General features: G+C 43.5%; 4 protein-coding genes and 1 pseudogene across 6 annotated transcripts; 2 read left to right on the forward strand and 3 right to left on the reverse strand.

The window, feature by feature from the left end:
• The first annotated feature begins 436 nt into the window (after nt 1–436).
• Nucleotides 437–24,582, forward strand: BECN1 (beclin 1). 2 transcript variants are annotated; one of them, XM_044298828.1, is made up of 13 exons: nt 491–560; nt 3,968–4,012; nt 4,325–4,459; nt 5,910–5,974; nt 6,143–6,201; nt 7,283–7,373; nt 8,652–8,788; nt 9,862–10,056; nt 10,324–10,470; nt 13,887–14,036; nt 14,955–15,015; nt 22,191–22,333; nt 23,803–24,582. In XM_044298828.1, the coding sequence occupies exons 3-13, from the start codon at nt 4,339–4,341 to the stop codon at nt 23,969–23,971; spliced, it is 1,338 nt and encodes a 445-aa protein (XP_044154763.1). In that variant the 5' UTR covers nt 491–560; nt 3,968–4,012; nt 4,325–4,338; the 3' UTR covers nt 23,972–24,582. The 2 variants fall into 2 exon arrangements, with proteins under 2 accessions (XP_044154764.1, XP_044154763.1); XM_044298829.1 differs by lacking the exon at nt 3,968–4,012 and having other exon boundaries at nt 437–560.
• A 4,722-nt stretch (nt 24,583–29,304) lies between these two features.
• CNTD1 (cyclin N-terminal domain containing 1) lies at nt 29,305–44,785 on the reverse strand. Its single transcript, XM_044299499.1, has 7 exons — nt 44,611–44,785; nt 42,719–42,794; nt 41,360–41,534; nt 40,714–40,876; nt 34,273–34,417; nt 33,995–34,091; nt 29,305–29,415 (listed from the first exon to the last, which is right to left on the reverse strand). The coding sequence occupies exons 1-7, from the start codon at nt 44,783–44,785 to the stop codon at nt 29,305–29,307; spliced, it is 942 nt and encodes a 313-aa protein (XP_044155434.1).
• Nucleotides 44,786–46,863: 2,078 nt separating this feature from the next.
• LOC122942877 lies at nt 46,864–46,956 on the reverse strand (annotated as a pseudogene).
• A 6,536-nt stretch (nt 46,957–53,492) lies between these two features.
• Nucleotides 53,493–58,986, forward strand: LOC122941108 (cytochrome c oxidase assembly factor 3 homolog, mitochondrial). The gene is made up of 2 exons (XM_044298117.1): nt 53,493–53,691; nt 58,583–58,986. Exons 1-2 carry the CDS (start codon nt 53,523–53,525, stop codon nt 58,684–58,686), a joined length of 273 nt encoding a protein of 90 aa, XP_044154052.1. The 5' UTR covers nt 53,493–53,522; the 3' UTR covers nt 58,687–58,986.
• A 7,534-nt stretch (nt 58,987–66,520) lies between these two features.
• Nucleotides 66,521–208,709, reverse strand: WNK4 (WNK lysine deficient protein kinase 4). 2 transcript variants are annotated; one of them, XM_044296855.1, is made up of 22 exons: nt 207,587–208,709; nt 123,577–123,749; nt 122,942–123,162; nt 122,113–122,270; nt 101,085–101,173; nt 100,339–100,558; nt 99,513–99,870; nt 98,864–99,003; nt 98,627–98,703; nt 98,240–98,381; nt 96,992–97,108; nt 95,068–95,238; nt 94,850–94,904; nt 94,568–94,723; nt 90,240–90,788; nt 89,887–90,119; nt 73,545–73,602; nt 72,777–73,440; nt 71,697–71,899; nt 70,556–70,650; nt 69,043–69,102; nt 66,521–68,463 (listed from the first exon to the last, which is right to left on the reverse strand). In XM_044296855.1, the coding sequence occupies exons 1-22, from the start codon at nt 208,187–208,189 to the stop codon at nt 68,461–68,463; spliced, it is 4,545 nt and encodes a 1,514-aa protein (XP_044152790.1). In that variant the 5' UTR covers nt 208,190–208,709; the 3' UTR covers nt 66,521–68,460. The 2 variants fall into 2 exon arrangements, with proteins under 2 accessions (XP_044152790.1, XP_044152789.1); XM_044296854.1 differs by having other exon boundaries at nt 89,887–90,788.
• Between the last annotated feature and the right edge of the window lie 79,649 nt (nt 208,710–288,358).

Genomic DNA, 288,358 nt, shown 5'->3' on the forward strand with positions numbered 1-288,358 from the left:
TGCCATTAGAAAGTACAATTTGTCCCACAAAAACAAGCCATTACATGGCTATGCGAATGGAAAAATAAAAAAGTTATGGCTTTCGGAAGGCTGGGAGTAAAAGATGGGGGGGGTAAGGAAAATCGCCTGGTCATTAAGGGGTTAAACCAGTTAAAAAAAAAAAAAAAAGTCACTAAGCACCGAGCTCCCTCTAGTGGCGACTTCCCGAAAATGTTAAACTTGAAACCAGCTACCCTGTAATATCAGGGGACGGTGACCTAGTAATCGTCTGGAAAAATCTCACAACCCATTTTCACAATTCAGATCGGCCTTCACCAGCTCTCCTGACACTGACCTCCTTCCCTCCTACCATGCGGCTACCTGTAGCTATGAGATTGTGATTGGACGGCGTACCACGTGGTAGAAGACGGTCGTCTCTGCCCTTAGTTGATCGAGCAGTGACGTCACGTCCGCCCTTCTTCCGTGTAGCGGCTGTAGTCAGAAAAACATCCTGCAGGGCAGATTATCCTGGGATGTTGTCAGCCCCTGATCTGCCCTGAATCTGCAGGGGCCGGGAGCAGGTAAGACGGGCTTCTGTACAGCTTCCCGGAGAAATGTATGGAGGCTGTAACCCTTAGGCCAGGAGAACCAGTCACTGCCCTGCTGCTGTATAGCTACATCTATATAGTTCTGGGTGTGTTCTAGATGTGTGTATCTAGATGTAATCTGTGATAATATATATATATATATACATATATATATATATATATATATAATCTGTGATATAATATAATCTGTGTAGAGATGTAGCTCTATGTATGTGTGTGTGTGTATATATATATATATATATATATATATATATATATATATATAATGATCCTTTTGCTGTTTCATAATCCATATGATGTCAATCTTTATCATTAATTGCTCTGAATCATACCGCACTTCTGATTGTTTTATATATGGCTGTGGGAATGTCCGAAAAGCGTTCAGGTCGAGATCACTGGTCTCTATGGGGGGGGTCATAAAGCACTCATGTACCTGTGTGATGACTATATCTGAGTAGGATGAAGGAAAAGTACCGAAACTCGTCAGTGCTGAGCCCTTAGGCTAGGTCAACACGACAACGACATTTGTTGCGCGAAAGATAGGGCACAACTACACTACAACATTTGTCGCGCGACAATTTTTATAATGATAGTCTATGGCAGTGATGGTGAACCTTTTAGAGGCTGAGTGCCCAAACTGCAACCCAAAACCCACTTATTTATTGCAAAGTGCCAACACGGCAATTTAACCTGAATACTATAGTCCAATATAGTATATCCTCTATGTACTTTATTATTTAGCTATAATAGCTGCCTACATTCAGTGCGCTGCCTGTGCTGTTCATAGTGCGCCTGCACTGATGAATGACAGAAAAGGTCTAAGGCATATTGTACACCATAGACTTTTTCCAGAGTGCAGGTGCCCACAGAGAGGGCTCTGAGTGCCGCCTCTGGCACCTGTGCCATAGGTTCGCCATCACTGGTCTATGGTGTCGACATGCTGTGACTGCGACTCGACAGTCGCAGAAAAATCTCGAATAGATTTTTTTGCGACTGTCGCAGCATGTTGCAGTGCGACACCATAGACTATCATTATAAAAATTGTCACGCGGCTATTTTTATAATGATAGTCTATGGTGTCGACATGCTGCGACTGCATCGCAGTATGTCGCAGGGCGACACCATTATTATTAGTGTTGAGCGAACTTGTGTTTTAAGTTCGGCGTCTAAAGTTCGAGTTCAGGTTATCGAAGTATCCCGTTATGGATTCTAAATTCTGTTATGGTCCGTGGTAGCGGAATCCATAACGGGATACTTTGATAACCCGAACCCGAACTTTAGACGCCGAACTTAAAACACAAGTTCGCTCAACACTATTAACTATCATTATAAAAATTGTCGCGTGACAAATGTCGTCGTGTAGACCTAGCCTTATGTCCTATATCTGTGAAGGGCAGAGGCTGCGGTTACACCTGGGTCCTGGTGTCTGAAGGCTGCATAGCATTTGGTTATCCACTTTGCAAAGTGGGTGAGAGTTAAACAGATCCCATCCGTACTCTTCAAAAAAATAAAATAAAACTAGTAAAGCAGGTAAAGTCCGCGGCGTAAATTGACAGACGGCAGTTGAAAGTCTGCACTGCAGGTCAGTTTCCACTATAGAATTTTTTTACTCGTTTTCAGAAAGCTTCCGGATCCCATTATAGTCTATGGGGTCCGGCGGTGAATGGCAGTATCCGGCTAGGCTGGATCCAGTGAACTCCAATCCAATAAATAAAATATTGGATCCAATAAACGGAGATTTATTCCGAATACATGGGGAATTATTTATGTTTATTTTTCCACATTGTCGCTGCGTGCGCCGTTTAATGTTTGTGCTGCTGTTAACGCTTTTATGTTTTCAAGATCGAGGAAGATGAAGTATAAAGGTGGGTGTCAGTCACCCATATCTTCTGTGTCTGTACTGGAAAAAACTAATTATACTCGCTTGTGTTTTCTTAGTGGCACCAACATTGTCCGTCAGTCACCATTGCCGGCCAAGGTTACTGGGTGTAAATGAATGCTATACTAACCCATGTGTTTGGCCTGTGACCCATGGCCTTTACCCTTCTGTTTTAGGCCTCATGCACACGACCGTATGTATTTTGCGGTCCGCAAAAAATACAGATGGCGTCCGTGTGCATTCCGTATTTTGCGGAACGGAACAGCTGGCTCCTGATAGAACAGTCCTATCCTTGTCTGTAATGGGGACAAAAATAGGACATGTTCTATTTTTTTGCCGAATGGAAATATCGATATACGGAAACGGAATGCACACAGATTAACTTCTGGTTTTTTTCTTTGTGGACCCATTGAAATGAATGGTTCCGTATAGGGTCCGCAAAAAAAACTGAACGGACATAGAAAGAAAATAAGTTTGTGTGCACAAGGCCTTAGGCTGGAAAGAGACATGTTTCTTGAGTAAAAGCCAGAACTGGATCCAGCAGGAAGTATGCGTCCTTCCCTTATATTTCCATTCCTGGGTTTGGCTCAAAAATCGGCCACAGAATCGGCAAGTGTGAAATGTCTGGGTAGGGTTGGAATCACAACTATGGGTGTATTTTTAACTGGAATAACATTCTGCTGTTCTTCATGGTGGGGCTGATATGCAGTTAATGAGTACATGTTGGGAATAATGAGATTCATAAAGCAGGGAAATTTCCCAGGGACCACCCATGCCCTCCTCATGCCGCCAGCCAGGTACATAATGATCTGATGTTCTCAGCATTCATGAATGCTAGGGACATCAGGTACTTGTGTACCTGACCAGCAGTTCTGCAGGGGCGGTATTTTGTGCTGCACAGTGGTATTTGGTACTGAAAGGGCGGTATTTTGTGCTGCACTGTGGTATTTGGTACTTCAGGGGCGGTATTTTGTGCTGCACAGTGGTATTTGGTACTGCAGGGGCGGTATTTTGTGCTGCACAGTGGTATTTGGTACTGCAGGGGCGGTACTTTGTGTCGCACTATGGTATTTAGTTCTGCAGGGACGGCTGTATTTTGAGCCGCACTGTGGTATTTGGTTCTGCAGGGACGGTATTTTGTGCTGCAATGTAGTATTTTTGGCTCTGCAGGGGCGGTATTTTTGCTGCACTATGGTATTTGGTTCTGCAGGGGCGGCTGTATTTTGTGCTGCACTGTGGTATTTGGTTCTGCAGGGGCGGTATTTTGTGCTGCACTGTGGTATTTGGTTCTGCAGGGGTGGTATTTTGTGCTGCACTATGGTATTTGGTTCTGCAGGGGCGGCTGTATTTTGTGCTGCACTGTGGTATTTGGCTCTGCAGGGGCGGTATTTTGTGCTGCACTATGGTAGTGATAGTCCTGCCTACTTGTATTGCCCCACCTTCTTTCAGATTGGACCTGCATACAACATGGAGCTACTTTTAAGTTTTTTTTTTTCTCCAGGGTCACCTTAAGCCCCCAGTCTGCCCCCGAGTGGCTCCAAACCAGGTAAAAGGTTCCCACTTTTGGGATCTATGTACGTATTGCTCACCCTTTTTATGACGCTTCGCCGTTAGGATAATCATTCGCTTCTCCTTCTTTTGTTTGTTCAGATCATTTCCATCCTCAAACCAATTCAGCAAAGATCTCAGAGACACATCTGACCCATCCTAAGGGCTTTTATGATCCATCCTTGGGATGTGCTGTCAGACATGTTCACTCTGGGTTGTGTGAATGGCACCTGACTATTAGAGCCTCATTGGTAGTAATGAGCATATTTGCCTCTCATGTATCACTTGTTATCATGGGTTATTGTTCCAGCATTATTCAGGAATATGGAAACGTCCAAATCCTCCACCATGCAAGTGAGCTTTGTATGTCAGCGCTGCAGCCAGCCATTGAAGCTAGACACCTCCTTCAAGATCCTGGATAAAGTCACCATGCAGGAGCTGACCGGTGAGTCACTTGGTGCCTTGTGGTTTCCATCTTATAAAGTGATGGCATATTGCTGGGATATGTTGTCACTTTATGATGGGTGACCTCTGAGATAATCTTGAGAATGAAGGGCTGCATCCTCTTCACAGTTTCCCTGTCCGGCGGTGCCCCGGCCACCCACTGTACATGGGGATCTGCAGCAGAGCTCCTTTCAGGTGAATGTGGCCGACTGTGTCCCCTGCACAGCTGTGTCGCTGGAAAGGCCTTCAAAAAATAGCATTTATTATGTAGTAGAAGTTAATACAAGTCACTTACTAATGTATTGTTATTATCCATATTGCTTCCTTCACTGACTGGAGTCATTTTTCCATCACATTATACACTGCTCGTTTCCATGGTTAGGACCACATTGCAATCCATCAGCGGTGGCCGTGCTTGCACAATATAGGAAAAAGCATCTTTTCCTATAGTGTGCAAGCACGACCACCGCAGATGGATTACAGGGTGGTCGTAAGAAATGAAATGAGAAAATGAATCGGGCCAGCAAAGGAAGGAATATGGACAATCGCAGTACATTAAGTAAGTGCCTTGTATTGATTTTCTCTACATGATAAATGCCATTTGCTGAAGTGAGACAACCCCTTTAATTCAAATTAAGGGTTATTACAGTTTTACTTCTTGGATTGCTACGTTTAATAAGGAAGTATATGTGCAGAAAAAAATCCATTTAAAGGGATTGTCCGCTATTTGATATTGATGACCTATCCTCAGGATAAAGTCTACAAGCAGAAGGAAGGAGTTGTCCAACTGAAGTGAATGGGACGGCTAGCTGTAATTACACCCGCTCACTATCCGGAGGATAGGTCCTCAATATAAGAAAGCGGACAACCCCAAATCCAGCAAAACTGTATATCCGTCATAGGGGTCAAGCACAATAACTCCTAAAATAAGATATAAGGTACAACATATTCTGTCATGCTGAGGAGAGCCTGCAATAGAGAGTAGAGCAGTACTTACCTTGCAGATCCAGCACCACTGCTCCTGTTCTCCTAGCGGGGTTCTGTTTTGTAACATCCTGTCCACAACACATGCCCACAGCAGCCAATCACTAGCCTCAGCGGATGCCAAAGAGGCCAGTGATTGGCTGTAGCAGTCAAATGTTGCTGACATGACGTCACCGCTGCAGCCAAGTAAAGAGAGTCCGGCCCCGGAGAACAGGAGCAGCGAGAATCTGCAGCGTATTGCCGTACCTGCACTGCAGGCCACGTTATGTGCAGGTTCACCCTTTGCAATGCAGCAGATTCGCGTCGTATGAATTCCGCAGCAAATTGCGGACCATCTGATGCGGATTTGGTTGCTGTGGATCTCCAGCAGAAAATCCACAGCAGGCCTGCCCTAGTTTTACATATCCGGAACAGGTTTTATCTCTAGAAATCCGCTCGCATACTGATACAAGCGTATTGCATTACAGCTCCACTGGTGTCCGCAGCCGCAGTGAAGCCGGGGGACACGCAGGAAGAGGATTTAACCACTGAGGTAATGGAAGATGGGCGCCATGAAGTATTTTACAGAAAATGTTGTAGAAGTCATTGATGTCGTATTCTAGCATACCACCATTGTAATCTGTAGTGACTACTATGTGGTTTTCTTTGTGTTTTTTTTTTAAAGCTTTGAAATAATGATGTGTTTTTTTTTCGTCTATAGGAACCATTTGTAGAAAACAGGCCGGATGGAGTTTCTAGAAGATTGATCCCCCCTGCCAGGTAGGGACCATATAGACCATAAACCATTATGTAAAACAGAAGGGTTAAAGAGGTTTTCTGCGCCGCTTACCAAGCACCGCCCATTGGATAGCGGCTGTGCTTGGTATTGCAGCCCAGGCCCATTCACTTCAGTTAGTCAGAGCTGCGCTTAGGCCGTATGACCGATGAACGTGACGTCACTGGCCTAGGAAGAGGCCGCGGCGCTCACAGTGACATGATCTCTTCCAACAGCTGATCAGTAGGGATTCGGACCCCCACCAATCAGATATCAGCCATCACCAAGCCTTCCTATTGGCACGCCGAAAATAGCCAAGAGGCGCGTTCGGCAATTTTCAAAATCCCCATAGAAATGAATAGGAGCGCACCAGGCGTGCGCGGCCACCGATTCCATTTATTTCTATGGAGTCGACGGAAATAGCCGAGCCAGGCTGTCAGCTCAGGGTGTGTGTCCTTTCTCTGGGGGTTCTCAGCCTTTCTGCTTTAGCTCTTTCCCTACAAGAGCATATATGACTGGTGGCAGTGGAAGATCCAAACTGAGAGCGTGCGACCACCTCACTGAGGAGGACAAGAAATAAGGAAAAGAACATACAACAGGTGGCGCCATACAGATAGATTTCATTGAATAATTCAGTGGCTGTACTAAGTTTTGAATGACATGCAATTACAAAAGTACTTAGATCCAGGTACTGGTTAGAACAATGTAGAATATTCTTTGTGGCACAACCCCTACAGGTTTACTTACTTGCTAGCCCTTGTGCTTGTTAAAGGGGTTGTCCAGGATTAGGAAAAAACATGGATGCCTTCTTCCAGAAACACCACCCTTGCATATGGGTTGTTTCTGGTATTGCATCTCGGCTCCATTGGAGTCAATGGGGGCAGAGCTGCGATACCGCGCACAACCTGTCAACAAGGGGTGGTGCTGTTCTCGGAAGAACGCAGCCATGTGCTTCTAATCCTGGACAATCCCTTGACGCATCATTGTAGAAATGTGTAAATGGGGTTGGTAAATTGCAGCCAGCACATAAGGGTGAATGTATTAATATTGGCTTCCTAATAATATTCTACAAACCTTTGTCTTTAGGATGATGTCCACAGAGAGTGCAAACAGCTTTACCCTGATAGGAGAAGCATCTGATGGGGGCACAATGGAGAATCTAAGTAGGAGACTCAAGGTAGAGCCGTCCACATTTAACGTATTGTTCTACCAGGTCTTCTGTCTTTAGGACATAGGCCTCATGCACACAGCCGTGTCTGTATTTCGGTCCACCTTCGTTTTTTTAACTCCCATTATTAAACATGGCTATCCTTGTCTGCAGTACAGACGTGGACATGTTCTATCATTTGTGGAATGACCACACCGATCAGCAAAAAGCACCATAGAAATGAATGGGTCCGTGTGCTATCCAGCGGTGACATATCACTGCTGAGGCCATTGATTGGCCGGCACCAGTGACGTGCCTGTAGATAGCACATCACACTCCTGGTCCAGCAGGAGGTCCCTGCATCCTGCCTGGTGATATGAAAAGGATTTCCCGGTCTTGGAGAAAGCCTTTAAAGAGCATTTGTCAGCAGGATCAACCCAATTAAGGGCTCATTCACACAAACGTTTTTTGAGTTCCGTATACGGAACCATTCATTTCAATGGTTCCGGAAGAAAAACTGAATGTACTCACTATGCATTCCGTTTTCGTATTTCAGATTTTCCGTTCCGTTCAAAGATAGAACATGTCCTATTATTGCCCGCATAACGGACAAGAATAGTACTGTTCTATCAGGGGCCAGCTGTTCCGTTCTGCAAAAAACGGAATGCACATGGATGTCATCTGTATTTTTTGCGGACCGCAAAATACTGAAAAAGCCATACGGTCGTGTGCAAGAGGCCTAAAGCAGGGATACTGCCGGGAAGGGTTGATCTTTCTGATTAAGGCTACTTTCACATCTGCATTTTTGCTGGATCTGTCATGGATCAGCAAAAACGCTTCCGTTAGGATAGTACAACCGTCTGCATCCGTTATGAACGGATCCGGTTGTATTAGCTCTAACATAGCCATGACGGATCCGTCTCTAAAACCATTGTAAGTCCATGGGTGCTGGATCCGTTTTCTTTTGTGTCCGAGAAAACAGACTCTGCACCATTGACGTACATTATGTTTCATGCCGGATCCGTCTTGCTCTGCATCCTGTAACGCACTGAAAAACGCAGCGGTTTTGTGTCTGGCATTGGAACGCAACCAAACGGAACGGAATGCATTCTGGTGCACTCCACTCAGTTCAGTTTTGTCCCCATTGACACTGAATAGGTTAAAAAGTGAAGCGTTTTCCTCCAGTATGGATCCTCTGCCGGATCTCAATACCGGAAAGGAAAAGCGCAGATGGGAAAGTAGCCTAAAATGATACCTGTAAAATGACACGTGGATATAAGGCAAACTGTTTTTTAATTTGTGTTCTAGGTGACGGGAGATCTGTTTGACATCATGTCAGGTCAGACAGATGTGGACCATCCTCTTTGTGAGGAGTGCACGGACACCCTCCTGGATCAGCTCGACACCCAGTTGAACATCACGGAGAATGAGTGCCAGAACTACAAGTACGAGACATGAACCCGAAGATGCGCATTGTGTCAGGGCGTACCAGGCTTTGCAGTGAGATCACACATGACCATTGCATACGGTGACGCGTTTCCTTGCATCGGGTGGAGCCCGGGCCCAAATATGTACTAATGCAGCGAAAATTTATGGTGGAATTAATATCTATACACCCCCCCCCCCCCCCCCTCCTCCCCCCCTCCTCTGTCTTGGGGTACTGTATGTGCACACACATTAGGTTTCACACAGATTTTAGCGCATGTGAATGGGGTTTCCGCAACTCGCGCATTAGTTTTTTACTCCACTTTTCGGCTGCTCAGCGCAACGAGTCTGCTAATTAAATAAGTGGCACGTCGCCTATATCCTTTGGAGAAGCCGGGGATTAGTCTCTTTGAGTGATAATAGGACGAGTTCTCGTGCACATCTGCAGTATATCCTCAAGTTTTTTTTGTTTTGTTTTTTGGGGGGGGGGGGGTTATTCTGTATATGCAATTGTTGAGTATAATCATAGCATGTTCTTGCAGTTAACAGATTTGCTCATTTTTGGGGTTGGATGAGATTACAAAAAATGTGTAATTTTGTCTCCAGAAACCTTTTTTTGCCTTTTTCGTAAGCTTCTGAGCTGCAAAAACGGCCTACAGACAAGGGTGGCGCCATTTCTAGGGAAAAAAATGTTGTTCCTAATCTAATACAGTCACTTAAAAGCTTAACTCTAAATGTGTGATGGCATTTACACTACTCCATGTCATACTCTGAGAGATGTTGTGCGCACTTTTGGGATCAATGCACTGGAGGATCTACTTTAGCCACCTCTGTGTGTGCCCGCAACATGGGTCCCTGGTGATTTTTCTTTGGCTTGACCCTGCAGAGGGACATATCTCTATGTGCTTGGGAACCTACCAAATGGCTTTCTACATTTCGGCTTTCTCATTACCTCTGAGTCTGGGAAAACAGAGTCGCCTTCTTGCAATCCGCTTCTAAGATACCAAATTTGAGGGGGGTCTTGGGGATAACGTGTTGTTTAGCTTGGGAGCTGTCTGAATTTTTGATAGTTCATCTCCTTTTGCGGTTATAGACGTTGCCTTGAAATCCTTGAGAAAATGAACGAAGATGACAAAGAGAAACTGGAAGCAAAGCTGAAGGAGCTAGCAGAAGATGAAGAACGGCTGATTCAGGAGCTAGAGGATGTTGAAAGAAACCGAGAGCAGGTGGTTCAAGACATTGAAAAAGTGAGACAAGAGGCAGAGAGACTAGAGCAGGAGGAGGTCCAGTAAGTATGCTCCTTCAAAATGGGTGTTAGATATCCTAATAACCTGGCCTTCTTTGAATTGTTCCTGCGCTGGTCCTCTCATGAGGAGTATAGTGGTATGGAATTGTTACTGTATTCCCTAAGAAAGAACATAGGTTTCTGTAAAGGGTGTATCTAAGGAAGCAAGATCACGTTGGTTACTTCTTCTTACTATGTGGCCCCTATGTATTCTATGCTTCTCTATGTAACTCCATTTCCTTCATTCTTTTCCACTTCTTTTTACCAAAGGTACCAAAAAGAGTACAGCGAGTTCAAGCGCCAGCAGTTGGAGCTGGATGATGAACTGAAGAGTGTGGACAATCAGATGAGATATGCTCAGCTTCAGCTTGACAAACTTAGGAAGACCAACGTCTTTAATGCCACCTTCCACATATGGTAAGTCTGTGTACGAGGAAACCTGTTTCCAGTATGTGAAGCCTGGTAACCAGACTGCTGTGACCAGGGTTTGACATTTATTTCAGTCTTCGTAAATATTAACAGGGTTCTCCTCGTTGGACAATTAGAGTAGTTATCCAAGGATAAGATGATCACTGGGTGTCCTGAAGCTGGAGCCCCTAGGGTTCAGTAGTACATTGTAGGGACACCAGGCAGCAAGTGCTTAACCGGTTAAGGACGGCCTGACGTATATTTACAGCTGGCAGTCCTGGTCTCTAAAGCCCATACCATAGTATATGTAAAATGCAGGCTATAGCTGGCTGCGCAAGGGATCGGGCAGCCCGAATGTCAGGTCCTCCTGTCAAAGACTACTTCTGTCTTCGCTATTCTCACATACACAGCACTCAATGAGCGCGGTGTGTGGAACAGCAGAGGCAGCGAAGCTACCGCGATTCATCCCAATGATGTGGTCACGTGATCTGCAGGTTGTAGGGGAGCTGCTATGTCATACTGAACCCAGCACTTGTAAATAGGGCTGCAGTGTACACGCATTGCTGTAGAATCCAAAGGGAGATCTGCAGTGGCAAATTCACACCAAATCGTGCACATTTCTGCTGAGGCACCCATGAACAGGGGAAAAAAACAGAATACTGAACTCCCGTGGGGCTTCCCTGACACCCTTGCCTGCTCCGATGTCAGCCTCCTGTAATAATGTCTTGTCCTATGTGACTGCTGCAGCCAGTGATTGGCTGCATCGGTTCTTTGGGACAAGATGTTTTTGCAGGAAGCTGGATTCAAAGAGGCTGGCATCGGAGCAGGCAAGGGTGTCGGGGAACCTCCATTTTGGGTGAATATTCTTGTGGACCTGCCGCAGCACTTCCTGTATGTGTGCACTGCAGCCCCAGCTACAGGGCAAATCTGCTTAAAGGGAACCTGTCACCAGTTTTATGGTGTCCTAACTAAGGGCAACATAAATATGTGACTGATTCTCTTAGCAAAATGCTGGGTCACTTTCTTTAATTGACCCAGTCAATCTGCCAACATCTTGAATTGAAAAGCTCCAGCTGATAATGATGAGCCATGAATATTCATGAGCTCCTGACTCTCCCCGCCCACCTACTGCTGAATGACAGTTTGTTTCCATATGAATCAGCAGGGGAGTGGCTATAGCTCTGAATTAAATATACGCTGGACTCAATGACATCACGCTGGACTCAAATCAGCTCATTAGCATGCGGCATCTTTGTGTGTATATTATGAGGTGACCATCTGTCACACCAGTAAGTGAATACATCTAAGGCACTTTTTAGTAGTTAATGATTGTATATAATTAGTTAGATTATAATCAAATATCCACATGACAGGTTCCCTTTAAATACAAGTTTCAGTTGCCAAAGTCGGGGTCCTAGGCAAGAGTTGGTTTTTTTTTTGTTTTTTTAGCCCTTTTTATTTAGGGATAGCTGACAGTCCGTGGGTAATCTACAGCAAAATCTGCAATAGTTGGGGTTTGTTACAGATTTTGACTTGCCCATTGAACTCAGTGGGGATATATGCAGCAATTACTGTACATGTCAATGAGCCTGTACAGCAGAAAAGTACAGTGTAAAAAAATAAAATAGCACAGTGAACTTTGAGAGACAGACCATAAAAAAAAAAAAATCTGTAAAAAATAACCCACTCCAAAAATATGTTCCCTGTACGACTCATACTATTAGCCTAGGATTACCTGGAAATGGACACGTAATAGGTCACAGTTTATGGTAGACAATGACAAACAACATTTTTTTAAAGTTAATATTAGCCAAAAGCATATATATATATATATATATATATATATATATATATATATATATTTTTTTTTTTACTATATTTTTTCTTAAATTATTATCCAAACAAATTCCTTAAAGGGAGTCTGTCACCTCCATATGGCCATATACAGCTCTTACATGGCTCTGTAGCACACCTATACAGGATTGTAACGGTACCTTTGTTCTTTTCTTTAGACTTGCACCAGCAGTAAAAACGAAGTTTAATTCCTATGCAAATGAGCACCCGCAAGTGCCCAGGGGCGGCGTTCAGTGTGTAGGTGCCCAGGCTGCCCTGCCTTCTTTTCACTTTACTCCTCCACAGTCTCTGCCTTTGCCCTCCCACCAAGTCCGGACCTATCGATGAGGCAAGAGACTTGGAGGGCGGGCAAAGGCAGAGGCTGGGGAGGAGTAAAGTGAAAAGAAGGCAGAGCAGCCTGGGCAACTACACACTGAACGCCGCCCCTGGGCACTTGCGAGTGCTCATTTGCATATGAATTTAACTTTTTTTTTCCTGCTTGTGCAAGTCTAAAGAAAAGAACAAAGGTACCGTTACAATCCTGTATAGGTGTGCTACAGAGCCATGTAAGCGCTGTATATGGCCATATGGAGGCGACGGACTCCCTTTAAAACAAAGGAATAAATTAAGTATATAAAAAACGCGTGCTGGGACCATATTGCAGCCTGCAAACAGCGGGTCCGTAATATACAGGCCCCGGACGTTTTTGCTCTGCATCACGGATGCCGACCCATTCACTTGAATGAGCCCACAATCCTGAAGGTGGGGTTTCTCTCCGTGCCTCCGCACCGCAAAAAAATAGAACATGTTCGGACTGATCACGGCCCATTCAAGTTGAGTGGGTCTGCATCTGTCTGCGGAAACCGCACATATGTTGCCTGTGCATTGGGGACCGCAAATTGCACTGAACGGCTGTGTGCATGAGCCCTAAAAGAAACCTGAATTATTCCTAAAAAAAAAAAAACACAAAGAAAATCATGTTGCTAGCCCTACACATAAGGCTACTTTCACACTTGCGTTTGGAGTGGATCTGTCTGGTGTCTGCACAGACTGATCCACTCCTGTAATGCAGATGATGGGATCCGTTCAGAACTATAGTTTAGAAAAAATTCTAAGTGTGAAAGTTAGTCAGACGGATCAGTCCAGACTTTACATTGAAAGTCAATGGGGGACGGATCCGTTTGAAATGGAGCCATATTGTGTCAACTTCAAACGGATCCGCCCCCATTGACTTACATTGTAAGTCTGGACGGATCCGTTTGCCTCCGTATGGCCAGGCGGACACCCGAACGCTGCAAGCAGCGTTCAGGTGTCCGCCTGCTGAGCAGAGCAGAGGACAAACGGTGCCAGACTGATGCATTCTGAGCGGATCCGCATCCACTCAGAATGCATTAGGGCAGTACGGATCCGTTCGGGGCCGCTTGTGAGAGCCTTCAAACGGAACTCGCAAGCGGAGCCCCGAACGCTAGTGTGAAAGTAGCCTTACATGGCCTGTCCAGTCCCTTTAAAGGGAGCAGACCTAATGCCTTATTGTTGTATACCAGTCTCTGGTGTAACTTGGCATCTTGTCTCATAACTCCTTCTGATCATAGGCATAGTGGACAATTTGGCACCATCAACAATTTCCGTCTTGGTCGACTACCCAGTGTTCCTGTGGAGTGGAATGAGATAAACGCAGCTTGGGGTCAAACCGTTTTGCTCCTCCATGCCTTGGCTAACAAGATGGGGCTGGAGTTCCAGAGGTGAGTGCAGTACAGGTGACACTTTCCTTACATTTTACTTACTAAGCAATAATGATAATGTACTGTACATGCATCATGCAATGCAATGTAATCCCTTTGTATATGTAAGATATAGTCAAAGTTTCCCAGACGTTGAAGTTTACTTAGAGTCCTTCTCCAGAGCAGGAGGTGCCCTGCGCAGTGTCTCTCTGCATCTTAAAAGGAGGTCCTTAATCCTTAGTATACCGGAGGTTTTTGCGTTTTCATTTTTAATCCTCATCTGCCTTAAGCCATAACTGTCTTTTATTTTTCCGTTCACAAAGCCTTATAAAGGCTTATTTTTTGCGGGATATTGTACTTTCTAATGCCACCATTTAATAAGGCATACAACGTAGTGGGAAGCGGGGAAAAAAATTCCAGATTGGGTGGAATTGGAAAAAAAAAATGCAATTCCCCCACCGGTTTTGTCCCTACGGCATTCCCTTTGCGGCAAAACTGACCCATGTTTATATTTTTGTTATGCATGTATTTATTTTTTTATTCTACAGAAAGGAGCGTGATTTAAACGTGTGTGTGTAAAATATATATATATATATATATATATATATATATATATATTTATATTTTTTTTTTAAAACTTTTTTTATATCAGTGGGGAGCGGGGGCCGGCTCTCATATGAGGGCCGCTCTCCTTGTGTTACAGTCCAGACCGGCAGAAGTGCCAATCCAGGGCTGTTTAATGCTTTACATGCATGCATGTGCGGGTGCCATGTTTGCCCATCAGTCCAGCACCGTCCATGTACCATGCTGGTAGCAAAGGGGTTAAACGGGACCTAATAAGGCATATGGACAAGGGATCGGATATCTTAATAGGACAATCAATTTAAATTATAGCAGCAAACATGGAATTTTAATAAAATTTTCCTTGATTCAATTTAGATATCGTTTGGTGCCATTTGGGAATCATTCTTATTTGGAGTCCCTCACCGACAAGTCTAAGGTAGATATAACTTTTTATAACCTGCATCTGGTACATCTCTTTCTATATGATGGCGTATCCACTAGTACTAGTGGTCCCTCATGATACAATGGCCTCAGGATACTTTCAACTTCCAATGGTTTTTCCTGGGTCATAGTAAGTTGAAACTAGACTCTGCATACAGTGTCTCACACACCGATCCAACCAGTCAGCATGGCCATTTATCTGGTTAATCGCCTCCACTGGTTATCTTCACAGTACAGTGCGGTACTACGTGTTCTGCAATGCCCGCTGTCTGTGTCGGGATGAGCTGCTCCTTCCTAGGTCAGATGAGGACGGCTCCATTTTACAATGTGTGCTGTACAGGACCCTGAAGGAGCTCCTGTCCGCAGAAAGTGATCTTTACAGCTTCCATAATCTATTTCTAACTGTTATATGTATACGCTTGATGTGTCCTAGGTATCTGCTTGTTTTTCTTGGGATGACATATTGGGGGTATTGGAATCAATTAGTTTATCCTAGTGTTATGGACTCAAGTTACAAAGGTTTCAACGTGTAAAGGTCGTCAGAAGCAATTAAAGGGAACCTGTCACCGGGATTTTGTGTATAGAGCTGAGGACATGGGTTGCTAGATGGCCGCTAGCACATCCGCAATACCCAGTCCCCATAGCTCTGTGTGCTTTTATTGTGTAAAAAAACTGATTTGATACATATGCAAATTAACCTGAGATGAGTCCTGTATGTGAGATGAGTCAGGGACAGGACTCATCTCAGGTTAATTTGCATATGTATCAAATCAGTTTTTTTACACAATAAAAGCACACAGAGCTATGGGGACTGGGTATTGCAGATGTGCTAGCGGCCATCTAGCAACCCATGTCCTCAGCTCTATACACAAAATCCCGGTGACAGGTTCCCTTTATGACTACTTTCACATCTGTGTTTTCCTGTCCGGTTTTGAGATCCGAAAGAGAATCTCAAAACCGGAGGGATAACGCTTCAGATTTGTCTCCATTCATTGTCAATAGGGATAAAACTAAACAAACCGGAACGCAGTGCACCAGAATGCATTCCGTTTCGGTTTGTTGCGTTCCCTTGCAAGCAGTATTTTTGTGTGCGCCATGGCAAACTGAACAAACCGGATCCGGCATCAAAAACCATGAGTTTTTTTTTTTTTTTTCCCCCACACATGAAAAAACGGATCCGGCGCCTATTGGCTCAGGCTACTTTCACACTGGCGTTTCTGGGTCTGCTTGTGAGATCCGTTCAGGGCTCTTACAGGCGGCCCAAAACGGATCAATTCAGCCCCAATGCATTCTGAATGGATAATGATCCGTTCACAATGCATCAATTTAGCTGTGTTTGGTCTTTGTTGTTTTTTTTAGACTGTCACTAAAACGCAGCTTGCAGCGTTTTGGTGACCGTCTGACGATGCAGAGCCAAACGGATCTGTCCTGACTTACAATGTAAGTCAGTGGGGACGGATCCGTTTTTCACTGACACAATATGGTGCAATTGAAAACGGATCCGTCCCCCATTGACTTTTTTTGAATGAATAATGCAAACGGATCCGTTATGAATGGATACAAGCGTTTGCATTATCGGTGCGGATCCGTCTGTGCAGATACAAGACGGATCCGCACCAAAAGTGAGTGTGAAAGTATCTCTACAATGGTTTTAGTGCCTGGATCTGGTTTCTTCATTTTCGATGTAATACAACTGGATCCGTTCTGGACAGATGCAGCTGGTTGTATTATTCAAACGAATGCGATTTGCTGTGGGTTTGAGATCCCATGCTGGATCTGAAAACCAGACAGCAAAAACGCAGATGTGAAAGTAGCCTAATGTCACGTGAGTGACCACTTGTGTAGCACAAGTGCATTTCTGCAAGCACTTAGTGAAGTGGATTTTCACCATATAAATACCGGATGTGTTATTCCTTTGGAGGGGGAGGGGGGCGTGCGTCTTCAGACCACCGCACAGCTTTTTCACTAAGAAATGACAGAAATATACAGTCAATGAATTTTCTCGCCCAATTCCTTGGGGGACACAGGAAAATCTTGGGTATAGCTCATCTCCATAGGAGGCGTGACACTAAGTAAAAGACTGTTAAGCCCCTCCTCCACAGCTATACCCTCAGCCTGGAGAGAGAGACTTCCAGTTTTTTGCTTAGTGTCAAGGAGGCAAGACACTCTCTGCACTGCAGAGCTGTCTTTGAAAAGATTTTTATTTTTTTATTTTATTTTTTTCATTTGTTTTTTTCCACAGGGACAACAGAGTCGCAGTAGACCTCTCTGTTTTCCCGGGGTTGAGCTGCGCCAGGGCCGGTTATCCGCCCTGCTGCCTCCCCCACAGAAGAAAAGGAGGACCAGGGCAGCCCATGCTCCCCTGCATCCCGCCAGCACAGGGTCGCCCACCTGCAAGCCCCTCTCCAGCTACTGCCACTTCTGTGCCAGTGGCTGAAGGGGCGTCCCCAGCTGGATGGACAAGAGGGTGAAGACATCGCAGGGTGAGGTGGCTAGTGCAGCCGTGCCCTCTGAAGGGGAGCTAGTCGATTCCGATTGGGATATGGACTCGGCACTGCCTTCAAAGCCTGCTTCCGCCGTGGGCCATCTTATTAACAATATCCGTGATACCTTTAAGATTCACGATGATCCTCCTGATCCTGAAAAAAACTGTGTTTCCTTTTTTCGCCAGAAGCAGGCGTCTGCGGTTTTTCCCCTCCATGCTGACTTTTCGTCAGTGGTTTCTAAGGCCTGGGCCCGTCCTGATGCACGTTTTACCCCGCCGAAAAAGTTAGATGTCTGTTATCCGTTCCCGGCGGATTGCATTACAAACTGGGCGTCACCCCCTAAGGTCGACCCCCCCTGTGGCCCGTTTGTCCAAGAGCACGGCTATTCCCGTCGCAGATGGTTCTTCCTTACAGTCCACTGAGGATCGCCGTATAGAGGCCCTTACAAAGGGTATCTTTGCGGCCTCCGGGTCCGCTCTTAGGCCGGTTTTTGCCTCCGCTTGGGCTGGAAAAGCGGTTTCAGAGTGGGCGTCTCAGCTGGATCTGGAGCTTGAATCCGACGTCCCTATTCAAGACCTCCGTGCTCTGGCTCAACTTATCGTTCAGGCCGGTAAATTTGTCTGTGAAGCATCCCTGGATGCGGGGGCTCTCATTGCCAGTTCATCTGCCCTGGCCGTTTCGGCTAGGAGGGAGCTTTGGTTAAAGGTTTGGTCGGCGGACGCCGCGTCAAATCGGTCTCTTACTAGCCTTTCCTTCACTGGTTCTCGTTTGTTCGGGACCCGCTTGGATGAAATCATCTCTGAAGCCACGGGGGGGAAGAGTACTCATCTTCCCCAATCTAAGGCTAGGAGCGCCACTCGTGGTCGTCCCACTTTCTCCCGCTTCAGGTCTTCTCGTAGGGCTCCCGCACCTCGCACCACTTCAGGTCCACCCACTAACTCTGTCCAGGACAGGCGTAAAAAACCTTTTTTTCGGACCCAGCCCTCCTGGCGCAAGTCGCAACCTGCTCGCCCTCCCGCGGCCAAGCAGACCCCCGCCTGAAGGTGCGCCCCCACCCACCCGGGTGGGGGGACGTCTCCTCCTGTTCAGGGACTTCTGGCAGGCGCACGTCTCCGACGCCTGGGCCCTCGAAGTTGTGTCTTCCGGGTACAAACTCGAGTTTGCGTCCCTTCCCCCAGTTCGGTTCTTTCGTTCCCGGGTTCCCCAGGATCCCCGAGGGGCGGCCGATTTCTTTACTGCCGTTCACACCCTTCTGGACAAAGGGGTCATCGCCCCGGTTCCTATGGGAGACAGATTCAAGGGGTTCTATTCGAACCTTTTTGTGGTCCCCAAAAAGGAGGGTTCAGTTCGTCCCATTCTGGATCTAAAACGGCTGAACCGTTTCCTTCGTCTTCAGCGATTCCGGATGGAGTCTCTCAGGTCGGTGGTGGCCTCTCTGGAACAGGGGGAGTTCCTGGCCTCTATCGACATCCAGGACGCCTACCTTCATATTCCAATCGCGCAGTGTCATCAGTGCTTTCTGCGCTTTGCAGTGGGATCCGCCCACTACCAGTTCGTCGCCCTCCCCTTCGGGCTGGCGACGGCCCCTCGTGTTTTCACGAAGGTCCTTGCCCCTGTCCTCGCCTTACTTCGTTCCAGGGGAGTTTTTCTACTTCCGTATCTGGACGATCTCCTAATCAAGGCGCCTTCTCTGTCACTGACTTCCACCAGTGTGGATCTCTCGCTACAAACCTTACGCCGGTTCGGTTGGATTATCAACCTCCCCAAATCCTCTCTTGTTCCATCCAGGCAATTGGTCTTTCTGGGGATGCTGCTGGATACGGATGCAGCGGTGGTTCGACTTCCGTCGGAGAAGCGCCAGCTCCTTCATCGGTCGGTTCGGAGCCTTCTGTCCCACCGCCATCCTTCCTTCCGGTTCAGCATGCGGGTCTTGGGACAGATGGTGTCCTGCTTCGAAGCGATTCCTTACGCACAGTATCACTCCCGCACCTTTCAGACGGCCATTCTGTCCGCCTGGGACAAGTCCCAGGAGAGTCTGGATCGACATTTTCCCCTTTTCCCCCCAGGTTCGCTCCTCTCTCCTCTGGTGGCTGCGAACCCCTCTCCAGGGGAAGTCTTTCCTGCCAATAACTTGGTTGGTGATTACCACCGATGCCAGTCTGCGGGGTTGGGGGGGAGTGTTTCCTCCTCGGTCCGTCCAAGGCACTTGGTCTCCATCGGAGTCCAGACTGCCGATCAACGTTCTGGAGCTGAGGGCCATCCTCCTCTCGCTCAGGCATTGGACTTCGTTGCTTCGGGGTCGCCCAGTTCGGGTCCAATCGGACAATGCCACGGCTGTGGCGTACATAAATCATCAGGGGGGCACTCGCAGCGCGGCGGCGATGAGGGAGGTGTCTCTAATCCTTCGCTGGGCGGAGGTTCATGTTCCTGCCCTTTCGGCCATTTACATCCCGGGGGTGGACAATTGGGCGGCGGATTTCCTCAGCCGGACGACGATCGACCCGGGAGAGTGGTCTCTGCACCCCGACGTCTTCGAGTCTCTTTGTCTCCGTTGGGGTCGTCCGGACGTGGATCTCATGGCCTCCAGATTCAACCACAAACTTCCCACCTACATGGCCAGGGCCAAGGATCCGGACGCTTACGGCGCGGACGCGCTCGTCCTCCCCTGGACGGAGTTTTCGCTCCTCTACGTGTTTCCGCCCCTGCCTCTTCTTCCGCGGGTCCTTCGGAAGATCGCGGTGGAGGGCACGCCAGCAATCCTGATAGCCCCGGACTGGCCGCGTCGTCCTTGGTACGCCGACCTTATGTTGCTTTTGGCAGACGCTCCCTTGCCTCTGCCTCTCAGAGAAGACCTCCTCTCTCAGGGGCCGATCTTCCACCAGCATTTAGGGTCGCTACGTTTAGCGGCGTGGCTATTGAAACCGCGGTCTTGACGCGGCGGGGGTTTTCTGCTGACGTGGTCCGTACCATGATTCGTGCGCGTAAACCGGCATCGTCCAGGATTTATTACCGTACCTGGCGGGCCTATTTAACTTTCTGCGAGACCTTGGGGATTCCTCCGCTGCGGTTTTCCCTTCCCACGGTTTTATCCTTTTTGCAGTCTGGTCTGGATCTGGGCTTGGGTCTTAGTACCCTGAAGGGTCAGATATCGGCTCTTTCGGTCCTTTTTCAGCGCCCTCTGGCTCCGCTCGGTCCAGTTAAGATCTTTCTGCAGGGGGTTGCTCACTGTGCTCCCCCGTATCGCCCTTCCGTTCCTGCTTGGGATCTTAACGTTGTACTGACGGCTCTCCAATCTTCCCCTTTCGAGCCTCTGCGCAAGGTTTCCCCTCGCTTGTTGTCTTGCAAAGTTTTCTTCCTCGTCGCCATCACGTCTCTTCGGCGTGTGTCTGAGTTGGCGGCTCTTTCTTGCGTGGAGCCCTTCTTGGTTTTTCACCAGGACAAGGTGGTTCTCCGCCCAGTTCCAGATTTTCTTCCGAAGGTGGTGTCCGCCTTTCACCTGAATGAAGAGATTGTCCTTCCTTCTCTGTGTCCGTCCCCGTCTCATCCTCGGGAACGGGATCTTCACCGTCTGGATGTTGTTCGGGCTCTGAGGATCTACCTGGATGTGACCAGACCCTTTCGACGCTCGGATTCTCTGTTTGTGGTTCCGGAGGGTCCGCGCAGGGGGCTGGCGGCGGCGTCTAAGGTGGTTGTTGCCCGCTTCCTCAAGATGGCTATCATTGAGGCTTACCGTGCTAAGGGCAGGGAACCGCCCTTTGGTGTTACCGCTCATTCTACCAGAGCGGTCGGGGCTTCCTGGGCTCAGCGTAATCGTGCTTCGGCTGAACAGTTGTGCAAAGCGGCCACCTGGTCTTCTTTGCACACGTTCACCAAGTTTTACAGGGTGAACACTTATGCATCGGCGGATGCTGCTTTGGGCCGCCTGGTCTTGCAGGCGGCGGTGCCTTAATGCCTATGGTGCTTTGTTCGCCTTGGATTGTGGTCCCTCCCTATTTGTGGACTGCTTTTGAACGTCCCAAGGTTTTCCTGTGTCCCCCAAGGAATTGGGCGAGAAAACGAGATTTTTGTATAACTTACCAGTAAAATCTCTTTCTCGCTCTTCCTTGCTCTTCCTTGGGGGACACAGCACCCACCCATTGTTTTGGTTGCCCTGACGGGTGTTTTTTGATTTGTTGGTGTTGCTTTGGTTACTCCTTGCCTTTGTTTTTCACTACTTGGGCACATAACTGGAAGTCTCTCTCTCCAGGCTGAGGGTATAGCTGCTGGAGGAGGGGCTTAACAGTCTTTTACTTAGTGTCACGCCTCCTATGGAGATGAGCTATACCCAAGGTTTTCCTGTGTCCCCCAAGGAAGAGCGAGAAAGAGATTTTACTGGTAAGTTATACAAAATCTCGTTTTACTTACAGTTGGGTTATTTTTATCAAGTTTCAGAACCAATTTAAGGCATCTAAGCAGGGATTCAAAAAGGAAAAAAAAATGGGCACAGTCGGATTGTTTATAGCAGGGATGTCAAACTCGTGGCCCTCCAGCTGTTGCAAAACTACAACTCCCATCATGCCTGGGCATACTACAGCTATCAGGGAATGATGGAAGTTGTAGTTTTGCAACATCTGGAGGGCCATGAGTTTGACATCCATGGTTTATAGTCTCTAATTCTGAAGACATGCAATCTTTTGTTTTCTAGGAGCTTCCACTCTACTGCTCAGGAGGCCTGAGGTTCTTCTGGGATAACAAGTTTGACCATGCCATGGTGGCTTTCCTGGATTGTGTGCAACAGTTTAAGGAAGAAGTAGAGAAAGGGGACACTGGATTTTGTCTACCCTACAGGTTTGTGACATGATACAAAAATCTAAACCATCAAGTTGAGTATCTAGACTAGCCTCCCCGATGTAACAAGGCAATTATTGACAGTCTCATGATTCTGGGTACACAGTGCGCAAGTTTTATTCACAGCTTAAAAAAAAAAAAAAGCATTATAAAAGCAGGAGCTGGAAATGACAATAGAATATGCATGACATTAATAGTATATTATATATATATATATATATATATATATATATATAAAAATCCAGAAAAAGGACGGCACTCCGGTCTTGAAAAAGTAAAATTAGTCTTTAATCAACCTTGCGGTACAACGTTTCGGCTCCAATACTGAGCCTTTCTCAAGCACAGTATTGGAGTGCTTGAGAAAGGCTCAGTATTGGAGCCGAAACGTTGTACCGCAAGGTTGATTAAAGACTAATTTTACTTTTTCAAGACCGGAGTGCCGTCCTTTTTCTGGATTCATTGATTGGGGTAAGAGGTCGATTCCCCTGGAACGTGCACCCATTTTTTTCCATCTTTGCAGTCAGTGCCGCCATTTTCATATATATATATATATATATATATATATATATATATATTGTGTATATATTTCCAAAGTAGGGCAGCACTCCTTATACGTAGCAACACAGGTGCCAGCGTTCAACCCTTGGAGTGCCATGGATTTCTTGTGTTGTGTATGTGGATATATATAGATATATATATTAGAAGAACTCCACGGCACTTCCAAAAATAATGTGCATATTTTATTCCACCAGATGCGACGTTTCGGTCCTCCAACCTTTTTCAAGTATATATATATATATATATATATATATATATATATTTAGATATTATAATCTACTAATAGTATTCAGCATTTCTATCCCTGTCTTTTCAGTGGGGGTCCTCCACTGATCAGCAATGTCTCTGATCACTTCTATAATACACTGCAGTACTGCTGCATTGCAATGTATTGTGCTAGTATTAGGCTACATTCACACGACCGCAAAATACGGATGCGGTCCATGTGCACTTATTGCGGGCCTCATTGTAAAAATGCCTATTCTTGTCTGCAAAACGGACAACAACAGGACATGTCCTATATTTTGCAGCGCGGGTGCAGACAAGCACACGGTTGACATCTGTGTGCTGTCCACATTTTTTTCTGGTCCCACAGAAATGAATGGGTCTGCGGGCGATCCGCAATATACAGTCGTGTGCATGTAGCCTTATACTGACAGGCAGCCTATTAGAACAAGCTTTAGGCCTCTTGCACATGAATGATACGGTTTAGGTCCGGATGCGTTCAGGAAAACTCGCACCCTGCAGTCGTGCAGTGGGGGGCGCTGATGGGCTTGCGGAGGATGCCCCTCTCTCTTTGTAAAAGCACATACGGTAGTTGCCGAAGTCGTAATATTCACTGCAGCAGGGGGTTAAACAGCCAGGATGAATAAGGATAACTTTTTAATTGATATTTTTGTATATCCTTTCAGGATGGATGTTGAGAAGGGTAAAATTGAAGACACTGGGGGAAATGGTGGCTCATACTCTATCAAGACACAGTTTAATTCAGAGGAACAGTGGACCAAGGCCCTAAAATTCATGCTGACCAATCTGAAGTGGGGGCTGGCTTGGGTCTCTTCCCAGTTCTACAATAAGTGATATCAGGGGATTGAATTCACAGCTAACATTTCACTGACGGATGGCATCATCCACCCTAAGGAACACTGCTCTTGTAATGCCGCTATTTATAACCCTTTCACTGCCTGAGGCTGGCTCCTTTGGCACTAGGAGACGCAAAGCAGATTTGATTTGCCTCAGATGCCAGAGCAGCGTTAACGTGACATGGCGGCCATTTTGCGTCAACAGAGAAGTATTCTTGCACCATAGGAATGACGTTGGCCTGGAAATTTTATTTGGATTATTCAAACAATGCTATAGACATATATATATATAAAATGCCTTTCAAGACCTTTAGAAATTATATAGAAATGGAAGGGTATATATTGCTACTTTTAGTTATGAAGAGACGTGTATAGGAACATTATGTGATTCTCTCTGACTGCAGGGGATGGAGCAGATCCGCTTAATGTCCTGTATGTTCGCACCCCAAGCAATAGGAGTCGGTTCACCGAAATAGTGGACTTATAATGAGTAGTTTGAAAAATATAACAAAGGTTAAAAAAAAAACATTTGTAATGTATATTTCCAGCATCTGTGCACTGAGAAAATAAAACACTGAAATAAAGACTATTTTATAATCTTCACCATTACTTCTTGGTTATGGTTCATTTGCTTCTTGTGTAGAAATGTATAATTTATGTATGGCAATATATAACGGGGGAAGCTGGTGACCTGTGGGGCTGCATGCTGCCCCAGGCCTCCTTGTCCTAACCTGTAGCAAGCTTCATTAAAGGGGTATTCTAGTTGTTTTAAGTTATCCCCTATCCACAGGATAGGGGATAACTATTTGAACAGTAGGTTCTACCGCTTGGACCCCCGCTGATCATGAGAGCCCAGTAACCCCTGCAACCCCCCCTGAAATCAACCACCAATCGGGTATGCGTGGCCGCTCCATTAATTTCTATGGGAATTTCAGAGATAGTGGAGCTCTGTACTCGGCTATCTCCGGAACTCTGGAGGGGAAATGTGACAGGCCACTCTGTTGATTTCAGTGGGGCTGTAGGGGAAACGGGACCCCGTTCTCACAATCGGTGAGGATCCCAGCGGCAGGACCCCCATGGATCTAATAGTTATCCCTGATCCTGTGGATATAATGGAACCGGAATCCCCCTTTAATTATTTCTCACCTGATATTAGTATGGCAGTAAGGGTACAACTACACAGCGATTTTGGGGCGTGACACTTGTCATGGACCCAAGTATCGCAGTGTAGCAGGGCTGGCGTAGGAATGAACGGGGTCGCAGCACAACTCGCATGTTTGCTGCAACTGTAACACGCAAATCACATAAAATCCAGCAGTGTTGGAATTTTTTATGAGTTTCGTAGTTGCAGAAAACGTGCAGTTCACGCTGCAACCCCCCAAGTGTCACGCCCCAAAATTGCGTACCCTTATAGATGGTGGTTTACCTTTTGTTTTATGTTTGACAATATAGTGCCAGAGTAACATGTCACTTGGGCTCGTGCACATTGTAAGGGATCGCTCTCTCTCAGGGGGTCGCAATCACAGACTTCTCCTCTGACAATGGGGTTCAAGTCCAAAAGGTGCTTTATTTTGGCACTTCAGCAGCATCACACACATAAACGTGGAAAATAAACACCTGCCCGTCTGGGCTCTACCTAATACACGTGTTGTCTCTACCTCACGTATAGAGCGCCGTTCACACACAGGATTAGATACGGCTTGCTCAGCCATATACGGTCCAGCAGCCTCCAGGCTGTGACCCAACCAGCACCCTTGGGAGGAGATGGTCCAGAAGTCCTCCCGACTGACCATGCAACCCTCTTTCCATAGGCGTCGTTGGGCCCCCCCCCCCAAACTTCAGGTTTTACAAAGCCTTGTGGCCCCTCAGCCCTCCAGGCTGGGACCACACAGAGCCTCTCAGGCTTCCTCAGCCTTTCTCCCTCCAAGTCATACACAGAGGGTTGTTTTATTCCTCCTTGAATACAGCAGCAGGCCTCGCCTGCGATCACCTCCGGCAAGAGACAATACATGTAGTGGAAGGGTGTGGACTGGTAGATCCCACTACCAAACCTATCCCCCAGTCCACATGAAATCCAGCCCAGAACAACATCTACAGTCGTGGCCAAAAGTTTTGAGAATGACACAAATATTAGTTTTCACAAAGTTTGCTGCTAAACTGCTTTTAGATCTTTGTTTCAGTTGTTTCTGTGATGTAGTGAAATATAATTACACGCACTTCATACGTTTCAAAGGCTTTAATCGACAATTACAGGACATTTATGCAAAGAGTCAGTATTTGCAGTGTTGGCCCTTCTTTTTCAGAACCTCTGCAATTCGACTGGGCATGCTCTCCATCAACTTCTGGGCCAATTCCTGACTGATAGCAACCCATTCTTTCAAAATCACTTCTTGGAGTTTGTCAGAATTAGTGGGTTTTTGTTTGTCCACCCGCCTCTCGAGGATTGACCACAAGTTCTCAATGGGATTAAAATCTGGGGAGTTTCCAGGCCATGGACCCAAAATGTCAACGTTTTGGTCCCCGAGCCACTTTAGTTATCACTTTTGCCTTATGGCTCGGTGCTCCATCGTGCTGGAAAATGCATTGTTCTTCACCAAACTGTTGTTGGGTTGTTGGAAGAAGTTGCTGTTGGAGGGTGTTTTGGTACCATTCTTTATTCATGGCTGTGTTTTTGGGCAAAATTGTGAGTGAGCCCACTCCCTTAGATGAGAAGCAACCCCACACATGAATGGTCTCAGGATGCTTTACTGTTGGCATGACACAGGACTGATGGTAGCACTCACCTTTTCTTCTCCGGACAAGCCTTTTTCTTGATGTCCCAAACAATCGGAAAGAGGCTTCATCGGAGAATATGACTTTGCCCCAGTCCTCAACAGTCCATTCACCATATTTTCTACAGAAGATCAATCTGTCCCTGATGTTTTGCTGCCCTTCTTGACACCAGGCAGGGGCGTAGCTAGAAATGCATGGGCCCCCACATATCTATCGGGCCTCCCACCACCCCTTCCAGAGCTCCCATCCAAACTCCCACCACCATGAGCAGTTTCACACTTGCAAGTAGTTTCACACTTGCGGCAGGACGGATCCAACAGGCTGTTCAGCCTGTTGGATCCGTCCTGCTGCTATTTCGCCTTGCCGCCACTCCATCCCCATTGACTATAATGGGAACGGGGACGGAGCTCCGGTGCAGCGTGGCAGTGTGCGATGAAAGGCTGGCGGGCGAAACCCCAGAACTAGAGTGTGCCCCCCAAAAGAAGGAAGGGGCGCCCTCCTTATCACTGCTGGCATCTCTTTTTAACTTCAGATCATCAGACTCTCACTTACTAATTACAGCACACACCCCTGTAGTGTCCACCATCAGACAGGGGAGGGAAGAAAAGAAACCCCAGAACTAGAGTGTCAGTGTGCCCCCCAAGTTTGGGCGCACACTCTAGTTCTGGGGTTTCTTCCCTCCCCTGTCTGATGGTGGACACTACAGGCTAGGGTGTGTGTGCTGTAAATTTTTAATTAGGGAGAGACTGATGATCTGAATTCTGAAGTTAAAAAGAGCTGCCTGCAGACCTGCAATGATGAGGAGGGCGCTGCTTGCTTCTCTTGGGGGGGGCCCCCTCTGCAGGCAGCTCTTTTTAACTTCAGAATTCAGATCAAGTATCTCAGAAATCAAAAGTTCTCACTGCCTACCTCATTTGTGCTGCTCGCCTGCTCTGACTGCTCCTGACATCTTCTCAGCCAGGCCCGAGCCACAGACGGACCGCCCACTAATTGTGCCCGCCCTCGGCCCTCCCCTAGCCTGCCCTGCAGCTGAGCTCTCAATGGATTCCAGAACTTAGGATTCCTGCGCTGTGGCCGGGCCTGTGGCGCTTGGGCCTGGCTCCGCCTCTGTCCCTCAGGTACACCCCCGTTCTGGCCCCCTCCACCGCCTACACTAGTCTAGTGTAGTGGGCGGGCGGTCCGTGGCTTGGGCCTGGCTGCCTGTGTGTAGTGTGTGTGTAAATAAAAAAAAAAAAAATCAACAGAAGGCGGCCCGGACGGGCCCCCAGTGTTGTAGGGCCCCATATCCACTGCTATGGTTGCTATGGCAATCCCTACACCACTGACACCAGGCCATCTTCCAAAAGGCTTCGCCTCACTGTGCGTGCAGATGCGCTCACACCTGCCTGCTGCCATTCCTGAGCAAGCTCTGCACTGGTGGCACTCCGATCCCGCAGCTGAATCCTCTTTAGGAGACGATCCTGGCGCTTGCTGGACTTTCTTGGACGCCCTGAAGCCTTCTTAACAAGAATTGAACCTCTTTCCTTGAAGTTCTTGATGATCCTATAAATTGTTGATTGAGGTGCAATCTTAGTAGCCACAATATCCTTGCCTGTGAAGCCATTTTTATGCAACGCAATGATGGCTACACGCGTTTCTTTGCAGGTCACCAAGGTTAACAATGGAAGAACAATGATTTCAAGCATCACCCTCCTTTTAACAGGTCAAGTCTGCCATTTTTACCCGATCAGCCTGACATAATGATCTCCAGCCTTGTGCTCGTCAACATTCTCACCTGAGTTAAGACTATTACCGAAATGATCTCAGCAGGTCCTTTAATGACAGCAATGAAATGCAGCGGAAAGGTTTTTTGGGGATTAAGTTAATTTTCATGGCAAAGAAGGACTATGCAATTCATCTGATCACTCTTCATAACATTCTGGAGTATATGCAAATTGCTATTATAAAAACTTAAGCAGCAACTTTTCCAATTTCCAATATTTATGTAATTCTCAAAACTTTTGGCCACGACTGTAGACAAAACTGTCTCCGCAAACTAGACTTTGCTGAAACCACTGTAGCTTTCTGGATTTCAGTTATCTCACCCAGCTGAGGTATCTGGGTGGGATATACACGCATTCCAGCACTTCACCACAACATGAACATACTTTCTTTCCGTGTCCGTTACGGGTTTTTTTTGCAGACCGTATGCGGAACAATTCATTTCAGTGGGTCCGCAAAAAAAACTAAGTTACTCCGTTGGCATTCTATTTCCATATGTCCGTTCCGGAATACCGACAAGCATAGTACTGTTCTAATAGGGGCCAGCAAAATACGGAATGCACACGGATGTCATCTGTATTTTTTGCAGATCCATTTTTTTGCAAAATACATACACTCGTGTGCATGAGCCCTTTATCTGTTTATCAAGTACTTTTTCTAGCATAGTACATAAAATTAACTACGGTATGCTTTAAAAGCAGAAAATGAAATGCTTTATTACAATTTGATGTAGTAATGAACATACAATCCATAACTGGATAATAGGATACAGTATGCTGAAGAGCATTTTATTATATCCTAATGACTGAGCAGCGCAGTATCTCCTACACAGTGCTTCAGGATGGCAGAGCACAGCTCAAACACTGAGTTTACTGAAATGCCTGTGATGTTACTCAAGTGCTCCAGAACCTAAAAGGGGAAATGGGTAGAAACATTTTAGAAAATATCGAAAGAACAAAGAAAGAGACAACTGGAAAGATATTTTAGTGAAGGCAGGTCAGTGCTGCTAATTCTCTGATACACTGTAGGGCCTCTTTCACACGGGCGTCGCGTGTGAGGGCCAGATAGAATGCGGGTGCGTCGCGGGAAAATGTGCGTTTTTGGTTGTTGTTTTTTTCCCCCGCACGAGTGCAAAGTGTTTTAATGTGTGTTGCACACGCGTGAAAAAAATCTGCATGTTTGGAACCCAGACTTCTTCACAGAAGTTTGGGTTTGGGATGGGTGTTGTGTAGATTTTTATTTTCCCTTATAACATGGTTATAAGGGAAAATAATAGCATTCTTAATACAGAGTATTATTAGGGATGGAGGGGTTAAAAAATAAAAATATTAAACTCACCTCATCCACTTGTTTGCGCAGCCTGGCTTGACTTCTGCGCTCATCACCATGGTGATGGATCATGTGATGTAACAGGTCCTTTTCCTCCCAGGTCATCAAAGAAGAAGAAAGAAGACGAGCCAGGCAGCGCGAACAAGTGGATGAGGTGAGTTTAATTATTTTTTTATTTTTTTTCACCCCGCCATGCCTAATTTACTTAGCATTCTGTATGAAGAATGCTATTATTTTCCCTTATAACCATGTTACAAGGGAAAATAATAAAGATTGGGTCCCCATCCCGATCGTCACCTAGCAACCATGCGTGAAAATCGCACCGCGTCCACACTTGCTTGCGATTTTCACGCAGCCCCATTCACTTCTATGGGGCCTGCGTTGCGTGAAAAACGCACAATATAGAGCATGCTGGGATTTTCACGCAATGCACAAGTGATGCGTGAAAATCACCGCTCATGTGCACAGAGATTGTTTTCTCGTGACACATTGTACTTCATGATAGTCATAAATTTGAGTCAATATATTTCACCTTTATTTATGAAAAAATCCCCCCTGATGCACCCTTACAGTAGAAACTCCCAAGAAGTGATCCCATTTTGGAAACTAGGGGATAAGGTGCCAGTTTTATTGGCACTATTTTTGGGTACATATGATTTTTTGATCATTCATTATAACACTTTATGGGGCAAGGTGACCAAAAAATTGTTTGTTTTAGCACAGTTTTTATTTATTTATTTTTACAGCGTTCAACTGAGGGGTTCAGTCAAGTCACATTTTTATAGAGCAGATTGTTATGGACGTGGCAATACCTAATATGTATACTTTTTTTTATTTATTTCACTTTAACACAATAATAGCATTTTTGAAACCAAAAAAATGATGTTTTAGGGTCTCCATGTTCTAAGAGCTATAGTTTTTTTAATTTTTTGAGAGATTTTCTTATGTAGGGGCTCATTTATTGCGGGAATAGGTGACGGTTTTATTGGTACCATTTTGTGGGACATACGCCTTTTTGATCACTTGGTGTTGCACTTTTTGTGATGTAAGGTTGCTTTTTTTGACAGTTATTTATTTTTTATTTTTTATGGTGTTTATCGGACTGGGTCGATTATGTGATATATTTATAGAGCCGACCGTCACGGACGCGGAAATACCAAATATGTCTATTTTATTTTATTTTTTCTATTTTTAACATTTCTTCCTTTATTTTATTTTTATTTATTTTTTACTTTATTTTTTTATTTTTTATTTTACACTTTCCGTCCGCCATAAGGTCATACAAGACCTCTGGGGGACATTTACTTCACTTTTTCATTTTTTTTTTTTCCACTGTTGATTTCTGCTGTAACTGGGGCTGACATAGTAGCCCCAGTTACAGCAGAAATACACCCCCCAGAGAGGCTGTACAGCGTAATACAGCGCTGTACAGCCTTAGTGCAGGGCTGATCGAGGTCTCTGAAAGACCTCACACAGCTCTTGCACTCTCCGACGGGCCGGAACAGGAAGCGCATAGCAACCCGGGCAACCCGATCAGCAGCTGCACAATTAGCGTGCAGCTGAAGTTTCTGAACGGACGTTCTGGAACGTCCATTCAGAAATAGAGAACCACCTCCCGGACGTTTATAGTCTATGGGCGGACGGGAGGTGGTCAACTGGCTCAAAAATTGCTCGATCTAATAGGCACTTGACATGTAAACCGTGTATGTAAAATATTTATAGCCTGACCACTTGAAATGGCTTCAGTGAACTCTACTGCAAAGCTCGGGTGTAACTGTATCCCTGAAAGCCAGGAACGTTGAGATCATTGCAGTTCAGACCTGTTGATGAAACACTACCGGTCCCTGCATGTTCTGCAGCTTTCTGGGATACAAGGATTTTAAAGAAGTTTTCCCAGAATTGACAGTTCCTACAGTCCACAAAATGAAGTGCTAAATATCTGATCCCTAGGACAAAGGTCCCGAATGCACTGTTCTTTCTGCTCAGCCACAGTGAGAAGGAGTTTAAAGGGCTTCTGTCACCCCCCAAACATCAATTTTCAGTATTGGACTTAATATAATTGATAATGTACGCAGAGTCCATATATACCCCTCTTACCTCTGGCTGTGCTTTAAATTCTTTCAAAATAGTACGTTTGTGATATGCAAATTTCTTCACTACCAGCAAGTTGGGCGGTTACTTGCTGGTACTTGCCGCATCCTCGGTCTAAAAAAACGCCACTTGATTGACAGGGCCAGCGAGCGCTCTCCTCCTCCCGCTGGCCCTCTCTGCCCATAAAATCCTGCGCCTGCGGCGTACTGGTCCTCATTCGGCGCAGGCACTCTGAGAGAAGGACGCTTGCTTGCCCGCTCCTTCCTCAGTGCGCCTGCGCCGATGACGTCAGCCTACACCTAGAAAAGAAGCGATGCTTCTTTTCCGGGTGTAGGCTGACGTCATCGGCGCACTGAGGAAGGAGCGGGCAAGCGAGCGTCCATCTCTCAGAGCGCCTGCGCCGAATGAGGACTGGTACGGCGCAGGCGCGGGATTTCAGCTGCAGACAGGGCCAGCGGGAGGAGGAGAGCGCTCGCTGGCCCTGTCAATCAAGTGGAGGAGGGGGCGTTTTTTTAGACCGAGGATGCGTCAAGTACCAGCAAATAACCGCCCAACCTTCTGGTAGTGAAGAAATTTGCATCACTATCACAGTATCACAAACATACTATTTTTAAAGAATTTAAAGCACAGCCAGTGGTAAGAGGGGTATATATGGACTCTGCGTACATTATCAATTATATTAAGTCCAATACTGAAAATTTATGTTTGGGGGTGACAGAAGCCCTTAAGGGTCCATTCACACGTCCGTTTTTTCTTTCCTGATCTGTTCCGTTTTTTGCGGAACAGATCAGGACCAGATCAGGACCCATTCATTTTCAATGAGTCCTGGAAAAAATTCCGTTGTTCCGTTCCGCATGTCCGTTTAAATATAAAACATGTCCTATTATGTTCCTGAAAAATCAGATCCTGGTACAATGCAAAGTCAATGGTTCCGCAAAAAACGGAAGACATTCGGATGTCATTCCGTATGTCTTCCGTTTTTTGCGGAATCCGTTCCTGGAAACACATAGCAATTTTTAATTTATTTATTTTTTTCAAAGAAATCCAAACAACTTTATTTGATTATTGAAATGTATACATGTTTCCGTTTTTTGCGGATCCGCAAAAAACGGATGACATACGGAAACATTTTCAGGAACAACGGATCCGCAAAAAACGGACCGAAATTCGGATTATAGAAAAATACTGACGTGTGAATGTAGCCTTAAAAGGAGAGAAGGTTGAGCACGCACACTGCCACTCTATTCACAGCCTATGGAGCTGTACCCTGCCATCTCCATCAGTCCCATTTGAAAGATTCGTCAGGGTACATGTGTTGCCTCATTCAAACTTATCCTTACTGAAGATGTGCAGTGAGGAGGAACCAGAGGGCTCAGAACCCCAGTTCTTGTGATTGATAGGGGCCCCAGCGATCAGTTACCACCCATCCTGTCAATTTTGTGGGAACCCATTTAAAATTCTTGTGAATAGGTGATAAATATGTATTGTGGGGGCAGCCCCTTTAACTCTCCCAATCACGCAATGATTTTTTCCCCTCCTCCATGTGGCAGGCATCTACAGTATCTCAGTACATCATCCGGATATCTGTTTCCTACTGGATTATATTTCTATCAGTGTCCAGTTTTAGGCCTCATGCACACGACCGTTGCTCGGTCGTTCCGTGCACTGCATGGGCAACATCCAAGCGGATTCCGCACACGGATCCAGACCCATTCAACTTGAATGGGTCCGTGATCTGTCCACACTGCAGAAAAGTAGTGCATGCACTACTTTTTTGCGGTTCGAAGGCATGGAGAGAAACCCCACGGAAGCACTCTGTAGTACTCCCGCGGGGTCCCATACCTCCGCCTGCATCGGACCTTCCGGATTGCGGACCCATTGATCCGAGATGCAGTGCAGAAACAGCCAGGGCCAGTACATTGTAGACCCACTGTTTGCGGGCCACAATATGGGCTCGGCTGGCACACGGTCGTGTGCATGAGCCCTTATACACAGAACACTATTTATTGCCAATTTCCAAACAAATCTTCTGTGTGAGTAGAAGGAATATGGGAGGATGGTTGGTTACCTGATTCCAGGCGTCTTGGCTTACTATGAAGGTACTGGCAGAAATGACTCCGGTACCCAAGAACATCTGATCTTCTTTAACTGAAAGAAACTTGCTCCTACACAAAGAATGTAATAAATTCTCAATTAGAAAAAAAATCAAATGACAAAAATAGGAGCAAACAGTGCAAACGCATACAATATCTCTAGTAGTCTGTACTACACACGCTCCCGGTTTGGATGACCGTTTCAATCAAGTCTTACCCCCATGATGGAATTATCAGAAATGAATACCCTTACCTTTGTAAACTAGTTGGTGTGGAGACGTCTACAGATGCCTTTAGAAGCGCTTCATACATAGGGGTTCTCAGTAAATAAACCAAATCCATGACCATTACACACATATTATGTACGTCCTTCAGCGGCAGAGAACAGCCATTATGCTCTATAGATGGAAAACACAACTGTACTGGAGGTTTCCTGGATTAGAAAAAAGATGGGTGCTTTCTTCCAGAAACAGGACCACATCTGTCCATTGCTTGTGCCTGGTATTGTATCTCGGCTCCATTGAAGCTGAGGTGCAATACCACACACAACCTATGGACAGGTGTGGCACTGTTCTTGCAATAAAAGCAGGCATGTTTTTCTAGTCCTGGACGACCCCATTACGGTGTATATTACATGCAACTGCAGAACAAATTTGCAATTCACCAGTAGGAGAGCTCAGCATGGTGAAATGTCCTGACTGTACATGTACAATTATTAATATTCAAAGTACTGATAAAAAAAAATCTTTAATGGACGTTCCTTGACTGATCACTGGGGGTCTAATGCTGGCCATACAGATGTGATAGCAGTTAGGCAAGCGCTCCTTCAGCTCACAGTAACTCTTAGGTCTCCCCCATAAATATTCATGTTCCAAATACTTTGTACATGTTTATTTCACTATGGAGAGGAAGAAAGGTTGCTGCCAGACAAGCCTCATTATGTTCATCTGCCATCAGGGGACTGTAAAGACCCCTTTACATGGGCAAACACAGCAGGTAATTATTGGGAAAGAATCATTCATTCCCGATAATTGCCTGCTCATTACAAGAAGTGATGCAGCAGTCAGTTCCGCTGTATGGGGCTCGTTCATCTGATGATCTGCGGCACCTTTACATAAGGCAGTTAATGAGGAGGAGCATTCCTTGGTATAACTGCCCCGATCACTGGCCCAGGTAAAAGGGGCTTTAAAGTGGTTGTGCAAGAATTGGGGGGGGGGGGGGTTGGCAATCCCCTCTTTACCGGACCTGTAAAGGGAGTATTACCAGGGTTCCTGGTACTGGCTCCCTGCTCCTTCTTCTCCTGGGTTGTGATGCTCTGCTGTGTTTCCTAGATGTAAATATCTGATTTGACACCGGCCAAGCCAATGAGTGGCTGCGGCAGAGACCGGATCCCCTTGCATCATGTGACCATTTCCCATGACTTAAAGGGAACCTGTCATGTGGATATTTGATTATAATCTAACTAAATATATACAATCATTAACTACTAAAAAGTGCCTTAGATGTATTCACTTACTGGTGTGACAGATGGTTACCTCATAATATACACACAAAGATGCCGCATGCTAATGAGCTGTTTCGAGTCCGGCGTGAGGTCATCGAGTCCAGCGTATATTTAATTCAGAGCTATAGCCACTCCCCTGCCTACCTGCTGCTGAAACAAACTGTCATTCAGCAGCAGGTGGGAGGGGAGAGTCAGGAGCTCATGAATATTCATGACTCATCATTATCAGCTGGAGCTTTTCAATACAAGATGCTGGCAGATTGACTGGGTCAATTAAAGAAAGTGACCCAGCATTTTGCTAAGCGAATCAGTCACTTATTTATGTTGCCCTTAGTTAGGACACCATAAAACTGGTGACAGGTTCCCTTTAAGTGGAGCTGTCACCGCCGTGGTCAGTAATTGGCTGCGACAATATCAAACCGGATGTTTACACTGAGAGAGCGCAGCAGAGCATCGCGGCCCAGAAGAAGAAGAAGCGGGGAGCCAGTACCAGGAAGCAGGTAAGTAATCTTCCCTTTACAGGTCTGGTTCTTGCACAACCCCTTTAAGGATGCCCTTTTGAGATTGAGAAACAGCTCTCATTGTTCGAACACTGTGTGTGGATTAAATTAAATGACTGACTTTCTGCTGTTTGGCCACAAGATGCTGCTGTTTCCTAGGCACAGCTGACTGCATATAAATTTCCATGTTCATAAGAGGTGTGGTTTTTCAGAGGATGGAGAAGGAGCAGCCATCTTAGAATCGAGCTGAGATACTGTGTGTGAGCAGACAAACTGATGAATCTAGGAGAAAGAGGCCCCCCTCAGTGACTGCAGCTGAGTGAAGCTGATCGTTATACAAGACCCAGATCCTGTCCAGGAAAAGGAGAATTATTTCCAGGAAGGCTGACAAGCGCTACGGAACAAGCTGCATATCCTGCCTATGGGACCTCATGTTTGCTGGAGAGACTGGTTGTTCAGTTTAGAGACATCAGTGGATAAAGAGCAGACCCGGGTCAGTAAGATCGTGCACGCATCTCACTGCAGTGTTTGCGCCTAGAGACTTAGACCAGGCCTGTGGTTAGCTAGTTAGGGTCTCTGCTTTGTGTCAAGTCTAAAGAGTTGCTACTGGTAATACAAGGACTCCATTACTAAAAGAGATATTGCACATTTGAGAGCGGATTAACACCCCCACAAACTCTTTCCAGTTCAGCGTTTTGCTCAGGAGTAATAATCAGGCACCTGCTACCGGACTAGTTATGGGAGGGGGAATACTATAGAGCACGGTAAGATTGTAAACTGTTGTGTTGCACCACATGCCAGCCCGTACCAATCACCAACCAATTGTTTGTGTTTGTTTTGGGGTAATAATAGGTACAGCAAGGCAGTTTTAGTTGTGCCTGCCAGTAGGTAAATTACTGCAAACTTTACACTGGCATCCATCAGAGGGCGCCGTGCTGTGCAACACAGGGGGTCTCAGCCTTCGGGCTGGGTGTATGTAAATTTATTCTATGTTCTCAGCATTTGTGGTTGTGTTTATTATCATGTGTTAGTAAAATTCAGTTTTTGCAAAAGCTGGTGTCAGAGTTGCTTTCCTCATTTGTGACTTTGCTGTATCCTGGGGAGTCCACACCGGTACATGGCTTACATCATCACATAAATTAAATCATTTTAGGCATTATTATGCATGGCCCATTTGATGCTAGCATGAGGCAGCAACTTAAGCAATGTGATTCCTGCCAATTCCCATTAGAAGGTGACTTGCACATGACTGTTCCCAGTTACTTCAAAATTACAGTCAACTGAAATCACAACTTTTGTGACAGGATGCACTCCCATAGATGCATGTGTATTTTGAATACATAATATTCGTAAGTTTCATTTCAAAGGGCATTAAATGTTCTGTAAAACTGCATTATATTCTGTGTCAATGTTCAGTTCCTGACAGATAACAGCGGGGACTCTGCGTCCTTACATATACACATCCAGCCTACAGCAGTGCAGTACATACAGTGGAGGAAATAATTATTTGACCCCTCACTGATTTTGTAAGTTTGTCCAATGACAAAGAAATGAAAAGTCTCAGAACAGTATCATTTCAATGGTAGGTTTATTGTAACAGTGGCAGATAGCACATCAAAAGGAAAATCGAAAAAATAACTTTAAATAAAAGATAGCAACTGATTTGCATTTCATTGAGTGAAATAAGTATTTGAACCCTCTAACAAAAAAAGACTTAATACTTGGTGGAAAAACCCTTGTTTGCAAGCACAGAGGTCAAACGTTTCTTGTAATTGATGACCAAGTTTGCGCACATTTTAGGAGGAATGTTGGTCCACTCCTCTTTGCAGATCATCTCTAAATCCCTAAGGTTTCGAGGCTGTCTCTGTGCAACTCTGAGCTTGAGCTCCCTCCATAGGTTTTCGATTGGATTAAGGTCCGGAGACTGACTAGGCCACTCCATGACCTTAATGTGCTTCTTCTTGAGCCACTCCTTTGTTGCCTTTGCTGTATGTTTTGGGTCATTGTCGTGCTGGAACACCCATCCACGACCCATTTTCAGTTTCCTGGCAGAGGGAAGGAGGTTGTCGCTCAGGATTTCACGATACATGGCTCCGTCCATTTTCCCGTTTATGCGAATAAGTTGTCCTGTGCCCTTAGCAGAAAAACACCCCCAAAGCAAAATGTTTCCACCCCCATGCTTGACGGTGGGGACGGTGTTTTGGGGGTCATAGGCAGCATTTTTCTTCCTCCAAACACAGCGAGTTGAGTTAATGCCAAAGAGCTCTATTTTGGTCTCATCAGACCACAGCACCTTCTCCCAGTCACTCTCTGAATCATTCAGGTGTTCATTGGCAAACTTCAGACGGGCCTGCACATGTGCCTTCCTGAGCAGGGGGACCTTGCGAGCCCTGCAGGATTTTAATCCATTGCGGTGTAATGTGTTTCCAATGGTTTTCTTGGTGACTGTGGTCCCTGCTAATTTGAGGTCATTAACTAACTCCTCCCGTGTAGTTCTAGGATGCTTTTTCACCTTTCTCAGAACCATTGACACCCCACGAGGTGAGATCTTGCGTGGAGCCCCAGAGCGAGGTCGATTGATGGTCATTTTGTGCTCCTTCCATTTTCGAACAATCGCACCAACAGTTGTCACCTTCTCTCCCAGCTTCTTGCTAATGGTTTTGTAGCCCATTCCAGCCTTGTGCAGGTCTACAATTTTGTCTCTGACATCCTTGGACAGCTCTTTGGTCTTTCCCATGTTGGAGAGTTTGGAGTCTGCTTGATTGATTGATTCTGTGGACAGGTGTCTTTTATACAGGTGACTAGTTAAGACAGGTGTCCTTAATGAGGGTGACTAATTGAGTAGAAGTGTCTAACCACTCTGTGGGAGCCAGAACTCTTAATGGTTGGTAGGGGTTCAAATACTTATTTCACTCAATGAAATGCAAATCAGTTGCTATCTTTTATTTAAAGTTATTTTTTCGATTTTCCTTTTGATGTGCTATCTGCCACTGTTACAATAAACCTACCATTGAAATGATACTGTTCTGAGACTTTTCATTTCTTTGTCATTGGACAAACTTACAAAATCAGTGAGGGGTCAAATAATTATTTCCGCCACTGTACATGCAGAGTGCATCTGTACATAACCTGTGATTAAGGGCTCATTCACACGACCATATCCGTTTTTGCAGACCGCAAATTGTGGATCCGCAAAACACGGGCATACCGGGCGTGTGCGTTCCACATTTTGCTGTTTGGAAAGTCCTTCCATAAGATAGAAATGCCTATTCTTGTCCACAAAAATGGACAAGAATAGGACATGTTCTTTTTTGCAGGCCACGGAATGGAAGTGCGAATACTGACAGCACACAGTGTGCTGTATGCATCTTTTGTGGCCCCGTTGAAATGAATGGGTCCTCATGCCGATCCGCAAAATCGCAGAACGGATGCGGACAGAAAAATATGGTTGTGTGAATGGGCCCTAAGCAGGGGTGTAGCTAAATGTTCATGTGCCCTGGTACAAGAGTTTAGCTTAGGTCTCCCAGGGGCCAGGAAGCACATATAAAGTAGAGATACCGGCTCACTGTTTCTGCGGTTAAAATGTATCCGCGTGCTCGGTGCCTGGTTTTTCAACCTCCTTATACAGATTTTCGCCAGGAAGCACATAGCCTTCGTGCTGTCTGAGGCAAAAATTGTAACGGCATTTCCCCCCCCCCAATGTTAAATTCTTAACCTAACCCCTTCCCTCCAGCCAGAGGACTAACTTAAACCTTCTGGGCCCCAGTGCAAAATCTATAACAGAACCGTCCCGGCATGCACTTTCTATAATAGCAATGTCTTCTTATGCAGCACAAGGGTCTTTGGGCTCCCTCAGGCTCCTGGGTCCTCAGCACCCCCTATAGCAGTGATGGTGAGCCTTTTAGAAACCGAGTGCCCAAACTGCAACCCAAAACTCACTTATCGCGAAGTGCCAACATGGCCATTTACCCTGAATACTAATATAACTTATCTTTCATGTACTTTATCATTTATCTATAATAGCCTACCTACATTCAGTGAGCTGTCTGTGCCATTCATAGCATGCCCTGCGCTGATGAATGGCAGAAAAAGTCTAAGGCATAATGTTACACCTTGGACTTCTTCCAGGGTTCGGGTGCCCCCACAGAGAGGGCACTGAGTTGCCGCCTCTGGCACCCGTGCCATAGATTCGCCATCACTGCCCTATAGCTATGTCCCTGGCTCTCAGTATTTTAGATAGGGTTTGGATTTGGGCACCCTCTATAGTAGTAGTCCGTAATTAATGGCTCGCCATAAAAAACTCAAGTAATGATAAGATGCACATATATGAAATGCACATTATCAATATTAAAAGACGTATCCTGTCCTCAGCACAGTGACAACTTCAGTGGTGTAATACCAGGGTGTCAACTGGATATGTTAGAATTTTGTATGTCTCCAAGTTTAATCTATTAACCCTGTTTATTTGAATCTGACTGACCAGGTCTAAAGCATTGGAGACCTCCGCACTATAGTATATATATATATATATATATAACGTAGTAAATGTAGTGCTTTCAATTTAGCAAAATAGATTTAATATCATAGAAACATTTACTAAAGAATCGGCTGAAACTGCATTTCAGTCACAACACTGCAAGTCAAGCCTAGATAGAAAAGTCATTTTAAGTCCCAGGGTTACAGCACTTACCTAAAACCTCCAGAAGCATTTCTACATACGCGAAAGGAGAGTGGATATTCATACGGAAATTAAGAGTCTTCAACACTGTAAGTTCAGATCTCAGAGGATCCTCTCTCTTATAAGCGTAACCCGCCGATCGCAAAAACTGCAGAACCATGGGGTTGTTGATGATCTGTAATTAACAGCAAATCTAAGTCGCATGTATATAGTCATTTACCCATAAAGACATTGGGGGTCATTTATCAAAGACCAGCATTTAAACATCTAGCAAAGAAATCAGAAAACCAGTAGTCAGGACTGTATTGTACTGGTTTGAGTGGCGCAAGTGTAAGGCTAGAGCTACACGACGACAATAAGTCTTGGATGGATTTTTTGCTACTGTCGTGTCGCATGTCGCAGTGCGACACCATAGACTATCATTATTAAAATTGTCGCGCGACATTGGTGCGACAAAATGTCATGTAGCCCTATCCTAAAACCACCTGGTGCAGCTACGCAGTCAAGCTCCACCCATGAACGCCAGCCCCTGGTCACATGACCTTGCGGTAAAAATGTGTGGTAATTTGCGGTAAAAACGTGCAGTTCAGTGCGTGGGCAAAGCTTGGCCATGTGTGTTCACTGCGTGGTCTTAAACTTATTACATGAGATATCTAACCTTGGAGTGGAAATGTAACTTGCTTGTGATCTGAATACAGGACGCCAAATGGAGCATGAACTTATGACATAAACTGGCCTTTAGTGAACCCCAACTCTTGACTTGGGAGGATTCCATCACATTCAAGCTCTCAGCGCTGGATTTGTATAGCTCCTCTACGTGTAAGATCATGAATCTGAAATAGAGCAGACATTACTGTTACGGCTCGTTCACACAACCGTTTCCGATTTTTACGGTCCGCAAATTACAAACAAAAAAATGGTGTGCATGCTTTGCTTCACATTTACCAACCTTTTTACACACTTTTCTAAGCTTTTTACAACTTGCCCAACAAGAGGTGTGGCTTTGTGGGAAAGGTGCGTGCCGCTCTGTGAAAGGTGCGTGCCGCTCTGTGAAAGGTGCGTGCCGCTCTGTGAAAGGGGCGTGCCGCTCTGTGAAAGGGGCGTGCCGCTCTGAAAGGGGCGTGCCGCTCTGTGAAAGGGGCGTGCCGCTCTGTGAAAGGTGCGTGCCGCTCTGTGAAAGGGGTGTGCCGCTCTGTGAAAGGTGCGTGCCGCTCTGTGAAAGGGGTGTGCCGCTCTGTGAAAGGGGTGTGCCGCTCTGTGAAAGGGGCGTAAAAGTGCCCCATGCAACAAAAGTTTGGCATATTTTTTAAGTAAAACTATGCCAATTTATAGGTAGCATAAACTTAGAATGGACAGGTTTTTTATTGGCGCATGGACACTTTTTTGCATAAAGATTTTTGCCACAAAGACAAAAATTTGGAGCACAGGCAAATTTTTGGACAGAATTCTAGCATAAATTTGCCACATGATTTACAATACTCCAAATTAACAAAGCTCCATGCGCCAGAATAATACATTTGTCTAATATTAAAGGGGATATCCAAGACCTATAATGTCTCGCCATATGGCCGGGTCCCTCACACAGATAGTACTTACCTCACTCCCCGGCACCTGCGGTGCTTTTTCTGATGCATCTCCCCGTCGTGCGGATGAAAACATCTGACATCTTTGGCAGCCAGGGTGACGCTAGCGAGGCTCGCCCCTGGGCGGCCTGCTATTGGATGCCCCTCCCCCAATGGCGTTTTTTTTTAATCTGCGCGACAGGGAGATACGGCAGCCGCGCCGGCATCAGAAGTGAAGCGGGTGCCGGGGAGCAAGATAAGTACTACCTTTGTGAGGGGCCCGGGCATATGGGTGGGCCTTGGATAACCCCTTTAAGACTGTTATTCATATTCTTAGACATTGTAAAGTGCTCCACTATTAGTAAATTTGTCCCACTATCTCTAAAGTGCTGCAGAATATGAGAGAAATAATTGACAAGGTGTACGCTGCGGTTACAACTGATTAGTAACTGTACCTGTCTAATAATTCCACTGCCTGGTACTTAGTAGAGTTGTCCTGACACCAGTGGACTGACAATAGGAAGACCAGTTCTGTAATAAAATGGATATGGATACAAAAGATTAGGATCCTGAATAAACAGCCCCCTAAGGCCTCATGCACATGACCGTATTTATTTTGCGGTCCGCAAAAAACGGATCCGCAAAAAATACGATTGACATCCATGTGCATTCCGTATTTTGCGGAATGGAGCAGCTACCCCTAATAGAACTGTCCTATCCTTGTCCATAATGTGGACAATAATAGGGCATGTTCTATTTTTGGGCGGAACGGAAATACGGACATATGGAAAAGGAATACACACAGAGTAACTTTCATTTTTTTTGCGGACCCATTGAAGTGAATGGTTCTGCATACAGTCCGCAAAAAACACGTAATGGACACGGAAATAAAATACGTTCGTATGCAAGAGGCCTAAAGGTAAGACCACCTCTACCTAACCTTTTTCTCCTGCAAATTCTGTTTTATATGTGGACTTTGGCGCAGATTTCACCATATGCATTGCAAATCCACTATGTTAATCAGTGTCATTTTCACAGCATAGTAACCATGCTGAGGAATTACAAACCTGCAGCATGCTCCGATTTCTGCACAGAATTTTTCTGCTACATGTAGATGGGGTTTTAAAATGTGGCGCGATTTTGCGCATCAAGGTTTGCAGATATTATCTGCACCTAGTCCTATGAGGGGAATTGGCTTAATGGAAAAGAGGCGTGGTTTCACTGACAAGGGGTGTGGCCTAATATGCGCCATTTTGCACCAAAATGGTGCTACAATTCTGGCGTAAAATTTTGTCTACAACTGAGGCCTCATGCACACGACCGTTGTGTGCATCCGCGGCCGTTGTTCCATTTTCCGTTTTTTTCCGCTGACCCATTGACTTTCAATGGGTCCGTGGAAAAATCGGAAAATACACCGTTTGGCATCCGCGTCTGTGATCCGTGTTTCCAGTCCGTGAAAAAAATAGGACCTGTCCTATTTTTTTCACGGACAACGGTTCACGGACCCATTCAAGTCAATGGGTCCGTGAAAAATCACGGATGCACACAAGATTGTCATCCGCGTCCGTGATCCGTGTCCATGATCCGTGTCCGTTTTTTCCTATCATTTCAAAGGCAAACTTGACTTAGATTTTTTTTTCATTTTTCATGTCCGTGGATCCTCCAAAAATCAAGGAAGACCCACGGAAGAAAAAACGGACACGGATCACGGAACAACGGAAACCGTTTTTGCGGACCGCAAAAAAAAACGGCCGTGTGCATGAGGCTTAAGCCAACCAATAGTTTGTATAAAGATAGACAAATATGTCTAACCATGCACTACGGGAGTCATTTACTATTAGAAATACGCCTATATTAGGCATATTTCTGGTGCAGATTGCGACGCAAAGGTTATTTGAGTTGCTATCTGAGACTTTTTCCCGCTCACGCCAGGTCTCAAAAAGTGGGCATGTCATGGGCGGGGAGGGGGACAGGCCAGCAGGTCCGTCTCATTCATCAATTTTTATGCCTGTTTTAGGAGTAGAAAATCGTCTAAATGTAAGACCACTAGGAAGCTGGCTTACAGTTATACTGGCGCTGGATATGCGGAAGTTATGTAGAGGCCAGCCTCTTCATAACTTTGGCGGATCCACCACCAGCTATAGGGGTTATTAAGACCGGTGTCTAAAACGCCGGTCTTAATAAATGACCCCTAGATCTTTGATCCAGCATGATCCACCATGATAAATTTGGTTCACATCTATGCTGTGTCTAAATTTGGTCAGCCAGTCTGAATTTATGCCATCTTTAGGATTAGTAAATCTGCCGCACCGTATATATAAACATCCTTAGCTAACCAAGTACTTACCTATCACTTTTGGTTGCTTAAATGAGCCGGCATGCTCTGATAAGTGGTCCAGAATACGCTCATTGTCATTTGCCAAGCCAATGAGAATGTCTGCTATAACATCAAAGGGGGCTATTCCAAATATTGTTTCAGGATGTCGTGAAGCTCTTTGTGATATAATTGGAAGTTGGTTCATCCTTGGACTGCAACAAATACCGCAGAAACAGTGTCAGAATGTAGTACGTGAAGTGGTTGCCATAACATTTTGAGTATATTATAAACTCCAGGTGAGTGGGAGCTAAGCTGCAGTACACTTCTGTTTCTGGCTTCGTTCACTGTGTTTTTACAGACTTCAGCCATGCTGGTATAGGTGCCTAGTGTCAGACCCCCAAAAGTCCGATATTGATGACTTATCGCAGGGATATGGCATTTTAGTGTCCAATATGCTGTGCCCAGCTGGTGCCATCTAAGACTTCTTAAATTGATAGGCGGATTGTGAAAATGCTATAAATGTAGGCGTACGCTGCTGTATGGGCACCCGTTAGGGCTCAGAAAGGAAGGAGCAGCATTTGGCTTTTGAAGCATGGATTTTGCTGGAATGGTTTCTGGGTACTACATCACATTTGCAGAGCCCCTGAGTGTCAGACTTTGGTGCGGGAGGGAAACCCCACACCAGCATAGGAGGGAAGGGGGGAACAGGGAATTAGGCCTGAGAACTAGGGAAGGAAAATGGACACCTCCTAGGTGAGTTCATACGCAGGAATACCTAAAGTCCTATCAAGCCTTATAGGACCCTGATACTAATGGTAGGGACGAGACTACCTGTTCCTCCAAAAGGAAGGACGAACAGGGGTCTCCTTCAGGCCAAATGCAAACAATAGGGAAATGCAACACAGAACCCAAACAAAATACAAAAGGTAAAGGAATGACTTAACTTCAAAGGAGCAATAGAAGCACCAGGAACTCAGCCGAGATCCAACTACAATCTATCCAAAGGTCCAAACAGAAGCTATAAACCGCACAGGATTGTGGGAGAAGCAACTATAAATAGAGAAGTTTAAATGACCCTAATAGCCACACCTGGGAAAAGAAGGTGTGGCAAGCACCAGAAACAACACAGATGTCATTTGATCCAACGGAAAACATGTTAGATCAAACCATGTGTTGCCAGTCTCACCGATCTCCTGCCACCTGTTGCGGGAACATTCGTGACCCCATTTTGGATACACTACCTGTCAAGTTATTTATCAAGGGGTGGAGTGAGCTTTTTTGACAGCACAAGTATTTTGCACAAATGAATGAGCAGGCAACTGTGCAAAGTGAATATTGTAAGGTTTCCACAGATATGGTATTTCGGTCCTAAAAGGCTATGTCCAGCTTGACCGGTCGGGCACTTCGGACATGGTCCGAGGGCCGGGATGGGGGCCCGCCGCAGAATAACATAATGTGCAGTGCCGGGGAAGAGACTGCTTCGGAGCCTGGGCTGACAGGCACACACTCTAAGCTACCAGGTATATTTAAATCTCATTTAGCATGTCTTTCAGAAAAGTTTCTCCTGGGATTTAAACTCGCGACCTTCACACATCAGAGGCAAGGCATTTACCCACACAGCTATGACAGCTGTATTACCAGTTACTTAAAAAAATAAAAATAAAAAATATAAGACTTTACGCCTATCTGTGCTCCCGGCTTTCGCCTAGGCTGCCACCCAAGGCGTCAGCCAGGAGCTCTACAAAGGTCTGGACTCTCCCCGAAGGGAGAGCCCAAGGGGTTTGGCAGGGGGTGAGGAACCAATATGGCCACACACACCCCCCCTAGACCTCAAGGAGGGGGTACCCGTAAGGGCGCCGCAACCCTGAAAATCCTGAAACACACAAACGTGTAAAAGTGCACACAGTGAACATAAAAATAAATAAGTGAATGAGTGCCATTAAGGCCCAGACATTCGGCCGGAAATATAAAAATTTCTCTCTTGTCAGGGCCGAAGCCGAGCCAAGAAGAGTGGTGTGCTAAAATGTGAGAAAGAGAAGTGCGTGCAAATGTGCCATTACTCAAAGGGATCCCACCCCCAGTGAGTTCAGGCACCCCAGGGTCACTACTCTTGGGGCACTATTGCACCTCGGGCTTCCAAACAACTCAGCCCTCTGGCTTTCATCCAGCAGAGCCCTTCGTCACCTAGCCAGGGTACCTTGAAACCCGGGCCGTACACGCTTGGGATGCTGTGTGGTTCACTGCTCTCCCCCAGTCCATACTGCAACCCTCGGGTATGCCCTGTATGGGTGGGGTTTACAGTCCAGGAGCCAGGCTTGACCGGACTGATAACAACAGATACTACACTTGATCTTAGCCAAAAGGCCGAGAAGCGAAATATAAAAAATATAAGACTTCTACTGTAGGTAACTTTGATACCTAGTGTACATACACATGATAGCTGCCCCAGCACACTGTGTATGGATGTAGCAGAGCTGGGTGTGTTGGGGCAACTGTCATGTGCATGGTTGTACACTATCAAAGTTATCTACAGTAGAAGTCTTATATTATTTTTTTAAGTAACTGGCTGTACAGCTCTTATGGGCGTGTGGTTAGGTGCTTTGCCTCAGATACAGAAGGTCATGGGTTCGAATCCCATCTTCAGGCTAAACAGGAACACTAGAGGCTGCTCAGAACACAGGAAGAGGCTGCATCGCCGACACGGAGGTAAGTAGAAAAGGTTTTGTTTTGTTTTTTATACCGGACTGTTACTTTACTGGCACATGGAGGGGGGAGGCACTTGATACTGGCACATTAGGGAGCAGGGGGAAAGGATGGCACTGATATTGGCACATGGGGGGGGAGAGGAGAGAGGCACTTGGCACTTGATACTGGCACATTAGGGGGCAGTGGGAGAGGATGGCATTATGATACTGGCACATGGAGGGGGGGAGGAGAGAGGCACTTGATACTGGCACATTAGTGGGCAGGGGGAGAGGATGGCACAGTGGCACTATGATACTGGCACATGGAGGGGGGGAGGAGAGAGGCACTTGATACTGGCACATTAGGGGGCAGGGGGAGAGGATGGCACAGTGGCACTATGATACTGGCACTATGATACTGGCACATGGAGGGGGGAGGAGAGAGGCACTTGATACTGGCACATTACGGGGCAGGGGGAGAGGATGGCACTATGATACTGGCACATGGAGGGGGGGGGAGAGGCACTTGATACTGGCACATTAGGGGGCAGGGGGAGAGGATGGCACTATGATATTGGCACATGGGGGGGCAAGAAATGGACATGAATCATGAGGCGCCAAAATGTAGATTCGCTACCGGCCCTGGATAGGTGTATAGTGTGAATCCAGCACAGTAGTGTGTGTGGTGTATGTAGCAGAGCTGTATGCGACAGAGGCATGTATAATGTGCACAGCACAGCTGTGTATGTAAAATGTGTAACACAGTGATATACAGACGTGGACAAAATTGTTGGTACCCTTTGGTCAATGAAAGAAAAAGTCACAATGGTCACAGAAATAACTTTAATCTGACAAAAGTAATAATAAATTAAAATTCTATAAATGTTAACCAATGAAAGTCAGACATTGTTTTTCAACCATGCTTCAACAGAATTATGTAAAAAAATAAACTCATGAAACAGGCATGGACAAAAATGATGGTACCCCTAACTTAATATTTTGTTGCGCAACCTTTTGAGGCAATCACTGCAATCAAACGCTTCCTGTAACTGTCAATGAGACATCTGCACCTCTCAGCAGGTATTTTGGCCCACTCCTCATGAGCAAACTGCTCCAGTTGTGTCCGGTTTGAAGGGTGCCTTTTCCAGACTGCATGTTTCAGCTCCTTCCAAAGATGCTCAATAGGATTGAGGTCAGGGCTCATAGAAGGCCACTTTAGAATAGTCCAATTTTTTCCTCTTAGCCATTCTTGGGTGTTTTTAGCGGTGTGTTTTGGGTCATTGTCCTGTTGCAAGACCCATGACCTGCGACTGAGACCAAGCTTTCTGACACTGGCTAGTACATTTCTCTCTAGAATTCCTTGATAGTCTTGAGATTTCATTGTACCCTGCACAGATTCAAGACACCCTGTGCCAGACGCAGCAAAGCAGCCCCAGAACATAACAGAGCCTCCTCCATGTTTCACAGTAGGGACAGTGTTCTTTTCTTGATATGCTTCATTTTTTCGTCTGTGAACATACAGCTGATGTGCCTTGGCAAAAACTTCGATTTTTGTCTCATCTGTCCACAGGACATTCTCCCAGAAGCTTTGTGGCTTGTCAACATGTAGTTTGGCATATTCCAGTCTTGCTTTTTTATGATTCGTTTTCAACAATGGTGTCCTCCTTGGTCGTCTCCCATGTAGTCCACTTTGGCTCAAACAACGACGGATGGTGCGATCTGACACTGATGTTCCTTGAGCATGAAGTTCACCTTGAATCTCTTTAGAAGTCTTTCTAGGCTCTTTTGTTACCATTCGGATTATCCGTCTCTTAGATTTGTCATCAATTTTCCTCCTGCGGCCACGTCCAGGGAGGTTGGCTACAGTCCCATGGATCTTAAACTTATGAATAATATGTGCAACTGTACTCACAGGAACATCTAGTTGCTTGGAGATGGTCTTATAGCCTTTACCTTTAACATGCTTGTCTATAATTTTCTTTCTGATCTCTTGAGACAGCTCTTTCCTTTGCTTCCTCTGGTCCATGTCGAGTGTGGTACACACCATATCACCAAACAACACAGTGATTACCTGGAGCCATATATATAGGCCCAATGGCTGATTACAAGGTTGTAGACACCTGTGATGCTAATTAGTGGACACACCTTGAATTAACATGTCCCTTTGGTCACATTATGTTCTGTGTTTTCTAGGGGTACCATCATTTTTGTCCATGCCTGTTTCATGAGTTTATTTTTTTACATAATTCTGTTGAAGCATGGTTGAAAAACAATGTCTGACTTTCATTGGTTAACATTTATAGAATTTTAATTTATTATTACTTTTGTCAGATTAAAGTTATTTCTGTGACCATTGTGACTTTTTCTTTCATTGACCAAAGGGTACCAACAATTTTGTCCACGTCTGTATAATGTGCCACTCAGAGCTGTGTGTGTAGCAGAGCTGTGTATGTAAAATGTGTAACACAGTGATATATAATGTGCCAATCAGAGCTGTGTGTGTATAGCAGAGCTGTGTATGTATAATGTGCAAAAACCCTGATGCTCTCAAAAAGAGCAAGCAATATAAAACATTGTAGTTTGATACCTTTTACCCCTTAAAGACCGGGCCCATTTTTATTTTTACATTAGCCATAATCTTTTTATTTTTCCATTCACATAGTCATATGAGGGCTTTTTTTGTGTGGGACAAGATGCATTTTTTAAATGTCGCCACTTAATTTGCCATGTCTTGTATCAGAAAGCAGGAAAAAAAAAAAAATCTTTGTGGGTTAAAAAAAAAACAAAAAAAAACAAAAAAAACATACACAATTCCGCCAAGGTTTCTGAGGTTTTGACATCATGGCGTTCACTAAAAATGATGTCTTTATTCTGCGGCTCAATACGATACAAAACTTGTATAGTTTTTATTTGGTTTAATTACTTTCAAAAATTACTTTTCTATTTTTTGGTCTATGTGAGGGCTTGTTTTTGTGTAACGATCAGTAGTTTTCTTGGGGGGGGGGGGAGGGGGCCCCATACAAAAATTTGCTTATTAAAAATTGTGTAGGGTGTGGCTGGAGGCGGGACATCGGTATGGCTTGCAGCAGAACATGGGTGGGGCCTGTAAGGGGGCCCATGATTTATTTTGCCCGGGGGCCCTGAGGGTTCTCAGTCCGCCCCTGCTTGTGGTATCTAAGCCTCACACCACAGCCCTTGAATTGTTAGAACGTATGTGGACGTAAACTGCTGTTTGGGCATTCTGCAGTGTTCAAAGGGGAAAGACCACCTTTTGGCTTTTGCAGCGCAGATTTTGATGGATTGGTTTAAGAGTGCCATGTTGCTGTCAACAGCCTCTGGGTACCAGTACAGCTATTTTCTGAGAAACATATGTTTTTTTATTTTTCTCTCAACGTAGCTGTGTGAGGACTTATGTTTTGCAGAACGAGTTGCCATTATCATTGGTTCTATTTTGGGGTAAATACAACAGTTTGATCACTTTTTATGAAGCAGGATAAAGAAAAGGCAACAACTCTGCCATTGCTTTTAGATTTTTGTTATTGTGGTGAACGCCGTGCAGGGAAAATAACATACATTTTATTCTGCTGGTCAGTACAATCACAGAGAAACCAATTTTATATACAGTAGTTTCTTTTAAAGTTTTGCTACTTTTACACAAAGCATTTTTGAAAAAAATTGCGCCACTGGTTACTTGCACTGCTATCTGCAACTTTTCCCCGCTCATGCCCAGTCAAAAATTGTGGGCGTGGCGTGGGTGAGGAAGACAGGCGGGTTTACGCCTGTTTTAGGCCTAGAAAATGGTCTAAATGTAAGACAACTCGGAAGCTGCCTTACATTTAGAACTGTCGCTGGATGCACCAAAGTTATGGAGAGGCCGGCGCCTCTTCATAACTTTGGTGGATCCACCGCCAGCATAGGGGTTTATTAAGACCGGCGTCCAAAATCTTAATAGATGTGCCCCAATGTTCTTTTCTTTGTATGCTTTTTTCCATCTATCAACTTGCCAAAAAGCTCCGGTTATGTATCATCTGTCCAAGGGACATTCTATCAGAAGCTTTGCGGCTTGTCAACATGCATTTTGGCAAATTCCAGTCTCGCTTTTTTTTTAATTTGCTTTCAACAGTGTTTTCTTCCTCAGTTGTCCTCCATTAAAGAGGACCTTTCATCAGTTTTGCAAAAGTCTAATTAGGCATTAGGGTGTCATCTTATAGGGCGGCCCCCACTGATGCCATGGCAGTTTTTTCCCCCCAAAAGATACCCCCCCCTGTTCATCCACTGTGGTGCCCCGTTGATTTTGGCGCCTTATATTATAATGAGAAGTATCGGAACATTGAGGAGGAGCCTGAGTCTTTCTCAGTGGGCGTCTCCTTCTCCAATGGTTGTAGCGCTGTCCATCCACAGCGCAGAGCGTCAGAGCCAAGGAGGTTTTTTCATCGGAGCCAATACATTCAAATACTGTGCGGAGCTCCTGCTCTCTACAGTATTGAACACTGGGGTTATTTATTTATTTTGTAAAACCGGAAAACCCCTTTAATTATGTAATCAGAAAAACACTTTAAAGGGAACCTGTCACCTCCCAAAACCATCCCAAGCCGCCAGCAGTACCTGCATGTAGCCAGCACTGTGTTTCTGACGTTGCCTTTCTTCCTGAAGGCAGATACTGAGAATTCTATCCCCTGCCGGCGCGCTTCTCCACACATGCTTGAATGCACGGGGGCAGCGGCCCTTCGCTGTGACTGACAGCGCCTATGCAGAGAGTTCGGCTGGCTTTGCTGAACAGCCGGCTGTCAGTCACAGCGAAGGGGCCACCAACCGATGTTATTTCACAAGTGAGGTGCGCCCGCTATCGTGTGGACAACCAATGCTTCCTTGTGAAGGGTCTTTGCATCTGATTTATCACGAGATGTGTTATTTATGGGTCTAAGCTAAAAGGAAACCACTGGAAGCGGACACAAATCTCTGGTGGGCCTTCCACTACTTTATCTAAAATAAATATGAGGTCACTCTGCTAAATTCTGGAGACTCTGACCCATTTCATTATAAAACAAGCAGATGAACAGACAAGACCTCTACCGCCACCTCCCAAAAAGTTTTTTTGGGCTGCCCAGGCCTAACATGTACCAGAGGTTTACCGCCAAAAGTGCAAAGTCCTCTACCATGTAGCTAGTGGACCACACATCTGTACTGCCATATGCCATACTACTGGAGTGCAGGGCCATGAACGAAGCCAGGAAACATAAGTACAGTTTTAGGGTGGCACAACAAAACCCAGATTAGTGCCCATCCTGCACTCACCTGCCTTTCCCACTCATTGAGGGTACCCTCTTTCACGACTGCAAAGTCTCACCTTGCTACCTCCATAGAATTCCCCTTGCCGCAGGCCATAAGACAACTGCCATCTTGGCTACCAGCGTATCATGACCTGCGGCACCCAATCCTCCATTCTAGGGTCACATCAGGCAGCCTTACTGCCCCTCCATTGCCCCCTCCCCCCGTCTATATATGATCATGTGCAGATTGTCTAATAGAAAGAATATCCGTGAGGGGGGCGCTGCCACCAGTCATTAGCGAAGACGGCAGGGCTTTCTTCCGGAATACTCCTTCTGCCTATCGTATGCTTCCTGTGAGGTCATTGTGCCATGTGTCACCTTAGCCCCCTGACCCTGGCTTTATAACATACAGGAGTTATTTTATACATGCAGTACACTATATGTCTATATACTTGGCGGATATATATATATATATATATATATATATATATATATATATATATAAAATCAGCTGTCTACCTTTCTTCATAAACTGGAACTATGGCGGACATCAGCACAAGGTAAGGAGCAACCAATCAGATCGCAGTTAACAGGACAGTTGGAATTTGAAAGCAGCAAACCAATTGGTTGCTGTGGGAACCCTCACTAAAATAGTGACCTTCAAAATTCTTACATGAAAACAATACAGACACCTCCACTCCCGTTTATTGTCCCTCACGTTCTCTTTTTATAAGCAAATTGGTGTGGAATTACGCAACTTAGATCCAGTTACAACCTACGCCGGCGCCATATTTGTTGTGGGCAGTATGCCAGTCCAAGCTGGATTTGTAGCGGACGTCATCACTCCTATTACCTGACAGCGTGTCTTGAACGGTGTTGTAAAGTAATAATAAGAAGAATACATTATTTAGCAATGTTTAAACGTCCAGCGAGAGACGCCCCGAAGCTTAGTAGTGACGTCATCTGCCGGCGCGGGTGACATTTAGACATGGCGGACAAGGGAAGCGCGCATGGGCCGGGCTCTATGGAGCAGGAGAAGCTGACCAGAGAGCAGATACGGAGCAGGGAGATGGCTTACTGGGCGAAGAATTCAGGAAGGCTGCGGACGAGAAATATATTCACCGGCCTGGCCATAGGAGGAATAGTGCTGGGGATCTGTATCCTGTACCGCCATGTGTGCACTGACCTCTGCGGTCACTTCTCCTCATATGTTCTTATGGGCACGGTGACCGCCACAAGTAATAGATACATCTGTCTGTCTTATTCCAAGTATCTATCTCTCTAGGATATACTGTCTGTCTGGTATGTCTGTCTATACATCTCATATCATACCTATTATCTGTCTGTCTGTCTGTCTGCCCGCCTGCCCCCTGTCTGTCTATCCATCCATCCTGCTTGTGGTTTGGCTGCTAGAATCTTCTTTCTCATATAATCAGTGTCTGTGGCTTCCGTTACAATAATACAACCGAAAGCATCCGTCATGAACGGATCCGGTTGGATTATGTCTTCTATAGCCATGACGGATCCGTCTTGAACACCATTGAAAGTCAATGGGGGACGGTTCCGTTTTCTATTGTCAGAGCTCCACATCGCGGACAGAAAAACGCTGCTTGCAGTGTTTTTCTGTTCGTGATGGGGACGCAACAGAACAGAATGTATTTTGGTGCACTCCGTTTCGTTCAGTTTTGTCCCCATTGACAATAAATGGCGACAAAACTGAAGCTTTTTCTTCCACTGTTGATATCCATGACGGAACTCAATAGCGGAATTGAAAACTCTAATGTGAAAGTAGCCTAATGCTGTTTTCACACCTAAACTCTGGAATATGTCCAGATTATCAGGTCCGGAGATTTACTGGCGTTGGCCTTTCACACATTTAGCTATTACCCTGGAGATGTTCCATGTCAGGTGCGTTCTCACTACAGAGGAAATGTTCCAGGTCCCTAGGCACGGGGCGGGAACTTTAGGCATGGCCGCGGTGATTTTCTGGAACGTTTACTGCTGTTTTCACATATGCGCTCACTCGGAGTTAGACTACTTTCACACTGGCGTTTTGGCTTTCCGTTTGTGAGATCCGTTCAGGGCTCTCTCAAGCGGTCCAAAACGGATCAGTTTGGATTCTGAATGGAAAAGGATTCGCTCAGAATGCATCAGTTCAGTCTCCATTCCGCTTTGGAGACGAATGCACCGTTTTTGTGTGTGTCTGACGAAACTGAGCCAAACGGATCCGTCCTGGCACACAATGTAAGTCAATGGGGACGGATCCGTCTCCTATTGACTTTCAATGGAGTTTCTGTCTTGGCCATGTTACAGATAATACAAATCAGTTTTTGCAGATCAATGACGGATCCGCCCAAAACGTGAGTGTGAAAGGGGCCTTAGTACTAGGGCTCTGCGGAGAAAGTCTGGGTAAAGTCCCAGACAGATTTTGTGGATGTTCGCATTCAAACATACAGCCCCTCCAGTTAACTCAAGAAAATGTCTGGATTCCACTAAGTGTGAATGGGGCTTAAAGGGAACCTGTCACCGGGATTTTGTGTATAGAGCTGAGGACATGGGTTGCTAGATGGCCGCTAGCACATCCGCAATACCCAGTCCCCATAGCTCTGTGTGCTTTTATTGTGTAAAAAAACTGATTTGATACATATGCAAATTAACCTGAGAGGAGTCCTGTCCCGGACTCCTCTCACGTACAGGACTCATCTCAGGTTAATACACAGAATCCAGGTGACAGATTCCTTTTAAATATAAATCTGCTTAAAAATATTAGAGTTTCCCCATTAACATGGGTTATAATAGCCAGCGGAGTGACCCACAAACAAGAGCACTTAATAACATAACAAAGGGGTTATCCGGAAACAGATATTGATGACCTGTCCCCCCCCGTTTCTGGTATCGATGGTGATAATGATACAGTGTAGATTCAGAATGCAGAAGACTGTCCATCTATGTAGTGGTCGTGCCGGGATCCTGCTGCTCTCGGAAGGTGATGCTGACACTGCTGCTTCTTCTTTGCACAAAACAGCTAATTGTGGGGGGTCATCAGTGTCGGACCCTCACTGATCTGATATTGATGACCTATCCTGAAGATCGGGCATCAGTATCTTTAGCCCAGACAACTCCGATTGTCGGGAATACATCCTATGTCCCCTTTTGCAAGGGTCATACCTACCTACTCCCCAACGCAACATGACCTGAGCGCCAAGGAGGAAAACCGTAGCCTTGGGGTGGGAGAAGAGCAGGTTTGATCCTTTCAGGAGTGGAGGCAGGCACCTGTTAGAATTTATGTATTCCCGGACAACCCCTTTTAAGACTGATGTTTCTTTTGCCAGTCTTCATCTGTGGTCCACTGGTGTCAGATACCGGCACAGTTATTAAAGGGGTTGTCCCATCTCACTAAGGTATGCCATAAATGGCAGATAGGTGTGGAACCCACTCCTATCTCTCGAATGGGGCCTCTGTAGTGAAGGAGAACAGCTGTGAATGTGTGGCCATCCTCTATTCACCGCTATGGGAGTTCCAAAAATAGCCCATCACTGGCTCAGCGATTTGCAGCGGCCTCATAGCGATGAACTGAGAGTTGGTCGCGCTTGCACAGCATCCACCCCATTCACTTCCGTGGGACTTACGAAAATAGCTAAGCACATACACCGGATAATTTTGAAAATGGCAGTGAATGAAGGGTGATCATATATACGCAGTTGCTCTTCAATTTGTGGGCCCCATTCTTGATATAGGAGGGGGTCTCGGAGTTGGCGATATGCTATAAATGTTGAGATGGGACAACCCCTTTAAAAGGTGCACGCCTCTTAAAGAGGACCTTTCACTAGTTTAAAAACTAACTATATCAGTGGGCAGAGCGGCGCCCAGGGGTCCCCCTGCACTTACGAGTATGTCTGGGTGCTGCTCCGTTCGCCCAGTATAGGCTCACTGATATAGTTCGTTTTTAGTTTTTAAACTAGTGAAAGGTCCTCTTTAAGTGTGATGCATCTCGGGCTGTCCGTACGCCAGCACTGAAATATATAGGAGTTGGTGTAGGTTTAAGGTATCATTTATGCCAGTTTTCTTGCGTGAATTATATTAACCCCCTTCCTCCTGTATGCATTTTAGGTGGTTAGCGAGCAAGTACTTTTATTTATTTTTTTCGCTATAGAGTTCTTTTGCTATTGCCTCATGCATACGACCGTTGTTGTTTTGTAGTCCGTTTTTCACAGATCCGTTGTTCAGTATCTGAGTTTTTTTCTTTTCTCTGATTTAAGTCCTCTTCCGTTCCGTTATTGCACAAAACATATCCATATGGTTTCCGTATTTGATCCCTTTTTTGCGGATCGGAAACAGTAACTTATTAATCACCAAACACATGAGCTGTATGGGCTGGGCATTTCTACAGTATGAATCCGCAAAATACGTGTGTTCCATGTGCGTTCTGTATTTTTTGCGGACCCATTGATTTGAATGGGGCCTTGAACCGTGATTTGCGTACAATAATAGGACATGCACTATTTTACGGAACGGCCATGCGGACAAACGGAATGCACACTGAGTAACTTCAGTATTTTCTCCAGCCCCATTGAAGTGTGAGGTTCCGCATACGGTCCGCAAAAAGAACGGAAGCGGAAAGAAAATACGTTCGTGTGCATGAGCCTTTAGAATAAGGCCTCTTGCACACAAACTTTTTTTCCCGTTTACGTTCTGTTTTTTGCATTCAGTATATGGACCCTTCATGGAACCATTTATTTCAATGGATACACAAAAAAACGGAAGATACTCCGCATGACCTCCGTTTCCAGTTTTCCGTTCTGTTCAAAGATAGAACATGTCCCATTATTGTCCGCATAACGGACAAGGATAGTACTGTTCTATCAGGTGCCTGCTGTTCGGTTCAGCAAAAAACGGAATGCACACAGACATCATCCGTACTTTTTGCAGACCGCAAAATACAGAAAAAGCCATAAAGTCGTGTGCAAGAGGCCTAAGGCATATTGGTGGTCATTTGTACTTTTGACACATGGATTTGAAGAAAGCATGTTGCATAGCTGTTATAGTGTAGTGTAAGGAAACGGGAACGTCTTCCAGCGGTTCTGACTCTGCGTACCAGCTAACAGTGCCAGGTAGGAGCTTTGGGGCAGGGTATGCATACCCTTATCTGAGCTTTTATTAGCTGCTTCACTCCAGCCAGCAAGTGCTGTAGTGTAAAGAAGGTCCCTCAAGCTGAAGTGCTGAAGACCTCCTTCACAAGTCCTCTGCTCAGCTCTGAGTAATCCAGCTAGGAGACCACTAAAGCCACCCCATTACAGCAGAGGCGGCTGTTCTATGTGCTTAGCAGCAAGAATAGCTCTTGGCCTCCACTCTTCATACTCATCAGCATGGCAGGCATTGTAACTGGCTATATGCAAAGGACAACACCATTGAAAAGGTGAATATGCATGTATGCACTGGTAGGATTGATTATGGCCCATAACCAGATGCCTTACCTGAGATGTGCTGCAGGAACAGGCCCTCTCAGATCACATTACAGGGGATGTGCAGTGCTCAAATATTGATGATCTAACCTCAGGATAGGTCACCAATATCAGATCGGTGGGGGTCTGACACCCGGGTCCCTCTACAATAAGCTGGTGTTGTGCTTCCACGTAATTTACCTACTCGTCATCTCTTTTATAGAGGTGGCGCAATGCAATTACAGCTGCTTCATCCTATTCAAGTGAACTGGATGAGCAGTTGTAATTAGGCCTCTTGCACACGACCGCATGCCCCTCTGAGATATACGGTCCGTGAGCGGACCATATGTCCCAGAACGGCATTGGTCGTGCGCACACAGCCTCATAGATTACAATGATGCTGTGCACGTCGGGCCGCCTGCACTCATTTGATCTTATGAGTATAATTAATACAGTACGTGGAAATATTAAATCCAGGTACAGGCTATGCCTATAATTTATCGACTGTCCACCCTTTGTGACAGCACTAATAGATTTCCTTGTTTCTGGGGGGTGTAGTTTGTAGCGGTCTTCCCTATTTTCCTTACATTTCTTCACTGATATACAGACGGGTACACCTTCTTTTCTGTGTCTCAAGAAAAGTTTCTGGATGAGCTTGAAGATGAAGCCAAAGTTGTACGAGCAAATTATCCAAAAACATCAGCAAATTAAATGGCCATTGGGACATGAACTGCGGCTTATGAAGTCTCTCGAATTCTCCAGCCATGGGAATGAGCAATTTGAGTCCGGAGCTCTGATGTTCGCGTACAGTAAATCCAGTCCAGGGTCAGAAGTTATCACAGACTGAAAGATATCTGTATGACATAAATGTATGTTCCGTCTGGAATGTGGTGGGTGGTAGATCTCCGTATCTTATTCCAGCTCCCTCACTTGATTGCCCTTGTATTAATAAAACTTATAAAGACATCTGCTGTATATTTATTTAAATAAAATTTGAGAATTTTCACTATTTTCAAAGTGGACTGTTCTTTACTACCTGGAGTAACATACTGGATCCTTTGGGGTAAGGACATATAGCAGCTGCAAACCACACTCTCATGCATTTTTACGACTTCCCACTTATTGTGGCAGTGTTTAATAATGTTGCTTGTGCCACTTTAGCCCGTGCTGTGCCAGCTTGGTTCAGTCAGTTGCCATAGTGTGTGAGATACTGGAATGGGGTTTCATGACTCGCTTAGATAGTGATGAGTGCTTTGCGTCTGACTCCTGGCGCCCACACCAGTTGGATAGGACCACTGCTTCCGCCTCTCTTCCTTGGTTGCTGAGGTCATGTTCATTGATCACATGGCCTTTGTGTAGTATAGTCCCTTTCAAGTAAGGTTAGTTTCCTACCTCTGGTGTGGAACCAGCATGGCCAATCCAGCAGACAAGCGGAGAATCGGCCAGGTACAAACTGCAGCATGCAGCTGTTTGTGTCTGGCTGGTCCTCCGCTTATCAAGAATGCGTACGGATCTACGCCGGACCCCATTATACTTAGGCTACTTTCACACCTCTGGTGTATATTCCGGCAGGCTGTTCTGTCCGGATTCAGCACCGCTGGATGTGTACGGATTGTCTGCCTGCCCCCTTAAGTATAATGGGGTCCGGCGGAGATCTGTAAGCATTCCGGCAGACGAGCGGGGGAACCAGCTTGACACAAACCGCTGCAGCTGCGATTTGTGTCCAGCTGATTCTGTGGTCTGCCAGAACAGCCATGCCAGAGGTGTGCAACTAGCCCTACGGGGCGGGCGGACATTCCGGCTGACTGTTCTGTGCCGGAACAGCCTGCTGGAATTCACACCAGATTGAACGGCAGTACCAAGCACAGCTACTATGTTATATATGGCACTGTTCTTAGTATACAGGTCCTTCTCAAAAAATTAGCATATTGTGATAAAGTTCATTATTTTCTGTAATGTACTGATAAACATTAGACTTTCATATATTTTAGATTCATTACACACCAACTGAAGTAGTTCAAGCCTTTTATTGTTTTAATATTGATGATTTTGGCATACAGCTCATGAAAACCCAAATTTCCTATCTCAAAAAATTAGCATATTTCATCCGACCAATAAAAGAAAAGTGTTTTTAATACAAAAAAAGTCAACCTTCAAATAATTATGTTCAGTTATGCACTCAATACTTGGTCGGGAATCCTTTTGCAGAAATGACTGCTTCAATGCGGCGTGGCATGGAGGCAATCAGCCTGTGGCACTGCTGAGGTGTTATGGAGGCCCAGGATGCTTCGATAGCGGCCTTAAGCTCATCCAGAGTGTTGGGTCTTGCGTCTCTCAACTTTCTCTTCCCAATATCCCACAGATTCTCTATGGGGTTCAGGTCAGGAGAGTTGGCAGGCCAATTGAGCTTTTCATCAGATGGAAGCATGAAGTGCTCCAAAATCTCCTGATAGCTAGCTGCATTGACCCTGCCCTTGATAAAACACAGTGGACCAACACCAGCAGCTGACATGGCACCCCAGACCATCACTGACTGTGGGTACTTGACACTGGACTTCAGGCATTTTGGTATTTCCCTCTCCCCAGTCTTCCTCCAGACTCTGGCACCTTGATTTCCGAATGACATGCAACAGTCCAGTGCTGCTTCTCTGTAGCCCAGGTAAGGCGCTTCTGCCGCTGTTTCTGGTTCAAAAGTGGCTTGACCTGGGGAATGCGGCACCTGTAGCCCATTTCCTGCACACGCCTGTACACGGTGGCTCTGGATGTTTCTACTCCAGACTCAGTCCACTGCTTCCGCAGGTCCCCCAAGGTCTGGAATTGGTCCTTCTCCACAATCTTCCTCAGGGTCCGGTCACCTCTTCTCGTTGTGCAGCGTTTTCTGCCACACTTTTTCCTTCCCACAGACTTCCCACTGAGGTGCCTTGATACAGCACTCTGGGAACAGCCTATTCGTTCAGAAATTTCTTTGTGTGTCTTACCCTCTTGCTTGAGGGTGTCAATGATGGCCTTCTGGACAGCAGTCAGGTCGGCAGTCTTACCCATGATTGCGGTTTTGAGTAGTGAACCGGGCTGGGCGTTTTTAAAAGCCTCAGGAATCTTTTGCAGGTGTTTAGAGTTAATTAGTTGATTCAGATGATAAGGTTAATAGCTCGTTTAGAGAACCTTTTCATGATATGCTAATTTTTTGAGATAGGAATTTGGGGTTTTCATGAGCTGTATGCCAAAATCATCAATATTAAAACAATAAAAGGCTTGAACTACTTCAGTTGGTGTGTAATGAATCTAAAATATATGAAAGTCTAATGTTTATCAGTACATTACAGAAAATAATGAACTTTATCACAATATGCTAATTTTTTTAGAAGGACCTGTACTATTAGGGCTCTTTCACACGTTCCGGACAGCAGAGACACAGAGCAGAAACATGATTGATAATGCTTTGTGCCTCTCTGTGATCTTTTTACAACAAAATCACAGTGACAACTTTATCTCACTGTGGTTTTGTAGTAAATAGGGCACGGAGCATTATTAATCATGTTAATGCTCCCTGTCTCTGCTGGCCAGAGCGCGGCTTGGCACTCTTTCACGCAGCGGATTACCCGCATGGCATCTGCTCATGTAAAAGAGCCGTAAGGCATTTTTGCAGCGGTGCCTGGAGCTGGACCTCCACTCATCAGATATTGATGACCTATCCTCCATAGTTAAGTTCTGGAAAACCCCTTTAATTCAGCACACAACAAACCCTAAGCAAGGGAGGCATAGTAGATTGTGTTCCTAATTGGCACTGATAGTTATCCACACTAATTGGGGACAGTTATCAACTGTGCTACACCATTTTTCACAAACGGTCATGTGCGACATTTTGTGCAGTTTTTTTTTTTTTGCGACATTTGGTGAGCCTCGCCACTTTCAAAAGTGGTGTGAAAAGTTGGTCAGGATTACAAGGGTCCATTCACACGTCCGTAGTGTATTGCAGATCCGCAATACACCCGGCCGGCACCCCCATAGAACTGCCTATTCTTGTCTGCAATTGTGGATAAGAATAGGACATGTTCTATTTTTTTCCGGAGCTGCGGACCAGAAGATCGGGGACGCACTCCGGAAATGCGGATGCGGAGACCGGCTAGTATGCTTTCCGCATCCATTCCGTCCCCATAGAGAATAAATGGGTCCGCACCCATTTGCGGATGTGTGAATGGAGCCTTAGGGTGGGTTCACATCTGCGTTATGGCTTTCCGTTATAACGGAATCTACAAGATGGAAGTCAAAACGGAAGCCTTTAGAGGCGTCTTAATAGAAGTCTATGGGGAATCATAACTGATGCGTCTGGGTCCTGTATGCAAGACTGAAAACAAAGTCCCGTCAACAGGACTTTTTTCTCCGTTCTGCATAATGGAAACCAGACGGATCCGTTATGCTTCCCATAGACCTATTAAAACGGAATGCCTTTTAAAGGCTTCAGTTTTGCATTCCGTCATAATACAAGTCTATGGGCAGCATAACGGATCCGTCCTTCCGTGTTATGGATTCCGTTATAACCATAACGGAATCCAGAATGCAGGTGTGAACCCACCCTTACTTTTAGGTCTCATTTATATGTGTGACTTTTTAGTCACAAAAAAGCCACATCTCCACCCCAGACAACCCCCTGGCTTCCTTTCACTGGTGAAACCGCACCAAATTTTATAAAATTGAGCCTCATCTTCAGAAATTTGGCTAAGGTGCACATAGCAACTCCAGTCTAAAGAAAAATTGCCTCAAACAGCCCTACAGTGATAAATTGTGCTCCTTACACACCAGCGGAATAGACCTAGCACACTTTTCCCTATCTCGAATAGTGGCTTATGTGTGCACATTGATGTGAATGGTGATTTGAATCCACACAAGGAGGGGAGGGAATTAATCAAAACTAGTGTAAAGAAAAACTGGCATGTTTGCCCATAGCAGCCAATCAGATTTCACCCTACAATTTTCAGAGCTTCCTTGGAAATTGAAAGGTGGCATCTGATTGGTTGCTATGAGTAACTAAGCCCATATTCCTTTACACCTGTTTGATAAATCTCCCCCAAACTGTTTGCAGGAGAGGCTACTGACCGGATTACTCGCAGTCTTCTGGTGGGACAGGTGGTACCCTATAAGCACCGTGGTAGAGTACCAGTTAGGTCCCATTCACGTGACCGTAAGGGGGCACTACAAAGCTCTTCCGTGGGCTTTTGGATCCGTGCTTCCGCACTGCAAAAGATAGGACATTGCCGTATTTTGCGGATTGCGGACCCGTTCAAGTCCAGCGGATCCGAATCCACAGCACGCATTGCACACGGCCGATGCCTGTGCATTGTGGACCACAGCACGGGCACGGAGCCCTTACATTCATCTGAATGAGCCTTTAGGCTGAGTCCACATCACTGTTTAGTATTAATGCATTTTTTCTCCCGTCAAAAATAACTGATCTCTGACAGAAGCGACAGAAACTGATCATAACTGATGCTGAAAATAACGGATCCGTTCTTTCAAACTTTTTCTATTCTTCTGACGGATCAGAAGAACTAAAAGCTAAACGTGATGTGAGCTCAGCCTTAAAGGGAACCTGTCATCAACTTTATGCTGCCCATACTAACGGCAGCATAAACTACAGACAGGTGAGTTGATTTCAGCGGTCTGTCACTTAATAGTTAAAAGTGGTTGCCGAGAACCAACATCACAATCATTGCGGACTAGGCCTGGAAAAGAGTCCTGGACACCTGAGAAGAGTCCTGGTTATTCATTAATTCCTGGTGATGACTGTCAGTCTTCTACCTAGTTTTCTCCCTTTCTCTCTAGGAGAGAACTGCCAATCATCAGCAGGTGGGTGAGAGAGCAGGAGATTATGGATAACCACCAGGACTCTTCTCAGGTAGATGTGACTCTTCTCAAGGCCTGGGCTGCAATGATTATGATGCTGGTTCTCAGCAACCACTTACTATTAGCTCATGAGTGACACACCGCTGACATCAGCATTTCTGTCACTAATATATGATGCCCTCAGTGAGGTCAGCAGAAAGTTGATGACAGGTTCCCTTTAAAGGTGTTCTGCATTCACTCCAATGTGGCTTAGCCGCACCCGGGCCAGTGATACTAGTCGTGACGTCACTGGGCCTGAGGGAAACAACAAGAAGGCCGCAGCGCTACCGCCAGCGCCTCTGTCCTCTCAAACAGCTGAGCCGGGGTCCCGGGTGTCGGACCCCTGATCATCAGTAAGAAAAAACTGCAGAACCCCTTTGTGTGGATTGGGTTCTCCATGCTGCTATTCTGTGTTACTTGCATAATAACTGCAGTCCATGAGATCGTTTTCTTTGATATTTTTTATAGCTTCCGATAAGAAAAGTATTTACAGTGTAAAGGTTTTCCTTTATAAGAAAATAAGTTTCATAATTAGGCCTCGGGTGTTTGCGACTGTCAATTACATAGGGCAAATCATAAACAGGCAGGACAGCAAAATAGCAGCCTATACATTCCCAGAACGTCAAATGTCGATCATGAGTAGTCCAGTGATTGGCGTCCAGTGATCTCTTGTGGAGTGAAACAAGCAGTTTATATATATAGCAATCCTACCTAAAACAATACATATTAACCCGATTCTGTGTATGGAACTCTGTGTCTTAATTTTGTGCTATCCTATAAATATGACCTTGTTAAAGGAGTTGTCCTGTTTCAGGAGGAAATCCGACAACACATATGATCTGCCACAGAAAAGAATAAATTGTTACTTATCCAACATCTTGCGCCGTTTCTCCTGTTTATCCTGCTGCAGCAGTGATGTCACATCAACAAACATGTGACCACTGCAGCAAATTGCTGGCCTCTTCGGTGCGTTGCTGAGGCCAGTGATTGGCTGCAGCAGTCACATGTTGTCGATGTGATGTCACCACTGCAACCATGTATACAGAGCCCAGCCAGGAGAACCAGGGCAGCGGTGTGGGAGCTGTCAGGTATGTAATGATTGATTCTTTATTGCAGGTGGATAACGAGTTGTTTGGTTTCCTCCTGAAATAGGACAACCCTTTTAACTTTAATCAGTCATGGTACCATATACAGGGCCCCTAATAATTATTTTTATATATTCACATATAAATCTATATTATTGTATAATAAAACCTATGTTAGGCTACATGCACACGACCGTATGTGTTTTGACATCCGTATGCCATCTGTTTTTTTTCTTTTTTTGCGGATCCATTGTAACAATGCCTAAAACGGACAAGAATAGGACATGTTATATTTTTTTTTTGCTGGGCTTCGGAACGGACATACGGATGCAGATAGCACACGCTGTACTGTCCAGATTTTTTGCAGACCCATTGAAATGAACGGGTCCACATCCTATCCGCAAAAAAAAACGGAACGGACATGGAAACAAAATACGTTTGTGTGCATGAGGCCTTAATCTCATAGTATTGTATAATAAAAGCTACATCTCATGGTTAAATTAGAGACCATGAGAAGTTGCACATACTTATCTTAGACATTAGACGAGTCCAGGAGTAAAGCGGTTTAAGTACTAAAATCAATGTGATTTGTATTTTGTCTGGTGTGTCTCATGGCCTGAATACAATGAAACCATTATACAGAAAAATTCCTTTACCCTAAGTTCAGACCTGAGCGTTTTACAGTGCGTTCCTACGCGCTGTAAAACGCTCAACAAGGAGAAACCAATGATTCCCTATGGGAATGGTTCTCACCTGGGCGTTTTACAGCGCGTACGATCGCGCTGTAAAACGCCCGACGCTCAAACAAGTTCTTGAGCTTTTTTTGGGCGTTTGTCGCGCGTTCCCGCACATAGATATTCGGGAACGCGCGACAATGTGTGCACGCCTGTCTCTGTATGCGCGATTGTAAACGCCCGTACAATCGCGCATACAGAGCGCTCGTTTCAGAACACTCAGGTCTGAACCCCCTGTTAGGCTACCTGCACACGTTGTAGATTGCATGCGGTTTTTATGCACGAATTCTCATGCGGGAAGACCTAGTCCACACCAGGAATGAAGCCTCCATTGATAAGGTAGAATGGAAAGATCTGCACTCGTTCTGTGTTTTGGCTGAAAATCACTGATGGAAATCACTGACTAAACACTGAAGGGTGAACTAGGCCTAAGGTCCCTTTCACACGAGCATGATTTCCGCGCGGGTGCCATGCATGACGTGAATGCATAGCACCCGCACTGAATCCTGACCCATTCATTTCAATGGGTCTGTGTACATGAACGTTGTTTTTCACGCATCACTTCTGCGTTGCGTGAAAATCGCAGCATGTTCTATATTCTGCGTTTTTCACGCAGCCCTGGCTCCATAGAAGTGAATGGGGCTGCGTGAAAAACGCATTGCATCCGCCAGCAAGTGCAGGTGCGATGCGTTTTTCACTGATGGTTGCTAAGAGATGTTGTTTGTAAACCTTCAGTTTTTTATCACACGCGTGAAAAACGCATCAAAACGCATTGCACCCGCGCGGAAAAAACTAAACAACTAAACGCAATCGCAGACAAAAGTGACTGAACTTGCTTGCAAAATAGTGCGAGTTTCACTGAACGCACCCTGAACTCATCCGGCCCCAATCTGCAACGCCCGTGTGAAACCAGCCTAATAGGTACCAGCAAAGTGTATGAGATTAGAAAAATCTCATGTACACTGCTTTCTTCTTCCGTGCGGAAATTGACCCGCTGTGTGGATTTTTAAATCCGCAGCATGTCAATTGTTTGTGTAATTTTTTTTTGTGCAATGCAAGGATGAGATAGATCTGCTGAAAATTCTCAAAAAATCTGGAACATATGTAGATTTGGTGCGTAAATGCACAGAAATCCACAAGGAATTTCATGTAAAATTTCCGCCAGTCTACCAGCACCCGTTTGCAGGTAGCCTTAGGCCTCTTGCACACGACCGTGTGCTCCCCATGGGCGTGTTGCAGCCCACATATAGCGGGTCCGCAATAGATGGGGCACCGGCCGTTTGCATTCCGCATCACGGATGCAGACCCATTCACTTGAATGGGTCCGCAAATTTGGAGATGCGGAACGGAAACACGGAACCCTACGGAAGCACTACGGAGTGCTTCTGTATGGTTCCGTTCCGTGCTTCCGTTGCGCACGTTCATGTGCAAGAGGCCTTAATGCGGCATCAATAAGTAAAGATGGGTGAAGGTTGTGATCTTAATATTCGTAATCTTAGGAAACCTACAGGAAGTATCCTAAACTTTCTACTATAGTTTGGTTTTCCAGTCAGCGCTCAGTCAATGCTATATCTAGCCTTGTGAAGTTCTACATTATATTTTTGTCCTACACTGAAATAGTAGCCGCATTATTAGACTTTCTGGATTATTAGGTTCCAGATTCAAAGGGTTTTCTGGTGCTTTTATATTGATGGCCTATTCTCAGGATAGGCCATCAATATCAGGTGGAGGTCCAACACCCCGCACCCCTACAATCAGCTGTTTCAGTCTGGCGTCGCAACTACACAGCTCCGTCCACCGTATAATGGACGGAGCTGGTTACTGCAGCGCTGCTGTGTAGAGCTAGGGAGGGTCTGCAGGGGTCTGGGGTGTTGGATCCATGCCAATCAAAAAATGATGTACTGTATATAATCTATATCAGCAGATATTAAACCAGTATTATTTCACATTATATTATACAGTGCTGCCCTCTCCTAGTTAAACACAATAATGCAAGCAGCAAATGTTCAAGAACTTCTCCCACATTTTGTCCTCTTTGAGATTTAAAGTGACATACATAGTTACCATACCATGAAACACTTCACTTGCTTTGTACAATCGTTACATTCTGTCAGATATGAGGAACACAGTTTAAAACTCGTATTCATCTTCAAAGTGTATTATCTACAATTCTCATTCACATTTTCCACTTTCAACGATCTCTAAATCTCATGTTGTATTGCTATAGCGGTAGAGATAATGCACATTCATTGTTAATCGTGGCTTCAAGCGAAACAAAGCCAAATGGCAAAAAGTGTTGGCAGGTGACTTTCCAGATTTCATCTCTGAAGAAGTCCAAAGTGCGCGGTCATGGAACTCATAGAGAACACCTAACCAAAACCAACAACATGTCCTAGCTCTGTTTCCAATAGGTCCTCACATTACAAGGCAGTGACTCTTGTGAAGAACCTTACTATGTCTTTTTGGAAACATGAACACAGAACTATAAGATCTTCATTCTAATTTCTCAAATAGAAAATCCCATTAAGCAGTCATGAGGCATCCATAGTCCATGACACCCATCTGTTGGGTGCTATCCATCGAGGCAAGGTGCAGATTCTTTCATCTGCAATAATGCACAATTTAGTCCTTAGCATATTTGCACGTTGCTCCAAAGCAATGTGGATGTCTTGCAGGACAAGTCTCAACCACTGAGGCCATCACATAGCAGAAGACCACAACAAAGGTCTGCTGAGGTAGTCTGTCTTTATCGCTGCATCTTCAAGTGTTCAGGTGATTTGAAGAATTTACTGTAGGAAAAAAAGGACATAAAGTAAGAAGAACATTTTGAGAAAGCTGCAATCAATGGTATAATTTGTGCAAATGGGATTCCCTAAAATCTCTATGGCTCCTTTAGTTTTTTTAATACGGTTGGACTACCACTTACATAACTCTTACCACTCCTAACAGGTCACTATCAGTGATGGTCAGTTCGCCAGCAAACATATGCGGGCTGCCATATTTAGTAAGGTAGACTCACCCGTCCAACGATGCACAGGTAAGCCCTGAAATCAAATGCAGTCACCAGGAGCAGGCAGTTCCGAGAACAAACGCCGGGGGCCTTCATCGGGCTGTTCTCGGAACTGCCTGCTCCCGGTGACTGCATTTGATTTCAGACCGGCTCCCGGCACAGGTAAGGGCTTACCTGTGCATCGCCGGACGGGTGAGTCTACATTACTAAAGATGGCAGCCGGCATGTGTTCGCTGGTGAACACTGCGAACTGACCATCACTGGTCACTATAATCTGTCAGAAATAGATTTCAGCTGGGTTTCTAATTTAAATCCAATTTCCTCCTCAGATCTTGGTGTAATATTAATATTAAATTACCTTTACTTTGCCTTTATCATCCTGATCACAGGCATCACTGTGAATTCCTCCAGTAGTTACCTGAAACACATGTAAATGTACTTAATATCTTAAGAATACATCATTAAAATGATTTCTATGCAAAATTCAGTGGAAAAACAACCATTGTGACGGCTATAGCAGCCAAGCAGAACAGCAATTCAAATCCAACAAATTGGTAAGGGAAATATGATTATTTTTGCTCCCTGCTTTGGGGGGTAATGTACTGAATTTTTACTTTGTACAGTACTTTCATTACTGTACATCCTGAATGGCAGTGGTGGCAGGATGTATTCAAGATATTTAAGTATGATAAGATATTTCAAGCCTTTATTTGGTATCATTTGGATGATTATGGCTTACAGCTTATGAAACCCCAAAGTCACAATTTTGAGGTACCCTTTGCTCAGGGGGTATGTATTAATTAGCTGACTTGAGTGTGACACTTTGAGCCTAGAATATTGAACCTTTTCACAAAATTCTAATTTTAAGCTGCATTAATGCAATTCCTTTTAATTTGCATTACTTAAATAAATGGACTTTTGCACGAGATTCAAATTTTTCGAGTTTCACCTGTATAAAAATCCGGCAGCCAAATTTCAGCCTGCCACCTTGGACCTTTCTCAAGTGAAACACTGCATTGGACACAGGGGTGAAGACATTTTACATAATTCACCAACTTTAGAGAGCTGATGGATTTTTATGTTAATGGCAGCGCCATCCGAGCACAATGACCCTTGCCAATAACTGGAGTGGTTCTGGGAAAGTATGTTTTTTGAGGAGGCTAGATGCAAAACTACCTTCTTTTCTGATGGTAAATTTGGGATATTTAAGACATGTCATGGACACAGCCAAATCCACATGGACTGTCTACTTATGGGCAGAGGTTATATAAGCCCTCCCATTCTCAGTTTATAATTTTCTGGGATTGTTCTCTGAATATTCAGGAAAACTCTAGCAAATACGGGACTGTTGGCAGTGATACAGCTGGTCAGATTGTGACTACAAAGGGCCAATCTGATGAGCTGAGTGAAGCCAACAGCAGCCAAAGTGACCACTTCATTCTAGCAATCGGCAAGGGTCTGACATCCATCAATCCGTTAAAGGCATATCCTAGCGCTAACAGGAGAGAAACTATAAAGGACAGAAACCACATCTTTTTTTAATTCACTGCAGGTTTCAGCTTCCAAAACTGCATGCATAAACCTGACCAAGTGTCCGTACCCTCACTCGAAATCAGACAACATTCCAGACAACAGGTAAACTTCCTTTAGAAAGTTGTGTTAGGGCTCATGCCCACAAACGTATTTTTGGGGATCTGTGTTTTGCGGACCACAAAATACATACAGTCGTGTGCATGAGCCTTTAGGAAGTTCTGAACTGTACTTAAAGAGTATGTACCAATCACGAGAAATGCATTTTAAATGATGTTTTACCAAAGTTGTCTGAAGTACGTAGCTGAATAGGATAACTTACAACACTTTACTTTACTCACCATTCTTGTTACATCCCCTGTAAATGTGACTCCTTTGCTTGGACGCTGATCCTGTGACCCCGTACTGCTTCCTCCAAGTGAATTCTTCCTAATTCCTGTTAATATGATAAGTAATAATGTGCAGTACTTGATTACAAAAGGCCAAAAAAACATCTTAAAGTAAGTGTGCCATCAGAAAAATTATATTGATTAAATCAAGTTTTTATGTTAACTTTTTTTAGAATTGTTAGGGATTTAAAATTTTCCATAATTAAGAAAAATCCTGCAGTTTTCACACTGATCACTAAGGCTGTGTTCACATTAGGTTTTTGTCCAATGTTTAATGTATACAATGGGGGGGAAAAAAGCATAGAAGAGTGTAGTATACTGCACCTTCCATCCTGCATACATTAAATGGATACCTTTTTTATTTTATTTTTACTAAACCATATGGTGACAGATGCCAGTGTATGGCATCCCTCTGAGGCATCCGTTTAATGCATACGTCATGCGTTAAACTCCATTGTAGTTTATAGGAGTTGTGAAATGCTAGGCTGATACCACACAACCTTAATTTTCAAGGGGTAGAGTGATGTCAATGAATGGTCTTCTCCTCTCTAGACTGTAGACTGAGGGAGAGGAGGACCTCATTCTCCCAACAGTTGGGAGTCGTGGAAGTAGAACTTGCACCTATCAGATATTTATGACATATACTTTTGATATGCCTTAATGTCTCAGAAGGTATTAATCCTTTATTTTAGTTTCACTGCGGACTTTGGGAGTGGTCCATTATGGCAATGTGGCCCTTGGACCAGAAAAGGCTGTACACCCCTGGTTTAATGGCTAAAGCCACCTTATTCTATTATGCATATCATTGTCATGCCAAATTTTGAAGTTGAGACTGAGGCTTACCATTGCACTCTCAGGATTTATTCACACATGGGCTATCAGGCTCAATAGTGGTACTAGCACCCCCCAAAAAAGAGTATGAAGTGTACTGTTGGGGAATATTTAGGGAAGTATGAGGAATATGGTTTTTTTTCTATAGTAAACTGCAGATCAAATTTTACATACATTAGAGCAGCTTCTAAAACATACCTTATCTATATTGTGTGAAAAAAGAAACAATGTGGAAAAATATATGCCTGGTGTGAGAGCTTACCAGTTGCTGGGAGAAGCTCCAACCTTTGCAAGCTATTTCTTCTCGATGGGTTGAAGCTACTCTTAGAAAGTCGCCTTTGTCTGCTGGAGAGCATGGCCGCTGGAGAGACGATTCCTGGTGGAGGCACTTTTCCCATCTTATAATACAGCTCTTCAATCTCTTTCTTCTGCAGCGCTTGTAATAGCTGCACTTCAGACATGTGTCTGCAGGCCACAGAATAAAGGACGTCAGATTATAGCTAGAATGGTTCCCTAATTTACATATAATATGTTTCCATGTTTATTATAACCTAATTAGTAAATTATTACTGTAAAGTAAATGCATAACATTTTAGTTATCACCAATTACTATTATGTCAAAGACAAAAACTCAACAAAACAAGACCCAGAGATCCCATGAAGAACCTCCAATGCCTATAATTCTCAAAGAGGTGATAATGATGATGTCACAGTAGCCTGACTGAAATCCACTTGTGATGACATCACAGCAGATTAACTGATAGAAACACTGTTGTGATGGTGGCTTTCCTGACTGAAACTAGTCTATGATGTCATAGAAGCTTACTTGACATAAGGAAAGTAATGATGTCACAGGTACTTCTGAAATCTAAAATTCTCTTATGACATCACAGTAGCTTACCTAGTTGTGATGTCACACAAGCTTCCTCTAGTGATTTGTAATGTCACTTATCTGAAACACACTTGTAGTGTCATAATTGCTATAATCAAACAGATCTGTGACATCACAGTAGCTTACCTAGGGTCAGATGCCAATGCCAGAGGACCGATGTTCAATAATCTTTTACATGCTCCTTCACTTCCAATTGTTAATTTGATTTAATAAAATGTCTAGCCATAGAACACTTTTCAGAAAATCCTTCATCACTGTACCAACCCACAAGTAACTATGACACATTGACAGAAAAAAACTAACCCTAATAGAGAGCAGGAACCACTATTATCTTTTTTTTTTTTTTTTTAAGGTAGTAATAGGCTGCCCTCCATGTTGCACGCACACATGGTACTCCCACCTTTCATTTGGTTTTCTAAGACGCTAAATTAGCATTTAAGTGAAACTTACTTCTGTCTAAGTTGCTGAAGCTCCTCAAATATCTCCTCATCTTCACTCTCTGTGTCATCACTGCTGAGGTTGGAGATACCTCTCGTGTAGTGCAGCCACACCTGGACTGTGGAGATCTGCTGAGGTGTCTTCTCCCTGTTCTCGTCCCCGCTAGAAGACCTGGTGTCTACATCCTTCCCAACACATTCTATTGCTTTACTACTGTCCACAGAGTTTTCTCCATTCATAATACTGCAATTTTGGTTAAGGCCTTCATTGATGAAGTTATCAGGGCAGCCATCTTGGGTTATAATATTGTTGTTGAGGACGCAAGCACAGACATCTGTGGTCTCCACATCATTACTCACTGGGGTGATGTCTTCCCTGTCATCACAGCAATCGCCCTGACCCGGACTGCAGGTGTCAGATTCTGAGCAACTGATTGGCTTGTCCCATGCAGCTGTGTTAACGTTAGGAGTAAGTCTCTCAGGCTCTGAGAAATTTCCTTCTGTCTCTTCATCTGTGCTGAAGTCTGTATCAGAGGATGCTGTCTCATACTGCTCAGGGGTGGTGTCTGATGTCTGAGACGTCTCAGGACTGCTGCTTAGGTTCCATGCTTTGTCATTCTCAGCAGGGTCTTTCGTAGTCGTTACTTGAAATCTCCCTACAACCTTTGGTTGAGCCTCTGTGAATTGACCAAAAAGATATGGGATGATGTTCAATGGTATAAATCATTTTTTGGTACTGTAAATATTAGGTCGCTGGACTACAAATGACTTACAAACTTACCATTAGAGATGGCACTTGACTGACTATTCAGTGGGGGTACGGGTGAAACTGGTTGTACCTTAAAAAATAAAGACAACAACCTTAGTTTTAGGAAGTCTTGAGTTATCTTACCATCTGTCTAACATTTAATTACATTAAATACACATAGACTGAAATGGAAAATATCTTCATTGCTTTTATTGCATTTCTTGCATTTGACAACTTGACCACAAGGTTTTAGTTACTGACAACTCTCGAATGTAAAGGGCTTGTCAACGCTGGTTAATCCCTTTTTGTCATAATATACCATAGCCCAAAAGCTGATTATAGGCTGGGTGTCCTGCTGCTGACACCCCAGTGATCAACTCTAATCTGAATAGGAACGTGGCAACAAGTGTTCACTGTCTGCTACAGGAGGAAACAAGGCGATACACATTCACTTTGAAATCAATGGTCGGTCTGTGTGATGCAGCCATATATCAGGTTCTCTAGGTTGAGACTTACAGTCCCTCTCCATTCTAGCTAATAGCTGTCGAAAGCTGAACTTATTTTTTTTAAGATTGAAATAGTTAAATTTATTAGAAATCTTACTGGGGTGGGCCATATTAAAGGGTTTCTACCACTTAGTTTTCACATAATTAGCTTTCAGACACTAGCGATCCGCTAGTGTCTCCTCTACCAAACAATCCTAATATAATAGCTTTTTGTGCAGCCGTTTCGCTAAAAAACGAACTTATATGGATATGCTAATGAGCCTCTAGGTGCTATGCGGGCGTCTTTTCAGCACCTAGAGGCTTCGTCTACCTTCACAAAATGCCGCCCAGCGCGTCCCTCCAGCCCGCCCATCTCCTCTGGAATCCGATCTTCCCTCTGAGCCAGCGGACGAAATCTCGCGGCTGCGCCGTGCGCGTCTGTATTTGGCGCAGGCGCAGTGAATGTCTGACCGCTCCCTGCACAGACATCTCCACTGCGCCTGCGCCGATTACGTCAGAATGCTCCGAGGAACAGATGGCGCAGGCGAGATGTCTGAGCAGGGAGCGGTCAGACATTCACTGCGCCTGCGCCGAATACAGACGCACACAGCGCAGGCGCGAGATTTCGTCCGCTGGCTCAGAGGAAGGATCGGATTCCAGAGGAGATGGGCGGGCTGGAGGGACGCGCTGGGCGGCATTTTGTGAAGGTAGACGGAGCCTCTAGGTGCTGAAAAGACGCCCGCATAGCACCTAGAGGCTCATTAGCATATCCATATAAGTTCGTTTTTTAGCGAAACGGCTGCACAAAAAGCTATTATATTAGGATTGTTTGGTAGAGGAGACACTAGCGGATCGCTAGTGTCTGAAAGCCAATTATGCGAAAACGAAGTGGTAGAAACCCTTTAAGTCTTGCTATGGGGCTCTATGATATCTGTGTACACTGCTGTCAATATCAATAATTGGCGTCTCATTGGGGCAAGGCCCTTTCATGTGAGATCCACATATGCACCCAGTTGGAAGTCCACGTGGAAGGAGGCACCTTGATAACCCGACTACAAATATTTAGCACACCTATAATGTGCAAAGCGGGGGAATGGGCATTGCTGATTAAACCACTGCAGCCATCCATGAGATGAGCAAGAACTGACTACTAGTAATCGCTTACAACAATATTAATCGTTTTATATTTTGCAACATGAAATAATATTCACCTATGTTGTTACCTTTCATTTGCAAAGTATGAGTAATGTTTTCATCAGTCACGCCATAGCCACGTGTCACGGATACAACCATCTATCATTTGGTATCGAAAGTAAAGATGGAAGAAGGAATATCCGCCATTTATCATTGAGACCCAGAAGCATTTCAAATTATTTTTGAAATTTCAGTTGGTAGGTGGTATAATTCTAGATAACACCTATTTGGTCTATTTCTGTGATGACAGGTCTTTATATTTCATATAAATATTGTGCTTCAATAAATATCTAAGGCGGCATATAATAAGACAGGTAAAGTCATTATCATTATCCCACGCACTCTTGCAAATTTCTTAAAGGGTTGTGCATGAGGCGGAAGGACGGAGTGGGGGTTGCAAATCCTCCCCCTTTGGCCGGACCGGTAAAGGGAAGCTTACTTATCTGCTTCCCGATGCTGGCTTTCCGCCGCTCCCGCATCCGGTTTGACGCCACCTGCAGCCAATTACTTGCTGTGGCGGAGACCGGATCATCTTGCGTCATGTAACCATTTGTCATAATATAAAGGGAGCCAGTCACCGCCATGGCCAGTGAATGGCTGCAGGCGGCTTCAAACCAGATGATTACAGCGAGGGAGCCAAGCAGAGCATCGCAGGCCAGGAGGAGAAGGAGAGAGGAGCCAGCGCCGGGAAGCAAATAAGTAAGCTTCTCTTCACAGGTCCGGCCAAGAGGGACCTGTAAAGGGTCCAGTAATGTACAGTGACAGCTGGTACTGTATGTATTGGGGACTACCAAATCAGCCATTGTTAGGCCTCTTTCACACATCAATGTCCAAGATGACATCCGTGAAGATGTCCGTGAAGAATCCGTGTTTGGTCTGTGTGTCAATTTGTTGTCCAGAGCATCTCCTAGCAATGATCTGTGAAAATCACAGAAACAACACGGATAGAATCCGTGTCTGTGGTTTTCACGGACCCCTAGACTGTGCCTGAGGGATCCATAAACATGGGGGGGGGGGGGGGAAGGGTAGGCTTCTGTGGTGTCACCACGCACCCACCATCTGTGGAAAACCACTGATGTGTGAATACACACATTAAACTCACTAAATACATGAGTGGTCCGTGGAGACCATGTAGAGCACACGTCTGTGATTCACCGATATGTGAAAGAGGCCTTATAGTGAGGATAGCATACAGATGCCAGAAGCATGACGGCTTTTGTGGTGTTCAGCGCAGGTACTCAGCCTCCTGCTAAGCCTCCGTTTATACAAAGAAGACACATGGAAATGATGGCTACTTATGTGCTAAGTGCAATGTAATCAGACAATATCCAAGTCCCTGACCACATTAATTCATTATGCATTCCATTTTCCTAAGAGCCGCACAATGGTCCTGTACAAGTACTGCAGTCATTTCAGACCTGAGGTAACACAAGGTCTCCGGTCTTATGTATGGAGATGGGGGGATGGCAGTAATAATGATCACCTCAGCTAGAGATGAGCGAATTTATGAAAAGTTCGATTCTGCTGACTCGACGAATTTAACCAAAAAATTTGCTTTCTGACAAATTACTTCTTCACAAAGTGCATTTTTTTGTAAGTAGCGGGTGCAATACAGGGAGCTGCGATAGTGCCGCTCCCGTCATTGTACCCCTCAGATGCCACGTTTATACATGATTGCGGCATCTGAGTGTGAAAACGGTGTAAAATTAACATTAAAAAAATAATTCTTACTTGCCCCCTCCATTTGCTCGCAACGGGCCGGCTGCCTCCATCTTGCTTGGAGATCTGGCGCGAAATCAAGCGTGGTGCGAGATAACGTCATCACACCGACCGGCGTGGTGACGTCATACTTCACCACGCATGGAATTTCGGCCGAGATCTTCAATCAAGATGGCGGCTGGCGGCCTGTTGTGAGCAAATGGAGGGGGCAAGTAAGAATTCTTTTGTTTTTTAACACTATTTTAGGTCAAATCAATTTGCTAACATGAAGCACGAGGAAATTCGACTTTGAGGTGATTTTAATTTATCCTGAAATTCGGATCGAATTCAATTTTGTGGGATTCGATTCGCTCATCTCTAATCTCAGCGATGCAGGTGAAGAAACAGGCAATGAAATGATGTAAGCTTGAAGTCCTGGGAATGTGTATAAGTGAAGCTACAGGATTTATCACACTGTCTACAGGTGTGGTGACTCCACCAAGTACGATGTCATCATTCGTTCTCCGAAGCGACTTAGGGTCCATTTGCATGGACGTATACAAGGGGCAATGATCAAGAATGAACCATTTGTTCCCGATAATTGCCTGAACCTTCAGCTGTATTAACATGCAGCAATCATGCTCTGTGTATGGGGATGAATGATCGTTAGGCCTCCTGCACGCAAACGTTTTTTTTTCCGTTTACGTTCAGTTTTTTTGCGTTCCGTATAATACGAAACACTTAATTTCAATGGATCCACAAAAAAAAGGAAAGTACTCCGTATGGCTTCCGTTTCCGTATTTCCATTTTTCCGTTCCGTTCAAAGATAGAACATGTCCTATTATTGTCCGCATAACGGACAAGAATAGTAGTGTTCTATAATAGGCCAGCTGTTCCGTTCCGCAAAGAACGGAATGCACATGGACATCATCTGTATTTTGTGCAGATATGTTTTTTGCGGACTGCAAAATACTGAAAAAGTCATACAGTCGTGTGCAAGAGGCCTTACTAAGATTGTTCGTCCCCGTACAGTTTTACTGTTTACACAAGGTTCCAAGAACAGCCTTCATCGGGCTGTTCTCTGAACTTCCTGCTCCCGGTGACTGCATGTGTTTCAGAGTGGCTCGCGGCGCAAGCACAGGTAAGGACTTACCTCTGCATCGCCGGGCTTGGGAATAAAGATGGCAGATAGCATGTGTTCGTCAGTGAACACTGCGAACTGGCCATCACTGGAGAACAATTGGATTGGCAGCAATATGCATTCTGAGTGACCAGAACGCGTTGGTGTCATCTAATCGTGAGTTATCATTATGACAGCCCCTTACGGTGGCATCTGTTTATCTGTCCGACTTAGGGTCCCTTTGACTACTCTTTATCTTTAAATGTTCAGATTGAGATTCCATCTGGGTTGTTATGGACCTATAAAAGTTATATTTTAGAGTGGGTTTCTCTTCAGTGACATATTTGCATTTACCCCCAATGTACAGTATACAGTATATCCTCATTTTCAGTAAATTCCCATTGACTGGATTTCAACCATAAGCAGACACCAACCCTGGTTTTCATCAGCATCCCTCTGGACAACACACCAATAATGGACATGTCTTTTCTTGGAGCTCTCTAAATGATAAACCAAGGCCACATGAACTACAGTGCAGACTCCAATTTAAAACAATGAGAGGCAGATTCCGCATGGCTGCCGACAGCTTTTAGGCACTGAATCTGCACCAAATTCCGGTGACAAAAGACTCCATGTGAATGGAACTTTACGCAGTCTCAAATACACCTTTTTTTAAACAACTTTGTTGTTTGTCAGAACAATGTAATTAACATGGACCTTACTAGTTTTTGGATGTTCTTCAAAATGTTATCTTCATGTAAATCTCCTCACCACATTATCTAGGACCTATGTTATACCTGCCCCATCATTTCTGGAAAATTTAGAAAATAGATTCAAAGTAAATCTTCCAACATAAAAAAGACATTTTGGTTTAAATCTGAGGATTTCTCCTTGTCTACTTCTTCTCCATGACTCTTTCAAACTCTGACATCTCAGTAGCACTAGAGCTACTTTAAAACAGCTGACTGGCAGGGATATGGGGTGTCGAACCCCCACCGATCAAAGACTGATGGCTTATTCTACAGATAGGCCATCAATATTAAAGTAGTGGAAACCCCTTTAAGATGTTGTCCGTGTTGGAAACAATTTGTGACCTTTTCCTTAAAAAAATGTTTTTTTTGGAAGTACAATATTAATGACCTATCCTTAGGATAGGTCATCAAAATCTGATGGGTGGGGATCTGACCCCGCCAGTCAGCTGTTTGAAAGGTCCAGATCACTCAGAGAAGCACTGTGGCCATTTTAAAGCATACCAAGCACAGCACTGTACAATGTATAGAGGTTGGGCTTGACATTGCAGTTCGGGTCCATTAACTTTAATGGGACTGAGCTGCACAAAAGCCATACCAATGAAAGTAACATCACTAACCTAGGAAGAAGCCTCTTCAAACAGCTGAATGGCAGGGGTACCAGGAGTCGGACCCCCATGGTCAGATACTGATAACCTATCCTGAGAATAGGTCATACGTATTTTACTCTTGGAAAACCCTTTCAAAGGGTGTTCAAGTCTCGACATTGATGGCATATTCAGAGGTGGTATCCACACCTATCCTGAGATCAGGACACTGTCTTACGGTCATGGTGAATGTGGCCGCTCTCTCTATTCACTTCTATGGGGTCCTGAAAATAGCCAAGTGAGCATGATGGCCTCGTTTTGGATGTCCCACAGAGGTGAACAAAAAGAGGTTCATGTGTAGCCACCTCTCCATTGATAGTGGCTGTGAAACAGTGCCTTATTCTTGACATTGGAATACCCCTTTAACTGGAACCAGTGGCAATGTGTTTTAAGGTGTTTATGCTTTTCTGACTGAGAGCTATTCCTTCCGACTCCCTCGTATACATACACGCTCAGCTTAGCTGATAGAAAGTAGGGATGCCCACATACACCTTGTCGGCCTGTTCCCCTGTAATAAGTGCATTTGGTCAGTGTTCCACCCTTTCTGCTTCATACTGCTCATGATTTGTATGTTGCTTCTCAACCAAAGAGACCCAATCCATGAAGTCATATAATGAAGTGTCCTCTTCACAACTGAACCTTTGTTGCTCTTGTAGCTTTTGTAGGGTGGAAACTTGAGTAAATGATCAAGAGGCATCCTAAACATCCTAAATATCATGCTGAAGGTCACCAAGCTCTTCAGCAGGACCCATTCTCCTATTAACATTCATCTATTGAGATTGCATAGTCATGTACTTGATTTTCTGGCCATTTGCAATGGGTGTGGCTGAAAAGGCCAAATCAATGTCCATTTACTTTTGGCCATAAATAATTACAAAGATTACGAGAGTGACTAACACCAGACAAATGTCCTCCATTAGCTCATTCCAAATGCGAAACAAACATCACAAACAATTTTGTTCTACATTTTATTCATAAAATTATTTGTCCAAAAAGTAAAAACAAGATGAGAATGTACTGAAGTCATACTGTCCAAACTGTGTCACAAATTTCAATGCAAATGCCAATAATAAATCAAACTCCCATGTCACATATATGATGAGTGGGCTTCTATATGTATTACTCTTACAGAGAGGCACACAAAATATAAAGCAGTATATCAAACTGCCAAATACTAAGTCCATCTGTCTTATTCGGGTCTCCCTGAGTACACATCGGTCATTGGCTTAGTAAGAAATAAGCAGCTGCCAGTTACCAATTTTCCTTGTACCCTCCACTACTACTTCCAGATTTCTCTAGTGCCCACTTATCATTGAGTAACAAAGGATATGCATTACCAGACACATACAGATGGGCTATCCCTGCCCTTGAGAGCTTACAATCTAAAGCGTCAACCATTACGACAACAGCTTACTTTCAAGATGTAAATTGATCATTGCAAAATAAGAATAAAATTAGCATGGATTTTTCTTACGTCTGTCATACATACGCAATACAATGCGACAAGTAACTTAAAATGGAAACCCTTTTGGGCAACGTGATATAAGAAAGCAGGGAAAATCTGGGTAGGTAGCGTTTAAGGATCTGTTCACACTAGCACTTTCTTATTTTATTATTTATTTATTATTATTTCAATGTTTTCACATGAAAGTTTATGGAAATGTAGTCATTCAAACTTTTTTGATCATAATGGGATTTTTCTGATGGCAAATGCCCCTTCTTCAGGTGTTTCGTTTTTAAAGGGCCAGAACATTCCTGACATTCTATCATTTGTAGCATTGAAATCAATTAAGCAAAGCAATGTCAAAATGAGGTTCCCTGGGCCTAGGAGAGGGGATAGTTCTGAGGATCCACCCTTCGTCTATAAAGTATATGTCCTTTGTCAAATAAATTATACAGTTAGTTGGTTTCGTTGTACATAAAGGACATATCACCAATAAAGTCTAAAAGGTTATTTATAAACCATCTAAAAAAAAAAGAGACCCTAATGACAAGACACTGGCTCTAAGGTCAGCTCTAGGGTTGTCTTCTGCTGCTCTATTGGCCCATTATTGGACCTACTAATGGGTAGTGGGCCAGTCTGACTCTCAAAGAAAGTATTTAAAGGGATTATTCCATGATTAATATAAAAAAATCCAAATCATAATATAGTACAGTCTTTTTCTAACAAAGCTAAGATCATTCCTGTACCTCACATGGATCCAGACCTCTCCTCTTTCATTGCTCTGCTGGATTCTGTCCAGACTGGCAGCTCAGGGGGCATGTTCTTTCTCAGATGTAATGTCCTTTCTACAGTACTTCTCTCCCTCACACAGCTTCTAACAGTAGATAGGACTGGTGGCAGCTGAAGAATGGAACTGAGCATGTGCGACCACCTCAGTGAAGTGGACAGAGAAATAAAGAAATGAACAAAACAAATTGAATAACTCAGTGGCTATATAAATTTTTTTATTACATGCCAGTACAAAAGTATTCAGATCCAGGTGCTGAATATTTTTCATGGGACAACCCCTTGAATGCATCCTTCTGTAAGGATGTGTTATGCTTTCCATTTTGAGAGCAATGCTAGTGTGAACACAGCCTAAGGCTACAGGTCTAATGTGCAAAGATGAACAAGGTGCACTAACAATGGTATTGTAAAGGAGAAGGGGACCATGTAGCAAACATCAAAATGAGGCCATTTTCACTAAGTTGGTTACCATTATACTCCACACCATTATATTCAGCACAAGGTTATGGACTGTTTATTAAAACCACCATCCCTTGTAGAAGGGAAACATGATGTGGGATTTGACCTAGTTCTATAGAAAATAGAAAAAGACAATGGGGAATCCTGCAGCAGTTCACACAACCCAAGGTAAACATGGGCCAAATCAGAACCCCCTCTCTAAAGGTCCGTAAAAAACAAGGGACGCGCACCCTGGATAATGAAGTCAAAATTCTCAATTGCTAGATAAAGTGCAGTCAGTGTACATCAAAACTCTTTTATATTTCACTCTATGAGGTGTCTTAAGAATATAATGTGGCAAGCCGCCAATTTACTGTTGCCCTGGCATAGCCATGCTCTCAGCTGCAGAGTCTAGATCTATAGGTCAACTAGGCTGATTGTGTAATTATTACACAATTGTACTTCCACATTTGATATAACACTTAAGACATTATAATCTTAGGAACAGAGTCTGCTACTTAATACAACACTAGACATCAGACTGTCACGGATGGTGTAACAGAAAACAAGAAGTTACAAATAAGGATCCGACTGGCTTGATCCTAAACTAAGGAACAAAAGGGTGACCCCTATTTAAGCCCTGAAACTCTCCCTGTCTTCTCAGCCCATGCAAAGATCTCTATGATAAAAAATTGCATGCCCTCGTGCCTCGACTGTATGACACCTGAACACCCTATAATAGTGAGGGGACACGACCACCGGCTCCCTACACTTAATACGGAGGGAGTCAGGGTCACCTAGGATCAAGCAAACAGAAAAACACAAATCAATGAACAGACTTATCTGTAGAAGGATCAGTTGCAGCATCCAGAATGTACACACTCCAGGAAGTTGTATAAACCACAAAGTGATGCAGTATGGGAAGGGATTTAAAGGGATGCAATCAGTGCAACTACATGACAGCTGAGAGAGGCTAACAAGATGACAAAACGAAAGCAAAACAAAAGAACCTCAAGCAGGAGGTTCTAAAGAACCTCTGTCAGAGCTTCTCAGATGTCTGGTGGTGACACAGACATTTCAGCAGATATGCCCTAACAACTCATATTAAAGTGTCTTCAGCCTGTCAGGTGTGGAAGTGAACATAATTTGGGTCATTTTGCTGGTTGAAGAAAACCTTACAGACCCATTATATGTCAATAGGGGAGAAGGGATGTATCTGCCATATCTGCAAAAAAAGTAGCCATTACACCATCGAGGACAGATCAAGAATGTATGGATCCACCCACAATAGCTTCTCCGATCCAAATGAAAAATTCCCTTTGTATACAATGTCTAAGAGCTTTTGAAGCCAATTAGTGCAATCCAAATTTTCAAATGTCCAAAAATCCAAAATATAAAAAATGTATCTAAAGAAAACAACACTATCGTCCATGGAAATCAATTCCTTTGACTTTTTAAACTGCATGAACTAAATGTGTTGCTACGGATTTTAGACAAATATGTTCCCTTGTCTTTTGGTTCCTGTGCCTGGTGTTTCTTGAGACATATGTGTACCTGTCATGTAGCGCTGTACTTGGCTACCTCCAGCAGTCCACAGAGAATGGAGCGGTATTCACTCCAGGCTACGGGGACCCGTTCTTGTGAATTGAGGGAAGTCCCAGCTGTCAGACCCCCACCAATCTAATATTTATCCCCTATGCATATGACTTCTTAAAACCAGAATATCCCTTTTAGGGAGATTTATCAAGCCCCCCCCCCCGCTCTAGAATAGTGGCACCAAAAAAGTGCAAAAAAAAATGTGTGACTTTTTACCTTTTTATGCTGCGCTCACCACTTTTCTAAAAAGTGGGTAAGAGGGTATGGGGTCTACATTGCCAACACATTTAGGGCCTTTTTACACCAGGGCATACATTTCTGATTCTGGTTCATGGCATCTTGATTCATCTATATGTCTTTTTAGTTAGTTTGGAGCTTTGTATAGGAAAAAACAAAATGCTGTGCCCCATATAAATACCAAAAAACAAAATGGTGTTAGGAGATACATGTTTACTTTATGCAGAAGAGCCATTATCCCTGATTTGTAGTTATTAAAAATAAATGTTGGTTTTCTCACCCACTGGCTATATCATCCAAACACCGACTTCCACTGCAATGCACAATAAAAATTTTTTCCCCTGTGTGGTCCAATAAGGGGGCCTTCACAGATAGCATAATATGTTGCAGAAATTGTGAAAATCAATTAATTTGAATGGCACTTGTAGAAATCAATGTACTTCCCGCCAAAACAACCCGAATGTGTCACGATGGGGAGTACAATTAGGAGCAGGCGATAGCAACAAGGCCAGAGGCTGGGATAAGGGAGCAGGTCACCTCCTATTGCATCCCTAATCCTCGGCCTAACTCCTCACCGTATGAGCGGACTTGGATGGTAGGATGGCTCATACCCAGGAAACCTAGGACCCTGAGTCGCCCTGATAATCCCTTAAATAAAGAAAGGGCAGAAACGACCTGTTCATCACAGACACGGATGAACAGGAGTCTCCACCGGCCAAGCTGCAAGTAAAAAGAGGAGACTGTATACAGTAACTGGATCGGCAGGTAAGCACACCATACAACACACTTACCTGCTGCAGCAACACCGAGCATGAGTACTGGTGCCCAAACACTATACAGGACACAGTACAAACGACCACACCCAGGTATCCAGCACACCAGTTACTGCCTAGAAACCCCCATGCAAACAGGATGCATGTTGGCACCAGGCAGAGCAGCATATAGACTTGTAGGACCCCTCTGGGGAACCCTGACACCCCCTTCCAGAGGAAAAACACACAGGGAACATGTCTAGCAAACTTTTGTCTAGAAAACATGCTGGACTACAGACACCAACAGACCAGACATGTAACAACCACTAGACAAGACAACAACTACCCATACATAAACATCACCAAACATATGCAAGGGTAGAGAAGGGAAGGTAGACAACGGGGAGACATCAATGTACCACTAGGTGGCCCTCAAGGACTGGGCAGATAAAACATCCAGGACAGGAGCAAGCTCCAGTACCAACAAAGGCTGGAGTAAACTGACCAGCCAGGAAGTTAACCCCTCCAGCACCAGACAGACGAGGAACCAGGAGAGGGGGAGCAAAGCACATACATGCTAGGACAACAAGGCGTTGCCCCTGGCAACCAGCATGCACGGCAAAGTGTCACGGCGCACAACACCGAGGCTTTGACACAATGCAAATTAATGGAACAGATTGTTAATTGCCAACTTTTCTGCAACAAAATCTGCCACATGTGAAGACCCTAAATGTAATAATATCAACCCAAACTGCAAAGAATGACTACATCAATATATCATATTTGGGTGTCTTAACATGTAAACAATGTAACAGATGTCTCTATTTAGGCTCATTTTAGTAAATCAATATAATATTATTTATTTTTTCACTGACTGGCTCCATGTTCTAATTTTGGTAAATAATAATAATTGGTTTCTGCCACATTTCCTAGACTAGAGTTTAATTTAAACAAAATGCTGGCCAAAGATATCAAGATCATCATCACCATTCACCACTATAGGATGGCTCAGCTATTTCCAGCAGCCCCATAGCAGTGAATGGAAAAGTGGTGTGTGTTGTGCTCTCCATTCACCACTATGCAATAATAGGAGAAAAAGAAATGCCGCATATTCAGGCTGCACATCCGATAATTAAAATAAATAATTTATTGATAAACAAAAAAGCCCCAAAAGTTGTATACAATAGTAATAGTAGACTAAACTGGCTTCCTCATGTGCATACTAGCCCTGTTTCATGTACCCCTGAGGAAGCCAGTTTAGTCTGGCGATACGCATGGGGCGTATTACCCGCACACCATGATCGTCTCTTGCTCTATTTTGATAAGTATCTTGTGTTATCTTTGATGCCACATTCATGAACTGCATATGTATTTGGCGGTCTTTTTCCTGTTCTTATATTTGAACTAGGTGTCTGTGGGTATGTGTTTTGGACTTATTTTCTGATCCAAACACAATGTTACTATTGTATACAATGTTTTAACTTTTGGGGCTTTTTGGTTTATCAATAAATAATTCATTTTAATTAGCGGATGTGCAGCCTAAAAATGCAGCTTTTCCTTTTCTCCTATTATTGCATAGTCATGTGTTGACGCCGTTGTTTGCACTCCTTTACTCTATGAGGTGTGCCCCCTTACTTTATTGTCTTGGTTAAATCTCCATTTACCACTATAGGACTTTCAAAAATAGTCTAGTGCGCTCGCTTTGCTATTTTCAGAACCCCTTTAGCAGTGAATAGAGAGCACACCGCACATGCATGGTGTGCTCTCATTCACTTCGGGGCCCTATTCTCCATATTGGAAGAGGTGGAACCCCCATCTATCTGACATTGATGGCATATCCTATATCCTAGGTCAACCCCTTTAATTCTCAGCTGTTAGTAAGTTACCCCTAAGATTGAAGCCTTATCTGTCATCTAAAATGATAAGTGTAGTAAGGGAAAGATGAGAAATTTCTCAAGAATTGAATGAGTATCATACAAAATATCTATGCGTACGACCCTGGCGTCCTGATTGTATAAAACAAAAGCATCAGAATATTGACATCTGTGGCTAGCTTAAAATGGCCAATGTCATGAACTGCTGCAATTTTCAAATTATGATTATGCAAAAGATAGTATAAAAAGAGCAAAATAACCAAGTGACTATTAATCAGGGGGCTTTCGTTTCCCTAATACTAGGAGTACTATTATTATGTATACTGGAGCAAGGATTTGTACTAAAGATGATTAAGAGGCCAGGCACCAAGCCAGAGTTCAGAGTGTAATTAAGGCAATGGTATCTCTGAAATCCCCCGGTGTTGATTCAATTTACAATCCTTAAATATGACCCTGTTATATGTAACGCACTAGCAGCATTTCATATATATTAAATTAAAATATTTTTTATAAAATCTCAAAATAAAAAGGACAAATTGTGTACCACAAAAGGGGAAGAAAAATAACTTAAAAAAGAGCTGGAATCATAATAGATATTGTACTAAAACAAAGAAAATAAGGGAATATGGTCACCTAATATTACTAAAAATGACTTATTTCCTTCTTAAAGGCAGAGATAAAAATGTGCAGGTGTAAATATGTATATAAAAGTACAACAATTACACCTTGTTTTTTTTTTGGGCAATTCAAGGATTATAGCTAAAAAAATATTTCTTATGCTTTAATTATATAGGTAACATATGTTTTACTTACATTTATATATATATATTTATATATCTTTGTATGTATATATTATGTACAGTAAGATTGGCAGCTAACAGGCCATGTGTGTTTATTAAAATGCTTGATTCCCCCCAAAAAATTATTTTTATTTTAATAAAATATACCTGCTGTAGTTCTCTAAAATGTCAAAAAAATATATAAAATGGAAATCTAAACTGCTCACTTTTTATTATGTATTTTATATACAGTTTATGGTTATTTCTGTAAAACATTACATGAGCAGTTTTATTCATTATTAGCGTTCAAGCTTTGTAATAGGAAAGTAGATGATGTTCATTGAGGCCCTTGGTTTTAATCCTATGCAGATAAAACCAGTATTTTATACTATAATAATTTAATAATTTAATAAGATAAAGAGATTCAGTTTATTTTTGAACTTTGTCCTATAAAATCACAGTTTTAATTTCTTCGCATCTTGTAATGGAGTTCTCCACTCTTTTTTTTAATTTTATATATATATATATTTTTAATTTGAATTTAATATGAATAAAGTTGTCCATTTGAAATCTTGATCTACCTTTGGTATTTTACACGTAGATTGATTGGAGATTTATTTGAAAACTCTGAATTGATCTCTTTCTTTTCACTTAGGGCTAAATATAATGTTTCCTGCAGTGATTTGTTTAAATATCTCTAGATTGGACATCTAATCTAATGGGGGTTCAATGGGCTGGAACCAACTGATGCCCTGAATGAACAGGTAATTTATATTTCCCCATCCCTAATGTAGGTTGTAAAGAGTCATTCATCTGCATTATTACTATTTATTATTAGCAATTTTTAAGTTATACCCATGTTTAAAGGGGTTATCCAACTTCTGACACCCTGCTGATCAGCTCCAGTAGGTGCTGTGGCCTCTTTGCAGGCCAGTGACGTTCATCGGTCACTTGGTCAAGGTGCATCTCAGTCCCATTCCAGTGAATGGGGCTGAGCTATGATACCAAGCACAGCTGCTATCCAATGGGCCTGAGGACTGTGGCCTCTTCAAACAGATGATCAGAAGGAGTGCTGGGAATCGGACCCCCACTGGTTACATACTGATGGATAAGATAGGTTATGAGGAGGGCTGAGGATAGGTCATCAGTATAAAACATTCGGACACTCGGTCAACTCCTTTAAAAAGATGAAGGAATCAACTATTTATCAAACACGGGAAAACCCTTTTATTGGGGGGAACTGAAGTTCACAATAATGTCCTACCAAAGTATGGTTCTTACATCTAATTATTTTGTAAACTTTGGGAAACGATTCTGATACTTGTAGGATAATAGCCCTCACAAACTTAATTCTTGCACAGTATTTTAGGTTGAACACCTCTACGATGAAACACATTGCATCCTCAAGGAACCTCTATGTAAGTTAATATTCTGTCTTAATATAAATGGCATTGAATATTAAAAAAGAAAAAGAAAAAATGAGCAATAACTCAAAATACATGTTCTATGTTTAAACACACCGAAGAATAATCTTATGAAGCGCTGCAGTTACACCCACTGAAAATATCTTATCTGCTTAGTTTCTATGGAGTGGAGGGCTCTAAAGACTTTCTCCTTCTGTCCTGACACGCTACAGTATGAATGATTGTATAAATTACCTGTTCTCCACTCAACGTCCCCAGTGGATTCAGTGCTAGAAATACCAACATGTCCAACAAGTTGAAGCGTATATAATACTGTATAATTATCATATAAAAGTAAACATTATTCACATACAAAAAACCCCCCAAAAAACTAAGTACTTTAAAAGAGCACTTAAAGCAGCAGCAAATGTTCCTCGAAACCAGATCAGAAAAAAATCTGAATACCCTGTGACTCTCTCTTCCTTAGCCTCAGTTTTAGGAATCAGTCATGGAAGGAGAAGATTGAGGAGGCAAGTAAACAGCATTAAAAGCAATATAATATTTGGGGGAGATGTTTAGACTATACAGGTAGTTTTAAGATGTTTCTCCTCATTAAATCAATCTTGAAGATGGTTTTCATGCACATAGTTATCAGTGCCAGGACTTATGTTCAAGCACGAACACTGGTATGTATGAGCCTAAAACAGAATTACTACACATAACAGAAAATATAATTTATATAGATCAAGGGTTTTTTACCTGCTACTTCCAAATGAAACCAATATCACTGACACTGTATGTACAACTAGTTTTAATTTTATAAGTGCTTCCAGTAGAAGTGAATGGAGAGATCCATGCATGCATGGTGGGCCGAGGGATCGGCTGGTGGTGGTGGTGGGAGGGTTCGTTTAAGATGGAAATATCCCATTTAATTCAAAGTGCATTTATTTATATTAATAATTTGGTCATTCTCAGCTCACAACATGGTACTTAATAAAAATACTATATTGGATCACCATTTAACACCAAAAAGCTTACTCTCCATTGTTATCAGTTGTCATTGATTTATTTGGATAATCTAGCAGGAACATAACCCTTTCATTAATCTGTTGAATGAACCACATCCCAACAAGACAATTTATATCACCTCACACCTTAAAAGCTAATGCTTACAGGTTTGTTCATGGTCTGTCCCACCACACATCCAGTAGCTTCTGAAACCTGATTTCCAGTAGGGGATGAAGACACATCGTTGAAGCCCCCTAACCCTGGCTGGAGCTCAGGTATGTCCTTGACGATTCCAGGAGATGGTGGCACTTCCATCTGATGAGTAGGTTGTTGAAGGTATCCCAACATGCTTGTAGATGGCCCTTGCTGAGGAAACATTCCACTGTGTGGCAAACAATCTGGGGGTGCAAAAGGCTGTGAGAAATTGCCACCCATATTAGAAAAAGTTTGGCCTGGCATATTCTGATGATACATCCCACTGGTATGAGGAGAACCAGGGTATATATAAGGGCACTGACCACGGAAATCTTTCACTGGACTTTGAGGTTGAGAGTAACTTGAAGGATACATCAAAGGAGTGTGGAGGTGTGCAGACATTTGTTGAGGAAAGGCAGGAGGCATCCCTTGAGGCTGGGTTGTAGCAGTTGATGCTACTGGTAACAAGGTTTGAGCCATGCTCATAGCCAAAGATAAGACATTAGCCAAGGAAAACATAGGTGCTGTTGGAGACCATTGGGTGGCTGGTGAAACATTGGATGCTAAAGCGTTAGTCATAGTCTGAGGCACCATACCACTGTTCAGCATGTGCTGCAAAGCATTTTCATGATTGACAGAAGAATTGATCATGTTGGGAAATAAAGAATTTGGGGAGCTCATTTGTCCAGCTGAAGATGAAGGCATCATATGTTGGGGTAAAGTAGAGAAGTAGTTACCACTATGCATGGAGCTGTAAGTTGCAGGTGGAAAAGTGTGTGAAGATGGCATGGAATAGTTTGTTGAGAATGGTGCTGCTGGATTGGATGTTGTTTCAACGGAAGGCCAGGTTCTGCTAGCTGACAATGGAGAACCTAAAAAGCAACAGACAGCAATTATAAGAAAGATCAAAGCAATAGTACACAAAAACATCTGGAATAAGTTGGATCTGTTTTCAGAACAATAAAATAAAAATGTTGTGACATTCAAGATCCAAGCAAGTGAATGTTGGATGTAGGTATGATTTTGTTTCTGCATCATGCTAAACTGCTCCATGCATAATCTAGAAATGAATGAGCAGAAGTTGCCAAGTTGGATCACCTCCTATGACACATGTAACTTCACTAATCTTGTTGGCAAGTCCACACTTGCTTCTGCATTCACAGAAAATGTCATATATTTCATACATAGATTATGAAATCTATATAAAATATTATTTACACGACTAAGATGTTTTATGTCATGGAATAGTGACATTGTGAAAATAGACGATAAATAAATGACTGATGGAAGTCTGTCCTCCATCAATTGAGCTAATACAGTTACCAGAACTAGAATTTTTTGCTGAGAACAAATTTTTGTATTTGCAACACAGATTTTGATATATTTTTTTATTTCTTACACCTGCTAAATATATTAAAAGGAGTTCTGCAAAGTATGAAAGCTATACCCTGTCCACAGAACAGGGGATAACTAACTGAGTGATGGAGGTCTGTCTGCTGGAATACCCACCATTCCCAAGAATGGGGGTTCCATGTTCCCATCCTGATGGAGCGGCAGACTATTCATTCTCTATTGCGTTCAGCTATTTCTGGTGATCGGTGAGGTTCCAGCGGACAGACCTCCATCAATCTACACTTAACAGAACCACTAAAATAGGAGTTAAGTAGGGTTAAGAAAATGAAAAAAAAGTTAGAACTACTGTACACTAAAGCTAGCTGTAAACATGTTCTGGTACCTATATTGGCTCAATAGCTTCATTCTGAATGTGCATTCTCATCTCACATATTGATAGCATACACACAAGAGATGAGAATGCCCCTTTAATGTAATTTATACTAATGCCACTTGTTATTTAAGTTCTGCACAGGTTTTATATTTTAATAGAGTATCACACATTGTTCCAGAAGATCATATGACCGGTAACATTTTGTTTTCAGAGGGCATAATGTCCAGGTCAAGAAGAACAATAGAAACAACCTTATTATGATCCTCAAAGAGTAACCTACTAATGAGCCAATGCAGCACAAGTAAAATATATGCAAAGTAATCTCTTTTTGTCTCCTGTTCCAAACAGTGATAATCTTAATGGGACTGGCCACCTCCCCGGCCTCAGCTGCTTTGCTTAACTGACCGGTAAAATAATCTGAGGCCGAGCTCAGGGAGCAAAGGTGGGAATCTGTAGCGGGGAGCAGGTAAGTATGCTTCCCTTTGCTGGTCTGTCCATGATTTAATTTGTCAAAAATTCCCCAAAAGGTTACCAAGCCCTTTAATCTTGGTTCCAAACTGGGATGTTTAAAAAATGTTACCTCAGTGGATGCCCAAACTGACATTAATATAATCAGTTACATTTGGACCAAGTGAAAGCACTAAATGTGAAGTATGAGTGAACACAAAACGGGTTGCCTTGAGGAGCAACATTTTTTGGACCAGGATAATGCATAAATAAAAGAATCAATACTCACCTATGCCATTCCAATGCTTCCCAGGTTCCCTGCTGGTCTGTATTCCTGATCTCCCTGGACAGACAGAAAATGATCCCTCAACCAGTTACTGGTCGCAGTGGTGAGGACATTTATTGGAATTTCCTATATGCCAAGACAGGACCAGAAAATAGAGACCAGCTGGCACCGAATAAGCATTGGAGTGGGAACGTTGGGCATCGGCGAGGTGAGCATTGATTTTCCAATTTTTTTAACCTACTCAAAGCCCACTCTTTAACCCACACAGAGACTTTTTTCTATCTATGATAAATCTATTGTAGATGGACCCTCACTATAAAACTATATACATTATACTACTAATACAGAGGGGTCCGTTATACTATTTAAACAGACGGGGGCATTATACTATTAATACAGAGGGGATCATTATACTACTAATACAGAGGAGGGTCATTATACTGTATAATGACCCCCTCTGTATTATTAGTATAATGGCTATGGCCCCTTTGTATTATTAGTATAATGGGGCCCCTCTGTGTCATTATGACCCACTCTCTCTCTCTCTATACAGTAATACTGCTCCCCCACCCCCATAGAGCCATATTGTGCAATGTGCATACATAAAAAAAATAAAGAAAATACTAACCACTCTTCCGCTCTCTGTCACCGCTTGTGGCGTCCCGGCGCAGGCGGTCACGAACACATCACTGTGCCCTCATCCCGTCATCTCTTTCAGACCCGATGCAGGAGGTCACAGTGAGGTAATCGTGATCTCCTGTGCTGTTCTGCTGCCTCATAGGATTCAGGTCTAATGACCTGAAGCCTATGAAGCATAACAGAGGGGACATAGGCTTCCATCGCCTTCATTTACTGCCTGCTGCCTGGCGCCCCCCTTAAATTTGGCGCCTGGGTCAACGGCCCCCAGGCCCATTCCCCCACGCTATGCCACTTCTGGAGACCAAGTGGGCAATGACATGAAGTGTCCTTCACAAGGGAATGTCCTACTCCTGGAATTATGGTGTGGGGGTTGCCTAATGTACTGTAGTTTTCATTTCAGGTACACTAACAGCTCGGCATTACATTGATTTGGTTGTGGAATCAATGGTACAGCCATTTCTCTAAAGTGTTCCAGGAGCCGTTTTTTAAACAGGACAACGCCAAGCCACATGCTGCATGTGCTACTGTGAGCAACCTGTGTGGCCTAAATGTGCTACCATGACCTGCACCATCTGAGAACCATCAAGCACATCTGTCATGTCATTGGTCTGCGATTGCAAAGGGAGCTGCCAGTAGCGGATCTTGATGATCTGCATGCCCAAGTGCATTCAGCATGGCAGAACATTCCTCTGCCGACCCCGTGATTTCCATAATCCCACAGCTTTTTTCCTTGGTGTTGCAATTTTAATGTTGAGGACTGTATTTGCAGCTGCCTCCATGGTAAGGGTAATGTTTGCTGTTATCACCATTGTATGATGTTGCATGATGTGATACGCTTCTATGTCGTACAGAGGCTCTGACGCGACACATTTGTAAACTGTTCATTAAGGAGTAGACATCAGTGACCTCCATTCTTTTGCTGTAATGATAGGGGCATAGCTTGAATGGGCTTTGCACCTCATGGTGCCATTGAGACATATGGTGCTATTGGGTTTTTGGTGTTCTGCCCCCCCCCCCCTTCTTTTCTCTGTTTTGTGGTGTCTCTGTTTATTTCTCCTCAGGTGAAGTAAGCCAGCTGGATACCGGGCAGCTTCAGGATTGGTCAGTGTAGCTGAAGGGTCAGTGATTGTCATTGGTTAAATCTGTTGCTGTCCGGTTGCTGGGCTTTATTTTATTTTTATCTAGGAGCTGGATTGGTTAGCGGTGCAGCGGGAAATCTACCTATTTAAGAAGGTATCGTACCTGTGGAGATCAGTCGCCGTGTCAATAGAAGAGGCTTGTCCCGCCCGCCCTCCCTGCATTTTTGTTGCGGTCTTCGTTTCATTTTAGGGGGGGTTAGTCGCTCAGAATTCTGGGTGGACTTTAATTATTTCAGTATATGGACTTTAATATTATTCAATATGGTTTTATATTGGTTTAAAGTGGTTGAGTTATGTAACCCCCAAGAATTTAATAAAGACCGCAGCCTTTTCATCCATTTGAAGTTTGTGTTGTATTATTAATTCTTAAAAGGTTATTGTGGAATATGGCACCATAGAAAGTAAAGGAATTACCTATGGTCATAGCAGGAGTAAGAGATTTTGTTCTAAAATCTGGTGCGCCCATAAACGGTCCAGCTGTATCAAACACATCGTTGTCTAGAACAGGACTGCTCTGGTAGAAATTTCCAGGGGAACCAATTCCTTTGCTGGGACTTGTACATGCTAAATCTAGAAAGAAAGGTGACACATCATGAATCAGAGACCTCACAGTGTGATCCTTGCACTCACAAATGGGTGACAGAAAAGAAAGGTGCTCATTGGTACTGGCAAAACGGGCCAATTCCAAGCACTTACCACTGAGCGAAGAAGAGGAGAAGGAACGAGCTAAATCTTGAAGTTGAAGATCAGCCTGTGGAGAAAGAGGAAAGTGTTGGCCAGTTTTCCATATTCTTTACTTTCGGTCCTTTTATAGGTACCAACGCATACACTTTTTTGATATATCACTTCAAATTGAACACATCTGACTCATGAATGCAACAATTGATACATATGTGGTGTCTCATGCAACATACCTGTAAATTAGGCAGAGAAGAAGTGCATGGACCAGTAGTAAGCCTATCACTGTCATCTTCTCTGTCTCCATTAGCCTCCTTTTTCAGCAGAGTCTCCACACGGTGGATGATATCCTTGATCCTATTGGTGAAGCTCTCTCTTTCCGACTGCATAATAAACTCATTTTTTACCTAGAGGAGAACAACAGGTTTAAGTGACAACTTTCTAGGTGTTCACACTATGTTTTGGCACATTGTACGGTATACAAAATTAAAGTGGATCTCTGCTCAGAAACCAATAACTTACAGTTGCTCAGAAATGCTCTTCTTCTGGTTGTATTTACAGTACTAAACTTGGTAGAGAAACAGCTTATGATCTAGAGCTGCTTCCTTCTCTATGTGGGGAGGGGACCTTTTATCTACAGATTGCAGGCTGCAAAACCATAGTATTGCAAGGTTACAGTGGCACGTGTAGTCCCTCTGGCATTGCCAGCATGGGTGCAATTAGACAATGACAGATGCAGGTAGTTGACGTTTGAAACCATTTGCTATTGTTCAGAGAATCCAGAATTGTGCCAAACGGTACAACTGCGGCAGTAGGGTTTACTTAGATAGGGTTGTACACAAGGAACATCACTAATGTAAGTGTGCTAAGCGATGCAAGGGTTGCCATATTATTGCCAGTGTAGCCACATAGAACTTACAGTACCACAATTAAATCCTTGATTAAGTTATCCTAGAGACTAATGAGTAACAGAGAACATATTCAGAGCAAAGACTGACATTTGCCATTAGAGTGTAAGAGACAAACAAGATATGACGGCACTTGAAAAGTATTTATTTAACATGTGTGGACAAGCTGACGAAACCTAGAAGCAGTTCTAGGTGTTTACATAGGAAGGATGGACTAACTTTTAGATGCATTTCTAAAATGTTTAAGTTCAAACTTCATCAACAGCCACAGCCATTTCTCCCATATCCATACAATCTACTTGCACAAAATACTGAATAAGCCCTCTTGGGGTATATGCCACATGTGTTTAAGAAATACTGCAAATTTACTGAGAGTGCATACATTCTATATGGGCACAGATGCTGGGTTGCAATTACTGGATTCAATATGTGTCTCTAGTTGTTAGAATAAATAGAAAACTGGGCACCTCACAGCAAAGATCAATATGTTCCCCCCCCGCCATTTTGCTGGTTTACTGCCCACTCTACCCTTTTTCCATGGCCAATTCATAGCCCGCTTGTTGCTGGCCTTTGCAGACCAATTCTCTCTTCCTCAGTTGGAAGACCCTACTGCAGGTATCAGCACAACCTTTGGCTCTTCAGCTGCTGTGAAACTACAATTCCAAGCATAAACACTTACTTGGCTGTTCTTGTAACTCCCATGGAAATGACAGGAGGATTCTGGGAGTTGTAGTTCTAGAACAGCTAGTGTGCTGGAGGTTGCTGATTCCTGGACTATTGGGTGGAACTAGATGACACTACATTGAATGTTATCATTCTAACTCAATTATTCACTCAAGAGAAATGGTGACAGAGATGCCAAACAGGCTCCCATCTCCATAGAATCTAGATGCAAATTCAGACAATTGTCAAGGCTGTTGCAGCCTGTGATTGTGGGAGGGGCGTAGGCTTTATAAGCCCCCCTCCCACGGTCATCCGACGCTGGCGTCATCTCGTGCCCCACCCTCCCTCCCCTTCTGTCAAGGGCTTCCTCAGGGTATGCCCCCTTATAGGCTACCCTCGTTTCACAGTCACGGGCACAATCCAGGCCTAGGTAGCACCTGACACGTTCAGGTTCCATGTTCACCACAATAACTCCAGTATCCGTAGCCGCGACCATAATATTAGAAATGTAGAAAGTCTGGACTTCCAAACTATTCTGATGCAAAACAGAGTCTTCTCTTTCCCATCTATACCATACGTCAACACTTACCATAACTGCTGCAATGTCCTCAGGATTATCGCCATCTAGGTCAAACTTGAAAGTGACCATTTTACCATTGTAGGTCTGCAGCTGACACTCTACAACACGATCACTTTTATCCGAAATCTGTATGAAAAGTGAAGAAGGAATTTACTGTGGGGCCCTGGCAATACCGAATAATACACTGGTTATAGGTCAAGATGGTACAGTCTTACTCGTGTAAGTACTGAGTACTGCATCATTTTAAGTAAATGACATCATTTTAAACAGTACTTTGGTTTATTAAAATATTTTAGTTTTGCAAGAGATGCATTCACAGACATACCAAAGCTATTCTTAGGCATTATTATCATGCTGAACTCCTTAGGGTAGGGCTCCATGGCAACATGGAGTTGACAGAGGGTCATCGTAAAAATCAGATTTTACTGCAATATATAGAGAAAGTCAGTTTGCTCTAGCCTTAGAAAGGTTTCACAGGACTTTTATATTGATGGCCTGTCCTTAGGATTAGTCATCAATATCTGATCGGTTTGGGTCCAACGCCAAGCACTCTTGTCCATCAGCTGTTTTTCAGGTGCTCTGACGCCAGAAATCGGCGCCGGAACTACACCCTGTTTACTGCAGGACTGCTACTATTCACTTCAATGGTGTCAGAGCTACTGAAAAACCACTAATCGGCGAGGATGTGAGAAGTCAGACTCCTATAATCAGATATTGATGACCTATTCTAATGAAAGGCCACCAATACAAGAGTCCATCCTGACAAATCCCTTTAAGCAACATCATGTGGGGTTTACTTTAAATCTCTGATAGATGCAAAGCGCACCTTTGAAACCTGCACCCATCTCTAGAATAAAAGTGAGGTGACCACAGGCAGAGAATAGTGAGGTGGCTGCATATGTATGTGGCTCTCTCCATTCACTATTATAGGAGTTACGTAAAGAGCCGACGATGGCTACTTGACTGTTTCTGTAACTAAGTGAAATGAGAGCAGGGGGGACATGAGTGGCCTCTTCTCCATTCACTCTCCTCCTGAACGTGGTGGCCCACAGGGTTCAGGGGAACCACCATTCTAGAACTAGGTTTTTGTCCCCATAGATATGTAAAAAAAATGACAGGAATTCCCTTTTAAGTATGGAACATAGAACCCTGCAATAAAACGCAGCAAAGATATCACTTAAAAAAAAATCTTTACAAATGGTCGCCCGTCTTACAAACACACAGTGGTCTTTAGCTAGTCATGAAGTGAATGCGTACATTAATTATACGTAGTCTCGATCTTGCTTTACGGCGCAAAAGTTTAGCTGGTGTCTTCTTCACAGGGGACTTTGCATTCCGCTCTCCAGCCGAGAGGCCTTCACAGCCATCACTCAGCCCTGAGGCCACATCCGATGTGTAGCTGGAAAGACATTTTAACATGCTTAATAACATGATCCAAGTAACCTGGGAGATATTACCAATTATCAAAATTCACAACAAGCAGATCACTTGCAAACTGACATATCTCACACATAGATTGCTTAGGACAATCCTGTGCAAGTAATAGAAAAATGGTGCCTACTATGTCACTTTTTAGAAAGCGCCAATTAAAGAGGCAGAGCTTAACGCATATGGTAAAAAAAATGTTTTCCAGTTTTTCCTCACCTATCTGCTGGAGAAGAGATGTCACTGGGAAGTGCAAGAGGAGAAATTAGGTCTGAATTCACACTTACAGCAATGCTCTGCGAAAAGAAGACCATTAAAGATTTACTAAGCACATCATCATAATTTTCCAAAGGAAGACATCACGTTCGGGAAAAATGTCCAAAATATAAAGTAAACACTATAATTAAGAATGCTCTAATGAAAAATTAGGAAATAAACATTAAATCTACTACTTACCCCAGGAAAACATATCTCTGACAGAGTGCCTGGGGGGCTGTTGGGATCTTCTTGAGAGGCACTACTTGAAGGTCTTTGGGAACAGTCCATATTCTCCATGAAGCCAGAAGAGCTGAGATACCCATCTGTCTCACAGTCCGCTGGATAACAGACACAACTATGTTATACAAGTAATGCTTTGCAAGTTCAACTTCAAAGCAGAAAGCATAGGAGAAAGAACTGAAAGTCAATGACACATTACCATGAAGACAATAACCATGAAGGTTACATAAAACTTGAGCCTTTGGTGCCCCTAAACCTGTTACCAGTTTACCAGTTGTCCTTTCTTAGACTACTTTTAGCAGGTACTAACCATTACACACTGAGCACACCCCACAAGATCTGTCATTTTGAAAAATGTTCTGACTCAGTAAAGCCATCACAATTTGGCCCTAGTCAAACTTGCTTAGATGTTTATGCTTGCCCATTTTTCCTGCTCGCGATACAACTTCTAATGTTTCCCACCCCTTGACACAAAAATCAATGTTATTCACTTGACATTTGTGATTTTAGTATTATGACTGACTGGTGCATAACCAAATATAAATGCATGCTATTGGGCTAAATAATATGCTCAGTATACATAGTAGTAATACAGTATATTGCTTACATGTAGCAGAAGAGTTGCAAGAGTTTCTGAAGTTGAAAGGGTGATGCTGGTCTGCTTCTGGTTCCTCGGGTTCAGGCAGGAATGTCCCAACGCTGACTGAATCAGCAGAGTCTGAAGTTGTTGGGAGGGATGAGGGCCCAGGTGCCACATCAGCAGTAGTAATGGTGGTAGTGCTCTGAGGTCCTCTCAGTTGCTCAAGGAGCTTGAGAATGCTTTGCTGCTTCTCCTCCTCTTTCTTCTTCAGTTCCTCTTGAGCACGTCTCACCTTCTCTCGCTTTCTTTTTATGGCTAATACCCGGTCTCGGATAGCCTTTGCTACAATTTTGTAGTCAGCTTCACAAACAAAGTTGAGGACCACCTGGAAAACACATGCAAAGATGGAATTATGCATAACTTCTTAGCCTATATAATGACCTATTTACTAGGCAAAATAGTTAGATTTCTTGGTTTATTCATTATAGCCGCTATGATTATTCCATCCAACCATCTGTCCTCCCTCCGATTCTTAAATCATGTGACATTTATAAGGATCTTTTGAAAACTAAGAATGTGTTATGATGAGTCTTTAAAGGGGTTAGAATAAATAGATATATACAGTATAAATATAATAATTAACGAGATTTAGCAAGTTATGACGTGATCAGAAACCATTCTTCTAAACAATGGCAAGTTTGCAGAGTTGACGTCTGCTAAAGGTGAGGCCCTCGATAACTGCTAAATACAAGTATAGTCTAGTACATGCGATTTATATGACAGTGGTGAGTAATGGTTCTTGTGCCAATTTACTTTTCTATATGAAAAAAATTTGGGCTTATTACATACTTACCATCTCTTGAGCAACCTCTTCAGCAATATCTTTGTAGAGGTCAAACAAGAACTCAATAGCATTGTTGTCTTTGTATTTGCCGTGCAGTTTTTTGGTGTCATCCATCCTAAGCCAAAGCTTCAAGGCTGGTTTGACTCCATCATCCTCCTCAGCCAGTTCAACATGGACTCCAGTGTCCTCCTGAAAGAAGGAGTGTTCCAGCAGGTCCTGGATGGTATATCTGCCAAGGTTAATAATAAATTATTGATTACATCTTGCAAAATGACGATAAGAGGAAACTTGAAAACTCTGAGGCCGTTTCATCAGCTCTTCTAGTCTGCATGGCCAGAAAACCGCAGCTTGTATGATTTGAATGTTTACACGCCTAGCATACATCTGGCTCTAGTACCATTCCTTAGCACCCCCTTTAAGATCTGCATTGTGTCAATGTCAGAGACATTCTATGTAGATTAAGGATTAGCGGTCTACAATATTCCATTTACATCTGGCAATGGTTCGAGGCAGGGGTCAGTAAATCCTGGGACGCCAGCTGCTAGAGTGCCAGAGGATGCTGAGCCCTGAGGGGTGATGCCACATAATGTAAAGTAAATAATTTTTTTTTGATGAAGCTCACACCAAACTTAAACCTTTGATTGCACAAGGACAACTCCCTAATCGCCTCTCTACACCTCTCCCCTAAGTCTGTGAGCCGCTATTGTCCTCTGATCAGGTCAGTGTCGTTTCTCATCTTTGTGCGGAGAGTTTACCTTTCATTCTTGTTCATGCGTATACAGCCCTCGATGATCTCTTTAAGCTCGGGGACTTTAACTTTATAAAAGCTGTCTGGCTTCATGCCCTGCAGACGATGAAAAGAAACATAAGGTCAGGTCAGAAAGGTTTCGACAAGCATAGTTCTGTATGGAGGATCTGAAATAGTAACATGCCGACCACCTGCAGAAAGGGCACACAGAATGATGACCATAAAACAGTGCTGGATGCCAGGAGCTCAAGCTCAAGAGTACTTGTTCTCTCTCTCTCTCTCTCTTTCTCTCTCTCTCTCTCTCTCTCTCTCTCTCTCTCTATATATATATATATATATATATATATATATTTACACGCAGTACTAGTGTATACTAGTAGCTCCTTGTATGAGCAATGTTTTGTAAAATGTTCCTATTTCAATTATTACATCCAACAAAAACCCCTGTTTTTGTACAGATGTGGCCTTCCTTACATTTTCCTTTGGCTAAAGTCAAGATATCCTGAGATGAATGTGGTACACCAGATTTGGGGGGGGGGGGGGGGACTTTAAAAAAAACTTGTGTTAGGGTGAGTTCACACTTCAGTTATTTGATCAGTTTTATCAATCAGTTATTGCGAGCCAAAACCAGGTGCGGGTCAAAAACACAGAACAGGAGCAGATCTTTCCCTTATACCTTATCTGTGAGTAGGTTGTGGGTAGGTTTCACTACTGGTTTTGGCTCACAATAACTGATGGAAATAATTGACCAAATAACTTCTATCTATCTATCTAGCAAAGGAATTCCACAGCACTCCCAGAAAAAGTTAAAAAGGAAGTGTCCTTTTCATTCACTCATGAAATGTTTCAGTTCTCTGACTGGGACTTACCTCAAGGAGTGAACAAAGTGCAATAGTGCAAGATATATACACACCTCTGAATGATAATTACATGATAATTGATAATTAGTGTACAACAAAATTATAATATAAAAAACAAGGGCATACAAAAATACATACATCAATATAAAGTGCATGATAATGTGTCACCCAATGTATGATTAGGATGAATGCCCATCATGATAATGAGCAAAAAATATAAATATTCATGATTGATAATTAACAGTGAATATAAACCAGTTTTGCAAAATTAAAAACAGACAAGGAATATTCAGACACTGGCCAGTGTTCGTCCAGTCCATTTGTGTGTAACACCTTCCGGTTATTACACTGCGCATGTCTGAATAGGAGTAGTAGTCATGTGATCGCCATACCAAACACATCAGTGTTCGTGGGGGTATCTCAAGGTACCTCCATCACAGTGGACTACAGTTCATGTGACCCGTACATCATTATAACTAGAATCAAGTAATATCAGTGCGTTCCTATAGCAACCAGATAGGGAAGCGAAAACATGTCTAATTAGGTAATTAGCTAAGCTCATTGGGTGATCGGTCACTTCTCACACCAGTAAAATAATAAAAGTCTATCTATCATCTATCTATCTACCTACCTATGTATCTATCTATCTATCTATCTACTATCTATCTATATCTCTCTCTCTAATGAACACTGTATGCGGCACACCCACTGCTATAATATAGAAATAACCCTTCATATTTCCCCTGCCTGTTCCCTAAACACAATTTACCCTACACCTATCTACTGCCCCCGGAGACCCTCCTTATGAGTGCGCTTCAGGCCTTCTCCTCTTCTCCCTCAGCACGTTCCATCGGAGGCTCACGCGGGTCTGTGTTTCGCTAAATGTATATTATCCGCCCTGTTACCAAGACAACCCTCAGGACCTGTAGACGTACTCAGAACCAGTGCGTTTATTGTCCTAATTCATTTACTGCTGATGTGTTAAAGGCAGACAAACTGCAGAAGCACATAGGTTTTACGTAATGTATGCCACTTAAAACACAAACTGACAGGAGGAATCTGAAAGGGATAGTATCGTTAAAATAAAATGTAATCCTTGTAGCTTAATTATTTACTGTCAAGGGTTCTCTAAGTAGCAGCTATTTATCTGGCACATATCTACACGGTATTAACACAAGGGCCACTTTGTTCTATGCATGATCTGTTGTGTTGTCTATAGACGCCAGTCTATGCACTGTATGCAGGCTTTCTATTAGGTGCCATGATTTACGCCTCGATATAGATGGCTAACGATGGGCTTAGATGCCATGGCTGTCGAGTGTGGCCAAACCCCACTTATATACCCTATAAAAATAATAATTCCTCTGAAATATTCCTGAATAAATTGTGCACTTTGTGTCTTTCTTCCATGTCCAGGAAAAAAATACTTTTATTTTGCTAAAAAAAAAAGGCTCCCAAGTGCCCTGCTGAAAATAAAACTAAAAGCAGCTTTTACTCCAGACTCAAATTATAACAGCTATATATTTCGATATAGCGGATTTAATGCTGTGATTCTGGTATTCTTTGAAAGCTTGAATACCAGCTTTCAAACAATACCATGATAAAGCAGTCCTCCCATCTTCAGTCTGGTTTTCTGTGGGCACTTAGAGGCTGTTTTCCATCAGAATAAAAGTGCTTTTCCTGGACATGGAAGAAAGACACAAAGTGCACACAGATATATATTGGAATGAGTTTGCAATCTTCTGTGGGGCAGTGCTCTTAGTTATATTGGTGAACATTAAAGTCAATCGGGTCCACAGGTATCAATTTGGATCAGCTGGAAAACGGATCCATCAAAGCATCATGGCTTCTGTTATAAATGGGAGCCGTGTAGTGTGAACTACTTAACTTACTATTCATTAAATCATTAAAGTAAACCTTCTATTAATGCTAGTTTAGTATTTATTACATTTATATTGTTTATATGTTTCATCCCTCGTAACGAGTCATAATCCAGAAATAGCAGAAAGGAAAACTAACAAAATGAGTTATTCTCTAATGCTTCCCATAAACCTGAAAACACGACCTGTCCCCGCCACAAGAGGATTAGGCTGGAGGGAACCTTCCAGGCTGTAAATGTGTTGTTAGGACATGAAAACTGGAACAGCACTGCACTAACTTTAATATCACTGGAAAAAAAGATGTCACTGCCAAAGAAGGAACAGTGATCCCACCTTTAATCTAATTCTCATCCAATGCAAAATGAGTCATCCATACCTAAGAAACAGTGGACCTTGAAGTGACTTGACTGGTCACGCTGGTCCTATGGAATGGTATTTATAGTCCCCACATTTCAACCAGTTAAATTTTTTAAATCGTGGGACACAGGGATCTTGGTGTACAAGGACTCAAATCACTGAAAGGAACACTTTTAAAATTATGCACACACAGTAACACCAGTTTTTAAATTAGGGAAAGTGACCACATCTGTAAGTAAGGACTTCTGAACTGCAATCCCTACCTGGTTAAAGAGTCCCAATAACTGTGTCACCAAATGCCCCCTGCTAGGACACCCGGCAATCACCTGTAATCTGTTCGGAAATCTGTCAGTAAGGCTGGGTTCACATCACGTTTTTGCCACCCATTTAATTTATTGAAAAAATGTTTACGTTAACAGATGCCACAGAAAGATGCCATACAGTGTCATCTGTCACCATAGAGTTAACGTATGCGTTTTTATTTACCAGACTCTGCAGGATAGAAAAGCGTGGTGTGCTACACTTTTGTATCCCTTTTTTCCCCCCAACATACGGTATATGTTAAACGGATGGCAAAAACGTGATTTGAACTCACCCTAAGTGTCGAATTTTCCTGCGGCTCACCACAGGGTGAAAGAGGCATTACACTGTAACACTGTCTAAGTAACTTGGGACAGGACAGGTCCGCCAGAGAAAGAGATGCTCTTTGTAACTACTCTCCACTATGGACAGGAGTGGACGGGCCATAGACCCTAAATTAACAATTTCTGGTGGGCTGATTTCTAGGGGCATTCTTGAGCCCTCCTCATGGCCACCAGCTGGGTATATAACAACCTGATGCTCCTAGCATTAACGAACACTAGGAATGCCAGGGACTTATGTTCCCAGCAGTGGCGGGTGCAGGTGTCTTCAGATGGTATCTTGCTCCTCCACAAAGGGGCTGCTTCTATGGAGGTATTTTGTGCTGCAGAGGGAGTATTTTGTGCTGCACTGTGGTATTTGCTTCTGCTGGGGCGGTATTTTGTGCTGCACTGTGGTATTTGCTTCTGCTGGGGCGGTATTGTGTGCTGCACTATTTTATTGCTGACTCGCCCCACTGTTGACCCTGTCTACTTGTGTTGGAAATGCCTCCTGTCAATTTGGACCTACTTAAGACATGGTACCACTGTTAGTTTTTTTTAGGGCCACTTTATGTTCCCAGTGGCACCACCAACAATCAGCTGTTTTGAGAGGCTGCGGCGCAGCTGTGAGCATTGCTGCCTCCTTACATTGTATAGTGGCTGTGCTTTGTATCGCTGTTCAGGCTTATTCACTTGAATGGGACAGAGCTGCACCTAGGCCATGTGACTGATAAAGGTGATGTAATTGGCCAAAGAAGAGGCCACAGCACTCATTGGAGTGCAGCAGGCTCCTAAACAGCTGTTCTTCAGGGGACCCGATATTTGGACCCCTACCGGTCAGATATTGATGACCTATTTTGAAGATATCTTCCTCCTGAAAAATCTCTTTAACTCAAAATTCCCTAACAGGGTATGCAAAAGTGGGGTTTTGAAGGTGCAAAATATCTTTCCATTATACCTTATCCATGTGTAGCCTCCACGCTTGCTTTTGGCTCATGATCACTGATGGAAATCACAGGTCAAACACTGACTGCGTGAAAGTGGCCTTACAGTTATAATATTGCATAAAATGTAACTAGAATTTCAAGGTAAAATATCTTGTTTCACAATTTCTAACGTTCAGGAAAACTTGGATTGACAAGGCTTACCCTTCAAAGTAATATCTCGGGGCACATGAAAGGCCCTTTACGCAATATTAAACTGGAGCAACAGCAACCCTGTAATGTACATGACATATGCAAGAACAGTCTTAAGGTTAGTAACAAGAGTTGGCCTCTAAATTCTATGCACCTTACTTGGCCTCAGATAATTCGGAGAACAGCACAGTCAGTCCAGTCCCCGTAAACAATATTTTTTAGCTCTCTCGATGGTTTGTTTTCTCTGGCAACGTAAAGCTCAGTATGAATGCGCAGCTTGTGCTGCCTCGGTTAATAGAGTGGTTCATGGATTCTGAAGCAGGAGATCATTGGTGAGAGGGAGGGAGTGTCAAGAGCTGCCTACTTGTTGATGCAGGAAACCATAACAGAGACATCAGTCTACCTACGCCTAACAAAAGTGGTGGTACTGATTTCACACAGATCAGTACCCTGATAAATAAAAGAGCACACGCCTCCTATATACTCAATGCACAAGCCACATAACCGATACACAGTACTCGCTTAAAGAGGACCTGTCACCTCTCCTGACATTTGTGTTTTCCCATAAAATTCTGGATCATCTTTTATGCATTGCGCCATTCCTCATTATTCCTAGTAGAGGTTTTAGGAATAAATTGACCACTGGGTGCTCTCGTTCTTGTTGTTAACGAGGTGTGTCAGGTGTTGACAGTGCAAATGGTGTAAGGACACACTCACCCCAACTGGTAACACCTGGTCACTAATTTATTGCCCCGAGTGGCACCTCACTGCAGGTGACGAGCCAGTTGAGAACATGTCACTGCTAAGGCCGGCCATTGACTGCAGTGGTGCACGTGACTCCATGGGGAGGTTGACAGATGGAGACCTAGTGAAGAGAGCCCAGGATCCATAAGGGGGGGGGGGGGGAGTATAGATTTCTGAACATGTACTGCTGGTTGGGGGTCCGCAATATACTTTCCTGGCTGTTTGTGCACCGCATCACAGATGTGGGCCTTTTCACTTGAATGGGTCTGCAATCCAGAAGGTGCGGTATGGAACGGAGGCACGGAACCCCACGGAAGCACTACTGATGCACTACTGTTACATTTTTAGCGGTGCGGACATATCACGGACCCATTCAAGTTGAATCGGTCTGCATCTGTCTAGTTAAACCACACGGATGTTGCCCGTGCATTGGTGACCGCAAATTGTGGTCCCCAATGCACAGAACAGCTGATCAATGGCCGTGTGCACGAGCTCTAACCCTCATTATAGTTTCAATAGTGGATTGTGACTTAAAAAAATGTGGGTCTTCCATACATTACGACCTATTTCCATAGATTTGAACAAATACTGCTAAAGGTATGTTCCTCAGGCTCTACAATAAACCTGCTATATATGCATGTGTAAACCGGCCTGTATGTCCCAGGTCGGCAGCTGTATTCATTTATATTCTTCAGAAACAGTTCCCTTGCTGTCCCCAGTGAACTACATTGACATTACCTGTCACTAGCACCAGATTCAATTTCACATGGGACTCTTAGGGCGAGATATAGCACTATGAGAGCCTAGATGGCGGATAGGGAGTAACTGGCTTCTCCCTGTTCATTATGTGCTATGCTGTAATTGCATGTACAGTGAACAGCTGGCATATTAACAGTATCAATCAAATTCCAATATACAATATAGGATTTGTCAGCCATATCGCAGCCCGTGTAAAAGACGACTAGCTCACTTTCCAGGAGAAAAAAAACTTATACATCACTTCATATGGAATTTAGTTTGTCACAAAATCCTGCACGTTTCAACAGGTCCTTAGGGTTCAGCTCTTGGAATCGAATTGTACTGATCTCAATGAGGTGATTATAGGATCTTAAGAACAAGATGTCATGATTATGATCAGCTGCTCATTAGAGACTTAATTTATTTTGGTCTTCGAGCCCTGGAATCCTTGGTGATTAATGATAGTAATTGCATATCCAGCAGGCAGTTCTTGTAATATTTATCTGAGAAAATGACAGGTTTCCCTTTCTATAGCTCATTGACATGTCAGTGTTCACCTGAAACGCACTAGCACCACTGTATTAACCCCTAGAGCCCCAGAACATAAAACATGTGTCATGGTTTAAACTGTTCAATACCCCAGATGTGAAATACCCCAGCAAATACTTTGCTAGTTACAGATGACTGTCTTCCCATGAAAATGGTGCTAATAAGGGTGCGTTTGGGTTTCCGAATAACTGGAAGCATCCTCTAAGCCATTCATGACAGGCCGATCAAATTATTTCTGATGCTAGCAGGGTAAGCTCACTGCGCATGGTTTTAGGCTGGAGTTTAACTAGAGCTGTATAACTCCCTATGCAGTAGAGCTCCCCCTGGTGGCAACCAGAATTTTATCCATTAAAAGGGGTATTCTTGTAACAACATGTTGGAGGTTATTTATGACAGACGTTGGTTTTGGCGAAGACACAGCGTTATGACTTTTTTAACACTTGTGCGACAAGGGCGTTTGTAGCACTGGGAGGATAGGTCATCAACATCTTTGACTGTACAACCCCTTTGATGAAGTCCTATGGCCACAACCATTGCATTGCTGCAGACCTCCTGTATAGGCCTTGCCAAACAGAATGCCTGTGACATTTATGAGGTCTTATAGGACCCCCTAGACATGCATTATCTTCCTCTGATGCATAAGGACATTTTAAGGTCGATTATGTACAACCATGGCTTAGAAAGTTGCTGAATCCCATGTTTTTGGTCAGGTAAACAGAATTTGCCCTTGTATGTAAAGGGTTCTATGTTTTCCCTCCATAGTTGATTCAGTTCCAACTTTCTTTCCGTTTCTTGCAAATACAAGATAAATTGCTTCAGTTTCTGACTGTTCTGCAAAAATCCTGAAATATATGTGGTCGGATATTGCAAAACCTGCAAGCGTCCGCAGCTGCGGCTATGGAGAGCCTCATCTCCAGGTGTGCGGATCACCGGGGACTCATTAAAATCTGATAATGGAGAGAACGCCGTCTCTGTTCCGTGCGCTCTCCCGCGTTCATTTATAGTCTATTTATAAATGTTTAGCATCTAAACCTGCTTTCCTACACTGAACTTTCCAAACCTTGTCGGACCTGTTCCTGTACACATAGCAGTCCAAATATAATCCCTCTGCCCGAGCTTGAAGCACCCCACAGCTTAAAGGGCCTTCCATGCCATTTACCGGAAAACCTAAAGGGCACAAGGAAGGCTGAATGCAAGGGTCTCCATTTCACAGTGAGATAATACTTCACATTTCTTCTTCTTCGAATTAGAGACAGAAAATGAGTGTGAAAAGCAGAAACTATATTATCTCACTGTGAAATGAGATCACACTGGCAGGATCGCAATGACTAAAAAGGCACATCTGTCATATACTTAGAAGTGCAATCAGACTTAGAAAGAGACCTAGGGGGAGATTTATCATCTCCCTACGCCAGTTTTCTGACAAAAATAAAGTCGCCACAGACAGGCTGAAGCTGCGTCACCTAGAATACACTGAGAATCTGCAGGGTTAGGACACTCCTCGTCTCTGTAATCACAGGCATACTAGGAAATGTTTGCTGCACTCGGGTAGTCATATCAAAGGGAAATAATAGTATACACAAAGCATACCTAAGATTCTACAGTATAATCAGTTTTTTTCCAAATTGAGTCTTACTAAAAAATCCTGCATAGAAAGAGAGCAGTACATAGGGTGAAAACATAACAGCAGAAAAATGGCCACAACAAGGCAAATCACAAAGTAAAACAAGGACATGTGCACTCCGGAATAAAAGATCAATAAACTGGCAAAACACCTAAATGGCGCATATTGTTCTCCTAAATACTAAAGGAGACCCTAGGAAGGAAAGAGAAAGATGGTGATAAATATTCATCACCAGTAGAAATTGTAGATTAATCAAAATTAAAATAAAAAAACTATGAGAAGTAGCAAGAAAGGGGGGATGGGAAGATAGAGGACAAAAAAATTGAGGGGATAACTATCCTGCTGTACAGACCCTCAGCCACAAATTAAGGCCCTAAATTTGTTGGAATAACCAAAGCTAGGAGGATTATACTTAGTGTCAACTCATTTCTGCCAAATGGGAATGACCTGGAACAGTGCGTCATGTGTATCAGCCATGTAGGATTCTATCTTCATCAAATGGTCCATCTCTGCCACCCATTCCTATAGTGAAGAACCCTGTGCTGAGGGCTTCTTTAAATTGGATTAGTGGAACAATTAATATGACAGCTTCCATATGTAAGCTGTTGTATTGATTCTATATAGATATATACTGTATATATATGCTTCCATCGTACATATGGCAGATATAAAAATCCTTTGGGGTAATTTATCATAGACTAGCATTTTACGTATGTTATTCTTTGATATCCCTTGTGCTGCAGGATAATGCACTAAATACTGATCAAAAATAAAATAATAAAAAACTAAGAGAGAGAAAGAGAGAAGTAGCAAGAAAGGGGGGATGGGAAGAGAGAGGACCAAAAAAAGTTGAAGGGGGGACTAACCTGCTCACTCACAAATTAGGGCCCTAAATCAGTTGTATCAGCCATGACAGATTCTATCTTTATCAAATGGTCCATATCTGCCACTCATTCCTATAGAGAAGAGCCCTGTGCTGAGGGCTTCTTTAAACTGGATTAGTGGGACAATTAATATGACAGCTTCCATATTAATATGACAGCTTTAATATGACAGTAATAGGCTTGAGAAAGGCTCATGTAGAGCCGAAACGTCGCTTATTGCCACCACATGGGTGAATAAAAACAACCTACTGTTTTACTGAAGAACCGTTTGGAGTGAAGTCCGATTTTTTCATTGTCTATAAGTGGGTAAACTCCAGTTACCATACTTGGACTTTGCACCCTCTTTTCCTGTTATGGTGGTGCTGCCAATAGCTTTTTCATCATATATATATATATATATATATATATATATGTAAAAGCGTCCATCGTACATATGGCAGATATGAAAATCCATTGTGGTAATTTATCAAAGACCAGTATTTTACATTATTCTTTGATATCTCCTGTACTGCAGGAGGATGCACTTAATTTATGATAAATTATCAGAAATTAGGCACATCCTCTGCCAGTCCATGCACGTATACTGAAATCTGCTCCAGCCCCTGGCTGGAGTAGCTTATAATAGTTATTTACTCCAGGAAACTGGAATAAATGTTAATGGATCTGCGCGCTAGGGGCCCCCACCACCAAGGGCCCTTTCTCTTACTTCCCAGTGTCGAGTGTGACATAAAAACACACTGAGCGGGCCTAAATTCAGGGACACGGACAGTTAAAAAAGTTGCAAATGAGAGACGTTTTACTTTTTAACACCAAAAACTGGCGTAGGGAGTCATGACATGTCAGTTTTAATAGGTTCATGCATTCCCCATGTAATAATAATTCTAGAGCATCTATTCTTATGACTCTATGTTGTGCCATTCCTGTATTATTTCTACTAGAAGTTATGAATGAATTACTAGCAGTCTGCAGTAAGGGTACAGAGGGGAGGTAACCAGTTGTGGGGGGTGGGGGGGCCCTGCACAGTCTGAAAATGGCAGCACTGATTGGATAGAGTGAGATTGTGCAGGTACACACCCCCAATTGATAACACCCCTCTGTACCCTTACTGCAGACTGCTAGCAATTCATTCATAACTTCCAGTAGAAATAATAAAGGAATAGCACAACATAGAGCCATAAGAATAGATGCTCCAGAATTGTTATTACATGGGGAATGCAAGAAGCTATTAAAACTGACATGTCAGGAGAGGTGACAGGTCCTCTTTAAATCTCTGCCAGTGTGAGAAGATTAAAAGATTAGCTAAAGACGGCTCTGAAATCATCTAAATTACTCCTGTTACAGCATGGAGGTACCAATACACATCAGTCTAATGTTGATCAAAATGGACGATTTCAACTAAAACGAACATTTGTTGGCAGAAATGAAACAATGAACGGTTATTTTAGCTGACCAATGACAGACCATTGTCACCTGAAAAGAAGTTAGCTGGGTTTAATATTTTTGACCGAAAGATCATTCGTGGACAAAAGGTCTTTCTTTGAAAGAACGTTTCCATAAAGATCTTTCGCATGTTAAAACATTTTAACATGTATCGGCAGTCTGAACAACTGTAACAGCCAATATGGACTAAAATGTGTATGGCCGTGTCTGCGAAACGAGCGTTGACCATAGGATTGTTTAAGTGCTGCTTAAACCTCTGTCTAAATAGTATGGCCAGCTTAAGACTATGCTAGTCTCATATTCTCTGCGATCACAGATTTAAGGCCACCAGCAGACCTGAGACTTGTACTACAGAGCCTCTTCTGTGTCTGTGCCAGTTTCAGGAGCAATCTGCATTAGACTGGTCTTCACTGCTCTCAGTGCAATACCAGGCGGACACACATCCGCATTTTCTCAATACTGCAAGCCATTAGGCTGATTACATCAAAATATATAGGCTTGAAGTTTCCATTCCATTAATAAGTAATTACAGTCGTGCCCAAAGGCTAGTTTGTTTTGGAAAGGATTCAGAGTGCAAGTACTTGATGCTTACAACAAAAACATCTTTAATGCCAGCTTGGAATATAAGCTGAAGAGCATATAAGCTGTAAGGGGTCATTTATTAAACAGAAATATGCCTAAATTAGGCATATTTCTGGTGCAGGTTGTGGCACAATCTGCGACCTTCCCCCACCCACGCCATGTCTAAAAAAAAGTGGGCATGAGGGGGGAAGGGCCGGCAGGCCCGTCTCCGGTTAAATTTTTTACGCCTGTTTTAGGCGTAGAAAATGATCTAAATGTAAGACAGCTAGGAAGCTTCTTACATTGAGAAGTGGCAGTGGATCCGCCAAAGTTATGTAGAGGCCAGCACCTTCACATAACTTTGATAGATCCACCTCAACTGCAGGGCCTTATTAAGACCAGCGTCTAAAACGCATGGCAAACAGTCTTACTTAAAGAGGACCTTTCACCGATTATGACATTGTGAACTAAGTATACAGTCATGGAGAGCGGCGCCCGGGGATCTCACTGCACTTACTATTATCCCCGGGCGCCGCTCCGTTCTCCCGCTATGCCCTCCGGTAGCTCCGGTCACAAAGTTATAGTAGGCGGAGATTTCAGTCACTAAGTTATAGTAGGCGGAGTCTGCCCTTGTTCTGCTGTAGCACTGGCCAATCGCAGCGCAGAGCTCACAGCCTGGGAGGTTATTTTCTCCCAGGCTGTGAGCTCTGCAATGCGATTGGCCAGCGCTACAGCAGAACAAGGGCAGACTCCGCCTACTATAACTTTGTGACCAGAGATACCGGAGGGCATAGCGGGAGAACGGAGCGGCGCCCAGGGATAATAGTAAGTGCAGTGAGATCCCCGGGCGCCGCTCTCCATGTCTGTATACTTAGTTCATAATGTCAGGATCGGTGAAAGGTCCTCTTTAAAGTAAATGTGTCCATCAGAAAAAGACCTACTGTTTAAATCATGTTTTTATGTTAAACATATTTTAAAATAATTTTTAGGTGAGGCTATTTTTAATTATTAATGTCAATATCTATTTAAAAAAAATAAAAAATCCTGAATCCTTATCAGCATATGGTGCTCCCCCACATACTCTCACCTCAGATAATACTGCTGAGGAAGGTCCTGTTGGACCGAAATGTCCCGTCTTCTGATATATTTTGTGTCTCTTCAATCTGGGGAACCTAAGTGGATCGTTTTCTGGACATCTTGTGTGTTTCATTCACAATTAAATAACATATATGAGCATGATACTTTTTTGAGGGCCAACGAAATTATCCCCATAGGCAGAATTAGAATGAAAGATATCACCTATTGTGACATGGTGGCTGGGAAAGTATTGGAGGGGTGTATACTGTATCTCACACAGAATGCTCAGATGGGAAAGCTGGGTGGTTTTAGCAAAGTGCAGTTTACTGAGGCACATTTCTAAAGTGTTTTATGGGCCTGGATATTTCTGAAATGGTATGTTGGTGTTGGTAGTGGGACATGCCATTCCCTTTCCCACTCTAGTACAACACTTTCCCCTAGCCTGAGGCAAACCCAGATGTAGCTGCTAGGCTCATTACTGTGGGAATAAATACAGGGTTGAGATGCTCTGTCAGTGTCAGAGCCTGAAAGCTGGATGTTCCTCTTGTTGAAAGCCCAATTTCCCATCTGTTGCTGAGTGTTTTAGGTGAGGAAACCTATGTTTAGTTAGAGCCCAGATGGGCAAGGTATTTTCTTTATGTTTATGTGTCTTTTTGCTGTAGAAGTTTGCAGCTCAGGCAAATTGGCAGCCACCGTAATCATGTCCAGGAAATGGCAAAGAAAAATGTACAATCAAAAAATGAAAACAGATTTGAAAAAAGGCTGTATCGCTGTCTGGCAGAAAACATTTTGGTGACACATTCCCTTTAACTTTCTTAGTCAGGCCATCAATGGGACCAGAGATAGCACCCCATAGTGACTGAACTAGAGCATCACACATTACACTAATCAATGCAATGCTCTTCTGTGGACATCTTTATCTAAGTCTATCAAGAGAACAATAGAGCTGACATACTGTTGTCCCAATTCTACACCTACCATTATCATGGGGATTAGATTGTAGATAACATCTTCCCTCACAGCAGCAGTAAAATGACAATGGGTTACCTGACTATACAGGTGGTCTCATCATTTGTGCTGACTGCTGGAGAAGGACAATATTTTGTATTTAATTTTCAATGGCATAGTATTGCCAAAATGAAAAAAACTCCCACCAATTCTAAAAGAAATGTATTTTCTATGAATATCGAGTTACAAAATTACACCTTTTCTGATGGAAGTTTCCCTTTCAGTACGTTGTAGGTAGTTGCCAATATATGAAATGTCTATTGAGCTGAGTACTGTAGTCTATACTATATACCATATGTCTCTAGATGTAGTTTTTATGATGTTTTACACACATCGGTGGCCCCTATAACCCACTGACTGAACCACTTTATACACTAAGCAAAGGATAGTTAATCTTGATTTGATAATGGGTGATATTCCAAGTGAGCCCCTTTAAATAAACTTAAGGAGAAGATTAAAAAACAAACAAAATGAAACCCGATTTCAAATTCTTGTGTTCTCAAATGCTGGTTGACAAGAATTTGCGAGACAATTGCTATCTGCTCTCCATACGGTATAATCAGATCCCAGCATGGTCTCATACATTCATTAATGCAAGGTTAATGAAATCAGGCCGTGTGTAATCAGATAATAGTCAGCGCTGCATCTGGCTTGGGATGAATTCTGCATTAAAACTGGCTTTACCGAGTTCCAGCAATCAAAATCATGTGCCTTGATTGTAAAAACACATTTGATGGACTAAACAGAGATCAATATAAATATGGATCTGGAGACCTGGTGGGTAAGGAAGGCCACTTGATGTGATTACAGGGGTCAGCAAAGGGTGAAATAGTTCTGGAAGTTATTTTCTATTTCATTATATGTCTTCATCATTTACCTAGTTGGTTGACGTTCCTTCAAGCACGCTTTTAAAAAAGCCATTAAAGGAGCTTTCAGATTATCATGATTTTTAAGCAAGTGACCGCAGCCTGCCTGCTGAAACAGAAGAGTAATACTTTCCTGCTCCATGCCGCTCTGGTCCTCCGCCCTGCCGCCACTGCCCTTCATCTTCCAGTCACCGCACTTTTTACATCCGGTGGTGCATGGTCACATGCACTGCTACAGCCAATGACTGGTTTCAGTAGTGATGTGCTGCTGAAGCCAGTCATTGGCTGCAGCAGTGCATGTGATCATGCGCATGCACCACTGGAAAAAAAGTGGGGGGACTGGAAGATGGAGGCAGCGCAGAGGATGGAAGTGACATGGGGAAGGTAAGTATGAATCTTCTGTCTCAGCAGGCAGGCTGTGGACACTTGCTTTAAAAACATTATAACTGGAAAAGCCCTTTAAAGGGAGTCTGTTATCTTGTTTTTGCTTATTAAAGGGGTTTTCTGGAATTTCGATATTGACCGATTCTCAGGATAGGTTATCAATATCAGATCTGCGGGAGTCCCGGGGATCAGCTACTTGAAAAGAGCTGCAGCCTTTTCCTAGGCCAGTGATGTCTTGTTCATCAGTCACAAGCCTCATGCGCACGTCTGTGGAACACGGACCGTGTGATACCGGCCTGGATTTCTTCTGAGTGCAGGAGCGCACAATGTTATTGGTTGCTATGACGCCGTGCGCTTCCTGCTGCTGCCGCAGTACAGTGATACACTGGTATGATCTGACGCTGTGCGCTCCTGCACTCAGAATAAATCATGGCCAGTATCACACGGTCCGTGTTCCACGGACGTGTGCATGAGGCTATAGGAACATATTTGCTCAACAAGGAACAGAAAAAGAAAAACAAAAGCGCGCTGCTCTGCTATCTATAAAATGTATTTATTAAAAACATATATAAAACTCTAAATAAAAGGCTAGCTACGCGTTTCAGTGGCAGTGGCCTGACCTATCCTCTCTACAGGAGAGACCACACCAATTCCTAGTGCTGTGCCTGGATTTGCACAACATTATTCGGTAAGGTATTTTCACCTTGAGCCCTTATCTGGGTACCCTAAGGTATTTCACAAAGGAACAGCCCCTATTGTTTTTGATTTTGTTCATCAGTCATGTGACCTATGTGCAGCTCAGTGCCATTGAACTGAATGGGGCTTTGCCGCAATACTAGGCACATCCGATATCCAATGGACAGTGCTGTGCTTGGTAGCCTGAGAGGAGGTTGTGGCACTGTGGCCTCCTTAAACAGCTGATCGGTGGGGTTTCCAGGTAGAGGCGGACTGAGAAATATAAGTGGCCCTGGAAAAAAAACTTAAAAAGGCTCCAATGTTGTGGGTGGGTCCAAATTGACAGAAGACGGGGCAACACAAGTAGACGGGAAAAATACTAGTAATGACCCCTATGGTGCCCTAGTAGTATGTACCTGGCCAGCAGCAGCAAGGAGGGCTCTGGTGGCCCTATAGGCATCGGCCCACTGGAAAAATTCCCTGTAGGGTCTATGGCCAGTCCGCCTCTGATCCCAGGTGTCAGACTCCCACCAATCTTATATGTTGCCAACATATAAGATTGGTGGGAGTCTGGATTTGTTGGATTTCAACATGCCATATCCTTTTATTCTCGTGGAGATAAACTGCCTGCCTGAGGCTTTCTCCCGTCTCCCATTCACAACACATGCATGCTCAGCTAAGAGTTCTTCCAATTGTTATCTTATGTTTATGGCTGGCTTGTGTCTTTAGAAAGGGATGCCCTGTGATAATGCCTTTATGATTATAATATTATTATGCCTTACTTACTTTAGGTTAGTCCTAACTGATTCATATGCATAATTCTAATGTATTATAACCGAAAATGGCTAAAAATACACAACTCCTCCAGGAAACAAGAAGGCAACCATACAGCTATGTCACCATAAAAAGGCTCCTAGAATTCAGAATTGGCTCTTTGGGCTTAAACCATGTGAGTGACTTGGTTACTTTATTTGACTTTATGACTGTACTATCTCTATTTCCCATCTACCTTGACTTATTGACTCCATTCCTGTGGCACAGCCAGCGGCCATCTTACTAGTTATCTCTTACTTTTCAATCTCATACTGATTGACATGAAGCAGCCATTCTGGTGTCCCAGAACACAGCACACCGTGAAGGGAACAAACCTTTCTTTCTCTCTTATCTAAAATTCTTATCGAGTCATTGCGACTCACTTTTTCCATTAACGGTTTCAGAAGAATCATGCCTTTCTGGAAATGATGGTCACATCATGACTGTGAAGTCAGTAACACAAAAGATGTGATGCATATTCTAGTTTTATTCTGTTCGATTCTAAATCAATGGACTTTATATTATATACAGGGGCGTACACAGAAATCAAGGGGCAAAAATAAAAAAATATTATAAAATATATAAAATATTGAGTATCAGCAGTCAGTTTAAAATATTGTATAAAATATTGAGTATCAGCAGTCAGTTTCTTCTCCAGTTGTCCACGTGGCCACCAGAACAACAGCTTGGTTAAACATCCAAGAAAAGAAGACCACAGTATCGCAGGGGTAAGTCAAACATATTAAACAGCTTTATTCAAAAAGGTACATCCATCACATGATGCAACATTTCAGCATAAAAAACGCCTTTGTCAAGCAGTCAAAGGTATTTTTTGCTGTCGAAACATTACTTCATGTAATGGATGTGCCTTTTTGAATAAAGCTTTTGATATTTTTTACTTACCCCTGCGATACTGTGGTCTTCTTTTCTTGGATGTACATATATATGTAAAAGCTCTTATTGTCCTATTATTTAGTACAATCCACCAAGACTATTAGCTGGCTAATAAGCAGAGACAGCATCAGGGCATCTCACTGCTTATTGGCCAGCCGTATCTGGCGTACAGGCAGGGAACCAGTACGAGCGGTGGGCATTAGCATACAAAACCTCCTTCCTGCTGCTGTGTAGACCGGCTTGCAAGATGAGAAAGTGAGGGGACAGGACAATTCAGCCTGGCCGGGCTCCCCAACCTCACACGCCCTATAGCAACTGCTTGGTCTGCCCCCATTGCTGGTACTCCACTGGTTATATAGAAAATACTTGAAAACATGCACAGATTATATAGATTATCAGCAGGCCTAGTCAATATTAGACAACTCCAGTCACAGAGTTAAGAGCTCCAGTATATCATCAAAAAATCTTAAACTTAAAGGGGTTATCCAACTCTTAACAACCCCCCACAATGCCAGGAACGCGATACTGACAATACTGACCTGGTCTCCGACGCCAGTTTCCTTCTGGATCGCTCCAGACCGTCTTTGCATCTCCCCCATGTGCAGATAACAACATCTGTCAATAGCAGACCGCAGTTGTGAACTGCTCCCCTTGCGTCATGTGTGTACAGGTTTTCCAGGATTGTAGTATTGTTGGCCTATCCTCAGAATAGCTCTGTGCTGGCAGTCGGCAGCTCTGTCCATTGTACAGTGGACAGAATTCTGGGAATCAGTAGACTGCTGGGGGTACAGGGTGCCGGACTGCCACCAATCAGACATTGGTGACCTGTTCTGAGGATAGGCATTCAATATTAAAATTCCAGAACAGGGGTGGTTCGGCCAATACATTTATATAATAAATAATAAATCAGCAATACTCACCTTACCAATCTTCCAATTCTCCAGTTCAGATGTGCTCTTCCCCAGTGCTCCTTCCAGTCTCTACTTCTTGGTTCCTCTCAACACCCAGAAAATGACAGCACAACCAGCAGCTGGCCAGGCGGGTCACTGCTGTGGCTAAAGATTGGCTGTGAAGTCATTTCCTGTGTGTTGTGAGGAAGCAGGAAGTATAAATCTGTGGGGGACTTGGGAAGAGCTGGAACGGAAGCATTGGCTTATTGGTAAGGTGTGACATTTTATTAGTTTACATTGTTCTGGGCCTTTTTTTTTTTAATGGAATCGACCGGACAACGCCTTTTAATGGCTATTTTAGAATAAATATTTCTCATTCTAAATTTCACTCTTATTGTGCCCAAGGATGAACTTCATATTTCAGAAAATGTTTCACTTCAGAATTGGGGAAGGAGGATCGGGTTGCTACTGTCTTTCATTTGTATTAAGTATAATACAGTATATGACTATTGTTCCTAAAGATGTGCCAAAGATATCATATAATGTGTGAACTTTCATAAATGTAACGCTAATTATGGCAAAACAGACTCAATCAAAACTGACTTAAAGGGAACCTGTCACCAGGATTTTGTGTATAGAGCTGAGGACATGGGTTGCTAGATGGCCACCAGCACATCCGCAATACCCAGTCCCCATAGCTCTGTGTGCTTTTATTGTGTATAAAAAATGATTTGATACATATGCAAATTAACATAAAAGAGTCATATCTTACTTGTGTGACCAGAGAAGAATCATATTTTCAAGCTCTGACTCATCTCAGGGTAATTTGCATATGTATTAAATCGGTTTTTATACACAATAAAAGTACACAAAGATATGGGGACTGGGTATTGCGGATGTGCTAGAGGCCATCTAGCAACCCATGTCCTCAGCTCTACACACAAAATCCCGGTGATAGGTTCCCTAGGTTCCCTTTAAAAAAAGATAAAGTGAGTATATTTCTGGTTCAAAAAAAGTAGTTGTCACAAGTAAATATGAACCAATGAACAGATAGAAGAATATCTGCATATTGTGTGAATGAAGCGCCAGATCTAGGGCTCCCGTGCACCAGTGTATTATACGTAGCTCCTCAGAAGACATTTGAATAAAGCCATAATACAGAACCTATAGAAGTCTACAGGGCTCACCTGTACCTCTGTGTACCTCCAATTTCATATAGAGGTAGTTTTGTATGAATCCATGCTCCATTGCATGGCCTATTATCGCCATAATAATGACACCATGTGGCGGTTCATATAATATCGAGCCAGAGGGTTTCCATGTGTCCCCATGTACGCAGCTCTGCTGTGTGCACGAGGCCTGAGTATTAATTATATTGACACTGATAATATTTTTGCCTACAACCATATATTTTTCTCTGCTATCGCTTGCAATCTAGATGCTGTCATGGGCTATTGTGCAATCATGTCAGGTCTCCGCCAGGCTTGTACAGTTACAGTACGCTCTTACGTTAGTGAGATTGCATAGTAACGTTGATGATCTTTCCAGGTGTTGACATTTAAGCTAGCAATAACTGCAGGCAACCCACTAAAGAATTCAAATATCAAATTTCTAAAAAAATTATTCTTCGTTAATACCTAAAGGTGCAATTTACAGTACATGCAATTTCAGGACATCACGGTAGAGATAAAGTAAGTACAGTCGGTTTAAAGGGAACCTGTCACATTGAATATTTCCCAGAAGCCTACAGTAGAAGGATCTGAGAAGATCGATACATAGGTTTGTGGGAAAATATTCAGTATAATGATTAAAGGCTTTTCTTTAATGACTGTTTACTCTGTACATGCAGTCATATAGGAAAGGTTGCCCTGAGTCAGACCGCCCACTGGACTCCTAAGTATAGAAAGAACAGGGATTTAAATCAGTAAGCTACAAGTTACAGTATTGCATATTATTATCCCATAAAGCTATATATCAGTCTGCTCAGCGCCTCCTGAGGACTCCAGCTCAGACATCATGTTCAATGTGACAGGTTCCCAAAAAAAGGTGCTGTATTCAAAAGACCCTCCTTGTCGTATCCCCAAAGGGTGCATCTTTAGCTAATAAAAGGTGGTCCGATGCTCAGGACTGTCACAATTAGCTAAAGCCAAATTATGAGGGCAGCACAATTCTGAGAGTAGTAGCAGTGCAGGCGACACAGTTGTACAGGGACTATAGCTGATATTTTATGGGCGATTTCTGTTTTATCAGCACTGTATGGCACTGTATACAAATATATATGTGAACATGTTGGTTTAAAGGGATTTTCCATGATTAAGGATAGGATATCAATATCAGATCAACTGGGATCCAATACAGGGGGCCACTGCCGATTAGCTGTCCATGGTGAGCGTTGAAGCCTCCTTGCTTACCAACCACAGCGCTGTCCATTGGATACTGGCTGTGCTTGGTATTGCAGCTCTGCCCCATTCAGTTGAATGGGACTGAACTGTACCTAGGCCACATGACTGATGAAGTTCACATCACTGGCCTAGGAAGAGGCTGCAGTGCTCCGTTGAGCCTCTTCAAACAGCTGATCGGCAGGGGTGCAGGGAGTCGGACCCCCACCAATCTGATATTGCCTTTAATTCCCCTTTAAGGTCATGAAATACTTTTATATGTTCTTTACACCCGTATGAAGTGTTCTGCACATGAGTATGATGGCATGTGACTAAATACAATGTAATAGATGTGGTTCATTACCCCACTACACTGAAACTATACATAGGTAAAATGGAGGTTAATGCCATGAACGGCACAGTCATTGATCCAAACATTGGGTTGTGCTATTCATGAATATTATATGGATGTCTTCTTTATAATAACACACTCTACTTTGCCCAACATGTATTTTATGGAAGCATGGTTTATCCCATCCTCTGAACTATTCATAGTCTATGATAAACTGTAATTTGGCCTCTAAATATTTCTCATGGCTTACCCTATTTTAGAGCAGCTATGCATAAAACTAGTTATATCTGGTCATGACTACTCACCGAGGTCACCTTGCGGTATATCTGAGCGGCATTCTGACATTCAGAATAGGGATATTCAGAGGTGGCCATCTCCAGCATACACATCCCAAAGGCATAGACATCAACTGCTTCATCATACTTCTCTTCATACATCTCAGGGGCCATAAATTCGGGTGTACCTGCAGACAGTAAATATGATGGCACATTCATCTCACTGCACCACGGGAAACTTTTATATATAGCGAATAATCATTTTTGATGATGCTAAGTTCCTGTTGCTTGTAAATTTAAGTGGTTGACATGATGCCTTGTTGACATGACACATGGCAAGCCAAGACTGGCAATCTGGGCTTGTCTGGGCTATGAATTGTTTCCACAGTGAGCTGCATAATCTGAGACAGCCTGGAAATATACATTAAAAGTAATTCAAGAAGTTTTCCAATCCTTTTATATTGATGGCCTATCCTCAGGACAGGCCATCAATGTCTGATCAGTGGGTGTCCGCCACCCCACACCCTTAGGATCAGCTGTTCAGCACTAGGTCCAGTGTTGGACCAGCTCTGCCCATTGTGTCCTAGTCTCTGATCAGAACTGCCTATGCTATAATGCAGTCTGAGATTTCCTTCATTAACACTTGGAGCTATCAGCTCATGATTTAGTGGCTGTGGTTTATGGACAAGTCACGGCCTATAAAACATATAGCTGTCTCAATACAACCTAAAAAGATGACAGCTGTCATTTTCTGAAAAAAACTATTTGACAAGTAACAAACAAAATGGCTGCACTTCCTGTTCTCATTTCTGGTTTCCTTATTTGGTTTTTCTTCGTCATTAGCTTTTTGTTATTTTACCTATAACACTCTTTGCAAAAGAGGCACTCTTTAAGGTGGCAAGGCCCAGATCTCCAATTTTCACAAAGCCTGTGGGCCCCGTGATGAAGATGTTGTCACATTTAAGGTCACGATGAATGATAGGAGGACTTCGGGTGTGGAGAAAGTGCAGGCCTTTCAGAATTTGACGGCTCCATCTTTGTAAAACCTTTAGTTTCATCTCCTTGAATCTCTTCAAGTAGCTACAATAACAATTTTGAGATAATTTCAGCAAAAATCCCAGATCATATTAAAAAAAAAAATATTCCAGATTTATATTGGAGAAGTTGTTTAAGCTTTTCTATAGGGAGGATTTATAAAAATCAGAAATAATTTTTTTCACGCAACAAGAAAAGAGTCCTTAGGAGAGGCTGTCAATGTATAATTATGAGGCAAACAAGGCTCAGCTTAAGACCCAAACACAGCTGCACTGGTATGGTTCCACACGCTATGTGGTTCCAGCTAGCTGCTGACCCTAACGGTCAGACAGCACATTGATAGCCTTTCCTCAGGATAGGTCACCAGTACCCAGAGATGCTACATGGAATGCAGTTTTGACATTGTAAATAGAAGAGCTAAAAGGAATAAAAAGTAATCAAGATCAAGTATGTCCTTACGTCTTCAGTGTCCCTGAAGTCATCAGCTCGGTAACTAGGACTATACATATCTGCCCCTTCACAATGGACTTCCAAGAGTCATAAAAACGGACAATGTTTGGATGTTGTAGACCTTTCAGCATCTCCACTTCTTCACTAAACCTCTGGCGCTCTGCTTTAGTCAGCTTCCTGGTCTGTAGAAAAAGAGAACACAAGTTTAATGAAGCAGTTGATATGAATCTACCATGAGCCCCTCAACACTATTTGAAACTGAGGGGACATGTAATGGACAAGAATGCAAAATCATTGAGAAGGGTCATACTCCTTATTATACCCAACATTTATTTATGTTTGTAACCATATGAAAGGTCTCAAAAGTGGGATTTCTGGGGACACAAGATGTCCTAGACACCCTTATCTGACAAATGTAGAAAACCAGCAGTCATTACTAGTTTTATACCTGTGTGAATATTATAGTCATGTACAATGAGTTTTACATTTCATCCAACTCATCCAACTTACTTTTACTTACAACTACTGTATATACCGGATATATGGACCCCTGTATCTGCCAATTTGCATATCTTTATACTTCCCGCTGCATTTCTCATCTGGATGATATTTCCTACCGATAATTTGTCCTTGTTAATGGTATCAACAACTTGCAGACATCCCTTTAACACCAAGAACTGCACATTTGCGAGCCTGAGTCTGAGCCTAGAGACATCTGTCTGTATCATTAGCATGCCTAATTGTCCGTGAAGCCAGGCAGGCTTCACTATTTATAACGCCCTGCTTCTTGCACCTTGTTAAGCGAACATAATTATTCTGGGGATTCTGCTGAGAAAATAAAGTTTACCAGAGGTACTACTAACAAAACTAGTTTTTGCAAATAAAATGTATGTATAAATGTAGTTATGTGACATGACACATGTGAAATCTGTCACAAGTGAAGTACTTAAAGAGCAGAATCAACCCCATTAAACCAGCCAAACTGCCTGGTAGGGTTGCTTCTGCTGATTAAAGTGATACCTGTCTTGTGAAAATCAACTCTGGTGTTCCTGAGAAAAAAACATGTATTCTTTATGAAAATGAGAGCTTCAATGCACAGAGAGGTGTTGCCTCTTTGTAAATCTAGATATTAACTGTAACGTAACATGAATTCAAAAGATTTGATAATTAATACGTTTACGCAGGCTAAGTGAATAAATATATTTACTAACTATAAGATAATACAGACAAATCATATAATGAATAATACAAATATTAAAAGTAATGTAAAACAGGCATAATAAAATGGGGCCAGAACCAATCAGTACTTAAAAATACCCTTACAATACAGCAACTTTGGAGTTCCTGCTTAAGTAGGTACTCTCTCCAGATGACTTACCTAGTGACATCCTTTTCATCTTTTCAGTTGTAGATCCACTAATTTTCTGGCTCCACAAGATAGCAACACCATTTCTCAGGCTGTGCATTGGTAGCTCAAGACAATTCCTAGTTCAGCCCTGCTCTTGGATGGGTCATCACTGTTCACCTGAACAGGGATGGCCAATCCAAGGGCAGCAGGAAGTGTCTTAGGCTACCAAATGGACAGTACAGAAAAGGCAGTCAGAAAAGCTGTGCGGCCATCTTGAGTAGCAGAAGAGCAGCCCGGGAAGAGACATATCTGCAGCTAAAGAAATGAAAAGGAGGGCACCAGGTAAGTGTACTGTTTGTTTCCCAGTTAATGTGAATTTTTTATCTGGAACCGAAGGGAAGTTTTAAAATCAGGTACCCTCAGGGGGCTTGTGATGCACCCACCCGCTGCTTGACTAAAAACCTCAGTAAATGTAGAAGTATGGAGTCTCATGACAAAATCCCTTCATTTAAAAGGGTTGTCCGGGTTTAGAGCTGAACCCGGACATCTCTTCATTTTCACCCCTGGAGCTCCCCTGACATAAGCACCAGAGAAGTTAATGCTCCAATGCTCTCCTTTGCCCAGCGCTAAATCGCGCAGGGCAAAGGCATTTTTTGGAGATCCGGTGACATACTGGGCTCTCCATGGGGCTGCCAGGAACCCCGGTGACATCACCAGCACTGTTGGGCAGGATTTAGCGCTGCCCTAGCAAGTAAAACGGCTAGGGCAGCGCTAAAGCCCGCCCGTCAGAGCCGGTGATGTCACCGAACACACTGCCGGGCGGAAGTTTTCGCCCGGCAGTGTGTTGTTGAAAACAAAAGAGCCCGTGCCCTGCGCAATCTAGCTCAGGGCAAGGGACCGCATCGGAGCATGAGATGCTCCGATGCTAGCTTAAGGGAGGCTGCCTGGGTGAAAAAAAGGGTATTTCTGGGTTCAGCTCTGAACCCGGACAACCCCTTTAAGCTATATAAATAATATCCTCTGTGGATAATTTTGATGCATGTGGCTGACTAAAAACAAGAAGCCACTGGTTCAACCTTTAATTTTACAGACTTCCCATGCAGTAAGTATACAGCCTGCAGCAATAAATATTTTGCAGGCAGAATAAGTTATTAACATCTGAAAAAATGTATCTTTCCATAATTTAGAGATTTTTTTCTAAAGAGATGGGATTAAAATATAAAACAATTCAATAAAGTACTAATACCTCTGAAAATTGGGTCTCACTGTTGAAATGAAGTTAGGCTCTGTTCACACTGGCATCATGCTTTCGGTTTCTACAGGATTCATGTTAGCTATGACCGACCCGTTATGACCCATGATGATCTGTTTGATCACTGTTTATAATGGATCAGTCATGTTTCAGTCATGATCAGTATTGTTTCCAAAACTAATGGTTCTGGAAGGACTCCATTGACTATAATGGGACCCATCGGGTTTCCTCTAGGCATTTTACTGGATCAAATAGTGTTACTTGCTGCACTATTTTGTCCCGATTTTTTTATGGAATCCTGAAGAAACCCTTCATATTTTTTTTTTTATTGGATGCAATACGGATCTGTTTAGATCTCCATTGTTGTTTCCATTTATAATGAAAACTACAATGCACTGCCAGATCTGTTGCACAATGGACACCATTCATGTCCAGTGGACAGTAGATCATCCACAGATGTGAATACAGACTAATACAGCATGCTATGCTATTCTACCCCTCAAAAAGTAACTGAAGCCGGACTGAAAACCAGCACAAAAGTGAACAGATCCTTAGCCAAGTGTCTAATGTACTACCCCATCTTTAATCCTAACTTGGTAGGAATTTAGAGTTGTGGACTGAAACTTATATTAAAGGCAACATAAAAGGCTACACAGCATTGTAAAAAATAGCTGATTGTTAAAATTAGCTAAAAAAAAAAGTACTAATACACACCTAAATGTAAAAAAAGCCTAAACCAATATTGTAAAATATAAATGTGAACAGTAAGACTTTAATTATTAAGAGGAAGATGTAATTGGCTGCCTATTTAACAGACTGTACCGGCATAATTTATATTCACGTGTACCTATCAAAGAGGAGCGAATGGCCAGAAGGGCATATTTTATTACACCACTGAGATCTCCAAAGCTTACAGTTTATAATTCTGTAACTCAATGAACACATAAAGAAGAAGGAAATAGATAATGACAGGAACAGACTTCTACATGCAGGTAGTTTATGACTTATCAAGGCCCATAAATCACTGTTAACATGTTATAACTTTGAGTTAAAATGAAGACAGGAAACCAGCTAATTATATAGTGCTAATCCTTGAAGATAATGTTGGCAAAGAGTTTGATTGTAAAGTAAAGAATAATGAAAAGCACTAATATAGGATCATAGGATTTACAAGGTCTTCTAGCTACTCCGCTCAACTTCACTTTCCCAGAGGTATTGTCCACACCCTTTATTACAAAAGCAATGTTCTAAATGTACTTTTCCGGTACATACAATGACAGACAAAAACCAATCTGTCCAACTCCTAAAGTGCCACGTGCCACCTCTGTTGGCTCAAAACCGGTGAAAACAACTGCCTTTCTTGTCTCCCTTGATACTGAAGGATCTGATAATGGCATAGATCCATCATAATACAGTCAACAGCTTTATTACTGTATGGCTGATCTATTCCAAATGATCTAAGATACATTTTATAGTTTTAATATGGAGGTGGGGTACAGAAGGGATCTGCATGTATTTGCCATCTCTGAGAGGAAAGAAGAGCATCATGACTCTTAAGGCTACTTTCACACTAGCGTTGTTTTAATCCGGCGTTCAATTCCGACACTGGAACTGCCCGCCGGATCCGGAAAAACGTGTGAAAACGGATTACATTTGAATCCTGATCAGGCTTTCGATCACAATGGAAAAATGCATTGGAAAAAACGGATCCGCCATTTATGGACTTTAACTTTTTTTTCACATTTTTCGGGTTTAACATGCAAAAGCCGGATCCGTTTTGACTGAACACACGGGGCCGGATCCGGCGTTAATGCAAGTCAATGGGAAAAAAGCCTGATCAGGCGTTCAGTCAAAGTGTTCAGGCTTTTTGGCCGGAGGTAAAAATACTGCATGCTACGTTTTTCTGAAAAGCCTGATCAGTCAAAAAGACTGAACAGAAGACATCCTGATGCATCCTGAAGGACTGACTCTCCATTCAGAATGCATTAGGATAAAACTGATCAGTTCTTTTCCGGATTTGAGCCCCTAGGACGGAACTCAGCGCCGGAAAAGAAAAACGCTAGTGTGAAAGTACCCTAAGCCAGTAAACTCCTCCATTTGAGAGGCATGTACAGAGTAAGCACATATGACGTAGGAGGATAGGGACGACCTGAGTTGAGGCTTTCCTTCCATGAACCACATAGTAGCCACATGGTTATACGCATATGGGATTGTTAATCTTAGGGGTGTTGTTCAAAGTTAAAGTATGTCTAATCTATGGCTAGTACATTCTCTCTTTTTGGCAGAATACCATGGTACTAAATAAAGCAGTGGATATAAATCTGTAAAAAAGTATTTTTGGACAATAATCTATTTTGAGGTCCAGTAAAGAATATGACATAATATAACACCAGAGTATCACATGTAATACAGACATAATTATGTTGAAGGCCATTGGTCAATTTTTTATAGGTTGAAGTATCAACAATACAACAGTTCTGTGCTGTACATTGCACAGAAACATATCCTAAGACTAAGTTCATATATGAGTTGTGAACTCCAGCATCCTGTTGCAGCAGAGGAACAGAGTAAAGACTTTGGGAGTTCATTGTATCCGATATAACAGGATAGGACCACATACTGCTGGATCCCTATTGATTACAATGGGATCAAGCCGCTTTCTGGCATATATGCAAGCTTTCAGCTGGACAAAAAATCCTTTAGTTGGTATTTATGCTGGAAAGCTTCCGGATTCCTATTGGATCCTATTGCAGTCGATGAGGATTCGGTGCTGCCAGATATGGTGAACTCCGACGGTCTGTTCCTCTGCCAGAAGAGGCTGCTGAAGTTCACAAAGCATATGTGAACTTAGCCTAACAGACTTCATTTCCACACTTTCAACTTTTCACACTTGGTACTGTGACACTCCGGATGCCGTCACATGGTGCATATTAATGGCACTATATTATGTAAAAATTGGCTTCACGAATCAATGAACCAGACTTACTTATGTGTCTGTGCCAAAAATCTGTCTAAAAAGTGGCGCAAAATGGCACAATTTAGAACATCTATGGCTACTACCATTTTTTCCAGCAGCTCATCAAGGGGGTATGGCCTATTGGAAAAGGGACAGTTTTGTGGGAAAGGGGTGGGGCCTAAGATACACCATTTTGAGACAAAATTGTACCACAATGCTATCATAAAAATCTGTCTCAAAGTAAGCCAACCAATAGTTGGTACAGAGTCAGAGAAAGTGTCTATCCCTGCACCAGATCTATCATCCAGCCCGAGTGATAAATCTGGTGAAGGTCTAGGCAGCCTGGCTAAGCGTACGCCATCTTTACATTTAGCAAATCTGTGCCAATGTATCTTAGTAAGAGTACCTCCAAAATATAACATAATTACATGATTTTTGTCTTTCAGATTCCATATGAATCCAACATAAAAAGACATCCAGTGCCTGAGCCCCTAATATATAGAAAATAGTATAGACACCACTGGTATAAATGGGTTGACATTACTCAACCTGGTCCACCACATCTTAAAAATGTTTGAGGCAAAACTGATAGGCAAGTGTGCTTAAGCCAAAAATGAGATATTTTGAGTTCTCATATTCTACCTACTTGTTTCCTGATTTTATGTGTTTGCATTTATAATCCATAAAAGTGTAAAAAAAAGGCAATGGAACATTCCACTACTGTAATCATGAAAGTAATCTGGAACATTACGGGATTAGTTTTCTCATGGAGCATATCAAGTATCAGCAGACTAACAGCACAAAATAAGCTTCCGATTCAACACATGTAGTAAAGTCAATCAAAAGTAAACAGGAATTTTATTGGTTATAGTATCTGCAACTTATACAGTTAGTTGGATAGATAGATAGATAGATAGATAAATAGATTAGATAGTACATTATGATCAGTCTGAGAATGTTTCTTCCCAAAAACCCTTTGTGAAGTGTCCAGTGCCATGCAACAAACAGTCTCTGTCAGCAGTAGGCAATAAAACTTTCCAGTGCCTTGTTATACCACTCAACTACACAGAAGTCATTGTGACTGTGTCCAAAACTATTGGAATACCCTGTTCTCTTGGGAAAGGTATTAAAAGACACATAAGTGACAGCCAGGAGCCAGTATAGCTGCCAGGAGTGAACCAGCAGAATCAAGTGTTGGGTACATCATTGTACTGTCTATGGTTGAATACATCATTTTCCATCAATATTCCTGCCAAATCCTATAGCTCAGTACTGGAAAGGATACAGGGCAAGGAATTGTAGCCACAATGCCTGGGCAATTTAAAGTGAACTTGTCAACATGTTTTATATTGTCTTTTTATTTGATAGTCCAAGCCTTCTGTAAGAATTGAGATTATCAGATATCCTTGTTGGCCTAGAACATACCACATAAATAACCATTTGACTCAGCATCCAGCATTTGTTCTCCCTTTTTGTCTTCAAACTAGAAAGCAAACAACAGGAAATGAGAATAGTATGTAGAGGTGTCAGAGAAATAGATTCACAATGGTGTAGAATAGTGTATGGACTGTTTATCACAGCTAGTAAAAGGGCATCAAGATGACGTCTTCAAATCAGATTGCCGGGACAATAGACCAAAACCAAGAGGGCAACAACCTCTAAAGAGAAAATACATTATTTCCCTGAACAAGGATATTTATTATTGATATTAATTCAAACATGGACATATCCTTAAATAAGTAATAGTTGTTATAAGGACGTTGACAGGTATTTGAAAAGGTCCACCTGGTAGCCAATCCTAGAAATGTGGGCATTCCCGAGTTCACAGTCTAAATCAAATTAAAATAGTATATGTCAAGCTTTTAACAACGTTCCATGATATACCGGTAAGTCTCTAAACATGGAGCATCGGTGAAGGTCCAGCCACTGTTGCACCTAAATATCTATATGCTATGGTGGCAGTCACTGTAGGAAATATTTACTATTGTATATTACCACGAGAAGAGAGTCATTGTACGAGTTCCCTTAAACCTAATAATACCCTAAATTCCAGTAAAGTTTTGAAATAGAAGCCAAAGCTAATAATTTACTTAAATAAAAGAATTTCCATGCCTGGTTCAAAACTATAAAAAATATAGACCAGATCTAGAGACAATTGTCCCAGGTATAAATGGACATCTGCCTTAACTCTACCCTGCAGATACATGGCGGCAAAGCAGCTAGAACTCCCCCTACTGCAAAACATTTTTCTCTCAAAATGTTTAGCTACTGCATGTAAATGAGGACAGGTGGATTAGGGATGCACAACCAGCACCACAGGAATTTGGTATGGTGTTCCCTTACTGTTTGGTATGCATTCCATAAGAAATACATTTTGGGACGGGAGTTCTAGCTGAAAGAATACATACCTAAAAAAGCTAAATAATCATCCAAAACTACACTAATTGACTAAAGGCACTGTGTTAGCATTACTAAAAGACTTTTTGCAATCTTATATCTAGAAAGTAGATACTGTGGTACTCCAGGAAAAGAAGTGCAGAGCATTTCAACTGGTCACTGTCACATAAATAATGTCTTTGTGTTCTACTCACTGGCATCAAACGGAGAACATTGTGTCCCCTCTACAAAAAAAAAACTAAATAGTGTTAAACTACGACCCAGACCTTTGCCAGAGACCATTAGGAGCCTACAAGAATTCCAAGCGGATGACAAAGATGTACAAATTATCACAATACAATGCTCTAGCTAATCCGTGTGATTAGCAAACTATCAGGAAGGTAACACAGATCTGTACAACAGCTTTGCTAAAAATGTACAGCAATGTATCTGGACCTAAAACTAGTGCTTAACGTATTTTTATTAATGAATAGTTAATTCTGGCTTCAGTGTATCAGTTTAGGTGCCTGAAGGACAGGACAGTGTTCACAGAGGATCACCTCCAGACTGGATGTAGCAAGTTGTCAGCCAGGGGCGGATTGGCCATAGACCTTACAGGGACCTCATGTCCGGCCATAGACCTCATGTCCGGCCAGTGGAAGTTTTTGGGGATGTATTTTGTGCTGCTGGCAGTATTCTGTGATGCACTGTGGTATTTGGCTCTGCTGGGGTGGTATAATGTGCCACAATATGGTATCGCTGGCCCAGCCTTCTATCAATTTGGACTCAACTAAAAAAATGGGGCAACTTTTAGTATTTTCTCCAGGGCCACTTTAAGTTCCCAGTCCGCCCCTGTTCTCAGGTAAGGGTGCTTTCACACAGTCTGATACCCGCTAGAAGGGTCCCTTGATAAAAAGCTGAAAGGGTCCTCCTGCTGTGTCCCCCAACAATCGATTGTAATCTATGGGGAAACCTGGCAGCAACTGTTGAATATCCTGCAGCGTCTCCACAGGGGACATGAATTTTGTACAATGCAGGATGAGGCCGGTCCAAAAGGTCAACCTGGTAGCCAATCCTAGAAATTTGAGCATCCCTGAGTTCACAGTCTAAATAAAATTAAAATAGTATATGTCAAGCTTTTAACAACGTTCCATTATATATCGGTAAGTATCTCGGTGGAGGTCCGGCCAATGTTGCATGCTAGGTATGCATTTAATAAGAAATTCCATAAGAAATACATACATATATAATGGCTCTCCACTCTGGTAAAGAGATGAGGATCCTAAACAGAGAAGCCCCCCCCTCATCTATTTAAGGGCTTATCCAACAAATGTAAAATTCCTTTTATAACTGTTTTTTGCTCGCTTATCTGGAGGACTTTCTTTCCTTTTTGTGGGTGGGCAGCAGCTCATCAAGTACTTACATCTCCCAGAATGAATTGCAATCCGTTCTCGTTTATGGATAGTACCTCACATAAAGCCCCAGAGATACATATTTTATGTAATACCTTTCTCCACTGTCTAGAGAGAGATAGCTATGCCTTTTTATATGAACTTAGAAGTAGAGATGGAGGAATCAAAGGTGTTTGAGCTGCTCACTTGACCAGCACTGAGAGGAGGGGAAGGGGCGCCTGGAAGCTACTGAGCATGTAAGTCCACCTCTGAATGCAGGAGAAGGTGGGCCAGCAGGATAAACAGCAGGGGGCATTATCACAGAGGAAAATGTAATGTATATAAAAAATCCTATGCATATTGCAATAAAACTTCATTCACAATGTCCTATTTATTACATAGCAATATTTTTTGAGTCATAAACCCTTTAGCTCAGAATTTTCTAATAAGGTGTATAAAATTGGGTTTCTAAACCAAAAAAACCCTTTATATTAATACCACATGATCAGTGACATTGTGATATTTATAGAAGGTGATCCAAAAAATAACTTGTGATATTGGTTTATCTGATGTGTAATTTACAAACGGAAGCCAACCGGAACATGAAGAATTAGGAACAAAACTGTATGTACTGAAAAAGCCAACCCTAAAAGTTTTATCCAGGGACATGGCTTCACATGGTAAGTCTCCAGGGAGCACTAAATGTGTACAAAGCGCCTCAAGAACAAAGTGCAGATACCGGAAGCAAATGTTGGATTCTTCTCAAGCGTATTACTTTGGTAAATACAATGTTTTCTCTCTGAGCTGTACCTTAAGCCTAAGTCAACAACTAAGGAGCAAACAGGGATATACAGTACTGATCCACGGAGTCACATTTATATAAAATACTTAAAGAGGCTCTGTCACCCGGATCAAGCCTAACCTACCAGGCTTATAGACAAAAAAGCATACCTTTATTTCTCATGTAGTAGGTCCAGTGTGGCAGAAAAAGCTACTTTTAAAAATATGCAAATGAGCAATTTGAGCACTCGGAGGTGGGCTTATGCCTTCCAAGCACTGCTCCTGTGACGTCCCCATTCCTTGCTAATGCCGGCCTTCTACGCCTAATCATGCCCCCATGTCCTTTGATTGACAGCGCTAGACCGGTGCCTGCGCACTTGCTTCCATGCCGGCGTGTGCACACTAGATCTTTTCCTTCCTTCCCGGCTTGTGAGTATGTCCAGTGTGTGAGTATTCCTCATTTGCATATTTTTAAAAGTTGCTTTTTCTGCCAAACTGGACCTACTACATGAGAAATAAAAGTATGGTTTTTGTCTGTGTCATTAGCCCTATCAGGCTATATGCATGGTAGGGTAAGCTTGATCCGGGTGACACAGACTTTTTAAATTAAGAATCACTCCATAGATTGAAAGAACGAAACTCTGTTCACTGCAGACAACGGACAGCATGAAGATCTGTCAATCTTGGGGCATACTATTTGCATAGAAAATTTGGCTCCCCTGCTCCAAACAGCTAATTAGTGGGGCACTGAGATTGCTGAGGAATATACTATAGAAGGGGAATCTTCAATTGTTAAACCAATGCATAAAAAAACCCTGACACATGTAATTATGGTAAAAAATTTAATTTATGTGAGCTGTCTAATGAAATCGATGAAATCCTTTTCTAGTTGTACTGTATGATTTATAATCTCTCTGTTTTGTCCTCGATATTCTGAAATGCAGTCGTTCTTCTCTGGCTGCAAAATCCTTCTTAGCCTTCCAAAAGGTAACAAAGGATATAAAGTTCTTAATGTGCAAATAGGATTTGTACATAAACTGGGCTGTTTCAGCGCAGGGCAGAGGAGATTTCTGCAGAACAGAAATAGTAAACTATTATAGTGGCTATATGCACCTGTATGACTATGTGCCTAAAGAAAATGGCTAAAAGAACACAGGGAGCAAAGGTAACATATAATCCCAAGAACATAGAATGCAAGACCAAAAGCGATTAAATATCATATTAGTAAGATTTATCTTTAATCTCACACCAACAGGGAAATAAACAAAGTGCAGAAAACCTTGGAAGAAAAACTTTATCGTTGTAAAACTTTGAAGAAAAAATATATGTTTTCAGTAGGTCAATGCCAAATGGCACTAAGCTTGGCCAAACATGTCAGATAGCTGTTGACTGAATGCCAACAGCTATCCCTCCTGACGAGCCCCAGGTACACATGGCAATCATGCATGTGTTCTCAATGGAGAGAGAATAACAGACACCTAAGGTGGAGGATTATCTGTCCGAGAACAAAAGGGCTGGGAAAATAGAAATCCTATTGCCTTCCTCTTACCTACCCTGGCATCTGCTCCTAGGGGAGAGTCAAGTGGCCTCCATACACATTAGATGGTTGAAGGAGTCCGACCTACATTGTATGGTATCGTATAGTATGATTTATGGTTCATCAAGGCTTTTACCAATGATATTCTGGGAACACTAAGGAGTGTGACACAAGCCAACCACAGTCTTAAAGTCTCTTGGCGTAAGATGTGCCAAATTTGGCCCTCTGTGTGCCCAAAATTCGAATCTACTCCAGTTATAGTTTGTGGTGTAAATTATAGTAAACATGTCGGACAGTAGAAAGCCCTACCCTCCTACTACTTTTCTTACCACTTTTGAAATGTGACGAAAATAGGGAAAGGTCAAAAATGATGGTGCAAATATGGCTTGCATCATAACTTGTGATATACCTATACATATATTTTGCACATTTATATAGCACTGCTATATTCTGCAGCGCTTTACAGACATTAGCATCAAGCTGTCTCCAATGGGCTCACAATCTAAGGTCTTTGGCCCATGCAAATACGGGGAGAATATACCTCAGCTGGGTGAGATAACTGAAATCCAGAAAGCTGCAGTGGTTTCAGCAAAGTGTAGTTTGCTGAGACAGTTTTATCTAGATGTTGTTCTGGGCTGGATTTGATGTGCACCAGAGGATAGGTTTGGTAGGGGGATCTGCCAGTCCACACCCTTCCACTACATGTATTGTCTTTTGCCGGAGGTGATCACAGGTGAGGCCTGCTGCTGTAATCAAGGAGGGATAAAACAACCCTATGTGTATGACTTGGAGGGAGAAAGGCTGAGGAGGCCTGAGAGGCTCTGTGTGGTCTCAGCCAGGAGGGCTGAGGGGCCACAAGGCTTTGTAAAGCCTGAAGTTTGGGGGGCCAAGCAACGTCTACAGAAAGAGGGTCTCACGGTCAGAGTCGGGAGGACTTCTGGATCATCTCCCCCCAGGGTGCTGGTATGGTCACAGCCTTGAGGCTGCTGGACTGTATATGGTTGAGGAAGCCGGATCTAATCCTGTGTGTGAACAGCCCTCTATAGGTGAGGTAAAGACAACACGTGTATTGGGCAGAGCCCAGACGGGCAGGTGTTTATTTTCGATGTTTATGAGTGTGATGGTGCTGAAGTGCCAAAATAAAGCACCTTTTGAACTTGAACCCCGTTGTCAGAGGAGAAGTCTGTGATTGCACCCCCCTGAGAGAGAGCGATCCCTTACAACAGTAGATATTATAATAGTAGATGTAGAGCTGGGATGATAAATACTTCCATAGAAGAGCATTGAAATTATTAGTCTAATTTGTGATGCTCTAACTGAGTCACTCGTCTCCCTTCCCTTTCTGGTTGCATTGATGGTCTGATGGCCAGTAAGGTAAAGCCAGGCTGTTTGCTGTGTACAAGAGTACAAAGAAAGGACAGGAAGTAGAATACATGGAGTGACTTCAAAACCCAGAAAACCATCCACCAGTTTTTTTATTTTTTTTATTGCATAGAATATTCACATATAGGCTTTTAAAGGGGGTTTCCAAGATTTTGATACTGATGACCTATCCTAAAGTATAGCTCATCAGCATCTGATCAGTGGGATTCACGCCGATCAGCAAAGGCGGCGGGGCTCCCGTGAGCTCTGCAGCCTTCTCACAGCTTACTAAGCACAGTGCCGTAAATTGTATAGCGGTTGTGCTTGGTATAGCAGCTCAGTCTCATTCACTTCAATGACCAGTAGTCATAATCAGGAATCAAAATCATCAATGGAAGGCCCAAGGTGCAAAATGGGAGAAGAACTGAAAACACGGCAAGAATCATAACCACAAATCAGGATCACGATCAGAAAGGTTATAGACAGTCTCCAAATAAAGGGCTAAGGTCCCTATTCTCTACGATAAAACATTCAGTTAGGGTAAATTGATCATCCCTATACTAGATGGTAGAGGTGGAGAACATTTATAATGATGAAATAAAGTTTATAACAAAACAAAGAAGGACGTGTGCACATATAGACTCAGTATCAATGTTGCAAAATGGCTCCAACAAGTTGAAAAACAGCCTTTTGTGTACGATTTCAATGTGATCTATAATTAATGGATATTCCACGTTTCACTGTTCCACGCGCAGATTTAATGAAACCTTCAATGTGATTCGACCATGTGAGTGATGCTGGCATTACATTGTGCCCTGTGAAGCTATTTTTCGGAAAAGGGCGAGACATAATGGTTCAGTCCTCTTTTTTTTTTTCTAGAACAGGGATCTGATTTACATTCCTGGGGTTGTGGGAGGTAAAACTTATGCCTTCCCTCACCTGAGGCAAAATGATCAAAATAGCTTCTTACATGTAAATGTTTAGAAATGTTTACAGAAGATAAAGGAACATTGCTGGTGGCAGGAGATAAGAAGCACTCTGCCCAACTCTTTTGACAGTTTTGCTGCACTTTGTAAAACGAAGGGTCGTGTTTGATCTTTCATTTTCTACATTTATTATCCATTAGAAAGAAATTACCCATTAGAAGAAAGAAAAAAACAAAATGCCACAAAAACAAATAGAATAATGAACTACACACGTTAAAATATATCTTAAAGGGCACACTGAGGAGTGAATAAAAGAACACCAATGGGCGAGATAATACAATCTATATTTTATATACCTGTATATGTATGCTGTATGAGACGGTCTGGCCAACCAGAGGATGCTCTGGTGAACCCAGGCTCTAACAGAGGATCTTGAATTCTAATTACATTACTCAAACCGGGTAACTTAAAATATGATATGCCTGTGTGTAGTTTGCAAATGTAAATCCTTGTAACATGCTATATAAACTTCAATATACTTCCAGAGCTCCACCACACTCCACTTGATATACAGTCTATTAGAAGCAATGCAGGTCAAAAAGAGACAAATTTGCAACGTAGTGAGCCAAACGATTATTACTCATGCTCTCATGGGTACAAGCAACACCTCCAATTCTTTATTTCCATCTTTGTATGAAATCCATCACAACATAATTGTTCAGTGGTCAACATAGCGGACACCAAGTTTTTCTCCACCTCCTTATTCCATGTGATGTTTCAGGAGACCACCCCTGAGTAAGAGAGCATGGTCCCCAAAAATGTCATGCAGGATGAGGAGGCCAAGAAAAATCTCCATGTTCTCCATGGCTACTACACAATTATGTTGTGATGGATTTGATAAAAATATGAAATTACATATATGGAGTTGTTGTTTGTGCCTGAGAGATTGTGAGTAATAATCATTTGGCTCACTATAGTGCAGAATTGAGGCTTTTAATAGTTAGCAAACGTAGCAAACCCTCCAAACGATAGGGTTTATGAAGTCATTTTTTGGGGAGTTTACTGATTGTAAGTGATATGAAAAAGAGGTAAGTGCAGTTTCCTTCTGAATGAGAAACAAAAGGATGATGCAAACAAAATATACAGTTTAATATGCAAAAACCATCCCAATATAAACAAGCTGTATGGGAGACATCCTCACAGCCTATAAGCAGAACTTTGCAGGTGGAAAACCGATTGTTAAGAAAGTTATACAATAGATGTGCTCACTCCAAGAGAAGTCATGCAGTCTCTAGTTTAATTTGCACTTACATGGTGTCACATTTGCTCAGTACATCAGGACTGACAATAGTAATCGGACTTTCTCATTATGATAATGTCATACTAACTGGAAATCATTTATTGCCGCTACAGATTTACTGTCTAGACGAAAAGTATGGTTGGTTAAAAACTGACTTCGAGCTTTCTCCCAGGCTTCAATAAACAATACATCTCATCCACTTTTGGGCACTGGAGGAGCTTCTTACCGTATCTTTCGGTGCAGTCTTAGAGGGGTTGTCCGGGTTCAGAGCTGAACCCGGACATACCCATATTTTCACCCAGGCATCCCCCTGATGTTAGCATTGGAGCATCTCATGCTCCGATGTGCTCCCTTGCCCTGATCAGGCAGGGCCTGGGCTCTTTTGTTTTCAATAACACACTGCCGGGCGGAAGCTTCCGCCCGGCAGTGTGTGATCAGTGAAGTCACCGGTTCTGATGGGTGTGCTTTAGCACTGCCCTAGCCGTTTTACTGGCTAGGGCAGCGCTAAAGCCGCCCATCAGTGCCGGTGATGTCACAAGCTTCTTGGCAGCCCCATGGAGAGCCGCAGAAAATGCCTTTGCCCTGCGCGATTTAGCGCAGGGCAAAGGAGAGAATCGGAGCATGAACTGCGAGAGTTCAGTAAGTGCATGTGCAGTTGATCTTATTCGACTGCCCCTGCTCCTGAGATCCGAACAGCAGTGACTGAACTCTTGCATCAATGAGATTTCTGGGCATGAACAGTGCCCAGTTGCCTGGACCTGTCAATCAGTGGGAGAGAGGGAGTGACTGAGGCTAAAAGGCGGAGGTGAAACGGCTAAGCCTATGCCACTAGAATTAAAATAAAAGTTGTACTTTCTCTGAAACGACAGATCGGATTACTGTAAGACCGGGGGCACTGCACTCACCATGGTCTACCCTAATCATGTTGCCAGACACTCTTCATGTCCTCACCTAGACCCTACCTGTGCTATTATCTGTCATTATGGGCTCACTACCTACTTAAAAATGAAATAAACTTACTGCTGGGTATCTGATTAATGAGAACTGTGCAGCACTCCAGCTCATAAGAGACATCAGAACCCACTAGCATTTGTGCCGGATTAGGCAGTCGGATCCATGTAACGGTTTTCGTCTGTCCAAAACTCGGCATTTATGCCGGAAAGAGGGCGATCATCGCCAGATCCCATTATAGTCAATAGTGATCTGTAGAATCTGGCAATGCCGAATCCGGTGCACTCTGGCCAGAAGTTCTCTGCCAGAACAGCCTGATATTCACCATATATGTGAATGCGGCCTTAGTCCTCCTCTCTCACTGTACACTGCAGAAATTGCGTAAAGCTTGTTTTTCCCTTTGATCATCTTATAGCCGGGAAACTCTTCTTACAACACAATTTAATATCTTTCTTAATTTCATGGCTCCATGTTATCACTGTTACTCTCTATGCCATTAGCACATTTTTTGCTTCCTAGTTAGAAATTGCCATTTCCATAATTTCAATAATTTATTTAAAATAGTTCCATATTTAAATTAAAATTTTATGAAACACAATAAAACAGAATAGTAAAAAACTAAGGATATTTCAGTATTAGGCCTCTTTCACACTATCGGTTTTTTTTTTCCGTTTTGCGGTCCGTTTTTTGCGTTCCGTATACGGTCCGTATACGGAACCATTCATTTCAATGGTTCCGCAAAAAAACGGAATGTGTTCCGTATGCATTCCGTTTCCGTATTTCCGTTTTTCCGTTCCGTTGAAAAGATAGAACATGTCCTATATTTGGCCGCAAATCACGGTCCGTGGCTCCATTCAAGTCAATGGGTCCGCAAAAAAAACGGAACACATACGGAAATGCATCCGTATGTCTTCCGTATCCGTTCCGTTTTTTTGCGAAACCATCAATTGAAAATGTTATGCCCAGCCCAATTTTTTCTATGTAATTACTGTATACTGTATATGCCATACGGAAAAACGGAACGGAACAACGGAACGGAAACGGAACCACAACGGAAGCAAAAAACGGAACAACGGATCCGTGAAAAACGGAACGCAAAACACTGAATTCAACATACTGTAGTGTGAAAGAGGCCTTAACCTTTCTAATTCACACAGAGTATCTGAAACCCATAAACAAAGAAATGGGGTCACTCCTGCTAAACAGAAACCATGAATTTCCAGGAAACAGGCTGTGAAAATTGATTTTCTGTACAAAATGCTAGGAAATTAACACAGTTTACATTGAGTCCATTGACAAAAACTGATGTGGACACATACAGCTCTGTGTATATGACAAGCAGTATATGTGTAATGTGTCACACACGTTCCATAAGGACTAATCTAGTCTATCCTTACTAATGTGTTAACAGGCTGAATATCTGTCTATACTTTATATAGGTGTGGGGTACATTAAAGAATTGTTAAATAGATGTGAATTTCAATAAAGGTTATATTCATCAAAGTTATGGTATTTCCAATAGGGGAAAATCGTAATCCATAGGATTTCTTTACTTACATACTTAAAGGCATTGTCTCACTTCAGCAAGTGGCATTTATCATGTAAAGAAAGTTAATACAAGCCACTTACTAATGTATTATGATTGTCCATATTGCTTCCTTTCTGGCTCGATTCATTCTTCCATCACATTATACACTACCCATTTCCATGGTTACGACTACACTGATGTCCATCAGTGGTGGTCGTGCTTGCACACTATAGGAAAAAGGCACCGGACCCTCTGTTGGCTGGGACCATGGGGGTGCACATAGGCTTATGCTTTTTCCTAGTGCAATCGTGACCACCATTGATGGATTGCAGGGTGGCCGTAACCATGGAAACGAGCAGTGTATAATATGGTGGAAAACTGAATCCAGGCAGTAAATTAAGCAATATGGAAACTAACAATACATTATTAAGTGGCTTGTATTAACCTTCTCTACATAATAAATGCTATTTCTTGAGGAGAGTTTTTCGATTTTCCAATAATTTTCCAATAATAATTCCAATAATGTCAAGAGACCTTAACATGTATTATACATAGAGTTCTACAAAGGTTTTCAAAAGCCAGAACTATCCATCATGATATTATTGAGAATAATTGTGGGCTGCTGGAGAAGTTCTTGAGTAATCTTTTCTCCTCTGTTCCCTCTGTAGAAATGAACAGACACAATAGGCACATGAGCCCACATCTACAAGAGGTGGCCATGGACCTTCAATAGCTGTTGCTGACGGCTATCTCTCCAGCATCCCCATACATATGCTCACTCAATTTAGCCGAGTGTGTGTTTTTAATGGGGAGAGAGATGCCTATGATGGTGGCTTCAAAGCACCCGATCCTTCTCTCCCCCAACATCATGTTCCACTGAAAATGGCAGGTTCCGCCAAAAATAGTATAATGTGTATGGGGGCCTTAAGACTTATAAAAGGGTGCACGCCTCTTGATAAATTTGGAACATTTGGGACTGTCTAAAAGTTTATAGTGCCTACATTTGCACCATTTTCTGGGTTTTCTTCAGATTAACGGCTCGTGCACACGGCCGTTCCGTGAATTAGGGATTGCAATTTGAGGTTCCCAATGCACGGGCAACATCCTTGCGGTTGCCGTGGACTTATCCAGACCTATTCAACTTGAATGGGTCCGTGATCCGTCCACACCACTATTTTTCTATTGTTCTATTTTTTTGTGGTGCAAAGGCACGGAGATCACTCCACAGTGCTTCCGTGGGGTTCCGTACCGCACCTTTCGAATTGCGGACCCATTCAAGTGAATGGGTCTACATCTGTGATGCGGGGTGCACACGGCCAATGCCCATGACTTGTGGACTCGCTGTTTGCTTGCCACAATATGGGCACAGCCGAGCCCTAATCCTTTATACAACCTGGAGACCTCACCCACTCATTGAATGCCACACCCAGTCCTTGAAGCCCATGCCCACTCTTCTCAGTGCAAGAACGGTTGCAATTTGTGAGCCAATTTGGCCTTCATCCTGACATGCCACTTATTGCCAACAAGTCACAGTGACAGAGTTCATGTCATAGATTTAGTTCCAAGTGTATCTCTTAAAAGTAGTCTACATTCTGTACGCCTGTCATCTAGTGGATTAATGGAGGATTGTGGCACAATAATAGACTGGTTCTTCAAGTACTTTAGAATGAAGTGCTCTGATGACATAACACATAAAACCTCATCAACTTTTACACAAAGAGATACTTAGCATTAGTGGTTGGTACACCTGAAACGTACTGTACAGAAGAAATATGACATGAGGCGATGGCACATGATGCCGCAGGCTCATTGTAAAAACGTGCACTTCTTCCATAGCACCACTTTTCTAATAATACAGTAGCGTACTGAGTGGGAACACCTAGAACAAGACATTCACTTTTTCCTTTCATAATTATAGTAGCAATTATATGTATGTACCGCATGTTAATAAGGGTGTTCTACAGTATGGCAGCTGTATCCACGTGAGTGCAGTATAGCCAGAGATGTGCACAAATACCCTCTGACATCCCACCATAATGACAGGGGTGTGCCGGGAGCCACAGCAACGTGCAGCTTTAAAGGAGGTTTCTGGTCCATTTCTATTGATAGCCTATCCTCACGATCCTATACTGAAGCTTGGTGTAAGGGCAGGTCATAAGACAGCGGCATTATAAACAAAAGCATATTTAACATACCTATAGAGGGTTAAATTGGCATTCCCATCTGGGACATTTATAGCACAGTGTCGTACATAGAGAAGTAAGGGCCCCATAGCATGGACCAAACCAGGCCCCCCACACAGGACAGAAGGGTTTCCACCTAAACCCCTTTCAATGACCCTTGGGCCATTTTTGCCACTGCCTCATTTGCTAAAAGTTGTTCCTTTAGAGGGTAGAGTCCTGACCAAGTTCTCACCCCCAGTAGAAGAGGAGATAATCCCAACTAAGTCTTGGCCTCCTCTTGCCCTGGGCCCCATAGCAGTCGCATGGTCTGCCACTATGGTAGTTACACCCCTGAGCATATTGATAAGATATGCCGTAAATGTCAGATAGGTGTGAGTCCCATCTCTGGGACCCACTCCTATCTCCAGAATGGAGTGAACAGAGAGCAAGCTGGGCATGTACGTCATCCTCTACATTCATTGCTATGGGACTTCTGAAAATGGCTGTACAAGTCGAAGTGAACGACGGGGTGGCTGTGTTGTTGCGGCTTGCTCTCCATTCACTGCTATGGGACTTGCCTGGCTATTTTCGGAAGTCTCATAGCAGCGAATGTAGAGTAATGTCGCGCATGCGCCGTGTGCTCTCCTTCACTTCAGGGCCCCCGTTCTTGAGACTGAATAGAGGTCCCAGGTGGGAACCGTACCTATCAGACATGTCTTATCGATATAACATAAATGCCCCACAAGGTACGATCCCTTTTGGTGCTGTTGAATCGCCCCCAGGATCAAGTCAAAAAGGACGTCTGGGTGTAGCAATATGAGGGGGATTGCTGTCTGCCCGCTGCTCTGTGACTCCTCACACACTGGCCTTTTACGATGGACACAAGGTGTCGTATATGACCCCCAACCCTTGTGCTTTATAGCGGGAGTCCTTATCGCCGGCAGTTCATCCCTTATGGGAATCTTACAAAAGTTTATAGCTCACGTAGCCTTTGCCAGGATTTCCTTTCTATAGCTTTACAAATTAAAAGTCAGTTTGGGATGTGACAGATACAACATTAGTGGAGACCAAACGGAGTGACACTTCGAGGTCCATTGCAGGTGGAATTCAGGCATGGCTCTGCAGGATTAATGTCATGTCAAGGGTGCAGTTTTGATTCCCAGTGTCTTCTAAGGGCGCTCGTATTCTTATTTCTTGCTCTGTCAAGAAATAGCTCTTATGTAACAAACACTAAACACAGCACTGCTATAATCTACTTTGCAAAAGCAGATTTAAAGTTAAGCTCCGGATATGCAGATTATAGCGACAGTCTGCAAAACTGCACGGCAGCCCGATACATTGTCCAGAAGGCGGAAGTCAGCCTGGCGTATTCAGCACCCCCGTCTGATGCGCACATTTAAATCATCAGTTGTGGGCAGTGAACAATCACATGAGCCCATTATTGCTCCATGTAAATCGGGCCAAATGAGCCCTGATCGACATTCTATATCAATTTAATATCGATCTTTAAAAGTGATACATTTTTGTCAAATATCATCAAAAGTATATCATGAGAATAGTGGTGGGTACAAGGTCCATTACTTTTACCCTAAGTTCACACCTGAGTGTTTTACAGCGCGTTCCTACGCGCTGTAAAACGCTCAACATGGAGAAACCAATGCTTCCCTATGGGAATGGTTCTCACCTGGGCGTTTTACAGCGCATACGATCGCGCTGTAAAACGCCCGACGCTCAAACAAGTTCTTGACCTTTTTTGGGGCGTTTTGTCGCGCGTTCCCGTACATAGAATATCTATGTACGGGAACGCGCGACAATGTGTGTTCGCCTGTCTCTGTATGCGCGATTGTAAACGCCGGTACAATCGCGAATACAGAGCGCTCCTTTCAGAACGCTCAGGTGTGAACCCAGGGTTAATGTCCAGGGGCCCAGATTGCTCACTTTGCAAACATATCAATCTACAGGGGTTTTCCAGGAGTTCAGTATTGATAGCCCATGCTCAGGAAAGGTCATCAATATCTTATCAGTGGAGCCCCCACAGATTAGCTGTATGAAGAGGCCACAGCGCTCCGTTGAGTGCTGTGGCCTCCTAACAGAAGACCAAGCACAAAGCTGCGCATTGTATAGCGGCTGTGCTTGGTATTGCAGCCCAGGCCCATTCAAATGAATGTGACTGAGCTTCAAATAGGCCATCTGGCCGAGGAACAGGATGTCTGGCCTAGGAAGAGGCTGCGGAGCTCAGGGAATTGCTGCGGCCGCTTCCATCAGTTGACTGGTAGGAGTGCCGAGAGTCACACTGATGACCTATCCTGACGATAGGCCCTCAATATCGAACTCCTAAAAAACCCCTTTAATTTCATTTTTTCATATCACATGCAAGTATTATGACTGAGACGGGCATAGTCATCAGTAATACACCTGTATCCGAATGTGGCCTATTAGATTAATGTTCTCCATCATCCCATCTATCTTCGCAGCTCTTGACCATATACTTGCACAGGCAGTCGGTGGAATGAATGCTTTGATACTCGAGATGGGTCTGTGTCCCACACGTCCTCGTTCTTTCTATCTCTAGAATTAGAACTGTGTGCCGTTAATAGTATTGGGTTTTGGATATATATAGTACTGAGGGTGGAACAAGGCCGCAGTGTTGTCTAAATGCAGCGCAGAGAAAGGAGCCAGGCTATTTCTGTAGAGTACAACCATTTGTTTTCTTGGCCTACGCTGGTCATGTCATACAGATATGAGGCTCACAAACACATTACACTAGTTAAAATGTGCATTGCTTATACACTGTGGATATATTAATATCCCAATCGTAGAACTAGTGTCTCAATAATTCTCGGGTGATGGTGCTCTGTTATGTTAAGAATTGCGCTATGAGAAAACGGACACTTGAGATGGGTCCCACACCAGGAACAACAGTAGAATATAAACTCAGCACGCCGAGAAATAATTTCTGAATTTTGCATAATTTATTCGACAATACTCCAGCAGCATGAACATCTTCGGCCATAGGTCTTCATCAGATACTAGAATATACAATAAATGATATGGCGTGTTGTGCTGCGCTAGTCAGAAATGTAGATAAAGTTGGTAGGCGTCTGTGCATTTAATGGGCTTTCGATAGTTATACTTTGGATTACAGTGTTTTTTGTTATCACATTTTTTATACCTGTTGCCCTTCACATTTTTCATACATAAAATATGCTTAAATTCCTATTTATCAATGATTAACCGTTTATGCATCTCCATAATCTGCTTGAGGCTTGTAACATTCCTTGCAGTGTTTCTCCTATTTATAAGGCACGTTCAACCTCAATAAAATATTAAATAAGTGTAGCCTACGAGTGATACTTACAAAAGTAACAAATACAGTATAAAACATGTTTGGGGTTGGCATGGGTATTTGCTGAATCCTTAATACGTATCCATGTGACAACTGAAGATATGGTATATTTGCCATAACCACAAACTGAGAAGGGAGGTTGTCAGCACTGCAATGTCAACGTCGGAATGCGCCTTTAGGCTGGTGTGGCACATTTTTGAGGGGGTTTGCTATTTTTATGTGTTTTTGTTTTTGATGACATTTTTAGGCAAAAAAAAACAACAGATCCAGATGCTGGAAATCTATGGGAAAATAAATGCAGGACAAACAGGTATTTTTTGTAGTGGCATTCACCCTAGAGGTGAGTTTTTATTTTTATTTTTTTTATTCAATAGCTGTTCCTAAATTGCAATAGCAGTTTTTTTTCCTCATTGGTGTTTTTTTCTCCAGTAGGCCTCTTTCACACGGGCATTGCTGCTGAGGGCCGGATAGGTTGCGGGTGCGTTCACGGAAAATCATTGCGTTCTTCAGTTTTTTCCGCGTGAATGCAATGCGTTTTGCATGCGCGTGATAAAAAACGGAACCCAGACCCGAACCCGAACTTCTTCGCTTCTATCCTCATTCAGCAGGACTTGCTCTGACGTCACCGCGCTCACCACGTGGTGAGCGCGATGACGTCAGAGAAGGTCCTTTTGCAGGTCCTTCAAGAAGAACAAAGAAGAGGATCTCGGCTGCGCGATCAAGTGGATGGGGTGAGTGATGTTTTTATTATTTTTTAACCCTCAATTGACATTATACTTAGCATTCTGTATTAAAGAATTCTATTATTTTCCATTATAACCATGTTATAATGAAAAATAATAAAATCTACAGAACACCAAACCCAAACCCGAACTTCAGTAAAGAAGTCCGGGTTCAGGTCTGGGTACCACATTCAGTTTTTTATCATGCACCTGCAAAACGCATTGCACTCGCGTGGAAGAAACTGAAGAACGCAACGATTTTCCCTGAACGCACCCGCATCCTATCCGGCTATCCGGCCTCACCTGCGACATCCGTGTGAAGGGGGCCTAAGGCTAATTTCACACAAGTTTGGCCTGGGAAACACACTCTGGTGACAACCACATTTCCTGGACCGAACACTGCTCCTCTGAGCTGAAGTCACATCATCATAATGATTAATGATGCAGTGAGTACCTGCCGCAGGTCTACTGAACTGTACTCAAGACATTATGTGACTTCAGGTCAGAGGAGTCCAGTCCAGGAAACTGAACTGGACTGAACACGCGCATGTGAAATTAGCTTTACCGTTGTTGTGTCCCGTGTCCGTTGTTCCGTTTTTTGTGATTTTCTGCGGACCCATTGACTTTCAATGGGTCAGTGGAAAACTCGACTAATGCACCGTTTGTCATCCGCGTCCGTGATCCGCGCTTCCAGTCCGTGAAAAAAATATGACCTGTCCTATTTTTTTCACGGACAACGGTTTGCGGACCCATTCAAGTCAATGGGTCCGTGAAAAAACACGGAGGCACACAAGATTGTCATCCGCGTCCGCGTCCGTTTTTTTCCTATCATTTGCATGGCAAACTTGACTTAGATTTTTTTTTACTTTCCTTCATGTCTGGTTATCCTCCAAAAATACAGGAAGACACACGGAAACAAAAACAGACACGGATCACAGAACAACGGAACCCCTTTTTGCGGACCGCAAAAAAATACTGTCGTGTGCATGAGGCCTTACACAGCAAATAATCACCATAATTCGTTCACTCCCCAGCAATCATAACAATATTTGACCAGTGTGAAAATCGGAAAAGATCAACGACAAATGAGAAAACGACTGATTCTGTCCGTAAAAATGAAGTGTAAATCTGCCTATAGCGACATTTTGGTATGTAACAGGTCCGAACCTCTGGTTGTTACCCTCACACTTGTTTTTTAAAGCTGCAGTGACTTTCTAGGTACAGTCATTGCCTTTCCATTCCCAGTTGCTCAACCTGGATCGGAAGACAATATTCACTCTATGAATAAAAATAACTGATTACTGTAAAGGGTGTATCTAATCTGCACACAAGCACAAACAATGCTAAAAAAATAACATACAGTATGTTATTACAAGTGGATCCTTCTATATGTCTATATCCTTCTATAATAACAATATGTCTCAACATACGGGGCAGTCTAAAAGAAGAACTGGAAAACTCCCTTAAGCCTGGGCGTAACTATAGCCATAGCACTTGGAGCCCAGGGGTTGGGGAAGGGGGGTAATCAGGTTCAAGAACATTGTACCTTTTAGTTAGGACTAACAATATGGTGGCTTTAGATAAAGGTAATACAAGGCACTTACTAATGTATTATGATTGTCCATTTTGCCTCCTTTTCTGGCTGGATTCATTTTTCCATCGCATTATACACTTCTTATATCCAGGGGTTACAGCCAATCCAGCAGCGGTGGACGTGCTTGCACACCACAGGAAAAAGCATCGGCATCTCTGGTGGCTGGGACTGCGGGAGGGCAGATAGGCACGCATCCTAAGCAGCTCCTGTCCAATTTTTATCTGTGCTGCTGCGGTGGTTGTAACCCTTAGGCAACTTTCACACTGGTTTCCGTTCTCACAAGCGGTCCAAAACTGATCAGTTTTGCCCTAACGCATTCTGAATGGATAAGGATCCGTTCAGAATGCATCAGTTTGGCTCCGTTCCGCCTCCATTCCGCTTTGGAGGAGGACACCAAAATGCTGTAAGCCTGACGATGCGGAGGCAAACTGATCCGTCCTGACACACAATGTAAGTCAATGGGTACGGATCCGTTTTCACTGACACAATATGGCACAATGGGGACGGAGCGGCAGTCCGGCGGCACGGCAAAATAGCGGCAGGACGGATTCGACAGGGTGAACAGCCTGTCGGATCCGTCCTGCCGCTAGTGTGCAAGTACCCTTGCGATGGAAAAATAATTCCAGCCAGCAAAGGGGTTTTCCGGGGGCAGCCCCTCCGAGATGAGCAGCGAAGCATTTCATACTCCGATGCTCTCTCTTGCCCTGTGCTGAACCGCGCAGAGTAAGGGCTTTTTCATTAGATCCGGTGACGCACTGGGTCTCTACTAGGCGTAGACTTCTGCCCTTGCCCTGCTCAATACATGCTCCGATGCTCATTTCAGAGGGGCTGCCCGGGTGAAGAAGGGGATATGAACCCAGACAACCCCTTTAACTTTATCTACATGATAAATTCTATTTGCTGAAAAAAGACAACCCCTTTAACTATTGCTACTTACGCTGTTTTAATTTTCTTACACTAGGTGATTGCTATGGGGATCTATTGATTATAATTACACACAGGCCCTTAAAAGGAACCCGTCATCAACTGTATGCTGACCTCACTGAGGACAGCATATATTAGTGACAGAAATGCTGATGTCAGCGGTGTCACTCATGAGCTAATAGTAAGTGGTTGCTGAGAACCAGCATCATAATCATTGCAGCCCAGGCCTTGAGAAGAGTCACATCTACTTGAGAAGAGTCCTGGTTCATAATCTCCTGCTCTCCTCACCCATCTGCTGATGGTTGGCAGTTCTCTCCTAGAGAGAAAGGGAGAAAACTAGGTAGAAGCCTGTCAGTCATCAGCAGGTGGCAGGGGAGCAGGAATCATGAATAACCAGGACTCTTCTCAGGTGGCCGGGACTCTTTTCCAGGCCCAGTCGATTGTGATGTTGGTTCTCCGCAACCACTTACTTATAAATGACAGACCGCTGAAATCAACTCACCTGTCTCTACTATATACTGCCGTTAGTATGGTCAGCATGAAGTTGATGACAGGTTCCCTTTAAGGACATGATGTAAAACTACTGTGTAATGTAATATCTGCTCCGCTGAGCTGCAAATACCTGAACAAGCACTCCCCAATTAACACCCAGATCAGGGTGACCCAGGAGAGACTCCAGATGAATTGTATGGCTCCGAGGGCAGATTGATCACATACTCACACAATAATTAACCTCGTACATTTTTACTCAGAGACTATTAAAGGGCTGAGAAATCTTAGATCGAAGGAATGACTGGCGTTGTGCAAGCAGAACTATATTTGAGCACCCTGCCTCATAAACAGGGCATAAAGCACTATACTGTGCAGAACCGGGCTCTGCCCAACCTGTTCCATGACGAGGACTGTATTTCTGTTTTATGTACGGTACAGTATATACACACTGTACATCATGCAAGAAAAGGAAATTTGAGACGTGGCGGGTGGAGTGAGGTGGTGTGCAATATACCACAAATCATAATTAATGAGCATCCATCAGCAGGATCAACCTTATTAAACCAGACACGCTGCCTGGTAGGGTAAATACTGCTGAATAAAATAATATCTGTCTTGTGAAAATTGGTTATGGTGTTCTGGAGAAAGAAAATATTTGCATATATTTGTATACAGCATAAGGGTCCACGGGTAGACAACAGAATACAGCACAGCTTCGCAGCAAACTAGCAGGCTAGACAACCTATTGCTCAGGCACCCTCCCACAGGAGAAGGTGCTTTAAGTACCCAAAGGTAGCCAGTCATTGGCTGGAGCAGATTGGGTCCTTTAAGACCAAGGGATAAGGCACAGAAAGAGAGGCCAAGCTGGCCAGCAGGCCGTAGTCTGCATAGGAGGACACAGCAACGAAGGGGAGAGCAAGAAAAGAGTCTGCACCGCTGGGAAGCCAAAACTCAGGACCGGCGAGTAACATAGCTGCGGCTGTGAGCTGTCGTTGTAACATTCATTGATTTAAATATCTGCTGAAGTCAAGGACACAGTCCTATCAGTGATTAACAGCTATCTCTGTATACCCAGTCATAGAGGGAAGGCTGTCAGTCACTGATAGGACTGTCTCCTTGACTTCAAAGCCAAGAATGTGCAGGAGTTAGAATGTATGAAATACACGTTTTACTGAATCTTTTCCAACAAAATGATCAATCAATCTGCTCTGCCACTCCTGCTCTATAACACTTCATTTTTATGGTGACGGGTTCCCTTTAAGGACTGCACTGGTGAGGAGGGGACATCATAGATGTCATGTATGACCACATGGCCCACATCCCCCATATCCAAATGGGTAAATATGTATATAAATAAAGTTTATGCGACAAAGGCTTGTACATTAGATCAGTTAAAATTTTTATGTTTTCTTAATTTAATTGTAAAATGTTTTTTGTAATACTTCTGATTCATTTAAATATATACTATTAATGTCTATAGTAATTTGTAGCAATGAATAGAAAATTGCCAGATGGAAAGTTTATCCATGAGTTGTTGTAAGCTGAAAACTGAGAGAAGAGGGTCCTTCTGAGTCTTCGACTGACACTTTTTGATTGTATAGTTTAAAGCATGGTAAAGGCGGCGGGGGCATGGCTTGTTAATCACAGCTCCTTCTGTGACACATTTACAGTTGGCACATAGCGTTTCACTGTTTTATAGGAGTCTGTCACAACAGATAGATTTATCATAAGACATTTGCAGTTTACATATCACAAAACGGCATAAAGATATTTCATATTTTTATTGACTTATTTTACTGTACTTTAGACATGCCAGCAGCAGCCACTAGGGGGAGTTTATTGAAGAAAGATTTACATGAACCCAATGTCCATCTTTGGATCAGCGAATCTATTTGTTGGCAGGAGCTTTTCACCGGTGAGGGGCTATCCCAACACATGCCTGCTGATTGACAGGGCCAGACATCTAACCCGGCCCTGACAACCTGGGACCTGCATTTTTGCTCCAAGGAGCGACGCAGGTGGCTTCCGGAGATGTACCCAAACTTGTGTCGCTACCTGGAAGTAACCCGGCGCATGTGCAATTGCTGCTTCTAAAGCCGAATTAGAGCTTTTGCGTCTGCGTCGTCACTTGTGTTGATTAACAGGACAGCCCCACAGGTGAAGATTTTCCAGTAATGACATGAATCCATTCGCAAGAACCGATTCGCTTATCCCCATGTCTCCATCTTTCCTAATTTCTTCTAGCCCCCTCTAGTGGTTGCTGCAGGCTTTGAGAATTTTAATCATTCAATCCTTTGACAGTGTAAACAGAAGCAGGGAATTTGGAGCGCTGTATTAGAATCACATAGATAGGTCTACGTTACATCAACTTGGCAGGCAAAACAAGAACATAAAATCCATGCCAAATCCATATAAATCGCCTGTCAAAATCGTACACATCTACTACAGAGAGGTAACGAACCTGCAAATTCCTACCATAATGTTTTGCTTGGGCCTTATATTAATAAAACGGATGAAATCTTTTGTGTGGAGCAGATCCCATCCAGTGTGTCAAAAATATGTGATGAAACAGTAGGGCTGGGAGAGATTTTCCATTGAGTTATTCTCATGTGTAACCCGACCAAGAATGACAAATGGAACTAAGCTAAGTCTTATCACCAGCGAAGCAACCTTACACCCTGGACACAGAACTGGATCCGCTCTATAAATACCGAGGTGCTGCAAAGTGCAGATCAGCCATCTGGGCCGCTCAGTACGTCTTGCAAGTTTTAAAATAGTATAATGGATGGATAGGCGTTAAAGGGAGCCTGACACCAGGAAATTCACTGTAAGTACAGGCACAGTGTCTTGCAGGACTAGCTCAGCTTAATGTAATGATACCTTTCACTTAGGGATCTGTTGCTTCATTTTGAAGAAAAAGTACTTTGAACCCATATACAAGTGAGCTGTTAAGTGCACCGTGGGCGGGCCAATGCCCTCGCTCCTCCTGCTTCCTTTGCCAGCCCGTCCCTCTCCTTCTTGACTGACAGGGCCAGGTGTGATGACTATGCAGGAACCTGGCTCTGCAAATCAAGAAGGAAACGTAGGGTCTGGCAGAGGAAGCAGGAGGAACAAGGGTGCACACAGTGGCTTGGGCCCGCCCTTGGTGCACTTGACTGCTCATTTGCATATGGATTACAAGTACATTTTCTCCACAATGAAGCAAAGTGAAAGGTATCATTACATTCAGCAGAGCTGGTTGATCGGTGAATTGCCTGGAGACAGAATGTCAAGCAATTCAGGTTTGTAAATTTATAGTTGTAAAATTCTGAATATAAGGGAAGTCTCCCCAAATAATGTCATCGTACTAAATTGTGATTTGAGTTCAACCACTAGGATTAACTAGGATTATAAAATGAATGATAGCATGAAGCAAGGTGATATGATTTAGGACATAGAAACTCCTCATTGAATGGTGACCTTTGCAATACCTGAGGCATCATGAACATGATAGAGCTGGGGTGAGCATTAATTACAGGTAAAGGACCTTTGGTGACGTCACAGTAATACATGATCCATCACCATGGTAAAAGATCATGTGACGTACCATGCAATGACCGGAGTGACGTCACCAAAGGTCCTTTACCTGTAATTAATGCTCACCCCAGGTCCTGTTCAGCAAAGGAGACAGAAGGAGATGCCGGGCTACGCGAACAAGTGGACTAAGGTGAGTTAAATAATTTATTTTAATTTTTTAACCCCTCCAGCGCTATTTTACTATGCATTCTGTATTCAGAATGCTATTATTTCCCCTTATAACCATGTTATAAGGGAAAATAATAATGATCGGGTCTCCATCCCGATCGTCTCCTAGCAACCGTGCGTGAAAATCGCACCGCATCCGCACTTGCTTGCGGATGCTTGCGATTTTCACGCAACCCCATTCATTTCTATGGGGCCTGCGTTACATGAAAAACGCACAAAATAGAGCATGCTGCGATTTTCACGCAATGCATAAGTGATGCGTGAAAATCACTGCTCATGTGAACAGCCCCATAGAAATGAATGGGTCGGGATTCAGTGCGGGTGCAATGCGTTCAACTCACGCATCGCATCCACGCGGAATACTCGCCCGTGTGAAAGGGGACTAAGGCAGTTAGGGACTGTTATTTACATGGGACTGTATGTTGGAGGGGGCTGGGCCAGGGTGATGTTATTTACACGGGACTGTATGTTGATGGTGGCTGTGGGAGGAAGTGATGTTATTTACATGGGACTAAATGTTGGAGGGGGCTGGGGCAGGGTGATGGTATTTACATGTGACTGTGTGTTGAAGGCGGCTGTGGGTTGGAGGCGGCTCTGGGAGGGAGTGATATTATTGACATGGGACTGCATGTCGGAAGGGGCTGGGAAGGCAGTGATGTTATAATCATGGGACTGTATGTTGATGCTGGCTGTGGGAGGGAGTGAAGTTATTTACATGGGACTGGATGTTGAGGGGCGATGTTATTTACATGGGACTGTATGTTGATGGTGGCTGTGGGAGGGAGTGATGTTATTTACATGGGACTGGATGTTGATAGTGGCTGTGGGAGGGAGTGATGTTATTTACATGGGACTGGATGTTGAGGGGCGATGTTATTTACATGGGATTGTATGTTGAAGGTGGCCGGTGGGGGGGGGGGATGATGCTATTTACATGCGACTGAATGTTAAGGGGGTGATGTTTACATGGGATTGCATGTTGGAGACGGCTGGGAAGGGGGTGATATTATTTATTCGGGACTGTATTTTGGAGGGGGCTGGATAGATGGTGTGATGTTATTTACATGGGACTCTATGGCGGAAGGAAGGAAATAGTGTTATTTACATGGGACTGTATATTGGAGCAGCTGAAGGGAGGGAAGTGATGTTATTTACATAGGACTGTATTTTGGAGGGGGCAGGAGAGATGGTGTGATGTTATTTACATGGGACTGTATGGTGGAGGGAGGAATATAACTACAGGGGGAACTGCAGGGGGCATTCTAAACACTGGGGGCACTTCAGGGTAAGCATTATAACAGTAGGGGGCAGTATAAATACCGGGGGCACTGTAGGGGACACTATAGGCATTCTTATTACTACTGGGGGCTCTAAAGATCTGCTTTATTTCTACTAAGAGCACTATGGGGGGGGGGCATCATTACTACTGAGGGGTCTGTAGAGAGGTTTATTACCACTGGGGGAACATAGGGGGGCCTTATTTCTACTGGTGGCTCTGTGAGGGTATTATTAATACTGGAGGGCTCATCTACTAATGGGGGCATTCTTGGGGAGCACTGTAGGAGGCAGTATTACTAATGAGGGCATTCTAGAAGGGAATTATTATTGGTGGGACTATGAGGAGCACTATTACTTTGGGGAGCACTATTATTTCTTCAGGATAGCATTTGGGGGTATTGGGGAGCACAGCGAGCAGGTGGATGACACTGTGGGGGCTCCAGGTTGGAGGATGATGATAGAAATGTGAGGACGCAAAGATGAATGTGTGTCACTGCAGAGACGAGACGCATCTGAAAGGTGTACGGACCAAAAGGGGATGAGAAGATCTACATCGGAAGTCAACTGGAGGCACTAGATATGACAGGTATGTGCTGCTGTATAGCAAGTACAGAAAAATGTGGTGTGCTGGGGTAGGGTCGAGAACTGGGCCATATTCATTGGGGTTTGGGCCCCGGATCTTTTGAGACCCTAGCAACGCCCCTGCTCTGCGCACACTATAGCTATGCCCCTGCCAATATGTATAAGTCAACCACAGTAATCATGTGCTTTGGTTGTACCCATAAAAGTCATAGAGATAGGTTTGAACACACCGTCCTGTGTGCTTGGCTGAAAGAAGTGACAGAACAAGCCTCAAGTCATTCGCTTATGTTAAATACCATGACATGTGAATGCTGAAGGAAAATGAAGGCTCACGGCAAAGAATAACAAGGAGCCCTGTGACACTGATTCAGAGGCTGGATCACTGAATTCACACATCACATTATGTCGGCTTAGGAAGGACATCACAGCAAAGACGGCATAAATGAAGCTTAGCCGTTACTACAGCATAACGTGTAATATAAAGGAGCCTGGTGGGAAGTCATCTTATGCTCTCTGACAAAAACACAATAATAGTTGGCAGGGGTGCACCACCAAAAAGGCAAGGTGAGGCGATTGCCTCAGGCAGCACCAGGTAGGGGCAAAAGGGGCAGCAGAAGGGGGAGTATCTGTTTCTTCAGTACAGTATTGGGAAGCACTGTGGGCACAGTATGTGGCGCTATATTATCCTGTATGTTTTGTAGCTCTGTATGTAATGTTTTCCAAGTATGTCTTTAACAGTAGTGGTGGAGGGAAGGGGTTAAGTTAAGAAATTGGTATTGGGGCGTTGAGGCGCCATTTCAGTTTTTGCCTCAGGCAACAGAAAGACTAGGTGCACCTCTGATAGTTGGTCTAGAAGACAAGTAGAATCACACACTTTTGACCACTATTACCGATCACAAAAATTCTGATATGATCATCACAAGTCACGTGACATTTTTTTTATTGAAGGTTATGCAAAGTTATACCACTGTGCCCAAAGGTTGCCATGGAGCTCTAACCTAAGGGCACAACAACATCATGAATAAGGACTCCACATGGGCAGAGAGCTATTAAAGAGTCACTGGACAACTCTTGATAGAAAAGAAATGGGTTACGACATTACTACAGGACCAGGCTGAGACAATCCTGGACACCCAGGCTAGGGTTACACCTAAGATTAAGGACTCTTTGACACGTCAAAATAATTTTTTGTCATTACGGATCCCTCACACACATGTCTATGGGTTTGTGAAAACCATGGACACAACACATATGTCATCCTCATTTAGTTCATAGTTTTCATGGACCATTGGTAGGTGGTGCTCTGGAAAGTAATTTTCAGCCTAGCATTGTCTGTGAAAGGCCTCATGCACAAGGCCGTTGTTTTGGTCCACATCCGAGCCACATATTTTTTGGCTCGGATGCGAAGCCATTCACTTCAATGGGGCTGCAAAAGATGTGGACAGCACTCCGTGTGCTGTCCGCATCCGTTGCTCCGTTCCGTGGCCCCGCAAAAAAAATAAAAATATAACCTGTCCTATTCTTGTCCGTTTTGCGGACAAGAATAGGCATTTATATCAATGGCTGTCCGCGCCGTTCCGCAAATGGTGGAACGCACACGGACGCCATCCGTGTTTTGCGGACCGCAAAACACACAACGGTCGTGTGCATGTAGCCAAATACGAATGACACGTGAATGGACCAAACACAGAGTAGATACGTCACAGACATCTTCACGAATGAACCACTAACCATCCTGTCATCACGGACACGTACGTGTGAAAGAGGCCTAATGTTTATGAAGCTTTTTACTTCATTTCATATTTTTTCCAAGACTAAAAAGTCATAGTAATATGTGAATATTTCCATTCCATTACCCGGCCACTTTCACAGGCTCCACAGGCTCCAGTCCACCTCACAAGACCTGCTTAATTTTACCTGGCCTTAGAAAAAAGCCCAGTAAATCAATAGGCCTCAGTTTCTCAGTCTGCTTCCAAGAAATGTTTGGCTCGGTCCGCAGCGGCTCCCCTAGAGGCATCGCCGTTTAAGGGGGCCTTGCATTAACAAGCGCTCCCCATAACTAAAACCGGCCTTGGACATGACAAAAATATAAGAGGAGGTGGTTAGGGGGAGGACGGCAGCACAATAGTGTATGTTTTTCCTGACAAGCAGGTACAGATGGTGTAGAGAGAAGTGTTTATATGAGAGCTGGTTGCAACCAGCCACTACACACAGAGCTCTCTTATAAAGAGAAGAAGGGGAGAATGAGGGCTATACTCCAGGTATACTGCACACGATTGACGCTGCAGTGATTTTACTAACTTTTAACGCTTCAGTTGTATGCATCTATAGCACACAAAGATGGACACTCTTACTGTTTGATAACGGCAGCCACTGTACCGCAGGAGGCGCCTATATACTGTATATCTGCCCATATTTACTAAATGACAAAATTTACCAGAAATGACAGTTTTTTGCACCAAAACACCTTTCTTCTTGAGGACATGCTTTAATGCAAACACAAACAATGGAAGTTTATTGAGTTTTAAGCTAAATGATTTGCATTTCCACCTTTCCAAATAAAGGATGGCAAAGAAAATTAAAATTGAAATGTCTCCTTCAGCTCTGCTACATCAGTCTATATTTAATGGGAACCTATTCCTTTGGGAACGTTTGATTGGTTGCTAGGGTATTTTTCTTAATTTCACTTACATTTTACCACATCTATCAAACTGTTATATATGTGTCCAGCTTTAGTTAGGAGTTAGGCTCTCCCTTTAAACCTCATGCACACGACTGTGTCCGTATCGCGGTCCGCAAACCACGCATCCGCAAAGTTCAGACACCTTCCGTGTGTAATCTGCATTTTTCTCACTCCCATCACTAGAAATGACTATTCATGTCCCCAATACGGACAAGAATATGACATTCCCTCCCGGCAATCGTCAGATAGCTAGCGGAGGAGACCACCGCTATTACATGCAGCGATGTCCTCCGTGGCATGGGATTGGAGCAATCGCAATGCCATCGCTTGTCTCCATGCAGGGCAGCGGTGTGCTGGCGGTAGATTGCTATTACACAGCGCAGATGCATGCTTAAAAATCACAATTGCCCAATTAAAAAGCGCTTGCTCGTTCATCGGGCATTTGGAGACAGTATTACACTGGCAGATGATTACTAACAAGCATTCATAGGAATGCTCGTTACTGATCATCTGTTAGAAAATCTGCCCGTCTAATACACCCTTAAAGGTTTTTTCTGAGAAGTTAATACTGATGACCTATTCTCTGGATAGGTCATCAGTATCTGATCAGTGGGGGTCTGACACTAGGGACCTCCGCCGATCAGCTTTAAGCGAAGGCAGCGGTGCTCGCAGTAGCACTGCGCCCTTCTCGCAGCTTTCCCTAGTCCAGTGACAACACGTTCATTGGTCACGTAGTCTAGGTGTAGCTTAGCCCCCATAGAAGTGAATAGGACTGGGCGCGATACTAAGCACAGCCGCTATACAATGTACGCCGCTGTGCTTGGTGAGCTGCAAGAAGGAGCGCCACAGGAGCATCGGTGCCTTCTCAAACAGCTGATTTCGGACCCCCACTGATCAGATACTGATAAGTATTAAAATGTAGGAAAACCCTTTTAAAACATTTACATTAGCAGAAGAAATCACAAGCTATCTGTCATTACGAGGTTAATCATCTGAGCAGAGAGACACCATTGCTCAGCCAGTCATCTGTATACACGGGGAGTCATTAAGGGTCTGTTTACCCTTCTTTGCGCCGTGGATACGTAATGCAGCATGGAGCGTCTCGGTGCCTATGTCTGGGTGACTCATGCTGTAAAGTGACATTTGTACTGACGAGCTCAATCAGACACACAGAGGGCTCAGTGTGCAGAAAGTCTATATTCCACCTCTGTGCGTCTGTGCGTAGTCAGCCGGCTCGCTCCGCATGCAGAGCATCACTAAGTGTCACTGTTTGCAGGGGCTCTGTGCATTGTATACATGTCTATATGGATGTGTGGGCCTACATAGAGCCACTTGTATAGATACTTACATTCATGCATACTTGATGATGGAAGATGGGGGAAAAAAGAGCAAAAATCTAAATGTTATGGTTTCAGTGATGTTGGTCTTTGGCTCAGCTTTTCTGTGTCATCATGTTTAGTGACATCTGACTAACGTTTTTTTTTTTTGGGGGGGGGGGGGGGGGGGCTTAGTACAACTAACTTATTACACTATTTCCAAGGAGCACAATTTCACTTATCCGCTCTCCAAGAAAAAACTGGCGTGGATTATCTTTCTTACCATCTTGCATCTCATTAAAGGGACCTGTCACACTGAACATGGTGTCTGAGCTGCAGGCACCATGTTATAGAGCAGGAGGAGCGGAGCAGATTGATATATAGTTTTATGGAAAAAGATTCAGTAAAACTTGTAATTTTTCAAATTTTAACCATTTTCATTCTGGGCTTTGAAGTCCAGGAGGCGGTCCTGTCAGTGATTGACAGCCTTTCCTCTATGACTGTGTATACAGAGCTGTCAATCACTGATAGGTCCGCCTCCCTGACTTCAAAGTTTAGAATGAGCAGACATGTAAATGTATGAAATACAAGTTTTACTGAATCTTTCCCCATAAAACTATATATCAATTTGCTCAGCTCCTCCTGCTCTATAACATGCTACCTGCAGATTAATTCACATTTTAATGGTGACAGGTTCCCTTTAAGCCATCTCCTCCCAGTCACCTAAGAGTTAAAGAGGGACTGTGGTCTCTCCTGACATGTCTGTTTTAGTGCCCCGTGTAATAACAATTCTGGAACATCTTTTCGTATAATCCTTTGTTGCGAAATTTCTGAATTATTTCTGTTCAAAGTTATACATAAAGGTACAACTGGGTGTTACCAGTTGAGCAGGTGTCAGGCACTATCCAATCAGTGCTATCAGTGCACACCTCCAACTGGTAACATCCAGTTGTACCTTTATTCATAAACGTCAGCAGGAATAATACAGGAATGGTACAAGACAAGTCACAAGTCATAATAAAAGATCCTCCAGAATTGTCATTTAAAACATGTCAGGAGAGATGACTCTTTAGGATTTATCAAGTAAGCAAATATAAAGGCGGTGCATGGGGTACACTACGATAACCCCCCTCCATCATAGGACGGGAGCACCTTTACCCCGCACCCTTTATATCCCTTGTAAAAGGCAAGAGTTGTCTGCCATTGGCTTAAATCCCCCATTGCTAACAGCATGGTGCCTGTGGAGATTATGTCCAACATGGACTATGTCTCCATCAGCCTCATTGATGTAATAATCAGCAGAATAAAATGTATTATTTTCCCGCCAAGTATTGTGATCAGTCCAAATGTCTTGCACAGACAAGTTAATCCTTAGACAGAGACGCAGTTTCCTTCATCCAGATGAAAAATTCCAAAGTTTGCTGCCCTAGCCCTATTTCTGAATACCCTGGCCAAGGCAGATTGGCTTGTTGGCACTCTCTCAGGCATCCAGCACCAGGGGAACATTTATTTATTTCCTGTGCCCAGCCAGGCTTAGCAGCAGGCTACAAATTGCTACTTAGTCAGCAACTATAATTGCTCCCAAATAACCATCTAGTACTAAGTTCTTTAAAGCGCAAATGAGAAAGTTTTAAGTCAATATTCAAGAAATATCATTTAGGTTTTGGTCACACTAGCGTCATGGCTTCTGCGTTAAATGGAACCATGACAGCTATGCTCTTAGTGAATCCTATCTAACCCCACTCATTTTAACAGGACCTGGTATCCCACCGACACCAACTTAAAGGGGTCGTCCCATCTTGCCATTTCCGCAGGAGTTATGGAAGCAGTGCCGCTTGACTGTTTCTGCCCTTTAAGTCGACTTTGTTGCGGTGTAGCAGTGATCTAGTAATCTATAAGTCTTATACCATTGAATATATAAATAATTAACAAAGTAGGGATTGAGTATTTTCTATTTCATACTTTCTTGCAATCTCGGAAATCCAGTTCCAAATAGTGACTATTCAGAATCAACATCATTTAAGGTTGGAATCATAGGAAAGCTACGTATGATATTCAGTTTTTCCACCTTACAGTCCGATCGCCAGGCTGCTTCCCATAAATGAACGCTATGTGGCCAATAACAAGAACCAGACATAGTGAGAACTTTATACTCCTCTGTGGGATGAAGCCAAGATTATACCTGACGATGTAAACAAATTCTACCTAAAATGCATACACACCAGCTAACAGTCTCAGTTTTAAAGGGGTTATCCCATCAATTTAAAACTCTTTTTTACTCACATATCTGGAGGACTTTCTTTCTTTTCTGTGGGTGGTTAGCAGCTCATCATGCGCTGCATCTCACAGGATTAATTGCAATTAGCTCTTGTTAATATCATCCTTCCCTGCATACAAAATAGTCCCTTATGTATAGCCCCAGAGATATATATGGTATATAATGTCCCCACAATGTCTTTCTCCATGGTCTACAGAGGTACAACCAGACATGGAATTCAGCCAGTTCCCTCCAGTTCTCCAGATCCGGTTGTTAAAATGACAACTAGATTGGAGAACCGTGTTACCGGCTGAGTTCTGATACGGTGCTCTGGAGTAGGCAGGGCAGCTGGAGATGTTCACTACCATTGCTTCGCACTGATAGTTTAGCGCCTTAGTTGGGTGGTATGTGTATATATGGTGTATTTATGTATGTGTACCATGTATATGGTGTATTTATCTGTATGTGTTTGTATATATATGGTGTATATATATGTAAAGATGTGTCGTGATGCCGCATGTCTGCGGGGGAATAGGGAACCTGTTGTTAAAAATGTTAATCTTACCGCTGGGTATAACTATCTATATATGAATTTAGAAGTGGGGACAAATGAATGAAAGGCATCTGAGCGGCTTCACTATGAGATCACTACGCCAACACTGAGGGGAGGAGAAGGGAGCAGGGAAGCCACTGCTTAGTCCACCAATGAATGCAGGAGAAAGTGGACCAGAAGGATAAATAGCAGGGGGCACAAGCGTATATTTGTATTGCATGTGTAATGCGGCAATACATTAATTGAAATGCCCTATGCATCACGTAGTAATGTAATACTTTTTGTCTTTTTTACATCTGACTTGGAGTACAGACTACAGTATATATACCTGTCTTCTATTTACACCAAAGGCAAGGAAGGTGTCCACAGGCAACCATGCCATTGAGCAACCAGATGTGTGATCTATTGCAGAACTATAGTCATCAGGTTTACATATGGGTTTGGGTAACTGACCACAATATTCTAATCCGGGTATCTGGTTATTTTTTTTTTTTATACACTACCGATTTAACTAAATAGTGCAGCTTTAAGAATATATATGGTATAAGGTTCTAGAATTTCAGAGCTTTTCTGCCTCTTTTATAGCACCAGAATTCCATATGATAGTCGGGAGGCTCTCTGCTCGAATGCCTAGAAACTTCAACTTACCTTATGTGAACTGATACATTTGTTGGTCACATGTACATGCTGTATGTAATTTATACACGACAGCGTTCGCTGTATACTTAATTTTGTAGACACATTTTGAGGGTGAACTATGCCTATAATCAGTGATTCATAACGTTTTAACCTTGGTGGAAAACCTGAAGTTGTTTTCCCATCAAAGGGATCCTGACATCAAAGAGATTCTGGGAGAAGGATTTCAGTGCTACCTAAAACCATTCTATTCCAGACCTGACTTTTATAGGACTACAGTTTCTTCCAGTGGTAGTGAACGGGAAAGGGTACAAAGAAAATAGACCAAGAGAATTTTAGCATTCCTGCACTTTCACAAACAAATTGAATGTTATGCTAACATGATCACAGAAGTTTACTTTGGACCTAACCATAAACCTAATACTCTAATTTTCCCAATTTTCTTCATTGGGATTATCTTGCAAGTGATGTTTCCAGCACAAACCAAATTACAATGGAAGCTAAATAATATATCTACGCTGGCTTGTAGGACTGTATTCAAGGTTGGAGTCCCAATTAGGCACAAGAGGTTGGTGCCCTATGGGGAAAGGTACCTGCTTCTCAAGGTCAAGAGTGGATTATAACTGACTAAAGTTGACTTGATTTGAGAGGTTGATATAGTCAAACAGCTGAAATGAGTATTGTGCCCCCCAAACCAGTAAAACTGGAGAGTCTGGGTAAAGTCAGAGCCCAACTAAGTTTTAGACTTTCAGAGAAACTTTTTTCTTTGTGTCATCCTATTCCCTCTAAGGTATGAAGTATCCTTCAATTATAATAGAAGCTCCAACCCTTTCACTACAGAGTGCAGATTAGTCCTGAACACTGGTGGCCCCTTATTAAGAGCTATAGGCACCACAAGAGCCGGATTAGGACTCATTATGACAAATGTCCTCCAGTCAGCACATTTTTTCTCTATATACAGTAAACCTCAGTCATAGAAGTAAAACCGAGTTCCCTTGAATGTTTCTCCTGACTTTAAAGGGGCTATGTTGGTCTATGAAAATGATTAGCACATTAGCTTAACATGATGCTGTGTTCATGCCAGAATTTAGTTTTTTCTTTAGTTATTGAACATAATGATTATTTTATATTAGCATATTTTTTAAAAAAGAGTATTGAGATCTGTATGTCCTCCATATGCCTAGGGATATAGGAGCTAGTGCCCAGTGTGCTTCTGAGAGCCAGGGGGGCTGCCAAGAAGCCAATCTTCCTTGATCATTTAATTGCATCTTTAACCCATGTGAAGGACAGCTTAACTACGTTGCTGCACAGGCCTTGGTTAGCATTGATGTTCAAGAGCAAAACAATGCTCTTGCTAGCCGGTGATGTATTTGTTTTTGCATTAAATGCCTTATCCATGTCAATGATATGTGTTCGGTAGCCTGAATATATTTTACCAGCAGTTTAACAGACCACAGGCACAACTATTATTACATATTATAATACTATAATTACATATTATAGGGTATGATATCATGTAATTTCAGTAGGAATTGTCAGGTTTTTTTTTCTATGTACATTTAAAAGGGGTTATCCAATTTCACAGCCCCCCCATGTGCTGGGCCCCTCACTGGTAATATACTTACCCTGCTCCCCGCTCCTGGCGCTGCTTCTGGTCCCTGCACAGCTGCCGCTGCTTCTCCCTGTACACAGAGGAAAACATCCTGTGTCGGGGGGGCAGCCAATGGCAGGCGGGGACACGGACGAGTTTCCCTAGCATTGCGAGTGACGCTAGGGAGGCTCATCTCCATCCCTGCCTGCCATTGGCAGCTCCACCCTCAACACCGGATGTTTTCATCCGTGTACAGGGAGAAACAGCAGCGGCGCAGGGAGCGGGGTCAGTATATTATCTGTGAGGGGCCAGGCACATGGGGGGGCTGTTTGTGAAATTGGATAGCCCCTTTAATTTGTATTAAAGAGAACCTGACATGTCTGTCAGGTTGTATTCCTTAGATCTCTACATATCTGTAAAGAATAAATCAAGGCAACTGGACGTACTGTAGATTTCTTGAAAACGTTTCACTCGTTCTTCCAACGAGCTTTGGAGAAAGCTTGTTGGAAGAACGAGTGAAACGTTTTCAATAAATCTACAGTAAGTCCAGTTGCCTTGATTTATTCTTTACAGATATACCATGACCTGGATAAATGAGAACCTTCACAGACTTAGATCTCTACATTATGCGTTTAATCATAGAAATGTATGAATAAAGTAACAAATGGTTGTTATCAGTTGGGGCGTGTCTGTGCACACTTTCCAACCAGAGCTGACAGTGTCAGACTGTGTAGAGACATGCCCCTTTCGCAAAGTTTATCGCAACTCCCTGTTGTCGATGTATTCCTACATTTGTAGATGTAATAACAGAACTGCACAATGCAGAGCGATGGAACAAGATGCTCCAGGGTTATTTCATGGGGAATTCAAGTATTTACTAAAACAATCCTGTCAGGAGAGGTGACAGACCTTCTTTAATGGTGGCTCAGTGGTTAGCACTGGTGCCTTGCAGTGCTGGGGTCCTAGCCGAATCCCACCAAGGACAACATCTACATGGAGTTTGTATGTTCTCCACGTGTTTGCGTGGGTTTCCTCCGGGTACTCCGGTTTCCTCCCACACTCCAAAGACATACTGATAGGGACCTTAGACTGAACCCTATTGGGGACAGCTTAAAGCAAAGTCTGTAAAGCGCTGCGGAATATACCAGGAGTAAAATAAATGTCAATGACTTACAACTAATATCCTCCATAATCTGAACCTCGCACCCCCATCTCCAAGACTTCTCTCAGGCTGCACCACTTTTCTGGAATATACTACCCTAGACAATCAGGTTAATTCCCAACAACCACAGTTTTAGGCGCTCCCTAAAACATGTGTCTACAGTGGCCTACCGCATTGCCTAACTATGCCTCAGAACGTGACCCAACAGTATCCGCCACACCGCATGCACTCAGAAGCCCCACATATGCTGGCTGGCTCATACAGCTTTATATGGACTCTCCCATTTAGTGAATATGGCTGGACCACTGTACAGGTGCGAGCAGGGCCCTCGCTCCTCTTGCTATAATTGATCATTCGTTTGTTACTCTGTAATGTCTTGATTCTAAAGTGCTGCGAAACATGTTGGAGCTATATAAATAATAATTATTACCATTGATAATAATTATACAATAGTTCTAACTGTCCACCAGCAGATAAAATGAGTTGAAAATGCTCTGGACAGCCATTAAGGGGTTAACACTGTAACTGGACTGATAGCAATCTCCCTGACAGATAGGGCAGGAAGCATTAATGATGAAAAGAGGCTTTGGCTGGAATACTGTCAATAGTGACACACGCTCAGGACATTATTAATGCAGACGCTCGCCAGTGTTTGATGTGCGCTAATAAAGTGCTGGAATTTGAAAAGGTGAAGTAACGCTCATTGTTCGGATAAAATCACAATGTGGCACACGTCGAATATTTCTCTTTTTTTTTTAGATTTTTTTTTTTTTATAGACTGTCAGTCTTAGGCGTTTTGACTCCAGAGACTCCTTTAGAATCTTCATTTAGTGTCACCAAACTGTCCCTGAGTCGAAAGTCACATTAGCGAGTGACGATGGTTGGAGCCGTAACCATGGCGATAACACATTAGTCCAAGTAATGGGGACACGGCTACAGATGCACTTGATGTCAGCATATGTCACCTTGACAAAATCCCTTTATTTTGTCAGCATGACCTTTATTTAGACCATAACTAAAGCTGCATTAGTACGAAAGTCATTATGTTTTTTTCCATCGGGTCACTTACAGTTATCAGTCCGATCCCTTATACATTTTATAAGCAGCGTCATTACACTGTGCCTAGAAGGATTCGCTTTTCACATGGAATCGCAGGCTACTTATACAGCTCGTGGTTAAAGGGGTTGTCCGAATGTCTAATACTAGTGACACAGGATAGGTCATCAGTATCTGATCGGTAGGGGGTCTGACTCCCAGCACCATCGCCGATCAGCTGTTTGAAGAGACTGCAGAACGCCACGAGAGCCGTGGCCTTTTCCTAGACCAGTGACGTCATGTACATCGCCCACATGGCCAAGTGAACGGGGCTGAGCTGCAATACCAAGCACAGTCACTATACAATTGATGGCGCTGTGTTTAGTAAGCTGTGAGGAGGCATGTGGCAGTCACTGGAGCATGGCAACCTCTTCAAACAGCTTATTGGTAGGGGTTCTGGGAGTCTGACCCCCACCGATCAGATAATGATGACCTATCCTGAGGCTAGGTCATTAGTGTTAAACCCTTGGACAACCCCTTTAAATAAAATCTGCCGCCAGACAGATCGTTTTATCTTAGGGTATCTATGAAATATAGCCGTAATAGACAGTGGGTGCTATTGGCACTTTTACACCCACCAATTGTGGGTTTATTGTGTGAAAGATACATTTTTCCTGCATATCTATACACTTCAATAGTTTTCTTTTACACAAGAGCGCAAAAATGATCTAGATATAGAAATGTCTAAAATCCAAATTGCATCAAATAATGAAGCAATATACAAGGTGGTCCCTAATATACAGAGACAAACCAAACAAGACCTTCTGGATCAATGTTGTAAATGTAAGGCACGTATGTTATCACCAGAAGTATCTGGAAGCAGCTTACTCCCTCTCTCTACTTAGCAAAATCGCATATGCTTGAGTATGGGGATTCGGGGGAATAGGCCAACAGCTATGGAAAAGTTTAGAGGGTGTTCAATGAGAGCAATGACACCCACTGTTATTAGGGCATCTAATAGATAACCATAAAGGTATGTCCACTGCTATATCTGATTAGCTATATCTATAACAGTGTCTTGAAAATATTGGAACAAATATTATGGATACTGTTACAGCAACCTGTAGTGCCAAGGGGTCAGGGGTATGTCACACCATAGACTGGCAGATTTGTCCACTGAGGAGTCTGTTGGATGGTTATATATTAGTGCATGTATATCTATATCTATCTATCTACTCTATTTTTTGGACTATTAGACGCAATGTTTCTCCTCGATCTTGTGCTGCCATTGTCTTATGCGTCCAATAGTCCAAAAGCTGGCATTAGAAGCAGGTCCTGGCAGTGCACTTGTAAGGACACATAGATTTCAGTAAAGTGTGACTGTTTAGTGTATAAATAATACACACATTGGTACACACGACAAATGTGTGCGGCGTCTGCCCTGCCAGGACCTTTGTAGCCGCCCTCCCTCTAAGCTTCACAGGAAAGATCCATGCCAGAAACTCGAGACTCCTACTACTGCTTCTGACTATGCGTCTGAGCCAGCAAGGTTGTCCCTAATAATGATACTGCTCTGCAGCTGGCATAGTATATGGTATATATATATATATATATGTAAATGATATTCTGTTATATGACTAAGCAGTGTTGCCTCATGGGCCCGGCTGTTGTGCTTTTCACTCCAACCATATTGTGATAGACTTATCGAAATTATGACTAGAGATTTGACTCGAGGCCCAAAATGAAAAACTCCTACAGCAGATTCAAGATAAATCCTTCTAAACTAACTCCCCCCACACATGGCTGATTTTTTAAATTACTCATTTTCCTGTCATAGTTATTGCCTCATGTCTATAGAACACCATTAACTACTCAGAACACAACATTAGCAATATTAATTATTAAACTACGCAGACAATATCTGTGAGATTCTGACCTTCAGCATACATAACTGGAGGGGTCAACAGGGGCAGCCTCAAAGGCTATTGGTTTCACATGCTACTTTCCTCTATCACTAGGGCAGCTTAAAACTCTTTAAGCCCTAGACCACCAGGGAAGCAGTCATTAACCACTTTGCAACCTTAGGCAGCTACGGATGTTGGTATCAACTTCTTCACTACCCTAGATCAACAGGGCTGTTACCCTTTATAATACAGACCACCAAGGAAATGTGGGTAGCCGAACTTTGCACCTGGGTCCATGCAAAATCCCACATTGTCAGTGCAAATGGCCTTTTCCCTACAATACTGCCCTGCGTTTCCACCTAAGTATTTCATATCAGCAATAATGAAAATCAAATGCAACAGTAATAACCCATATGGTTGTCATCCAAAGACAAACTATTTGTTTCACAACATGTGTTGCCTGAATAACATGTCCCCGTATGTAGTAATGAGATCCAGCTACACGCAAGGTCCGTCAATGTCATTGAGAGGAAAAGGTTACATCCGTACATTTCTAGTACTAATCTTAATGGAACCAGCTGCCCCTCTGAAGCGGCTGATAACAGAGAACAATCACTTGTATTTGCACAACAATACAGTATGAAATATCCCACAGTATGCCAGGTTTTGAGAGCAGATAAGTGCTAAAGTATCCTAGTTTCCTCATGTTTTCAATTGTCTATGTCCACTGTCTCTACATGCATTATCTTCTGGTCTGGTCAAGTTTTCTTGCAGTTCAGGTTTTGAAGTATCAGCATTTCCGGTACAGAATAATCACCTGGTTTAATGAAATGTTAATAGAATTTTAAACACATTTGATACAAAAGTTGCAATACCGATGATGGTACATGAAACTTATGAGAGCTGTCCATTGATACTTATGCTGTCCAACATAGAGGACATGGTAGAACATATATTTCTTACATGTTCTGCAATGGGAGCAGTCACTAGATTTACAACAGAGTGGATCTTCTATGCCTCCTAGCAACCCAGTATGACGAGGCAAGCCTGTATAATAACTCTACAGATTGGGGAAGTTACCTGTGATGAGGTCAAACACATACGTCACATCACTCATTCCATATCTTATTTACCGTTCAGGCCTTAAAGCATATTTACCTTTCTAATGTTCTTTTCTGGACTTTTGTATTTTTCCATCCCGTCTCCTCTTGGTGTAATGAATGTTGGCCCCATCATAAATTAAGAAGCATCCTAACACCTCAACCCTGCTTAGTCCAGAGTAGCCAAGTGCTCAGCCAGCCCGCTCGCTTGGTACAGTATATCCAGGAAATATGGTTTGGGAAGCAGTCCAGTAAGGCTGCGTAAATGTGTAATCATCCAGTCTCTTCTATGTGCAGACTGGGAAGATCTTCAGCCTCTGAAGCATCAAACATGTTCCAGTGCTTAGTGTCAGGACACCTGTTAGTATTCTGTGTGTGCAGGAACAATCACAGAGGACACCCTGGTTCTATTTCATGGAAAGTAACCGGACACATCCAGAGGCGTAGCTTGAAGTCACTGGGACCAGATTCAAATATAACACTGTACCCTGCCCACTTGCTAACGTTGTGCCATGCCGATGTATACCATGACGATTGCATCCATATACACTACAAAAGTGATATGGTTATTTCTATGGTCAGTTTTGCAATCAAACATTATCTCCACAAAGAACATGCTGCATGTGAATGTTCCTTAAGAGTCCCCAGTGTGGCTTAGTGGTAGGTTCTAGGACCTTCCCAAAATCTATGTCTGATATGCATGTAACTAAATAAAAAGATGTTAAAAATCAGAATTTTCCTAAAGATTTTTAGAGCAACTGTATGAATACACGCCAGAAAATGAATTTCATTAGTGACTCTTACTACTGTCAGCATTTCATTAGTGACTCTTACTAATGTCAGCATTTTATTAGTGACTCTTACTAATGTCAGCATTTTATTAGTGACTCTTACTACTGTCAGCATCAGGTGCATAAATACAGACATAGCATTTGCTATGGCACCCAGAGGATAGAAGGGCCCAATCAGGGTCGAGAACATTGTACTTTTTCGTGGGGAATGACAATATGGTGGATTTTTGCTATAATGTTTTTTTCATATATATCGTGCTTACACATACTTTTATTTATTGCTACTTAAAGGGAACCCGTCATCAACTTTATGCTGCCCATACTAACGGCAGAATAAAGTAGAGACAGGTGAGTTGATTTCAGCGGTCTGTCATTTATAAGTTAAAAGTAAGTGGTTGCCAAGAACCAACATCACAATCAATGCAGACTGGGCCTGGAAAAGAGTCCCGGCCACCTGAGAAGAGTCCTGGTTATTCATGAATTCCTGCTCTCCTGCCCCCCTGCTGATGACTGACAGTCTTCTACCTAGTTTTCTCCCTTCTCTCTAGGAGAGAACTGCCAATCATCAGCAGATGGGCGGGAGAGCAGGAGATTATGAACCAGGACTCTTCTCAGGTAGATTTGACTCTTCTCAAGGCCTGGGCTGCAATGATTATGACGCTGGTTCTCGGCAACCACTTACTATTAGCCCATGAGTGACACACCGCTGACATCAGCATTTCTGCCACTATTTTATGCTGTCCTCAGTGAGGTCAGCATACAGTTGATGACAGGTTCCCTTTAAGCTGGTTTTAAAATTTGCATTACACTAGGTGGTGGGGGGCCCCATCGTATTTTGCCATAGGGCCCTTTGAATCATAGTTACGCCCCTTGACTTAGCATTGATGTTTTTGTTCTCTGTGCACATAATGCTATTACAGGAGGATCATGTAAGAAATAAATAAAAGCTGGATTTTCTATCCAGGAGCCGCACACATAACCTGTTTAATAAAGCTGGGTCCCACTAGGCACGTTTTAAACCTTCAACCTTCGCTACTCCAATTTATCCTTGACATGAATGGTTCTCTGTGCGAGAAGGAGCTGATTAGTCCATTCATATTCACAGATTTTTTACTAAGCAATTAACTAAGCCACACAAGACCCCCTGCTGTCCCCGTATAGGGAATTTAACCCATCAGCGACCAAATGCCATTCAGTTTACACAAGCTAAGTTCTTGTGGACAGCGAGGCATGAAAACTGAATAGTTTTAGTTGAATTCATGGTCTTCATCCTTGGCTTATTCATGATTGATCCTTCCTCACTGTTGGAGCTTCTTGGTTACGCCTTCAGGCTAGAGATCAATAGACTGTGTTACAGACACTCACAAAGACACATTCATCACTATAAGCCGTATTGGTTCTTTATGATACTCTATACACTTTTACATTTCACATGCAGAACTGTAAAGCACCAATTTCAATGAATCATAAATTTAGCATTAAAATAACATTTTGTACAGTAAAGACCAGCGGCGTCCAATCTGTGGACATGTGGCTCTTGCAAAACTTCAACTTCCAACTAAAGTTTTGTAGTTTGGCAGCAGCTACAGGGTCACAGATTGAACACCTTGGCTTACATTTACTAATGTGAGTGCACCTAGATTTAGGTATAATTTGGTGTCACTCCTAGCTTGACAAAGGCTATAGGTTGCCAGGAATGGACCATGATTTCATGGGCAAGGGGCGTTGCCTAATTTGCAAACATTTGTGCCACAAATCTGATGTAAAATCCTGTCCCAAGCTAAGCCCAACCAATAGTTGGTATGAAGGGAGACAAAATTGTCTATTCCTGCACCACAGTTATCATCCAGCCTGAGCCCCCGTGATAATTCTGGTGCTGGTCTAGACAGCAGCACATTTATTAAGACAGGCGGTCTTTATTTACACGTCGGTCTTAATAGTGTCTATGCTGCTAGAGGAAGAGGCAAAGTTATGTGGAGACGCAGCCCCCTACATAACTTTGTCGCTTCCTCCAGCAGGACATGCAAAAATCTACGTCAGGCGCAGATCTAAGTCATTTTGTTCTTCAAAAAGTGGCGTACAAAATGAAGACTGAGATGGGCCTGCTGGCTCTTCATCTTCCCCGCGCCCTTTATAGACCTGTCGGGATATCAGTTGATAAATGGCCACTTCTAAGTTTACACCATCTATACAATTAGTAAATCTAACCAGTTATTTTTGATTATTTATTTCTGATGATTCATTAATCCAAAAATTTAATCGGAAGTCAATTAATCAGTAACCCGAGGAAAACATATAAACTCCATGTAGATATCGCCTTTGATCAGATTTGAACCCATCACCCCAGTGGTTTAGGTCCACCATGTTGCTCCTATATGTAGACTTTGTCAGCACATAACTATATATAAATACTGTATTACTAATTCCTAAAGGCGTAAAAACATTTTTTACTTTAAATTATATCAGTAGTTACATACAGGCAATCTGGACTCTCATAATGTTTAACATGAGCCAAGCACAAACCAGGTTTTACTGCCATTTTATGTCACAGTATCTGATTTCTGTCTTGCACCTTCAGGCTAAATGAACATGTTACAGGCTTTTGCAAGTATTTTACTTTTATGTGTATTAAGGGAAAACAAGAACAATTTGACATCTAAAGGTAACCATGGCGACTAAAACCCCTGAGCTTTGCTAAACCACAGCCTGCTTGAACATGTTTTTGACTAAACCTTGAAATCAAATATATTTTTAATGAAAAACCTCCATACTGCCAACTTCTTGAGTGTTGGAAAGCAAATTTACATGTCATTTATTGGCATAAACCTATATCCATTACACACCTTGGACTAAAATCTGGTTTACAAGTCTGATCAACTTCCATTGGAAACTTAACTTCCATTGGAAACTTAACTTCCATTGGAAAGTAAACAAAAATATTCCAGTTCCTCGAGACTATAACTGGAAGTTAGATGAAGCTGATGACAAGGCCCCTTCATTCCAAAAAGGGGTTATCATGAAGAAACAATCCCTACTTGTTCCTGACAACAGGAATGAGCACTAGTTGAGGGTACCAGACACATCAACAATCTCATATATACACAGTATGAAGGCAGTCCACCTATTTCCCGATGTCCGCTGTTGGCATGATGGATTTTAATATGTTCGATTCTTTGCCCGAAGTGTTTGACAGAGACTCATTCCCTTTTCTTAAAGGATTTGCCCCCATTTCTGGTTCCCATTGAACAGAAAGTCCTGACGTGCCGTTACTATTAGGGAATCTGTCAACAGGATCTTGGATTATTATCTGCTGTAATACATGAGTAGTCCTGCTGATAAGGAGTCCAGATGACTACTGCTGAGGCTAGTGATTGGCTGGAGTGGTCTCATGAATGTGAATGGCATGTTATCACTTTTAGTGCTGGGAGAATGGCAGACCATTCATAAGGTGAATGACTATTTTTTATTTTTTTTAGACATCCCTGGCACTAATTTTACCTTTTTGGTCAGACAACCCCTTTAAGAGGGCCCTATGTATAGTCAGAGGCAACTGTATGTATGCCCATGTTATACCTTAGTGAATAGCTATATCAACTCATTGGCTGTGAATAGCTTCTATTACAAGAATTACACTTTTCTCTGTGATGTGAATGAGGACTCATGCACATAACTGTATCTGTTTTCGCGGATCCGCAAAAAAAGGATGCTGTCTGTGATGCATCCAATTTTTGGGGGGACCAATTGACTTCAACAGGTTTGCGGTCCACATTTTGCAGACAAGTATAGGACATGTTCTATCCTTTTGCAGAACGGACACATGCATGCGGAAATCACACAGATCATCTGTGTGGTTGTCACGTCTGTGTGTCCTTTCCCCAAAAGGATAGAATATATCCACAAAATGTAAACCACAAACCCATTGAAAACAATTGGTCCCCAAATAAAATGTGGACTGGCACATGGAACGCATCCGTATTTTGTGGATTTGCTGCGAGGCCTTAGTCAGTAGATCCTACGCTTGTTTAACAAACTTCTTCTGGACGCGCAGATTCCTGCACTTTGCTTACTCTTTCTATGGGCACCAGTCCAAGAAATGTGACAGTTTATGGACAGCAAGATGCTATATGTTAAGTTGTAATAACAATACCAGACATTCTCGTGCTGTGCAGTAAATACAGCATTATTTCATACTTCATTCTTTAAATGGAACAACGTGTTTCCTTAACATAAGCATCCTCCACCATACAGGGTCAATGGATCTACTCTGTATAGCGAAACAAAAGCACCTCCATATTTATACAGTACTGTGCAAATGGTTTAGGCAGGTATGGAAAAATTATACTTAGTCATTATGCAATACCATCAGGGAGGCATCTGATTGGCTCTAAATTTATTTTGAAGCAGGACAAAGACATACCAAAGCCAATGTCATTAACAACTATCTTAAGCATAAAGAGAAACCAGGAGCCGTGGAAGTGAATATATGGTCCCCACAGAACCCTGGTCTCAGCATCACAGAGTCTTTCTGAGATGACACGAAGAGACGAAGGATTTGAGCAAGCCTACAGCCACAAAAGATCTGTTCCTTCAAAAACTGTGTGGAAGTGTACTTAGAAGAATTGATGCTCTTTTGAAGGTCAAGGGTGGTCAAATATCGATTTGATTTAGATTTCTCTTTTGTTCATTTACTTTGCATTGTGTTAATTGATACAAACTATTAACACTTCTATTTTTGAAAGCATTGTTACTTTGTAGCATATGTACAAGTATTTATCTCACCCTATCTACTTTATAATACAGTTTAGCCTCTCATTTCAAGTCTTTGTTATTATATTTTTTTTTCTTATACGGCCATATAGAAAATACATTACTGAAGTGTAGACATAAAGATCCAGGATACACCCACAGATACTGTATGTTGTCAAAAATCCCATACAAAACCATTCCAGCTGTGGCAAACAGTTATAATTTTCCATTACCCCAGCATGGTCGATTTTTGTCTTCCGAGCAGGTCTGATGACGTTTGAGCTTTCCTGATCACTAGGGTGAAAAAATGTAAATGCCTACCAATATACTTTATAACAGTATAAGGCTTCACACATATATGCATACTCTGGCTTTGTACAAATTCCAGGTAATACGGTAACATTATAATTCTATAGGGCCTTACAATACCTCTGATTACATATTGAGGCATACACAGGATGCTCCATCAGACACCATATTAGTAAGCTATTCTCCCTTAGAAACAGCGCTCATAGAGTTTTGTATAGTAGGATAGGTCATCAATATCTGATCAGTGGGGGACCATCTCCCAGCACCCCTGCCGATCAACTGTTTGTATAGGCAACAGCACTACGGTGCTGCGGTTTCCTCACAGCACCGAACACTGTATACTGGCTGTGCTTGGTATTGCAGGCCAGGCCCATTTACTTGAAAGGGAACGAGCTGCAAAAAGGCCACGTGACCAATGAATGTGGTGTCGTTAGCCTAAGAAGATTCTGCAACACTCACCTGAGTGCCACAGCCTTTCCAGACAGCCGAATGGCAGGGGTGCCAGGGGTCAGACCCCCACAGATCTGATATTGATGGCTTATCCTGAGGATAAGCCATCAATACTGAACTCTTGGGGGGAAAAAATTAAGAGAATGAAAGAGCAAGAAGCAGGTGACTCAAGTGTGTTAAATTGCTTTAAGTTATGTGAAGGAGCTTTTATTTTAGATTTAATAGGTCTAAAACGTTTTCTACATCCTCTGGAACCTTCTTGCCAGAGATCTGTCACAGGTGAGAAATTGGTTTACAGATCATTACAAGTGACGAGAAGACAATTATACAATGGTGAATGGTATTAGTGCAATAGGAAACCTGGTCTGCTGGAGATACGTTCTTATATATCTCACTGCAGCTGTCAAGGACCACATGGACGGTGTCACCCCTGCTTCCTGCATATACACACACTGAGAATAACTGATACATTAAACAGACTCCAATGATTGCCAATAACTTAGCTATCTGAAACCCTCAGCCAGCAGAAGTGTAATACTGACAGGGAGAAGTTTATAGACACACAAAGCACAGAGCCAGGGATTAGCTAACCAAAATGTGAAGAATTTTATTAAATGTACTTAGAATAATTGAACCAGCGCAGAACTGTGAGCTCTTTTGACAAAAAAGTTATGAAATAAAAAACATTCAGACATGGAGTAGTAAGAGATGAGAAGAAGAACTTATTTCTGGGCACACATGTTCTCCTCCTCCCACCCTATCCATGGTTGCAGTCTAGTCCTTGTCTTCCAGAAGAGTGTTTCTCAATTACAAGTCTCAAGTGCCTAACAGGATCAGGATTTCCTCCAGGATTGCCATGGGTTTCTCTAATAAGATATCCTTGAAGGCCATGGACACAGTCAGGGTAATTTTTTTTTATGATTGTATTTTATTCATTTTGGTCTAAAAATATATATTTTTTTCAATTCATCTTTATTGAAAAGTTTCAACACTTTTTGTGATACATTTGTTTAAAAATCATTATTTTGCAGACTATCCCTTCTGAGTTCTGTCAGCTGACTGCTTATGTAAAGCCTTATCACTGATCTCGTGACGTCATAAATACCAATTATAGCTAAACTCTTATCAAACTGATAAGAATATAAGTGTTTAAGGTGTCCATAGCCTTTAAAGGAAATGTGTCATCAGAAAATGACCTATTGTTTAAGGGTACTTTCACACTAGCGTTTTTCTTTTCCGGCGCTGAGTTCCGTCCTAGGGGCTCAAATCCGGAAAAGAACTGATCAGTTTTATCCTAATGCATTCTGAATGGAGAGTAATCCGTTCAGGATGCATCAGGATGTCTTCAGTTCAGTCTTTTTGACTGATCAGGCTTTTCAGAAGACCGTAGCATGCAGTATTTTTACCTCCGGCCAGAAATCCTGAACACTTTGACTGAACGCCGGATCAGGCCTTTTTCCCATTGACTTGCATTAACGCCGGATCCGGCGCCGTGTGTTCAGTCAAACCGGATCCGGCTTTTGCATGTTAAACCCGAAAAATGTCCATAAATGGCGGATCCGTTTTTTCCAATGCATTTTTTCATTGTGATCAAAATCTTGATCAGGATTCAAATGTAATCAGTTTTCACACGTTTATCCGGATCCGGCGGCCAGTTCCAGTGTCGGAATTGAACGCCGGATTTAAACAACGCTAGTGTGAAAGTAGCCTTAATCATGTTTTCATGTTAACATATTTTTAAAGGATATTTGGTGATTTTTATTTTTCATTATCCATGTCAATATCTATATTAAAAAGGGACATAAAATCCTGCAGTTTTCACACTGACCACTAAGCCTAATGATCGTGCCACTTCTTGGTCTGTATAGATCACTTTTCATCTTTATTATTAAAGGCATAATTTAAATGACAGATATCACCTCTATACGTAGATAACACAGAATCCACCATTCACGATAGGCGATATCACATCTTATCTACTCCCTCCTGACCTCTGCACAGGTCACAGAGCATGCCTAGAAAACTCTCCCAAAGAAGTCAATGAGGTCCCCTCCTGACCATTGTGTCTATGTCCCATGGTGGCTGCTGTAAGTGTATTTCTACATACTGTTAAGAATAGCTCAGGCAAGATGGCTGCCCCCATAATCATTTAATCAAGGAATAGAATAATAAAAATCTGCAATCTAGAAACAGATTAGAAAAAAAAAGTATATGTGTTGCCATCTGGTTTTAACTGGCAGAAAAAAAAATCTGTGACACATTCCCTTTAAGTCATTACCCCTGGGGTGGGGGGGACTGAGTGACTGGAGCTGAGAAACAATATTCTAGAAGACACTCCAGATATATAGCCATAAAACTGGATGTAAGGCCTTGTAGCACACATTTTCACCCATAATGCTGCTCTGTGTATGTGGTTCTACACAGGGAACAAGGAATTATATTGTGGGCTTTCAAATAACATAACCTGATTTAATATTTCTTGGTTTATAATTTGTTGAGAGTTTTTTTTCTTAAACCATGTGGAAGTGATAATTGGATATTTTACACTTATATTCTTTTCTAATTCAGCCTCACCTGGGTGGAAGAGTTGTGATGATGAGTTCTCAGAAGGTGGGCATTCAGTGGATAACTAGAGCACAAAAACATACTTCCATGAAACTGTGTTGTTTCCACGGTATGTTCTCTAAAAAATGAGAAAAGCTAGGTAGACCAGTGGTTTAATACATGCCTTCTAAGACAGTATTTCTCAACAATTCTAAACAAAGCACCCTTAAAAGGGTGGACCCATCTCACGCATTGGTGGCATATGCTAGCAACTTGTCACCAATGTCAGAAGGTATTCCACATTTTAGATATTGATCACCTAGCCTCTGGATAGGTGATCAATATCAGATTGATGAGGGTCCTGCAGCTGGCGCCCCCGCCAACTAGCTGTTTTTGGCACCACAGCTGATCGGTAGGGGTGGTGGGTGTTGATCCCTCACTGATCTGATATAGATGACCAATCTGGATGACAGGTCATCAATATCTAAAATAATCATAGGAATACTCATAGGCTTGTGCACAAGAAGGCATTGTGAGTACACCCTAGAGGCACAGCATGCAGTCACTAGGGTACACATGCTAAACATTGAGAGTCAACATTTTAGACTCTGTATATCTACTGAATGTTACACACTAAAATGGCTCAACGGGGCAAATATTTAAGCCACATCATGACTATCAGAAATATGCTTGAATGTGATGATCCTTTAGAAGGGAGTTGCCTTATCAGCATTATTCTCTAATATATAGCTACTACCCAAATTCTTTCATTTTCGATAATATGCCTGATATCGGTAATAATGGATGAAAGGTTCAGTTACAGCAAACACTCTGCAACTGTTTAGCCTCAACTCTTGAATCAATACAGACACTATTTTCTTGTGAAAAAAGTCAACTTGGAAAGTATATCCAAAAAGAATGTCATAACCAAAGCCATTTTCTTTTGAGAGGTGAAAATGGTAGAGGAAGACATCAGATCAAATAATGGGGCTGCCCTGACATTCGGAGGGATCGTCCCCATTTGCTTGCATGAGCAATGACAATGAAATTTGTAAACTTGCCAACTGCTTCCTGTAAAAATAAAACAGACACTTTCTGGCGGCTTGAAAAACAGTCTTTATAACTGTGCTACAAAAGTCTGAAACTTCTCCATAAACTGCTTGGAATCGGAACACTGACGTTCGAGTTTACAAGAACAATGTTGATTACAAGGACGCTGCCATTTCAAGCCACAAATGTCCATTTTAACTGCACTTCTGTAAAAACAATACAATTTATTTGGAAAGTTTTCACACCCTCTCACTTTTTCCCCATTTTTCGATCCTGAGGCTTTGTGCTAAAATAAGAAATTTTGTAAGGTTTTCTCCCACCAATCTCCCATTGTTATAGCTGTGGCCTGTGTCCGTTGCTGCCCTGCTACTTCTATTAGGAACATTATTCCTTGAACTTGCCATCACCACCACTCCCATCCTCTCCTTGCTCTGTGTGTAGTTGCACAGTTGCTTCTAATTGTTAATCAGCTTCTATAAATGCTGGGCTCTCACTCCTGGCCTGAGCTTAGCTTCCTAGTTTAGGCTACTTTCACATTAGCGTTCGGGGCTCCGCTTGTGAGTTCCATTTGAAGGCTCTCACAAGCGGCCCCCGAACGCATCCGTCCTGCCCTAATGCATTCTCAGTGGTTGCGGATCCGCTCAGAATGCATCAGTCTGGCAGCGTTTGGGCTCCGCTCAGCAGGCGGACACCCGAACGCTGCTTGCAGCGTTTTAGTGTCCGCCTAGCCGTGCGGAGGAAAACGGATCCATCCATACTTACAATGTAAGTCAATAGGGACGGATCCGTTTGACGTTGACACAATATGGTGCAATTTCAAACGAATCCGTCCCCCGATGACTTTCAATGCAAAGTCAGGACGGATCTGTCTGACTAACAATTAGACTTTTTCTGAAATATAATGCAGACGGATACGTTCTGAACGGATACCATTGTTTGCATTATAGGAGCGGATCCGTCTGTGCAGATACCAGACGGATCCGCTCCGAACGCAAGTGTGAAAGTAGCCTTACTAGTTTACCAGTGAAGGTGTGCCATTCTGATTGTTCTACCTGTGTACCTACCTTCTGCCTGTTAACTGACTCTGCCACCTGTCCTGATCATAGGCTGTCTACTGTACTGACCCTTTGCCACCTGCCCTGATCTCTGATTATCTTTACAAAATCTCACAAACTCTTCCTGCCCTGACCTGGCCTTTTTACCAACTACAAGTATTACCTGACCCCTTGTTGCTTTGCATTAGACTTGAGGATCAGTTGCCAACACCAGGACTATTCCAAAAAGGAGAAGCCTCGTGGGTCCCCTGCAGTGAAGCCCAAATCCTATGCGGGACATGATTTGAAAAGACACACTCCTGTCTATTTAAGGTATCAAGGATGACAATGCATATCGGAGCAAAAACCAAGCCATGAGGCAGGAAGAACGGCCTGTAGAGCTCAGAGACATGATAGTATAGAGGCACAGATCTGGTGAAGGGTACAAAAATAATTGTGCTGCACTGAATGTTCCCCAGAGCACAAGTGCCCTCTATAATTCTTATATGGTGATGTCTGGACAGCCAGGACTCTTTCCAGAGCTGGCTGCCCCATCAAACTAAGTAATCATTGGAGAAGGAAATTGGAATGAGAGGTGACCAAGAATCAAATGGTCATTCTAGCTGAGCTTCAAAGATCTTTTGTGCAGGTGGGAGAAATTTCCAGAAGGACAACCATCCCTAGAGAACTCCACGAATCTGGGCTTTATGGCAGAGTGGCTATAAAGAAGCCTCTCCTCAGTAAAAGACACGTGAAAGCCCGTCTAGCGTTAAAAAACAAAACAAAAAAAAACACTAAAGGACTCTCAGATTGTAAGAAACAAAATTCACTGGTCTGGAGAAACCAAAATTAGCCTTAATGTCATGTCTGGAGGAAATCAGGCACTGCTCATTACCTGCCCCATACTATCCCTACATCGAAGCATGGTGGCAGCATCATGCTGTGGGGGGTGTTTTTCAGTGGCTGTGACAGGGAGATTGTTCAGGTTTGAGGGAAAGCTGTAATGAGCAAAGTACAGAGATTTTCTTAATAAAAACCTGATCTCCAGTGCTCTGGACCTCTGACTGGGCCGAAGGTTCACCTTTCATCAAGACATTGAACCCAAGCACACAGCCAAGACAACAAAGGAGTGGCTCAGGGACAACTCTGTAAATGTTTTTGCGCGGCCCAGCTAGAGCCCTGACTTAAACCCAATTAAATATCTCCAGCAATACCTTAAAATGGCTTTTCACTGATATCCCCATCAAATCTGACAAAGCCGGAGAGGATTGGCAGAGAAAAATGGCAGAAAGTTCCCAAATACAGGAGTGCAAACCTCGCGGCATCATATCCAAGTAGATTGGAGTTTGTGATCGCTGCCAAAAGTGCTTCAACTAAATACTGATTAAGGCCTCATTCATACATCCGTGTCTGTGATGACATCAGTAATAACATGATCAACGGTTCATCCATGAAGATGTATGTGAAGATCCATGTTTGGTCCATGAGCCCATTTTTGCCCTATATGTGTCATCTGTATTCCATGGACAACGTTCAGCTGAAAATTAATTTCAAGAGCATTTCCTAGCAACAATTCAAGAAACATTTACAAAACACTGATGCTATCTGTGTTGTGTCTTTGTTTTTTCATGGATTCATAGACTATAATGGGCATGAGGGATGTGTAAACAAGAACCAAAATAGGCAATGCTTCCATGGTGTAACCCCAGACCCCCGGGCAGCAGTAATACACACATTAAAATCAATGGGTATGTGTGCTCTTTGTGGAAAACAAGGAAAACACACGTCCATGATTCACTGGCATCTGAATAAGGCCTAAAGGGTCTGAATACTTATGCCAATGCAATATTTTAGCTTTTTTCTTTTAAATTAATTTGCTAAGATTTCGTACCTTCACTTTCTCATTATAAGGTATTGAGTGCAGAATGATAGGGGAAAACTTGAATTGTTATTTTATTTTAGCACAAGGCCACAACATAACAAAATGTGAAAAAAGTGAAAGGTCTGAAGACTTTCCGAATGCATTGTTCATAAAACCTAGGGCATCTTTGATATGAAAGGGAACGTCTGCTTGGACAATGCCTTTTAATTCTTCAGATAATACGCTGATGACAGCCTTCCTCAAAAACTGTAATCTGTGGAGAAGCTCAGCAGCAAGTGTTCAGTTTCCTACAAGGCCACCAAAGGGGAAACAAAGCATGACGCCATTTTCATTTCCACGAGGATGTACTGGGTCCTCCCTAGATGGCTTTCATAGCTGTTCTCTTGTAGGGCTAATTGATGAGGGCCCTGAACAAGGTTTTCTATAACGGACAGCCCATTTAAGAAACTACAACATGTAGGCGCTTATTATAAATAACATGCAGATTCTACTGTGAAATACAAGGTATAAAAATTTGTGAGATGTAGCGTGTAGATGACTGACCAAAAACAATCTTAATATTAAAAAACTGCAAACTTATTAACGCCTGCGCCCACCTTCACAATCCAGTTGTGATGTCTTTATGCATTTAAAAAGGAAAAACAAAGAAATATTTGCCATTAGTCTTGATTAAAAATATCCTCTTAAGGCCTCTTTCACACTACAGTATGTTGAATTCAGTGTTTTGCGTTCCGTTTTTTGCTTCCGTTGTGGTTCCGTTTCCGTTCCGTTGTTCCGTTCCGTTTTTCCGTATGGCATATACAGTATACAGTAATTACATAGAAAAAATTGGGCTGGGCATAACATTTTCAATAGATGGTTCCGCAAAAAACGGAACGGATACGGAAGACATACGGATGCATTTCCGTATGTGTTCAGTTTTTTTTGCGGACCCATTGACTTGAATGGAGCCACGGACCGTGATTTGCGGCCAAATATAGGACATGTTCTATCTTTTCAACGGAACGGAAAAACGGAAATACGGAAACGGAATGCATACGGAACACATTCCGTTTTTTTTGCGGAACCATTGAAATGAATGGTTCCTTATACGGACCGTATACGGAACGCAAAAAACGGACCGCAAAACGGAAAAAAAAAACGGTAGTGTGAAAGAGGCCTAAGAGGTATGCATCGCCATGGTAACAGACAACAAACAAACGCTGTGTAGTCTGATCTTACAGCATTGCTCTCTTATATCTGTCCCCTACTTTTTGCTAACATATTTGGTAGGGGGAGCAGATTTTTTTTTAAATCAAGATTGCTTTTTTGATTTTACATAGACGAGAACAATAATAAAACTTATAAAAACGTATTGGTAGTAGATGCATTCATATTCACAAATGTATTCTTATTAGGCTATAGGTCTTTACAGTATTTGGTCCTGATCTGACAAGAGTTAAGGCTGTATTACGCAGCCCGCTGTGGCAGAACATTGTCGGGAGGGAAGCCTGCTTGCTAGTGGAGGAGACCGCTGTCCGCAGCATGTGGAGGAGCGATCGCTTTGCCATCTCTCGTTCCCATGCTGTATAGTGGTTTGCCGCCGGCAGATCGTGATCAGACACCACGATCTTCTGCCCACAAACGATAATTTTTTAACATATCAAAAGATTTGGATTGTCTAGCGTATAAATCACCGGTCTTAAATGACCCCCTCAGTGTTTGATCAGTGATTTTCAACAGCGATTGTGAGCCAAAACCAGGTGTGCGTCAAAAACACAGTGAAACTCTTTCCACTGTACCTCCACTTCAGGTTTTGTCTCGCAATCACTGATGGAGTGTTTCACTGACTATGTGAAAATGGTCCTACAATATTTTTTGGGTAATGAAACCCAGAAAAATATCTACCAAGATATGAGAGATCCACGGCCCAAAAAATTCTAGGACAACATTGAAATAAAATGTACAACAAAGTTGAAAGTTCACCTACAGAGTAAAAATAAATGTACATGTGTTTGCAAAAAAACTGGGACATTTCCAGAAATATTTCCAAGGATAAATGATTAGAACACGTGATTGTCCTCGGGCGCAGTAATTAGGATGGAGTTACTGAACTAATACTTCATCCCAACAACGTGCTACAAAGCTTGAATTAAGTCCTCATGACAAGAGAAGAAAAGGAATTCTGTTTATTACATGAATAATTATGTTCTTTATGGTAGGAAAAATATACCACAAATGAAGACTTTTTTCTGCAGATGGTTTTGATATGAAGGAGTAACAAAGTAATATAACACCTAAGGGTTGTCTCATATGAGACAATGGTGGCATATCACTAGGATATGCCACCAATGTCAGATAGGTGTGGGTTCCACCTCTGGGACCTGCACCTATCTCCAGAACGACACTCTTGAAGTGGGCCAAGAGCAGTCACACATGTGCGGCCACCCTCCATTCATTACTATGGGACTGCCAAAAAAAGCAAAGGCCTATCTCTGGCAGTCCCAAAGAAGTGAATGGAGTGTTGCCTGCGCTTGCAAAGTGCACTCTCCATTCATTTTTATGAGACAACCGAAAATAGCTGAGCCACCGATGCCAGTAATGTCTCAGATGACGAGAAAGGAAGGCAAACAAAGGTAAATTGGACAAAGAAATCTACATATGTATTATACATAATCCACTTTACAGTATGTCTATGTAGATGTTTTAAGGCCTCTTTCACACGAGCGTGGCTCCGGATGCGTTCAGGGTGCGTTCAGTGAAGCACGCACCATTTTGCAAGCAAGTTCAGTCAGTTTTGCTTGCAATTGCGTTCAGTTGTTCAGTTTTTTCCGCGCAAGTGCAATGCGTTTTGATGCATTTTTCACGCGCGTGATAAACAACTGAAGTATCACAAACAACATATCCTAGCAACCATCCGTGAAAAACGCATTCCATTCGCACTTGCTTCCAGATGCAATGCGTTTTTCACTGAAGACCCATTCACTTCTATCGGGCCAGGGCTGCGTGAAAAACGCAGAATATAGAACATCCTGTTTTTTTTTTTTCACGCAACGCAGAACTGATGCGTGAAAAAAATGCTCATGTACACATACCCATTGAAATGAATGGGTCAGGATTCAGTGCGGGTGCTATGCGTTCACGTCAAGTATTGCACCCGCACTGAAAACTCGCTTGTGTGAAAGGGGCCTTATAGGGAATCTGTCAGCAGTTTTGATTATGCTAAACTGCTGACAGTACCAGGTATGGGCTGGGGAGAACAACACAAACATACATTAAATGGAGATTTTATGATCAGTAGTGTGAATATGAACATTTATTCTGCCAAATTCTGCTCCTTAAAGGGGTAGTCCAGTTATAAGAAGTTATTACCTTTTTACAGGATAAGGGATAACTATAAGATCGAAGGAGATCTTTACACTCACAAGTACAGAGGCCCCCATACTCCAAAATGAATGAAGCAGCAGGTCAAACATGTGCGATTCATTCCAATGGGACTGTCACAAATATCTGAGAATTAACGTCATGGAATGGCATGTCCCATATTTTACTCGCCACTTCCTTCATTTTTGTCATTAGCAGGGGATCCAGAGGTAGAACCCTCACCAAGCTAATAGCTGCACTATATCCTATGGATAGGACACAACTTTTTATAACAGTAATACCTGTATAAGTGCACTGCACACAAGGCTTCCCTTCAAAGTGCTCTCTGCATTAAACTGCTTCACAGCCCTTTCCCTCTGCTCTAAGTGACAGCTGTAGCATCCAACCAGAAGACCACTATAGCTGTCACTCAGAGCAGGGGGAGGGGCTGTGAAGTAGCTAATTTCATTTCATAGTGAATCTCCGCCTCCAGTGCACTTTCAGGAGCAACATAAAAGTTCATATTCTCACTACTCCAGATAATGTTCTGCCTAGTGATGCTATGCTCTGGTGAATTGATGCAGATCCTGAACAGGGGACTCCTCTCTACTATCTCACTCTGTTTTAATGCATATTGCTGAATGAATATAGAACATTGCCTGGAAATTGACTATAAGGATGCCTACACAAGTGGCAGATTTTGTTGCAGAAAATTTCTGCGTCTGAAAATCCGTTCCATTAATCTAAATGGGGCTTTCAGAAATCCCTGTGCTTCCCACCAAAATAACCCCATTCAGATAAATGAACTCATTTTCAGTCACAGAAATTTTCTGCAACAAAATCTGCAGTATGTGAAGGGCATTCTAAATCTGCTTCTTGATTATTAGAGGACTGATTATGTTCAGCAAGGCCTAGAATGTGAATAGGCATGGACACAGAGATAAAGGCCTAATTTACACACCAATATTTGCAGTCCGTGTTCCCTCTATATTTTTGCCAATAATAATACTGAATTAATGAAAGAGAAAAAAAGGAAAATATTCGGGACTTTTAAAGTCATTCCTTGTTTTGGAAAGTTTTTAGATGCTTCATAGGTGACAATCACTGCGCTCCTGCTGTGAGAGGGCAGTCCCTCTTCTGCTTGGCCTTGATGAAATTCTACCAGTGTATGAGCGGTGGGGTCTAACCTCTGGGACCCCCACTGAAAGCCAAGCAGAGTCTCAGTGGAATGAGGACCTGAGGACCGAGGACCTTTCATTAGTAACTACTTGTATGCCACATACAATAACGATTCTAAAGAATCTTTTGTTATTACTCAATGTTGTTCTGTTCCTCAGTTATTGCTAATAGAAGTTTATCAGCAAATCTATAATAGGGTGCTACTAGTTGGGGATGTGTCCCTGCACAGTCTGACACTATCCAATCAGTGCTGTCAGACCCCCAACTGGAACCATCCGGTAACAGATTCTACAATAAGCCTCTAGTAGCAGTAACCGGGGACGTAGCAACATAGAGTTATAGGAAAAGACGTGCCAGAATCATTATTGCATGGAGAATAAAATAAAATTCAAAAGGAACCTGTCATCAACTACTGTATATGCTGATCTCATTGAGGGCAGCATAAATTAGTGACAGAAATGCTGATATCAGCGGTGTGTCACTCATCAGCTAATAGTAAGTGGTTGCTGAGAGCCAGCATCATAATCATTGCAGCCCAGGCCTTGAGAAGAGTCACGTCTACCTGAGAAGAGTCCTGGTTATCCATAATCTCCTGCTCTCTCACCCACCTGCTGATCATTGGCAGATCTCTCCTAGAGAGAAAGGGAGAAAACTAGGTAGAAGACTGTCCGTCATCAGCAGGTGGGCAGGAGAGCAGGAATTCATGAATAACCAGGACTCTTCTCAGGTGGCCGGGACTCTTTTCCAGGCCTAGTCCGCAATGATTGTGATGTTGGTTCTCGGCAACCACTTTCAACTTTTAAATGATAAATCGCTGAAATCAACTCACCTGTCTGTACTTTATTCTGCCGTTAGTATGGGCAGCATAAAGTTGACGACAGGTTCCCTTTAAAACACTTTAAAGGGGTTCTGCCGTGAGTGATGAAACAAAATCCGACATCATATAGTACATGATAATCTCTTTCTAACAAAGCTAGAACCAGCCCGGTACCAGAGTCCCCCCCATTGCTCTGCTAGATTCTCTTTAAGCTAGAAGCTAGCAGCGTCCTTTGTCAGGGGGTGTACTTTCTACTGCAGCTTGCTCCCTGTAACTGTCACAGCTTCTAACAGTAGGTATGGCAGTAAAAGGATGGAAGTGAGCATGTGCGACCACCTCAGTAGATGGTCACGCACATGACTATACAGAGTAAACCGCAGGGGGTGCCTTTATAATAAAATAAAGAGAATATCTCACAAGTAGAGCAACAGAAAGTAAATTACAAAAGTGATTCGTTTTTCGTGCTGAATTATATTAAAATAACATGGTGGCATAACCCCTTTAAGTGGTCAACTATTTTTTTTTTGTTCCCTGTTGTAACCCTGCTGCTGAGAAACATAACAGATAAGACACAAGCAGAGACTGAATGGTCAAGGTTTTCTCTTGTAAACTTTAAATATGTTCTCATAAATATGATCATTTAGTAATCTTTGTCGCACTCTGTAGACTGTATGCTGTGTATAGGGTTCCCACCCCAAGTATCAGAAGTTATAAATCACAGCAGATTTTATCTTGATCAATGTATCTTTCTTTTTATTTCAGAAAAACAGGTTAAAGGGAGTCTGTCATCAGCATTTCACGTTTGAGACCTTTCCCATAGCTCTCTAGCATGCTTACAGTTAATAAAAACGTTACCTTTCGCATCAATCCTGGACTTATAGAACCATCAAAAAACATCTTTGTAACATATGCAAATGAGGGCTTGCAAGTGCCCAGGGGCGGCGTTACCCTCGTAGGTGCCCTGCTAGCTCAGCCTTTTCTTCGCTTCCCACCACCCCTTTCTTCCCTCCGCCTGCCCATCCTTTCCCTCTGACCGCCTATCTAACTTGTTGTTTTGCCGAGATCCTGTGCCTGCGCACTCAGTCCGTCGGCCGCCGCATGTGCACTGCGATGCCCATTCCTTGTACGGCATCACAGTAATTAATGCGCATGCGCATTAATTACTCGATCCACAACGTTGACTTCAGCAAACCGCTCACCCACACGACGCCACACACGCTGTCTGCCATCTGCCCTGAACAGTGAAAAACGGGACTCATCCGTGAACACAGCGGCTCTCCAACGTGCCAGACGCCATCAATTATGAGCATTTTCCCACTGAAGTCGGTTACGACGGCGAACTGCAGTCAGGTCCAGACCCCAATGAGGACGACGAGCATGCAGATCAGCTTCCCTGAGACGGTTCCTGACAGTTTGTGCAGAAATTCTTTGGTTATGCAAACCGATTGTTGCTGCAGCTGTCCGGGTGGCTGGTCTCAGATGATCATGGAGGTGAACAAGCTGGATGTGGAGGTCCTGGGCTGGTGTGGTTACACGTGGTTTGCGGTTGTGAGGCCGGTTGGATGTACTGCCAAATTCTCTGAAATGCCTTTGGAGACGGCTTATGGTAGAGAAATGAACATTCATTGCACGGACAACAGTTCTGGTAGACATTCCTGCAGTCAGCATGCCAATTGCACGCTCCCTCAAACATTGCGACATCTGCGGCATTGTGCTGTGTGATCAAACTGCACATTTCAGTGTGGCCTTTTATTGTGGGCAGTCTAAGGCACACCTGTGCAATATTCATGCTGTCTAATCAGCACCTTGATATGCCACACCTGTGAGGTGGGATGGATTATCTCGGCAAAGGAGAAGTGCTCACTAACACAGATGTAGGCAGATTTGTGAACAATATTTGAGAGTAATGGGTCTTTTGTGTATGTAGAAAATGTTTCAGATCTTTGAGTTCAGCTCATGCAAAATGGGAGCAAAACCGAAAGTGTTGCGTTTATATTTTTGTTCAGTGTATTTGGGATATATGTTTTTCATATACATTATTCTATCCATATGACGCCACTTTTGACATATTTCTATATGAATACCTTAATGCATAATCAGACATAGGGTATAATGCCCTAGTTGTGAATCATGACAATCTCTCTGTAAAACGGTTATGATATAACACGTCATATGGACATCATGTTGAAACCTACAACCGTAGCTGAAATCCTGTAGCCGCATGAACAACTGTGGATACTGTGGATAATTTCATTTATTTTCGTTTATTGTCTGCATCACATCAATCATTGTATGGATTTTCGTTTTTTTATTTATTATTCATTATTTTGTTCAATTCTCTTTACACTATAGTGTCTGATGAAGGCCTGTGCACCGAAAACGTTAACACATGTACTGCCGGGAAAAAAAAAGAAAGATAAAATCTGCTGTGATTTATAACGTCTCATAAATATGATAACACATATTACAGACTGAACGAAATGTAAAAAGCTAGAACGCGTCGCACGGCAAAGGACTCTTCCCGATCTGGAGGACATTGACAGACCTTTTAGTCGGTATGCTCCACTGCCAGATTTATGGCATGATAAACCAAGTGCTACCTTTTCAGATTTGTCTTTTGTGCAACCATTCTAGAGCGATCAGAGGTTTATAGCAGCAGACTGCAGGTTGTTGTAAAACAGTCTGCTTTTGCTGATAGATCCATTAGATAATTAAAAAGAACTTGAATTCCCCACCGTCTGCTCATATCATCAGGCAGAGAGTATACACAAGCATTCAGATTATAACGTATTATTTATTCTGTGTGTTGTACAGTTTTTAATATTCTATCTCATTTCAGTGGAAAATAAAGAAGAGATTTTAACTTGACGTGTTTTTTTATATATATTTTTTCAAATCCAGTTCGGTTGGCTAATTGTTTCAGGAAGGCAGATGGCGTATAGACCAATGATCTATAGACGGTGAAGTGCTTTGTATCCATGACTAAGTAGAAAATCTCCAGCCCTAAATACTTGATAGGCAGTCGTGTGTGTGACCCCTGCTCTTGTGACTGGGAAATACCATATGGCGTTCTCAGACAATTACTACATGTCACAGTAAATGGGCGGATTTGTACAAAGAGCATCTAGGTTTTAAGAGGACCTGTTACCGCAAAATGCTGTGCAATCTGCAGGCAGCAAGTTATAGAGCAGGAGGAGCTGAGCAGACTGATATATAGTTTTGTGGTCTCTCTGGTCTTTCTATGCTTAAGATAAACTCCATGTACAGCTATCAGTGACTGACAGCTATGTATATACTTTTACACAGAGAATGCTATCAGTCACTGATAACACCTCCCCTGTGTACAGATATCAGTGACTGGCAGCTATCTCCGTATACACACTTACACAGAGAATGCAATCAATCACTGATAACACCTCCCCCATGTACAGCTATCAGTGACTGACATCTATCCCTGTATACACACTTACATAGAGAATGCAATCAATCACTGATAACACCTCCCTGATGTACAGCTATCAGTGACTGACAGCTATCTCTGTATACACACTTACACAGGGAATGCTATCAATCACTGATAACACCTCCCCATGTATAGATATCAGTGACTGACAGCTATGTATACACATTTACATAGAGAATGCTATTAATCGCTGATAATATCTCCCCTGTGTACAGGTATCACTGACTGACAGCTATCCCTGTATACACACTTACACAGGGAATGCTATCAATCACTGATAACATCTCCCACGTGTACAACTATCAGTGACTGACAGCTATCTCCATATACAAACACATACACAGAGAATGCTATCCACCACTGATAACACCTCCCCGTGTACAGCTATCAATGACTGACAGCTATCTCTGTATACACACTTACACAGGGAATGCTATTAATCACTGATAACACCTCCCCATGTATAGATATCAGTGACTGACAGCTATGTATACACATTTACATTGAGAATGCTATCAATCGCTGATAATATCTCCCCTGTGTACAGGTATCACTGACTGACAGCTATCCCTGTATACACACTTACACATAGAATGTTATCAATCACAGATAACATCTCCCACGTGTCCAACTATCAGTGACTGACAGCTATCTCCATATACAAACACATACACAGAGAATGCTATCCACCACTGATAACACCTCCCCGTGTACAGCTATCAATGACTGACAGCTATGTCTGTATATACACTTACACAGAGAATACTATAAATCACTGATAACACCTGTGTACGGATATCAGTGACTGACAGCTATCTCCGCATACACACTTACACAGAGAATGCTATCAGTCACTGATAACACCTCCCCATGTACAGCTATCAGTGACTGACAGCTATCTCTGTATACACACTTACACAGAGAATACTATCAATCACTGATAACACCTCCCCTGTGTACAGGTATCACTGACTGACAGCTAACTCCATATACACACTTACACAGGGAATGCTATCAATCACTGATAACAGCTCCTGAAGTTATGAAGATGAGAGATTTAAATGTATAAAACTAAAACATGTGCAAAACTATACATCGCTCTGCTCAGCTCCTCCTGCTCTAAAACATGCTGCCTGCAGATTGCACTGCATCTTCATGGTGACAGGTCCTCTTTTAAATGCAATGGCTGCAGCATTTCTTACTGATGATAAGCATTGCATTCTCCATTAAGGTGCATTTCAATGTCATCTTTTTCACATTTTTGACATGAGTAAGGTAATAAAATATTAATTAATATTAAGAAAACTGTGGTAGAACTCACTTTAAGGGTCCATTCACACGTCAGTATTTTTACCTTTCCAGATAAACGTTCCTGTTTTTTGCGGATCCGAAAATCTGGATGACATGAGGATGCTTTTAGCATGTCTTCCAGATTTTCGACGGATCCATTGACTAGAATGGGATGACGGAACGCAAAATCGGACAAATAGTAGGACAGGGTATATTTTTTTTCCAGGATCCGAATAACGGAACCCACGGAACGGAACAGAATCACGGAATCGGAGAGCACCATGAGTGCTGTCCGATTATTTGCTGATTCCATTGAAAATGAATGGATCCGCATAACGTTTCGTTTTTAATCGGAACGGATGCGGAACACCAAAACGGACGTGTGAATGGACCCTAAAGAAGGATCTATCACATCTCCTGTCTGTGTTGACAACTGAGTGTTGGGAGTGTGTGCAATTGTTCAATTAGTGCAGGGACACAAGGTAACACCCACTTGTCAATGTGATCATCAATTTATAGTAGGAATAATAAAGGAATGGCACAACATAGTTATAAGAAAAGATGCTCCAGAATTGTTATTTAAAACGAACCTTTCACCAGGATTTGACTTAATAAACTATTACCAGTACCTTATAGATTATCCTCATTGTGTTTCAATGCATTCTTGTGCCGCTTTCCTGGGATGGATATTCATGAAAAAAACGACTTATAAAGTCCTCGTCTCCAGCTCCTGAAGTCACGCAAGAAGTCAAGGGGGTAGCCCTTCCCTCACTCCAGGCTGTACCTCCCCTGACCTAACGCCGCCTCTAAGTAGTGTAACTGACACCCGGCTCAGTCGCCGGGACCGCGCTTGTACAGGCGGCCCATGCACCGTCGGACTCGAGCGCGATCCTGTAACTGAATCGCGCATGCGCCGTTCCCGATGCCTGCCTGTCTTCTCTTCCTCACGCGCGATTCAGTTACAGGATCGTGCTCGAGTCCGACGGCGCATGCCCCGCCTGTACAAGCGCGGTCCCGGCGACTGAGCCGGGTGTCAGTTACACTACTTAGAGGCGGCGTTAAGGCAGGAGAGGTACAGCCCGGAGTGAGGGAAGGGCTACCCCCTTGACTTCTAGCGTGACTTCAGGAGCTGGAGACGAGGACTTTATAAGTCGTTTTTTTCATGAATATCCATCCCAGGAAAGCGGCACAAGAATGCATTGAAACACAACAAGGATAATCTATAAGGTACTGGTAATAGTTTATTATGTGAAATCCTGGTGAAAGGTTTGCTTTAAATGAAATGCAAATAGTTACTATAGTAATCATGTCAGGAGAGGTTACAGGTCATCTTTAAGGTTAGGATCAAAGAAAAAGAAAAGAAGGAAAAGTATAAAGAAAAGAACAATACATCTCCTCGATTTTGTATCCACTGCTGTGTTTAACACAAAAAACTGAAACAAAAATGTTATGTGTGATTCCAGACTTATACTGCCTTGTAATAGTAAATCGGAGCCTGAAATCAATATCACAATATCACAGGGTCAGTAAAGTGAGATCACTGTAACAAATAAGAGCCTTGAGCTACTGGGGCTCCTTTAAGGATCCAGGCACATTCCACAAGGCTGATAGAGCAGCGACATACCACTGAGACGCCTCAAGCACTTTACAAGCTACATGAAGGAAAGTCAGCCAACCTACACAAGGTCAAAAAATCCATTGGAGAACAAGAAAGAAAGTCACAGGGACCACACACTTAGGCTCCTTTCACACGGGCGAGTTTTCCGCGCGGGTGCAATGCGTGACGTGCACGCATTGCACCTGCAGTAAATCCTGACCCATTCATTTCAATGGGGCTGTGTATATGAGAGATGTTTTTCACGCATCACTTGTGCGTAGCGTGAAAATTGCAGCATGTTCTATATTCTGTGTTTTTCACGCAACGCAGGCCCCATAGAAGTGAATGGGGCTGCATGAAAATCGCATTGCATTCGCAAGCAAGTGCGTATGCAATTCGATTTTCACGGATGGTTGCTAAGGAGATGATGAGATGAGCCCCGGGACCCCATTAAAGTCCATTTACTGTATCATTTTCCATTATAACATGGTTATAATGGAAAATAATAGCATTGTTTAATACAGAATGCTAAGTAAAATGTCCATTAAGGGTTAAAAAATAATAAAAAAATTACTTACCTCATCCACTTGGTTGCGCAGTCGTTATCGTCTTCTTTCTTCTTCTTGCAGGACCTGCAAAAGGACCTGCACTCACGTCATCGCGCTCATAAATATGCTTGAAAACAGACAGCTCAGTAGGACAATAAGGCTTTATGTGTTGTCATGTGTCATATTACACATGACTAGTGGCGTCGCTAGAGGGGGGCGAGGGGGGGCAATTGCCCCCCCTATGTTGTTCCTTGCCCCCCCACTGATTCCCCCGAGTGAATACTAATGAGCGCTTCCATTATGGAAGCGCTCATTAGTACAGAAGGACCAGGAAGTGGTGAACGCTCTGTACTCACCACTTCCTGGTCCTCGGTTGTCGGCTGTGCAGGGCTGCGCACAGCGTGAGGTCGCTCTGTGACCTCACGCTGTGCGCGCCAGTTTAGAGCACAGTCGACTGAGGAGGGAGAAAATGGCAGGCGGCGTCCGTCCAGGAGCAGGAGAGGTAAATGTTTTTTTTTTGTTTTTTTTTATAAAAAATGTGGCTGCTGGGGGCATTATGGGGGCTAATAGGAGGCATATGGGGCTAATAGGAGGCATATGGGGGCTAATAGGAGGCATATGGGGCTAATTGGAGGCATATTTGGGGGCTAATTGGAGGCATATTTGGGGGCTAATTGGAGGCATATGGGGGCATTTGGAGGCATATTTGGGGGCTAATTGGAGGCATATTTGGGGGCTAATAGGAGGCATATGGGGCTAATAGGAGGCATATGGGGCTAATAGGAGGCATATGGGGCTAATTGGAGGCATATGGGGGCTAATAGGCATATGGGGCTAATAGGAGGCATATGGGGGCTAATTGGAGGCATATGGGGGCTAATTGGAGGCATATGGGGTCTATGGGGCTAATTGGAGGCATATGGGGTTAATTTGAGGCATATGGGGGCTAATAGGAGGCATATGGGGGCTAATTGGAGGCATATGGGGGCTAATTGGAGGCATATGGGGTCTATGGGGCTAATTGGAGGCATATGGGGTTAATTGGAGGCATATGGGGGCTAATAGGAGGCATATGGGGGCTAATTGGAGGCATATAGGGGCTAATTGGAGGCATATAGGGGCTAATTGGAGGCATATGGGGGCTAATTGGGGGCTAATTGGAGGCATATGGGGGCTAATTGGAGGCATATGGGGCTAATTGGAGGCATATGGGGTCTATGGGGCTAATTGGAGGCATATGGGGTTAATTGGAGGCATATGGGGGCTAATTGGGGGCTAATAGGAGGCATATGGGGGCTAATAGGCATATGGGGGCTAATAGGAGGCATATGGGGGCTAATTGAAGGCATATGGGGCTAATTGGAGGCATATGGAGCTAATTGGAGGCATATGGGGGCTAATAAGAGGCATAATGGGGGCTAATTAGAGGCATAATGTGGGCTAATGAGGCATAATGTGGGCTAATGAGGCATAATGGGGGCTAATAAGAAGAATAATGGGGGCTAATGAGGCATAAGGGCTTATAATGGGGGCTAATGAGGCATAAGGGCTGATATGGGGGCTGATATGGGAGTGATGAGAGGCATAATGAGGGCTAATGAGAGGCATAATGTGTCATCCACAGATCCCCCATAACAGTGTGTCTTCCACAGATCCACCATAACAGTGCGCCTGTGCACTGACGAGAGACAGAAAGAAGGGGAAAGAATCCGTGGAAGCAAGCAGAGGACGGCACAGCAGATGACTCAATAGCTTCTTTTGTAAGTAAATTGTTTTATTATAACTGTATCCCTGCAGACCGCAACTCTCTCGTATTTTGTAATCTTATTTCTATATACTTATTTTGTTTTTGCCCCCCCATTTTTGACTGTGGTATCTTTGTGCCCCCCCTATATATTGTTCCTAGAGTCGCCACTGCACATGACAAGAGTCAGACCTTTTTCTATGGTCCTGTCTTAAACAGAAATACTACTGCACAACCCCTTTATTCATGCATAATGAGGTAACTACGGACTGAAGAACAGAAGACCCTGATGGCTGTAGTAATGACAGTCGCTTCCTATTCTGCACTTCCAGAGACTTGCATTATTAGGATAAAGTGACTTTGTCAGTAGAGATTTGACGCAATCAGATCACGTCCGAGGTTTGCCCAGAGTGCCAGTACGTAGCCAGACTATTTATATCTGTGTTGTGTGTAGTTATGTGCACAGTTTGCGATGTTTGCCCTGGGGAGATCTGCGGCATGACACTAGGATTTGGGAGGGGGTTAGCGAGTGTCAGGCCTAACTTTCTGAAGATGACAGATTTGTGTTTACCCTTCATAGTTCTAAAACACGTTCAGCAGTTCTATGATCATTGATGAATGAAGTCATTCTCCTGTCTATTAGGAATTCATACGGTCGTATAAGAACATGGACTGAATAATTACGATATTTGGTAAGGTTTTCTAAATTTCTAAAAGTTCCTATAAACCTTTCACTCATGGTGACTCATGGCACAGAGATCTCGGCAAAACCTAAAGTGTACAGATAGGCAGTAGGTAATACTTGGCCACGTGTTTTAATACGGAATAGGTAGCTTCATTTAGGCCTTCCTACGGGATGGCAAGAGAGCCACCAAACTGAAATAGCATTGGTTTGCCTGAAAAGTGACCCCAGCAGATCCGTCACAGAAGGATGGTGGCACATGTTAGCATTATATCTTAGTCTACAGGCTTGGCATTATGTCACAGCTATCTGTAAACCGATGCAATATGATAGTCATGCCATCCCAGATAACAAGCCATTCTAATGCTGCTGTTTCATTCATTTTGCTGCCCTTGTATTGCTGGAGACAGCTGGCAAGGTTTGCATCATGTTGGGTGCAGTTCTCAATGCTCCTATGAAATAGATATGTTCTACTACCTTGGATTATATCATAAATGTAACCAGCTGTCGTGAACTGTAATAATACCCTTGAAACGTAAACTCATTGAAAAAGATAACGCACCAAGGAGTTGTTGAAATCGAATGAAACTTGGTACGTGTGAATGTAATGATATATGTGAGTGATTACAATGTAAGAGCGAAAGGATATGTTTATTGGGGGAAAACTGTACAATTGAAAGAAGGCTCTAGTACTCTGCTGGTCCAGCTCTAGCCTGGATACAAGATGAGATATGGTAGGACATGGAGACATACAGGTTCCTAATGATATCGCATTTGCACACAGAAGTTGAAGCCGAGCCTGTAGAACCTGCATACTTACACTGGGTTCACACCTGAGCGTTCCGAAAGGAGCGCTCTGTATGCGCGATTGTACCGGCGTTTACAATCGCGCATACAGAGACAAGCGAATGCCCATTGTCGCGCGTTCCTGAATGTCTATGTACGGGAACGCGCAACAAAACGCCCCAAAGAAGCTCATGTACTTTTTGGAGCGTAGGGCGTTTTACAGCGCGATCGTACGCGCTGTAAAACGCCCAGGTGTGAACCATTCCCATAGGGAATCATTGGTTTCTCCTTGTTGAGCGTTTTACAGCGCATGGGAACGCGCTGTAAAACGCTCAGGTGTGAACCCAGCCTTACAGGTTGCCAAAGCTGGTGTCCCACCTGGTCCCGCAAATGCTCGATTGTTTTATTGTTTTATTTTTATCAATAAGAAAATTCACTGTAACTCACTTTTAAATATTAGACATGATCCCTCTTAGGCGTTTTCTATAGAAAGTGCTAATCAGGCGTTGATAGGTATCTGCACACTTGAGACACACATTGATAGGTATCTGCACACTTGAGACACACATTGATAGGTATCTGCACACTTGAGACACACATTGATAGGTATCTGCACACTTCCCCTTTTTAAAATTACGAGAATTTGAGAGGATAATGTGTCCAGTAGAAGAATCCTAACAGAACCCAGTGTTCAGTAGAGACAAGTACCAGTAATTACAATGTTATTAGTATACGTTCGCTTGCGTCCGATTTGACAAGGTTTTCAGCACATATTCTACGCCAGATCTGCTTCTATGCCAACAACAAGCTACATTTCATGAAACCCCATTCACATGGAATCTAAATGTTCTGGGCAGATTTTTTAGCGAAATTAAGTAGCTTGCTCCTTATTTTTGGCAGAAAAACGGAAGAGTAAGCCCACAGCACATTGACAAAAACATATACTGCAGAAATCTGAGTTGTACTCCTTTATGCATGTTGCTGCAGAGTTACATGATACCTCTGAGCCCGTCAGGAGCTATGAAAAGGTTCATGTGCTACGGTCTATCGATCCATTTCATATGTACTAAGTATCATGTGATTCCCCATGTGACTACAGAACCAAGGTACGCTTACTTTTTGCCCTGCACACCACCCTTGTTTGCAGTGTCGGACTGGGGTACCCAGGGCCCACCAGTAAAATTCATTCTGGGGCCCACTGTAAAGCTACATGCATATACAACCCACACTACCCAGTTTTTTTTTATATGGACATACTCAATGTACTATATAGTATCTCAGCCAGCTTATCTATATGTCAGACTAGTGGCCCATCCTGCTCAGGGGCCCACCGGGGAATTGACCTGTTCCCCTGTAGGCCAGTCCGAGCCTGCTTGTTTGGCATTGTGGGCTTGTTTAATGGATGCAATTATACTCACTAGTCTAAAGGGGTTGTTCAGGATTTTGATGTCCTATCCTGAGGATAGGGCATCAATATCAGATCACAGGGGTCCAACACCAATGGAAGTGATGAGGAGCAGCACTGCAGTTACAAGCTCTGTCCACTACACAATGGATGGAGCTGTGTAGTTCTGCCTCTGACTTTCTGCACCGGTGGGGGTGCTGCAGTAAGACGCCTGCTGATCTGATATTGATAGTCTACCCTCGGGATAGGCCATCAGTATCAAAACCCTCGACAACCTAGTGCCCAATTTTCTCTCCTCATAGCTATACTCTGATAGACAGAATGGTTCTTACCACACATTACTAGTTTACTCTGTCATATTCTCTGTTGGCTCTGCACAACCCCTTGGAATGCTATGAAATAAGAAACTGAATAATACTCACCTACTCCTGCGGTGCTTCTTTTCGAGTCCCCTGCTGGACTCTGTATCCTGGCCTCCTCAGGGGTGTCTGCAGCAGCTAGAGACTGGTCATATGTTGTAGGCCAGAATACAAAGACCTAGGAGATCTGGAAAGTGGTGGCATGGGAGCAGCAGGGACTGGTGAGGGGAGTGTTACTTAATTTGTTATTTTATACCATTATAAGCTTTTGGTAAAAAAAAAATGTTGAGCAGCTGAAAAACCCATTTAACTCTAAAAGGGCACACTGAGGTCTGTTGTAGTGACAGGTTCTCTTTAATCTTCAAAAGAAATTACTGACATGATAGGAAGGGTGAAAAGTACTTTGTTCATGAAATTGTAGAAATCATGAGAAAATAAAGCAGTACAGACAAAGTGAACCTGGAGGAGGGGTTGAGTACATACCAAAAGAAGAGCTGAGGATGAGAGAAATGTTTTGGGTTAAAATAGTAGGAATGAGAACAATTCCCAACATCGGAACTCACATTAACTGTAGAAGAAGACACAGGTAACAGGGAAAAGGAGCGTGTTGTTAGGAGTATCCAGGTTTAAGATGAGGGAAAGTGCAGAAGAGAATCTCAGCAGAGTGTTGAATCAAGTAAGAAGGAACAGCAAAGTCATAAAGAGAATTAGTTTGGTTCAGTAGAACCGCGGGTGATCCAGGACCAAGGGCAATACAATTTGGCTGTGTGCCAGGCGTCATATGAAAAATCTGCTGTGAAAGTATAAAATGATGTTGTCTTCTTAACCTGAAGAGCTACATAAACCACATACTGAAGGGCATTTGAAGTCATATGCCAGTCATAGTCAACAACCCCCAAATTCCTCCTCCAGACATCTGCGCTTTCTTTCTGCCATGTTATAGATATAACTTGAATTATCTGTTAAATTAAGAATATAAGCAGCACCTGATGCCCTGGCCTCTGAAATCAAACAGATGCCTGGAGGCACAATATCCAGTGATTAAGAGAAGTGGTCAGTGACATCTACAACTAAGCTTTTTCCCCTGCAGCAGACACATGGCACCCTCAACGCAAAGCAGCCTGTCAAGATTTAAAGGACAAGTGTCAACTTTATACACTCAAGCCTTCTCCTGATCTGTATCCGGCTCCTCCAACTACTATACACTACAGTTGGAATCGAGGTCCTGAAGAAGACCTCACAACCAAACAGTCTAACAGTTTGTAATTTTCTCATACCAATTTAAAGGGAACCTGTCACCGGGATTTTGTGTATAGAGCTGAGGACATGGGCTGCTAAATGGCCGCTAGCACATCCACAATACCCAGTTCCCATAGCTCTGTGTGCTTTTATTGTGTAAAAAAAACGATTTGATAGATATGCAAATTAACCTGAGATGAGTCCTGTCCTTGACTCATGGGGACAGGACTCATCTCGGGGTAATTTGCATATGTATAAAATAGTTTTTTTTTACACAATAAAAGCACACAGAGCTATGGGGACTGGGTATTGCTGATGTGCTAGCGGCCATTTAGCAGCCCATGTCCTCAGCTCTATACACAAAATCCCGGTGACAGGTTCCCTTTAAGACAATAGTTGAATAGTTTATATAATGTTAAATGTCTAATAATTGGATCTGTCGCACTACCAGAGCACGTGCCTGAAGCGTGCACGGTATATATCTTACACATGGCAGCACTGACAGGCCTATATATAGCGTGTAATAGAGTCTGTCCTGCAGCGCCTGCTTGGTGGACTGCTTCCCTCTAAAAATGGCAATAGTAACCATCACCCTCTGTCCATCAGAACACGGACTTGCTGGAGACAAGGCCTAGCTGGGGTAGTTCACTAACTGCACCCTAGTCCTAAATTGCCATGTGGTGTCTGAGGGAACACGGCACACCATATAATGTAATTATATATTGCCTTGCTGCTCGTTAAATGTTCCTATTATGTTTTCTAAAAGCACTGTACCCAATCTTTGCTGCAGATCACGCTTTCTGAATCCTGGCCTGGCAGCAACGCACATGTTTGTTGGCAGAAATGAACTGACGTTTGTAAATGGGGCAATATTTGTCATCATCGTTGAGAATAAATATGGATATATTAGGTTGTCATGAAGGCTTCCTCCAACTGTGACTGCTGCTCCAGGTGCCTCAAATACTTAGCATTTTGCTCTAAGGCTACGTTCACATCAGCGTCACAGGCTCCGTAAAAACAACAGTAGTGCAGCATGCTGCGTTATTTTGTCCAGTAAGATGCTTGTCTCTATGCATCTTTTGCGGCCCTATTGAAGTGAATGGGTCTGGACCTGAGCCGCAATAACTACGGCTCAGATGCGGACCCGAAAAGCGGTCATGTGCATGAGGCCTAACCCAATAGTGCCTGGTGCTCCCTGAATACTGTGTCTTCTGTGCTGCCCAACACCCCCAATACTCTGCTGCCTAGTGCACCTCAATACCATGCCTGCTGCTCCCAACGGCCACCACATTTTGGCCAAGTTCACACTTCAGTTATGTGGTCAGTTATTTCCATCAGTTATTGTGAGCCAAAACCAGGAGCGGGTCAAAAACACAGAACAGGTCCAAATCTTTCCATTATACCTTGTATGAGTAGGCTTCTCCACTGGTTTTGGCTCACAATAACTCACCAAATAACTGAAGTGTGAACTTTCCTCACTGCACTATCCAGTTTCTGGATTGTCCCACCACTAATATTTAAAGGGTTTATCCAAGACTATAACAGACCTCACAGTGTGGCCAACCAGCAGTGGTGATCATACTTATTACCTGGTCTCCAACGCTCTACGGCACGCCCTTTATGCCCCTGCTGGGCTGAAATCAACATCCTGTTGATGGGGGGGGGGGGGGGGGGGATCTAATGACTGCAGCGATTACCTGTTCCTGCGTCACCTGTGGATAAAGGATAAAGCTACGGCGAGTGATTGGCTGCAGTGGTCACTTGCGAGCCAGTCAACAGGATGCTCATTTCAGAGCAGTAGGGAGAAGACGGAGACCAAACCCAGCGGCAGGGACCAGGTAAGTATGATCACCCCCGCAGGTCATCCACCCTGAGTCTTGGATAACTCCTTTAAATTGTAATTTCAGTCTTTTTCGCTATCTCTGTATCTGTAGAAAGAATTGGATATGTTGTACTCCAAGCACTCCCATGACAACTATACTACCGCATATATAAAGCCCAGGCAAGTCACCACCTAAATGTGAGCTGTACGTGTACTGATTATAAGAGATCACCTGGTGCTGACATCATGATGGATCCGAGGGAACGCCATGCGCCTCCACAGCCACGCAGTTAGTCATGCTAGCCTGTATCTACTGCCCACAAATGATTACGCTCCTTTACTATATTGCAACATAAACCAACAAGTGGAGCATTTACAGGGAAAAGCAATATGAGAGGGCCTTTTGTAGGCCTGATGGGAAGTGCTATTGCATAATGGAGAAGTATGAGGTACAGTAACAGGTACTACACAACACAGCTAGGCGAGTATTTCAAAAAGCCATGGACACAGATCTTGCTTTTTTTTATTCATGCGGAAATTGACCTGCCGTGCGGATTTTGAATTTTTTGCACCTGCTGCAATGCAATGGTGAGATCTGCGGCAAATCCACAACAAAACCCGCAAGTACGTTTTGGGATGGAAATGCTCAGAAATCCGCACAGAAATCTATGTTAATTTTTTGTTTGTAAACCTGTACCCATGTGCAGGTACCCTTAATGTGCAACAGTGGCATAACTATAGGGGCTAGAGAGGCTGTATTAATACCTAGGCCAAGATGTGTGTGGGTTCCCAACGCCCCCTTGATACACAAAGAGGATGGTAGCATTATACTGTAAATGATAAGTGATAGCCTTGGTACAGATTTAGCATTTGGGTCCAGGAGCTTGAAGTCAAGTCTCTATTGTCTAGCTTTTTCACCTGCTCTCCAGTTAGTTTGGGTTTCTACACTCTGGTTTTCTGGTGCAGTGTTGGAAGCCAAAACCAAGTGTGGACCATAAAGGGACATACAGGACAGATACTACCTCGACCCTTTTTTGAATCCACTCCTGGCTTTGGCTCCAAAGAAAATCTGCAAGTGAAAACGTTGCCTACCAGCAGATGCAGTTGGTAACTCAACAGTAAGTGAATTTAAACCTTTTTTTTTAAATGACTTCCACCCAGCAGGAACTATGAAGAAAACCATACTTCCCTACTCCCCAATGCTCCCAGTCCACTGCTGCATTCACTGCACTTTGGCCCCAGTATATAAACTTCCAGCATGGACTGGGTGTTGTGCAGTGCTGCAGCCAGTGACTGGCCGCAGTGCTGAGGGGCCCCATGTCACTGGCTACAGAGGTGCACATAACCCTGTCCATGCCAGAAGTTTATATGTGGTGGCCATAATGCAGTGAAGATTGTGGTGAACCCACAGAGCTGAACAGGAGCAGGTGCTGTTGGCAGGAAGGGGGGTACTTAAAAAAACTCTATGAAGATGGACAACCCCTTTAAGAGGCACAGCTCTCTTTGGAGTCAATGCTACACTGAGTGAAATGTTACGTGAGTCATACATTTATTAGGTGAAGCAGGAGTCAGGAGATGCACACATTAGATGAAGTTGCTCGATAGCACACGTCATGTTCCTCTGCACAGGCCTCGTATCTCTCAGGTGGGGGTGCCCTCACACGTGGCGGAAAAAAAATAATATTTGTGAACGATGTTGCGGATTTCTGCATGGATTACTTCTCCATTGAAATGAATGGAGACATTCAGCTCCAGGAAATCCACAACAGAACAGAGTGCAGGTATTAAAACGTTTCATCCCCATAGACTAAGGCCTCTTTCACACGAGCGTGACGGATTGGCTCCGGATGCGTTCAGGGAAACTCGCACCGTTTAGCAAGCAAGTTCAGTCAGTTTTGTCTGCGATTGCGTTCAGTTGTTCAGTTTTTTCCACGCGGGTGCAATGCGTTTTGATGCATTTTTCAAGCGCGTTATAAAAAACTGAAGGTTTACGAACAATCTACAAACAGATGCAATGCGTTTTTCACTGAAGCCCCATTCATTTCTACGGGGCCAGGGCTGCATGAAAAATGCAGAACATAGAACATGCTGCTGTTTTCACACAATGCAGAACTGATACGTGAAAAAAAAGTGCTCATGTACACAGACCCATTGAAATGAATGGATCAGGATTCAGTGCGGGTGCTATGCGTTCATGTCACGCATCGCACCCGTGCGGAAAACTCGCTTGTGTGTAAGAGACCTAACTTAGGGGATGTCTTTATGTTAGGAAAAATTCTGGAGGGTGTGGGGGCACCCTAACTTTCAGAACACAAAGAAACTGTGCTTTTTATAAAGAGTAATAACCGTAAACTTCAGAACACAATAATCATACATACAACCATAATAACAAATGATAACTATGTAAAGAAATATGACATTGACATCTAGGAGCAGCCCTTAAATGTTAATTTGGAGTGCTGTCAATGAGTGTCGTCATTTCCCGTATACCCGAAAAAAAGAAACTCTTAACTTTTACAACGAATATTGGGTCAGCGCACAAAGGCGATCATTCTGAAGCTTTTTCTCAGGGCAGATATAGACTGTACATAGATAAAAATCCTGAATTATTCATATCATCCTGGCACCGCTGATAGTTATTCCTGGCACTAATCACTGTTTATTACCAATACAACACAAGCTCCACAGCCTCAGAGTCCCTAAATTAGCAGACACTGGAGCAGACAGACAGGACGAGCGTAGACGTACACTGCAGTACTACATTCACCCTATAGGCTGCTGTTAGCGTAATAATGTAAGCTGTAGTTCACACTTTGTGCAGTTTCTTCTAACATTTTTACAATCCGGAGCCTCCTTATGTCCGTTCTGCAAATCATGTCCTATCCTGGTCCATAAAATGCAGTCCACAGAACAACTGAGGTAAGAAAAAAATGTGGACGGCACATGGTTGGTATTCGTCTTTTGCGGTTCAGCGGTTTACAGACCGAAAAATACATATGGTTGTGTGCATGAGACCCAAGTCTGCAAGGCTTCATGCACACAGCCGTGTCCCTATTGCGGTCCACAAACAACAGATCTGTAAAACATGGACACCTTCTATGTCCTTTCCGCATTTTTCTCACGTTCATCAATAGAAATTGCTATTCTTGTCCTCAATGCTAACAAGAATAGGACATGTACTATAATTTGCGTAACGCCTGCAAGGATGTGTGCATGGCCCCATAGAAATGAATGGGGCAGTGTGCTATCGCAGATAGCACAAGGACAGGTTTGGGTACACGAGGACATCTACTTTCACACTAGTGTTATTCTTTTCCGGCATTGAGTTCCGTCCTAGGGGCTCAATACCGGAAAAGAACTGATCAGTTTTATCCTAATGCATTCTGAATGGAGAGTAATCCATTCAGGATGCATCAGGATGTCTTCAGTTCAGTCTTTTTGACTTTTCAAGACGGAGATAATACCGCACGCAGCATGCTGTGGTTTTATCTCCGGCCCAAAAAACTCAACACTTGCCGGAATGTATTTTTTTCCATAGGAATGTATTAGTGCCAGATCCGGCATTCAAAATACCGCATGCGCAGACCGGTTAAAATGTGAAAAAAAATAAAAATATAATGGATCTGTTTCTCCGGATGACAAACGGAGAGATGGATCTGTTCTTGCAATGCATTTGTAAGACGGATCTGCATCCAGAACTGCTTGCCGGATCACTCTGCTGCAAGTGTGAATGTACCCTTAACTAGACCGAAGTGAAATACATTCTGCACCTCTGCTGGGAACATGATCTGTGACTGAACAACCCCTGTTTAGTGAAATTATATATATTAGGTGTAACAACAATTCATTTTATTACAATCCTGTCCTACTGCAACACAACCATGAATTCAGCAGAAGAACATGCTCATGTTCACCAAGACTCTCATTTACAGAAAGTTAATATGATAAGTGACAGGCATGGCTGTACTTACAGAATAAGAACATGTCAAGTACAGTTTAGGGGCAAAAGGGGAAATTAGACAGAATTTTACAATTATACTTTGTAAGGTTTTTATATTAATTTTGCTAACAAAAAAAAGAAGTAAGTATGTGGGGTGTTGGAACCTTGGGGCATAATTTAGGGGCTGGCACAGTGTTTAGAGATCATCTTACCTGAAGTTCACACCATGCCACTTCCACTGTTGTTTCTGTATCCAGACCCTTGTAAACCGTTTTAAAAGACCCTCTTCCAATCTCAATGTTGAATTTCAAGTATCTCCCATCTGGCGAGGTGGCCACCGCTTTGGTCTCATTCTCATCGATCTCTTCTTGCTCACGTCTATTTTCTATCACTGCGGGCTTAGGAGGAGGCACTGAAGCTCTGTCAGTTCTGTTGGCCTCATCTTCAGACTCAGAACTGATGTCCACAATGCTGTCCAAAGTCCCAGAAGATGGCAGAACATCTAGCTGGGTGTTTTGTGATGGGAGAATGGGAGATACAATAGAGACCAAGTCAGGAGTAGAGTTCACGTTATTTTCCAATGTCAATCTCAATGGTTCCTCTGGTGACCAAGAGGAGAAAGAAGTTCCAGGTGGGTCATAACCCAATAGTTCTAACTGAGCAGAGCTTCTCCTGTTAAACTGGTAAGAGTTCCTTCTAGGCTCCTTTCCTGAAAGTCTTCTTCTCCTCAAAGCAGCAAGAGCTGACAGTTCGGCAGGATCTTCTGGCAGAAATGAGATACCACATCCTGCTAAATCCACTTCTGTCTGAGACATGTCTTGAATTGAGGGTACTCCAAAAGTAATATATGAAGACCCCCTTTCCACCTAAAAGCGAATTTGGCTTACCAAGAATGCGACTTAGCAGCCATGCCTTGACCTGTAGACCCTAGAAAAATCTATGTACCTGTGGATCACTGAATTCCACTTAGCACATGGCTTTGGCACTCTTATTATGGCACATGATCACTAAAGTGTCAGAAACCTAGCCTAGATATGTCATTCAAATAATGTCCCTCTTGTCCAAAATGCTGCCTAAAGCAAGACTTGTAAAACTGCTAAATCAGCAGTCGATCTCCATCTTCTTAGTCTCCAGAGGTCTGATACAACAAATCAGCAGATCTGATGTTTCTGTAGATGTCACTTGCAAAGAATGATCAGGATGAACGTGGAGCTCTGCACCAGGGTTCTTCTCCCTCTAGTTCCTAAAGTCACTGCTAGTGACAGCTTCAGCCTGTGGAAAGGGAATCTGATCTTACTTTCATGTGACTGCAGTGTGTATACAGTGTACATGGAGCCAGCCTTCTCACACAGCTAAGGAACACCTCCTCCTCCTCCAGCCATGCTCCTCCTATGCTCTGCAACAGCTACACCTTGTCTAGCTAAGAACCAGAGTGTGCTAAGCTGTTTCTTTTTCCAGTCCCTTCCCCCAGACATCTATACTTTTTGAAGACACTGGGCATAGTCCTTTCCCACAGAGCAACACAGAGCAGGTTCTTCCTCAATGACCCATGCATCAGACACATAATGATAGGAGTACAAACCTGGAACTTAGGGTACAGCGACACTGGTCATGGCTAGAATCGCAGGGGGCATCACAATGTAGCAGTGATCCAATAGAAATGAATGTTTGCAGCTTGAGTCGCACATGTGCCGTTACTGCAAAAATCTATCAATATGCAAATCTTGGAAAACCCTTGCACACACATTTGCACTGGGGTTTTGGGTGTCTGTAAATGCGCCACAATAACCACACGCATTTTACTTTTATTGGCCACGTGGCAAAAAGCCATCAGCAGAAAAAAGTCTTGTGTGTCCTGTGTTTCATATTTCTCAAAGACTTTCAGCTACTTTCACACTCGCGTTTTGGCTTTCCGTTTGTCGGATCCGTTCAGGGCTCTCACAAGCAGTCCAAAACGGATCAGTTTTGCCCAAATGCATTCTGAACGGAAAAGGATCCGCTCAGTCACCATTCCACTCTGGAGGCGGACACCAAAACGCTGCCTTGCTGTGCGCCTGACGAAGCGGAGCCAAACGGATCCGTCCTGGCACACAATGTAAGTTAATGGGGACAGATCCATTTTCTCCGCCACAATCTGCCACAATAGAAAACGGATCAGTCCCTGTTGACTTTCAATGGTGTTCATGACGGATCTGTCATGGCTATACGAGACATAATACAACCGGATCCGTTCATGACAGATGCATGCGGTTATATTATTGAAATGGAAGCGTTTTTGGAGATCCATGACGAATCCGCAAAAAACTATAGTGTGAAAGTAGCCTAACATCTGGAGCTGACATTTTTGCAGCAAATAATGTGGTCAAAAACGCAGGTGCAGAAAAAAATGCACAATTGCAGAAAACACCACCAAAGAACCATGTGTGAACCCACCCTAATGCTGCCCATAGACATGCAATTATTTTCAACAACAACTTAAAGGGAACCAGTCTTAGTAAATAGCCTTAGTTTTTTTTTACTAGTTTCATACTAGTGTTTACAGATCCGGCAGGATGTTCCAACCGGAAGAGCCTGCTGGATCCGTCACTGCCAGATGCTGCTGGAATGCCGTCTGGCCCCATTAACTTTACTACAAGAATATTTAGACTAGAACATTCAGAATCACAGGTGCATATCCATCTAGCAAACATGATTGAGAAAAAAGAAAATGGCTTCACACCATTATACATACAAACAATAGAGCTAAGAAATGGGCATCATTCTAAATAAAAGTGGTAGCATACCTACTATAAATGAGTCAATGGAAGCTCTTAGCGCACATATTTGATCAAACGTGTGTTGGGCCCATGTGTAGCGCCCACGTTCGATCAAATATGTGCACTAAGAGCTTTCATTGAATGATTTATAGTAGGTATGATACCACTTTTATTTAGAATGACGCCCATTTCTTAGCTCTATTGTTTGTATGTATAATGGTGTGCAGCCATTTTATTTTTTATCTTGGCCCCATTAACTATAATGGGGTCTAGCGGCGATTCGTTCACAACCCGACCAATATGCCAAGAATCGGCCGATTTGTCTGGCTGATTCCCGGCAACAATCCAGAACAGCCAGCCGGAAGGCTGTGCCGCTAGTGTGAAACTAGCCTTAAAGGGCATCTATCAGCAGATTTGTACCTATGACACTGGCTGACCTGTTCAATGTTCATATGTGACCGCATTGCTGAGAAAAACAATGTTTTTATATATGCAAATGAGCCGCTAGGAGCAGTGAGGGCGTTACCATTACACCTAGAGGGTCTGCTCTCTCTGCAACTGCTGCGCCCTCTGCACAATGGTTGACAGGGACAGTCAATCATAACATCATAACGGCTGGCCCTGTTAATCAAACTGCAGAGGACGCGGCAGTTGCAGAGAGAGCAGAGCCTCTAGGTGTAATGGCTACGCCCCCTTTGCTCCTAGAGGCTCATTTGCATATATTAAAACATCACTTTTCTCAGCAATGCTGGTACATATGGACATGGGACCAACACAGATGCCTTCAGCTGCCAAGCGCTCATGTAACAGGTCAACCAGTGTCATAGGTACAAATCTGCTGACAGATGCCCTTTAAGCTCCCTGTAAGTGCTGGTATCTAACTGACATATTCAGCAAGCACTTACTGACACCATCAGTAGAGGGAATCAGTGAGGTTGTGCAGCATAGAACAGGATGGGACCTGCAGTGATCATTATCACCGGCAAATTCTACAGAGGATGACCAGCACATTAGCTGCCCTCCCTTCATTGTGGTTACTGATTTATTTTAGTACGGAGTGGGGGGAGCCTCGATGGGGCTCTGTATTGGTTAATTACATGTACAGTAGCAAATTTGTTGCAAAAATTCCTGTAACTGAAAACCTGTTCCATGTATCTGAATGGGTTCATTCTGCAGCGTGTGCATAGATTTCTGCAAGCCCCATTCAGTTATGGACTAGTCTACCAGAACACATACTAATACAGATAACATACGGATGTAATACAGTATGAGAGCTGCTTGTATTAAAAGCACGCCATCTGTTGGTGTTCTGAGGTCGTTGCAGGCTGTTGTGTTTGCCAGTTACGTACGAATACTTCGTGAGAACATTGAAGGGTTTCTACAAACATGTTCATTCTAAGTTTGAGAATAATGTGCGGCTTCCAGGTGTCTTTTGGATATGCTTGATATCCTTGACATAGTTTTGAATAGTCAAGGCGATCTTATTTTCCTATTCACAATGCACTAAGAGCAACACCTCAGCAGAAATGCTTGCACAGACATCTAGGATCCGCTGTTGTATGTGCGCCACACTCTGGATTTTCATTGCGTAAACCCATGACTTTACATCACCCTACAAGTAGAAGTCCATGGGAATGAGATCCGGTGAGCGTGGTGGCTACTCCACCGGGCCACAATGCCCAGTCCACTTCTCCATAAACTGTTGATCCAAAAACTTGCAGACATCACATCCATAATGTAGGGGGGGGGGGGGGACACCTTGTCACGTAACAATTGCAGATACTAGGCAGGAGTAAGCTTACTGTCAATGAAGTATGGGCCCACTATCTTAGTCCCCCAGACCCCACACCATGACTTTCTGTGCACCAACCATCTTGGAGGGACCTGTTGAATGTGGATTTGTGTCGGACCAGCATCAAAGGTTTTGTTTGTTCACCTCTCTGTTCGCATAGAAGTTTGCTTCATCACTGAACTTTACCGTCTCTATGAAATGTGGGTCCCATTGCAATCGCTGTGACACCTATTCTGCAAATTGAACACGTCATTGAATTTCACTATACAGAAGAAAAAGTTTTTAAACTGATGTTTTCCACTTGTAATATTGATAAAACTGTGCTTATACTATTTCTGCTTCCTTGTGACTTTCTTTGATACCTGTATATGGCCCTTTAACTGCCATGCTAGCAACATGAAAGTATCATATTTAAATGTACAAGTAAAGGCATCTGTGATGGCAGTGGGTGTGGAACCACTTTGTCAACCAACAGATTTGACTTTGGGCTACTCCTAAAGGCGTTATTCTGGCAGTCCCCTGGTTTTCACCCTTTAACCCCTGTATGGGCATCTAGACTTCACTGCATGGGAACCACCAGACAGCTACCTCCTAGAGTAGTCTGTATGATTGACAGTTGACCAATAGGAGATAGAGGCACTGGGGAGGAGTACCGAAGTGTCAGGTAAATTCATAGTCAGAGACAGGGCGAGGTCAGGACAGGATACTAGCACGTTAGAAAAACCTACTGCTCAGGCACCTTCCCATAGGGGAAGGGGAAGGTGCCTTAAGCACCCCACAACTGGAAAGGTGCCTTAAGCACCCCACAACTGCCCACTATCGGCTGGTGAAGTTTAGGGTGCACACATGCTGGCCTTTTAAGAGCCAGAGTGAGCACACATGCACACCCTATGGGCAGGGGAGAAGGAGTCTTGATGGCAAGTAAGCCACAGCCTTAGTGGAGAGACAGAGCAAACCTGGAAGAGGAGAGCCAGAAGTGGGTCTGCTCCACTAGGATACAGAAATCAGGGAACGTTGAGTGAAGCAGCAGCGCCGCGGGCCGTCACTGTGACAACACACCAGACATTTTATCTTAATTCAACTAGTATAGGTGCATGAGTCGTAATATACATTCTATATTTAAACAGGAACGATTGTCATTGGTTTCCATGACGTGATACGATAGCTCTGCATACAGAGAACCTATGTCAGATAAGGATTTGGTGTCTCCATATGTCATCTTAACTTATGGCGTTCACGTCACCTGAAGTTATGGAGCTTATGTCATCTAAACCTGTCCATATTTTTTATTTATTTTTTAGGTTCTAAAGTGTTACTTCAGAGAATGACAAAGTGAAAAAAGCTGAGAAACACTTCAAGAAAAATGTACCGTATATTGAAGAATGAAAGGTACTCAATAGATGGCATAACATCATTGACTCCTGGTAATCCAGGTAATATGTATAGTCGGTAGGAGAAATAAAGGATATATCAGCGCCATATCAATGAATAAAATAATGAAAAATTATAATAAGTGGTGGGACACCCTGCCAATCAGCTGTTTCTGAAACTGGAAATCATGCAGTCTTTTCTTTATAGCAGGCCAGAATACAATTGTTAGAAGCTCAGTTTTCATGAGAAAAGCTAAAGGCTTTGCTGCACATTGTAAACATACCATATCATATTAACAGAGTTCCACTTTGTAATTTGTTCGTGAATTTATAAGACATAATAGTTTCACAATAAGTTATGAACACCTATTCATATATTCAATATATAGATTAAAACATTATGAGGGACATTTACTAATGGTGTACAAAACTCGCAAATTATGGCGCACACCATATGCGCACCATAATTTGTTATTTTAAGCTTCTGAACCCCTTTCCGACATTCCCTTAAAGGGGTGGAACTTAGTGAGAGCCGAAGGAGCTTGGCTTTCACCAGAAAGTGGAGTAAGTTATAGCTGAAGTCTACTACAGTCCCTACACAGCGGAGACTTCAGGGCAAAGATCCACCTAATTAATTAAGAGGCATCTCATGCCAGTGCATGGAGGTCAAAACTGGTGTATGGGGTACGCCAATTGTGATAAATGTCCCTCATTGCTTTTTTTCTAATAACTTTTTTCTCTGATTGCAGATTTTTCAAAGCTCTGGGTAGGGAAAACATATAGTTGCTGCTAACAGCCAACAGAGCCATATGGACCATAGAAGCCTGTGGACTGAAACTGACTCAACTTATATAGGAAAATGTTCTGTGACCTTTACAGAGATCATTCTGCAGGGAGGGGGAGGAGGTGAGCTGTTACCATCACCTATTATAAATGGCATTATCCTTTGTTATCTATGTATAAAGAGAATGTTTTGGCTATGCTCTGTGATCTGAGTATAGGTCATTGTGCAGGATGGGGAGGGAAAAAATGAAAAATGTATACTGTGTTTTTTATATACATTAGGTTTCACCACTCATTGGAATCCTGCCTCAGATGATTGAATGATCTCTACAGAATAGCACATGTCAGCCTATATGAGGCTCATTGGTCAGTGTGAAAACGGCAAGATTTCAGGATTATTATATTTTCTAGTTTTTTTTTTAAATATACATAGTGACCTAGAAGTTAAGAAAAAGTACTCTAAAACATAACTAAAATTCTAAAATTCTTTAAAAATGTTCAGTATAAAACTTGATTTAAAAGGTTCTTTTTTGGATCACACATTAACTTTAAAGGGGTTGTGAACCTTTGTAGGGTTTTTTGGCAACCTTTCCCCCCTTGGGCAGGCCTGCGAAGAGAAGCAAACTTACCTGGTTCCCTGAACTGGCTTCCTGTTCCTTCTCCCTTGGCCTTGGATGCTCCACTGCGTTCCCAGAGTGTAAACATATGTTCTGACGCTGCTTCAGCCAATTGCTAGGCTGCTGTGACCTTCTCCCCTTGCGTCAAGTGACCATTTGACATGATGCAGGGAGAGCAGGTCACCGCTGCAGCAGCATCAAAATGGAAGTTTACATCCTGAGAATGCAGCAGAGCAGCCAAGGCCAGGGGGAGAAGAAGTGGGGAGCGAGCGCTGGGAAGAATGTAAGTATTCTTTCCTTTGCAGGTCTGCCCCCCTGAAAGGTGCACAATCCCTTTAAGGGCAGGTGGACATATTTGCTATATTTAAGTTTATATTTTCCAATAAATAAATTGCAGCCTGCTGCGTAAACAGCCGAGGAGTAATAAATAAATAGCTGGGAGTTATGGTAGAGCTAATACCAATTTTCATTACTTCCATCTTGATTGTTAAGAGATGTCCACATTGGCAGTTATGTGTGTCTGGATGTTTCTGCTACCTCACATGATGGAACAGGAATCAATGGAACCACATTCTTCTAGGTCCCAGAGGTAAGAACCTATCTAAGATATATCAAAGCTTCTTCCAGTACCTTGTCTCATATCTTCATTTAATAGGTGGATTAACACACTTTGATATAAAGCAATGGTGGAAGAGTATTAGCTTGCAATCTACTGGTGGACCTCACAATAGGAACTTTTATTACCACAGAAGCATAGATTGTCAATATAAACTAGCTTTACCTGACCAGTTATCAAGGGTTTTAAGGTCCCTTTAAGGACCAGCTGAACAGGCAATTATCGGCAATGACTTGTCTGTCTTCAAAAATTGCCTCATCATGAGCCGGGGTGAGAGCTGCTATCACGTCTGGTATGGCAGGTACCAGACGTACAGCGCAGAGGGAAGGGAGACTGGGTGCCCTAACACAAGGGAGAGGGAGGAGTGGTGACCCTAACTCACCTAACACTGGCACCTGGCTACCCTGATTTCCCTAAACGGGTTGCTCACCCGTACGCCGATCACATGCTGTAGCTGGCCAGCTAAGACCTGTCCTAGGTAGCTAACATAGCTTATATGTTTATGCAGCTAGACCTGCCAATAACCTTAATACAGTTCCCATGTTTGTGTGTTGAAGACAAAAGCAGAGTTATTTACAGTGACTTCATGTTTAGATGTCATATAACTGTTATATATTTTGTGTCCACAGAAGCAGAAAAAGATAATGTGCCTTTAAGATTCATTATATAATGTAAGGTAAGCTCAATGACACAGCAGAAACAACAGAAAGCATAGAGTTAAACTGTTGTAGCTGGGTAGGAGTCTTGACCAATCACAGCCAGCCTCACACACAGTCTGTGTGGGAAATTCCCCTAGCAGGAGCTGCTACAAATTATTATTCACCAGAGAGAGAAGCTGAACAGACACACACTCCACTAAGAGCTGTGTTTTATGGAAGCAGAGAGACCAAAATTAGGTATTTAAAACAGTTATCTAAGTTACTATTGTTAATATAGTGATTAGAACGGTATACTGAACTGGTTATATGTATGTTTACTTACAGTTCCACCTTACAAACAGCAAATTGCATACAAACTACTGAGCCATACAATTCAAACAAATTGCATACAAATGCAAACTGTTCATACCAGATCATAAGCAATTGTATAGAGCAAACTTCAAACCAAGTAGAGCAAGTGAACTATTAGTTAGACCTCAGATATACCTCTCAGAGAGATCGTAAAGTGCTTAAATAACTTAAAGTGAGAGTACAGATACTGAAGAGAGAACTATATCTACCATTTTATGTGGAATGACAAGATTGAACAGTTGAACCACCGTCTTATGCATACCGCCATTTTATGATACTTTATTCAACACTTGTTTTGTACATGGACTATCTGCTGCGGAGGCGACAGAGTTATATGTGAAGAAAAGTTGAAGTTAATAAAGAAGTTATTTCAAGCATTTGGTGTGCTCTTTAAACCTTCTGTTTCCATAGAATGGTGCTAGAGGAATTACAGAGTAATAGACAGTCTGGTTAGACTAAAAGTTAGAGATATCAAAATTCTCCTAATGGCACAGTGCAAAAGGCACTTCATAGTGCTGCGCCTGCCACTCGTGCCTTGTCCCTGGCTTACCCTGAAAGAAGCCCTAGGTAGTGAGTAGGGAGGTAGGAGCACTAGTCCTCACCACTGACACCTTGGGTAACAGCAGGGAAAGAGCAAACAATACAAACACCACATATAATCCCAGAAGGGAGACAACAAACAGTAGGAAACAAACTGGAGAGAACTTGAGATCCAACCGGACTGGTTCCAACAGCTCCAGCAAGCTCCACAGCTACACCACCTGAGGTCAGAATAAATAACCTGGAAGGAAAGTCTATATCTGGCAACAAGGGAAGCAGAAAGGGAGACTATATAGTAGCTGGGAGTGGCTGACAGAGAACAGCTGAAAGGAAAAGCTACAGATTCCTAACAGACAAAAAGGATCACAAGCCTAAGCAGGAAAACCTAAACCGGAATCCATTCCCACCACTAGGTCATGGAGTGATCTCTTGAAACCAAGTGAGTAGCCACCCGCTGTGACCTTCTGACCCCAGTCACAACAGGGTCAACGATAGGTCGTGACACCCTGGTGACAGTACCCCCCCTTTCTACGAGGGGCAACTGGACACTCAGGACCAGGCCTTTCCGGATGAGAAATGTGGAAAGAACGAATTAATCTGTTGGCGTTTACTTCTGACGCTGGCACCCACATTCTTTCTTCCGGACCATACCCCTTCCAATGCACTAGATATTGAAGGGAGCGACGGACAAAACGAGAATCAACAATTTTTACCACCTGAAACTCCAAATTGCCATCGACAATAACTGGAGGGGGCGGTAACTGTGATGATTCTGGAGGTGCGACATACTTTTTGAGCAACGATTTATGAAATACTTTATGAATTCTCAATGTTTGAGGTAGCTCCAGGCGAAAATCCACGGGGTTAATGACGGCGACTATTTTATAAGGACCAATAAACCTAGGAACTTTTAACCTAATATTTTAAGTCAACAACCACACATAGTCATTCACCCCTAGGTCCGGACCTGGTGAACGCTTCTTATCAGCCATACGTTTATATCTGTCTCCCATATTTTTCTAATTGCTTTGAACCTTCTGCCATACAGAGGAGAGTGACGACGTAAACTGTTCTTCTTCAGGAATCCCAGACAGCTCCCCCCCACTGAGAGTATAAAACTGAGGAAGAAAACCATATGCACCAACAAATGGTGACTTACCAGTTAATTCTAGACGGTGATTGTTTATAGCAAACTCTGCTAAAGGTAAGTAAGATTACCATTTCTCCTGATTTTCAGACACAAAACACATAAGGTAAGTCTCTAGGTTTTGGTTCAGTCTGACTGTTCGACTGCGGATGGAAGGCTGAGGAAAAAGACAAATGTACCCCCAGACAAGAACAAAAAGCTCTCCAGAAATTAGAAATGAACTGGGCTCCCCCGATCCGAAACATCATTGGAAGGGACCCTGTGAAGCTTCACAATTTCACTGATAAAAACCTGAGCCAGGGTCTTAGCATTTAGCAACGCGGGTAAAGCAAAGAAATGCACCATTTTATTGAATCTGTCTACAACTACCAGGATAACAGTTTTACCTGCAGATACAGGTAGGTCAGTGATAAAGTCCAACGACAGGTGTGTGCCACGGCCTGTTGGGAATGACCAGTGGTAACAGAGATACCGCCGGACGAGTATGAGAGACTGTAGCGTGTGCACAGGTTGTACAGGTGGATACAAAATCAACTACATCCTGATGCAACCTCGACCACCAAAAACGACGAGACAATAGCTCTGAGGTTTCCCTACTACCCGGGTGCGCCGCGAGTGCAGAGTTATGATGTTCTCTTAATATTTCAAGGTGCAAGTTCAAAGGCACAAACAACTTTCCTGGAGGCAGGAGACCGGGGCATCCCCCTGAGCCTCCAACACCCTCCCCTCTAGGTCTGAGTGTAATGTAGAGACAATCACCCCTTTTTGTAAAATAGGCACTGGATCAACAACATCACCATCTCCTGGAAAACTTCGGGATAACGCATCAGCTTTGGTATTTTTTGCCACCGGGCGATAGGTGATTACAAAATTAAACCTGGTAAAAAACAAAGAACCACCTAGCTTGTCTAGGGGTAAGACATTTAGCAGACTCAAGGTATAACAGGTTTTTATGATCTGTAATCACCATGACGGGATGAGCTGCCCCTCCAAAAAGTGATGCCATTCCTCAAATGCTAATTTAATACCTAAAAGTTCCCTGTTGCCTATATCAATTTTTCTCAGCTGCCGACAATTTCTTAGAAAAAAGAGCACAAGGACGCCATTTACTTGGAGACGGACCCTGAGACAGTACAGCCCCCACCCCCACCTCTGATGCATCATCCTCCACAATAAAAAGTTGAGAAACATCTGGCTGGACAAGTATGGGTGCCAAGGTGAACCTCTCCTTCAGAAAGAAAAAAGCCAGTTTAGCAGCGTCAGACCATTTAGAAAAATCAGTCCCCTTTCTAGTCATGTCAGTAAGAGGTTTGACAATCACCGATTAGTTATGAATACATTTTCTATAGAAATTGGCAAAACCCAAAAAACGCTGCAGTGCTTTCAGGTTCTCTGGAAGATCCCATTCCAGAATCGCACAGACCTTCTCTGGATTCATACGGAACCCCGAAGCCGATAGCAGATACCCCAGGAATTGTACTTCCTGTATGACAAATACACATTTATCCAATTTAGGCATATAGATATTCGTCTGTAAAATCTGCAACACCTGCCTGACATGTACCTTGTGTGTCTCCAGATCGTGTGAATAGATAAAAATATCATCAAGATATATTACAACAAATCTGCCGATAAGATGACAGAAAATATTGTTAATAAAGTGTTGAAAGACCGCAGGAGCATTAATCAGGCCAAAAGGCATGACCAGGTTTTCATAATGCCCCTCAGGAGTGTTAAACGCAGTCTTCCACTCATCCCCCTCTTTAATGCGAATCAGATTGTAGGCTCCCCTCAAATCCATCTTGGAAAACCATTTCGCACCAGCAATCTGATTAAACAGGTCGGGAATGAGAGGGAGAAGATAGGGGTCTCGGATAGTTATCTGATTTAGCTCACGAAAATCTAGGCAAGGACGCAGGCCCCCATTTTTTTTTCCACAAATAAGAACCCTTCATCCACGGATGAAGAAGAGGGTCTGATATGTTCTTTAGGCAGACTGTCAGAAATATAATCCTTCATGGCTTGTCTCTCGGGGCCAGAAAGATTATTTGGTCTTAGGTAAATTTGCTCCAGGGAGAAGGGTAACTGGCCAATCATACAGACGATGGGGTGGTAACTCTTGACAACCCTTCTCAGAGAAAACATCTTCAAAATCATTCACAAATGTTGGTAAGGTTGTAATGGAGGTGACTGAGTAACTGCTACTTAAGGGTACTTTCACACTAGCGTTTTTCTTTTCCGGCATAGAGTTCCGTCACAGGGGCTCTATACCGGAAAAGAACTGATCAGGCATATCCCTATGCATTCTGAATGGAGAGTAATCCATTCAGGATGCATCAGGATGTCTTCAGTTCAGTCATTTTGACTGATCAGGCAAAAGATAAAATCGTAGCATGCTACGGTTTTATCTCCGGCGAAAAAAACTGAAGACTTGCCGGAATGCCGGATCCGGCATTCTTCCCCATAGGAATGTATTAGTGCCGGAACCGCCCTTCTGGTCTGCGCATGCGCAGACCAGTATAAAATTTGAAAAAACATTCAAAACGGATCCGTCTGTCCGCATGACAAGCAGAGAGACAGATCCGTTCTTTCAATGCATTTGTAAGACAGATCCGCATCCGGACAAATGCTTTCAGTCACATGCAAATCGGCGGATCCGGCGGGCAGTTCCCACAACGGAACTGCCCGCCGGATCACACTGCCGCAAGTGTCAAAGTAGCCTTAGCAATTGTCCCTACAATTCTCACTCCACTCCAATATCTCCCTGGCCTGCCAATCAACAACAGGATTGTGCGCCACCAACCAGGGAAAACCTAATACCATAGGAGTTGTAAGCCCTTCCAGGACATAGCAAGAAATAATCTCATTATGGAGGGCCCCCACCCTAAGATGTATGTCATGTACAATGTGTGTCAGATTCCCCTGAGTAAGAGGAGCAGAGTCAATAGCAAATATGGGGATAGATCTAAGTAAAAGAAAAATCCAAAGTCCGAGCAAATTGGGTATCCACCAAATTGACCCCCTCCCCACTGTCTAAGAAAACAGAAATCTTCTCAATTTTATTACCTGAAACTACAGTAGCTGGCAAAACAAACTTAGACGTTCGTATGGAGGAAATGTATACGCCCAGGTTGTTATCCTCCGCACAACCTGGGGTCAGTAGTTTTCCGACAGTTTCTTTTTCTTAGGTACCGATGGACAAACACCAATGAAATGACCCCTCTGACCACAGAAAAAACAAACCCCAGATTTACGACAAGCCCCAGGAGAACCAACCTGACGAGTGGCTCCCCCTAGTTGCATAGGTTTGTCTGCGTCAGAACAAGCTGACTCCTGGTTGAGAGCAGTTGGTGGGGGACAAGAACTCCTCAGCCTATCCCTAAGGCATCTATCAATTCTTATAGATAGTGACATAGCGGCCTCAAGGGATATAGAAGTCTCATACAGTGCAAGCGCATCTTTTAACTTTTTTGACAACCCTTGGCAAAACTGACGCCTGAGAGCCGGGTCATTCCACTTAGTATCCGTGGTCCACCTTCGAAATTCGGAACAATAAACCTCTGCTGACCGATCTCTCTGCTGAAGCTGTAGTAATCTGGACTCAGCTAGAGAGACTCGGTCAGGGTCATCGTATATGAGACCCAGGGCCTCAAAAAACCCATCTACTGACCGGAGGGCCTGGGTACCAGCTGGCAGCGAAAAAGCCCAGGATTGAGGATCCCCTTGAAGAAGGGAGATAACAATCCCCACCCGCTGTTCCTCATTACCCGAGGAACTTGGGCGCAGGATTGAGGATCACCTCTGACACCTAGGTAACAGCAGGGAAAGGACAAACAATACAAACACCACATATAATCCCAGAAGGGAGACAACAAATAGTAGGAAACAAGCTGGAGAGAACTGGAGATCCAACCGGACTGGTTCCAACAGCTCCAGCAGGCTCCACAGCTACACCACCTGAGGTCAGAATAGATAACCTGGAAGGAAGGTCTATATCTGGCAACAAGGGAAGCAGAAAGGGAAAATATATAGTAGCTGGAAGCGGCTGACAGAGAACAGCTGAAAGGATAAGCTACAGATTCCTAACAGGGACAAAAAGGATCGCAAACCTAAGCAGGAAAACCTGGACCGGAATCCATTCCCACCACTAGGTCATGAAGTGATCTCTTGAAACCGAGTGAGTAGCCACCCGCTGCGACCTTCTGACCCCAGGCACAACAGGGTCAATGATAGGTCGTGACACCCTCGTGACAGCTGCATTTACATACAGCAGTCACCTCCACTGCATTGTTTCTGGGCAGCATGTCCCTGTTTACAGAGGACAGTCTGCTGGCCAGAAATGAGTTTGGTATTCATCGGGTGATCGGTGGCACCTTTACACAGGACAGTTTTGGTGAATCCTTCCCGATTATTCTAATTTTTTATTTTAAAGTGCCATTAATGCCATGGCGCTGTACATCCAGAGGGGTTAGGCTACTTTCACACTAGCGTTCGGGCGGATCCGTTCTGAACGGATCCGCTCATAATAATGCAGACGGAGGCTCCGTTCAGAACGGATCCGTCTGCATTATTTTTAGCATATAACAGCTAAGTGTGAAAATAGCCTCGTACGGATCCGTCCAGACTTTCAATGTAAAGTCAATGGGGGACGGATCCGCTTGAAGATTGAGCCACATTGTGGCATCTTCAAACGGATCCGTCCCCATTGACTTACATTGTAAGTCTGGACGGATCCGCACGGATCCGCACGCCTCCGCACGGCCAGGCGGACACCCGAACGCTGCAAGCAGCGTTCAGCTGTCCGCCTGTCCGTGCGGAGGTGAGCGGAGCGGAGGCTGAACGCCGCCAGACTGATGCAGTCTGAGCGGATCCGCTCCATTCAGACTGCATCAGGGCTGGACGGCTGCGTTCGGGTCCGCTCGTGAGCTCCTTCAAACGGAGCTCACGAGCGGACCAGCGAACGCTAGTGTGAAAGGAGCCTTACACGAATATAAAAATACAATAAACAAGAAACTATTAACAGACTGGTACAAAGCGGTAGAGGACCCTGCCCGCAAGAGCTTACAATCTATAAGGGAAGAGGAGAACACAGTAGGTGTGTGGTGGCAGCATGCTCATTGCTGATGGTCGGCTTTCCTGAAAAGGTGGGTTTTCAGGTTACTCTTGAAAGTTTGGATGTTGGGGGAGAGTCTGATGTGCTGGGGTAATTGTTCCAATGTTCGACCCATGTCAAGGGGCTTTACAATAACATGCTCCCAGGTCTCGGACACACAGAGAAAAAAAAAATATCACACTAGACTCTGAGCTGTAAGCATAGAGAGGTGGTGTCATCAATGACTTCCTGCTGCTAGACTATATCCATAAAACTTTATAGCTTTCTCATGTCTTGTTGATGGCTGAAAAATAAACATTAGAGAGAAGATTTACAATGGATAGTCCTGAGAAGACTCTCACAAGGACACAGCTAGTTTGTCTGTAGCCTACATAGATAAGCCACAGGTCTTATCTCTACTCAGTGCAAGAACTGCATTCCCTAAGCGCTCATGAACACTACGGGTCTCATTACTTTTAAAGGGGTTCTGCAGTTTATTTAAACTGATGATCTATCATCATCTGATCGGCGGGGGTATCAACTGGCCTGGGCACAGCTAAGCTCTGTTCACGTGAATGGAGCTTAGCCCCGCCCAGGCCATTGATACTTGTCGTGACGTCACTGGGCCTGCGGTAAACAGTGAGAAGGCTGCGGCGCTCCCGGGTGTCGGACCCCCGCCAATCAGATGCTAATTATCTATCCAGAGGATAGATCATCAGTTCAAACAAACTGCAGAACCCCTTTAACTAAAATAAGGGCACATTCACACACCCCCGACTGAGCAGCCAATTATCTGAAAGGAACTGTTCCTTCCCGATAACTGCCTGCTTGTCGGTGGAGGAAAGAGTTGCATTTAGATGCAGTGATCACCTCCACGGTATGGGGATGAATGATGGCTACTACAGTCGCTCATCCTCATTAAGATTCATTGTTTCTGGGCGGCAGATCACTATTTACACAGCACAATCTGCTGCCCAGAAACGATGATTTATTGTGTTGCATAAACGATGAATTCACCAAATGAACGAGCGTTTTGCTCATTCATCAGGTGATCAGCGGCCTTTTTACATGTCTACAAACAAACATTCAAGACGTCTGTCCTGTTTACAGATACAAATGGGCTGTTGCCTACCATAGTAATCAGAGTGGCCGCTATCAACTTAAATGTATATCAGTATTTGTTATATTTAAGTTTAACTTTTCTAATAAATAAATTGCTGCCGGCTGTGTAAACAGCCGAGGAGTTACGGCATAGCCAAGCCCAATGTTCATAACTCCCATCTTGATTGGCAAGAGATACATAGACACATCTTTTACCCTAGTGCTAAATGGGGATTGTACGGCAAATGGATGATGAGAATCTTTTTTCGCTTATGAACAAGATTTATGTTACATTTACTGGTCAGATCAGCTGTGATTATGACAAATTTCACATTGCAGTATAATTCAGCATTGATGCAATCATTGTCTGGTTTACAAACTTATTTTCAACTAAGTTTAAAGGGGTATTCCCATCTTAATGATTTAACAGTGATAATTTTTCTAAATATATTTAATTAACTAATTCCCAGAGCGCATGTGTGGCGGCGAGCGCATTCAGTCCAGCGCGCGGCCGGGAGAAGACTTCAATCAAGATGTAGCCGCCCCCTGCCGAAACCAGGAAGTGGACAGCGCGCCGGGAGCAGGTAAGTATGAAACTGCGTGATGAGAGTACCCCTTTAATAGAGGTAGTTAATTATCCAGAGGACATAATGTCATGATTAAGGGTCTTTGTTGTCTGACCTCAAACGCGTAGACGTTGTGCAAACTACTGGATTTTATATGAATGAAGAAAAAAAGGCTGTTGGAATTTTTTTGGGGAAGCTGGACTTTCTCCTTATCCTTTTTCGCATGTGATTTTGTGCTCTGTTCCCAGCATTGCCTGTGCTTCCACCCTCAAATTAATTCAGGTGAGCTTGGCTACCCACCTCATGATAAGAGGTATAACTAGGAAGCATCTTTCTCTAATGAAATATATTGCAGAGTTTCTTATAATGCTTGCATGAAAATAAAAATGAAATGACAGCTACTCTTTAAACGGCTTATCCAACTGCTATAATGACCCCCCTCCCATGCCCGGGCCCCTCATGTACACTATACATACCTGCTCCCGATCCCTGCACAGCTGCCGCGATGCTAAGAAGGCTCGTCCCCGTTGCGGGCTCATATTGGATGCAGCCATGCAGAAATCTGGAGTGACATGGGTGCCGGGGAGCAGATAAATATATCGCATATGAGGGGCCCGGGCATTGGGGGGGTCAATATAGGGGTTGGATAAGCCCTTTAAAGGGAGTCTGTCAGCACGTTTTCTTTAATAGAAGTACCAGCAAGGCCCAACAACACAGCATTGCAAACATATCTGTATGTCCTTTGTGACATCTGCAGAAGACAAACTTGAAAATCAAAGCCCAGTTCCCTTCTGTGGACGATCGCATCAGGCAGCTGTTTTGCGCAAGTGCCAAGAGTGCAACAGAGGGTGCCTGTGCAAAAAATTTAGAAACGCCCCTGTGACGTCAGGGAGAGGGCAGGAGTGCTTGGGCATTTTGAAAATCACAGCCCGCCCAATTGGGGACTTGGCAGCCATGAATGGCTAGAATAAAAGTTTGTTTTCAGCAGATCTCCAAATGCCACAAAGGACATACAGGTATGTCTGCAATGCTGTTAAAGGGGTTTTACAGTTTGTTTTAACTGATGATCTATCCTCTGGATAGATCATCAGCATCTGATCGGCGAGGGTCCGACAGCCGGGACCCCTGCCGATCAGCTGTTTGAGAAGGCAGTGGCGCTCCAGCAGCGCCGCGGCCTTCTCACTGGTTACCGCTGGCCCAGTGACATCACGACTAGTATCAACTGGCCTGGGCGGGGCTAAGCTCTGTTCACTTGAATGGAGCTTAGCACCGCCCAGGCCATTGATACTAGTCGTGACGTCACTGGGTCTGCGGTAAACAGTGAGAAGGCCGCGGCGCTGCTGGAGCGCCGCTACCTTGTCAAACAGCTGATCGGCGGGGGTCCCGGGTGTCGGACCCTCGCTGATCAGATGCTAATGATCTATCCAGAGGATAGAGCATCAGTTAAAACAAACTGTAGAGCCCCTTTAACGCGTGTCGTTGGGCATTGCTGGTACTTCTATTAGTGAAAACGTGCTGACAGACTCCCTTTAATGTCCTTTTACATCAGTCAAGGATCAGGCCAGGAATGAATGTTCCTATGAACCATGTACTCGTAAATGTGACGCCAGTCACCTAACAATCAAACAAAATACCCATCTGACGGGTAATCTGTCATTTTTATGGTACATAAAATCCTTGTTTGTCAGCAGTACGCCATCCTGTGCAAATGGTTTCCGTGCCCTGTGCATGTACTGTAAATGGGCCATTTAGTAGTCAGCAATGATCTGCCCGACAATAACTGGTGTAATACAGCCCTTAGTCTCATTGGGGGAAATGTCATTATTTACAAACCCAACCTTAGTCTTCCTCCCGCATGGAGGAAGTCCCCCCCACCCCACTGCGCCAATCCTCTTTCCAAAACGTACATTGAAGACAAGATAGTGGGACGCACCTTGCGGTAAATGGCATAACTGAGTGCTTGACTGAAGCCTTTTGTGTGCGCTCATCTGAAGGTTCGCCTCACTTCACAGACAATTACCTCCATCCAAATATCGTGGGCTGAGGCTGAGTAATGAATAGGTGACATTAAATGACATGGTTTTCAGTCACAACATGTGAAAAGTAATAGGAAATTAGTGAATGTAGTCTATCTAGTCAGCACCGCATGGAAAGGAGGATGGGTGCTATTGTAGGGTGTTCTCAATAAAACATCTATGACAGCGAGCAGATGAAAATACTAATTTGCACAATGACACCATAGACTGATCAAGTTTGAAGCTGGAGTACAAATGTACAGTCAGTGTCTTGCATATTCCTGTACAGCAATTTCATTCAATATACCAAATACTGCATGCCCTGCACCACAAGTGTTAGGCCCCATGCACATATGTCAGTCCTCAAAATATATGAATCTGTGAAAAACTTTCTGTGTGCATTGTTTTTTTTTATTATCACTCCCATAAATAGAAAAGGCTATTCTCATCAATTTTTTTAAAATCAGCATGGGTCCCTACAAAGCCCCATAATAGTACACAGCAATGCAGAAAGGCTGTGTGGCCTCCTGGTATGTGGCCATGCTGATATACAAGCTCCATACTTGTGCTACGTGTATTAAATCCGTAATAGGGACAGCCTGAATGAAGCACGTTGTCATATGTAATAATACCCAGTCCGGGGCCAGGTAAATATGGTACATTTTAATGGCATTTTTTGTTACATTGTCCTATAATCAAACCAACAAACTTTTGAAAATCCCAAAGAGGGACAATATGTGCAGTGCGCATTGCGGCAATTTTTTTCATACTAGGCCACGCTACGAACTCGCCCAAAGCATAATTACTGACTCTGCAGCAGCCGGGGATCGGTTAGGTGAGTGTAAGTTCCTTCATTTTTTTACAGCATGTGGCGCACTGGGACAATTTTATTTTCTCGTGCTTCAATATCCATATAAATATTAGCACATAAATCATTAGGTTATTGATATTTTAAGGTCCAAATAGCACAAAATAATGAAGTTGTGGTCTAATATACAAGTAGAAACCATACAGACACTTTAGTACGGAGCAGTTTAGTACATTTATTAATGCAGATTTATGCATTCATTCCTCAGGTCAAAAAGAGGGACATTTAAGGATCAAAGAGGGACTTGGGTCAAAAAGAGGGACTGTCCCTCCAAAAGAGGGACACTTGGGAGGCATGCTACTGTATAAGGTATATATTTACAGATGCTAGCTACACATATACACATGTATACATACTTTATGTAGCACCTTACATTAGTTTAAAAACTGTTGATATGAGATAAAAACAAAAACAAAAAATGCACTCACTGATAAAAAAAAAGATAAAATAAAACACCCAGACAGAAATGTAGGATTGCTGCATAACTCGGCATGCAGTTATGTAGATTATTATTATTATTATTATTATTTATTAATTAAGCGCCATTCATTCCATAGCGCTGTACATATGATAAGCGGTGCACATACATAACAGACAATTGTACTAATCATAAACAAGATGAGTTACAAACTGGTACAGAAGGAGAGAGGGCCCTGCCCGTGAGGGCTTACAATCTACATGGTATGGGAGAAGGACACAGTAGGTGCGGGTTAAGTTGGTCATGGTGGTATAGAGGCAGCAGGGTCACTGGTTGTAGGCTTGTCTGAAGAGGTGGGTTTTCAGGTTTCTTTTGTAGGATTCCACTGTAGGTGAGAGTCTGATATGTTGGGGTAGCGAGTTCCAGAGTATGGGGGATGCACGGGAGAAATCTTGGAGTCGATTGTGGGAAGAGGCGATAAGAGGAGAGGAGAGAAGGAGGTCTTGTGAGGATCGGAGAGTGCGTGTGGGGATGTATCGGGAAAGTAGCTCAGAGATGTAGGGAGGGGACAGGTTATGGACGGCCTTGTATGTGTTTGTCAGTACTTTGAAGTGGATTCGTTGGGCAATGGGGAGCCAGTGAAGGGATTGGCAGAGGGGAGAGGCAGAGGAGTAATAAGGTGAGAGGTGGATTAGTCGGGCAGCGGAGTTGAGGATAGATTGGAGGGGTGCGAGGGTGCTAGATGGAAGGCCACAGAGGAGAATGTTGCAGTAGTCTAGGCGGGAGATAATGAGGGCATGTACAAGCATTTTCGCAGATTCAAAGTTAAGGAAAGCACGGATGCGGGAGATGTTTTTGAGTTGGAGGCGGCATGTGGTGGAAAGGGCTTGGATGTGCGGTCGGAAGGAAAGGGCAGAATCTAAGGTCACTCCGAGGCAGCGGGCTTTTTTGACTGGGGATAATGTGCAGCCATTGATCGTGATAGATAGGTCTGTTGGGGGGGGTTGAACAAGATGGGGGAAAGATTATGAATTCTGTCTTATCCATGTTAAGTTTAAGAAAGCGAGAGGCGAAGAAGGATGATATAGAAGATAGACATTGTGGGATTCTTGATAGTAAGGTGGTGATGTCTGTACCAGAAAGGTAGATTTGTGTGTCATCAGCATAGGAGTGATACTGAAAGCCATGGGACTCTATGAGCTGTCCCAGGCCAAAAGTGTAGATTGAGAAGAGCAGGGGTCCTAGGACAGAGCCTTGCGGGACACCAACAGAGAGGGCATGAGACGAGGAGGTGGTGCGGGAGTGGGAGACGCTAAACGTCCGGTCTGTGAGGTATGATGTGATCCAGGAGAGAGCCAGGTCAGTGATGCCAAGAGATGAGAGAGTTTGCAACAGAAGGGTGTGGTCAACAGTGTCGAAGGCAGAGGACAGGTCAAGGAGAAGGAGGACAGAGTATTGTTTCTTGGTTTTGGCTGTCAGTAGGTCATTGGTGACTTTGGTAAGGGCAGTCTCGGTCGAGTGGTGGGTTCGGAAGCCGGATTGTAGGCGGTCAAAGAGGGAGCAAGAGGAGAGGTGGGAGGACAGTTCAGAATGGACATGTTGTTCAAGTAGCTTTGAGGCATATGGAAGAAGTGATATGGGGCGATAACTGGACAAGGAAGATGGGTCAAGTGAAGGCTTTTTGAGGATGGGTGTAATGGTAGCAGATTACAGGTGATTACAGGTGTAGTCTGACGACAGCGCGGTTACAGCGATCTGCATCGCCACAGGGTGCTGGCAGATCGTAATGTAACCTGACGCTTTTGTACAGCAGGTTACAGTTAACTGCCTACCACCACGACATATAAAGTCGCGTGGCAATATGCAAGTGGGTAAATGGGTTCTCTGGAAATAAAGACATTTTTCTAATGCCCCAAGCATGCCTCTGTAAATGAGAAGATTCATACTTACCTGCGTCCTGCTGAAGCCAGTTATTGACTGCAGCGGTGTATGTGACCATGCTCATGCACCACCGGATGTAAACGGTCCAGGAACTAGAACATGGACATGCAGGAGCCAGCGCAAAGGAATGGAGCGGCGGGGACCAGGTAGGTATAAATCTTCTATTTATGGAGGCAGGCTGTGGGCATTAGAGAAAAAGTTTTTATTTCCAGAGAACCCCTTAAGGGGACATAACATCCACCGGACATGAACTTGTTCTGGCTCCTACATAAAAATACATTTTATAATGTTTTTAGAACTGCCTGTGTGCATTCCTGCACCATTGGCCCCATCTCATTGAATTCTCCAAGTAATGTGTAAACGAGGCAGAGGAGAGATTTATCGACTGTCATTTGGAGAGATGACGCAGCATCATATCAAAGACCATGAGCTTATCTAACCCTACAGCTGAACTCCGCCTGTACGGTATCTTCCTCCTACGAAACACGTCAGCTAGCATGAGTTGCTTGTTTATCACTCAGCATGAGAATAACATACATCACAGCATGTCTGTCTGTCACGTACATTTAACTTTCAGGCAAAATAAGCATATTTTTTTTATTTTTTATTCCAAAGATGATGAGAATGCAGTTGCATATAGCATGGGTAGTAAATTGGTGCTCCAAATGGGGAGGTCTAATGAGATGTTTACCTTAACCAGTTCAAGACTGGATCATTTACCCCACTTCCTGATCAGTCATATTTCCTGTTTTAACTGCATATTCCTTTGAAAGCAATAACTTTTTTTTCCATTATGTAAGAAATTTTTGTGCCTTTTTCAGTGATGTTTATTTTTATAGCATTTTTATTTTAACATTTCTTGTTTTTTTTTTTTATACCTGGAAAAAGTAAAAAAAAAGGGAAAAGAATTGTCTATTTTCAATTTTTTTTAATGATTTTATATTTATTGAAGAACAACAGTGCAAATCTGTTTCAAATGTATGCACAATTGTACAAAGTGAAGTGAACAAGGCAGACTGCACAAAGTATTCAGCAAAAGAACATATAATATAACATCAAGTGATATGCACAATATAAATCAGACAAAAACTAATAAAGGCTATGTGAAAATCCAGCATATTGTCATACTCAGTTAGTTGAAAAGAATAGGAAAGAAAAAAAAAAAAAAAGAGACAATTATCCACAGTGTCCCACCGTTAAAAGAACGTTCCTGAGGAAGTAGCTACATAAAGTAGTACACAAATATAGAAGAGGATTCTTTACGGTAAGAGCAGTGAGACTATGGAACTCTCTGCCTGAGGAGGTGGTGATGGTGAGTACAATAAAGGAATTCAAGAGGGGCCTGGATGTATTTCTGGAGCGTAATAATATTACAGGCTATAGCTACTAGAGAGGGATCGTTGATCCAGGGAGTTATTCTGATTGCCTGATTGGAGTCGGGAAGGAATTTTTTATTCCCCTAAAGTGGGGAAAATTGGCTTCTACCTCACATTTTTTTTTTGCCTTCCTCTGGATCAACTTCCAGGATAACAGGCCGAACTGGATGGACAAATGTATTTTTTCGGCCTTATGTACTATGTTTCGATGTAACTAAATCTATTAGTATAATCTACGCTGAATCCGTAAGAACATCACTGTTGTAAAGAATGTAACAACAGAAGAAAGAAGGACTTAGGTCCCTTTCACACGAGCAAGAATTCCGCGTGGGTGCAATGCGTGATGCGAAAGTATTGTGCCCGCACAGAATCCGGGCCCATTCATTCAAATGGGTCTGTGTACATGAGCGGTGGTTTTCACTCATCACTTTTGCGTATGTGAAAATCGCAGCATGTTGTATATTCTGCCATTATCACGCAACTCTGGCCTCATAGAAGTGAATGGGGCTGCGTAAAAATCGCATCGCATCCGCAAGCAAGTGTGGATGCGATGCGATTTTCACAGATGGTTGCTAAGAGATGTTGTTTGTAAACATTCCGTTTTTTATCACGTGCGTGCAAAACGCAGTATATCACATTGCACCCGCGCGATGAAAACGGAACAACTGAATGCAATCGCAAACAAAACTGAATGGCTTTGTTTGTGAAATCGCGCAGTTTTCATTGAACGCATCTGCAATGCAGCCGGACATAATCTGGACACGCTCGTCTGCAAGGGGCCTTAGACAATACAGACAAAGACACATGGGAGGGGGGGTTACAGTATTCTCTTGGGCTCGTCTCAGGGTTGCCCAGTAGCCCAATAATTGTCCCAGAGATCCAAAATCGCATGAAATAGATCTACTTTATCCTGGAACATAGCGATCGTTTCCAGAGGCGGGCAATAAGGCAGCGAGCTGCAATCAATACTTGTATTAACAGTTTAGGCTACTTTCACACTAGCGTTCGGGCGGATCCGTTCTGAACGGATCCGCTCATAATAATGCAGACGGAGGCTCCGTTCAGAACGGATCCGTCTGCATTATATTAGCAAAAAAAAGCTAAGTGTGAAAATAGCCTGGGACGGATCCGTCCAGACTTTCAATGTAAAGTCAATGGGGGACGGATCCGCTTGAAGATTGAGCCACATTGTGGCATCTTCAAACGGATCCGTCCCCATTGACTTACATTGAAAGTCTGGACGGATCCGCACGGATCCGCACGCCTCCGAACGGCCAGGCGGACACCCGAACGCTGCAAGCAGCGTTCAGCTGTCCGCCTGTCCGTGCGGAGGCGAGCGGAGCGGAGGCTGAACGCCGCCAGACTGATGCAGTCTGAGCGGATCCGCCTCCATTCAGACTGCATCAGGGCTGGACGGCTGCGTTCGGGTCCGCTCGTGAGCTCCTTCAAACGGAGCTCACGAACGGAAACCCGAACGCTAGTGTGAAAGTAGCCTTAAGTGAATGTTTCCTTATATGTTCTAGTGTAATATTAAGTAGGAAGGATATGGGATCGGGAGGTATACTGCAGCCAAAAATATCATTCAAAAGAGAGCTGTCTCTGGACCAGAAGGTGCGTATTAAGCGGCAGTCCCAGAAAATGTGGTGCTGCGTTCCTTAGTTGTCCCGCATCTCCAACAAACCTCTGCTGGATTTAATCTATGGAGAAGATCAGGAGTGTGGTACCAGTACATTAGGATCTTATATTGGTTCTCTTGACAGAGAACTGACATTGAATACTTCGCTGCTCTCCTCCATATAAGGCGCCACAGTGAGTCTGGTAGAGTTCGCCCTAACAATACCTCCCATCAGACCATATGAGTTTCTATGAATCCGTTCCGGGAAGGGCATCGACAAAATGGAGTAGATCTTAACCCCTTCATATGCATCCCTCTTCTACAAAGGCGCTCAAATGCTGTCGGCAGAGAGACGTTGAACCCCGAGAAGATATATTGGGCAAAATGTCTAATCTGAACATAGAAATAATTGGTCAAAGAAGGAAGGCTATATATGCTCTGAACATATGAGAAAGGTAATAGGTCCCTAGTGAATGGGTCTACAATGTCTGCATAGCGAAAGACACCATGCTGAAACCAAAGTCTTGTTGCTGAAGTGGTGAGACTCGCTGGGAGTAGTGGATGATATAAAAAAGAAGTCATGGAGGAGTGGTGGGAGATCAGAGGGAATCTCTTACTACAGGTCCGCCATATGGATTTAGTGCAGGCCATGGGCTCTAAAAGTTCCCTAGGTGATGACACACTATAGGGGCTAGACCATAGCAGAGAATTAGGATGTATGGGAGCCAGCCAGAGTCTCTCTATCTGCATTCAGATAGAATAAGGTTGCAGAGATGCCCAATTATATTTGATCAGGTCAGGTACTCCCAGACCACCCTGAGACTTGCTAAACAGGAGTCTCCTATGGCGTCTTTCAGCCCATATAAATCGGAGGAGCTGTGACTGAACAGATCTCAAAGCTCTGAGGGGAACTGGGACGGGTAAGGCCTCAAACAGGTATAGGATCTTAGGTAAAATTGTCACCTTTACTGCCGTAATGAGACCTAGAAAGGATATTGGGAGTGCTTGCCATTTGGCGAAGAGATCCCATTTTTTTTTTTATATGTGTGGGAAATTAAGTTTGGCTGATCCATGTTTGTGGATGCAAATAGGGGAAACATGGTGTCATGAACAGCCTATTTACATGCGCAAATAATACATTAATTATTATTACTCACTGGATTCAGATGGAAGGATGGAGGATCATCTTCATCAGTTGGTCTCGTGCAGGAACCTATAAAAGAATAAGTGAAGAAACCCCCTCCCAACACCCTGCCCCCCCTCCCGAAATTTCCTTAATTATGTCACGGTGCTATGAATGGGGTAAAATCGCCAAGGGGCGGACTAGTTGTGTTGGTTTATTCACATATAAATTGCTATTGGTTTAATTAATTGAGTTTTATATAATAATTCAGGTAACATTAGGCACAGTGGAGATAAGCACTGCCAGAAAGGCACTCACCAATCCCTCTCTCCCTATTGAACTAAACATATATGCTCTGCCAATTTGAGCACATATACTTTTTTTGTGAGGGGGGGGGGGGGGGGAGGGAATAAATGTAGTTTTTCCTTGTGAAGCTTTAGTGCCAGATTCTCTTTGAATATTCCATGACACCGGTATATAATTACTAAAAATCCTTGGTGACGTGCAGCCATGTTCCTTCAAAGTCTAGCTGCTGTGATATGTATAGCCATTGTCAAGGATTTAGGAACTGAGGAGATAGAAAATGATATTGTAGTAATTGCAAAACTCTTGTTTTTTCATGAAAGTACTCCGCATTTACCTGCCGTGAGTCACTACCTCCTATAACGCATGGCATGGTTTTAACATTCATAGGTCCGTGAAGAAAGAAAAATGGATAGTTAAACTTTTAGAAGCTTTCGAGTGTTCTGATAATATCACATAGAAGAGCGGGATCCGTGACAGACGTCACATTGCCCTCAATGGAGGGTGGGTCTTACTCCCACGCAGCTTCTTTTGTGTAGATATTAGTGTTTTTGGCATCTGAAAATCAAAACTTCCTGCATGCCAGGGGTGAGGCATTGTAAACTTAAAACATAAGTCCAAAATAAGTGGGAAACAGTATTGGGTAAAACAAGGTCATAGGTGTGCATGGATGGGTTCATTTATAAGGTTACGATAATGACTTTCTTTCTGTTTTTAATATATTGTAATGTCACATCAATAATATCACTGCTGTATAAATACATGGACACTTAGGTTAGAGGGTATACTTAAAAAGATTTTAATTAGTAATGTCATTTCTATCCCTTCTATTCACCTATATGGTTGACATGGTGGCGTCATGCATATGAACAGCTTATAATGATTTGAGGTCGGACAATGTAGCAAACATCTAGGATTCAAAAATTATAAAGTCAAAATCATAATTTTTCTTTCCAAAACTGTTATGCAGAATTCTTACAACAATATAACCACATTATGGAGCTAAATGGGTGTAGGTATTCTTCAGAGAACCTTGACCACTTCCCTTATGGAAGTCAGAGATGGTCTGAGCTCACAAACACCAACCATGATCTCTTGACATAATCGGTATCTTACAAAAAAAATTCTCTATTGTTTCCAGTAGAAAAACGTGGACTAATGTAAGTAAAGGGTGTATTGGATGGGTAGATCTTCTGCCTGATAATCACTAATGAGCGTTCATATGAACACTCATTAGATATCATCTTGCAGTATTAAGCTTCATGCAGATGTCCGTGAAACACAGTTCATGAGATACCGGACTGGTATTGCTAGGTTAAAACATTCGGGCCTGGGCCCCTGATGTTTTGTCCCAGGCCACTAATGTACTGCCTGCCAGATAGATCCAACTGTATTGCCATCCTCAGGACGGCAAGACAATTGAATCTAATGCCTTGCAAGAGCTGAAGGACCTATGATGACATCACAGTCCATGTGATCAGTTCTAAATGCAGTAGCTGAAAAGGACCTGCGATGATGTCACCATCATGTGACCTGTGCAGGAGAGGATGGCTCAGCAGTGAAGAGAAGTCTTGGGGAAGAAGCTGTGGTGAGGTCTGCTACATGATGAGAGGTAAATGAAGGGGTAGATTACTCAGTGTGAGAGGCAGAGCAATGTTGGGAGTTGTAGTTATTTAATTGGGACAGTGGGGTGGATTAATGTTATTTACATGGGACTGAATATTGAGGGGTAATGTTATTTACATGGGACTGTATGTTGAAGGTGGCTGGGGAGGGGGTGATGTTATTTATGTGGGACTGTATTTTGGAGGGGACTGTAGATAGAGGGGGATGTTATTTACATGGGACTGTATATTGGGGGGCTGGAGAGATTGGGTGATGGTATTTACATGGGACTCTATGGTGGAGGAGGGAAATAATATTATTTACATGGGACTGTATGGTGGAGGGGCTGAGGAATTATAATTTCTGAGGACAGTAAACGGAGGAATATAACTACAGGGGGCACTTCAGGGGGCATTATAAATACTGGGGGTGCTTTAAGGCGAGCATTATAACAGTAGGGGGCAATATAAATACTGTGGGCACTGTGTAGGCATTATAACAGTAGGGGGCAATATAAATACTGGGGCACTTCAGGGTGAGCATTCTAACAGTAGGGGGTATTATAAATACTAGGGGCACTGTGGGGACATTTTAAATCCAGGGGACATTAAGTATTCTTATTACTACTGGGGGCTCTATAGGAGGGACTTATACACTACGTGCAGAATTATTAGGCAAATGAGTATTTTGACCACATCATCCTCTTTATGCATGTTGTCTTACTCCAATCTGTATAGGCTCGAAAGCCTACTATCAATTAAGCATATTACGTGATGTGCATCTCTGTAATGAGAAGGGGTGTGGTCTAATGACATCAACACCCTATATCAGGTGTGCATAATTATTAGGCAACTTCCTTTCCTTTGGCAAAATGGGTCAAAAGAAGGACTTGACAGGCTCAGAAAAGTCAAAAATAGTGAGATATCTTGCAGAGGGATGCAGCACTCTTAAAATTGCAAAGCTTCTGAAGCGTGATCATCGAACAATCAAGCGTTTCATTCAAAATAGTCAACAGGGTCGCAAGAAGAGTGTGGAAAAACCAAGGCGCAAAATAGCTGCCCATGAACTGAGAAAAGTCAAGCGTGCAGCTGCCAAGATGCCACTTGCCACCAGTTTGGCCATATTTCAGAGCTGCAACATCACTGGAGTGCCCAAAAGCACAAGGTGTGCAATACTCAGAGACATGGCCAAGGTAAGAAAGGCTGAAAGACGACCACCACTGAACAAGACACACAAGCTAAAAAGTCAAGACTGGGCCAAGAAATATCTCAAGACTGATTTTTCTAAGGTTTTATGGACTGATGAAATGAGAGTGAGTCTTGATGGGCCAGATGGCTGGATTGGTAAAGGGCAGAGAGCTCCAGTCCGACTCAGACGCCAGCAAGGTGGAGGCGGAGTACTGGTTTGGGCTGGTATCATCAAAAATGAGCTTGTGGGGCCTTTTTGGGTTGAGGATGGAGTCAAGCTCAACTCCCAGTCCTACTGCCAGTTTCTGGAAGACACCTTCTTCAAGCAGTGGTACAGGAAGAAGTCTGCAAGGTAAGAAAAACATGATTTTCATGCAGGACAATGCTCCATCACACGCGTCCAAGTACTCCACAACGTGGCTGGCAAGAAAGGGTATAAAAGAAGAAAATCTAATGACATGGCCTCCTTGTTCACCTGATCTGAACCCCATTGAGAACCTGTGGTCCATCATCAAATGTGAGATTTACAAGGAGGGAAAACAGTACACCTCTCTGAACAGTGTCTGGGAGGCTGTGGTTGCTGCTGCACGCAATGTTGATGGTGAACAGATCAAAACACTGACAGAATCCATGGATGGCAGGCTTTTGAGTGTCCTTGCAAAGAAAGGTGGCTATATTGGTCACTGATTTGTTTTTGTTTTGTTTTTGAATGTCAGAAATGTATATTTGTGAATGTTGAGATGTTATATTGGTTTCACTGGTAAAAATAAATAATTGAAATGGGTATATATTTGTTTTTTGTTAAGTCGCCTAATAATTATGTACAGTAATAGTCACCTGCACACACAGATATCCCCCTAAAATAGCTAAAACTAAAAACAAACTAAAAACTACTTCCAAAAATATTCAGCTTTGATATTAATGAGTTTTTTGGGTTCATTGAGAACATGGTTGCTGTTCAATAATAAAATTAATCCTCAAAAATACAACTTGCCTAATAATTCTGCACTCCCTGTAGATCCACATTATTTATATTAAGAGCATTTAGAGGGGGTCCTTATTACTACTGAGGGGTCTGTAGAGAGCTTTATTACCACTGGGATAACAATAGGGGGGCCTTATTTCTACTAGGAGCTCTGTAAGGACATTATTAATACTGGAGGGCTCTTCTAATGTAGGCACTCCTGGGAGCACTATCACTGTTGCGGGCACTGTAGGGGGCAGTATTACTAATGAGGGCATTCTATAAGGGAATTACTATTGGTGGGACTATGAGGAGTAGTATTACTATGGGGGGCACTAATTTTTCTTCAGGATAGTACAGGGAGTGCAGAATTATTAGGCAAGTTGTATTTTTGAGGATTAATTTTATTATTGAACAACAAACATGTTCTCAATGAACCCAAAAAACTCATTAATATCAAAGCTGAATATTTTTGGAAGTAGTTTTTAGTTTGTTTTTAGTTTTAGCTATTTTAGGGGGATATCTGTGTGTGCAGGGGACTATTACTGTACATAATTATTAGGCAACTTAACAAAAAACAAATATATACCCATTTCAATTATTTATTTTTACCAGTGAAACCAATATAACATCTCAACATTCACAAATATACATTTCTGACATTCAAAAACAAAACAAAAACAAATCAGTGACCAATATAGCCACCTTTCTTTGCAAGGACACTCAAAAGCCTGCCATCCATGGATTCTGTCAGTGTTTTGATCTGTTCACCATCAACATTGGGTGCAGCAGCAACCACAGCCTCCCAGACACTGTTCAGAGAGGTGTACTGTTTTCCCTCCTTGTAAATCTCACATTTGATGATGGACCACAGGTTCTCAATGGGGTTCAGATCAGGTGAACAAGGAGGCCATGTCATTAGATTTTCTTCTTTTATACCCTTTCTTGCCAGCCACGTTGTGGAGTACTTGGACGCATGTGAAGGAGCATTGTCCTGCATGAAAATCATGTTTTTCTTACCTTGCAGACTTCTTCCTGTACCACTGCTTGAAGAAGGTGTCTTCCAGAAACTGGCAGTAGGACTGGGAGTTGAGCTTGACTCCATCCTCAACCCAAAAAGGCCCCACAAGCTCATCTTTGATGATACCAGCCCAAACCAGTACTCCACCTCCACCTTGCTGGCGTCTGAGTCGGACTGGAGCTCTCTGCCCTTTACCAATCCAGCCATCTGGCCCATCAAGACTCACTCTCATTTCATCAGTCCATAAAACCTTAGAAAAATCAGTCTTGAGATATTTCTTGGCCCAGTCTTGACGTTTCAGCTTGTGTGTCTTGTTCAGTGGTGGTCGTCTTTCAGCCTTTCTTACCTTGGCCATGTCTCTGAGTATTGCACACCTTGTGCTTTTGGGCACTCCAGTGATGTTGCAGCTCTGAAATATGGCCAAACTGGTGGCAAGTGGCATCTTGGCAGCTGCACGCTTGACTTTTCTCAGTTCATGGGCAGTTATTTTGTGCCTTGGTTTTTCCACACGCTTCTTGCGACCCTGTTGACTATTTTGAATGAAACGCTTGATTGTTCGATGATCACGCTTCAGAAGCTTTGCAATTTTAAGAGTGCTGCATCCCACTGCAAGATATCTCACTATTTTTGACTTTTCTGAGCCTGTCAAGTCCTTCTTTTGACCCATTTTGCGAAAGGAAAGGAAGTTGCCTAATAATTATGCACACCTGATATAGGGTGTTGATGTCATTAGACCACACCCCTTCTCATTACAGAGATGCACATCACCTAATATGCTTAATTGGTAGTAGGCTTTCGAGCCTATACAGCTTGGAATAAGACAACATGCATAAAGAGGATGATGTGGTCAAAATACTCATTTGCCTAATAATTCTGCACGTAGTGTATTTGGGAGTAGAGAAAAGTGAGGAAGCTAAGATGTCTGTGTTTCACACGCTGAAGAGACGAGGTGTGGCTGAGAGAAGTTGTCTCGACCGAATGGAGAAAATGATGACAGAGAAGATCTACATCAGAGGAGACGTCACCTGGGAGGCACTGGATGTGAAAGTTACGTGCTGCTGTATAGCTGTTTAGCAAGTACAGTAAAATGTCTTCAATGCCTCACAGGGGTTTTTTTTTTTTTGCCTTCCTCTGGATCAACTTGCAGGATAACAGGCCGAACTGGATGGACAAATGTCTTTTTTCGGCCTTATGTACTATGTTACTATGCTAGTGTTTGCAGTGGGAGGGATTACAGGGGAGCGATTGGTTGACTTAGAGAATTGGGCAATATTCAATGGGGCTTGGGCCCCGCATCTTTTGAGACCCTAGCAATGCCCCTGATTGCAGGAGCGCATGGCATCATAGCAACCAATGATGCCATGTGCTCCTGCAATGCCAGTCCGGTATCTCATGGACCATGTTCCACGGACGTCTGCATGAGGCTTAATACTACCGCTGATTGCATGATGAATGAGCACAATGATCGTTCATTGGGCAATCAAGATCTTTCGGCATGCTGAAAGATCAGGATTTGCTGGTTCCAGATCGTTCTGTCTAATTATGATCTGCCGCCAGCAAACGGGGATGAGCGATGGCATAGCAATTGCTCCTCCCCATGTTGCTGAGGAGATTGCTGCATGTAATAATTGCTGCATGTAATACCGCATACCTCCACTAGCGAGCAGGTGATTGCCGGGGGTGAATTCTTCCCTCCCAACAATAGTCTGTGTGATTGGGGTGTCTAATACACCTTTAAGGGTTAGGGAACTATACTGCAGTGAGACTCCTAGTTCTTTTTCAGACCTCAGCTCAGTGCCAGTTCAACCTCTAACTGAAGATGTGAGTAATTTGACAGATTAAGGCCCCTTTCACACGAGCGAGCATCTTTAGAAGGGACTGGTGATATCTAAGAGATTCAAAACCTTATACCCCTTAATCCAAGACCAACTGGACTACTGGGGTCCGCTTCCTAAAGTGGATCTAGCCATAGCCAAGCTGTCGAGATGCACTGTGGTTCCCTCTGAGGATGGGTCTAATCTCTAGGATCCACTAGATAGAAGAGTGGAATGCACTTTAAGAAGAGACTATTCTGTCGCTTCCGCCTCCGCCTCAGTTGCCGTTGCATCATCAGAGGATGCTAATTTTCTCAGAAAGAAGCTCCTGGAAATTCAGGCAGATATAGACTCTGGCGTAGCTAGAGCTGATATCAGTTCCCAGTTCAGGTCTGCTCTCTTAGGTGCGGATTTTGCAACTGAATCGGTGTCTCAACAACTTAAGCTGGCTTTTAAGTCCATGGCCCTTTCCGTGGCCAGTAGAAGACCCCTACGGCTTAGACTCTGGAAGGCAGACAATGCCTCCAAATACAATCTTTGTGGTCTCCCTAATGAACCTGGTAGACTATTTGGGTCAGAGCTGGATAAGATAATGGAGGGACTCTCCAATAAAAAAGGGATGTGTCTCCCTCAGCAATCCTCTAGAGGGAGAAGTAAGCAATTTAGAGGGTCCCGATCCGAATCCTACCGTAGATCCCGCAGGGGACCAGGCTTTCGTGGCAGAGGGAATCCGCATACCCAGGAGCCTAGAGAAAAGAAGTCGAGCCTTTGATGCCATCTCTACTTCTATGGCAGACCTTACTGCAGACCCGTATTTTCCCCCCGACTTGCTCACTCCGGTAGGCGGACATCTCTGCCACTTCCAAAGAGATTTGGAACACAAAATTTTGGACCTGTGGGTTCTTCAGGTCATAAGAGAGTGGTACAAAATAAGCTTCTCAGCTCCTCCCCCTTCAAGGTTCGTGAGGACCTCACTCTCTCATTCGTTCTCTGCTACAACAAGTGTGTTTAGAGCAGGCCATCCTGCACCATTTACAAACAGAAGGAAGCGCTACAGGATATACCCTCTCCAGAGAGAGGCTTCGGAGTGCATTAACCAGTGTTTCTTGTTCCCAAACCAGATGGGAATTGGCAAATGATTATAGACCTCCGCTATCTGAACCAGTTTGTAACTGAAAAGCGATTCAGGATGGAGACCATTCGCTCGGTCATACAAAGTCTGCAACTAGCGGATCTCATGTCCACTATAGACCTCAAAGATGCGTATCTTCATATACCTGTGCATCCAGAGTTCAGAGGATACCAATGCATTGCTGTCTCCCTCAGGGGCACTGTCAGACATTTTCAGTTTTCTGTTCTCCTGCCTATTGGAATTTCTTCTGCCCCCCACACCTTCACAAAGGTTGTGGTTGCGGTAGGTTAGAAGGGTTAGAGATCATACCGTCTCTAGAGGTCTTGCAGAACCATCTTCATCGAGCTCTTACTTGTCTCCAGCAGTTAGGCTGGATAATAAATTGGGAAAAATCCAAGATCGTGCCGGCAACATCAAGAAGATTTTTGGGGTTCATAATAGACTCCTCTCGGATGAATCCTTCCCTCACTTTGTAGAGACGCCAAAAGGTATCAGAGCCGCAGAGTTTCTAATGGTCCCCCGTGTGGTTTCCATCAGAACCTTGATGAAGATGTTGGGCCACATGTCAGCAACTGCAGAGGCAGTCCCTTGGGCCCTAGCACACTTGCGTCCTCAGAATTGTTGGGCCTGTGGAACCGCAACCCTACGGGGTTGGACAAGAAATGCTCCCTGTCTCCTCGGAGTCGCTGCTCCCTCAGGTGGTGGAAGCAGCTAAAAGATGAGAGGTCCTTGATTCCACCCCGGTGGATCATGTTGACCACAGATGCATCCCTTCGAAGTTGCGGAGCCCATCTGGAAGAAGTTCCAGTACAAGGTACTTGGACTCCCCAAGAGAGCCAGATGTCGTCGAACTTAAAAGAATTGAGAGCGGTCCAGGTGGCACTCCTGCACTTCGCGCCTCAACTCAACTCCAACGCTCAAGGGTTGACTCCCCCGGCTTTTGTCCACACTCACTCTATGAGAGCTGTCGCTACCTCGGTGGTTGAGAGAAGCCTAGTACCATTGGAGAACATTTGCGCTGGGCCTCATGGAGTTCCTATGCTACATTTGTGAGCCATTATACGCTTGATCTAATAAGTTCAGAACATGCCGCCTTTGGCAGGTCTGTCCTGAGTTCAGTTCAGCTGGAGGACCCTCCCTCTTAGGGTTTCTTTTTGCTAAATCCCCGGTTGTGCTGCAGTTTGCATGTAAGGGAATCATTAATTTGTAATGATAATTTGTTTTCCCTTAGTCCCAGCACACGTATATCCCTCCCTCTAGATTTTTTTTTTGTTAATACTTACTATTTCGCACAGTCTGTGTGTTGGGGTGGGCTTTATAGGGGGCACTCCTGGTTAATTACCACTTTGTTTAAATTAATTAATAAAAGTTCCACCTGTCCTGATTGTTCACAGGGGCAGTAATACCCCGGTTGTGCTGCTGTTAGGACTAAGGGGAAACAAATTATCGTTAGAAATTAACGATTAAATCGCATTGCACCCGCGCAATAAAAACTGAACAACTGAACGCGATTGCAAACAAAACTGAATGGACTTGTGTAATGCAAGGCACCAATGAAACAGAGCAGTGAGGGTGAAGTAAAAGGGGTTTATTAACAAAATAAACAAAGACCAGGTAAACTTCACTGGGCAAACATCAGGCAAACAGAAAATAAAGGAAAGCCAGGAGTAGTCCCGATCCGTGCATAAGACTTTGTGCAACTTTCCAGGTAAACGGATGCGTCACGGAAAGTCCCGGGTCCCACTGGAACGGACGGAGTCCCAGCAAACTTCCGTCAGTAGCTAGCAGTACTGACCTGCACCTGGATAAGAAAGGATAACAGTGGGCACTGACCGACCTGGGAGGCCACCTTTTATGTGCCTGCTAACAAATCCCAGAGTGCCAAGTGTCCACTCCCCATAGGTCATGATCCTGCCCTACACCTGTGTACAAGGCTTTGGTCGGTCATTAGTCACCAATGCCGGCCCCTTAATCTGCTTTGAACTTGCGGCTAGGTGCTATTCCCTTCGCCTACGCGCAACCGCTTATCCCCTTGCAAACCCATTTTCTAACATAAATGCGGATCCACGACAGGCTCTGCGAGAGTGCGCGAGCGAGTCGACATGGACACCGGAATGGAATCCGCAACAGGCACTAGAGACAAACTCGGCCGCAGCGTACTGCCACTAGCCCGGCCAAGCTGTCCCCAAAAGCCCAAAAGCCATGGGGTCTTCCCCGCGTCGGTTCGCAAAGGGGTTGGAGCTGGTGTATAAATGGAGACACGCGTAACCTGTCCCGCAGCTCTACGAGGACCCTTTTTGGTCACACCGGAGTGCGAGACAGGTGAGGATCTTACAATTTGCTTGCAAAATTGCGCAGTTTTCACTGAACGCATCCATAACGCATCCGGACCTAATCCGGACACGCTCGTTTGCAAGGGGCCTAAATGATAGCCATGTGCTCCCCGACAGAATTATTAGGCAATGTATCCATAACAAGCAGTCTGTCTCAAATGACTGTTTACAGAGGGATAACTTAAATCTTCTGGGCCTCAATGCAAAATCTGTAAGGCCTCTTTCACACGGGCGTCATGTTTTTTGCCCGGATAAGAGGCGGGTGCGTTGTCATGCGTTTTGCACTCGCGTGAGAAAAATCGCGCATGTTTGGTACCCAGACCCGAACTTCTTCACAGAAGTTCGGGCTTGGGATTGATGTTCTGAAGATTGTATTATTTTCCCTTATAACATAGTTATAAGGGAAAATAATAGCATTCTGAATACAGAATGCATAGTATAATAGTGCTGGAAGGGTTAAAAATAATAAAAAAGTTAACTCACCTTCTCCTCTTGTTCGCGTAGATGCCGGTCTGTTCTTTAGCTGTGGGCTGAATGACCTGAGGTGATGTCAGATCACATGCTCCAATCACATGGTCCATCACCATGGTGATGGAGCATGTGATCTGACATCACCACAGGTCCTTTAGCCCACAGATAAAGAACAGACCGGCATCTACGCGAACAAGAGGAGAAAGTGAGTTAACGTTTTTATTATTTTTAACCCTTCCAGCACTATTATACTATGCATTCTGTATTCAGAATGCTATTATTTTCCCTTATAACCATGTTATAAGGGAAAATAATACAGTGAATAGACTGTCACCTAGAACCCATGCGTGAAAATCGCATTGAATCGCATTGAAATCGCATTGAAAATCGCATTGCTTGCGGATGCATGCGATTTTCACGCAACCCCTATTCATTTCTATAGGGCCTGCATTACGTGAAAAACGCACAAAGAGGAGCATGCTGCGATTTTCACGCAACGCACAAGTGATGCGTGAAAATCACCGCTCGTGTGCACAGTCTCATAGAAATGAATGGGTCAGGATTCAGTGCGGGTGCAATGCGTTCACCGCACGCATCGCACCCGCACGGAAAACTCGCCCGTGTGAAAGGGGCCTAACTGCATCCCCCCCACCTTCCATGATGTGCCATTTAACCCCTTGAGGACATCTGGGGAAATAAAAAAAATAAACGTTTTTAAAAATATAATATAAAAGGTAAGAATTCAGATCCCCCTTTTGACATAATAAAAATTAACTATAAAAATAAATATAGGCTTTGTCATGTCCCAAAATGCCTGAACTATTAAAATATAAATGTATTTAATCAAAATGGGCAATTCGCCATTATATCGTCGCTTCAGCTCTCCAAAAAAATTTAATAAAAAGTGATCAGAAAGTCATACACACCCCAAAATAGTATCATTAAAAACTACAGGTCCCCCCAGAAAAAAATGAGACCTCTCAAAGCCCCATAGATGTAAATATAAAAAAGTTATGGGGGTCAGAATATGGCGAGAAAATGAAAACATTTTTGCTTTTAGTTTTTTTCAGTATTAAAACGCAAAAACTATAGAAATGTGATATCTTTGTACTGACACAGAGAATGAAGGGAGCGGGTCAGTTTTACTGCATAAGGAACGCCCTAAAAACAAAATCCATAAAACTGTTGGGGAATTGCATTCCCCCCCCCCCAATTCTTCCACATATGGAATTTTTTAAAGCTTTCCACTACATTGTATGCAACAGTAAATGGTGCCTTTAGACAATGCAACTTGTCCTTAAAAAAAAAAGACCTTTATACGGCTACCTAAATGGAAAAAATTAAGTTATGGCTCCAGGAAGGCTGGGAATAAAGATCAGAGATGTGGGGGGCGGAGCTGTTAAGAAATGCTTTGCTGAGCTCCTCTTATTTTCCTGCTAAGGGACCCGCTCACGTTAGCTGAAAGACTTCAGAATGGTGAAGATCGAGGGACAAAAACCTACTGACCCGGACGTAATCCCGAAGGGACTCAATCCGGGAGCGGGCATGGCAAATTTTTTAAAGAAACAGGCTGGAGCGCCCACGACCAGAGAGCCCAAGATGGCACCGGCAGAAGAAAGCTCTTTCGCTGATACAGAAGGAGGCATGTCCGAGGGAGACAGCGATGGGGGTGAGTCAGAAAGCTCTCGCACCTTACCGGTGTCCAGACGCTTCATAAAACAAGCCCTGGCAGAAGCTCTGTCTCCTCTCAAACAGAAGCTCTTGGTGCTGACTCATGAAATTCAGCATATAGGCCACAGAGTATAATCCCTGGAAGCCACCCAGCATGCCGCCCTGGAACATAGCTCTGCAGTATCCAAATCCCTCTCCTCCTGCCAACAACATATAAACTCTCTATACACAGCTATGGAGGATCAGGTAAATCGAAGTCGGAGGAACAATCTCCAATTCAGAGGCATACCTGAAACAGTGCCTAATTAAGAGCTCATGTCCACCAATAAACAAATTGCTGAATCCCTCTTGGCAAATAGTGATTTATCCCTCATGATTATAGAAAGAGCCTATAGAGCTCTTAGACAGAAACCAAAGGTTTTTTAACCATCCAGGGACATTATCTGTCGATTTCTGAAAAACCATCCAGTGTTAAACGCCTCAGCACCATCTTATGTTCCCAAGTCACTCAACGTCAATGTACCAGCTACTGCAACTAACTTTGTATACCCGAAGTCTGAAAACACAGACATGTCGCAGTTTGCCAAGTACATCCTTCGCAAAGAACTCACTAGGACGGGCCTCACCATGATGACAAACCTGAAAATTACTGAGGCTGGAAATTCACCTTTAAAGCAACAATCAGCGAATTAGATATCACTGTTGCAGAAGAATTGGATCTACTCATCAGGTGGCTAGGTCCTCAGTCAGCTGAACGTATCAAGAGACTTAAAGCCGTTTACATTTCCATTCCTGCTGCAGGTCTTGACGCTGCTTGGGACAGACTTGATCATAGCTTTGGCAGCTCTGAGGCCATCGAAGATGCCTTACTCAAAAGATTGCAAGGCTTCCCAAGGATGACAACTAAAGACAATCTAAAGCTTCAAGAACTTAGTGATCTTCTACTAGAGCTTCAACCAGCTAAGGCTGAAACCCACCTACCCGGTCTTAGTTACCTTGACACCCCTCGTGGCATCAACCCTATTGTACTTAAAGCTACCATATGGCATCCAAGAAAAATGGGTTAGTCAAGGATCTACTTACAAGAAAAGGTATGGAGTAGCCTTACCTCCCTTTTCCTACTTCTGTACCTTCATAAAGGAAATTGCGGACTCTAAGGCCCCTGCACACGATCAGGATTGCGTGTGGATTTTCCGCGCTGATTTGCGTGCGGGAAATCCGTACAGTAGGTCATGTACATTGTGAATTTGAAATTCTCAATGCACATGATGCAGATTTTTTCCGCGCGGATTTTGACCTGCGGTGTGGATTTTAAAATCCGCAGCATGTCAATTTATTTTATTTTTCCTGACCGGATTTTCTTCATTCACTTAGCGAAATCCGCATGCGGTAAATCCGCACCAAATCTGCACGCAAATCCGCATGCAAATCCGCACCAATTAATGCGGATTGACCGCACAGATTTGCCTGCGAACACCTACGGATTTCAGTGCGGATTCTCCGCACATGAATCCTGAACGTGTGCATGTACCCTAAGAATGACCCAAGTTTCTTCTACGGGGACTGTAACCCTCTTAGTCCACCTTCTCCAGGACTTGCAAACACACGCATTACGCACAGAGACCGCAGGGGTCCAGTGTCAATGAAAAGGACTGATGTTCAACCTGCACCTGCTATGGTTCTTCCGAAGACTGGACAAAACAAGAAACTTGAGGATCCGAATCGCCAATGTCCCATACATTACAAGCCACACCCACTTAAGAAGTGCATCGGCTTCAGAAAGAAACCTCTACAGGAATGCAAGGAACTTTTAAAGGAATTTGGAGTTTGTTTCAGATGCTGTACTTCCACAGAACACCTGGCAAAAGACTGTAAGGCCATCATTAAGTGCATAGAATGCGGTAGTGACAACCACGTTCAAGCCCTTCATCTGTACCAACACAGCGCTACTCCATCAACTGACATCCCCCCCAGGGCAAAGCTTGGCGGGGAGTAGGCTGAACAAACAGCAACCTCCACCCCATTGTTTTGAACATGCACTGAAGTCTGTGGGGAAGGACTTTGTGGGAAATCCTGCGCTAAGATATGCTTGGTATACGCAAAGGGCAAACCTGAAAGGGCCGTAAGACTGTATACCATTCTCGATGACCAGAGTAACCTATCTCTCGCAAGTACAAGGTTCTTTGATCTCTTAGCCATAACAGGGAGTGCTTATACCCTAGGTACTTGCGCATGGATTACAGAAGTCTGGGGTAGAAGAGCCAGTGACCTTGTAGTTACTCCTCTCAACGAGAATGCTGATATCCTGTTGCTACTCGGGAGAGACATCCTAAGGGTTCACAAGGTGCGCCATCAAATCAACGGCCTACATAATGCACCTTACGCCCAGCATCTGGATCTAGGCTGGGTCATTATTGGCAACGTCTGTCGTAGCAACGCCAGGAAACCTCTCTCGGTTTCTTCCTTTAAAACTCATGTCCTGCCCAATGGACGCACTACTTGCTTTCCAAGACAACAACATCACTATAGTGTGAAAGAAAGACTGTGTGTCAAAGGTACGCCAGAGCACATCATACTCGATGATAGGAAAGCATTTATCTTTCGGAATGACAACATTGGTAACACAGTGTTTGAAGTAACCACAAAAGACAATGAGTTAGCAGCCACAATGGAAGACAAGGAATTCTTGAAAACCATGAGTAAAGAGTTCTATCAAGATGATTCTAACAGCTGGGTGGCGCCGCTACAATTCCGCACTCCAAGGAAGAGAATTCCAAATAATAGACAACACGCAGATTCACGGTTCAACTCTTTAGAGCGCAACCTGAACCGGAAACCGGAGATGAAGAAATATTTTGTCGACTTTATGCAGAAGGTGTTTGAGAGAAATTTCCGAATTGGTATCATTGTGGGGCGGATGGTGCAGCCTCTAGGTGAATGAGCATGGGTTTCAGGAAAGATGTCCCCTTTACCTACTCTACACACACTCAAGATCCTGATGGCAGATATATTATCCTAAAAGGTCTTATTGGTCATAAGATGTATACCTTCGTCAATATCTACTCTCCAAATTTTGACCAGATTACATGACTATTATCTGTTTTGACCTTGGTGGAAAGTATGCAGGAGGGAACTCTTGTCTTGGCGGGTGACTTCAATGTTGCTTTACAACCCCTCATTGACACATCCTCCAAGAAATCTTCCTTCTCTGCCAGAGCACTGAAAAAACTGAACTCCAGATTATATTACTTAGGACTCATTGACATATGGAGATGTCTTAACCCTACCTGCATTGATTACTCCTTTTACTCTGCTCCAGGACATTCCTACAGCAGGATTGACTATATTTTTATTCCCAAGGACCAAATACATTCCTGTGCAGACGCAAGGATCGGAAGTATCACTATCTCAGACCACTCTCCCGTCTTTTGCACTTTACGCTCCCCATCTGAACCAGGTAGGTCTCCCATCTGGAGACTAATTGAGTCCATACTGAGCAATAAGGACCACAGAAAATATTTCACATCCCTTCTTGAGGAATACTTCTCCATTAACGATAACCCAGAGATATCCCCCCAAGTCTTATGGGATGCCCACAAATTATTTATTAGATATCCCTTTATTAGCAAATGCTAATTTTTAAAGAAATAGGAAGACAAACACCACTCCTCTCTCCTAGACCAGATTCACGTTTTAGAATCCCTCCATAAAAGATCCCTTGCAGCCCATCACTTGTCTGACCGTACCGCTCTCAGGACAGAGCCTAAAAACCTCCTAAATGTGAAAGCAGCTAAATATTACCTATCCTCCCAACATAAGATTTTCGCTCATTGCAATAAAGCCTCAAAATATATGATGCAACCCATTAAGCGCAGAAGATATGTAACCTCTAATAAATCCCCCCAAGGCCTTCAATTTTTTTCCACAGCGGCCATCGCTGAGCAGTTTAGACTCTTCTACGAAGCTCTGTATAACCTACCCCATTCCAGTGGAGATCAAGACACTCTAAATAGGGATTCATCTATTAACGCTTTTTTTTAAACACATTGGATCTCCTGACTCTATCTCCCACTCAACGGGAGGCTTTGGCAAAACCATTTTCATTCGCAGAACTTACTAATGCACTTAAGACCACCCCAAAAGACAAATGTCCTGGTCCTAATGGCTTCCTAACTGCTTAGGCTACTTTCACACTTGCGTTCGTCGGTCCGCTCGTGAGCTCCGTTTGAAGGAGCTCACGAGCGGACCCGAACGCCTCCGTCCAGCCCTGATGCAGTCTGAATGGAGCGGATCCGCTCAGACTGCATCAGTCTGGCGGCGTTCAGCCTCCGCTCCGCTCGCCTCCGCACGGCCAGGCGGACAGCTGAACGCTGCTTGCAGCGTTCAGCTGTCCGCCTGGCCGTGCGGAGGCGAGCGGATCCGTTCAGACTTACAATGTAAGTCAACGGGAACGGATCCGCTTGAAGATGACACCATATGGCTCAATCTTCAAGCGGATCCGTCCCCCATTGACTTTACATTGAAAGTCTGAACGGATCCGCTCAGGCTACTTTCAGACTTAGAAATTTTTCTAAGTTATTAATGCAGACGGATCCGTACTGAACGGAGCCTCCGTCTGCATTAATATGATCGGATCCGTTCAGAACGGATCCGATCAAGCGCAAGTGTGAAAGTAGCCTTATTATACCACCTTTCAAAACTCCCTGCTCCCTCACTTACTTCCCATTTGTAACCTCGCTTTACATAACCAGCCCTTATCATCTGATATGACTAATGCACTAATTACTATAATCCCCAAAGAAGGCAAAGACCCCACCTCTTGCGCAAACTATCGTCCCATACCTTTATTAAACATAGACTTAAAACTCCTTGCAAAAATGTTGGCCGCTAAACTTCAATCCTTCCTTCCTAACCTGATCCATCCTGACCAGGTGGGATTTGTAAAAGGTCGTGAAGGAAAGGACAACAGATGCCCTCTTCTATGCCTCATATAAGAAATTACCCTTGGTACTACTTGGCACTAATGCCAAAAAAGCATTTGATCGAATAGATTGGTCCTTTATTAAAATATATATATATATATATATATATATATATACACACACACATCAACTGTGGACACAGATGTATGCACAGAATTGAACTAGATGATTTATCTTTTGTTTCTATCTCTCCCCCGTCTTTTTCCTCTATATGTACGTGCTGTTATACCTCCTCAGGTGTAGTCTATTTTTTATCTGTTGTATCATGTTCTCTTTTTATATATGTAATTTGTATTTAATAAAGAATTTATATTTTGATGATATACCCGTTTTGTCTCAGTTCATTTTCAGTATAGGTCCTTTATTAAACACACCCTGTATAAATTTCACCTTCCAACTCCCTATATTCATGCTGTATTTGCGATGTACGCAAATTCCTCTGCTTCCGTTTTAGTTAACAATCTCATCTCAGCTTGTTTTTCAATTAAAAACAGAACACGCCAGGGATGCCCCCTCTCTCCCCTCATATTTGTCCTAGTGATGGAAACCCTATTGCAAGCCTTGACACAAGAGGAGGGCATTATTGGACTAAAGATAGGATTGCAAGAATTCAAACTAGCTGCTTTTGCCGATGACCTTTTGATCCGCACTACAAACCCCATTAAGTCTATGCCCTTAATAATTTCCCTCTAAAAAAGATTTGGCTCCCTCTCTAACTTTAAAGGAAACAAACAAAAGTCCCAGATCCTACATATTGACCTCTCCTCTACTCTTATTTCAGCTCTTCAATTAAATTCCCCATTCAACTGGTCCTCCCGACAACTAACTTATTTGGGCAATAAACTAACCTCCCATCTTCCAGACTTATTTCATCTTAATTATACTCACCCTCTTGGCGGCCATCGTTGCTCAGTTGGACTCCCTACATTATCCTTACCTGTCTTAGTTTGGTAGAAAGACTTTGGTGATGTCTCTGGTGATTCCTAGACTCACCTACCTCCTACAAGTCCTCCCAATTGCTATACCTAGATCATTCTTTCGGTCCCTAAACTCCCACATCCATCAGTTCATTTGGCAGGGAAAGAAGCCTAGAATATCCTTTTTGACCCTAACTGAACCCAGACATATTGGCGGAATAGGTCTTCCTGACCCTGAATTATACATGAAGGCTTTACATTTATGTAGAGTGGCTGATTGGCTTAGATCCTCCCATCACAAGCATTGTGTTCCACTGGAATATATATATTTCTCCCTTCCACTTTCAGGGCCCTTTTACTGGCGGACTGGCCATTCCCGGCTCTCTCTTCTATCCCGAATCCTATAGTACATAGTACTATAAAGGTGTGGGAGTGGTTCTCCTCCAGCCATCAAGCCCTGACCCTCCCTTCACCTCTCCTCCAGGTTAGAGACATAATCTCTCTTGCCCCATCGGAACTGAGGGACTCCTGTCCTCCTGGAATCAAATCATCTCCCATGCTGATACCCAATCTGCTAGATAAAAATGATTGCGTCCTCTTAGAATTTTTGCTTAAGAAGAGTTTTAACATCTCTACCTCGCACGCTTTATTTTTCAATTTCCTCAGAAAAGAAATTGCTCTCAGAGCTAAATCACTGAATATTCAGAAACCCCCAGAGTGGTTTGAAAATCTGTTGACCACCGACAGATAACCTTCCAAACTGATCTCCACTTTACATAAAAAACTTAACCTCTTCCCCACGGATGTCAAACGAGCTGTAATAGGTTATGGGAGAGAGACTTGGGGAGACAATTTTCCCAGAGGGAGATTACCAAACTTTTTAACACCCCCCACAAACTCTCATGTTGTGTCTGGGTGCAAGAAAATTGGTACAAAGTACTAACTAGATGGTACAGAACTCGGGACAAGAATTCCCTTTTTTATCTCAATATTTCAGATCAGTGCTGGAGATGTGGAACTAGTAGAGACTCGTTCTTCCACATATGGTGGGAATGTCCTTTAATACTCTCTTGGTGGAAAACTATTTTCCGACTAAGCAGTACTGTTTGCAGATCCAACTTTCCTTGCACTCCTGAAATTGCTCTTTTATCCTTTGGCATCCGTGGAGGGGATGCTCACAAAGTGACTGTCTTCTTCCTGATTTTGGCAGCCCGCAGGGACACATTATCAGGTACACCAGAAACCTGCTTCGACATGTAATAAGATGATTAACCCTATGCTGTAGGCTTCCAAAGCAAACTATCCCATGCTGAGCAAACCTATAGTTGCGTTTGTTGACATCTGGTAAAGGATGTCCATGGTTAATTAAACATGATAAAGAGACACATGGAGGCGATCCCAGGGTCTTAACATTCTCAGGTTTGGAAATAGTCCCCTTTTCACCAATAGGGGGCAATAGACATATTCAATTACTACGTAAAAAAGCTAGTTGGATTATTAAAGCTAATGCTATGGGCCCATTAGGTATGAATGACCGTAAAGTGTCTTTTTATAGGTATTGCTGTATTGTAACACCTTATTGTTATTTTTTTTTGTATTATATTTTATCTACTATTGGTAGTGCTGCTTGTGCGCATGTCTGTCTCGGCAGTGCTGATGTATAAGAGTGACGTATTGACGTCACTATGTTAGGAGGCCCGAGGAAGCGTGATCCTACACTAAACGACTGTGGCCTCATGGTGCCTGTGTGGTGTCCTGCACCCCTATCATCTGCCTGTATCTTTGTGCCTATGTGGAACAATAAAGTAAGAATTGGACTTTTATTGGTGAGTGCCGTCTTTCATCTTCATACCTCATGTTCGTTTGATCTTTTTGAGACTGAGCACCACTGAAGTCTTTTGTGAGCCCCGGTGTCACCATCGCAGAGTATGTTCCCTCAATGTAAGAACCGTGGAGGAGAGGTGGAGCAGTTCCGTCCTGTCTGTTGATTTACCTGTGTGCATGTTATTTATTATCCAAGTCATGTCTCAAGGTCTATTTAAAGGGAATGTGTTGTCAGAAAATGACCTGCTGTTTAAACCACTTTTTTAAGTTTAACATATTTTTTAATAATTTTTGATGATGTTATTTTTCATTTTCCATGGCACTTTTTATATTTAAAAGGATTCTGTCAACACATTTTAGTCAGGGCCGTCAGGTACAGTCAGGGCCGGATTAAGAGCATGATGGGCCTGGTGCTGAAGATTTTAATGGGCCTTTTTTTATAGAAAATGAAAACGCAACTCACGGTCTTCCACTTTACGGCAGGGCCCAGGACCCAGGTGAGAAGTCTGACCTGTCACTGTCCTGGTGAGTTCTGTATAGAGCCGGCCTGGGAGATTACTCCTCGTGGCGCCAGCCCTGTCATCATCTGACAGTCGGCCTAGTCACTCTAACCGGGCAGCCGCCAGGCGACTTTAGCGAGGCCGAGGCAGTGGCAGATCCAGAGCCTGGTCTCAGGAGGGGCACTTCCAGATTATTTTCTGTCCGCCGCCACAAAACAATGGTGCTTATAGAACAGACTACACAGTGTAGCTGTATACTGTATATTGTGTGGCACAGTGTAGAGGTATACTGTATATTGCGTGGCACAGTGTAGCGGTATACTGTATATTGTGTGGCACAGTGTAGAGGTATACTGTATATTGTGTGGCACAGTGTAGCGGTATACTGTATATTGTGTGGCACAGTGTAGGCTATATGTGTATAACATAAACATATTTCACATGAAAACTTACAATTACTCGGCTTGGCCCTTGGGGATCTCGGACGCCACTTCAACACTTGGCTGGGGGTCTCGGCGGAGCTGATGTTGTGTTTTATCCTAATGAGAAAGATTTCATAATAAGGATTTGGAGAAGGGGAAGAGGGGAAGCAGAGCAGGGAGAGGCTGGTGCTGCTACTAGGGGGTCATACCATGGGGGAGTAATAAAGTCCAACATAATGCCCCCCCAATATAAATAATTCTCCTTATAATGTGACCGTGCAAAAAATACCCCCTTGTAATGCCCCCAGTTGAGCTAATGTCCCCATAATGTGCCAGTATAAAATGCCCCTATATAATGCCCCCAGTAAATGCCCCCATAGTGCTCCTCTCCCCCCTTCATCCTAGTGCCCCCCATAATTTACCAGTATAAAATGCCCCAGTAGATGCCCTCAGTGTCCCCCATAATTTGCAAGTATAAAATACCCTTTCTTAGTGCCCCCGTAGATGACCCAATAGTACTCCTCTCCCCAACAGTACCCACCATAATGTGCCCCAGTATAAAATGCTACTGTACAGAGCCCCCCATATAAAATACCCCTTATTTGTGGCCTCAGTAGATGCGCCTATAGTAATAATATGTCAGTAAAAAGTGCCCCCAATAATGTGCCAGTAATAAGTGCCCCATAGATGCCCCCCAATAATGTGCCAGTAAAATGTGCCCCCATAGATGCCCCCCATCACGTGCCAGTAACAAGAGGGCCTCCCCATCATGTGCCAGTAACAAGAGCCCACCCATGCCCTTTCATGTGCCAGTAACAGGAGAGCCCTCCATCACGTGCCAGTAACAAGAGGGCCCCCCCATCATGTGCCAGTAACAAGAGGGCTCCCCCTATGCCCCATCATGTGCCAGTAACAAGAGAACCCCCCATGCCCCATCATGTGCCAGTAACAGGAGGGCCCCCCCATCATGTGCCAGTAACAAGAGGGCCCCCACTATGCCCCATCATATGACAGTAACAAGAGCCCCCCCATGCCTCATCATGTGCCAGTAACAGGAGGGTCCCCTCCATCATGTGCCAGTAACAAGAGGGCCCCCCCATGCCCCATCATGTGCCAGTAAAAAGAGGCACCCCCCCATCATGTGCCAGTAAAAGCCTTTTCCTAAAAGTATTATACATAAAAAAAACAAAAAACGTATACTTACCTCCATGTCAGCGATGCGATGCAGGCCTCTTCCGGCCTGTGTCCCGTGCTGTACGGCTCAGGCGGCGCACCCTATCAGAGACACAGGGGAGGGACACGCCTCTCCCCTGCCCCGCCGCGATACAGATGGAGATGAGCGCTTCCACAATGGAAGCGCTCATCTCCCTGTGCCGGCACGCGCACGCCGCCCCCTAATTTAAGTTTTTAGCAGGGTCCAGGGCTGGGCCTGCCGCGCCGCCAGCTCCATCCGCCTCCGTTAATCTGGCCCTGCCTACAGTAAAACATAGCTACTTGTAGGTCTCCCTGAGCTGTATTAAATGATGCCGTTATTAACTAATAGTCTTGATTTATTTCTTTATAAAATCGATTTTAGTGATATGCTTCGCTCGACTATGCACGGGCGCAGACTACAGTGTGTAGTGCGCACGAGCGGGATTTCAAACAGGCTCAGGGATTACGTCAGCGCGCCGGCTCTTGAATATATTATATTAGAGGCGGCGCTGGACTCAGGAAGGCAGCGCTGGGCAACAGGAACAAGGGGTGCGGGTGGGCACCAAGTTAGGAAAGGAGATCCCTTGGACACCTTAGGTAAGTCATTAGCATATCATTAAAATCGATTTTTATAAAGAAAGAAATCAAGACTATTAGTTAATAAGGGCATCATTTAAGGCAAAACTATGCACATTTCAGAGTGTACTTTTATTGTGGGCAGTCTAAGACACACCTGTGCAATATTCATGCTGTCTAATCAGCACCTTGATATGCCATACCTGTGAGGTGGGATGGATTATCTCAGCAAAGGAGAAGTGCTCACTAAGGCCTCATGCACACGACCGTTCCGTTTTTTGCGGTCCGCAAACCCGCAATTTGCGGAACGGAACGGGCGGCACATTGTAGAAATGCCTATTCTTGTCCGCAAAACGGACAAGAATAGGACATGCTATATTTTTTTTGCAGGGCCACGGAACGGAGCAAAGGATGTGTACAGCACACGGAGTGCTGTTCGCATCTTTTGCGGCCCCATTGAAGTGAATGGGTCCACACCCGAGCCGCAAAAACTGCAGCTCGGATGCGGACCCGAAAAACGGTCGTGTGCATGAGGCCTAACACAGATTTAGACAGATTTGTGAACAATATTTGAGAGTAATGGGTCTTTTGTGTATGCAGAAAATGTTTCAGATCTTTGAGTTCAGCTCATGCAAAATGGGAGCGAAATCGAAAGTGTTGCGTTTATATTTTTGTTCGGTGTAAGTAGCCACCATTGTGTATAATTAAATTTTTGGGGGAGAAAATAAATATTTTCATAAACTAAAGTTAAAGTTTCCCAAAAATTTTTTGAGGTGGAAAATTTATTTGCCACCACAGACATTAAAAATACCAATCCTAAAAAAAACAAAGCATTACTTTTAACCAACATGAAAAAAGGTGCAGCTTAGATGTTTCTCCTACCTGATGAACAGGTTGAAAATGATTTCTGGGTATCGTATACCGCTGACTGCTGCAATATTCTGGTTTGCTTTGATGTTTGCTGTACTTCGTGATTGAAAGTATGATGATTAACTTGTCAGCCTATGGATACACTTCCTCAGGGTGTTTTGTGAAGGTTGAGACATGAATATGTCAATCTTCTATACATTGAGGATTCCAGATTTTAAACTTAGAAATGTTGCAATCATGTAAGAACCATGTACCTGCCCTTTTCCTTCCAATTGTAACTCATGTGGAATACAGTATAATTTATCTCCTGTCAGGTTTTTGACCTTTCCGCTGCCCCAAACAGCTTTGGAATTTCTTAATGTAATAACCCATATGACCCATACTGGTTTATTTTTGGATTCCTCAAGATAGACAGAGCTCTGTCCTCACATAGCCTACTCAGCATAATGCATGATATATCTGTCACCTCTAAAATCGGTTTAAAAGTAAGTATACCATCATGGAGGTTAAATACTTATTTTTATTGTTACGCAAATAAGGTTTTCGGTTCCTGTGGGAAAGGCCTCACCATTTGGCACACCATCACTCCACCAGAATGCTGTGCTTGCTCCACTTGTTTGATTACCGGTCCCTGATATTACAGAGCTGGTAGTGATGACACAAGGAGAGTCAGGTGCACCACCGAACAGAGCACTCTCGCCCATGGTGCACCAAAAAACCTATTTGCATAAAAGTAAAAAAAGAAGGACTAGAGGACTGGATTTTCACAGGGAAGGTATGGCCATGTTTTAGGGCATCCACCCTACAGGATGGTATGCTTACTTTGAAACAGCTTTTTCAGGTGATAGGCTCTCTTTAAAGGGGTTGGCTGCCTTTTGCTGGAGAAGTGAACACTTACCTACTCCCTGCTGGTTCTGGCTCCTTCGCTCCCAGTCCTCAGCTGCCTTGCTCAGTTTTCCCACTGTCAAGATCCACTTTGACACCGCTGCAGCCAATCACGGCTGCAGTAGTGACCTCCTTCCCTTTTGTCAGGTCAAGGAGGAATGTATGCAAACCCCTCCCCCCAAAAAGGTGGCTAACCCCTTTGTTATTATCAGAGACAGGCAATTTTTTTTAAATGAAGTGTCACAATCAATTGAATTATTTTAGACCCCGTATAAAGGTAAATCTGGCAGTGACAATATATTTGAAGATTTTCTTAGTCAGCTAAATGCCATTCCGACTTTGAATTAGCACCTGAGTCATGTCTGACCATCTGGTTTCTAGGAATACACTGACAAACAACCTTCTGTCTCCTCAACAGCGACTAGCCTGTCTCAGATTACTCAAGTCTTAAGCAAGAGAGAGATGGCCAAAGACTAGGAGGCATGGCAGAAATGAAAGGGGTATTCTAATTTAGTGATTTTGATGGCCTATACTCAAGATAGGTCATCAATCTGTGGGGCTCTGACTCTCAGCAACCCCACTGATCAGCAGTTTGAAGGGGCTTGTAGGAAGGAACAAGAGGCCATCATTGATGGTTGGTACGTGTCACGGAGGTTCCTGGCCTCGGTTAGGTAAGAGCGTTTTTTTTTCCCCCTGAAGTGTCAGTATTGCAGCTTGCAGTCTGACATTTCAGCTGTTTAGTATGGCTGTAAAGCTGATCCGGGACGGCTTTTACTGGGAGTAGCCAAAGTTCTGGGTGGGTGGCTACTCCCACGTTCCAAGCCGGGTCTTGGCAGGTTTAAAAGCAGTCAGCACTGTCAGTTGGGGTGGATTACTCCTCTCTGACAGGGGAGTGCAGTCAGTCTGTGTTTGGGATCTGAGGCATGGTGCTGTGCTGGAGGGCTGAGCCGCATGCTGGGAAACAGGCCCCCTAAAGCCTGTTGTGGACTGCTGGTGAAAAAACAGCTAACAATTAAGGTGATTGTTTTGTTCCTTGGACTTTCCATTGTGTGAACTAACACCAAGACTGCGAACTGTCATTTTGTTTTTTCCTTATGTGTCAAAAAACACTGAAGTTTTGCTTTACCAACTGTTTTTTGCCTCTGTACTGTGTCCGCTTACCCTGTCTATCAGGGCAAATCCCCACAATTGGTGGAGGATGCGCGTACACGCATTGAGGCTGGCCTTAAGGCTGAAAAGTTTGAATTTTTTTGTGGGCACGGTTGTATGTCCTATATCAAGCCGGCAAGGTTACGACCCGTGTCCCCTGATAAAATGGAGGCGGTCGGGAAAGCCCTCATGGAGGCTAACTTGCAGCAGCAGAAGGCTAGCAAGCATCAGCAGGAAACAACCAGCTGCTATTACAGCATGTGATGGCGTTACAAGCGGCAGGAGCGTCCCAGAACGTCCACGATGCCCGGAAAGCTATCCGTGCGGCGACCCCTCAGATGACCCCCTCGGACAACATCGAGACCTATCTGGCTGTATTTGAAAAGGTGGGCGTGAGTGAGAAGTTACCCCGAGACCAGTGGGCTGAGGTCGTTGCTCCGTTCCTGGCGTCTCGACCCCAGCAGGTATTTTTCGACTTACCAGATGGTCAAGTGGCTGACTACCCGACTGTAGGGTGAGATTCTGGCAAGACGGGGGGGTGAATGTATTGGTCCGGTCCCAGCGGGTGCATCACTGGGAATTTAACCTGGCTGAACCCGCCAGACCACAGTATTATGATCTGCTACACTGGTTGCAAAAATGGCTGCATCCTGACGTACTATGCTGGACCGTCTGTTGGCTGATGTTTTCTGGAGGGCTTTGCCATACCCTCTCCAGCACTGGATCGACCAGGTGTCCCCTGGTAATGCCCTAGAGATGGTCGACCCGGTAGAGCGCTATGAGGCCGCCAGAAATCTACTGGGGGGTTCTTTTGGGAGGGGGCCAGTTAAACCCCAGAAATCGCCACCCTTGACCAGGCGGCCAGTGCCAGCAAAACCCACTTGGGATATACCCCCTACAGACCCAGCTCCGATGGTCTGTTGGCGGTGTCAAGAGCCTAGTCACATAAGGGCCAAGTGTCCCCATCAGGGGAACCCATGAACATAAACTATGGCTACCGCCCCTCAATGTATGCCAGGAGGCTGTGTGCAACCGGTACCCCCGAGACAATAGTCACCTGTGCCAGGTGCAAGTGGAAGATACCCTGGCGGTGGCGCTGCTGGACTCAGTTAGCCTGGTGTCCCTGGTAAGAACTGCCCTGGTGCTCCCCCCTGAGTATACTGTCTGAAAAGTCGGCATCGTGTGCATCCACGGAGACTTAAAGGACTATCCCACCGCCCTGGTGTCTCTATCCACAGTGGCCGGCAGATGGACTCATTAGGTGGCTGTTGCCACAAAGTTACATTATGAACTAATAATTGGGAGAGCCTTCCTATCTCCGCCGGCCCTGGGAGAGATCTTAGAAGTTCAAATAGACGGAAGACTCAGGAGTCTATCTGACAGATCTCTCTTGTTTTCATTGTTGCTAACAGGTTTCCACCCCTTCGCAGATGCTGCTAATTATCAATCAGGTGGCTCTTTATATGTTTCGCCTCTCACTTGTTTCCCTATGTGGTGGTTCTCCTGTTCCAGTTACATCTCAAGCTAAGTCCTTTCCCTTTTCTTGGTGTGTCTGTCCTGACTAGGCCTCAGGGAGACACTAGCTCTTTCAGTTTGGAAGGAGCCGGTTGCCTCTTTCCCTGTTCCCTAAGCTGAGGGTTTGGTGCAGTTTTTCAGCAGCCTCAGGTTCCTGTGCATGTGCATTTCTACCATTGAGATTTGCACATGTTGTTAGCAGCTTAGGGAGAGTATCAGGGAATGCTAGGAGGTGAAGTCTTTATTCCCTAGGTTTGGGGCCTAGTCTGTTGTTGTTTAGTTGTGGTTCTCTTTGGTTGTCTTTCCTTCCCCGTACTTCCCGTGACATTATCAGCTGCCGAATACCTTTACTGTTTCCCCTGCTTTGTGTTGTCATGGATCCTGTCTCTGTGTTGGTGGATCGCATGCAGGGGTTGTCGCTGGAGGTAGCAGACCTCCTTGAATCTGTTGCAAGGTGTCAGGCGTCTGTCTCCGCCAGTGGGCTCCAGACCTGCTCTGAACCTAAGATCGCCCTCCCCGACCGATTTGCCGGAGAAAATGACAACTTCGTTCGGTTCAGGGAGTCTTGCAAACCTTATTTTCGCTTACGCCCTCACTCCTAGGGGTGACGAGAATCAAAACGTGGGGATTGTTATTTCTTTATTGAAAGGTGACGCTCAATCCTGGGCCTTTTCTTTGCTGACCAGATCCCAATCCCTCTGGTCGGTGGATAATTTTTTTCAGAGCCATGGGACTTATTTATGATGACCCAGACCGAGTTTCTCTGGCTGAATCTATGTTGCGCGGCTTGCAACCAGGAAATCGGTCTGGTGAGTCCTATTGCTCTGAATTCAAGAGGTGGGCAACTGATTCTGAGTGGAATGACCCTGCTCTCCGGAGTCAGTTCTGTCGGGGGCTATCTGAGAGACTAAAAGATGCCCTAGCACTCCATGAAAATCCTGTTTCCTTTGAAGCTGCCATGTCTCTTGCGGTACGAATTGATGGACGATTGAGGGAAAGCAAGACTCCGTTCCCTCGGGATGTATTACCTGAAGGGAGGTCGGTCCCCTTTGACACTCGGGGTACTGAGACACCTGAGCCCATGTTTGGAGATGAACCTATGCAATTGGGACGGGTCTCTCCAGACCCTGGTGATAAGAACTTCAGGGCTAAAAAGAGACTCGTTTTTTTTGTTGTGGTAAAGAGGGTAATTTTGTTAATGTTTGTCCCTATGTAAAATATCAAGGCAAGAATAAAAAAAAAGGAGTTACCAATAAGTTTTGTTCTCTAACTCCTGGCAGAGTAGTTGGGGAATCTGAGAACATGCTCTTGTCTTTTACTGGTAGTACCCGTTTTCTCCTGCCTGCCAGGGTGGTACTAGATTCCAAAAATATTGATGTGGAGGTATTTTTGGACAGCGGGGCAGGGGTTAACCTTGTGGATTACCAGTTTGTCCTGATGCATGGTTTTAAATCTAATGCACTGGACAAAGAGATCTCAGTGTTCGCTATTGATTCTGCCCCCCTTTCTCAAAAATCTTTGACTCACATGGTGCAGGATATCCATTTAAGGGTGGGGGATTGTCATGTTGAGGGTATTTCTTGTTTTATAATGAAGGGTCTGCCGGCTACTCTGGTGCTAGGGTTGCCATGGTTGACCAAACATAACCCTACCATTGATTGGCAAGCGAGACAGATCAAGGGCTGGAGTGATTACTGTATGGACAACTGTCTCGTCACATCTCTTGCTGGTGTAGTGTCCCACTACGAAAATGTGGGCACTACTCAAGGGTCAATTGGGTCATGTTGTTCCTCACCTTTTGTGGAACATGGTCATTGTATTTGTATTGCATTTTAATGTATGTTGTCATATTATCCAGTGTACCAGGCCTGTTAGGGGTGCAGTTCCTCCTTCTAGGCAGTAGAGGGAGCTAGGGAACCCCCTAGTATATATAGTCAGGTCCAGTTCTGGTAGAGTTAGTTAGTGTGTAGTTAGAAGCTAGTGTAACTTTAGCCAAGAGTAGCTGAGGATCAGCTTCTAACATGCAGCTAGATAGCCCAGGTTTCTAGTTTTCACCCAGGAGAAGAGGTTGCCTCCTGAAGTACCCTGCACCTTGCCAAGTACAGAGCAGAGACAATTTTATCCAGCCAAGTAGAAAGCTGAAGGGCAGAAGGATATTTACAGCAAGATGATTTATACCAGAGGAAGGTTTCTCTACCCAAGGAAAAAGCCAGCTATAGAGCATACGGGCCTTGGAGAAAGCCAGACAGGAGCAGAAGAAAGTACAGCCTGATCTGTGAGTGTTATTCCCTCTGAGTATCTTGCAAAGACTTTGCCTGCCATTATTGTAAAGCCTGCCTGTTATCAAGACCCTGCATGTGGAATTAACTGAAGCCTGTATGTAGTTGAACTGTTCATTAAAAAGAAGTTCTGGTTCACTACAACTGTGTGTACCTCAATTATTCCTACAACAAATCGGTGTGCCACCGTTACTGGCACTGGTGTCACGAACTATAAGGGATCTTGCCACCGACACACTAAACCTACAACACCCAGGGCACCTCACCTACCACCAGGCCTGGTCCTTATACCCAGAGAGTGCCCCAGAGGATCTATGTGCCAGCCTCTCCATCACTGCTGTACGCCTGCCCAGGGTATCCTACAACTGTGAGTACTAACAGTAACCCTCGGTCTGTTAACTGACCCCCATGATCTCACATTTCGCTCACCCTAAGGGAATGGCGCACTGCACTGGGATATCCACTAAGATGTTACCCCCGTTTCTCTCAGATTTTTCTAATGTGTTTAGTGAGAGTGTGGATCAGGAGTTGCACCCTCATAGAAAATATGATTGCCCTGTCAATCTGATTCCCAGAGCTAAGTTGCCAAAGTCTCGGTTGTATAACCTTTCTGAACCCAAAAGAGTTGCTATGCGAAAGTATATTACTGAGAGTTTGGCAAAGGGACATATCAGACCATCTTAGTCACCTATGGTGGCGGGGTTCTTTTTTGTAAAGAAAATAGATGGGACATTGAGACAGTGTCTAGATTTCCGAGAGTTGAATCGCATCACTATCTGTGATCCTTATCTCCTTCCCCTGATCCCAGATTTGTTCAATCAGATTGTTGGAGCTAAGGTGTTTTCTAAATTAGACCAAAGAGGGGTATATCATCTGGTAAGAATCAGAGAGGGGGATGAATGGAAGACAGCTTTTAATACTCCTGTGGGTCATTTTGAGAACTTGGTCATGCCTTTTGGTTTGACCAATGCCCTGGCAGTATTTCAACATTTCATCAATTACATTTACAATCATTTGGTGGGAAGGTTTGTTGTCGTATACCTGGATGACATATTGATTTACTCGCTCGACATGGAGAGTCATCAGGATCATTTGAGACAAGTCTTGCTGATCCTCTGGGAGAATATGTTATATGCCAAGTTAGAAAAATGTGTGTTTGCTGTTCAAGACATTCCTTTTCTGGGTTATCTGCTTTTCGCTTTGGGCTTTCGCATGGATCCCGAAAAAGTCTGTGCAGTCTTGGAATTGGAATCAGAAAGCGCTTATGAGATTTTTGGGGTTTACCAATTACTACAGAAAATTTATCTTGATCTATTCCACTGTTGTCAAACCTCTGACTGACATGACTAAGAAAGGGGTGGATTTCTCTGTCTGGTCGGTAGAGGCATGCTTTTTCCACTATAAATTAAATGTTTTTCTTCTGCTCCCATTCTGGTGCAGCCTGATTTGTCTCAGCCATTTATTGTTGAGGTGGACACATCAGAAGTGGGAGTTGGTGCAGTTCTGTCACAGGGTCCTTCTCCTGACAAATAGCGCCCTTGTGCTTTTTTTTTTTTTAAAACCTATCTTATGACGAGAGAAATGATGATGTTGGCAATAGAGAGTTGCTGGCCATTAAGTTGGCCTTTGAGAAATGGCATCATTGGTTAGAAGAAGCGATTCATCCCATTACTGTGTTCACCGATCATAAAAATCTGGCCTATCTGGAGTCAGCTAAACGTTTGAACCTAAGGCAGGCCAGATGGTCTTTGTTTTTTTACCAGATTTAATTTCATTGTCACTTGTCGCGTGGCTTCCCTGGGGGGGGGGGGGGGGGGGCTGATATTGAGGATCCTGGTCCTATTTTGGCTGATGGGGTGGTTGTATCCGCCCTCTATCCTGAACTGGAGGCAGAGATGTTGGAAGTTCAAGGAGAGGCACCTGATTCCTGTCCCCCAGGGAGGTTGTTTGTTCCTTCTGAGCTTCGTCACAAGGTGTTTAACCCCTTAAGGACTTAGGGCGTACCGGTGCGCCCTGTTTCCTGAGTCCTTAAGGACCCAGGGCGTACAGGTAAGTCCTAAGTTTAAAGGGATTCTGTCACCAGGTTTGGGGCTATAGAGCTGCGGACATGCACGGCTAGATCGCCGCGAGCATGTCCGCAATATATGTGTCCTATAGGGCTGTGTGGTTTTAATGTCTTTAAAAAAGGATTTTATAGATATGTAAATGAGTGTTGAATGTGTCTAAGGGGCTGTACGAATCTTACTTGTGCCCAGCCATGCCCAGCCACGCCCGCCTGTGAAGGAGCCCAGCACCGCCTATGTCTCCTCCTTTCATCAACGATAGATAGCCGTAATCTGGTGACAGAATCCCTTTAAATTTACATTGTGGCGCGGCGGGGGTTAATTGTGACAGGATGCCCGCTGAAATCATTCAGGTCCCGTGACCCCCCCCGTCTCAGCGATCGCCGCAAACCGCAGGTCAATTCAGACCTGCGGTTTGCGACTTTTACCTTATCCGGCAGGTGGCGGCAGTGCCATCTGGTCCCCATGCGGCTGCGGGGGGGACCCGATGGCATGGAAGGCAGTGCGATGTCTAAGGAAGGCATCGCTCTGCCTTCCGGTGAAGAGCCTGTGAGATCCAGCCCCCTGGATCTCACAGGCCCTGGAAGCTGTATGAGTAATACTCACTGTATTACTCATACAGCCAATGCATTCCAATACAGAAGTATTGGAAGGAATTGTAAAGGATTAGACCCTCAAAAGTTCAAGTCCCAAAGTGGGACAAAAAATAAAGTGAAAAAAAAGTTTAAAAAATAAAGTCCCCCCCCCAAAAAAATTAAAAGTTTCAAGTAAAAATAAAAATATTACCCCCAAATAAAAAGTTAAAAAAAATTGGTAAAAAATAGGGGGGGGGGGGGGAAGTATACATATTTGGTATCGCTGCATCTGTATCGACCGGCTATATAAACATATCACATGACTTAACCCCTCAGATGAACACCGTAATAAATAAAAAATAAAAAAACTGTGCTAAATAAAAAAAAAAATTGTCACCTTACATCACAAAAACTACAACAGCAAGCGATCAAAAAGGCGTTTGCCCACCAAAATAGTACTAATTTAACCATAACCTCATTCCGCAAAAAATGAGCCCCTACCTGAGACAATCGCCCAAAAAATAAAAAAACTATGGCTCAGAATATGGAGACACTAAAACATCATTTTTTTTGGTTTTAAAAAAGCTGTTATTGTGTAAAACATAAATAAAAAAAGGTATACATATTTGGTATCGCCGCGTTCATATCGACCGGCTCTATAAAAATATCACATGACCTAACCCCTCAGATGAACACCATAAAAAATAAAAACTGTGCTAAATAAACCATTTTTTGTCACCTTACATCCCAAAAGTGTAATAGCAAGCGATCAAAAAGTCATATGCACCCCAAAATAGTGCCAATCAAACCGTCATCTCATCCCCCAAAAAATAAGACCCTACACAAGATAATCATCCAAAAACTGAAAAAACTATGGCTCTCAGAATATGGAAACACTAAAACATTATTTTTTTTGCTTCAAAAAAGAAATCATTGTGTAAAACTTACATAAATAAAAAAAAACAATACTGCCACACTATCCCATAGTTTCTAAAATGGGGCCATTTTTTTAGAGTTTCTAATGGGACATGGTGTCCAAAAAACCAGTCCAGCAAAACCTGCCTTCCAAAAACCGTATGGCATTCCTTTCCTTCTGGGCCCTGCCGTGTGCCCATACAGCGGTTTACGATCACATATGGGGTGTTTCTGTAAACTACAGAATCAGGGCCATAAATATTGAGTTTGGTTTGGCTGTTAACCCTTCCTTTGTAACTGGAAAAAAAATATTAAAATGGAAAATCTGCCAAAAAAGTGAAATTTTGAAATTGCATCTCTATTTTCCATTAATTCTTGTGGAACACCTAAAGGGTTAACAAAGTTAGTAAAATCAGTTTTGAATACCTTGAGGGGTGTAGTTTATAGAATGGGGTCATTTTTGGGTGGTTTCTATTATGTAAGCCTAGCAAAGTGACTTCAGACCTGAACTGGTCCCTAAAAATTGGGTTTTTGAAAATTTCTGAAAAATTTCAAGATTTGCTTCTAAACTTCTAAGCCTTGTAACATCCCCCAAAAATAAAATATCATTCCCAAAATGATCCAATCATGAAGTAGACATATGGGGAATGTAAAGTAATAACTATTTTTGGAGGTATTACTATGTACAGGTCCTTCTAAAAAAATTAGCATATTGTGATAAAGTTCATTATTTTCTGTAATGTACTGATAAACATTAGACTTTCATATATTTTAGATTCATTACACACAACTGAAGTAGTTCAAGCCTTTTATTGTTTTAATATTGATGATTTTGGTATACAGCTCATGAAAACCCCAAATCCCTATCTCAAAAAATTAGCATATCATGAAAAGGTTCTCTAAACGAGCTATTAACATAATTATCTGAATCAACTAATTAACTCTAAACACCTGCAAAAGATTCCTGAGGCTTTTAAAAACTCCCAGCCTGGTTCATTACTCAAAACCGCAATCATGGGTAAGATTGCCGACCTGACTGCTGTCCAGAAGGCCATCATTGACACCCTCAAGCAAGAGGGTAAGACACAGAAAGAAATTTCTGAACGAATAGGCTGTTCCCAGAGTGCTGTATCAAGGCACCTCAGTGGGAAGTCTGTGGGAAGGAAAAAGTGTGGCAGAAAACGCTGCACAACGAGAAGAGGTGACCGGACCCTGAGGAAGATTGTGGAGAAGGACCGATTCCAGACCTTGGGGGACCTGCGGAAGCAGTGGACCGAGTCTGGAGTAGAAACATCCAGAGCCACCGTGTACAGGCGTGTGCAGGAAATGGGCTACAGGTGCCGTCAAGCCACTTTTGAACCAGAAACAGCGGCAGAAGCGCCTGACCTGGGCTACAGAGAAGCAGCACTGGACTGTTGCTCAGTGGTCCAAAGTACTTTTTTCGGATGAAAGCAAATTTTGCATGTCATTCGGAAATCAAGGTGCCAGAGTCTGGAGGAAGACTGGGGAGAGGGAAATGCCAAAATGCCTGAAGTCCAGTGTCAAGTACCCACAGTCAGTGATGGTCTGGGGTGCCATGTCAGCTGCTGGTGTTGGTCCACTTTGTTTTATCAAGGGCAGGGTCAATGCAGCTAGCTATCAGGAGATTTTGGAGCACTTCATGCTTCCATCTGCTGAAAAGCTTTATGGAGATGAAGATTTCATTTTTCAGCACGACCTGGCACCTGCTCACAGTGCCAAAACCACTGGTAAATGGTTTACTGACCATGGTATTACTATGCTCAATTGGCCTGCCAACTCTCCTGACCTGAACCCCATAGAGAATCTGTGGGATATTGGGAAGAGAAAGTTGAGAGACGCAAGACCCAACACTCTGGATGAGCTTAAGGCCGCTATCGAAGCATCCTGGGCCTCCATAACACCTCAGCAGTGCCACAGGCTGATTGCCTCCATGCCACGCCGCATTGAAGCAGTCATTTATGCAAAAGGATTCCCGACCAAGTATTGAGTGCATAACTGAATATAATTATTTGAAGGTTGACTTTTTTTTGTATTGAAAACACTTTTCTTTTATTGGTCGGATGAAATATGCTATTTTTTTTAGATAGGAATTTTGGGTTTTCATGAGCTGTATGCCAAAATCATCAATATTAAAAAAATAAAAGGCTTGAACTACTTCAGTTGTGTGTAATGAATCTAAAATATATGAAAGTCTAATGTTTATCAGTACATTACAGAAAATAATGACCTTTATCACAATATGCTAATTTTTTTTAGAAGGACCTGTATTATAGAAGTAGGGAAATTGAAACTTGGAAATTTGCAATTTTTTACAAATTTTTGGTAAATTGGGTATTTTTTTATAAATAAAAATGATTTTTTTTAACTTCATTTTACTAGTGTCATGAAGTACAATATGTGACAAAAAAACAATCTCAGAATGGCCTGGAAAAGTCAAAGTGTTTTAAAGTTATCAGCACTTTAAGTGACACTCATCAGATTTGCAAAAAATGGCCAAGTCCTTAAGGTGAAATAGGGCTTAAGGGGTTAAGGAACATCATGATACTGTCCTTGCTGGACACCCTGGGAGCAGATCCACTGTTGATCTTATTTCTCGGAGATTCTGGTGGCCAGGTTTGCGTAAGAGTGTTGAGGGCTATGTGGCAGCTAGTGAGACCTGTGCACGTGCCAAAGTGACTCATACTTGGCCATCATGATCTATTCTTCCTTTGTCCATCCCATCCTGTCCCTGGACGCACTTGTCCATGGACTTTATCACTGATTTGCCCAGTTCTTCGGGGATGACGGTGATTTTGGTGGTGGTCTACTGCTTCAGTAAGATGGCACACTTCATTCCGTATTCTGGTTTACCCAATGCCAAAACTCTGGCTCGGACATTTGTTGATAACATTGTGAAATTACACGGCATTCCCTCTGATGTGGTGTCTGATAGAGGGACTCAATTTGTGTCCAGATTCTGGAAGGCTTTATGTCCTCTCCTGGGGATTCGTTTGTCTTTCTCTTCGGCTTTTCACTCTCATTCGAATGGATAAACTAAATGCACTAACCAGAATCTGGAGACATATTTGAGGTGTTTTGTTGCTGAGAATCAGGAGGAGTGGTCCTCATTTTTGTCTTTGGCTGAATTTGCTTTGAATAACCATCGTCAGGAGTCCACTGATAAGTCACAATTTTTTTGGTGCATATGGGTTTCAACCTCAGTTTGGTATGTTTTCTGGGAATAGTTCCTCTGGTATACCTGATGAGGAGAGATTTGCTTCTTTCTTATCATCTATCTGGCGGAAAATTCAAATCAATTTAAAAAAGACGAGCGATAGGTATAAACATATGGCTGACAAGAAACGTGTGTCTGGTCCAGACCTGAATGTGTGTAATTTGGTGTGGTTGTCCATTAAGAATATTAAGTTGAAGGTGCCATCCTGGAAGTTAGGGCCAAGATTTATTGGTCCATACAAGATCTCTGCCATTATTAATCCGGTTTCTTTTCGCCTTGAAATTCCGCAAGCTTGGAAGATCCATAATGTCTTTCATAAATCTTTGTTAAAGAGTTATGTGGAACCTGCTTTACCATCTTCCTTGCCACCTCCACCTGTCTTAGTTGACGTGAATCTGGAGTTTTAAATTTCCAGAGTTGTTGACTCTCGTGTCCTTCGGGGTTCCCTTCAATACCTCATTGGAAGGGTTACGGTCCGGAGGAGAGAATGTGGGTCCCGGCGACTGATGTGAATGCCAATCGGCTTCTGAAGGCCTTTCACAGAGCCCACCCTGATAAAGTTGGTCCTGAGTGCCCGGGGGTCACTCGTAGAAGGGGTAGTACTGTCACCACCGGCCCTGGGAGAGATCTTAGAAGTTCAAATAGATGGAAGACTCAGGAGTCTATCTGACAGATCTCTCTTGTTTTCATTGTTGCTGACAGGTCTCCACCCCTTTGCAGATGCTGCTCATTATCAGTCAGGTGGCGCTTTATATGTTCCGCCTCTCACTTGTTTCCCTGCGGCTGATAGCTCTTCTGTGGAGTGCTCTGCTTGTGTGGTGGTTTTCCTGTTCCAGTTACATCTCAAGCTAAGTCCTTTCCCTTTTCTTGCTGTGTCTGTCCTGACCAGGCCTCAGTGAGGCACAAGCTCCTTCAGTTTGGAAGGTGTCGGTCGCCTCTTTCCCTGTTCCCTGAGCTGAGGGTTTGGTGCAGTGTTTCAGCAGTCTCAGGTTCCTGTGCATGTGAATTTCTACCATTGAGATTTGCACATGTTGTTAGCAGCTTAGGGAGAGTATCAGGGAATACTAGGAGGTGTCCTCTTTATTCCCTAGGTTTGGGGCCTAGTCTGTTGTCATTTAGTTGTGGTTCCCTTTGGTTGTCTTTCCTTCCCTGTACTTCCTGTGACACTTCCCCGGTTTCCCGTCACTGTGGCCTGAGGCGAGAGTCACCGATACCCATGGTGCAAAAGTAGCCCCAATAGAATGACCTTGCTCAGGGGGGAAACCGGAACCCTGGAAACCTGAGGCCGAAGGGGCCAGCAGTAAGGGTGGCCACCACTGCGGTGGAAGGGGAGGAGCCAACCCCACTGAATGTAATGGTGGGAGACATGGAGGATTTGCCGCCGGGTCTGGAGTTGGCAGACCTCAACCTCTCTGGAGACAATTTTGGTACAGCACAGCACCAGGACCCGTCTCTATCTAGGGCCTGGGAAAATGTGGTAGTAGTTGAGGGTGAGCCGCAACAACCGGGGGCCGAGTCTATGTTCCCCCGTTTTGTGGTTCAACAGGAGATGCTGTACCGGGTAAATCAACTACGGGGTGAGCATATTGAACAGTTGGTGGTGCCCAAGGCGTATCGCAAGCTCGTGTTGGAGTTAGCCCACCAACATATTCTTGGGGGGACACCTGGGCCAGCAGAAAACGCAGGACACAGTGTGTTCAGGGAGGTGGAAGAGTATTGCAAGTTTTGGCCAACCTGCCAGATAACCAGCCCCCAGCCACATTTCCTTAGTCCCCTGGAGCAGGTGTACCATGTAAACTTGTTGAAACCGTGGAAAGATAGGGAGACCAGTACGACAACAGCCCTCGGCCGGGTTTTCTGGGGGTAGAGTTTCCAGTCCCATGGTCTGATACGAGGGAAGCAGTTGCCACAGTAAAGATTGCTGACAACCTTTCCTCTAAACAGACTTAGGAGGCCAGGAAGATCGTCAGCAGGAACACGGATGTGTTTTCGGACCTCCCTTGACACACTTCTATCATCCGACATGACATTGTCACTGAGCCTCAGGCCAGAATCCGGATGAAACCATACCGGGTACCTGAGTCGTGGAGACAAGCCATCTGGGAAGTGCAGCTGATGTTACAGCTAGGTGTCATCTATGAGTAAAAAGTGAATGGGCCAGTCCGATAGTCTTAATACCCAAGCCGGACGGGATGTTGCGATTCTGTAACGACTTCCGCAAACTTAATGAAGTTTCCAAGTTTGACGCATATCCCATGCCCTGAGTAGATGAGCTTACTGACAAGTTAGGCCAAGCCCGGTATTTCTCTGTTTTGGACCTCACCAAAGGGTACTGACAGGTACCCTTGACGGAAGCTGCCAAGGAAAAAAAAGGCTTTCATCACACTAGAGGGGCTATATCAGTACAAGGTTTTACCCTTTAGTCTACATGATGCTCCCACCACGTTTCAAAGGCTAATGGACATTGTACTCCGTCCACATCATCAGTACGCTTCGGCGTACCTGGACGATATTGTTATCCACGGTACCGACTGGAAAAGTCACCTACCTAAGGTACAGGCTGTAGTGGACTCCCTTAGGAAGGCTGGCTTAACTGCTAACCCAAAAAAGTGCACCATAGGGTTAGAAGTAGTGTTGAGCGCGAATATTCGAAAAGCGAATTTTTTTCGCGAATATCGCAACTTCGCGATTTCGCGAATATTTCGAATATAGTGCTATATATTCGTAAAAACGAATATTTGTTGTTGTTTTTTTGTTTTTTTTTCACAAAATTACAGTACACATATAATTGATTGTTTCCCAAAGGTCCAACAGCTCAGATCTTACTCACATTGCCTAGAAAGTGATTGAGGCGCGAATCTTCGTAAGGCGATTTTATTAGCGCACATGCGAATATCGGCACGTCCCAGAACAGAGGCAAAGGGCTTTGCATTCATACATTAGTGAATTGAGTTGCGAATCTTCGTAAGGCGATTTTATTAGCGCACATGCGAATATCTACACTTGTCCCAGAACAGAGGCACAGGGCTTTGCATTCTTACATTAGTGATTGAATTGAGCTGCGAATCTTCGTGAGGCGATTTTATTAACGCAAATGCGAAAATCTACACTTGTCCCCAGAACAGAGAGGCAAAGGCCTGTGCATTCATATAGTATAGCACCATATTCGCGAATACGTAGAACTTCGTAAAATTCGATTTACGAATATTCGTATTTTTTATTTTACTTTCCACCTTACAGATGACATTGATCTGTACTCTGTCAACTACTGTCATCACCCCCCACTGTATCTCGATTGATTCCCAAAAGTCCAAAAGCTCAGATCTTACTCACATTGCCTAGAAAGTGATTGAGGCGCGAATATTCGTAAGGCGATTTTATTAGCGCACATGCGAATATCTACACTTGTCCCAGAACAGAGGCAAAGGGCTTTGCATTCATACAGTATGAATGCAAAGCCCTTTGCCTCTGTTCTGGGACAAGTGCCGATATTCGCATGTGCGCTAATAAAATCGCCTTACGAAGATTCGCAACTCAATCACTTTCTAGGCAATGTGAGTAAGATCTGAGCTTTTGGACTTTTGGGAATCAATCGAGATACAGTGGGGGGTGATGACAGTAGTTGACAGAGTACAGATCAATGTCATCTGTAAGGTGGAAACTAAAATAAAAAATACGAATATTCGTAAATCGAATTTTACGAAGTTCGAAGTATTCGCGAATATGGTGCTATACTATATGAATGCACAGGCCTTTGCCTCTCTGTTCTGGGGACAAGTGTAGATATTCGCATGTGCGCTAATAAAATCGCCTTACGAAGATTCGCAACTCAATTCAATCACTAATGTATGATTCATACATTAGTGATTGAATTGAGTTGCGAATCTTCGTAAGGCGATTTTATTAGCGCACATGCGAATATCTACACTTGTCCCCAGAACAGAGAGGCAAAGGCCTGTGCATGTATATAGTATAGCACCATATTCGCGAATACTTCGAACTTCGTAAAATTCGATTTACGAATATTCGTATTTTTTATTTTAGTTTCCACCTTACAGATTACATTGATCTGTACTCTGTCAACTACAGTCATCACCCCCCACTGTATCTCGATTGATTCACAAAAGTCCAAAAGCTCAGATCTTACTCACATTGCCTAGAAAGTGATTGAGGCGCGAATCTTTGTTAGGCGATTTTATTAGCGCACAGGCGAATATCAGCACTTGTCCCAGAACAGAGGCAAAGGGCTTTGCATTCTTACATTAGTGATTGAATTGAGTTGCGAATCTTCGTAAGGCGATTTCATTAGCGCACATGCGAATTTTGCATCTCATAATATGTATTATGCGATGCGAAAATTTGAATTATCGCATATGCGAAATAATAACGAATTCGAATATTCGCGAATATTTTACGAATATTCTTTCGAATATTCGCGAAATTTCGCGAATTCGAATATGGGACATGCCGCTCAACACTAGTTAGAAGAGGCCAAGTACCTGGGGTATGCTGGCCGGCGGGATGACGTGAGTACGTCGCGTCTCGCTCTCCCCTCTGTGCTGGCCTCCTCCCTGCAAGCGCTGATGCCCTGACGCTGAACAGCTGACGCCGGCGTCCTCCTCCCAAAGCTCCGACGCCCTGTGCCGAAACAGCTGATGCTGGTGCCTTCTGATGCGCCGAGCTCCGATGCGCTGAGCCGGACAGCTGATGAGGAGAGCAGAGCTGCGTGCCCGGTTTGACTCTCGCACAGCTCACGTCTCCGCATGTTAAGTGGAGGACGCTGCTGCCGGCCGCGGCTGTCTCACTCTCTGGTCTGCTCTAGACTTGTTTGCCCTGCGTTGCTTCATCCGTTTTACCTGTTTGATTTTGATCTGCTTGACCTCGTGATTGCCCGTTTGGCTCTTCTTTGCGGCCCCTGTCTGCTGCTGCTGCTTCGCTGCTCTGCTTGACGCTGGATTAGTGGATTGCCTGTTCCTCCGGATTTTCGCCTTGCTGGGTTTCTCCTGCCTCCTTTCTGCTGGCGTGCTGGTGTGCCTGCTGCTGGACTCCTTGACCCCCTGCTATTCGCCTGCTATCGGTCTCTCTGCCACTCGGACGGATATATCATATCTATACCACGGCTTGGACTTGCTGCTACGGCCACGGCGGATACTGGGACTACAACGTCGTTCACGTGAGAACTGAACTTTGATTTCGTAGTTATCGTATTGTTAATGTGGCGCGGAGATAGCTTTTGCCAAAAACTGCTCCCTGCTTGTGGTTAAAGGGAAAAAAAAAACAGAACTAAAGGAAAGAGAGAAAAAAAAAAAAAGAAGGGGAAAAGGAAAGGGAAAAAAAAAATATACTATAAATAAAAACAAAATATAGGCGAGGGGAAAGGAATAAACAAGGGGAAAAAATAAAAGGAAGGAGGGGGGAGAAAAGGGAGAAGGGGCGATAAAGAAAAAAAAAAAAAAAAAAAATATATATATATACAATATAAAGTGTTGGAAATGGCCCCAAAACGACGGTCAATTGACTCTTCCACTACTAAGCTGGGGGCTAAGACTCCAGAGAACAAAATCGATAAATTTTTAAAATCGCCCTTCTTAGCTGAAAAAAACCCAGCCAAAACCAAACCTCCAGCCAAGATGAAAAAACTGGCGAATACTCGTCAAAATGCTGATCTCTCTGAGGATGGATCAGAGGACGTTGACCAGGAGGGAGGCGAGGAAGGCTCCTCTACACAAATACGAACGGAATACGACCCATCGGTTTTGGACAAAATCCTTTGCGCTGTGGAAAATAATGGCACTTTGGTGCAGGGAATGTCCACGCAATTGGGGTCAGTGCAGAGCGATATTTCCTTAATAAGAGAAGATCTAGGAAAGATAAGGGAGCGAGTTCTTAGCGCGGAAAAAACCATTGATTCCCTGCAAACAGGCATGGGCATGCTAAAATCCAAAATGATAACCCTGGCATCAGAAAATCAAGCACTACAAAATAAGCTAGAGGACCTAGAAAATAGGTCAAGGCGCAATAATGTGCGCATAATCGGTTTCTCTGAAGGAGTTCAGGGCCGACAACTAGAGGAAGAAATTAAAGATGTAGTCATGCACAGCTTTGGGAGTGAGAACTTTTCCCCTATGTTCCAAATAGAAAGAGCACACCGAATACCAGGAGGGAAGCCCATACCAGGGAGACCGCCGCGTGCAATTTTAATCAAACTGTTATTGTCTGCTGATAGAGACATGATTTTGAAAAGAGCAAGAGAATGTGCACCCATTGAATATCAGGGTACTAAACTGCTCTTTTTTCCTGATTTTGCGCGGCAGACTCAGGAGAAAAGAAGAAACTTTATAGAGATAAAGAAACGATTGGCGGCTAAGGAGATCAAATACTCTCTACAGTATCCAGCGAAATTGAGAGTAATCCACAACGGGACTTCACTTTATTTTGAGACACCACAGCAGTCGTTAAACTGGCTGGAGCAAATGGGCATCTGAAATTTTGTATTAGTAGGAATAAAGGGAAGGAAGGGAGGGAGGGGCGCCCAATGATATTAAACATTTGCTATAGTATCCAGCGATCCAAGAGTGATCCATAAGGGAACTGCTCAATCCTGTTCAGAGAGAAAGAAAGGAAAAAAGGAAAAAAGCACAACAAGCGTCAGAACAGCTGGAGAAAACGGATATTATTATGGAAGGGAGGGGCCAGGGCAAGGGAGAACGGCCGGGGGTTTAGAGGTTCGCTGACCAGATCGGGCGGATCAATGGAGAGGGGAGCGGGATGGGCGGGCGGGAACCCACCTTGCAGGTTCGGGGAGGGTTTTTTTTTTTTTTTTTTTTTTTTTTTTTTTTCTTTTTTCTTTTTTCTTTATGCACAGTGAAGGATGTCTACTCGGATTGTAACCTGGAATATCAGAGGGCTCGGTGAAAGGGTAAAAAGGCAAGCCATTATGGATGCACTTAAACGATATCTTCCAGCAATTATCTGCATGGTAGAAACCCATCTTACCAAAGAAACCGTGTCCCGTTTGACAACGGGATGGCATTTGCAGTCCTATCACTCCACTTTTAGTAGCTCTTCTAGGGGTGTTTCAGTTTTGATCCATAACTCTGTGGACTTTATCCTTATTAAATCCTATATAGATGACCAGGGTAGATTTATTTTTTTGCATGGCAAGCTGTATGGCCATAGCTATATTCTCGCTTTTTTTTATATACCTCCGCCCTTTTCAATGTACCCATTGGTCCAGCTAATACTCTTTTTTGAAGGGAGATCAGAATGCCGGCTAGTTTTGATGGGGGACTTTAATGCAGTGATGGACCCCAAGAAAGACAGATTTACACTAGATGCAGAATGTGGGAGGAATCTATCTGCCTCCCCGCTGCCACAATTCTGCCGGGAAGTTGGACTGGTGGATATATGGGAACATCTTGGCGGAGGCAAGCGAGTATACTCTTGTGTTAGCAGGGGCGGCAGAGCTATGTCCAGAATTGATTTAGCATTTACCAATGAGAATAATCTCTGCAATATCCGTAAGATACGATATGGTGTAAGAACAATCTCGGATCACTCACCGGTATTGATTGAGGTTTGTATTGGGAAGAACAAGGATAATAGGGGGCTAGGATTTAAGTTGAACCCATATTGGTTTTCTATTATGGATAATTTACAGTCCACTAAATCATTGATATCCTTTTTTTGGGAAGTGAATCGCCCCTCTGCTAACATCAACATAGTATGGGATGCCCTGAAAGCATATCTGAGGGGGGTCTTCATAAGCGAGATTGCTGCAGCAAAGAGAACATTTAAAAAAAAAGAGGAGGAATTGACCAGGGCTGTAGCAGGCGCAAGCGAGCGTTTTATCGCCCAACCTACTGAGTATAATAGGGAGGAGATGCAGAAGGCCAGCTGTTCCTTGGATAAATACATAACAGAGAAAGCTACTCATAGAGTATTTTTCAAGGGTTTAAAATATTTTTCGGAGTCTGGACGCCCCGGCAGGTTGCTGGCTAGGATAATTTCACAACAAGGCAAGAAAAATCAGTCTATTGTTTCGATCCGTAATATAGCAGGGGAAACTATAACAGATTCAGAAGGAATTAGGGACACCTTCCTACAATATTTCACCCAGATATATAGCCCCTCTCCTGGCCTGCCGCCTGACCTAGCGACGCGGTTTCTTGAGAGGATCTCACTTCCTGTTTTAAATGAAGCTCAAATAGAATATCTGGAAGAGGAGTTATCCCTTTTGGAACTTCAAGAGGCTTTGGGATCCATCACGGGGAACTCGTCGCCGGGGATGGATGGCCTTCCATATGAGGTTTACCGCAAGTATAGCGATGTGATTCTCCCTCAACTTCTAGATGTCCTTTCTCAGGCAACACAGGGAGGAAATTTACCATGCACTATGATGGAGGCTCTTATTGTTTTAATTCCCAAAAAGGATAAGGATCCGTTAGAAACGAGCTCCTATAGACCGATCTCGTTACTAAACACAGATGCTAAGCTACTATCTAAAGTTTTAGCTAGGAGGCTTTCACAGGTTATATCAACTATTATTCACTCAGACCAAAATGGCTTTATGCCAAAAAGGGGCACTCACCACAATCTGCATAGGTTATTTATTAACATTCAGTCTCCGGGGTGTGGGGCCCGCTCCATCCTGTCGCTGGATGCCACTAAGGCCTTCGACAGGGTGGAGTGGACCTTTCTCTGGGCGGTAATGAAAAAAATGGGCTTTGGCCCCAGATTTATGGCGATGGTTCAGCTACTATATAGCTCCCCAACTGCTAGGATCAGGATTAATGATACGATCACAGAGAGCTTCTCCCTAGGAAGAGGCACCCGTCAAGGCTGTCCTCTTTCACCTCTTCTTTTTAATATTTATATTGAACCTTTAGCAGCCAGCATAAGACAGGATCTGCAGGTGGCTGGCTTCGGTTTAATGGGGAAGCATGACCGTGTATCCCTCTACGCAGATGATATTTTGATTTTCCTCCAGCAAACAGAAACTACTCTCCCCCGTATAATGGATTTGGTTTGTTTTTTTTCTGCTCCGTCTGGCCTAGAGATCAATTGGGAGAAGACTGCTCTCCTTCCTATAGACGAGCTGCGAGGTAATTGGGATGATCAGCTAACTGTCTCTGAATCAATAAAGTACCTGGGGATTTCAGTTTCTGCCAAACCTTTGGAATATTTACAACTTAACTTGATTCCCCTGCTGATAAAGCTGAGGGCCAAATCCAAGATATGGCAAAAAATTCTGCATACGAGAGCTGATAGAATTTCTTTAATCAAAATGGTAGTACTGCCCCAGGTTCTTTATGTCCTGCGCAACTCGCCTGTATGGATCGCAGATAAGTACTTTAGACTAATTGAGCGGATGCTTAACGATCTACTGTGGGGGAGGAAGCGCGTCAGACTGAAGGCGCTCTACTTCTCTATGCCCTATAGTCAGGGAGGCCTTAACCTCCCTTACTTTAGGGGCTACTTCATGGCCTCTCAGCTTTGCCTTTTTAGTGATTGGGAGAATAGCCATTTCTGCAATAAAGTGGTGAAAGACTCAGGCTTTACGGATTTCTTTACTGTATTGGAGTCCGACTATCTATTAAATTCACAGATCGGGTATACACTTTTTTGCAGAATGGCTATAAAGACCTGGCGGGTCATCAGGAGCTGGTGTGGAGTTGAGGCATCGCTTATTTGTACCCCATTGTGGCATAACCTAAAGCTTGTGAATATAAGGGACTTGAAGTGCTGCCAGTATTGGAGGACGAAGAAAGTTCAGTATTTACATCAGGTGGTTAGTGGTGGACAAATTCTGTCCTCAATGGAAATAGGGCAGAGGGCAGATATGGGTGAGGTGGCTTGGTATGCATATTTCCAATTGAGGTTTGCACTTTCTAGCACTTTGAATAGTCACCCTCTTTCTATAGATTCTCCTGAATTTTTACACAATCTTATTATTAAGAAAACTGCTACAAAAATCAAAATGTCATATTGTTATAGACACTTAATGAAACACTTTTTTATGGGTCTTCTTTCTCCAGGACAGAAGTCCTGGTCTTTGTTACTTTCAGAGGTGGGTCCCCCAGATTGGGAGACTATAGGGGAAAGCTTAAAATATGTTTCACACAATTTTAATCACACTGTTGTACAATTTAACATTCTGCACAAAATATATGTGACACCTATGTGGTTATATAGAAGAGGACTTAGGACCTCCTCTGATTGCCCACGCTGTGGCGACCCCGGGGCAGATCACCTACATCTGTTCTGGGATTGCCCGATGATGGGTAGTTATTGGAGATCAGTCCAGACCATCTTGGCTTGCAAACTGAATATGCTTGTTCCTTTGGCCCCCAGGATATGGGTCCTGGGAGACCTATCGGAGGTTAACTATCAGCCCATAAATCGTCAATTACTGATTAAGGTTATGTTCCTGGCCAGGCTTATTGTTGCTAGATTGTGGTTTAGCTCCACCATTCCAGATTGCGGTAACTGGATGGCTCTGGTTGAGAAGGTGAAAAACTACGAGAAGATTTTGTACAAACAAAGAGGAGCCTACTTAAAATGGATTGGTCTGTGGGAAGAGTGGGTTACGGTTTAATTAATTAATTAAAATTTTTTTTTTTTTTTTTTTTTTTTTCTTTCCTGCAAGGCTGGGAGGGGGGGGGGGGGTTGGGGCGGGTTGGGGATGATCTATATTATAAATGTCATGCTGATATGTATTTTTGTATTATAAATAAAATATGGAGAAAGAAAAAAAAAAAAAAAAAAAAAAAAAAAAAAAAAGTACCTGGGGTATGTAATTGGGCGCAGAGTTATCAATCCTCAGGTGAACAAAATTAAGGCAATTCGAAAATTGGCCCCGACCTGTCACTACTCGGCAAGTAAAGTCGTTCCTGGGAATGGTGGGATACTATATGAGGTTTGTGATGATAGCAGAAGAAAAAAGCACCGCGGCACTCACCACTGGTCACAGAGTTGCTGTTTGCAGTTTTATTTTTCAGATACACATTGTGGACGCAGACAGGACACAGGTGAATGTACAGGCTACAGCTGTTTCGCGCTGTGTTGCGCTTTGTCAAGCCTCCTGTGACATGAAGGAGGAGAGGGCTAGAAATACCCCCATCTCATGCATGTCACTGGTTACAATTAAGTGATATAAAAAACATATGTGTGCTAAAACCAATCAAATGAAAACAGCTAAGTCATTCTTGTCATTTAACCCTACAGGGCCCATGGCCTGTGTTTTGATTATCCATGCAGCTTCTCTCTGCAGGAGAATGCGTTTTCTGTCCCCCCCTCTCATGGGGGTGTGAACCACTTCTATACCTGCACATTTCAAAATTTCACTGTTCCCTGCATGTTCATTATGTATATGCTCAATTAATCTAGTTGCTCCATTTCTGGTGATAATAGATTTTTTGTGTTCCCTGAAACGTACATATAGGCACCTGTATTTGACCCCACTCTCAAATATCAACAGCAACTAAGAGCATTATTGTGGAAGTATGTTGACAGAGGTTTTCTAACTAAGCGCATGGCCGAAAAGCTCTATCCCCAGTTCCCTATCAAACCTGTGTGGTATATAGTACCAAAGATCCATAAATCGCTAGTAAACCCACCTGGGCGCCCCATAGTGTCAGGGAACGGTTCTCTGACCGAACCCCTGTCCCAATATTTGGATTGGATGTTGCGCCCAGTGTTAAAGGGGGTCCCTTCCTATTTGGAAGATACCACAGATTTTTTGGAGGCTCTGAAGGATGTACAATGGCAGCACGGCTTTTATTTAGCCGCGGTAGATGTGGAGAGTTTATACACCAGGATTCCACAGGAACTGGGGATAGAGACGATTAGGGAAATTCTGCGCAGTATTAGCAAAAGTGACGAATATGTTGATTTCGTCACAGAATCCCTCTCATTCATATTGACACATAATGCTTTTACTTTCAATCAGAAATGGTTCAAACAATTGTCAGGCACAGCAATGTCGACACCTGTCTCATGCACCCTGGCTAATTTATTTTTAGCTATTTTTGAAGAGAGGTATATCTACACTGTCCAGAATCCATTCATTCGATATATCAAGGTTTTCCTTAGATGTATCGATGATATATTCATTGTCTGAACGAGTGATCTACATACGTTTAGTGCATTCGTGGAATATTTGAATCAAGCTAACAATATGAACATGCGGTTCACCAGCACAATCAGTGCGGAGGAACTGGATTTTCTTGATGTCAAAGTGAGGGTTAAAGATGGTCAGCTAAACCCCACTATTTACAGAAAAAGTACATCCACGAATGCACTATTACATTATAAAAGTTACCACCCACCCCACGTAAAAACCGCCATCCCTTACGGCCAATTCATGCGTCTTGCTAGAATTGTGAAAGATGACACTGAGTTTAAAGAGCAATGTGGAGACATGAAGAGACGATTTTTACAGAGGGGTTACCCGGAGAAGATAATAGATAACGCATATTTAAAGTGCTTGCACAAGAGAGAGGTTCTGGGTAGGGACATCCACACGAAAAAGAGGAGACAACAAAATAATGATGGCGAGCGCAGAGCGGTGTTCACATTCGACTTTTCACCAATGGCTTCCACTATCAAAACAGTGATCTTGAACAATTGGCAGATGCTGCAGAGGGATCCCTCCCTGGCAGCCATGGTAGACAATCCTCCCATTGTCAGTTTTCGCAGAAGTAAAACTATAGGGGACGCTGTTGTCAGGAGCAACCTCCCCCGTCCAGTTGATAACTGGCTGGGCAGGGGTGCTCCCAGAGGAAACTTCGCATGTGGACACTGCTCTATGTGCGCACATGTATACAAGCAGAAGTATCTGCAGCTGGGACATGTAGGACATGTAGTCAAACAATTTATACACTGCAAGACCCAATATGTTGTGTATGCGATTTTGTGCCCATGCGGGAGATTTTACATTGGAAAGACACACAGGTGCCTATATGTACGTTTCAGGGAACACAAAAAATCTATTATCACCAGAAATGGAGCAACTAGATTAATTGAGCATATACATAATGAACATGCAGGGAACAGTGAAATTTTGAAATGTGCAGGTATAGAAGTGGTTCACACCCCCATGAGAGGGGGGGACAGAAAACGCATTCTCCTGCAGAGAGAAGCTGCATGGATAATCAAAACACAGGCCATGGGCCCTGTAGGGTTAAATGACAAGAATGACTTAGCTGTTTTCATTTGATTGGTTTTAGCACACATATGTTTTTTATATCACTTAATTGTAACCAGTGACATGCATGAGATGGGGGTATTTCTAGCCCTCTCCTCCTTCATGTCACAGGAGGCTTGACAAAGCGCAACACAGCGCGAAACAGCTGTAGCCTGTACATTCACCTGTGTCCTGTCTGCGTCCACGATGTGTATCTGAAAAATAAAACTGCAAACAGCAACTTTGTGACCAGTGGTGAGTGCCGCGGTGCTTTTTTCTTCTGCTATCATCATAACTACTATACCACCGACAGAGCACCACCGTGAAGGTTCGGGATCCAAGTGTTTTATGTGCTCCAGTGACTGCATGGGTGCATGTAGCAGTGCCGGTTGCGTTCTTTTCTCTCACTCCCTGTGATATATGAGGTTTGTCCCCCACTTTGCTACAATGGCCACACCATTGACAGACCTTTTGAAGGGACGCAAGTCAGTAACGGTCCACTGGAATGAGCAGGTGGAAAAGGCTTTCTCCGCTTTGTAGTCGGCCCTGTGTGGGTCCCTGGTTTTGGTGACACCTGACTTTAAAAGGGAGTTTATAGTACAGACCGATGCCTCCGAAGTAGGTCTTGGTGCTGTACTGTCTCAGGAAGTCAACAGGGAGGAGCATCCCATTGTCTCCCTCAGCCGGAAGCTCACCCCAGCCGAGACCAGGTATAGTATAGTAGACAGAGCGTGCCTGGCTATCAAGTGGGCACTCGAGTCTCTCCGCTATTATTTATTGGGGAGAAAGTTTTGTCTGGTGACCGACCACTCCCCTCTCAAATGGATAAGCCAGGCCAAGGACAGAAATGCCCGGGTCACCCGGTGGCTTCTGTCTTTGCAAAATTTCAAGTTTTCGGTGGAGCACAGGGCAGGCAGGTTACTAGAAAACGCCCTGTCCCGGGTACACTGTTTAATGTGTGTCCACCCCCTCACTGTTGAACAAAGGGGGGAGGTATGTAGGAAGGAACAAGGGGCCATCATTGATGGTCGGTACATGTCACCAAGGTTCCTGGCCTCAGTGAGGTAAGAGCCATTTTTTCCCCCTGAAGTGTTAGTATTGCAGCTTGCAGTCTGACACTTCAGCTGTTTAGTATGGCTGTAAGGCTGATCCAGGACGGCTTTTATTGGGAGTAGCCAAAGTGCTGGGTGGGTGACTACTCCCCACGTTCCAGGACGGGTCTGGGCAGGTTTAAAAGCAGTCAGCACTGTCAGGTGGGGTGGATTACTCCTCTCTGACAGTCTTTGTTTGGGATCTGAGGCATGGTGCCGTGCTGGAGGGCTGAGAGCCGCATGCTGGGAAACAGGCCCCCTAAAGTCTGTTGAGGACCGCTGGTGAAAAAACTGCTAACAAGGTGATTGTTTTGTCCCTTGGACTTTCCATTTTTGTTAACTAACACCAAGACTGCAAACTGTCATTTAGTTTTTTACTTATGTGTGAATAAACACTGAAGTTTTGCTTTACCAACTGGTTTTTGCCTCTGTACTGCGTCTGCTTTCCCTGTCTACAAGAGCAAATCCCCAGAGCCTGCTGTACGCTTAGTGTGAGAGCTGCATTCTCGGCAGTGTTAACCTGGATTATAATGGCGGTGCAGGGTAGTTACAGCTTCCTCTCTCGTTCATTTGAATGGGATGAACAGTTGTAATTACACTGCACCACCTCTGCAATGTAGACGGAATGTAGGTAAACATTGAAGAGAACGCAACTCTTGCACTAGCGCCAAAGCCCTTTCAAACAGCTGTCAAACGGGGGTGCCGAGAGTCGAACCTCCACCAATCTTGAGAATAGGTCGTCTGATGACTTATCTTGAGAATAGGTCATCGACTTCATGAAACTGGAATACCCATTTAAACAGTTTATGTTTACTGTACAGAATTAAAAAATGGCTGTGAGATAAGGATAATTATTTAGTGTCTCTTGGCTTGGATACACCGTGATGGTTGCATTCCTCGAATACACACCCTGGTTCTTAGGGAGCATTGGAGTATTTCTCTCTCCTTCCACGAGGCCCCTTATCTAGTTCTTGCAGGAGCTTACGTAACAGTTTATCAAATGAGAACTTTCATTGCACTAAAAATATAACTTCTGACTGTCGGGTTGACCCAAGGTGGAAAACATGAAAGGATACTGGTAATTACTAAATGTCCCTAAAACATCTATACTGCTCATGAAGAGGGTCTGATATTTCTGGCAGAAACAATTTAAATAAGACATTTTGTTCAGATTTAAAGGAATGTTCACACGTGAATTCGGCCCGCTACTAAATCCGAGCAGAATCCACAGCATATCACTGGCAGTGCATTTGCATAAATATTTTTATACACCAGTTTTAAAGTGACACTTCCGTCAGAAAGGGGTATTTTTTTAAAGACTTTTGGCAGGTTTTTTTTTCCATTTCAGCAGTATGATACAATTAAAAATGATATACAAAATATTATATTTCGGTAGCAGTCAGCACAAAGCGATAAAGCTCCTATATAGATAGGTAAATCATTGTTAGTTCACTGCTACTGTGAGAGAATAATGTTATCTGCTAGTATAATAGTAGGTATAGAATTGGAATAACAGTATGACAGCTCAGTTGTTCTCTTCACAGGCCTAGATAATGATGTCAACAAATTAGCATTGCACTTATCAGTGTAAGGTGTGATGCCCTAATTGAGTCACTCACCCCTTCCCTCACTGGCTGCAGTGAATGGTCTGACTGAGAAAGTCAAGCAAGCCTGTTTGTCGTGCTAAAAGTCCAAACAAAGGGGGAACTAAAGAACCAGGACAGAAAGTAGACTACATACAGTTACTTAAAAATTTTTATCCAGAAAACCATCTACCCGTTTTTGAAAAACAATAAAAAAAAGTTTGATGGTAGTGTCTTTTTAAGCAACAGATAATCTACATACACATTTCCCTGTAAATCATGGGCGGATTTGTTTCTGCAAGCCCTGACTGTGTCAACATGGCCTTACATTCTGTGTGAATAGGAGCTGAGTTGCAGTAACCTGGCATGGCCACTACACCAGAGGTTTAGCTAGCCTTTCCTGTACCCAGGGCAAGGATTCAGTATGCCGCACCCACCCACTTATCTCCCAATTTAAGTAAATTAGAAAGCGGGACACAGAAATCAGTGGCTCCCGTAGCGTGTTGCAGCAATTTTTTTTTATACTAAGCCACGCCTCTAGCTCTGCTCAATGTATAACTATACTCACACAATCCCACCCAGTCCCCTCGGTCCCCTTAGGGTATGAGTGAATAGCTTAATTTTTAATAATATCCTTAGAAATATTTTAAAAAATAATTGCAAGACCCCTCTTTACGACTATTTAGGAGTGGTAATTGCGTGATGACGGGGGCGGGAATCTGGCCTGACACATCTATCTTTTACGCTTGAACACAGGCGTAAAAGAGGAGTAAAAACCACTCCAGTTAGAGGTCTGGTTTTTAATCCAGGCGTATGGACTTCATAAATTACGCTAATCCTCCGGCAGTGCAGACGGGGGACATCAATTGGTGTAAAAAGCCAGTCTTTGCAAATGTCCCTAAATAGGAACACATCTGTAAAGAATAAATCAAGGCAACTGGACGTACTGTAGATTTCTTGAAAACGTTTCACTCGTTCTTCCAACAAGCTTTCTCAATTCTGAGTGACTGTACAAAAATTCGGGGAATAAATATGTAACCAAATCAACATCTGGTAATTATACCCAGCATTGGATCAAAGGTGTTGATTCCATTATCCTAATTGGAGTCAGTAGGTGATAAAGACTTCCCAGAAAAAGGTGTCAAGACAGCATTGTATGTGGCAGACAATAGATGTCTAACCCCCCCACCTCTATTCAAGCTTGGCTTCTCCATTTTTACGTAGATGGCCTCCTTCACACCTTGTTTGTACCAATCTGCCTCCTTATCCAAAACACGTACTTGACTGTCTTCAAAGGTGTCACCTGTTCTTTTTAGATGTAAGTACACGGCTAAATAGGAACACCTTAGGCTACTTTTACACCTGCGTTTAGGTGTGGATCCATCTGGTATCTGCACAGACGGATCCGCACCTATAATGCAAACGCTGGTATCCGTTCAGAACGGATCAGTTTGCATTACTCTTTAAAAAACTGAATCGTCCTGACTTACATTGAAAGTCAATGGGGGACGGATACATTTTCAATTGCACCATATTGTGTCAGTGAAAACGGATCCGTCCCCATTGACTTACATTGTAAGTCAGGACGGATCCTTTTGGCTCCGCATCGCCAGGCGGACACCAAAACGCTGCAAGCAGCGTTTTTGTGTCCGCCTCCAGAGTGGAATGGAGGCGGAACGGTGCCAAACTGATGCATTCTGAATGGATCCTTATCCATTCCGAATGCATTGGGGCTAAACTGATCCGTTTTGGGCCGCTTGTGAGAACCTTGAAACGGATCTCACAAGCTGACCCAGAAACGCCAGTGTGAAAGTAGCCTTAGAACATCTATCATAGGGTACATAGTGGAACCAGTACATCTTGTGATAAATTAAAGAACCAACTAGACCTACCGCATTCAGGGTTTTGCTGATGTGTCAGCGTGATGTCCGCTGGATCTGGAACAATGTTGCTGTGGTGATAAAGCAAAAAGAATA

This window comes from Bufo gargarizans, chromosome 6 (assembly GCF_014858855.1).
Source record: "Bufo gargarizans isolate SCDJY-AF-19 chromosome 6, ASM1485885v1, whole genome shotgun sequence".
Classification (NCBI taxonomy): Eukaryota; Metazoa; Chordata; class Amphibia; order Anura; family Bufonidae; genus Bufo; species Bufo gargarizans.

Coding starts and splice junctions, on each gene's coding strand:
- BECN1 (XM_044298829.1), top strand. CDS start 4,339: ATGGAAACGTCCAAATCCTCCACCATGCAAGTGAGCTTTGTATGTCAG. Junction 10,057..10,323: donor CTAGAGCAGGAGGAGGTCCA/GTAAGTATGCTC, acceptor TTTTTACCAAAG/GTACCAAAAAGAGTACAGCG. Junction 14,037..14,954: donor ATGGGGCTGGAGTTCCAGAG/GTGAGTGCAGTA, acceptor GATTCAATTTAG/ATATCGTTTGGTGCCATTTG.
- CNTD1 (XM_044299499.1), bottom strand. CDS start 44,785: ATGAACCAACTTCCAATTATATCACAAAGAGCTTCACGACATCCTGAA. Junction 41,535..42,718: donor GCAGTGGAATTATTAGACAG/GTACAGTTACTA, acceptor GCTCTATTTCAG/ATTCATGATCTTACACGTAG. Junction 34,092..34,272: donor ACACCAACTAGTTTACAAAG/GTAAGGGTATTC, acceptor TTCTTTGTGTAG/GAGCAAGTTTCTTTCAGTTA.
- LOC122941108 (XM_044298117.1), top strand. CDS start 53,523: ATGGCGGACAAGGGAAGCGCGCATGGGCCGGGCTCTATGGAGCAGGAG. Junction 53,692..58,582: donor AGGAATAGTGCTGGGGATCT/GTATCCTGTACC, acceptor ACTGATATACAG/ACGGGTACACCTTCTTTTCT.
- WNK4 (XM_044296854.1), bottom strand. CDS start 208,189: ATGTCTCAGACAGAAGTGGATTTAGCAGGATGTGGTATCTCATTTCTG. Junction 98,704..98,863: donor CAGAGATATGTTTTCCTGGG/GTAAGTAGTAGA, acceptor TTCTTTTCGCAG/AGCATTGCTGTAAGTGTGAA. Junction 97,109..98,239: donor CGAGACTACGTATAATTAAT/GTACGCATTCAC, acceptor CTTTTCATACAG/ATTTCGGATAAAAGTGATCG.